Source organism: Falco rusticolus, chromosome 6 (genome assembly GCF_015220075.1).
Source record: "Falco rusticolus isolate bFalRus1 chromosome 6, bFalRus1.pri, whole genome shotgun sequence".
Lineage (NCBI taxonomy): Eukaryota > Metazoa > Chordata > Aves > Falconiformes > Falconidae > Falco > Falco rusticolus.
Window position 1 is genome coordinate 13,685,696 of NC_051192.1, and position 288,358 is coordinate 13,974,053.

A 288,358-nucleotide genomic window follows, 5' to 3' on the forward strand; every position below is an offset into this window, starting at 1 on the left:
GGGGATTGACTGAGACCCATTTGTATGTGTGTGTGCAAGTGTGTTTCTCTGGGCAGGAGGCCACCGGGGAGAGCAATGATTCAGGACCAGCATCCACAATGTATATGTGTATTTCTATATATATTTTGCACTCTCAGACCTTCGCCCTGATCTGCCAGAGAGGGGAGCAGGACAAAGCCATTGGTGCTGCTTGTGTGAGTGCTGAGCGTTTCTGTGTTGGCGAGCGGGGCCTTCAGGGCATGCACACGTTGTATTGTACATGCGTGTTTGTGCATGTGCCTGCTGGGAATCCATGTGCAGCTTCACTGCAGGCCGGACCCAGGGACATGGATCTGTGGCAGCCTTGTCTCTGTCAGGCTACTAGATTTAGCAATGCCCCAGTAGTCTAGAAGCAGTCATGAAAATATTTGTCCTGAAAGGCAGGACATATTTTTATTAAAGTGTAGGCTTTTGGCAGGGAAGAAGTACCTGTTCTTAATAGCAAGAGAGATACCAAACAAGCAGGTGAAGAAAAGGGGGATTGACTCTGGGATCCCAACACTGTGCGACAGCCCTGTAGTGGATAACAGCTCCATGCACTTGCCATACTTCCCTAGGTAGAAAAAAACAGAGGTGGGTTAGTAAAGCAATGTGGTGGCCAAGTGATAAAGCTAAATGGGGTCTTCTACCTGGAAATAATTCAGAAGCTTCTGGGGGAGTAAAAGTTTTTCCCACTGGGACAGGGTTAAACAGATATTAGGAGGTCATTATGATACCCTCCTCAGGAGTGGATTAACAATATCTAAATTATTCTTCAAGTGTTTGTCCAGTTTGCTTTTAAATACAGCAGTGCTGAGTTTCCACAGGGGGTTTGTCTTCTTATCTGACTCTCCCTACTGTTAGAAACCTTTCCTGCATATCAGTAGCAGGAGTCAGAATGAGGTTTTACTCACACCGCTACCACAAGGGTGTATGAAGTAGGAGATTTTTAAGCCCATAGAGGAAAAAAAATAATGTATTTTGACCTATCTTTGTATTTCTACCTTCTGTATGACGTCCGTGTTAAAGGGAATGCAGTGGTCATCCCTCAAAAAACATCTTAGAAATGCAGTTGTTCTTCCTCCAGACATGCCATAGGCCAGATCTATCTGAGCAAAACCCATGGTTTGGGCTAGCCCGGACTATATGTTGGTATTCATTTATATTGGGATGAGTAACTCCCATGTCTAAGCCAGTGAAACAAATGGTAGGAGTCTTCTTAATGAGAGGAAATCTAGAGTTATGTGAAATGAGCAATAAAACTATTTTAAATCAAATTTCCTTTAATATTTTATTTTATACTAAAGAGGAGTTTCAGGTAAAAAACCCACAGAAACCAAACCTTTTTTAGATACTTTCGAGGAAAGTATAAACATTTTCCCTGAAATCATAAATTTCCTGTGGAAATAAAATATTTGACAGAAAACTCATCTAAACATTTTGAATTAAAATTGTTGACCTACTGCAAGTGAATCTTCTGCAGTCAGCATGGTGAAAAGATTAGCTGTCATATCAGCAGCCACCTCCCAGAATAATCATAACTTCTTTTATGTCTTCCCTTTAATAAGCAACACTGAAGGCCCCTCTCATCTGTACTTAGCAGTCAAGTATCTCAAGTGGTCTCTTTCTTTACACTAGTAATGGTATTCGATATCTTTTCTGTGCCACTGATTGTCACAGAAACCAGAAGTTTAAGCTTAGCACATATACCTCCTGAAAATAGGTATCTGGGGACTCAAAAGATACAGCTGTAGCCAGAGAGGTAAGCTAAAAATAATGACTTCCTTTTGAAAGGAAATTAACTCTTAAGGCCCTCGATCTGTGCTGTGCCTAAGCACTGTGCCAACCAAAACTCGACTTCAGCATGTGTTTTGCTTTAAGCAAACACTTAAAATGGATTTGCAGAATAAGAATGGATTCCAGTTTAAGCACACGCTGAAGTGCTTTGCTGAACCAGGGTCCAAATGCCTTGGTCTCTAACCTGTTGTTACAGTCAGTCTTGGCATCTGTGTTGTAATTTTAAAGATATACAAGGGTTAGTGGAAATACTGAGGGAGCTTTGCTCATTTTAGGTGAAACTGGCAAACGTTAAGGGCTTTTAGGAAAAATATTTTCTTTTCACGGTCACATTTATAGCATAAACCAGTAGGCTTTATTGGCAGCGAGCATCTTTCCCAGTTATTTGGTACATTCTAAATGTGTGGCTCATCACATGGCAAAAAATATTTCCTCTCCAGCGGTATGCAGTGGAAGGGGAATTAGACACGAGAAAGGCATTCAAAAGATAGCAAGCGTTTAATTGAAACAACCAAGGAGAAGCTTTCATCATGTAGCCATTCTGAATGACATTGGACATGCAACTGATTGGCACAGCATTATTTATTTTCTTCACTTTGATCATAAAATTACTAGGAAGGGCTTAATGGAGTTATAAATATCTTGTTTCCATGAGAGTCCTGGGAAGATAATTATAGCCCTAAAGTCTTCACAAAGATAAAGCATTCATAAAATGATATTATCCGAGGACTCCAATGGATAACGCAGGGAATTCTGCACTCTATTGCCAGCTCTCCTATTGACTCACTGTGCTCTTTGGGAAAATCACTTCATCCCTCGGTGACTCAGTTTCCTCTTCTATACGTTGGGGTAATAATGATAATTACCCACTGCTGCAAAGACTGTATGGATTAAAAGTTGTAAGTATTACTCATACCTGTCAGAGCAGTCAAGCCTGTGTATTGATAGTAATGGATGTCTGTAAGACTTCGGATGAGCTGTGCGCTTTCCTGAATTGGAACTGTCATATCTGCGTAACTGGTAAATCACATTACTTGTAGAGTTACAGTCAAAAAATTCAGAAAATTTTAAGCCTCTTAGTTCACACTTTTTAAGATGCTGAAGAAACAGCTGTATCTCAGACTCTTCAGAAATATTTTGGTTTTAATGTAAAGCTTGGAATTTAAAGGCTATGGACAAGTTTCTTGTTAAGTAAAAAGACAACATCCTTTCATAAAGCCAAGGACTATGGTGAAGCATTACCTATAAGGTTGTCTAGCAGCTACCAGTGAGATAGGAGCTACATCTACACTCTACCTTTCCTAAGCTGTATCAGGCTCCTTCACTTATGGACTGCTTCCACTGCGTTAGAAATTTGATGCATCATCTTTCCCAAGTACCAGCAGAGTATTGGAGCAACAAGCATTGAAAGAGTTTAACCTACAAGTACGGTGCAACTATTACTGTTAAATCTTTGCAGCTTTGAAAAGGACAAGTGAGGAAGGAGTCATGGCAAATGAGCAAACAACTGGGCCCAAGCTCCAGTGAGATGCTGTACCTGAAGGGGATAACGTGGATTTTGGATATGAAAACGGGAACAACTGTGCTGGAGAGGAGATACTACATCTCCTACTGATAGCACTGTAACCGCCCTAGCTGTGAATCGAAAAGGCTGCTGATAAATTTGAGAGAGATCAGAGCTGAATCAGAAAGTTGATGAAAATGTTGCTAAGCCTGTGAAGCCTTGGAGTCAATCTGGTTAGCTTAAGAAAGGGAATGCTCAGAAGTGACTTGAGCACAGGCTCAGGATACCAAAGTTCAATAACAGATGGGCCTTTGGAGCGTGCTGTACCTTTCTGCAGCTGACTGAAGTGAAAATGAGCAGATTCCCACCTGAAATGAGGTAAAAATGCAGGTCAGAAAATGGAACTGTTTTACCAAGGACTGAAATTACATTTCTATATTAATAATCCTGAAAACCAAATGGCATTTTTGTGAAACAGAAGCTTTTGCTGTGGGGTGTGTGTGTATTCCTGGGGTGGAGAAAGGAGGGAAGGGCTACCTGATTTCTTTTCAGGAATTTGCAAAACATAAATCAGAGAAGTCTGAAGACCTAAATTCTCTATACAGGCACTCCACTTCCAGAAAGCAACTTTTAGGTAGTCTACAAAGGCAGAAAACATCTTTCCTGAGGGTATAATACCCTACACAAAGCAGACATCAGATTAGGTAATCACAGCTGGCCAGAGAAGCCTAAAGCCAAGGATTCTTTACAACATATAATTAGGGAATGGCAAGACTGGGCATTCACTTTTCCCTGGGTCATTGCTCAGAAACAATTACCAGTGATTTCTGTGAACATCTGACTCAAGTAAGAGCCAAGTGAGGCTCTATGGATGTAGTCCTTCAGTACTCTATTTCCAGACTCCTCTAGCTGTGGGGTCTTGCACCAGTAAAGTATGCTTCAAGCTGAAGATAGGGTTCTGTCACTCTCATGTCAAAGGTCTCAATCGTTACTAGACTTGACTTTTGAATTTAGCACAAACATTTCAGTGGGTTTAGTGTTGGTCTTTGTTACTGCTGACACAGATCCAGAAGCAATTTCAAGGCATTGGCCTTTTATCTGGCCTTTATTCTGAAAACTGTCATTGCTCAAAAAACCACTAAGTGTGTCCTTCTGTCTACATGATACCAAAAGAAAATCAAATGCTTTCCAGTATCATGACATGGCTGCCAGAGTGTGATTCCCATGTTAAAATGAATAGATAAGCAGTGTAAGATACTTCAGAAGTTCTAGTCTTTACGTAATTAATTACAGCTCAAGATACTGCCTTTGACTCTCCTGTCCAAATCTTGGTATTATCATTTACTGTTTTAAAGCTTGTTTATAGAACTAGAATAATACACAGATAAAAAAAGGATGATTACAAAGGCATTTTCAGGCATTAAATCTGAGGCTTGAAGTTCCTTTTTCTGAAAAAAATAAAGCAAAAAATGTTTTACTATCTGAAAACCTGGCAACATGAACTGAAATCAAGCATCACTTTGTTAGAAGCCAGTCTCATCACAATGATCTGGTTGTTCCTTAAAATAATAGAAAGGCCTGGATCAGCAGGAGATGGTTATGCTCTGTCCTTTGGGTTTTAATCAACATATTCAGCCCTGCTAAATTTTTCTTACAGACTCTGGCCTTGCACTCTGGTTCAGAGGCTTTGTGGGCAGGCACAGTTTGCATGTGTGGGCATATGGGTCTGTAGGAACAAACTGGGTAATGAGTTCTCTACGTACCCACAAGCCAGGACAAATCCAAGCGACAGAATATAGCAAAAGCTGCAATCACTAAGGCATCTGCCCTGAGCTACCACACCTGACAGCACTGAGCTGTGCAAGATACCTTTATCCCTCCACACAGAGACGCACCAGTGTTGGCATCTTTGTGCAGGGGTTGAAGGTGGAAGCTGGGCAAAGGATGGGAGCTGGAGTCCTACCTTCTGGATTCTGAGCATCTCACAATCTGGGAGCATGCAGTGCCACTGGATGTCTTGATGCACTTGTTGTCTGTAGGGGACATCTCTAGCACAGGCTCTTTCTGCGGAGTTACACAATGAATTCACAGCACAGCGAGCTTCTTCCAGAGGTTGCATTGGAGCAGCCCAAGGACAGAATCTAGAGCAGAGGCCCTGTTTCTTCTCTCCTTCTCGTTTTAACTTCCTTTTATTGTTCCATCCTCCTTGGGAACATCACTAGTGTCTTTTTTCCTCCTTCCCAGCTCAGCTGTAAACCCAGCTTACCCTTTCCTTCAGGGTTTTCAGATATCCAGGCTGCCAAACATTTGAACATCTTAAAGGTGGAGTGCAGCACTGCAAGGGTAAGACTGGCAGATCAGTGCCAATAGGACATAATGGTAGGACATAATGCCTGGATGGACTGGCTATGTCTTTTGGAGCTCTGTCACACTGCTGGGGGAGCAGGAGGAAAGGGTAGAGACTTCCCTCTGGCAGGTGTTGGAAGACACTCTTCAGAGGTTGCTCTGCCACAATGATTCTGTGTCATGGAAGCTATGATTGCCCAAGAATATCTGTGTCATGAAGACCATTTCCATTTTGCCATCTCCAGTGCTCACCTCACACAAGTGCTGGCAGTTTGTAGGCACTGGCACCATCTAGGGGCCAAGTGTCAATCATTGATAATATTTCTAGAAAAGCAGTGCCATAATATATACAAATAATACTAATACACATAAGCATACACTAACATAATGCGTCTAAACAAAACATGTCTTAGTATTAGTGTTGAAAAAGGCCGTGTGTGTACGTTTTTACTTCTAGGCACAATTCAGGCACAAAAATACGATCTCAGTTGCTATTTACCTGCTTGAGCTGCTTATTTTCTATGAACTGAATGTGTATGTGGCATCACATGCTGATTAATAACTCATCATTCACAATCCTCTGCTTCCAATGATATTCCAATTATGCCTTCAAAAGTCACCTGAAAGTGTCAGAATAATGAATGAAGGTTTCAGAAGGAAAAGAAAAACACAAAAAGCCTTAAAACTATGGATCACACTTTAAGAGAATGAAACAAATGATTTTTTTATGATCTCTCAATATAAACAAAACTCCTTAATTGACATTTTTTAAAGCCTTTCTGTGTCAATCTCTATAATGGATAAAGATAAATAAAAGGCAAAGAAATCTAGTACAATGGACTTCTCTATCAAACCCATCTAGCACTGCTTCAGAACTAGGGCTCCTAAATTCTATTTCTCAACAACTAATAAACAGTAATTATACAAAGTCCACAGTCACAAAAAGTCACTTTCAAAAATCAGTTTTGGTATCAAAACAGGTGGTTTTTTTTCACTTAGTTGATCAAAATGCAAATGTGTTACAAAGTATTTATGTTGCTTCAATTTTGTTTATACCAACCAGGACTGGTGAAAGACTCAGAAACAATAGGGGATTGCACTGGGAGTTACTGGTGTAGCTACTTCAGTGCTATGGAGTTCAGTCTTGCACTTCATTACCTACCTGAAGATTTGCCAGGATTTTTTTGAAACTCAAAAAGAGACTCATTTAGTTGTAGCAACTATTTTCAGGATATATTCTAATTGGCTAACGTGTTTAAACTAGAAGATTGCTTAAACAAATAACAACCTCCAAGAAATCAACACAGGTAGCTCCTTATAAATCCTTATGACTTAAAGAGAAAAGGCTATTTGCTATATAGGAGTAAATTGTGTCTTGCAGTTAATTACCCTCTGTGGCCTTCTTCTTAGAACATATAAAAATAGTATTTGTAATATCTTTGTTTTCTTAGTTGTTTACATTCTGAAGCAGATTAAATAATATATCCATCTCACTCTGTATTTAGATACCGAAATAAGCACCTTGATTTTTCAGAGCACCTACAACTCTGAGTTGCACAGTGCTTCTGAAAATCAGGCCATTTATTTAGGTGTCTATATTTAGGTACATGAGTTTGAAGCGTTTGGCTTGAGGTTACATAGCTATGGCTCATTGCATTTTTTTTTTATTTCCATTTGGGTCACAATGGGCAAGTCACTTCTAATAATTCTCATCACAAATCTAAGAAATAGCAGGAGAGGTGGTAAGAATTACTTACTAAATACCATCACGATGCTTAGCACTTCCTCAAATACTGAAGTTTCCTTCCCAGAGAATTTCAGTCTAAAAAAAGAAAGAATTCAGTTCATCAGAAAGGTAAGGCAGTAGAGACTGAACTTATATTCTGGTTAAACTGTGCTCATTTCCTGGATTTTATTTGTCTGGCTTCTTTGTCATTCCCTCTATAACCTTAGGATCATTTTGACAAGCCAGATGTTTTAGCTTCCTGTAATTTGATTGGATAAATCCTAGAAACCAAGTGCTTCTACTTGTTAACACACGGCAGCAAACCACAGTTCATTCTTGAGGAATTTCAGCTGCCATTATCAGTCATGCTGTTTAATTGTGACTATAACTCCAAGACTGTGTTGGAATTTGCACGGTAGCTTGCACAGGCCTTGACCTTAGCGAACCAGTCATGAAACAAACAGTCTAAAACTCTGTGGCAAGAAGATCACTGGGAAAAGGACATCAAGAGGAAAAGACAATCTTGTAAAGAAACAAGGAAATCAGTTTCCTTGACATCTTACACCTGCAGTTTGTCATCCCTCTATTTCACAACATGAGATGCTTGTAGCTTTGGTAGCAGAAACATTCACAATCAGGGATTCACACAGCACTGCCTTCATTTTGCATCAGGATGATAGCCGAGAAGAAATAGGCTGCCCATAGGTGCAAACAATAATCTTAAATACCTCACATATTTCAACAAAATGAAAACTTCCTTGTCTTTCAGGATCCTCATTCAAATAGGAGAATTTAAATCTGGCCATAATATTTCAGATTTGAGAGAACTGTACTTGTATTTTAAGGATGTTATTTGTTACAGAACAAAATACTTTTTTTTTTCTTTCTTGAAAAGGAGACTGTTTTAAAAATCAGCAAAACCTGCTTTCCCCCTTGATCTACCATGCATCTAGGCTAAGAAAACACCTCTTGGTTAAAAATATTCCCTAACCAGAAATTGGGACATAGCATTTTTGTTGTCTTCAAAAATGAGGGTTAGCTGTAAGGTAATAAAGCTCTATTTTGTGGGACTTTATGTTAGATATGGAATGTCAAATCAAAACCTTTTTTTTTTCAGACAGCTTTCACTCTCAGAAGTGGATGGAAAATGTGAAGACACTTTGTTCCTGTTCTCATTGCCTTAAAAAACACAAGACTACTGTCTCTGTCACCCTGAAGATGCTCAGAAACAAAAGAGATATACCAGAAAGCAAAAGAGCCAAACACAGGGGCTGTCCCACTGCAAGACTGGCAGCTGAGGCGTTCCCAGAGAGGTGCGACAGGTTCTCCCCACTTGCCTGACCCCCATATACCAGATTTGGAAAGAACCAGCATCCCTGTGTACAGCTGAAACATGTGCCTCTCTGCATCTCCAAGCCCCCAAAGAAGGAAATAGCCCTGCTCCATGATCAGCCTGCTCACGGAGTATCATGTCCAAGGGCATTACAGGCACTGAAATTCTACAGCAAGCAAAGGATAAGCTCCTTTTCTGCAGCAATTTTTCATTTGTGCAATTATTATTCTTGTACCCAGAACTGCGCAAAATGCTCTGTAGATTAAAAAAAAAAAAGAAAGAAAAAAAGACAAAAAAAGACAGCCTTTGCTTTGCACATTTTTATTTAAACATCTGCAATACATGGCATCTAAGCTGCTTTGCAGTTGCTACACACATACAGGATGGAAGTGAAGAGGTGTCGAGGCAATGTTGTCTCACTGTACTGAGTGACTGGGTGATAAAATAACAGATGAAATTCAGGACTGATAAGTGCAAAGTAATGTACATGGGAAAAAATAACCCTTACTATACATACATAGACACAGGTTCTAGTATCACTTTTGCTGCAGGAGATCTGGAGGTTGAAGCAGAAAGCTCTCTGAAAATGGTAGTGTGGGGCTAGGAAGCGATTACAAAGGGGAACAATGTTAAGAATTAGTAGTTCCCCCCTTAGCTGATGAGGGGGCCCCCAAAGTCATAGGACTTTATTGCCCATATGCTCAGAGTTCCTCTGAGTCCCTCTGCCATACAGCTCTTGCCTATTCCAGATCCAGCAAAATTCAATAGTAATTTTATGAGAAATAAAGTTATAAAGAAAGCAGCGCTTTCTAGCAAAATTAGAAAGGATAGAGAAGATGGAGATAAAGTTTCACACTGGAAATAGAGAAAACCACATCAGCTTGAAGGGAAATCCAATTAAAGTCTGGAAAATAATGGTGGTGAGAAGATCAAAAAAGCAATTTCATCTACTGCCTCTATAACAAAGGAACTCTTAATAAAACAAGTGAGGAAGACTCGGAATTGTTTTTACACAGTGAAGACTTATCATGGCATGGCACACTGTGGAAAGCAACACCACAAATGGGTTCAAAATGAGTTAAGACAAACTCCTAGAGAACAGGAACATGGTAGCTGTTAAGCATAGTAGCTTGGATAATGAGTTCCAGAAATCCCTACCTCATTAGTTGGTGGAAAATTACAAGGTAAATAGAGGAAGAATACCTGTCTATTTTTATGCTGTTTTACTAAGCATCCAGTCTTGGCTGCTGGCAACAAGATACAGTGCTAGATGGATCCAACTGTGGTTTTATATTCTAAAAAAGTAACAGAAATAATCAAGAGTATGGTAACACCGAGGTAGTCAACATTAATTTTACTTGCTTTATCCTCTAATCTCCAGGCTCAGCCATTTGCAAGAAATCATAATCCATATCTGGCCAAAGAATTTGGGATTATCCCAGTGAACAGGAATGTAAAAGAAGCGGTGTCCACTTCTTGAGAATCTACAGATTTTGAGACATTACTCATTTCTTCTGAAAAGAGAAAACTTTGTCACAAAAGCTCCTGCAAAGGGTGCAGGACTGAGTCAGTGTTTGCATTCTGATGATCAGAAATCAGCCTAACATAGGAGGCTAGAGTATTTTAGTTAGGGTACTTTAGTTGCATTGAAATTCACCGTGGTTGCTTCAGCACATTTGAGAGGCCGCTTTTGCTTGCAGATTAAATCTGTAGATAAGAAGCAGGTGCAGACTGAAGATAATGAGCAGCTCAGGATTTGGATCAGATGGGCTAAGCCTGTGCTCTGAGATATCAGTAACAAAACTCCCCCTCAGTTCTGTGGGAGCAGGCCTACAGCACTGCTTGCAAATCTTGCAAGTGGCAGCTGTTTTATCATCTCCTTTGGTATTCTTTCCAGAATTTCAGCTTCCTCCAGATTTTGGCACTCTACAACTACTTGGGTTGTGGGAAGATGCCCACAGCATTTAGGAAGCACAGGGTGCCTACTCAGGCTGCGCTGCCCGAATAGCACCGGAGGCTAGGTGGGTGAATGCTGCCACTCCAAGAAGAACATACTCTCAGTTGCTCTCACTCTCTTATTTTTGCAGCACCGCTTTTCCATGCCTAAATATATATATTATTTTGTGACCTTTACTAATATAAATCTTCAATGCTTACAACAGGGAATATTAAAAACCCTGCAAGTGTGCCATTCTCATTATTCTCTCATTTGAAAGATATTTTTACTGCAAAGGGTGGGATTTGGTTATTTTTCCCCCTTCATCTTAGCAATAATGTCTGGATGCATGTACAAGTCAAAGTACTGACTTACACATTCCTGATCTTTCCTGAACAAGGGTTAGCTTGCTTTCATAACTGTAGAGACTCCCATTTTACTGCAAGGAATGCATATGTTAGGGCAACTTCATCACAATGAAAACATTCTTCCCAATATGAAAAAGAATAAAATTTGAGACTAGCTACCATGAATGAGACACAGTTAGGAGGTATGGGGATGAAAAGACACAAGAAAATTGTATAACGTGTAGGACAGAAAAAGCACGGTGGGTGCTCTTCCTACTCAGAATATTAAAATACAACATCATGCAAAGGGAATGCAGGTAAATGGAGACCAAGGAAGATATCCTACTAGGTTTAATATTTAAAACAAAGACCAAAACAACAAGCATATAGTTTGATATAAAGCCTGATTAGCTTATATTGACACATCTTTGGTTCCATAGCTTGCTTTCACTTCTGCACAGTGCCTAAAGCAGTAAGATCATGGTCAGGGATTTGTATTTCAGGCACAAAGATAAAACAACAAGAAATAATAGTTACTACTATCTGTTACCTACAATGTATTAAAAAGTAAAAGCAGAACCAAAGAAGAAAGACTGGAAGGTGTCTAAACCAGATATGCATCAAGGCATAGGTCAGTCCTTAGTTAATGGGACCAGGAAGAAATCTTCTGTTGCAAGTACAACAACAATCTACAATGCATTGGACTTTGGTATTTGCAGAGATGAGGTGGGATACAGTATTGATCTAATTATAACATTTTTTTCTGCTACTATTGGAAAGTGCGGCTAAAAATAGCATACGGTTTGTTAATATATTTTTAACTAATGGAGAATTATTCCTTCCATGGATTTTTTAATAGGGTATTTGATAATTATATGGGAGTCTTTTAGCTCTTCATTATATTCTATAGATTTTCAAAGCCATCTTTACAAAAACCTATTTACATTTCTGTATCACCTTATTGATTAAATCCCTCCATATTACATTCCAAAGCGAAGAGACTTCGCAAAAGCAGCATTAGCCTCTGACGCTTAGCAGTCTTGGACATAGAGCTGGAAGAGAGAAAACAGCCCTTCCTTTAATACAGCATGCCTTGGAGGTATCTGAATGCTTTCTTTTCTTTTGAAAATCACGACCACGATCAGCCTTTTGCCACGGTAACCATGACATCCCTCAAGAGTCCTACAAATGCACATTCTGGCCTTGTCTGTAACAGGGCGATACACCTTATTCACCTGTTAGTCTGCAGATGGAGAACTGGATCCGTTCCAGAGGGAGCTCTTGCTTGTCGGTGGTCAGAGGTGGGAACGGCTCTCGGGAGCTCCATCCCCCAGGGGCAGTTCGGCCCCTTACGGAATCACCGGGGGATGGTGTGTGTGTGTGTGTGTGTTGGTGGTTTGCCACTAAAACTCTGGCGAGGTGTGCTGGCACTGTGTGGGTGTCCACCCCACCTCTCTCCATCTCATCCCATCCCACCTCACATCTCCCTACCCATCCCACCCGACTTCACCCAGCCCATATCTCCCTACCCCATCCCACCTCACCGCACCCCACCTCACTCACCCCATCCCTCCCCATCTCGGGGCAGGGGGCCGACACCCTGAGGGACGGAAGCTTTGCCACGCACTAGTAGCGAGGACACAAACCGCTGCCTGGTTCCTACCGCTCCCCGGGTGCCGGGGGCGACATGAGGCCCTCGCCCGCCCAGCCGTCCCCACACGAGCCGGGAAGGCCACCGGCCCCCGCCGCCCGCGCTGGTAACCCACTCCCGGCGCGGGGCGGTGGGAGGCGAGAGGCGGGGCCAGCACTGGAGTAGGCGGGGCCAGTTTGATCCACGCATTTTTATTGGTGGATCCCGCCTGCTTGTTTGGGTGGAGGGGTTTGCTGATAGGGTTGCGGCGTCCCCTCATCCCTCCCGCCTCGTCCTCCACCTTTGCCTCAGCGGCGCGGGCAGGCGAGAGGTGCGCGGTGCTCGGTGAGGAGCTGGCGGCGCGGTCCTCGGGGCTCGGCGGCGATAGGTGAGGAGGGCGGGGAGGCGAAGACGAGCCAGCCACAGGAGGTAAGGGCGGGGCCGCTGCCGTGACGGGCTTCGTCCCCGGCGGGGTCGCCCGGTTGCAGCCCTGCCCTGCCGACCTGGCGCCGTGCGCCCGGGTGGCGGTGTTATGTAACCGCCCCGCCGGCTCTTCCCACGGCGCCCGCGGTCCTGCCCTCTCCCCGGGCCAGCTCTTACCTCGGGGGCTCCGTTCACCGGTGCCTTTTCGGACGCGGGGGGCTGCGAGGCGAGCCCGGGGCTTCTCAGCGTTCGGCCGTCCTCCGGTGGGGGTCGGTGCCCGCCGCGCGGGTGGCTGGAAATGGCCGGTGGGCCGGGGGGCAGGCGCGCGCGGAGGGAGGGCGCCGCGGCGGCTCGTCCTGCGGGGCTGGGGGCTCGTCTGCTGCGGGGGAGGGGGGCCTGGGGAGAGGAGGGAGCGACCCCGGGACGGGGGGAGGTGGGGGGAGTTACAGCCCCGCCGGGGGTCGGCTCGGAGCAGGTGGGCGCTTGCAGCCGTGCAGCCCTGTCCCGGCTCCTCGTTACAACTCGAGGCTGGCATGCAGGAGTCGGAGCGAAGCCCGTATCCCTGAGGGAGGCTCTGCTTGGGCCGCTCTAAAGTTAGCTGCAGCATCCCACGCCGCTGTTACGTGATGCTGGTATAACAGGTAGCTCTGCAAAATTGTTGGTTTGTTTTTTTTCCCGGCCTCTCCTAGATTCTCTTGTGTCTCTTTAAAATATTTTGATCTCTTTACTACTTCAGATTGGAGTATAATCTGGTTTCCTAAAAGGAAAATGTATAGTAGGTTTATACAGCTGAAAGAAATAACAGAAATGAGAGTTTATGTAGTTTATGATGAGAGAAGTGAGAGTAAATGTGGTTTCGTCAGGGGTTAAGCTTTGCATGAGCTTCTGCGTTAGGCTTTGAAGTTCTGAACTTAAAAATTGGTTTGCTTGTTTACCTAGTTAAAATGGTTGCCCTGTAGAAAAGGAAAATTCTTTCAATGAAAATAGGTAGTCACTGTAAAGAAATCCTGCTGCATTTATTCTTGCAGTAAAACTAAATTATACAGTTGCACATCATTCCTGAACAGGTGGAAGTCTGAATACTGTGAGAGTATAAAACAATCTGAAAAACTACAAATGCATCACAGTAAACAAGGATAGAGGAAGTTTTCCTGTAGATCACCTTTGTTAACTGGTACCTTTCTTGAACAGCAGGTAGTGTCCCATTCTTCTTTAATTGCTGAGGAGGAGTTGTCATCTATGTGATCTAGTTTGGCTGTCTTCTTCCAAATACTGTAGTCTGTATTCAGATTCAGTGGCTTGGTTTGTTACTGTTTGTATTGAAAATGTTTGTCATTGCTTTGGTGTCCTTAATGTTTTTTAAGTTATAAATTACTTCTGTGTAGCAGCAGAATATCCTTTTCAAGGGAAGTTTGAAATCTTATTCCAAGTCATAATGGCGTCTTGAGTATCTTCTTGGAGTTAAACACTTGAACAGCTCCTGTTGCATGTAGCCCTGAAATACAGGGTTTCTTTCTTTTTTTTTTTTTTTTCTCTTCTGAATAGGGAAAAGGAAAGTAGGTCTTCGTAAGAATTGGGGTATAGTTATGAATTTTATGTTACAGGCTAGAAGGCTATTAAATGAGTGTTCCACTGACCCCTGTGTGAGGTGACAGGATCTGGCTGAAGGCCAGTGACGTTGTAATACTTCGTGCCCCTTATAAAACTGGCTCGCTTTAAATAGAGTAGCATGGAGGCCAAGTGAAGGTAATCAGAAAGCTTGTTCTGGTTTCTTTAGGTTTGGGGATGGTTTTTTGTTCTTTGACTACTTTAATCAACCACTGTGGTTACCATAGTAACCTTAATCATCATCCAGCTCCTTGACTTTAAGAACAGCATACAAAATCTTCACACCTGGCATTGGTTGCTCAAAATGTCATCTTCCTATTGTGGAATGGGGCTGGAGTCTTAGGGTTGGGCACCAGTGTCTGCTGACTTATTTTCTCCAGGACTGGAGATACAGATTGCTTAGCAAGGCATTGCTGGCTGAGTCCTTTACTGGTCATAGGATATATCCCTGGCATGGGAGGCACGGCTGAGCCTTCTGAGCAACATGCAGGTCTTTAACAGCTTGAGCTGGCCAGCCCTGCTTCAGATGAATAAAAGTGAATAGTCCCTTTGGACGTTAAAAGCTTCCAAAAATAGTTACAAAGTCTCAGCTAAATTTAATATGGCTAGAATGTCAATGGAAAGGATTAGCACATTTGGGATTTGCACCAATTAGCATTAAAAAAAATAAATCATCGTATCTGCCACTTCTTTGAGAGGAATAGTGGAGATTGATGATGTTTTTGTGTGGGGCTAACCAAACTGCAGTTAAAATGTGAGTGGATTTCACAGTACCAGTAACTCTTATTACTGTAAGGGGAATAGTCATTATCCAGGCAGGAGATGCAGAGGTGAAGGTTGAGAGAAGGGGTTACTATAGTCTCTATTGCTTTTGAAACTGCAGTGGCTCATTAATCCTGTCACATGAGGTCCTGTTCTGCTCTAATAAAGTAAAATGTTTCCCTTTAAGTCCATGGGAGCTTTCCATAGCGAAGAACTAACACCATATAGAAACAATACTAATCTCCAGTGTTCATTTTGCAAAATGGAATGAAGTTTCAGTAGGTTACTACTATCTGAACTTCCCTGTTACAGTTGTGCCTTCTGCCAAAGTATTCAGTGTGGCTCCAGTTGATTTCAGCAGGATTGCATCCTTAGCCTTCTAGCTTGTAATATAAAATTCATAACTATAGAAATTGGTGACTGCTTTCATTAAGTCAGTGAATATTTTAAGTAAAAACTGATTCTTTCAGTAAATTCTTACTCAGTGGGTTTGGTTCTTCCCCCCCAACCCCCTTGTCCTTCGAGTTATGGTAAAACTTGCTGTCTGGTGATGTTTTGTTTTTTTACCCATGGGAGCAGAGGTGGAATCCCTGCACTTTCTCTGGACCCTTCTAGAAAAAACAACTGCAAATTTTCTTGCTTTGTATTTTTTTCCCCAAAATCTTCTTAATTCCTGTAGAGTATGGTTTCCAGGTTTGCAGTTAAGACTCAATAATACTTTTAGTTTACAGTGACTATATTTAAAGCTTCTATTTGTAACATTTTGTTTGTTTTATTCTATTTTTAGTCATGTTGTTTGTCATGGCAAGCAGTGTTTAATAAAAAAAAGTAAAGTTTCCTAGCGATTTCAAGGGATACGTGCCTGTTACTTGATGTTGCTCAGGGAGTTGTGGGCTTTTTATTATTCTATTTTTTATTTTTAAAAAAACTCTTAGGACAGGAAAATAGCCACCGAGGAAATGCCTCATTAGTTTCCATAAAAACAGTGGGTAAATCTCTGTGCTTGGTGATATAAGGCATTGGTCCATTCAAGCTCTTCATGTGCTCAAGTTGTCTTCATTCAGTAAAATTTCAGCTGAAGTACTCTGCTCTGTAGAGGTGTAACTTCTTAACAAGATGCACATCCTTGCTCTTTCAGTTTTTCAGTAAAAAAGCAATACTTTTTGCTAACAATTTTTCAAATAGAAACTTCAGTAAGCTATTACTGTTTGCCAATGAATATAATTTTCTTGATGGTCTCTGCTAATTTTAGAGGTGCACCATGTCTAAAACCAGTGTGGTAACAGAATGAATACTTAGCTCCCACCTGGAATCTCTACAGAGCTTTTGGTTAAACTGTCCACACAGTGGCTGCTATGGTTTTCCAAGGGTTAATAGCATTGCACTCTTAGGGTACTCTATTCTTTTGTAATGTATTTTGTGACTTCAAAGTCTAGTGTCAGAACCCTACACCAAACTCAAAAATAACTTAAAGCCCACCCAGACATAACCTGGGTTCTTAAAGGGGAAAGGGAGAAGCAAATGCCCAACTCGGTTTGTACTCATTACGTTTTAAAAGAAAGATGATTACAGTTTAATGTTATGTGGATGTCTGTCTTGGTTTTTTGGTGATATAAAAGAGACCATAAGGGGTGGGGAGTTGATTTATTTTGTCAAAAGCTGTGGAAAGGAGCTTTAATATAAATGGGAATGTGATCCAGTGATTGTATTGTAGTTACGTAAAAGATAACTTTTAATTGGGTTTATTTTCTATGTCAATCCAGTTCATGGATTATACGGGATTTAGAATTAATTGTTTTAAGGGATTTGAAATGTAAATTCTTTTGTTTTAAATTAGTAGAATAATTGGGAAGAGAATATTTTTTGACAGACTACTGCCTGGAAGTGGCTAAGTAAACTTAGAAGAAGCGACAAAACACTACCACCGAGAAAACACCCGGGGCTTAGGTGCTTGACAGACATAACAGAGGATATGTATTTATTACTTGTTTTTTATTTATGTGTGTGTGTGTGTAACGTTACAATGCAGGAAAAGGTAAGATTTTCAGCTCATGACTGTCTGAAGATAACTTCTGATACAGTAATTTACGAAGTTCATGCAGAGGTGTGAAAACTCAGATTATAATTCCATGAATGCTTTAAGTAGGTTAGTTGCCTAAAAGTACAATCCTAACCTTTGCTGTTGTCTGTCCATTCACAAAGCTGGCCCTCATTTTTTTTTTTCTTGCTACAAATAGTCACGCAGTAATGAAGTGAATCAGGTCAGTTATCTACCTAATGGAGTTAAACCCAAACTTTTTTCATTAGGCCTGGTCTTTTCTTTTAATTGAATCAGTTTGTGTGGTTGTGCCGTGAATTGGATCAGGAGGTGCTTTCTACACTATAAAAGGTGTTGGAAGGAGAAGCCTGAGGTGGACAATGGACTGACTATGTTGCATCTTTTGGCAGAAGTGCTAGTTTGTCTGGTCAGAGTCCGAACTTACAGCGCAAGGGTTTGAAGTGTGCTAACAAACATTGTTGATTCAAGTACATTTATGCCCTCTGATTTCTCGTTGAGCTCAGACTCATGGGCAGTTTATTTCTCTTGGGGAATATCTGTGCTTTATTGGTGAGATTTCTATTTTAATTGTGGTGCAGTACGTGGCACTTGCCACGTAAAATTTATGAAAAAATAGTTATTCCATATGGATGTTTTTAACTGTGCAGGTCCCATCTTAAATTGTGCAGAGGATTTAATAATCAGGATATTTTAAGTTTACTTGCTAGTGGAGGGAATACTGATCAGAATTCTGGGTATATCTTAAGTGTAGACAAGGCATGTGCATGGATACACACCTTATGTACAAGATTAAGAAGAGGTGGTCAAAAGGCATACAAAACAGTGGCTTCCTTAAGAAGACTTGACCAATACCCAAGTCCCACTGAGCAAATCTCCTTCAAGAACTGACTGAAAAAAGCAGCAAGCTTTTCTTGTTAAAGGGCCCTACTGCTGCATAATGGTAAAGTATTTATTAATTTCTAATTTCAGATGGCACTTTGAAGCCTAGAGATTGTGGAATCACTTGCTATAGTGCATGCTCATTTCCTTATTGCCAACTAAGATGGTTAAAAAACTGAACTTGGCATGGTTGTAACCTAAAGTCCTGTTCTGTTGCTTGTCATAGTGGTTTTGCTTAATTCTTAATTTAAAAGCTTCCTTTCCTATCTAGTACCTTATAATATGGTTCCATCAGGAACAAACAATAAACAGTTCAGTGAAGAAACCTGTAGACTTTTCTGACTTCTGTCAATGTATTGAGATCCTCTACTTCTCTGTACACAGTAATAGCTTTGTTATGCATTGGGGAACAGGATGCATGAAGCTTGTTAGCTGCCATGATCTTTAACATTACTGTCGTACTTTACAGTGAAAGTGAAGCATATGTATTGGACTAAAAGTACAGTTTGAGAAATTGGCTAATATAGAAATGTGTATGGAAAACAAATCAATATACTGTATTGTCTCTCTTGTGCTACTTTGTCTCTGAGTTCCATTCAGCCAGTGGATGCCTGTTTTGTTTATACCCCAGGACACTCTGGTAGGTATAAAATTTCCCTACTCCCAGTTCCATTTAATCTTCACTCTTCTCACTAGAATGCTTATTGAGTGTTAATTCATAATCAAAATTCCTACAACTTTTGAACATCAGTTTGTCTTTATCCTCTTTGGGTCCGTTGTGTAAAGCTGGTTTTGAAGCATCTCTGTTTGCTGAGTGGACTCTTCCAGCTTAATGCTTGGTGGGAAAAAAGGATTTTACCCAGTGTGACTATAAAATAATCTTCACTGACTGCACATAGTTTGCCTTTTGTGAATGAAATACTTCATACTCACTGGCAAAAGTGTACTCTCCCATCTAAATTATATTTTGTATCATACCGGGCTTGAGTTCTATTTTCATAAAACTAAAAAACAATTAATCTCATCTTGACACAGGCTAGACGCGATGGCAAACATGTTTAGAGGTGATTGAATTTGGAGTAGATGACCTATTATTTCCTGCTAGAGTTGTGATACATTCTGAATTTTAGTTTCTTCCGCAGTAGTGGCTGCTGTGAGGACTTCTTTATAGCACTTACCTGGGTATGTTTACATTGAAATGTATGGTAATACTAGGCTTAAGTGAGTTGGTTCAAAATACCAGAGGCAATCAATGTTGCTGTGATACAGAGTTCCTACTACAATTATATACAAACTCATAAATTATTGCATGCGTAGATTACAGGACTAGGAAACTATTTTGTTTTAGCTGTGTAACATATTTTAGTACCTGGGAAAAGAGGACAGCTAAGATCTGTGACCTGCCAGCTCTCTACAGATCATCATATGCACTGTGAGTGATACTGCTGCAGAACATCTACCTCTGGACAAGGTTCTGAATGATACCTGTGTAATTTGGACTAGGTGACCTCTGCAGGTCCCTTCCAACTTAGTTGTTCTAATACTGGCTAATAAATCTCTCTATCACGCGATTTGAAAGTGTGGTAAGTATGGACTCAGTATTCAAAACTGATACTTTTGAGCATGACTTTAGCTTGTTTTCTTGTGAACTTCTGTTGTTAGCCCTGAGACTTCGGCAACAATTACTGACATTTCCATAACATGAGGTTATAGAATGATGTGTTCTGTCATAGGCCAAATGTCATTTCACACCAGCAGCAGAAATGAGGTTATATGAAGGCACAGGCATGGCAAGATACCTCTATAATTTAGTTTTGCTTTACTGTGATTAAGTGTAATAAACCCATAGGGTCTAATTTTGGATACTAGTCTTAAATAGTGTATTTGAGCTAATATTTACAACTATTTATAGAGAATAGCCAGTATGCAATAGAGCAAGAGCAAATCTGAAACAGATGAGCACACTGTGTTTATGTAACTTTCTAACTCCTTATGTTATGAGGAGAAAAAGCAGCCAATGATTGCATATGTTACCAAAAGAAACAAAACTATAAGGGAATTATTCATCTGCGTAGCTTCTAGTTAACTTAGTGGAGCTCTATAGAGGTTATAGGTTGATGTCTAATGTACCAATACTAAGGACTGATAAATACCTGAATTTATACTAATTAGCACACTGATAATTAATTGGACCTTTACTTAATCCCGTCGGCTGGTATGAAGTTTACTGTTGTATCAACAGTAGGGATACTGTTTGATGTATGGGCTTGTTGCTTCTACCTGTCTTGAAATGTCTGCCCTGATGGATTTGCAGTAAAGGCTCCAATATCAGCAGGATTTTCTTAAAAGGTGGTGAGAATTATCTCTTGAGTCCACTCTTCCATCACCTTTTATTTACTTCCTAATGTGATTAAGATGCAAACAAAGAAATTGCAAATGAGCATGGAAAACCAGGGTATGTTCTGTCCTTAAACTGTAGAAAAAATGGCTTTTCTTTGTAATGGTGATGTGGTGTAGCTGTGCTGTTTTTCAGTGATTCTGTGTTCATATTACTTTCCAACAGGGTCTTTTTTTTTTTTTTTTTTTTCCTTGAGTTGATGCCTGGTAAAATTTTCAGTTATTTTCATTTTCTTCTTAGCCAGTGTGTTACACTTTCTGTCAAAGCTGACTGCAAGCTCAGAAGCACCAGCCTGCCTTCCCAGTGACAAACATGACTCTCTTAAACCCAAATACAACATACTCTTTGCCCTGAAAGAAAATACTACTTAAGTAATGCCTTGCTTCTGGTTGTGTTATGCAGCTTGTGCTGAATTGGTTTTGTCTTTTCTGTGGTAATAAATGAAACTTAAAGCAAAGTCCCTGTTTGAACTTCGGTGACACTAGTTGTAGTGCCCTGTTTCAGAGGTCAATTGTTGCCTTAAATTAGTGTGAAGTGTACTTTCTACAAACTAAGCCCCCAAACTAAAAATTTCTGGATTAACTTTTGTATGTGTCTTTCCATGCTGCCAGGGATGAGGGGAGACTCATACTTCTTTGGAATGCGAGGCCTCGATCACTATGGCTGCATCTCGGAAGATGGACGACAATTCTTACTCTACTCTATAAATGGAGACAACGATTTAAAGAGATGTTTTGCAGAGGAAGACTTTCATGAAATAATTGACTTCAATGATCTCCCGAATTCTCTCTTTGCTTGTAATGTTCACCAGTCTGTGTTTGAAGATGAGGACAGTAAGGTACAGTGTCACTTTCCATATTTTTAATGTAAGATAAATATATACCTTACGTTTGTATTTATTGCTGTTTCAATGAAACAGATTAATCTGTCATGTACAAAGAAACCATATTACAAATATGACTTCTTTCTAAGGTGATGACAACACTGCCATGATGTCTGTTTCGAGAGCTCAAAAGCCTTTTTGTCAACTACAGTGAACAAAAAATTTTCTTCTTCTGTTTAGATTTGCAGAATACTAAAATGTGGGTACACGTCTTCATAGTTGCAGTCATGATGGAGCTGGCGAAGTTAAACATGTGAAAGTTCCTGCCGCTTGCTGATAACGTACCACTGTGGGAGGCTGCCATTCTTGTATTTTCTCGTAGAATCATTTGGTTTGGAAAAGACCTTTACGATCATCAAGTCTAACTGTTAATTCAGCACTGCCAAGTTCACCACTAAACCATGTCCCTAAGCACCACATCTTTTAAATACCTCCAGGGATGGTGACTCAACCACCCCCCTGGGCAGCCTGTTCCAAGGCTTGACTGCCCTTGCTTGACAACCCTTTCGGTGAATATGTTTTGTCCTAATATCCAATCTAAACTTCCCCTAGTGCAACTTGAGGCCATTTCCTCTTGTCCTGTTGCTTATTCGGAGAAGAAACAGACCCCCCCCACCTGCCTACAGCCTCCTTTCAGGTAGTTGTAGGGAGCAATAAGGTCTCAAAATTAGTTATTTCAGATAACTTAAAGCATGTATGTGGAAAAACCTAAAATGAAGGGTAGTGAGAACAAAGATGAGGAACTGCATGAGAATATTTTTAACTCTGTAATTAGTCTAAAACAAAATGTTGAAAACAATATCCTCTTAAAATAAAAAATCTGTTTTTGCCAGAAGTGTTCGGTTCTTGTTTCTTAGCCTAGTATTCTTCCTGATGGAGATGTCAGGGATATAAAACTGATAGCTTGGGGCTTTGTCTGATGACATTAGTCTAGGCTAATTGTTAAAGGAACATCTGAGGCTGCTTGAATGTCTTTTCTGGACAAGCTGGCAGTGGTAAAGTGGGGTTTGGCTGGAACTAACTGATGCGCTTTCCAGAGAAAACTAGTTTTGCTGGGACCAAACCTGGCCATCATGCTTAAAGGATCTGTAGTGGGGAACTTACTAGATGAAAAGGAAATAAAACAAGACTTCTAAGGATGCAGGTTAAACCTGTTAAACGTACTGAAAGCGGTATCTGTTGAGGTTGCACAAATGGAATTGTTTAGGTTTAATTTTTCAGGCATCTTCATCTTCCATAATCTGTGAAATGTGTGTATGCTTGAGTAATACAGATTAAAAGAAAATAAAAGTTCATACCACAGCCCTAAACAAAGTGGTCATATTTAAATTAAAAAAATCCTACACTAAGTTGTAATCTTGGAAAACTGCACCATTTTGTTTTCTTTGTATATGGTTTTAAACTAAAAGAGGGTAGATTTAGATCAGATATTAGGAATAAATTCTTTACTGTGAGGGTGGTGAGACGCTGGCCCAGGCTGCCCAGAGCAGCTGTGGATGCCCCATCCACGGAAGTGTTGAAGGCCAGGTTGGACAGGGCTGGGGGCAACCTAGTCTAGTGGAAGGTGTCCCTTCTCATGGCAGGGGAGCTGGAACTAGATGATCTTTAAGGTCCCTTCCAACCCAACCCATTCTCTAATTGTCTAAGGCCTTTTGCTGATAAGCATGTTACATTTATATTGTGTCATTTTGTGGAATTTTGTGACAGTCTGGTTAGAACTTCACTGATGTTGAAGAAGTCTGAAAGTCCACTTTTAATGGAAGAAAACACAAGCCCATCTAGAACTAAGAATCCTTTTTTCATCCTGCAGAGATTCTGTCCCCACTTGCTCCTGAGCTCTCCCTTTCGAGAGCTGTATTCTGGTGTTTAGCTGATGGCTTAGTTAGAAAATGGAATGGATGATTATGTAAGTATGTGGGATAGCAATCCCTAAAGACTTGCAGGACTTAAGGATGTGTTTTAAGAATAGCAGCTGGGTTGTGGAGGTGGGTATTCTATTCTGTGTGCATGTCTGTAAACTCTTTGTTGATGACATGGATTGAACAGCTCTGTTTGCAGGTAAGTAGTTTTTCCTGTGAGTGTATTTACCTAGATGGCATTACCTTCAGATTTCTCAATAAATCCAAGAACCTAGGGCGCTGATTAATATTTTTATTATTCCTGTAGAACATATATGTTTAATACCTATAGTTCCTTTATATATAGAGTATTTATATATATAAATACTATACTATATAGTATTATATAGTTCCTATATAATACCTAGAATTCCTTTCTATTGTTAACTGTTGATGCAGGATAAGAGCAGACGTGAATTCAATAAAAAATACTGTCAACTTACTAAGCTAAAGTTTTTAAAATCCCACACAATCACAATTAATAAATGCTGCTAACAATCATCTCTTAAATTACACATTGATCCAATGTATATGTAGCAGTAATTTAACCAACATACTGCAATAATGGTTATATCTACAGTAGTTGCGTTGTGTTACCTGTTCTGCAGAAAGTAAAGTTTTTGCAATGTATCTTTGACTTTTACTCCTACCTATGCTTTTAGGAGGAAACTGGAGGTATGAGTAGCTTGGAACTTACAAGTTAGCTAGTAAAGGAAGCCAGAGAAACCTTCATTATAAATGGTTGTTTTGATTTGGTGTGTGAACTTGCTGCATAAATAATATTCATATATTTAAACTCCTGAGTGGCTCTGGCATGCAACAGTATTAATGTAAATAACTCATGCTGACAGCTTTAAAGTTAGTTACCTGAAGCATCCAAGAGGCTGAATTGTCACATTCAAACTTGTAACACAAATTTCTAAGCAATATACTCACTAAAGATAGCTTTTAAAAGCAGATGCCTTACATATTTTTGTTTTAATTTGAAGGCATTTAACTACTTTGTATCAGATATAGGATAAATTCCAGTTTGTGCTTGAGTACTTCCTTGCAGCAACCCTGGGAAAACACCTAGCAGCATATACGCCTGCACTGTGCATAAGTCCATTTGCTTTTGTCAGTTCTTGCTGCGGCCTGTATCAGATACACCCTTTCACCAGTATCATCTGGCTGTACTGCATCTCTCAGAAAGGGCTCTGTGTTGCCAGTCAAGAGGGATGATGAGTCTGAGATTTGGATCTTCATTTTCTGAAGATGAAAAATTCTTGCAGCTGAAGGCTCTGTCCTTAACTGACAAAGAAACTGTATGGGGCCAGGCTTGAGTCTTCCTTTGGGTGGCACCCTAAGGTCTCAACCTGGGCAGTGAGTCTGAAGAGTTGTGGGCCCTGGGATCCTGGAGACAAGCCAGAATCATCTGGCTTCAAGAAAGCTGCTTGGGAGTAACTGCCTGATTTTTAGGCAGTGGTAGAAGAAGGGAGGAATATAGATTAGTGCTAGCTATGTGTATCTGATTTTGCTACGGTAACAGGGTGGCTGGTCAAAAAATATTTCCCTACCTTTCAGACCTGTGTTTTTAGAAAGAAATTTGTACTTGGGAGAAGAGAGTGCCCCAGATAGCTGGGTCAATAATACGGGCATTTAAGAATTTGCACAGGATGGCTTGGCAGCTTCAATGCACCAAGAGCTTGCTACAACTGAAGGGAGGTGGCTTTGCTTATCTCTACTCCCATCCTGGACAGCCTCATTTGTACAGAAAAAGAAATTGTACTGTCTTTACAATATGACTAGAAAATACTTAGATTTTTAGTTTTTAAGGAAGAGCAAAGGAGTTGAAGTGGGCTATCCAACAGGTCTGTTGCAAAGCTGGGATCACATTCAGCTGTGTTCCCGTCTCTGGAGGGACTGATAATTTGTTTTGGCATATAACATGTTAATGGTAGGGGCAGATGGTTTTGGTTTTTGTAGTGTACAGCACTGACTTGGTCAGGTCATGGAAGTCATATTGTAAAGAAGCTTAAAATGAAATTACCCCTAAACCTTGGGTTTTGCCACATGTCTTTTGGAAAAACTGATGGCACTGCTTAAGTGAGCAAGATATGGTGAAATTGAGATTGTTATTTTTGGCTGACTGTGTGACTGAATGGAAGGTGCTGCTCCTTTTATCTTTCCTGATAAAGCAGTTGTGGTGGAGAGCCAAGGGGCATAACTAATTACTCCTAAGGATGGATGTGTGTTTTAGATGTTAATTGCTACACATAGCCCTTAGGCTTTCCAGATAGTAACCCTTTTGTTGTGTTTTTGTTACGTATATTTCACTGTTTTGTAAAATCATCCTTTTTGTAATGTGACTCTGTAATTTCCTTCAGGCTGAAACTGGTAAGCCCACTGTCAAAGTGAAGCATCTTTGTCTCTTAAGATGGTTTCTTTTAATGTTGTAACGCCTCCGGAGATGCTTACACAAAACTTCACTATTAGAATATGCTTATGTGAGGGAATGATGTGTTTCCTCAAGCTGTTTAGAGGCTGTATGCTCTTTCTTCCACTATTTTGGTTCAAATTGGAAGGAACGCCTATTAAACTTGATAGTTGTATTTCAGGTAACGAATGATTTATCATTTTCTGAGCATTTTAGTTATGGTGGAGTTACTTAGGAAATGTTAGCCAAAGTCCATTAAGTGCTTTTTCTTGCCAGTGTAATTCAAACCATTAGGAGATAATATTATTTATGCAGGAAAAATTACAGTGACCAAACATGTGCCCAGTTCTGGACTTGCCAGTATAAGGAAGACATGGACCTGCTGGGGAGAGTCTAGTGAAGGACCACTAAGATGAGGAAGAGGCTGGAGCATCTCTCTTACGAAGAAAGGCTGAGAGAGCTGGGACAGTTCAGCCTGAAGAAGAGAAGGTTCAGGGGGGATCTTATCAGTGTGTATTAACACCTGAAGGCAGGGTACAAAGATGGCAGAGCTAGGCTCTTCTCAGTGGTGCCCAGTGCCAGGAACGGAGGCTGTGGGCACACTGAAGCACAGGAAGTTTGCTCTGAACAACAGAAAACAGTTTTTTTACTGTGAGAGTGACTGAGCACAGGTTGCCTAGGGAGGTGGTACAATTTCCCTCCATGGGGGTATTCAAAAGCTGTGTGGATGTGGTCCTGGGCTGGCTCTAGGTGGTCCTGCTTGAGCAGGCGAGTGGACAAGATGACCTCCAGAGGTCCCTTCCAACCTCCATGAGCCTGTGATTCTGTGAACATACGTTGAAGTGTATCCTAATTCTTCTGGTGAGGAGCGTCAATGCCATGCATGCAAGATTAGGGAATGAAGGTGATTAAAAACGCATTTCCTGAACTATAAGCTTAATGGAGGCAGGGTGGGGAAGGGAGGAGAAAAGAAGCTGAACTAACAAGTCAAAAAGATAATCCTACTTTAATGGAAGGACTTTCTATGAAAACAGTTAATATTTTCATGAGGGATTCTTTCACATTACAATTTTATTTGCGTATATTGGATGACTACTTGCTTTTACTACAGCAGCCTGGTTAGACTACCTTTGACTCCCCCACCCCAAGATGTATTATTGAGCGTGGGCCTTGAAAAAGATATAAGGATAGATACGTCAAGTGAGTGCTGGAATATTTGTCTAATGATGATGTTTTAAGAGAACTCTGTGGCCTGACTTGGGAAGGCTTTTTTCCTTTGTACTTGCATTCAGCTTTCTCAACAAAGCATATCTTCATGCTGCTGTTCTTATTTTGAAGGTGCAGTAAAAGGCACCAAACTGTTCAGTAGTCTGCTGTGTTGTCTTCTAACTTTTATATGTTGATGCTGGAACTGAAACTTCCTACTGATGCTTTGACTCTGAAGCATGTAATTGAAATGTGTCTGTTCAGTGCTACTTCTAAACAAAGTGGAGCCAGTGTGTCTGCTGCCATGTGTGAAATGTTTCTTTGATTCCCTTTTCGTACAGACTAAATCAAGAAGATGCTCTAAGAGGCAGGCTTTGTTTCTGCAGGGGAAGATCTGTTCCTTTTGACTTTAGATTTTTAAAAATGTAGATTATGAAGTCAGAACCTCTTTGGTCATATTACATCACTGAAGCCTCTAGGTGTTGAGTCATCATTATATTTAGAGGGTGGCACACTTCTTTTTAGTCTAATATTAGTATTCAAGCATGGACTCAGTGGAAGGTCACCCTAGCAAAGATGAAGTCAGTGCTCTAAGGCTGGAAAGGAATGCAGGCATCATTGTGCCTTCCTGGTACACTTGCTGTTGCTTTGTTTTACTTTCAGTTTTTCTACCTTTTAAGGTTGTTGTCCGTTGATACGATAACATTATCAGAAACTGCCACTTGAAGCAGACTGTGCCTTGTGCTGTGGAATCTCAACCTACTTTGTTTTGTTCTGCTTTATAAATGGAGTGAATGTTATTCCTTGTCATTCTGTGAAAATTGAGCTTTTTCTTTACTATACACTGTATACGCAGCTAATAAAATAAAAATATGGAGAGCTTGCAAAAAAAAAAAGGCTGCAGGAGCAGTTTTCTTTAGCACTTCATGAATCATAGCTGCCCTCTGGGAATCCTATCTTGCACTCTTCCCTGGGTGGTGGTTTACAGACATCCAAGAATTTTTTTGTATGATAATGGCAGCATTAAGATAAAGCTATAGGAGGCTGTTCTTGTTCTGAGAAGTGTGCAGTCTGAAAAATACATTTTCCATGGCACCTGTATTTTATTCTGTAACTTATTTCACATACTTCTCCTGTGAAGTCATTTCGGTGCAACACAGTATTTCAGCTGAAAACATCTATGAACTTTCACTCTGCATCTAAGATCCTGTCTGACTGCTGGAGTAATAATCCCAGCTTTTTCAGCCCTATTATGAGTCTTCCCTACAGCCTAAAAAAGCTGTTGATGTTTTTTCATTCATAAACCTGCCTTAGTTTACTTCCTATGATATAGCTGCTAGACCTTGTTAGTCAGCTATGTATTGGCACATGGGATGAGATGCTCTATAGCTGTAATTTTCATGCTTTACTTACAGGTCAGTTGTGAGTATTGAGGAGCTCTGATAACAAAAGCAGAAACTTCATGAAGTCAGACACTGTATCATATCAGCTATCTAAACGTGTATAGCAGTGGGATCCATAAAGCATTTTGAGTGCCTGGAACTCCCTAGGACTAGAACTACAGTAACAATAAGGTGCTGTGGCTTTACTGGAGAAAGGGCAGTAGCAAAGTTAATTTTCACTGGCTTTTGGGATCTGTTGGGTATTTATTTTGGTTTAGGGGGAAGAAAATTATTTAAACTTGGTGTGGTTTACATAGTCAGAATTTTAATACATATTTGTAAGGAGGTTATTTAAGGTTGTTCTTGTTCCTGTTAACAAGACAACTTGCATTTATTTAGATACATAGGGTCTGACACTTATTTTCTGAGGTGATTTGCAGAATTTCTAGTGGGACTGTAAGTTGTTAGTCTAGTCTGGTTTAGGCATTCCTTCTGCCTTCCCAGGTAGGTTGTTCTGGCTGTTAGAAGAAATGCTGAATCCTTTCAGTGTCTTTCTGGAAAAATGCATAAGCTTTATGCCCTTTGTGTTTCTTAGAAGGATACTGAGATTTTGCAGTTGTAACATTATGGTCAAGGTGAATCTGCATATGCCCGCTTCCTCCCATACAAGTAGAAGGTATACCTTGGCCATGATTATCCCGTTGTCATCCAGAAATTGCCAGGCTTCGTGTATTTCTCAATTCAATTCCTGCTCTGAAAATGTGTGTGTGTGTGTTTGTTTTTTTTTTAACAAAACCCCCTCAACTAACCAACCAGAAAAAAACAAGTATTCCTGAGCCTGAAACGGCGCTGTCTGTAATGTATACACTGTCTAATAACTTATGCAGGACTTGGGGTTATTTTCCCATCCATGCACAGGGTGCTTGGTAGCACAAATACCCTTGTTTCGATGGGAGAACATGCCTGGCAAAAGACCAACTGGGTTAAAGGTAGGCCTGTATTCATTGCAGCTGAAATTTGGAGGAGTGCTTCAAAGCAGCTAACTATACTAGTTATTTGTAAATTACAAAAATAAACTGATTAATGTTCTTTCCAGAACACACAAGACAGCAGTTACTGTCTGCTTTTTAAATTTGGAAATGTACTTTTCTCCTTAAGAGCAACTATGGAAAAATTCTTATAGTGTCGACTCTCTGGTCGTGCTCTCCTCTGCAGTCTAGAGGGAACGCCTTATCTCAAGAAACCAGGGTGGGTGGGAAAACTTTCCTGGGAAAGGACCATTCAGGGTAAGTATTTCAATTTTTTTTTTGTAGAGAAATATTTTCTTATCAGTTCTGCTAAAATACACAAAGTTTTAAATAATAAGACATTTTAACAAAGGTGTTTGTAAATCCATGCCAAGGTTTATGAGGACCTTCTGTTGTGGCATGAGAAAACAGGCTCTGGGGGCCAGAGGGAATTGCAAGGTCTTACCTGTCAGTCAATAAAGAGTTGTTCTGTTAATTACTCAGTCTTCTAGCTGAATGGACATTGTAGGATAATCTGTGGGTAGGTCTGAGATCCCTAAACACTGTACATATTTAAGATTAAGATTCCACTTTGCAGTTTTCTGTCCTCTGTAACAGGTTGAACTAAATTCCTGGACTTGAATGCCTTTTGATCTTCAAGGAAGTCGGGATCTGACCTGCAACACTGAGGCTAGTATACCTGTCCTCTGAGCTCCCTGCCGGTGTTACCTGGGATGTGGAGTTCAACCAATGACTTCTGCTGGCAGAGAAGTTTTGTTGTTGTTGGTTTTTTTCCTTCTGATTATCCTGCTTTAAAATATTTGAGAGTTTGACTGTATGTACGTGGAATTCAGAGTCTTTTTTTCACAGGACAGTGGTAGGATCTGTTGCTTTCTGGGCTAAGTGAGAAAACTCAGCAGCAATGTCTCCATGTAATTTTATGCTGTTACATAGGTACCAAGTTTGAGAGATTTGGATTTATTGTAACTGGCAATACTTGCTATTGTTGACTAGTGTTCCCTGGTTTTGTGTGGGTATTTTTTTTTTTTTCTTGTCTGGCAATCTGAGGTGTAGCATGTTCTTGTAAAACAAATTAAAGCCAAGAAGATAGACACCAGGTCACACTTGGAATAAACCACAGCAATGACTTCTACAGGAACTTCTTGCATCTAATTGAAACTTAGGTTGGCACAGTGCATATTAATACAAGAAGTCAACCCTTCAGGTATCTGCTGACACAAGCAAGAGCTACATCTTTCTAAGGGAAAAACTGCCTTTATGCAGTTTATAGAAAAGCCTTTCATTTGTTCTACTAAGTAGTTCTTATCAACTATTATCTGCTAATAATCAAACACAGTTTTGCCCTTCTCCTTCCAGCAAACTGTCATTCTGAAGTCAACAAAAATACTGTTTTTCTAGCTGATGGTAATCAAAAAGTGCAGTAAAGCCATTCTAATGTGGTTAGGGCAGCAGCTGTTCTTTATTTTAATACCATCAGAGGTCCTAATCCATCCACAAGTTCTGATATCAGCTTTCTGGCCCAAGGAAAAGGCTGCTAACTGAAGGTCAGCCTTCATTACCAATGCATAAAGACATTGCATTTACAGAAGCTACATTCTGGCTTAATCACATTCAAAATGGTAAATTTACAACTCTTAATTACTGGTTATTTAAGGGAATTTCTCAAATGTTTTGAACAAAATGTTAAGAACACCGCCCTAGAGTTTAATGTAGTTAGTAAATCAATGCTTAATGGAAATGGGTAAGAAGTAATGCTTGAAAAAGAATGTCTTCTTCGAAAATGAGGGATACTGGAGGGTGATTTGAGGTCATACAGAGTGGAGGGGAGAGACACAGCAGGTTTAAGATTGTGCCATTGGTTAAGAAAAATTCCCCAATAGATTTTAGCATAAGGTGGGAGATAATATTCAAGAGTTGAATCAAGGGGGAAGAATTAGCGATTGCTTCTGTACATTTGAAAACATGTTTTCGTCTGTGCCTGATAAATTCATGCTTCTTCACAGTTGATGGAAGTTTTAGCATTTGCTGCAGTAGTGCAAGGACTTCTCCATGGCTGTGTTCTCTGATTCAGTCCTCAGGCAGCAGATCTGCTGATAAACTGTACCATTTTGTCAGCTGGGAGTTTGCTCAAACTTTTGAGTTTCCTGTGTAGTATGAGTGCGTGAAGGGTTTTAGAAATGTTTTGTACTCTTTTTATTGTCTTGCTTTAATGTGATTACTTTTAACTGTAGGTTCTTTTGCTCTAATTTGATTGCATTTTATGGACACTTTACCCTGCTTAGATTACATGACTTTTGTACTGAGCTTTGAAACTTAATATGGAAACAGAGGCATTGCAAATATAGTGTATGTCTCAGAGGGTTAGAGAAACCTTTTCCATGTGATAGAGACTAATGAACTGGAAGTTAAGATGAGAGTAGGTTGGGAAAAAGAAATTACAGTATCCCTGGCAAGAGAGTAATGAAGGCATCTATTACACTGCAGCAGGGTAGATTCAGGTCAGTATGTGTTGTCTTTAATTGGTTTTGCAGTTAGTCTAAAAAGCATAAAGACATTGTAAGGCTGCAGCATGCAATCACTGAGAAATTTTGCCTTTAGTGCTACTGGAACTAGTATTGGGGAGAAATCTGGCGATTTCATCCCTGTTTTTCTCCAGTGTGTGTCTGGTTTACAAGGGAAGAACAAAACTGGAAACCAGGTGCTGAGGAAACGAGGTACCAACCCCTGACTGAGTGGGAGTTGGCCCCTGCTTTAAGGCCTCAATAACAGACTGGTGTGCACCATGGGGCTGACTTCTAAAAGCCATGAAAAAGTCATGTTGATTAATTATCTGTCTCTCTTTCAAGATACTACTTATTAAAAGCTTCAGGGTTTTTTGTTTGTTTGTTTGTTTAACAGCTGGAGGTTGTGGCATCCCAGACTTAAAACAGTCAGTTCACTAAGGCTGAAATACCACCAGTGTTGAAGTGAAGGAAATGGGTATTTCACATGGCTGAGCTTGTGTTGCATCAAGCCACAGGGCTATCTAGATCAGTCTTCTGCCAGTTTGGAAACTGGAGTTATTTTTATTTGCTTTTCTTTCAGTTCCTGGGACAGGGCCACGTACAGACTGACAGCACTGACACAGCACAGCAGAGTCTCGCTACTATACAATATCAAATGTTTTTAGTACATATTAGCAAGTTTACTTTCTTTTGATGTTGGTTGCTTTCACTTCTTGCCTTTGCAAAGCTTTTGGGTGGCTTTTCCCAAGAATGTGTGTTTAACAAGCAAAGAGAAAATTCAGGTTATGTAATGATAGATATTTAAATGAATAACCTCTACACACATTCTGTTCTTACCTGCTAGTGATCCTGTTCCTCTGAATAGATGTGTGTGGCTACTTCTCATAGTCTGACTTAAAGGTTTTCATAGAATCGTTTAGGTTGGAAAAGACATTTAAGATCGTTAAGTCCAACCATTAACCCAGCGCTGCCAAGTCCACCACTAAACCATGTTCCCATATACTACATCTACAAGTCTTTTAAATCCCTCCAGGGATGGTGATTCTGCCACCTCCCCGGACAGCCTGTTCCAGTGCTTGGTGACCTTTTCTGTGAAGAAATTTTTCCTGATATCCAATACAAACCACCCCTGGTGCAATTTGAGGCCATTTCCTCTTGTCCTGTTCCTTGTTACTTGGGAAAAGAGATGACCCCCACCTGCCTACAGCCTCCTTTTCAGGTAGTTGTAGAGAGCGATAATGTTTCTGCTGAGTGTCCTCTTCTCTAGGCTAAACAACCCCAGTTGCCTCAGTTGCTTCTCATCAGACTTGTGCTCCAGACCCTTCATCAGCTCCGTTGCCTGTCTCTAGACACACTGCAGTACCTATATGTCCCTTTTGTAGTGAGTGGCCCAAAACTAAACACAAGTGTTTGAGGTGCAGCCTCACCAGTGCCAGGATGCTGTTGGCCACCTGGGCACACAGCTGGTTCATGTCCAGCTGGCTGTTGACCAGCACCCCCAGGCCTTTTCCCACCAGGCAGCTTTTAACCCAGCATAGCGTAAGCCCGTTCTAAGCTATGAGCAGCCAGTCTCTCCAGGACAATACTGTGGGAATCAGGCTTTACTAAGGTCTGGGTAGACAACAGCCACAGCCTTTCCCTCATCCACTAGGCAGGTCATCTTGTTGTTGAAAGAGATTGGGTTCATCAAGTAGGATCTGCCTTTCATAAGCCTGTGCTGGCTGGCGCTGATCCTGTTTCGGTCATGGACGGTTCCAAATTCCTTTGAAGTCTGCTGCTGTCAACAGGAGCAGCAGAAATATATCACAAGTGTTGTGCTGTCCTTTTAATAAGTCTTTCCCAAAGAGATTGTTTTATTCATTACTGGTTGTCTTAAATCTATCACTCTTACACTTTTCAGACTACCTGCTGTTTAATGACCTACATATAGGAAATGCATCATGTCCTGTGTATGTGTTTAAATTTTGAGAAATTTTTGTGGTGCTGTCACTGAAGCATAGTTCAGATTATCTATTCAAAACCTTATTGCACTGTATTCTTTCTGCTGATATAAAATGTACAATCAGATTGACATTGTATAGTGACAATAAAAACCATTTAAAATAGTTTATCCAAACTGTGTATCTGCATTTCATGCATTTAATTCGGGGCTAAGAATTAAATCCTTATCTGATATTTGTCAGTCTTAAAGCAGAAAGAGATGGATGTATGCATTATCAACTTACAATACTTTTATTGGATACATTACAAAAGATGATGAGATTTTTCTGAAACTTGCATCTTTTATTCCCAGTACAATCCCGTATTTTGTATTTTTCCAGCCCATTCTTCTCTCTTGGTTTGTTTTTGTGGCCCCCCCCCCCCCCCCATTAGTAGGTCTTGCACAGATCTACACTTTGAATGAGAATTATTCCATGTGAAAAACAGACCACCAACTACTTCCTGGTAGTATATATGAAGGGTGGGGGTAGACACTGGATTCTCAGAAAACTCTTAAGCTGAAAGTCATTTGAGGACAGTGACTGTTTTAGGATTTTGCGTGTTTTCTGTACCACAAATAAATGGTATACAGTTTCTGGATGGGCTGGTCTCCTTAAAATATTAGGTACCTACCTTGCTTTTTCTTCTACATCTGCATTAATGCCCTCCCTAATGTCCTCCCTACCTTACTTTGCTTTTGAAGGACCTTCATCTGTCTTTTATCCACATCTTTGTAGCATATAGACTCCTATTAACGCCAGACCTGTAAAACATGGGTTGTGTTAGTATTCTGTGATACTGATTTTTTTTTTTAAGGGAAAACTTTAGATTCTTGTTAATGCCGTCTGTGGTTTTGAGCTTTGTGGTACACCTGAGTTGCCATCTGTATGGCAGTTGTTTAGCTTGTTTTTCTTTTTTTCTTGATGTCGTATCTTAGCTGTGTGTAGGGTGGGGTGAAAGAGTATTTGAAACTGAGATTCTCACTTCTGAAAACTGTAAAAACACCAATGCTGTGGAATTTGAGATTAAAAATATGAAAGTGAAAAGCACTTACACTTCTTTCTGATCTCTCCTTGCACCTAATAATCATGCAACATGTCACCTTGATAATGAAGATAATTTATACCCACTTAGACTATTTACACCGTATAAGGGAAAGTCCTGGCTGATGCAGAAGAAACCAATGCTGTCTGTGGTCTGGTTGTATCAAGTGCCATGGGTGCCATCTGCTGACTTCTTCATGTACCACATAGCTCTTAGGCTGTGGGAAGAAGGGAAAATACATTATGTTAAGGAATGTAGCTATAAATATCCTGCCCCTTGAATATTAGATAAAAATTAAAATTTTTAATACTTGCTGGTTTTGTGTGATATGAGCAACAATGTTCACCCTAAATGTATTTGTGTTTTATTCCAGCCCTGCAAAATAGTTTTACAGAGTAATTGTTACTGTCAGAGTTCTTTTGCAGTGTTTTTGATTATGACAAACCTAGATCTTAATTTTTGCAGTGTATTGTTGCTCATTGTCTGAACTTGGCTTCTAGCGATATACTTTTTATCTTTTCAAATTTTTTTACATTTCTAAACTCTCCTCATTCCACTTGTTGTATTCTATCTGTGGCATCCTGTGTATAGCTAGTAAGTGAGACTGAAATAATGTCTTAATTGTGCTTGCTTGCTTGCAAGCCTGGTAAAAAATATTGTTTTCCTCAGCGAACATACCAGCAGTGCTACCAGGTAAGGTGTATAATTAATTGGCCATACGTGATTTAGTAACAAAGCTGAAAGAAAGTCCAGACTGAAGGAGTACAGTGTAGCTAAATCCTAGAGTAGTTTATAGCCGGTTTATTAAATTGGTTTTAAGGGGAAACTTCTGTTTTGTCTTGCTTGTCGTAGTTTTCTTTAAAACCTAAATTGATGCATTGCTTTGGGTCACTTAACTGAATCTACTGAGAAGAAATTCAGTCCTAATAAGCATGGAAGTCTAATCTCTGATGCTATAGTTTTAAACCGTGTTGCTGCTATAAATCAAATAACATTCTGGCAAGAGTTCCAGCACTATGATGATCTTTTCAACTGAATTTTTAAAATGGTCCATGACATGCTTTTGGCTGAGGACAAATAGTACATTCCCTAACGACTTCCAGGCATGGTTTGGGAGTCCGCATGGTCCCAGCAATCATTCCCAGTAGCCATTTCAGAAGCCAAGAGTAAAGCTAAGAGTTTCCTCGAAATAACTTAGTTATCATTAATAGCACAGATGTGGCCAGAACATGGGGGTTTATGTCATGGCCCTAACTGCACCAACAGACTTTGATTACTGTGACCAGTCTCACCTTCTTACTGGTCCAGAAACTCCATTTAAGCTCAGCATGGGGCCTTCATTCCTGGCCTGAACAATTACATAGGTCTACCTGTCTCAAGTCCTGTCCTTGGACACATACTGTAGCCTTGGACTTACGTTGCAACTTTTCTAGTTCTGGCTCTGGGCCCATCTCTTTTTCTCCCTGACTCCCTAGACAGACCCAGACCTGTTCCCATCACCTTCTGTGGCCAGGGTTGTCAGTGGTTGCTATGACCAGCACATTGTTCAGCCCACCCTGTTCAGATGCTGCCCTGGTCTGTGAGGGCACTGCCTGTGCTGTGGTCACCCTCAGCTTCCACTTAATCCTCATGCATGGAGCAGCTTTGCTGTCACTACTCCCTGACAGTGGCCTGAGGACTTCGGAATGGGCCTTGACAGCACTGAACTTACATCATGTAGAAGCAGTTCCATTGTCCTGATACCAGTTGAAGCCTGCTGGATTAAGTGGAGATTTCTCTTGTGATATCTTGGGATCACATGATTGAACATATGTTCAGGGCTTAGGCTAGTAACTCATGGAAGTATTGCATATGAAATGGAGACAGTAGTTCTAGAAACACCTAGTGGGGGACAAAGAACGTGTTTTAGACTGGGTGCACCTTCTTCACGAGACCCTAGTGTAAATTAAGTGGTGCTTCAGAGAGACTCAGCATAGCTGGAAGCAGAATGCAAAAGGCAGATCCTGATGGAAAGTAGTGTATCTTCAGTCTTGATGAACGTCAGTGCCAGAGGTGATGTGCCTAAGGTGGTTTGCTAGTGTCTGAGTCCACATGTGCCTAGCAGTAATGGATTGAACTTGAAAGTACAGGCAAGTCAGAAATGGGAGTTTAGAGAGGTTTATAAACATTCTGTCTTCCTGTTACCTGATCTTTCAAACCGTAGTAGAAAATATAGTATCTGCAGAGGAGAATAATAATTGAAAATATTGGAGTGAGACCATCAAGAACCATCAAGACTGGTGTATTTCCTACCCAGCTTTATTTGCATCTAACAAAACACTTGATCTTCCAGAGGTTTTTTTTCCTTTGTTGTAAGGACAAAAGCAAAACATTTGGAAGCCTTTAACCCATAAATGGGGTCACTGAACCCCTAATGCAGAAGTGCTGTGAAGGTATGTGCTTGGGGGACAAGCACCAAGATTAATTTTCCAGTTTTTTTGATCCTTTCACAGAACTTGAGGCCAGTTTCCCTACTTTGACTTCAGTTTGAAAGGAGCATGCAGTCCTTTAAAATTCCATTTGAATCTTCTATGGCTGAATGGTAATGAAATTAGTATTTTTTCCACCAAGAATTTGATTTCTTTTCTTAACAAAAGTTTTCTACTGAAACCCATTTTGACTGAACAAAAAAAACCTTGTGAATTTTCGTCATGACCTCCTTCTAAATACCTGAGATAGATGCCTACCTACTTTATCAGAAAGATTAGACAAAACATCTGAAATGGGAATTCATACAGTTCTTTTACCTTTGCTTTTTTCCTCTTGCTGTTTGCTTTCTTCTGGATCACAGTCTTGCTTCTTGCAGATTATAGGATCAGGGCTTGCTGCTGTGTGCATTTTCTGTCTGTCATTTTATGATGTAGGTTCAATTTTCAAATTACTTTAACTAGAACATACTTCTGTAAGATGATTTGTTTTTTAAAAGCTTGCATTACCGTGATATGTTTGATAGATACGTGAAATGGTTATATAAAATTTCAGAGTTTATAAAGTCACTCAAACTCTGAATTAAAACACTGCCAACTTGTACATTGCAGTTGAACTGAACCTGAGTGGGAATTATGTGCAAGGTAGGAATGAAATATTTTATGTAACTGATATTTAAGTGCTCTGCGATGCTGAAGGCCCTTTGCCAAAAAGCTAGTATTGATATAAGCACCACAGGAAACCAATTGCTTCTCAGTGCTTTGCATTAATAAATTGCTTTTAATACTTCTTAATTGTCTGCTGAGCTCAGAATCCTAATGCATTTTTAAATATCCAATGTTTCATCTCTTTGTGTGTGTGCACTTTCATATTTTTTCAAGATTTTACGGGTGTCCTACTGGGCTAGCTAAGTTTTGATGAAATAGCTTCACTTATGTACTGATAACAGTAAACTCAATCTACAGATGTGAGAGTTCTTAGACAAGCATTTAATACTGTGTTACATTGTTGAACTTTGAAGTTAACAGTTTTTCAGTGCTTAGAAAAGGTCTTGTTGTAACTAGAGATGAATGGCTGGTATTTTGTAGCTGATTCCTTTTGAACAGGTGGGACAATACCTGGAAAGAGAGCTTTAGAATGTGTTGGAAGGGTTTAGAATCTGGCCCATGGGGAGTGATGGTGGAAATCAGTGTGTGCAAACTTGAGTTACAGAAAAAACCCAAACCTCAACACCACCCCACCACCCCCCCCCAAAAAAAAAAACCCCAAACACAAAAAAACCCCAACAAACCAAACCAAACAAAAAAACCCCAAACCCCAAACTCCCACTTGGAACAAATGCAAATCCTGTTCCTGGAGATTTAGTTTTATAATCTTCCTGTACTCTGAAAAGTGTCATGGATGGGCATGTTATTTACAACGAAAAAAGTCAAACCTCCACCCCTCCTTGAAATCGGAAACTTAAATTCCTTTTGCTTTCTTGCCCTGTGAACTACACTGCTGTGTTTAAAGTGGTTTCAGTCTATTGCTTACTTTATGTACTTATGTAAGCCATAGGTTCTGTGCAGTCTAAGAAAAAGGTAGTAGCTTATTTTTGTGAGGGAAGCTATCTGCATTGATACTGTAAATGTGAGCTTTTATCTAACTTTTAGGATGCTTTGCTTTTCATGGTTGGAATCTATCGTCTGTCTCAATAGACTCACCAGAAGGTGGGGATAAGGACCTTTTTAAAAGCTTGGAAAGGAAATGTGGGACCTTTTTCTTTACCATTCTGCTTCTTGCTGGTAACTGAAGTTCTCCACTTGATATATGCTAGTAATTCCATTCATAATATTGGATTCAGATACAATTCCTCTTTCTTGTGTCAATTAACCACACCATGATTTGAAGAAAAAACAAGACTGTGTAGGTAAAATAGCCTTCATATATCCCTTTCTAGTTCTTGGTGGTTGTGTCATTGTGGTTTTTTTTTTTGTTTTCTTAACCCCATCTATTCCCTGTCAGTGTTTGCCTCCTTCAACCTGTTTAGTTGTGGATTGTACAAATTCTGTTCTTTGCACCAGCTGACACAAGGGTATTTATACCTCCACCTACAAAGGAAATGATGCAAGATACATAGTAAGTGGCAAATCCTTAGTGGATAGTTTGGTATCCAAACTGTGGAGAGAAAGCATAGCTGAGTGATTGCAGACTTGTTTGGGACTTCAGACCCAAATTGTGTTCACAGGTTTATGTTTCTGTCCTGACTGGGACACTACAGATGTGTATTGGAGTGCTCAGTTATTATCCCACCTTCTACAGCAGGGACATTTATCCTGAAAATGTTTAGTGAGAATTAGTTAAGGCACTTAACATGCCTTGCTATTACAGGTAGTCCCTGATTTTTATTTTTTTTTTTTTAAAGAGGGGAGGGGAAATACTATTGCATTAAGATGATTAAAATCTGATCCATGTTTATGCTTATTTGTTGTCTTATTTAGCAAAGCTCCACTGAGGTATATAAGATTACTTGGAAAGCAAGGTAATGCATAAGATGGATAAAGTTTCAGCCTGGCTGAGATGAATGGGATCAGCTAAAATATGCAGTAGTAAATTATTTAAATAAATTTACAGCATGTTTTTGAACAAAATGTGTAGGTTGAGTACTTGTGCTGTTCAATACCCAGCCTTGGTAAGGAGCCTTTTTTTTGTCGTTGTTAAAAATAACTTGATAAAATACTCTAGTTTTATCTCTTATCTTCTAATTTAAGAATACATTACTTGTGTCATCGCCACTTGACTGCTTAAGGGTGTGGGTAGAAATCTTCCGTATTCTGATCTTTATGGGGGAGGGAGGATATTCTCCAGATATACACAGAAATACTTAGAAGAGCTAATTGGTAACTAATGGATACAGTTGCTATCTCGTGCATAAAGATAAATAGATATTTAACTGAGGAGAATTCCTTCCTGAGATGTTTGAATACGTCAGTAGTTTTAAATGCATTAAACATAAAAAAGTTTTTGTCAAGCGCTGCAAACAGAGGGGCTGAACTTTTTGACCAGTGATGTGGTTATTGAATTTTACCTATATGTGTCAGAAGATGGTAAGTTCTGCCATTTTTGATTCCCTCCTTTCCTTGCTCATTTAACTCAAGTGCTGAGTGACATAAGACCTCTAGATGAGCATGCAGTTTATACTCACTTTACAGATTCTGCAGAGAAATTGTTTTCATAAATGTACTCCATTTTGTCGTACATGGGCCTTGGAAGAAAATAATATTAATTTGGGGTTATCACTAACATTAATTTGGGATTATCACTAATCCCTTGACACTGCACTACCTACTTGGCTGCATTTTCTTAAAGAAGGATGCAAATTCATGATATCATTGTCTGTTGCAGTTCATGTGATATGAATTATAGTCACTTGGGGGGAAATTTTTTTGCTTTTCTCACTTTCTACTAGGAGCTAAATTTGACCCCATATTCATACTAAATGGCAGTTTTCCTCCAGTAGCAGTAGTCTGCTGCATGAAGCTTTTAGGAGTTGATGCCCTCTTAGCACATTAAATAGAAGTTTTACCGACAGAAAAACTTCCTCATAATTTATTAGCTAGAAAATTACAAATCTAAACTAATGTCTTATTTTTATTTACTACTTATTGCATTGTTTCACATGATGATTTACTTTCCTTATCTGTAACTTACATAGCATCTTAAAGGTGCTTGTTAATACAGCGCCTAAGACAATGTACTAGACTGTAGAGGAATAAATACAATCAAAAAGAATAACAAAGCCCTAGTGATGCCAGGAACTTTTTTTTTTTTTGCGTAGTCATGACTCATGTCCCTCTGTAATACCTAAAGTGATGCTGGTGGTATTTTTCATCTTTATACAACATTGACTTCTCAATGAATCCAAGCCAGACCATTTAATTACAAATTTTCTGCTCTAAGGTAGTATTTAAAAATGGGTTTACTCTGTGTAGAAGGAATTAGCTTAATATGTTTACATAAACTGAGTACAAAGATTACTTTTTATTATATTTTGAGTACATAAGGGCAGACAATGAATCTTCCTACCAGTTTGATTTTTTATTCTGCTTTTTTTATGTTGCATGTACATGTGCATGTAGTGTGTGTGCGTGCATACTGCAGAAAAATAATATGGAAGCTAACTGATTTTCTTGGGCTAGCAGAAAAGTCAGGTAATATTAAACAACCAGTAGAAAATCTGCTTGCCAGATTTCAAAGAAACGAGTTACTGGAGCAGTCAAGGCAACTAAAACTGAGTACAAGAAACTTGGACGAGTATAGAGCAGCACAGAGTAGTTGTCACTGAATATTTTTTAGGTAGTGAGACAACTCTTTACTGTGAAAGTTATTGTTTTGTTTGCAAAACAATCTGCTCAAACTGGAATTCAATCCTGTACACATCTTATTTCTGTTGGCAATACTGGAAGAGCTTATAGGCCAGCTAGGTAAAAAGAGGTAAAAGCTGCTGTGGTGAATTACATTGTAGTTCAAAGTTTGGGGAAATGTAGTAAGGTATTTAAATGGACTTGCAATGATATTTAAGTGGCAGTCAAGGAGCCAGCTTAACAGAGAATTGTCAGACTGGACGAAGGAAGTATTTTCTGAGGTCTTGGCAAATCAAAGTATATTGTGTTATTATCATATTGAGAATTTGACTTTTCTACTTGAGTTATTTCTGAGTCTACGAGCAAGCAGACCTCCCTGCTTTTACCCATGCAAATGATAATCAAGAGCCTGAATGAGAAGGCCTGAAGCTAACAAACTCCTTTTTGAGTTTGAGAGTGGTTACAAGTATCCATTTACCTGAGCAGAACGACAAAACATTTTATTTGGTGCATCTGCTTAGCGGACAGATATGTGCTTTGTTTTCCCCAGGGTTGTTCCCCAAATTATCGTTGCTGCCCTGAACACCTCAGTTCCTGCATTGTATCTTCACAGAATCATAGACATTGGTTGGAACAGTTCTCTGGAGGCCATCTGGTCCTGCCTTTTGCTCAAGGTCGGGACTGTTGCCAGCACTAGATAAGATCAGCTCTGACTTTTTTTTCATCAGCTTTTGAAAACTTCCATGAAACGCCACAACCTCTTTGGGTAGATGGCATCTATACTTCATTACCCTTCAAGTGAAGAATCTTTTCTGTAATGTCCAGTCAGGACCTCCCAAGCTGCAACTTAAGGCTTTCCCCCTTATTTTACTATCATTTGCACTTCCAGCAAATTTGCAATTTGTCTTGTTGTCCAGAGTGCTTAGGAAGATACTGAACAGTATCTACCCTGCTACTGACCCTTATGATATTCTGCTTATTACTTGTTGTCAAATGGATGTTGAGTACTTGATTATTAACATTTCAACCTGTCAGTTCAGCAAGTTTTCAACCCATTTTAACATCCTGTTCATGCAGCCCATGCTTCCTCAAGCTTACTAATGAAATTGTTGTGTAAGGATCTTGGTAAGGCAGTCTTACTCAGAGCTCTTAAAAGTGCTTGTGAAACGGGTGATATTTACATTATATTTGAATGCTTAGTATTAGCATGTTACTTATTGGATGTGTGGCTTTGTTTTCTGTTTCAATGGCTGGGACTGGCCTACAGAGAAAGCTCAGTTTGCTTTCTGTGAGCTACTGGACCCTGAAACCTGAGCTGCTGAACAGTCAAAGAGGTGTTACTTCTTCCTTGGAGGCAAGTGAGCGCTAGGAAAAACAGGCTTCCAGAATGAAAAGTGAGAGGGGAGAGAGGTTAAGGGAAGAAGCAGTGCAATGGCGTTCTGGGGAGGACTGGGAGCAGAAACAAGCTGCAGTGATATGGGAAAGAGACTTCCCAGGGAGCGTGGGGACAATGTCTTGAGTTTCCCGCAGTGCAGGAAGCCACTTTATTGCCGGGTGGAAAGCCACTTGAAGGGTAACGCTTCTATCTGTGAGGATGCAGTAGATGGGTAAATTTGCTTCCAACTGTGTTTCATTCCTGTTTTCTCACTATGAGGCTTCTGTGTTTTGAAATGTTCAAATTTTAGTCTTCAGTCACAGCTAACTGCATAATGTGCTACGTCAGCAAGAGCAGAGCCAGCAGGTTGAAGGAGGTGATTTATTTTGTTTACTTGTGAAGCAACATCTGGAGTAGTGTGTCCTATTTTGGGCTCTGCTATACAAAAAAGATGTAGGCATACTGGAGAGGGGCACTGCAGGAGCATGTAACATGTGGGGAGGCTGTCTGTGTGGGCTGGGTTTGTCCAGCCTAAGGAAGAGAAGAGCAAGCCTCAGGAGGGGATCTAGTTGTTGTCTTCCGCCATCAAATTAGTGTAGAAGAGATAGCCAGGCTCTCCTTGCAGGTACACGATGAAAGGGTGGAAGGCAGCAAATACAAGTTGCAATGTGGGAGATTCTGACTAGATATAAGGAAAAACAGTTTTCACAGTGGGTAAACACTGAATCAAGGTGCTGAAGGAGGCGGAGAAACCTCCATCCTTGATGAGTTTTTGGAACTTCACTGAACAAGGCCCTGAGCAATCTGATTTGACTGAAGTTCTCCCTGCCTTCAGCAGGAGGTTACACTAGGTGACCTCCAGAGGTCCTTTCCTATGTAGACTGTTCTACTGTCCTATGAGATGTACACTTACAGGGCACTGTATTGGTGTATCGTGGAAAGTAATGTGGTTTTATGTGCATGAGTATTCTCCTGCTCCTTGGCTTGTGAAAACCATTCAGCAAACTCAGTAATTTCTTTGTATCATGGTTCTCTTACTAATGGCTTTGGAAAGCATTTAATCTTCACATGAAAACACTGTGACAAATCTATTGAAGAAAACTGATTCACTAGATAGGTCTGGTATCAGCCTTTTTGTTGTCCAGTTTGCAAAGGTAGAGTTTGCTTGCATATATAAACTGTCATAGGTAGGACATGGTTTGTTGCAGGCCTCTTAAGGTCATGCTTTTATTTGGACTGCTTACTGGCCCTTCCGAGCATTGTTGTTACTACAGATCAGAAGATCTCATTCTTTGCATTCCTTCCTGCATGACTCTGAAGAGATGGAAAATGGTTAGCATCATTCCGGCACCAACCTAATCTTTTTTGCATTGTTGATAATTTTTTCTTTTCCATATAGTGGCTGAGTACTGTGTGCTTGAATTCTTACTTACTGACAATCTGCTAAATGAAGCTGTCTCTGGACTGAGATCTTGGTGTTCATTGGCTGTGTCTTCAGAGAGCGGGATAGCAAAGCGGGACTCTGTCTGTAGAGGAAAATAGTTGTACATGTGTGTATTTCAGATTACTTTTTTAATATAGTTTAAGTCCTCTGGACTGAGCGTACTCATTATGCTCCTGGAATGCCTCTTCCTTTTCAGTTTTGTCCAAAGAAATCAGATTTGTACACTCAGCCTGGTCACCAGTATAGAACAAAGTGTGGTAGCTGGGTGTTGTCAGGAGGCATGCTTCAAAAGCACAGTCCTGATCTGAACTAAATGCAAATATAGACACACCCATAAAATACTGTTGTTTATGTGAAGAGTATTGAAGTTGAGATTTTTTCACCTGCTTGGGGGGACTTAAACCGGGATAATAAAGAATTCTTGGGGCCATATTAACATGATTCTTAGTCATGTGAACTGTCAGACATTTTAGAAGGAAAACCCATTTTTGGTATACAAGTGAATATCCCATTACTATGGATTATATTCTGATCTGTGCATATCTGTTGTGGAGCTACTGAATAGCCATCTACAAATAAGTTACTATACTAGGGTATACTTAGTTGAATTTCAGACATGGAGAGACAGAATAAAAAGCAAAGGCAACAAAGGCAACTAATGGGGAAGAAAATGTTAAAAATGGGGTTTGGTTCATTCCTTACATTGCTGTGTAAAATATGAAATAGGTGGGAAGTCATGCTTCTCCAACCTGATGGTGGTCTGCAATGAAGTGACTAGCTCAATAAATGAGGGGAGAGCAGCAGATGTTGTTTAACCCAACTTTAATAAGGCTTTTGACACTGTCCCCTGTAACACCCTCATACACAAACTAATGAAGTGGGTACTAGATGAGTGGACAGTGAAGTGGATTGAGAAGTGGGTCGAGAAGTGTGTCGGTTGCTGGGCTAAAAGGGTTGTAATCAGCAGCGCAAAGTCCAGCTGAAGGTTGGTCATTGGTGGTGCACCCCAAGGGTTGCTACTTAAGCTGGTGCTGTGTAGCATCTTGTGGTTTTACCCCAGCTGGCGACTAAGCATTATACAGCTGCTTGCTTACTCCCCACAGTGGGATGTGGGAGAGGGTTGGAAGAGTAAAAATTAGAAAACTCATGGGTTGAGATAAAGACAGTTTAATAGGTAAAGCAAAAGCCACATGCATAAGCAAAGCAACACAAGGAATTCATTCAGCGCTTCCCACCGGCAGGCAGGTGCTCAGCCATCCCGAGGACGGCAGGGCTCCATCATGTGTAACCATGACTTGGGAAGACAAACGCTATCACTCTGAATGACACCCCCCCTTCCTTCTTCTTCCCCCAGTTTATATACTCAGCGTGACACTCAGTGGTGTGGAATATCCCTTTGGCCAGTTCAGGTCAGGTGTCCTGGCTGTGTCCCCTCCCAGTTTCCCACGCTTCTCTAGCCCTCTCACTGGCAGGGCCTGAGAAACAGAAAAGTCCTGGACTTGGTATAAACCTCACCTAGCAACAGTCAAAAGTGTCTGTGTGCTGTTAGCATTTTTCTCACACCAAATCCAAACCACAGCACTGCACAAGTTACTAAGAAGCAAGGTACCTCTATCCCAGCTGAAACCAGGACACATCTTCATTAATAACTTGGATGATGGGAGCAAGTGCACCCTCAGCAAGTCTGAAGACAATAGAAAACCTGGAGGAGTGGCTGGTAAGACCAGATGGGTGTGCTGTCATTAAGAGGGACCTCAACAGGCTGGAGAAATGGGCCAGCAGGAAGCTTAATGGAGTTCAGCAAAGGGAAATGCTAAGTCCTGTCCCTGGAGGAGAACAACTTCATGCATCAGGCTATCCTGGGGACTGACTGGCTGGAAAGAAATGGCCCTGAAGTCCTCGTGAACACCAAGCTGAGCATGAGCCAGCAGTGCATCCTGGTGGTAAAGAGGACCAAGGACTTTCTGGTCAGTATTCAGAAGCGTGGTGGCAGCAGGTTGAGGGAGGTGATCCTTTCCCTCTGCTCACTCCCATCTGAGTGAGGAGTTCTTGTTCTCGAACCAGAGGTCTGGTCTCCTCAGTACCAGAGAGACATACACTGGAGAGACTCCAGCAAAGGGCCATGAAGGTGATACGGAGACCTGAGCATCATACAAGGAGAGGCTGAGAGAGCTGGGACAGTGCAGCCTGGAAAAGAGAAAGCTCAGGGGGAGTTCGTCAGTGTGTATAAATACCTGATGGGGAGGAATGAAGAACATGAAGCCAAACTCTTCTCAGTGTTGTTCAGTGAAAAGAAAAGAAGCAGTGGGTACAAATTGAAAAAGGGGAATTTCATTTAAATATTAAAAAAATAGTTTATAATATTAAAAGTGTTTTATTGCAAGGTGATCAAGTCCTAGCGGAGCTTGTCTAGAGAGACTATTGAGAAATACTCAAACCCTGACTGGGCATGACCCTGAACAACCTGCTGTAGTTTAACCCTGCACAGAGCAGGGGGCTGGACTAAATGCTGTCCAGGCTTGCCTTCCAGCTGCAGCTATCCCTGTCTCTTATCAGTCTTTTTCCCCTTACAGAAAGGGCACAGCTTAGGACTGTTCTTATAAAGCATTCCTATAAAATCTTTGTATGAAGTGTAATTTTCTTGGTGGATTCAGGAGTGTTGGTATGCTAGTATCAGACTTCTCCTGGTTCCTGTTTGCCCACGCTTAGATTTATCGCTTCAGACCGGTTAATTTAAAATGATCAATTGCTTGCACTGATTTAGCAGTCATTAGGATCATTTTATTGCACAAGTTTTGGCACTTCTTCCACTGGCACTTCTTGAAGCTTTTACCCAAATTAAATTCAGGTTCTGTGGAAGTAAAGTAGCTTCCAATATGTTCTTAGTTTAAGTTATTGATGAGCTCCTGTTAGACTTGGATTTGATACTGTATTCCCAATTTACTGATAAGACATAACCCATTGTTGATCTGTGCCTTTTGGTAGGAAACCTCTTTATGTTGCCTTGGATCATTCCTTTTTTATTTTTTTTGTCTGACTTCAGTCATCAGGACAGAAGCTGGAGTTGATTCAGCTTCCCAGTTCTTACCTGGCTCCTCAAATCCAGCTGGCCTGTTTTAATGGACTCTTACGTGTGCTTTGCTGGCAATGTAAAAACTTGAATGACTGAAACCAAACTCCTGTTCTTTTTCTGACGTCTTTTTTGTTCTTTTATGCTGCATATGTCACAATATCTTTGCCTGGATTCCAGGTGACAGACCCAGACAATCTTGATTTTATCTATGCTTAGCAAACTTCAACTTTAAGAACTATTCTTTCCCCCTGCTTTTGCGGCTGAAGGAATGTATGAGCCATAGCAATCTCTTGAGCTGACCTGACCACGTGCTTGGGTTCCACAACTCCCACGCTTTGTTCCATGCTATTTCATTATTCAATATTGCTGTTAAGCATCTTCCTTATGAATCATTGTGACCATAATTCTAATGTATCAGATGATGCAAAGTGGTATGAAATCAAAGTGTGCTCAGGCTTCTTTTTTCCTCTCTCTAGCACTGCCACTCTTAGGTATTCACACCACTATTGTACAGTTCCATTTCAGGTTTATCACGTTCTTTGCTTTTCTTCCCTCCTGCACTTAAAAATCTTTCAAATTACTCTTGTCCTTTTCTTTCCAACACCAACACCAATCATGTTGTCCTGTTAGCATTCCCACAGACATCTTGGAGCTTGTTATTGAATGACAAGTGTGTATTTGTTTGCTGTGCCACCTTTGCCTTTTATCTGTCTCTTCTTTATACTGTACTGAGTATTGAGCTGAGGTGTTGCGAAGCAACATAATAATTTGTCTTTCTTTACCTGGAAGTATTCTGCTGCCGAAACCTGGGATTGCATTGGCTTTTTCTAAATGCTAGTTTGTTACCTTACCCATGCTGCTGGTCTATGGCTTGTAATCCCAGTCTTGATTTTCTTGTGTTTTGAAGACTTGAAACCATTGCCAGTTTTGCCAGTGCCTGTTGCATGGGTTGTCATTACTATGCCACATAAAATTACTGTAATAGTCTGTTTCAATAGAAGTGGTATTAATAGCCTCTCCCCAGCCTGGTATTTCCTCAGTTGGCACTGAAGGTAGTGTCCTCTTCTACACACAGCAGTTCCTATACCAATCCTGTCTTCTCTGCATTAACAATTTGCTGTCCAGTACTGTATTAGATGATTTATTACATGTGATTCCCCATTTATTTATCTGAATTAAAATATGCTAGACAAAATCTATTAAAGATTCTCTTCAAAAAGAAACTAACTTTAAGCTTTTGCTGTCTTTCTTTAGCATTTGAATGTATGGCTTGCACTGATCTCTTTCAAAACCTCTTTGAAAAATCTCGAAAGGTTGTATAGGCTTGCTTGCCTCCTGCGCTTCCACCTATATTTAAGAAAGCTGTGTTTATTTTTGTCCAGTCATATGGTTTTCATGTTGATGACACAACCCGAACTGATCAAATTTGAGGTTGACCTAACCCTCTGCCTTTGATGTGAGGTTAAAGTTTTGGGGTTTTTTTTTATTAGCACTTACAAATAACACATTAAAACAAGAAAGCACTCAAATAATGAGATCTCAAAAATAATGTAAGGGACAAGATGAAGCGGTTAGAAAACTTTATGCTGCAAAAACAGGCTATAGAGGGGATCCAGGAGTCTCTTTTTCCAATTTAGTCATTTTCTGTGGTTTCCTGGGTAGCAGCAGATTTTGTACAATCATAAATGGAGAAGGTCTGAGATAGTGGAAAGAAAGGAGCTTGGTTTTGGTTCTTTATCTCCCATTTTCGAAACTGAAATCTGTCAGAGATCTGTTTCTGTTCTTTCATTTGAATTAAAAACTACATGGACTTCAGATGACTTCAATTTAATAAGTTCTTCTACAGTGTTCTGTTATTATTACAGTTCATAAATTCATGTTGAAAATAACCACCTCTAGCTTCCCATTCACCAATGGAAATAAATAATACTTCAATTCAAAGCAAATTCTTTACAGCTGGGTTCTCCATCAGTATTACATATAAAAAAATTTTAAGTCAGGAATGTAAACTAAAAAAAACCCCAGATATCCTGTGAATTATGAAATCACTGTCTGAGGGTACTGATTTTTAAATGGTAAAGTTATCTCCTTATTCTCTTTATGCTGCCTTTAATTGTGCTATAAAAAATATTGAGGTTTTGCTCAGCTTTTGGTCTACAGGTAGCGCTAAAATAGGTCTTAACTTGTAATCCCTTCAGAGGAACTAATTTTGATTTTGTACGTTCAGCTTGCATAAATGTTTTGCTTCCAGAAATTTGTATAGTAATAAATCAGTAAAAATAATTAGCTGTGTTTATCTTAATAAACTGAAGATTTTATTTAGTAAATTGTATTACAGGAATTGTTGTAACTAGGGAATGTTCAAAGGCATTAGAGGATGAGTCAAAAGATGCAGGCCATTAAAATTTAAATAATTTTTCCAGATCTTAAATTGACATTTAAAAAAACTCATGTAACTCCAAACCTGTCAATGCCTTGAAGATTCTTTATGGCATGCTTTTGTCCTTGGCAACTACTCTGCCTTCTAGAAAAGCTTTTGTTATCTATGTGTTCTCAAAATACCATGAAATATTTGCCCCATCCCTGGAAACAGTCAAGGTCAGGTGGGGCAGGGCTCTGAGCAGCCTGATCTAGCTGAAGACATCCCTGCTCATTGCAAGAGATCGGACTAGATGACCTTTAGAGGTCCTTTCCAACTTAGGATTCTATGATATTTAGTAGCTTTTGAATGTAAGTGGATCTTAAGATAGAAACTCTCTTGTCTGTCACCCACCTTCTCTTTTGTATATTTACAAAAACAAGGCAGCAAGTTGGGACTATTTTTATGGCTGTCAGAACACTTATCTTTATGAATTAATGCCTTTTAGTCCCTGTTGGCTTATGTTGCTACTAAGGTGGAATCAGTGTTAGGCTGTGACTGTACCTTGCCCCTGTTTCATGACCACTGTGCATCCTGGCTCATAGCCAGATGCTAAACCGATGAGGGTTTCTTTCAGTGGTCAGCAAGATGCTCTTTTAATCTTTTATGTGCAATTTTTTTATACTACGGCTATCATTACAGTGAATGTGATGTCTTGGAGACTTCAGTGGGCTTCTCTTAGGACAGTCTTAATACAGGGCAGGCTGCCCTGCAATAATCTGCAGCTTGATATAGGAATTGTTTCGCTGGAGAATTTGTTCTTTTTAATATCTACATACTGCGTGTGGTCTGGTACATGTCCCTTCAGAAATTTGGCTGCATTCATTGGTGTACGTAAAAATTTTTTGTAAATGGCAACCAGATGTTACAATAATATTTTAAGATGCTAAAAGAGCATTGACGGAACAGGAAATGTATAACTCCTACAGTTGCTCTATCTAAAAGATAAGAAATTATTTTTTCTTCAAGTTCTAATTCAGTCATCTTCAAGGAATGTTTCTTGGCTTGTGACTGTCTTCAATTACTTCCTTGTGTCATAGAAACATAAACGTGCTTGTGATATACACTTAGGAATTTAGAGTGGGAATAAATCTGTATTACCTGCAGAGCATATCCTTTCCATGAAAAATGGTTACTATCATGGGATATAATGCAAAGCTAGAATACTTTTTAGCAGTCTTTTAAGAGCTAATTTAGAGTTGTGACCTTTCTCTGTTACGCATGTTTTGGAGCATGAATTTCTTCTTGTTCAAGTTGATGAAACCAGTGCCATGGAATAAAACAAAGTAGTTCCAAGTGATCCTTTGAGAGCAGGTCATACATCCAAGATGCCTCTTGCTATGTGTTGAATATTTGAGCCTAATTTTATCTCTGTGGCCTGAGGAAATTGTAATATAATTGGTGATATATCAGGTGAACTGAAATAGAATTTTGCTTGTCCATCTGATGATGGAAGGGTGAGTATGAAATTATGACTATAAAAGCTCAGTTTATGACTAAAATTTATTACTATTTTAAAGTTGCATATTAAATACAAATTGTATTTTTTGTCTTTTAAGCTATGAAGAAACAACCCCCTTTCTACAGTAAGCTCTACTTGCTTTGTGGTGCAAGGGAAAAGATTCCTTTACAGAGGAAAGCTGCGAAACAAATAGTGACCTCCAAACTAATACAATCTCAAATTCATATTTGATGGTAAACGTCGGTATGGAGTGTTTTACATCAAAGGGCACAGGGTGGAGAGGAGTAGGTTTTTTTAGTGAGACTTCCCTTACCCCTGCCTCCAAAACTGGGATCCTGTACAGTATATGAAAAGTGAGGTTCTTGGATTAACTCTTAATGGTTCAAATTTTCTTATTTTTGATTGCTTCAGTGCTGACACTGTTTCTCTTCATAGCTTATTTGCGCTGTTTTAATGTAACTGATTTAAAGAGAAAATTAAGTGATTTATAGCTATGTGATAAACTTCAATTCCCTGTGTAGAGGAAGGCTATAGATTCTCTATCAAAGCTGTATCCATAACTGTTCTGTGAATTGATTCAGTGAATTGATAGAAGAGAATATTACCTTGCATTCTTGGTAACAGATTACAAAAATAATTAGCAGATTAAAGTTAAATCATCAATAAATATTCCCAGATAATTTGAAGATCTTATTTGTGAAGAAGTATAAAATAAGTAAGCACACTTTGCTTGATGATGATGTGAAGTAAGGTGTGATAAGGTTGTAAGCAAAACTTAGAGCGGATAATAACTGTGGCACAAGTGGTCACGATTAGAAATGAAGAATTGAGTAGCAGGTAAATTTATATTTTAACTACTGTTTTTATTAAAGAGAGACTCTTCACTTGGATGTTTAAATCTAGCTTGGACAAAATTACAGCTGAACTGCTCTGTAGAGAGCAACTCCACATCAGCTTAATGAGCCTGCATCTTTGTGTCTTCAATGCAGAAGTCAAAGGTGGTTGCTTTGGGATTGAAGTTATGAATTTGTGGAATTTTTATTTAGCGTTTTCTGAGATCTAGTGATATTTTTTTCACCTTTGCAATTTGAACATTTTAACGTAGATTTTTTTTAAAAAATAGTGATTGAACAGTTCCATTAGGTTCTACAAGCTAACTTTGTTAAAGTCTGACTGGGAGTGGGGGCAACTAAGAAGTCTTAAAAACAGCATCTACAACAGTAAGTTCAAGCATGTTTGTCTATGTAAACGTGGCTAGTAAATCTAGCTGTGCCACGTAAGTAGTGTTTTCTCCCAGCAGTTCCTGGGCATGGGTGGAGCTCCACAGCAGCTGAGATGTTCCCAGCTGAAGACCAACAGTACCGACACAGATGGGGACTGTTGTGTGCTAGTTGGTCTCAAAACTAAGCTTAATTCTGGGCAGGCTTAGTTTAATGGTGTAACTGTAAGTACAGTTCAGGAATCAGTCCAAGGTCCAAATGTATGTAGCCATTTCATCTGCAAGCTTCAAAATATGAACCAGCATATTCCCGAATTCAAACAAGTTCCTAAGCAGGGTTTGCCTAGATGTAAAGCAACCAGAAGACCATAAGAAGCTGTAAAATAAATAAAAATCTGAGGCTGGGAAAGTGTCGTGCTTCCAAGAAAACAAGAAACTTCACAGAACTTTATAGAAACAGTTGTTTCTGTGTTTTCAAGTTTTTACAGGGATTCCTGATTAAAATTAAGTTACTTAAATAAAACAAACCCAAGAAAACACCTGTAAACCAAACAAACCCCAAAAGCTAAAGTAACAGCTAAACTGCTCTGATTAGTTGGAGCCAATATTTTGCTTCTCCCTCTCCAGCCTTTGGAAAAAGCTCTTGATAAGTCACTGTTGTCTAGGCTTTCCTACATGATTAAGAGTAACGTGGTGAGGAACATGTGTGCCTGAGGTCTTAACTGACAGTTTGCACCTAACTATAAACTTTGCATGGCATATACAGAACTGCTGCCTCAACTGCAAGGATGGCTGGTGCCGTTGTTTGAAAGTGGGAAGAATCTGCGCTGGTAGACATAGAGGCTTTCTCTGTATTAGGTATTTCAGTAGTAGCTCTGATTTGGCCAGAATATCTGGTGCAGACCAGATTTCTTATGAATCTCGATGACTCGATTCAGAAATACTTCAGGGTTGTTTGGTTTTTTTTTTTTTTCCTGAAGACTATCAAAACTAGAATGTGTTAGGATTTTTGTATGGAAATGTTCTTCTACTAGAAAATGTCTTGGTTTGCATAGTAGCGTACATTTGGGTTCATTGTTTGCAGCTCCACGTTTCAGAAAGAAGTTGATTATTTTAATATAGGCAAGTTGCTTTGAAATTAGATCAGCTTTCTGTCACTTGTATTTTTAAAAGTATCTGCTATTTAATTACTGTCAATTTAATATTGACAATGCATTGAAATGCCCTTTTATTAGAGTGAATCAATGTACAGAATGACTGAATGATTTAGAACTGTATTAAATAAACATTTTCTGAGACCACTGTACTGATACTTCATGCATGAGGTGACTGTATGGGAACTAGCTCTGTTTTAATTTTTTAATTTTTGTTAATATCTGTTTAGAGCTGTATCACACTTTATAAAAACTACTGAAATATTGAGTAGACTGAGAGTGTAAACCAGAAGAATGGAAGACTGGTTCTGGTCCATCTCTGGGTTGGGTCACTGGAAGAATATTTCTCAAGTTCTTGTTGGGCAAATAAGTCTGGTTTTTAGGGAGAGGAAAAGGAAGAAACTGAATCTGATCTGTTATATCTTCACATAATATACAGGCTCTTAAATGGGCCATCATGGTCTCTTCTGTTTGTGAAATCATGAAATTAGCCTTGTGGGGAAGGACTGAGATAAAGCCATTTTGTAAATACATTACAAGTTCACTAATACTTTAGAATTACTCAGATTTTTTTTTTTCTTATCGCTTGCAATTTTTTCCCCTCTAGAGCATGTAACTTCCTTAACAGATGTCACATTTCACTTTAGAGCCACTGGAGAAACTTGATACCCGACCTTTTGGTCCCATATTATCTATCTCCATCTGTCCTTTGCACACACATAAAAGAATAATAGCAGAAAATTTATCAAAATGGAAGACAGTGTCATCTTCTGTCTGTAATGAAGACAAGAATGGATATTTCTATATGGCAAATTGTACGTATCAACACTTTTTTTGTGTGTCTGCATTTGGATCAGGGGATTAACAGGAGAAGAGACTATCTGGTTTAAAGTGCTGCAGCAAAATAAATAGCCACCCTATAATATCAGGATAAAATAGCAATTACATAAGAAATCTGTTATTCATTGCTTCATTATTTTCTGTCTGACTGTATGCTGTTTGACAGTTTACTTTTTTTTTTTTTTTCCTTTGAACTGGACTGCTTTTTCTGGCTTGGCAGTAAGCACTGTTTTCTCTCAGCACAGCCATTACATCTCTCACCTGTGTGTCCTGTGCAGAGCTGCAGCTCAGAGATAAGGTTGGTCTCTCACAACAGTGAGCATTGGTATTCCAGCCTCTACTTTCAAGGGCATTTTGCTGTGAAGCTTCTCAAATGACAAGGAAAACATACAGGCATGTTAAATACTCTTGTTAGACTGAGACAAGTAAGGGTAAATGGAAATGATTTAAAAATACATTTTGAAACTGTTAGAGTTCATGGATAACTGTAAATCACATTTTTAGGTGGGATTATTGTAGGCCTATCCCAACCAGCATCATGCATTAAATTGTGTCTAGTGATGGAGACTACCTGCCCTTCTCAGTTTACACTTAAAATCCAAATAAAACACAGGGCTCTGAATGTGTGTTCTTGCATGTTCTTTGACCAAGGTCATAAAGGTAGTTCAGTGAAGAACTGAATCCATTTCTTCAGCATCTTGCTCCTGTGCCAGTCTATGAGCTCATCAATCTTCCCAATGTGAACTGAGAAGGTGCCTGAGATTTCAGGGGTTTTTGCAGCTCTCAGAGCATTGGCCTGGCATCCTTTGTGTGTGGCAGTCTCTTCAGAATCCATGCATGACCTGGCTTTAAATCTTTTTTCAAGTACTGCAAGACTAAATATATGTGCTTCACCTGTTTTGCTGTCTTTGCTCATTCTATCACTTCTATAAAATTAAATTATAAAATTATATATATATAAAAATTAAAGATAACATAAAAATCCACTGATTAGAAATTTGCCTGGGAAATCTGTTTTACATATGCTCCTTGACCTTGCCATACATCTACACAGTAGGTAGTTATCTCCATTCCTATCTTGCTGTTGAAGAGATTGAGGCACAGTGGTAATGTGTAGAATTCAGTTCAACACTTTAAATTTAAACATCACCTTAAACATACAGTGCATATGCAGTGTATGTTTAAGTTTTTGCAGTAGTTGCTGGAAATCTAGTTAGTAGTCAGTGGAGGTTAGAGAGCAATTCAGACCATCCTAAACTACACAAGAAGCGAATGGTTGGCAAAATCCCACTCTAGAGTCCATTGGGTGTATTGAATATGAAGCTTTCAGTTGCCCAAATGCAGGTACTTAGTGCTAATTTAAATATTTTAAAGAATGTTTTGGGGCCTTTGGCTGATGGTTCAGAAGAGAAGGGTCTTCCAGAAGTCCTTTATCACATTTGTCAACCCTGTGCATGTCCTGGATACCCTAAGGCATCTGACATTGCACTAGCTATCCATGCTGAAGCACTAAAACCGAGTACCAAATCTGTTGCCTACAATGGCAATGTATATACCAGGGTGTGGAGATCTAAGTTTATTTCTCTTAAATTTAAAGCTGAAACCTATGCAATTTATCTGTGATACTATGTAGACAGACTGCAAATAAATTTAGCTTACACTACAGGGTTATGATCCTCTTTTGTTATCAGGGATTCATGTGTGTGTTATGTATTCTATGGGTGGCCATCTGTTCACCAAATGAATCAAGGACATCCTGACTTGTGAACCACGTCAGTTTGTTTTATGAGGGGGTTCTGTAGTCTGGAACCGTAACAGTTCTTACTTTGTGTGGATCTGGCACAGAGAAGGATTTGTAACCATTTCCAGTAGACAGAAAACACATGCACTGATTTCCACCCCTTCACACCACCCCGCTTCCTCACACATTGAAGCTTAAGGACTATGAACAGTGCTGCCATGTTAAAAGTAATTGAACAATTCTGACGTAGAGTTGAAACTTGTATGTAGCTAAATGACACAGTCATTTATTCATCCCCTGAAGTATTCTCACATTATCATATGTGGAACTTTGAGTTGCTTGGTATTATCCTTATTAAAGGAAGGAGAAATCCTTCATAATGTTTATTATCTGTTTTATTTTCTGACACTTGGACCCTGAGATTCTGAGGTCTGTAAGTGTGACTGATAGGAAGTTATTACCTACAAAAAAGCAAAATACCACTTACAATACAGAAAAGTTACCTCTCCAAAAATCAAGGCCCGCCAAGGCATGGTTCAGCTAGGGATTTTCCAAGCTCTAGAGTTTCTATATGTATGAGTAATGTACTGATTTAGAGTTACTCTAATTTTAATTAAACCTCTGTTCTCTCTTTTTTCCTCTGGCCAAAATTCTCTGTCTTTAAAAATTTTCAAACCATAGGAGTGATTATTTGTTATAAGAAGGGATGAATTGGAGTCTTTTTTTTAGCTACAGGTGTTAACAATTTAGAATATGTAGAAACTTTAACTTGGGGGTCAAACTCATCCTGGAAAAATCAGTGGTTTTGCAGCTGTTGGATAGTTTGTTGTTCCTTATTTATTGTAAATGACAGTTACATTTTCTTTCTAAAAGATGGTTTATTTGACATACAATCCATTTATCACCTTTGGGGATTCAAAAATGAGCTAGTTGCTCTATTTTACATCTTTGATACTGCTGTGTTCCATAGTCTCTGAACATTCATGAATTTTTGATGGAAATCTAGAATCTAGGAAAGAGGAAGTCGGTGCAGATAGGCTTCCTCTTGCTTAACATACTCCTGTTTCAGCTGTTAACTCTGTTTTTGGATAAGTTTGCTAATGGACATTAATGGAGTCTCAGGCTTTTTCATGTACTAAGAAGGGCGTATGTATCAAGAGTTAAAATCCTCACAACATTGTTAAAAGGGGCATAATAACAGAGTAACATTTGATGGCCATTTGGTTGGGGAATTAAGAGTGGGAATATTATTTCCAGGTAACCGTGAATTCCTCTAGCACTGTGATGCTAGCTTATAGCAGCAAATCATAATATATTTTATCCCATTTGCTGTCACATCTCCCTTAACCTCAGATATCTCTCTCTGAACTGTGTCCTGAAAATGCTAACCTTTTGCCCTTCCATATATACAGAGCATAAACTGCAGTGCATTTAGAGACGGGGATAACTCCTCCCCTCAGTTCCCAATTCTTGACCCAAATTCCCATGGTCTGATGTAGTGGTGGTGTGTTCCTCTGGCTGGATTTATCTGTTACTTCCATTCTTTTTGGGGACAGTTTACTTCAGCATAAGTTGAAGCTTACTGTCAAAAGAAAAGAAATAGTTATGCATGTTCTTTTTCCTTTGGCTGAGCTGAACCCAACTTAGTCTTCAGTAGTCTACTTTCTTTTAATGTCTGTATGAAAGACCTCTTTGAAGGAGCAAACTTTGCTCCTGAAGAATGTATCTGGTTGGCCTTTCTTACCGTCTGCTGCAGAGAGAGAAACTGGAAGAACTGTCGTTTTTCTGGGCTTTTTTCCACATCTCTTACATAAATTTCTATGGGTTGTTAAATGTTTTTATCTTTTATAATTCTGCTAAAAGACAGTAGCATTTGTAGAAGTATGTTCCTAGTAACAGGTATATAAGGGAGCTTGCTTTAAATACCTTTGACTTGTGTAATAGGCTAAATGAGATTGGTAAAGACTCACATCATTAAAAACATTTGAGTGAGAGATAATATGAATCTATTTATGGTCTTCCATTCAAGTATCAAAGGGTCATTGATGTAGGGTTTCTTTTTATTGTTCTGGATTTGTACAGCACCTTAATTTGGTTTACACCTGCAAGCAGAGCTCCTATAGAAATAACCCCTCTATTACTAGTAATAATGAGCACAAGCTTCATCCAGTGAGCAAAAAATGTCACACTTGCTTCTGAATTTAGCTGCTGCTTTTGTTTACACTGTGGCTGATGTTACTCTCAGGTCCACATACAGAGAAGTTTCACTAAGGCTAAGTCAGTAATAGTTTGCTTGCAAAAGGAGGGTTAAGATTTTGCACAAGTTGTTCTAATGACAGTTGATCTTGAACAGTCTTAAATCTGTGGTATTACTTATGTGTATTAAACTGAGACATAGCTGTAGCTATGGTAGCACCATAGAAAAACAAACATTCCACACATGGGAGTAAAGGGTTGTAGACTAGGATTGGTTATCCCAGGCACTGTACAAATCCAGAACACAAGATTGGCCAAGATTGGGTAATCTTTGTTTTTGAGAAGCAAAACCAAATAGGTTTTTCTCTGTAAAGAGCTCAGTAAAATGCCCTAGTGAGCTAGAGGGGTTTTTAAGGGGAAAAAAATAGGTTATGCTTAGGAATAGACAAGAAGAAACAAGAAATTAAACTAATTGTGATACCAGTATGGTTTCCTTATTCGGATGGAGTGAAAAAATTGCAGTGTTTCTGTTTTGAAAGTAGATTAACAGTAGAAGTGCAAGAATAATCATGAAATGGAACATGTCAGTTCATACACCATGTACCAGTTTTTGTAAGAAGATTAAGGAGATGGGCTACTGAATTGATAGGTGGCAGTTTTAAAGATGAAAAAAGGAAAGGAATTATGGAACTATCCAGTGTAGCACTGTATCGTAAGACCTTTTTTCTGTCACTGCTATGAAACCACATTCAGGCCAGGCATCACTTTCACTTCAGATGTTTTTCTAGACCTTAGTGATCAGCATCATTTAAATCTTTATCTTTTCCTTTTTCAAATGTTTGTTATGTTTTTTTGTTCTGTTGGTCCATTACTGCTAAAACTTTCATTAGGCTCAGATATACGTGACTCGTCTTTGCTTTCAGTGTTTCCTTCCAGCTCTTTGAGAACCACTTACAAACTTCTCAGTTTTCTCATGACATGATTTTTCCATTGCTGCCTGCTTAGAACTTCAGTCAGGCATGTTTATGGCTTTTCTCTATGAGACTACATCTGTGTGATATTCAAATGCATGAATAAAAGTTCCTCTAAACATTCACAAAAACATTAGCTTTTCTAAAAAGTGTTTTCTTAAGGTTTTGAAAAAAAACTTGTTGGTGATTGACTGGTGTACAAAACGATTGATTATCATAATAAATTATATTGATTCATTTGCTGCTTTGTACTAACCTATCCATTTCTGTTGATCGGTATAGTCTTGCAGTATAGTCTTGTTTTGTAAAATCTTTAGTGCTGGGATAAGTTTTTGTCCTGGTTCTGGATCTCAGTTTGTGATTACTGCTGAGGGGGCTACTATAAATACAAGTTAAAAAGTGGGCAAATAATTTAATAGAACTTGGAAAAGAATGGTTTGATAATTCAGCTTTTCTGTATCAGCATCTAACCTTACTGCCAGCTCGCAGCGGTAAAGAACAAATTACTCTGTGGAGATTTTTCTGTCATCAGCTAATCTGGAATTCCCTGTGCTTAATAAATGTGCAGTGCTGGTGAGAGTAAAATGGGAAGCTGGGTGGTTTGAGTCTGGTCTGAAGCTGCTTTTGCCATTAGGTGTCTGTTTGGTGCAAGGATGTATTTTCCCCAGGCGTCTTCATATTAAATTTCATTAAAAGTATAGTAGTCCACAGCCCACACTGACCACAGGTCAGCATACATGTCTGGGAGTTTCAGACAACCTAGTTCAAATGCCAGTAGCAAATTGGGCAGCATCACAGAGTGTAGTACAAGCTACATTATCTGTCAACGAAGCAGAGCTAAGCAGAACAGTCTCTGACATTGAGCTGTATGCTTCTGCAAGGTTTATATTCATAATTAAATGTTTTAATTCTACCTGTTAATCTGATTTACCCATAAATGTCATCTCTAGGCCTATGACAATTGAAATTAAATTATGGATCACAAGAATGAAACATCAGAGGAAAAATAATGGTGCAAGTCTGAGATAAAGATCAACTTTAGAAGTCCCAAATTTGTAGATATTTCATTTCTATCATTAAAAATAAATTTGTAAAGAATCAACAGACTACTGAGTCAGCAGGTGTAAAACACCTTCACTTAAGTCTGTTTCTTTACCGTTGCATTTGTGAAGGAGTAACCCTAAAAGCAGATGGTATAAAGGTTGCCTAGTGTGAGGTCCTCATTTCAAGGCAAATTTGTGTGTTCTGTTCTTTGAAGGGGTATTGACTTCCACATCACACGCAGGCATGCTGCTGAAGATGTGTCACGGTGCACCTTGTATGTCTAAGTACTGGGATCAAATCTGCAGTATGTTGATCACTCCTGATGATAGGACTATGTATTCTCTAATCTCATGTGCGAGGTTATATAGCATGCTTTATTAAAAAAGAAGACTTAGAGCTATTAAAAGCAGAATGCTGAGGTTTTAATTGTTTTTGGATTTTTTCTTTCATTATTGCTCTGCTGTGGATTTTAAAGTGTAATAAAGTAATGAGCATTACCTTGAGCTTAGTGACTTTAAACGCTGGGTTAATTTACACTCGGAGTGGAGCTTTCAGTGTCAGGTGATCTTTTTTGCCAACATAAGCACTCAGCTGAAACAACAGCTATGACTCAGTTGCCAGTGAATACTGCTTGAATTGATTTAGTCGGAGTTCAGATTTAGCACATAATCATGTTCAATTTGATCCACTGTGCTGCCTAGAGATAAAAGGGTTGAAAAAATAGATTTAGCTTATGTCAGTCTTTGTGGTGATGTCATTGCCATGAGAGATGAAATAGCGCTGTTACTATGCTGTGCCTGCTCAGTTGGTGGGTGTACGAGGGAAAGGCAAGGAGCAACTCAGTTAAGTGCAAAGAGCTTGTGTCGGAAGCTAGCAGTTACTGTCAGCATTGAACCAGAATTTTGGACTGTTCAGTTGCAATACTGAATTGAAGATTATTTTTTTTTTTCTTTCAATCATTTGTTACTCAGAGGTTGCCTAACTCTGTGTAGAAAACAGGGGGATGCCAGCCCCTAGCATGGACTGTGATGTCTCCACTTTGGTTGCCTGTGGGGTTGATGTGGAGATTTTTGCCAACCAAGAGATTAAGGTATGCACCTTCAATTCTTTTGTTACAGATACTTCTTAGAAAAGCCTTTGGGAGCAATAGGCATTTCTATGTAGCAATTCAGAATAAGGAGGCAGATGAGATTCTGCTGCAATAGTAAAATATATGCAGTTAAAAAGATCTGTTAATTAAGGGAGAGAAATATGCCTGCTTTTTACTGTGTTTTGATAAGCTGAAAGAATAGGCTGGTGTTTACGCTTTAATGATATAAGAAATGGGTTATATAACTGACATCTGTGCATATACATGTTTCATATTCATAACAAATCATTCATTGTTAATTTTGTTGAGATATTTTTAGTCCAGTGTCACTTTTTAGACCAGCCTTGCCATAAATGTTATTTATTGATGTTGATAATCTTCAGATATTCTTACTCATTTGAACAGAAGCTGTTTCTTTTCTTCAGTTCCAAATCACGTATAAAAGTATAAATTTTTTTGTGAAGAGGATTAAGGGTTGTAGCAAGTATTTTAGTGCATCTGCAATATAACAATACAAAAAGTTGTGTATCTTGCATATCATATGAATATCTCAAAAACAATGCTCAAATTTAAGCCTTGATATGCTGGACTCAGTCTCTTAACTGCTGTAGAAAAGTCATTGTGTGTAATTGTTTACTGTTGAAATCAATTAACTTTTTAATTTATTCTCATATTACTGCAAGAAAATCACTGTGAATTAAGTTTGAAAGAAGAATGTTAAGTATGCTTTTCACAGATCATCTGAGAAAGCTTATAGGCGTAATACAGTGATATTCAGCAGTTTATTTGAAGGACAGAGATATAGACAACACCAGTTTCTGATCTGATTGTTCTTAGCATTGAAGGAATGGAACAGGAAAAAAAAAGATTTACAAATTGGAGGTCAAATTTTCAACCTCTGTTCTGTTTAATTCTGAGTCAAACATTGAAGCCCATAGAAATATCTGGAAATAAAACCACTTTCATTTGCAAGTGGTTATTGTGATTTTTATTTCCCTGTTAGTTTGTTACCAAGTGATATGTATACTTTGTACAGGTGCTTTTGTGTTGCCAGCAAGAGGTTCTTCTTAATTTAAGAAGCTTTTTCTTAACAGTTTAATACTGTATTTAGAAATTATATAGTGAGTGATTCAGAGGAATAGTTCAGGTGAGCAGTATCACCTGCATTGGTACATGTTTCCTGTAATGCTTTGAAGTAGTGAAATGTTCATCTGCTTATTCCTTATTTTTCTTCTTTTTCACTCAAGAACATATCTTTATTATTCATAATTTAGGATATTTGCTATGAGCTTGTACCTGGAAATGTCTTTTAGTGTCTGGTCCATGTTCAACGTAAGACAATTAAAGTTATAGTGATCTTCTTGTACCCTTATTTATATGACAGTAGCAATGAAAAAGCAGAATTCTGGCTTCCATAAAATTAGCAGTGAGCTTTACATTGACTTCGGTAAGACTTAATTAGCCGGATTTTAAGCTGCAGTGTCTGGCAAGCGTGGCCCAGGAACATGGGCTAAAAGAGACCAGAAGGGTTACAGAGACATTACAGGAATTGTAATTCCTTTTATGTGACTTTGACTTTTTGTATTTTGTTTGCTTTGGTTAAAATTGCCTTCTCCCCCCACCCCACCCCCCCTTTTTTTTCCCTGATGTCTGAATTAAAATGTTGAGTGCAAAGACTTTGGGTATATTTACAATGGAGACTGCACTGCAGACTGCACTGCAGCTTAGAAACAGTGAGTCTACTTTGAAGTTGTCTGGTTTAGATGCTAGAAGCAGTCTGTTCTCAGTGACACACAGCTCACTGCAGACTAATTTTCACTTAGTTGTCAACAAACTGGGTTGTTGGAGGCTGTACGCAGCACTGCTGCAGCTAGGCTGCTTCCAGGGCTCCAGCCTAGCCAGCTCTGTGCTGATTCTCTCTCTACACAGCAGGCTACATTGTAGGCACCCTCTTTGTGAAACTTTCAGCACTACTTATTTACAATATTTACAATAGCTATTGTAAAGATGGAGAGACTTACTGTTCTTTGCTCACTCCCAGAGGAATTGCAAAGAAAAAAATAAAAAATGGTTTTTAGTCTGCAAAAGGGGTTCACTTCAAGGTGGGTTCTTTTGTAGACAGTGTGGTCACAGTCAACAAAAAAATGTTTATGTTGACTTTGATCAGATGACAGGAACATCAAGCTTTAGGGTTAAAAAGGAAGGAGACTGTTTCTGAGTAGAGATGGGTGTGGAAGGTGAAGTAAAAGAGCAAAAGGGAAAATTTTGGATGCCCCATCCCTGGCCTTGTTCAAGGCCAGGCTGGATGTGGCTTTGAGCAACCTGGTCTAGTGGAAGGAGGCCCTGCTCATGGCAGGGGCATGGAGCTAGGTGATCTTTAAAGGTTCCTTCAGTCCAAACCATTCTGTGATTCTATGAAAATCAAGCACAGAAATCCTGCCTTCATCTCCTCCTCTGTTCTGCCATGAGTACCCCTTTGCCTGGCCCTTCTGCAAGTCAGCTGGAAGGCACAAGCAGTATTGAAGACTGAAGTCTAGGCTATGGTTCTTTCAGTTTTCTTCTGCTATAGAGCTTTTGCCATAGGGGAAAGGGGTTTTTTGTAGGGAACCTTCTGGCTATGGGAAGGGAATGTTCCTTCAGTGGTAGAACAGACATATTAAAGATTTTTTGATACATGTGATGCTTGTTGAGATTTGCCATGATGAGCTATTAATCCTGTAGAAGTAGTTCTCTAATGTCAGCAAGGATTGTGGTTTGGTTTTTAGGATACGTGTGCAGCAGAGCTTGCTTTCTTTCGATTTAGGTTTAGAACTGAAGCAAGGCTTTGGAGGAGGGTGCTGGCTGGACGGAGCCATGGTTGTCCCGCTTGCAGTGTGTGGGGTGGGCGCACCTGGGAGGCTGGCTGCAGCTAGCGGGCTGAAGAGGGGGTGGGCAGGAGCTGCCCTGTTCGCCGGGCTGCAGTGGAAGAGCTCGATAAGAGCTTGTAGAGCAGGAGCCCTCGCTTCAGGTGGCAGTGGTGACTCCTTGGAATTGCCGCTTTTCAAGAGCAGTGGCCCTTCAATGCTGGGGAATTCTTACATGGAGAGGTAATGTCTGGTACTGGGCACAAGGCTTGAAGTGGAGCGAGCTGCTTAGCTTATCGCTGCTTTTTCACCTATGGAAGTGACCTTATTCTGTAGGCATTATGCTCTTAGCATCTGGCACACAGGCTCGGAAATACTCTTTTTCCATTTGGCCTCTGGAACAGGAGAGCAATTACTTAGTACTGAAGGCAAAGCTTTTTAGTTCCAGCATTTGGAGTGGCTCATCCTTTCAATAAACAGAGGCTTGTATGAATGCCCTGAAACTGGCAGCAGGCCCACAGCACTGACACCATTGGTTTACCATCCACGAACCCATCCAACAGGCCTTTCCATTTTGATCAGCTGCTGCTTTGAATTGTCTTATAACCCCAAAATTGGGTGAGGGTAATCAACACGCTACTAACTGTACAGTGCCTGTATATCAGGAACTAGTAAAGTTGAGAAGGCGACCGTAGAAATCACCAAGTACAGTTCTGCTTTGAAGTTCACCTGGATAATAAAAATTCTTGTTTCAGTGCCTCTAGATGATGATTTTATGTAATGATGTTCGTTACATAAGCAATTAGTTAATGAATATCTTGTTTATTTCTAATAGAGACATTCCAGACATCACTGAAATAGTGGAAGAATTCAAACTCATACTTCTTACTCTAAGCAAGATATTCCTGTATCATTAATTCTTCATGTGCTCTCTTCAGTTATGTTCACATGCGCCGTTCTGCTAGGCAACAAGCAATGATTGGGACAACGAGGCAGTGCTGTAACAGAAGAAATACTAATGGTACAGACTGATTGAATTTGTATCTGAAGACAGTAATGTAAAGTAATGTGGATAGGACCATTATCTTAATGCAGGGAAAACCAATATGGACGTGAGCCAGGCAGTGAAGGGAAACAGCAGAAATAGTTTCACTGTTTGGACCGTATTGCTTTGGGGGATTAATCCCCATTGGAGCAGGATCTGTCAATCTGTAAATCATTATTCAGTTCAGATGCTCCAGTGAACACACTGCTAATACTGGTTGTTTGAGATGGATGGTTTGGAGATCAGTCATTGCCCTGTAGTTGCCTTTGAGAGATTTAGCAGTCTAACATCATATCTAAACTTCTGAGTTCTAGAGGGTGAAATCATACTAGGTTCTTGTGTTTTAAACTCTCTGCTTCAATTATCTGTTTGTAAAAGTGGCATCCACAAAGATGTTCTGTGGTTTAAAGTTTAAGTGCTCTAACATTAGAGTCATGGCAAAGAGATGCTGAACAAGAAGACTATTACAGTTTATCAAACACATCACTAACACACAGGCTGCCAGGATCCAGAAACTGTCCAAGCTAAGCCTCGGTTGCTGCTGGATTTTGTGTTTTCCATCCACTATTGATAGTGGTGCCAGGACTGTGCGTGTGGGCTTTTCTTGAAAATTTCCCCCATTAATATGGCTTCGTGTCAATAAACAACTTCTTCTAAATGTCAACAGAATTAATTTTTTCCCATGGGAGACTGCTGAGACTGTACTGTCTAACTCTCCTTGAAGTAACTGTATTTATTGACTTCCTAGTGTTGAGTCTTGACACTTTTCTTCGGTATAGATCATACAGGTGAGCCTTGATTGCTGCTACCTTGAAGCATGACGGCTTAGCTGCCCTCTGCACTATATGATATTACGTATTTAATATCTTCTGGGCAAATAGTAAATTTCTCCCCTTTTTTTCTCATTGACAATGCTTCTAAAATACACATGCATTCATCAAGTTTGGCTCCAGCCTGTGATTTCCATCTAGAATTAACATTGATTTCTGCTCTGTTCATGTTAGTTCCGGACAGCATAGATCACCTTCTCACAGCATCAGTGTTCTTGTGATGCATTTAACTGCCCGCAGTTGGAATTTCTGTTGGTGCTGAATCAAGGAGAAGCCTTTGGTTGTAACAGGGGACTAAACAGCCCTGCTGCCCTTGCAGGATGCCTGCACAGCAAACTGCAATGGGAAACCAGCTGGATGGGCCTCTGCTGAGCTGGGTGCTGCAGCAGCATCTCCATGGCGGTGTGTCTGTTCTGTACTCCTGGCATTGCTGAAAAACTTGAAAGTAGTGTTATAGAGAAGAAGTTCCAAGCATTCTCATTTGCAGATGGAGAACTAAGAAACCAGGAAATAAGTTTTCTGATTAGGAAACTGGATTGGAATGTATCAGATCTAGTATAATTAATAATTCTTTTCTTTAATAATCAGGTTGTGTAGATGTTTGGTCTCAAATGCTGTTTGAACCCTAGACGTTTTCTAGAGAGCAAAGAGCTTTGCTTGGTTGCTAGTACCTTTTTTTTTTTTTTTTTTTTTTAAATTATTTTGGAATTAGCCCAAACTTTGCTACCTTGCAGAAGCCACCTGAGATTCTGGAAGCATTTGGACAGAGAGAGGGGCTTATCTTGCAGGTTGGCTTCATATTTAGCAGGATAAATCTACTGCAGCATGGAAGAACATCCAGTTTTGCAGCACCAGATCGTCCTATCTGTTGAAATAATAGTCACTGAGCTGAGAAATACAATGAACCTGTTGTGCTCGGAGCAGTATCAGCAGGCAGCTTGTACACAGTAATTTCTTCAGCTCAATTTGTCACTTGTGAAAGTATCTGTCTGCTTCATATATTGCAGTGAGTAATCTTGATACGTTGGCCATAAAAGGTGGAGGCATTCAGATAGCTGAATCATGCAGTGTGAGTTCTGCTGTGTTATACCCGTGTCATGGCTAGAGAAATGGTAATAACATTGCAGAAGTCTCATTTGTCCTTTTATTCATGTAGGTCAGATGTGCTGATGTGCAGGCAGATGAACAAATCACGGTAAAAGAACTACTAACCCTCTCAAGAAATGAAACTCCATTTATGGAGGAAATAAGATTGTTTCATTTGCTGTACAAGTCATACTCCAAGTTTATCAACCTCAAGTTTCATCATCCTTTGCTCTGAATTCTCTTGCCTGATGACAAGGTTCATTCAGTTTTGGATATTTTTCCATGTTTCTCAGAGAAAACCAATAACTAAATCAATAAGAATACAAACTTTTTCATTGTCTAAATAATTAAAACCATACTGGCAAATTTGTTTTGACCACCATTTCTCTGTAGCTGTTGGTTTGGTGTGGTTGGGTCCTTTTTACTTGTTTTTTTTTGAGGGGTTTATTATTTTATTTGCTAGTGCTGATAAAAAAAATCAAACTCCAAAACAACCCACCATCAGAAATGGCCTTTCTCCCTCAAAAAGGAACATTTATTTAAGAGAAGCAAGTTTCTCTAAGGAGCAGGTCATATGGGGAAGTCCTCTGAGCTGTGGCTTTAATCTGAGGGAGGAGGAAAGCCGTTTGTTATTCAAAAAGGTGTCTGAAATGAGGAAGGAGAGCATAGGATTTCAGTGAATGGAAGTCAGTATGATGACAGAGCGTTGTTTTTTTTTCCATCAGAAGTGCAGCTTTGGTGCAAGACCAAGAATGGAGAAAACTCTTGTGGAGGCTGGGGCAGGGAGGTAGGTAGGTTGTGTCAGGCCTTCTGATTGAATGGGTGACAGTGGCAGAGAAGTTAGGGTGGAGGGAGAACTGAGGAAAACAAGAATACTCAATGGAAGATCAAGCTGCGAACAGATGACTTTGACTTCTCATGGTGCAGTGAAATGATTTAAGGACATTGAGAGCAGAAGCTGACACAAGATGCTGGAAAAACCCAGTAATGATCAAAAAAAAGGACTTTGTGACAGAGCTTGCACCAAGCAGGTATTAGCATCGTTGAACCCTTAGGTAAATTAATCTTGACAGCTTTCTACTTTCCTGAAAGCATCTTCCACAGGCTTCCATTCCACCTCCAGGTAACAAAATGCCTTTGTGAACTTACTCTGGGCTTCTGCCGCTCTCCTTTCAACTCCCTCCTCAAAATTCTTTGTTGTTAAGTGTTTTACAGGGAATTCAATGATTGAATGTGACTAGATAAAGCTACAGATGCATGTGTGAGACAGACAATATTTTGTAAACCCTACCCTCTCAAAAAACTTTTCTCTTTTAATATATATTATTCCTACCTTCTCTGCCTTCCTTTCTGCTTCATCCTCTTGGAATGCAAGAAGGAATTGTGTGTTTTCCCTTGTTGTTTTTGTCCAGTATGGTAGGTCATACTAGAAAAAAAAACCACAATAATTTCTAAATTGTTGAAGGTATCCAAACAGTAAGTGATACAGCAAGATGTGATGCATCAAATTATGAGAATGTTCTGGGCACACTTCTTTCAGCAAATGGACATAGGTAAATTTAATGAAGAAGTTAATAATGGCAAGTACTTTTGGTAAAAGATATTTTGAAGTAAGCTTTTGAAATTAACTCTGAGATCAGATGAACAGGGAAATTTTTTTTTAAAAAGTCATTTTCAGCAACCTTATAGAGCTGGTAAGTAGTGTCTCCTAAGAAGATTATCTGAGACCAAGAAATACATGAGAATTAGCAGTTAAGGAGGCACTTTTGAATGCATAATGGAGATTATCTCTCCTGATGCAAAGGACAGATGGGACATGCATTAAGAGACTGTTATGTCTAGATCAGATACTCCTTTTGCTTTACAGTGTTTTAAGGATTTATATATAAAGTGAAAACCAAATGTGCAAAATCACAAAATGAATTTCAATTAGCAGAGGATTTAAGTAAGAACAAGGAAAGTCTTTTGATGCATAAAAAGAGGAAGACAATGTGCAAATCCATTAAACAGCAAGATGCATACGTAACAAACAGTGTGGGGAGGGTTATGGTTTGACTGATTTCATGTGTGTTACATAAAGTGCCTGACAGATAATCAGCTAAATGAATAGAGAAAAACAACCCTAGCAGTGGCCAGAGCAGAGAAGAACTGCTAAAAATACAGAGGTAAGACAGTTGTTGAAGCATACAGGACCTGATAAAATCTACCAAAGAACGCTATAGGATATAGTTGAAATAATCTTTCCACTATTTGAAATTATCTTTGAGAATTCATAGGTTACAGAGAGGCTTCTGAGGATGGGAGATGGAAAGAAAATGCATTTGTGTTTAAAAGGGGGGGGGGGGGGGGGGAGAAAGGCCTGGATAATTACAGATATTTGAATCTAGCTTGAATTTTGGAAATAAGTTTGTAAGTACTTTGGAAGTGATTAGCCGGGTTGTCTAGGGCAAATCATGTCAAATCAATATGCCTGCCTTGTTTGTCAGGGCAACTGAGTAAGTGGGATAAAGGAGATATGGAAGGTAGATATTTTGACCAAAGCTTTCACACTGTTCAAGTAATTTTCATAAGTGATCTACAGTTTAAATACAATTTCTGTAAGGTGGGTGTATAGTTGTTTTAAAAATGTCTAAAACAGAAGTGGTTCATTCTCAAATCGTGAGGGCATTTAAGTAGATAAGCTCACATGTTTCTTCCTGGAACCAGGTTGAGAGCAATGACACTAGTCAACAGAGAAAAACCTTAACATGTGTGGCTGGCACTGTGCTGGTGGGGCAGTGTCAAAATTCTGAACAACTGTTAATTAAGCAACAGGATGAAATTCAGTGCAAAGGAGTAGACCTGAAGGGAAATCAAAAGCACAGCTATATAAACAAATTCTTGTGTCTAAACAGTTGTGTGATGCAAATCTCTTAAGTTCTAGTGAATTGCAATAAGTAACAGTATCATGCTTTTGTAATTAAAACAAATGTAGAATCACATAATGGTTTGGGCTGGGAGCAACCTTAAAGACTGTGTAGTTCCTGTCCCCCTGCCATGGGCAGGGACCCCTCCCCCCAGCCCAGGCTGCCCCCAGCCCCGTCCAGCCTGGCCTTCAGCACTGCCAGGGATGAGGCATCCACAGCTGCTCTGGGCAGCCTGAGCCAGCGCCTCAGCACCCTTACAGTAAAGAATGTCTGCCTAATCTAAATAAAAATCTGCCCTCTTTCAGTTTGAAGCCATTAGTCCTTGTCTCATTGCTACAGGCCTTTGTAAAAAGTCCCTCTGCAGCTTTCCTGTAGGCCCCCTCTAGAGACTGGCAGGCTGCAACAAGGTCTCCCCAGAGCCCTCTCTTCTCCAGGCTGAACAACCCCAGCTCTCTCAGCCTGTCCCCACAGCAGAGGGGCTCCAGCCCTCTGACCATCTTTGTGGCCTCCTCTGGACTCGTTCCAAGAGGAGGTCCATGTTGTTTTTGTGTTGGGTGCTCCAGAGCTGGATGCAGCACTGCAGGTGGGGTCTCACGAGAGCAGAGTAGAGGGGTAGAATCACTTCCCTGACCTGCTGGCCATGCTGCTGGTGATGCAGCCCATGATACGATTCCCTGTATGTAATTTCTGGATGTGCAGAAGACAGGGCACGTCACTTTCGCTCTTTAGTACACGGGTGCTGGGCTACCATGGCTAGTTTTCGCTGTGCTCTATAGCAGATGCAGACAACTGGAGAGAAGGTGGCAATGCTGCAAGAGCGTTAGAAGCTTAGCAGCGAGGCCGGGATAGCAGTCCTTCTGATAGTGCTGCTACAGTGTTTACCCTCTTTTGTTATAGCTAGATATTGGTGTGAGGGGCTTATTCCACTTCTTGAAGTTGTTCCAGAGCCTGGATGTGTGGAATAAAAGTCTAGTCCCGCTTGGTGCTTGGATAGTGGTTTGCAAGAAGCAGGCGCTTTCTGACTCTGTTGCCAAGCTGACTCAAAGCTCTTGAGTTGTAGATGTTGTGGTGGTGTTCTTGAGCACATTAATTCTGTTGAGTGGCAGTTTATTAGTTCGGGTTCTGTGCCACTGTGGCTACTGGTCAGTTTAAATAAGCTTGCTATTACGGGTCCACCGTTGGTCTCTTCAGGCTGGCTGGACTTTGCAGTTGCACATCTTTTTGTCTAAAAATGAGATTTCATGTTGCTATCTTGTTTACAGATCCTAAGAAGAAAACTACTGAAGTGTGAAAGGTAGTACCTTTATCTTTAGAAACAGCTGATTATATTAGATTAATTCCAGGGCTGTGCGACCAGCCAGCTTTCTGCAGGCAACTGCTAGTCCTTGAACCATAATCTGAGAATCGTTGAACTAAAAAACCTCTTATTAATCACAGCAGCTGGGAGCAAAGCCAAATGCTGGGCCATAGCAATAATAAGTATGCTGCTTATGTTAAACAAATTATTGGCGTATTAAAGTTTTAGAGGTTTGGGAAGTTGATGGATTTTCATCTGAATTTTTAAAATAAATGAATAAAGAGAAAAGATGTTTAGATGCCTTATCTCTTGCTTTTTGTAGTCGATAACTAGACTGAGACTTGAAAAACTAGTGATTTAAGCTACCTTCCTACAATTTTAACTCCCAAGGTAATGATATTTCTTGGCGTAGGGGAAAGAGCTTGGTGTCACAAAGTATTGCTGAATAAAAACATTTCCTTAACAAACAGTAGCAGTCCCCAAACACGTGATTACTCAATGCATCCTAGAAAACAATACAGAATATTTTTGAATGTTGTTTGCTTGATGCTTGCTAGAATTTCTGCTTAAGCTTTAACTGTATTATGTAGTTTTTACTTTGTATAGTTTTATAGTGAAACAGAAGCAGAGCAAATGGACATTAAGACTTATAAAGAAAAGCTCTCACATTAGGAGAGTTTACTTTGGGAGTAAGTAGATGGTGTAAGTAGAGTAAAACGATAATTAATAGGACTGTGCAGTTGTGTGTGAAATGAAGTATGTGGTGGGTAATAGCTGCAGATTGGTAGATATTGAACTACTCTATTTTGAGACCACTTATCTATGGGAAGGTAGCCTTGCTTTCAACCACTGCTGATTTATTCTCCCCTAAATGTTTTCTATCAAATTTGAGGTTTATACATGGGAAGTCCGTATCTACTGTGTTTCTGATTTGAGTATCCCTTAGAGAGAATCTGTGGACTGTGTTGAGGGACCTGTAGGATGACCTTGTTCACTTTTAGTTGATAATTTGACCTTCTTAATTAAATACTACTATCCCATACTGATTAAGTACATAGTTTTCAATTTCAATTGAAATTGAAAAGTGTAAGTTCTTAAAGCTACTGCTGATACTGCTTCTGCAGTGTAGTGATTTGCAGCTGGATGCAGGGATATTCCGTACATGAGGCTGAGTGGTCTGGGAGACCAGACATTTGAAGATGTAACCTCAGTAGTGAACAAGTTGCTTCCCTTTATTCTTGACTGACTAGTTCCCCTAAAACTGGTAGTCCCATGTCTGCTCATGTCACTTAGAATCTCTTTGCACCCAACTTTAGCACTTTGAAAATCTCATTGATTGACCTCCTCGAGTCTACACATTTGTCTCCAGCTCTGCAGATGCATACATTATAAACTTCCATAATGGTATTCGCAAGGCATGTGCTTTTCTTTGACACAGAGACAGTGTGAAACAGTGCCGCAGGGAAAGAAACTGGACTCTGCAGGATACTAATTATTTTTATATGCCCTACTTATTTTTAAAAGACTTGTTCATAAAAAGAATAAAATATGCATTTGGTTACCGCTCTGCTTGCCAGTCACTGGGCTTGTTGCCTTCTTACCGATTGCTCTGGATACAAGCTTAGCTTTTATGAAGAGCAACTTCAGTTTCATAATGCCAGTCCAGTATCTTTTAATATCATGCTGTTACTGATACATTTTTCACATCAGGAAATGAAAATTATTTTGATGGAAAGCAGGGCTGTTTTTAGCTGTAAGATAGGATTAGTCTACTTTCCAATTCTTATTTCTAAACAAAATCTGTGCCAACTGGAAATCATCCAGTTGGTTGAAAAATGACATGGGAGCAGTTTGGTCAGGAATATTTGCTTTTTCACCCTGGGGTTTCTTCCATCTGCCTAATAAAACAATTATAGCACTGTAAGACTGAAATTCCCTTGTCCATATCCTGTCGGTAGTGGACAGTACTAGAGGCTGTTCAGGCAGACAGAAACCATTGCTTCTTTTTCAGCCCTTATTGTACCTGATACAGGGCCTAAGTCTGTCATCTCAGTAACCCCTTCTTGGGTGGTGGGAAGCTGCTTACCAAGTCTACCCAAAACCTCTCTTTTGGCCTACACAAGCCCAATTTTCTGACGTGTGCTCAAGTCTTGATTTCATTAGGTATTATAACCCTATAAAGTTCTAGAGGCTCATTAAGCATTGTGATGTATATTGGAAATGAAAATATGCTGTTGCATTTTTTTTTAATTAGGCAGGTGGACCATGTATGGCATTTCTTTGATACTTCAGCATTTGTGCAGCTTGGGAACCTGGAGTCCTCTACAGGCTGTGACCTCTGATGGGGTAGAAGGCAGCCTCTCTAAGTGTAAAAATATCTCAAGCACGTGTTTTTTTTCACTGAAGTTTAATCAAACTGGAAAGTTTCTTCAGTTTTTTGTAGGACAATGCTAAAATGAGTATTACAGTGACATTACAGAGGCAGCACGCAGGGAAGAGTGTATCATCTCTGTTTATACAGATACTTTCCATCCATTTTCTGCCGTGATCTGCAAAATTGAATCCACAGCTAAACTTTTCAGAGTGATAACAGCATTAAGAGCAATTATACCCAGCAGATTATAGCTCATCTAAGGGTCCTCTGAGGGGACCAAATCAGTGTATGTGGGTGAATGATATACTTGCAGTCTTTTATAGTTGCCTCTTTCAGTGCATACATAAATGTAATTTTAGTGTATGGAAGCTTTGACATGTAAAGTTAGGAGGAACAGACTGTTACCTGTAGTTACCTTTTTTAATACATAAATATATACGTACACACGCCACACACACACACACACACGCACTGGTGTCTTCCCATTTTTCATAGCACAATTCCTGTTGTAAGGAAAGTCTATATCCTATGTTATAATAAAAAAAGACTTTTTTTACTTCGTCAAATAAATGCATCAAGCTCAAACGTTTTCTGATAAACAATTAGTGAAGGAAGGACTACAAAGCGTGAAATAGGTTAAAAAGAAAATATACATAAAGAATTGATGGTGAAGATGGATTTTCACTGATAAGCTACAGAAGGAGACTTTCATGAATTGTAAAAGCCTTTTCTGGAAATAATTTTACTTAAGAGATTTCTGTAACTCAACATATTTTTTTCTGAATCTGACAATTTAAAAGGGATGTCGTAGTTTCTGAGCTATGTTTTAAGGTTATTTTTTTCACCTTATTTTCTTCTTCCATTGTCCATTTTTTTCCCACTTAGACCACCTCTCTATTTTTAGAGTGAAATTAGGAACTAGAACAAGTTAATATATTTTAAGAAAACTATACTAATCTATTGTGTAGCGAGCTGTGCAGGAGTTTGCTGTATTAACTAAGTGAAAAATGCAGAAAGCTGCACTGTGGTGTAAGCATCTCTCATGTGACCCTGGACTCTCATATTCTTACGTAGCCCATCAGGTAAAATTTGTTTGAATTGTGTCAGTTAGTGTGTTGGTGTGTGACCAGTGTACACCTATTGCATCACGTACACAGAGCTGGATGTATTAGGTCAGAGTATGTCTGAAGTGGATCCTAGAAAGAGTTTCCCATATCCTTGTCTTGGTCACATTTGTAGACAGAAAGTTTCCTCTGTGTCCGCCTTTGCTCTTTTCCAGCTCAAGGTTGATTTTTTCATAGTTTTCTTTTTACCTCTTCCTTACGTGTTTATATCAGATACTTTTTATATATATACCATTAAGCTTGAAATGCTGTAGTTTATGTAGGTTTGCTACAGACTCCATTTAGTCGCTCAACTGGAGATGGTGTATTACTGTCCTTGATGTATCTTTATTCTACAGACTCTAGTCTTAGAGGCTGTAGCTGCTAGGAGCTGTTCAAATGTATAGACAACAGACCTGCTTGAGTAATTTGCAAATGAAGTGTAAGACAGCGAATGACAGATGGTCGAGACAGGCTGGCAAGAATAAGAAACACTCAAATAGTACAACCAGAGTGTCAGACAGTGAGACAGGTCACAGTACTGCAGATTCTGCCCACTAATTGTGGGCTGCAGTGGCAGGGAGAAAGGCAAGAAAGGATAGGAAGAGGCTGTTTGTTTTATGTTTCAGTGCAGAGGTGCAAAGTAAGGTTAACACCTCAAGTGAAAATTTGTACATTTTTGTCTCTGGGTAGACTGTGTTCCTTTGTATTTGAAACTACATTCCAGCAGAGGTTTTTTTACTAGTTTTTTGAGGATGTATATTGATGGGTCAACAGTTTTCCCTTGTACACTTTTTCAACGGTTAAACAACATTCATGGGGGAGCATGAGACTAGGTTCTATTCCATTCTCTTAAATAGCGACTTTCAAAATTGTCAGTGTCCTTTCTAAATCCAGACAAGTTGAAATTATATTTTTAGTCATGTTAGTGCAGTTTGTAGTTGATGGTGGAGAGGGAAGGGAGAAAGCATTCTGAATGACTGTGATGAGAAACAGCTGAAATACTATAAATGTTGATCACTGTAGGCAAAATAGTAAATCAGCAATGGGCAAGGCAAGCATTTTATTTGTTTAAATTGTCCCATGGCCTTTTCTTGTTTATTTTTCTAGTTTAACTGCATTGACAGAGACAGGGAATGAATAGTATGCATTTTATGGTTGTTTTACAACATTATAGCTCCAAGAGTATAAATAAAACAAAGTTTCTCAGCTCTTAGTTTTCTCTTTAGTATATTTCATTCCCATGTGTAGCATTCTGTTCAGTGAGGTCCTGATTCTGCATCTCTGACAGCCACAGAGGGTGTCCCTTGACACTTCAACAGGCTCAGTAACAGATTTTTGAGAGGCCGAGCTTTATAGGTGCTCTGATGGGGGTTTTGTACATCTATAGAAGTGAGATGCTTCTGGATGAGTTACGGGAGCACTGGTTCTGCTCCCATGGTTGCCCGTAAGTGGGCACTGTGACTATAAGCCAGTCTGTCTTTGCCTCAGTGTCACCACACAGAAGAGGAGTGTGGGATACATCAGAAGGGTTGAGATGAAACTGAAGTTGTCAAAGATCAATGAAAAACAGTGTAATAAGAAGGTGGTTATTTATGTTGCTTTTCTTACAGTCCCTAAATTTATACAGTTAGTATCTTTTCACACAGCTTCTCATAAATGCATAACTTAAACCCTGGTTTCCTGCACAAGTTTGACTACATGCCTTATTTATTATTGTCCCTAGCACTTCAGTTTGTTTGGTTGGGGTTTTTTTGTGGGGGAGGGTGGTGGTGTGTGTTGGGTTTGCTTTTTTTGGCTTTTCCAGGAGTGCCAGCTGACTAATCTTAGGAGAGATAACTGGCTTGTGCCTACATTAGATTTTTAGTCTAGATGGGGATTCTCATGAGACAACTTTATTGTTGATCATCATTAACTGTGCTTTTTGTTCACATCACAGAATGGTTCATGAACTGGATACCTTTCAGATGAAATTATGTAGATGATGAACTCCAGTAGTGTGCCTAATATGCTCAAATTGCTAATGGTCATCCAGTCCATGGCATCTTACCAGAAAATCCTCAGCACCAACTGTTTTGCTGTAGAGGTCTGTTCCTATGGGAACACCCTTCCTGATAGAATCACAGAATGGGTTGGGTTGGAAGGGACCTTAAAGATCATCTAGTTCCATCCCCCCTATCCTCTAGGCCAGGTTGCCCCCAGCCCCGTCCAGCCTGGCCTTCAGCACTGCCAGGGATGAGGCATCCACAGCTGCTCCGGGCAGCCTGGGCCAGTGTCTTACCAAACTTGTCATCAAAAATGTGATCCTTATGTGTAGTCTGAAACTACCCTTTTTCAGTTTGAAGCCATTAGTCCTTGTCTCATTGCTACAGGCCTTTGTAAAAAGTCCCTCTGCAGCTTTCCTGTAGGTCCCCTCTAGAGACTGGCAGGCTGCAACAAGGTCTCCCCAGGGCCCTCTCTTCTCCAGGCTGAACAACCCCAGCTCTCTCAGCCTGTCCCCACAGCAGAGGGGCTCCAGCCCTCTGACCATCTTTGTGGCCTCCTCTGGACTCGTTCCAAGAGGAGGTCCATGTTGTTTTTGTGTTGGGTGCTCCAGAGCTGGATGCAGCACTGCAGGTGGGGTCTCACGAGAGCAGAGTAGAGGGGTAGAATCACTTCCCTGACCTGCTGGCCATGCTGCTGGTGATGCGGCCTAGGGTATGGTTGGCTTTCTGGGCTGGTACTGGTAAAAACTAATTAAGGTTGGTTTTCTTCAATAGTTTTGTTTGCTAAATTAAGATAATATGAACTTTAGAAATTATTGAAACAGGCTAAGCATATACATAGTAATTTGTTCCTTGTGCTACCAATTAACTGTTGGACTTAAATTCTTGCAGCCACAAGATAAAATTGGTAGCTGGTATTGCACTACATACATTCTTAAATCCAATGCAGCTGAGCTTCTTGCAATTTACTACGTATGTTACTCAGTTATTGTTTGAATTTAAAATAAACAAAGCAATTTTTTTAGGACGGTCTGACTCAATTTTCTTCATGTCTCTGTTATTAGCATTATTTTTATCATTCTCAAGCCAAAATGTAAGGCTGTTATTTGGAGGACAGAAATTGCATGAAATCCTCCACAAATCTGTTCTTGCCTTTTTTTTTTTTTCCCCACTACCAAATGTGATGCAAAAGAGGACAAAAAGAAAGTATTGAGTGATGTTGCACAAAATGGTAGCCAGCACAGGAATCAAAAATAGCTTCTCAGAGAAGAAAGAATGGTGTCTCCACAGAACTCTCCTTAGCACTGGGGTGAAGCAAATAGATGAAGTCTTATCATGTGTACTTGGCCAGCCGGTTTGAAAGAGCACTTCCAACATTTCAGGGAGCTAATACAGCATCTGGACCTGGAATACTGCAAGTATGGAGTGCTCAGAAAGGCTGTTGCTGGTGATACAGTAAAATAACAGTGCTTCCTATAAAGAAGAAATGTAAAGTGTGTTTTTTTCTTTTAGCTCAATCGTTGGGTGTGAAATTGAATTGAGAAGTCTCCAAACTATATTAAATCACCCCCTTGGCATTGCCACAGGAACAATTTATTTCATCTTGAAGGAGCCTTTGGTTTCCAGATCAGTGGAGCTAAGCAGGAGGAATGTGCGTCACATTGAGGTAAACTGGGATGTGAGCTGGTTAAAAACAGAAAAGGCAACGCAGCAAAATTCTGTGCCCCTGACATTTGTCAGCTCTTCTGAAATGTGAATGCCGTTTCCATTGAGCTTTGGGGCAGATATTATCTCTGTACGATTTGTTGGGCTGATGGGTTGGAAGCTGAACATGGATTTATTTAGTTCAGTTGATTTTTCAAGAGGCAAGTCTGTCCCGCTTTGTTTACCAGGAGGCTTTCAGTACTGTTGCAGTGTTATCATGCCTTGGTGGACTGTCCTCATGCAGGAGGACTGGTAGTGAGGGATGGCTCTTACTACCTCAGTCCTGGTGCGAGGTGGTACTATTGAGCTTCTTCCAGTTAACTACCTATTTTTGCCATCGCAGTTTTTTGTGAGACAATGAAGATGAATTACAAATGTCTGTACCATATTGTGTAATGTCTGTTAGACTTTCTCAGCATCTCTGGAACAAGACACTGAGTCCCTAAGCAGGAAGGATTATATCAAATATTTCTGCTGTCAGAATGATTTTGGGACAAAATGAAGGCAAAATCCTTCAGGATCTAAAAGTTCTATGCAGATGGCTCCAAAACAGCCCTTGTCTGTAAGGGTAACGTGGCAGTATGTGAGTGTGAGCCATGGGCCAGGCCTGAGTGCAGACACTTTGTGTGGCCAGTGTGTTTGTGTTCACTACAAAGAGCAGAGCGACAAGGTCACTTAGCATCTCGTTGGGAATACAAAATGTTATTCTTTACATTGTGAAACTTAATTAGGACACCCTTGATAGCATTAACAGGATTGCAGTAGTGCAAACAAATTGGTCTTGATTTAACTGGAGAGAGCAAGATTCAATGCATTTTTTTAACCTGCTCTTCTCAAAGTCCAATCTTAAAATTTAGTTTGGCTTATACTGCTTCATTTCATCTTTGGCTCACAATTTAACTGACCTTCATCCCTCAAAAGCAACAGAAAGCGAAGCACAGAACAACAAACAGCGTGAACTGGGGTAGCAAACCTGGGCTGATTTGTTCATGTACTGAGACAATTGTGCAAATTTGGACGAGGCAAATTAGTGCTGTGTTTAATATAAATAAACAAATCCAAGCTCTTTTCAGCCTTATCTCAGTGCTCTAACTTCAGTAAGAGATGAGCAGAAGTTTGCACTGAGTTCCAAGGTGAGAAACACACTTTTAGACAGTATGGTAACCAGGCAGTTACTGCAGAGTGCTTTGTAATTCTGGTTACCTGACAAAATACCCAGCGTTCCCTGGGTTTTTTGCCCTTATAAAACTTCTCACGTTTAGAGATGTTACCATCTTAAAATGTACCCTGACGAATGCAAGGTGGAAGGACACGTTTTTCTGTTGCATTTTTTAATTGCTGTTCCCACCTGTGGGACTGGGTGAGGGATTCCCTTTGATAACAGAAGAAGCTTTCTGCAAACAAACATTCAGACTGAAGTATTCAGTCTGAAGATTTTACTGAAATAATACTTGTCCCACTGATAAGGAAGAAGTAGGAAGATGTCACACTCTTGGCTACAGCTGCCTCCAGAGGAAGGTAAAACAAAAAAGCTATGACCTGGAGACCAGTGACTCACAAGTGAGTTACATCGAGCAGCTTGCTTGTTTTCTGTGGTTCATTACATGAATTGTTAAAAGCATTTGAGGTGAACCCAGTTGTTTAAAGTTTTTATAAGACAAATCGGGGTCCCTTTTCCTTTTTTTTTTTTTTTTTTTTACTTTCACAACTACAGCAATGCATACTGCAGTCCTGTAATCTACCTTTCCTGTCCTTTCATGAAAATAATTTGCCTTTTTGCTGCTTCTGGGCCAATGGCAATTGAAACTGAATTGAAATTGAAACTGTATGTGTCTAGTGCTAAATACCCTCCCTTCAGTTTGAGCCTAAATCTTTTAATGGGCAGACTTCGTTTCAAAGCTGTTGGTTATTTTAATTCAGATAAGCCTTTTCCCTTCACATCATTTGTGATGTGATTTACTTATACTTGGATATAGCAGGAAATACATCATACCTTAGTTACTGTGACAGGCTCACGACTTCTCTGATCATCTTTGCGGTCTTCTGTTGCTCTTTCATCTTGTCTCCATCTTCCTTAATCCAGACTCAGTCACTACAGTACCCTTCATGTGGCATTGATGTACCCCAATCCTGAGATTACTTCCATCTGATATTTTCTAGGCTTCTGTATTATTATATATTTTTTAAAATGTGCGCCACATTAATGACTCCTTTATTCCCCCTCGAATTAACCAGTACGTCCATCCTGTTTGCTGTAAATGGGGAATTAATCTGTTGATAGAATGCTTTTGTTATTAAACACTTCAGTGCACGGTCTCCATATCTTCTACCAAATTCCATGTTTCTTGTGCTGCACGACGGATGTGCAGTGTTGCAACCAGCATGGCTACATGGAAACAGAAAACATTCTACCCTGAGATATGAGTTTATTTCTTACAGGGAAATTTATACCCAGTACAGAAGTAATTTCAGGAAAATTATTTCATAACTGTAAATTATGTCTTGGTTTCCCTATTGTATACAGTTAGGTCCTTGGATTATCTTTTATATAAATGAACAAGAGAAGTTAAAATGGGAAAAATGCTTGCTTTATTTGCTTGCTAAACTCTAGGAAAAATTATTAGACTGAAGTTTTAAATCATAGCTATCTCCTAAATCAAACGTGTAACAAGGTTGATAATGAGTGTAAACATACTGAATAATAAAACCTAATTTGTGTTCTGAGTTCTAGGGCTCTAATCCAAAGCTTGCTGATGTCTGTGGAAAGACTTCCATTTGAATTGGGCTTTGGCTTTTGTCCTGAATGAACACAATACCAGTGGAGTTATTCATGAAAGAAATGTTTGGAAATAAATCAGAGCAACTTACTGTGTCAGAATCCAATTCACTTGCTAATTCAGGCAGTTGGGTTTTACACTGTTTGTTGTGTCCATATTTTGTCATAGTCCCTGTCATGAACTAACCAAATTCAGTCTTAAAAAAAAAAAAAATCATTTGCCACTGATGCTGTAATTGGAAGATTGTTTCAGGATCATTACTTTGTTTGAAACCTTATTTAACTTCTAGCCTAAACTTATTTATATACACCTGGTTTATGCCAATGTAGTCTTCCAGTCTTTGTACACTGTACTTTGTCATTATACAGGTCTGGTAAACTACTCATGGTTGTCCCGTCTCCTCTCGGGCTTTGCTTTGTTTTGCTAAATAAGCCCAGCATTTTTATTTCTTATTCAGTAAGTTATTCATTCCCCGTAGCCTTTATCTTAGATTAACCCAAACAGGAATAGATTATGTGGGATACAGGCAACAAAACCTGCATTTTTAATGAGGTTTAATAGTGCTCTATATAACGTCGTTAATACTTTCCTTGCTTTACTGGAGACACTTCTCCACATAGATCCAGTATTTTGTTTGACTCCTTACCACTGCATTTCACTGATCACTTTTATTATGTGACTTGCAGGATCTTGGTTCCCAGGTGAGCTTCCACAGTGGAAATAGTTTTTAGTTCAGGAGTGCGTAGCTTTGCCCTTGTATTCTGAGGTTTTTAGTTTGTGTCTGTTACTCCAGTGCTCTTTTCTTCTGGGGGTGGTGCTGTGTTTGTCTTTGCATTGGCTGTTGTAAATTATAACAATCAAGCTTGAGTAATCAGCAGCCTGAATGAGTATGTTCCTACTTTGTGCTAATTTTGTTAATTAAAAAAAAAAAAATCTGTAGTAGAAACTGCTACAGGTGGTGAATGATGGGTGATGGGAGCTGATGATACAAGGTAACAGGAAAGAACTGGGGAAAGCTGAATAGTGAGATGAAGGGAGGGCACGGAGCCCACCAGGGAGAAGTAAGAACTTCTGCAGTATTGGTCAAATGAAGGCTACTCACATTTGCCAGACTGTTAATTGGGTCTCACAGAGACTTACTTGGGATGCATGAAGACATGCCAAAATCCCAGAAATAAATGCATAACTCATTAGTTTCTGCCTTTTGACTTTTTGGGAATAGCAACACTGCTGCTTATCTTCAGATGTTCCTTTATTTATTTTCAGTTTTCAAAGTATTCTGGAAGTTTAAAGACTTTCTTTCTAAGAGCGTTTTAAAAATACTGAATCCTAAAAGCACTTTAGAAGTCCTAAATTGAGAAGATTATGAGGTTTGAATAATTTAGCCACAAAACTTGAAGGGGAGAGAATTTGTTTAGGTCTTTAAAATATATATGATACATTTTCATATAGATTGGAATGACACTGAAAGACTTCTATCCAGATAAGTACATTCAGCAGATATTTACTATTGCCAGTGACTTCTAATAAGGTGTTTTCTGGGAATTAATATCAAGCTGGGAAGAGTTGGGATGGCTCCAGGTGCAGCTGAAGGCTGTTAACTGCAAATGATGATTAATGACCTCTGCTTAGGTCATTATTATTATATACTGAAAATGCAGAAAATTCAGATATATGGATTTTTTTAATGGGAGATGCAGTTTCACTTGGTGCAGTAGAGGTGTACCCACTGTGGATAGACTGCCCTGTATTATTATCAAATAGAGGGTTCAATTTCCTTCCTCCCCATGGCATTTTTAGGAGTATTATTCAAAGCTGGATCTCTAAAGCTGCACAGTATCAAATTGAAAAGTAAGCAGAATAAAGTCCATAGTGCCTCAGTGGTCTCCCAGTATTGCATTTGGCATCCAGTACTTAATCAGCTTTATTTAGAGATACTCCCATCTACTCTCTTCGGTGCCTAATGAGTGTGTCTCAGTATTGTCCAGAAATGTGCCCAGAAATTCCTTGTGCTCGCTGCTCTTGGACCCATGTTTCAAATAATGCCCTCCCTTCTTTTGCTCGATGGCCTTAACCAGGATCTCGGTTCTGGGCTGTCGTACACGCTGTGCACAGAGGGCAGGCAGACGGGACTGGCTGATGCAAGGAAATGCTGCTGTGTTGAGACAGGGAGAATCTGTGTCCTAATAAATACTCAGTTGTAATAGATACTTAACTTCCTAGTGTCTAGACAAGTTCACGCATGGATTCTTCCATGGTTAGTGAAATATTTTTTTTTTAATATGATGAATGATTTCATTGTTGACTTGTGAGGAGACTTGAGAGCTACTACAGGGGACTAGGAAATATTCACCTTGCTGCTTATTTTTAGTTTGTCACCTCTGTTAAAATACCTTGATCATCTCATATACATCTATATTAAAAAAAAAACAACCATAGATACCTTGATATCTCTCATCTATATGTGTGTGTATTTAAGTTTGTTTAGTTCAGGGTGCTTTTTAAAAAAAAAAGTCTGAAATAGGTAATGTATGTAATATAAAGACATAAGATTTAATTAGTCACTGTTATTTTTTATTTAGATTATACACAGTATTGCATGTTTCTGAATACTGTGTAAGTCCTGCTTTACACGTACACCGGTCCCCTGTCCCTTTCTCTCTCTTCCCCCAGCCCTCTTTCCCTGGCCATTATGAAGGTTGTAGCATCAAAATTCTGAGCAGATCAGGACTGAGACAGCTGCTGCTTTTGGCTGACCTTTATACAAATGCCACTAGATGTAGACTTCTTCTCAGGAAAATGCAATTTTGCAAAAATGTAAGCAAAGCAGTTAAAAAACATAACTCAGGTGTGAAATGTTGGCAATTTGAACATTAAGTGGTATAACTTAGACCTGCTTATACAAACCTATCAACTTCATGCTGTTACTGTGTGCCTTTATTCACCCTCAACCAAACCAGCGATCTCTCTCCTCTTGTTTTTTAAATTCCTTTAAAGTATCTCCTGTGGTGAAAGGAAGAGGCGAGTGAGGTCAGGCGAAATGAAACAAAAATCATGAAAGCTTAACAGACCACAGGGCTGTTCCTTTGAAAGGGTGCCAGAGATGCGAGTATCAGTTATGGGAAAGAAGACCACAGAGCTGGCAATGAATGAAAGGAGATCTGGTACATGCGCATTAGTGTTCCATACTCCTTGCCACGAAACTGGTCTGTTCTCAGAGTTAGCTCTGTGTCATGCTGACAGTGGGCACTCTCACAGTGCTATTAGTGCTCCCTGATGCAACTTCACTGTGCTTCAGGATGCATTTTTCTAAGTAGTTCTGGGGTTTTTGTCTTGTAAGATCAAAATATGAGAACTGAAGTATTGATGTGATTACACAAATTGCATTTTTTATTTCATCTTTGCAGCCTCTACCAGTTATCCACTCTAAGGGATAAAAAAAATTGTTTTCCTGGATGAGAAAGGAATAATTCGTGTTTTAAAACATGTGAAAACGTGCTTACTTGCAGATACAGAAAACAAAATGTCAGGTTATTGTAATTATACAAGCACCTGACATACTAACTGTCAGCATATGAAATGGTGTGCCAAATCATCTCAAACATTGCTTTTTCAGGATAAAGAACTCTTAAAAGAACTGGCTTTGCTCGGGCCGATTCTACATCTTTTAAGACTTCAAGTCTTGGTTGCAGTAGTTAAAATGCTAGGGCTTTGTGAGACTCACTGGATGGCAGTCTAACATCTGAGTATACTCGAAGGCTAGACTGAATGATAACTTCTTCCTTTCACTCTTAACATTTTATGCATCTGTGCTTGTGTGAATGAAAAGACCCGTGCAAGTGTGTCAGAAATTATTTAAGGACTTCAGTTTTATTTGATGGTGTGGAACTAGGCTTGTATGTGAGCATAGTTTACAAAGAAGTTGCAGAGACAGTCTGATCCTCCAAGGCTGCTAATGTACCTTGAATTTCTGTTGATCTCCACGTCCATAGATGTGGTAAACTTGAGATTTTTCTTTTACATTGTTAAAAGAGCCAGATCTTTGTCATGTACCTTTGAACGTGGTTCTACAGCTGAACATTTTTAAGCCTGAAATTTATCATAGGGACAAGTCACTGTTTTCAGTTGTCTAATTTTTGCCCTGTTGCTACTGGAACTCTCAAGGAAAATGAGTGTGTATCTGCACTAAGTATTTAAAGGACAAAACATCCAGAAAAACATAACGCGCAACACCAAATGACCCTGCAGCGCTGATGTGAATGTAACCCTTGGTTACAGTGGGCCTGACTTTGTCTGCTGACTCCATTGTAATTCAGCACAATGTTTGCTTTTGTACGGATGAGACCACAGTTGTCTGGTATTTTCAGTCATGTGCCCTTTTCAGCTTCATTTCATAAGTCACTGTTGCAGTTTTGCTCAGCTTTTATGAGAAGTTCAGTAGCTGCTGGGTTCTCAGTTTGAAGACTCCTTCCCCCAAACATTTTGCAGCGTTCGGCACTTTAAGACCAATGCTTTCTTTGATTTCTTTTCACAGAGCCTTTAGTCTATGGGCACCCACCCCCAAAGGCCACAGGCTGAAACCTCCTAGTTAAACAGTTGTCAAGTTTCAGATTATCCTTTGACACAGACTGGTATGACAGATCACAAAGTTGATATTCAGCATTATTTCTTTTTCATTTTCAGGAAAAATTTGAAGGCTTGTTCCGTGCCTATGATGACTGCGTGACATTCCAGCTGTTCAAAAGCTTCAGGCGTGTGCGGATAAATTTTAGTAGTCCCAAATCAGCTGCTCGTGCCAGAATAGAGCTGCATGAAACACAGTTCAGAGGGAAGAAGTTAAAGTTGTATTTTGCACAGGTAATGAAATCTGTATCTACTTCTATGTTAGTGCATATCTTTTATAGAAATATTATGCAGTCACACTGAATGAAAGTAATAAAAGTTTCTCTCATGCACAATCTGTCTGCTAAAAGGTTACTCGGGCCTCGTTATTGTGCCTGAGCTGTACCTGCCTGGTGGGTCTGCAGTAAATTCAAAGGACCACTTAGGACCAGAGTTGCTCATTCAACACGCAGAAGTTACATAGGTTAGAACTGATTTACAACATCATTGGGTATTTTCTGTGGGTAATTCTCTAAACTAACCAGAAGAAAAGCAGTAAAGTATCATGAGTTCATAAAAAAGTAGGGCTGAATTACTTACGTGACTGCAACCCTGAACCACAGTCAGGCTTCCTCCTGCCTCCTCCCAGCCCTGTACTGAATACTAGTGTGAATTTTCTAAAAGGAATTTATTAAGTTCAAGTAAAAGGAAGAAGGTAGGGGAAGAACAACACCCCCAGCCTGGGGGCATAGGTGATTAAGGTGACTATATCAATCTGTTGGAAGTGTCAGCTGGGGATTTAGTTTTCTTCTGTGATGTTTTAGCATGGAGAAAAGGAAGCTCAGGGGAGACCCTGTCACTCTCTACAGCTACCTGAAAGGAGACTGTAGGCAGGTGGGGGTCAGTCTCTTCTCCCAGGAAACTAGTGATAAGACAAAATGGCCTCAAGTTGCACCAGGGGAGGTTTAGATTGGATATGAGGGAAAATTTCTTCACTGAAAGGGTGGTCAAGCATTGGAAAAGGCTGTCCAGGGAGGTGGGCATCCCTGAAGGTGTTCAAAAAAACATGTAGATATGGTACTCAGAGACATGGTTTAGTGGTGGACTTGGCAGTGCTGGGTTAACGGTTGGACATGATGATCTCAGATGTCTTTTCCAATCTAAATGATTCTATGATTCTTGACCAAGGGAGAGAGAACCCAGATATCCCACAGCCTGGGTAAGTAAGAGGCCCCAGCCAGGATATAGAAAGGTGAGGGAGGTTGAGAACCACACTACTGCCTTTTCTGGATGTATTTTAATAAATTGCTCTGACTGATGTGGCTTACGGGATACTCGCTAGTGCTTATAAGTAATGTAAGCATCCTTTGAGCTGCCAGACTGGCCCTTCAGAGGTCTTAAGGGCAGGCTTTTTTGAATGTATCAGTCAAATCAAAGAGGCACTTAAATATTGAGCCTTTGCAGCCTGGTCAGTACAGGAGCTGTTTTGGGTGTGTAGGCAGAAGCAGAACCTTAGGAGGATGGGAAACTACAACTGTGGAAAAAAACCAATATGCTTATCAGGTTAGATGAGTTGAGAAGATTTACAGTTGGATTTAGATGTTGAAAATCTGCCTCAATCATATTTTATATGCCTTAATCACAGCACAGAATGGTTAGGATTGGAAGGGACCTCTGGATATCATCTAGTCCGTTCTCCTCATTCACCTAGAGCTGGTTGCACAGACTCACATCCAGGCAGGTTCTGAACGTCCCCAGAGAAGGAGACCCCACAGCCTCTCTGGGCAGCCTGTCCCACTGCTCTGTCACCTTCAAAGGAAAATTTGTCCTCAAAGCTCCTTTTTCATTAATCTCCTAGATCTGTCTCTGATTTTCTTTCTGAAAGGTTTCAAAACCTGCTGTTTAAGCAGATGTGAGAATCATTTCACTGCATAATCAAGAGGTTAATTGAAAACTTGGGATAACACAAGAAAAACATGCATAACAGTGATTAGTTTCCTTATCTAAGCTGTTTTCCTGCAAAGCCATTTAGGTATCTGCACTGTGCTCTCCAGTACATGCAGTCTTTAAAAGAGCTTATTAGTTTTGTCCAGGGAATGAATATGTGGAAGCAGCACAGTGTCTGGAGCAGTGTATGTTTATATGGGCCTAAGCCAGACAGAAGAATCACTTCCACAACTAGAAGTTCTGGGAAGTGTGGAGTTGAGAGACTCAAGCTGGCTCTTTGTAAAATACACTCCGGTATAGCAGGATGCTGTCTTAGGCTTGCTGTCATGCAAATACAGTTTATCGTTTCTGGGCTTGAGCTGGTTATGAACTTGCTCAGGTATGGCTGTAGTACAATTCATTTATTTTGAGGCTTCTTTAGTATGGCAGAAAAGAGCAGGAATTACATTAGATATTTTAAGATGGAAATAAAATGAGAACAATTAGTTACAAATGACTAAGGAACATGGTAGATTCCTTTATCACTTTGGCTAAAAAAGTAAATCTTCAGAAACCTTTCTGAAGTTACTTGTAAAGCCTCGGCGTAGGAATTACTGGTTTCTTGTCTAATGTCTGGTTTTGTTTTGGAGTTTAGACCTGTATATCACAACAATCTTTTTCAGCCTCGAAAATCTCTGAACCTAGCAGCTGTGGATACCAAAGCTTTGCATTTATCCTCAGGGAACATATACAATAGGCACAAACATTGTAGCTTTGCTCATGTAACAGCTCCCCACGGTGTGTTTACTGTAGAGGAACCATCTGTAAGGTTGAGATTATATTCATCTCCAGGCCTTCTCTGCTGAGACGGGTGCTGAAGCCCTGCCTGGGTAGCGTTTGGTATTAGAAGTACATGATTTCTGTAATTGTTCCATTTACCCATCCTATGTGGATGAAAAGCTAGACACTGTGTGCTCACAGCCCAGAAGGCCAATCGTATCCTGGGCTGCATCACAAGAAGGGTGGCCAGTAGGTCAGGTGAGGTGATTCTGCCCTGATGAGACTGTGCTTGCAGTACAGCATCAACTCTGGGGTCCTCAGTACAAGAAGGACATGGGGGTGTACTGAGGAGGGCCACAAAAATGGCCAGGAGGGCTGGAACACATCTGCTGTGAGGAAAGACTGAGATAGTTGGGGTTCTTCAGCCTGGAGAAGGCTCCAGGGAGACCTTATAGCAGCCTGCTAGACTCTGGAGGGGGCCTACAAGAAAGATCGGGACAAACTTTGTACAAGGGCCTGTTGTGATGGGACAAGGGGTAATGGTTTTAAACTAAAAGAGGGAAAAATCAGGCTAGATAAAAGGCAGAAATTTTTGATGATGAGGGTGTTGAGACACTGGAACAGGTTGCCCAGAGAGACTGTAGGTGCCCCATCCCTGGAAACATTCAAGGTCAGGTGGGGCAGGGCTCTGGGCAACCTGATCGGGTTGAAGATGTCCCTGCTTATTGCAAGGGGGTTGGACTAGGTGGCCTTTAAAGGCCCCTTCCAGCCCAAACCATTCTATGATTCTATCCTATATGAAATAACATATTTGTTATGCTTTAAAGATTCAGACCTCTGAGACAGATGGAGACAAGCTTCATTTGGCACCACCACAGCCTGCAAAACAGTTTCTCATCTCGCCTCCAGCCTCCCCACCTGTAGGGTGGCAACCAATAGATGATGCAACACCTGTCATCAACTATGACCTCCTCTATGCGGTTTCTAAGCTAGGACCAGGTAAGCTTGTGATCCTTGCGTGAAAATGTGTCAGAAAAAGCAGAGGAGAAATAGCAGCGTAGATAATAACTGCAGAGGAAGTTGGCATAAGGCCTGTAAGTTGCATTAAAGCTTTGGATTTAAGTTGATGCATGTCAGCTGGTTCTTTGGTTAAGGATGAGTTTAACCATATTTACATACAGAATTATATGTTATCTGCAGCTTATGAATGCTGTTTGATTGAATAGCAGATCAAAGCTTGCTTACACAATTTATTGTGCTTGGGTTTATGCTTAGATGAGACAACTGATGGTTTAGGTGGGGACTGGACAAATGTTTGTCCATGAACTTGTGGACTTTTTGCTTTAAACTGCATCTGCTTGGTACTACATTCCAACATGCAAAATACCTCATCAAATGTTTAGGCGTTGTTGTATCTCCACCAGAGCAGAGAATCTCTCACATTAACAAGTTTGTCGAGAGAGGGCTACTGTTCCCCGATCCTGGCAGGATTGCTCTGTTAGAACTGCCAGCTTTCTGTTGGAAACTGTATGCAGAAGGGATGGGGTAAGGTGTAGTCTCTGTTACCGTAGGATAGATGTCGGTGGGTAATGCAGGTAGGCTTTCTTCTGTCTTCCCATCTTCAGCTAATGCCAGGAATTGGAGCTAGGAGGGATTTTCAAAACAGTGCTTTCCCTTAGAAAATGCTCATCTGATGAAACCAAAATTTTTCATAGGAGAGGATTACTTTTGATTTAATTGAGTCATCTTTGCAAATCATTTTCCTTCAAAGCTGTTAAAGCATCCTCTTCTAAAATATTCAAAATGGAAAATGTTCCAGTTTCAGGTCTGAGCAGTATGATTTAGAAAATAGTCTAATTTATATTCATAAACCACAAGAAAAAATAACTTATTAAATTATTTTCATACTGAAATAAAACACTTCAGATCCAATCTAATAACAATTGGAGGAGGTGAGCTCATGAAAATTTATCAGTTTATTTTTGAAATTCTTGTGGGATGAGAGAATGCTTTCTCCCCAGCTGTACTGAAAATGGTTCTTGCTTGTTCTGAGTAGCTTGCAGTTGCAGACATCACTGGGGCTTTTGTGTAACTGCACCAGAGTAACCCAGAGCTGAAGTGCGTGGGGTGCAGGAAGAGATGTTTTGCAGATTTATCTCACATCTTTTTCACATGGGATCTCTCACAAGGGGAAAATATGTATCAGGAGAACATCAGAAATTCCTGTGTTTTATTCCCTTTCAGCAGGGAAGCCCATAGAAAAGGACTGTCAGGTGTAAGACTTCATACTATATTGCTTATTGTTATTTCCTGAATTGATGTGTTGTTTCTAAACTGCTGAATAAAAGAAAAACAAAAAACTGTTTGTTTTTTTTCCTTTGATGCAGCAGTGTTGTAAATGGAAGCATGTAAATGAATTCCCAAACTAGCTGGGTAATAAATCAATTCCTGTTCTAGAGCAGTGGAATGTGAATTATCACTCATTGTCCCACACTCTGGGACAGCTTTGCGTGAAGGTCATATTCACCCATATTTAAGGAGCCTGCAGGGAGCAATATGAAAAGTCATTGTGTGCTCTCTCTATTTTTAGCACTTGTTAGAGAGATCAATTTTAGTTAACTGCAGTGGTGGTTTTAAAATAGTGTTGCAGTTCTCGGTTCTCAGTTGTGCATTTACTATGTTTAGAATTTCATTGAAAAACAAATCCCACCAAAATTCATTTCTCAGTATCACATCAGTAAAACATGCTGCTGTACATCAAATAACACTGTTAGCCTCAGCTAAGTTAGCGAGGTGTTTGGTTTTTTTTTCAGTCAAGCAAAAAACAGAATAAAAATATAACTGTGGCTTATTAGCTATCAAAAAATGCTCACTGGCACAGTGAGTTTAAAGAACTGTGACCGTTAGAACTTGACTTCTACGTCTTTAACTTGTGAGGTGTCTTCGCTGTATTAAATACAGTGATTTGGTAATTTCAGCGTGGTGAGGACCAGCAAAACTGATTTGAGCGTGTAAACAGCAAACAGTTTCTGTTATGTCCTCACTACAAGATGAGTTTTACTGACCTACTTCGCTGGGAACATAAGGTACATCGCTTGGACACAGACGCACGCTACTTCCACATTCCATGAATACAGGTCATCTCCTTTCACACTACACTGCCATAATCATCACAGCCACAAAAGTAAAGACTAAAACTGTCCCAAGGTGTAAAGGCTGGGAGATTCGCTCCAGAGTAATAAGAATAGGAAGCTAGTTAACAGATTTATGGTGTGCCATCTTTTTTCCAAGCTCAGTTTTGGGACAGGTTTGGGGGTTTTTTTGTTTGTTTTGATTTGGTTTTTTGTTTGTTTGTTTCTGGGTTAATTTTTTGTATTGGGTTTATTTTGCAGCCTTGTGCCTGCAGCAGTGACTGCCTGGCATCTCAGAGGTCTATCAGGAAAGGTTTGTTTTTGCTGTGCACAAAAAGAAGCTGGCTTTTGGTCCTTCAACATTAAACTGAGTTCAATAGTGCATTTTCTTCTCAGGGAAGGTCAGGGCGTATTTAATTAAGTTTCGGGTTGATTTATGTATGTTCTTACTTTCTGCAGTTGCAGAAATTGAGCTTTAAATGAGGCATGAACAGAACGCTATAGACCAGTCAGTGCCGGATCTGTGGCTATGCCTGGTTCTGACCACCAGCCTACAATTTTTTCAACATATTGCAAACAAAGAAGTGTGATTGTTAATCTCTTTGATGAAAGGCGCTTCCACTGTCAAGAGAACTTCCAGTAGTTTGAAATACTGATGAAGATACAAAGGCATGGCACTGAACTGGGGTGGTAGTTTGGCTGTTTGCCTCCTGGCCTGACTTGGACCTAACTCTATCCTACACCTACAGGAACTCTTGCAACCTACCAAGCTGTTGTCTGGTCTAGGCCCTGATGTCTCTTCCATAACATCTTACAAGGTTTTAGTTTCATCCACTGAGGAATACAGGAAATAATTCAGGAAGTAATTTTATATGAGAAATACTTGTAAGGGGGTGGGGTGGTGGTGGTGGAATCTCCAGGTCCAGGCTGTGTGTATACAGAAGAGCTGCTCCTCTCAAAGAAAAGGCAGCTACGTTTGCTCTGCCATTTGTTAGTGCAGCGGTTTACAAACCGTTCTCTTGGCATTAGAATAAACCCTTTCTTTTCTGAAAAGCAATCCTACCCTCTCCCTGTCTGCTCCCCAACCTGTGTATTTCTTCTCTCCTTTTGCCATTGCCTCTTTCAAACTTGTCACCCCAATTTCTTCACAACAGACTGCCCTGTACTCTCTCACTTCCTAACTCTGCACTCCGGAGTGCTTTTCCCCAGGACCCCGGGTGCCACCCTGGCCTCCCCTTGCCAATCTCAGCTCCTGCCTGCTGCCCACACTGTGGCTGCTCAAACAAATTGCCTTTCTCCCATGGCTTTGGTTCACGGATCAAGGCTCCACCGATGAGACCTGCACTTTACCACACACAATATAGGTCAGGGTCCTGAGTACTAACCTGTTCCGTGTGCTCCCTGGTGCAGTTTTCCCCTCAGTCAGCGCTGGCCTCCACAATTTCAGGCACTGTTTGAAAACCAGTACAGGCTGGGCACCACCTCCAATAGCCCATGTAGACCAGTTTGTACCAGTGTTGGTCCTCTCCGCTGAGGTTTTCCGGTCCCTCATCAGCATTCCAGCAGCCTTTGCATCTCCTAAACGCCCTCAAGCTATGCTCCAGGTTGTCTAAAATATATTTTTCGCATTATGAAAGCACCATTTGAAGTGTTACACATGGTAGCTCTTGGGACGCAGAGGAGAGCCTGCAGCAGCCTGTGCCACTTGGCTGCTGGCTCTGTGAATGGTGAGGGGTCAGAGGAGGGCTTGGGTCAGGGTTTCACTTTCATCTCCACACAATTATAGTGTAGCTGTTCCTGCCATGCTCTAGCTGGGCTTCTTGAGGGGGATATATAGCTCTTGCCCCTGCTCCACCACTTCCGCAGGGAAGGGGAAAACGGGGAAGAGCAGGACCCTGCCCAGTAAATGCTGCACACAGGGATTTCAAACCATGTCTCATGTGGCAAGTTTTCTACACCCAAGTGTTTTCAAACCTAGTGTTTGTTCTCACTGATTCAAAGGAAATACTAAAAATGTGACTTCCAGAGAGGAGGAAAAGGGGGTGGAAGAACAAGCAGATGTGGGATAGTTACAGTTTTCCATTTCTGTCCTCCTTCTCCCCTCTGTTCTGTGGCTGTGTCTGCCCTTCCCTCCCTTTGCCATGGGCAGGGTACAGGAGAGCTGCTGGGTGTAGACTTTCTCTCTGCCTTGTTCTGCTGGCCAGGAGAGGAGGATGTCCTTCTGCAACATCCGTAATGGGCTTCCAGAGAGCACCTCCTCCATTTTGTGTACGGCAGAACCATGTAGCAGAGGTATTGTATGGTGTATGGGAAGGGTTGAATCCCTTTCTGCATAAACAAGTACCTGTACAAAGGACCACATGTTATTTGTACTGTATTATTTGTAAAGCATTTGGATAAAGGGACTGTAAGTAGAAGGCATTTTTTTGATGCTAATGACACATTTAACCTGGAGTGAACAGCTCTGGACTCATTAACCTTTGATCATGAGGCATAATCGGGGACAAAGTAGCTGCACAGTATCATTACCATTTCTTCATTATTAATTAAATATATGGACATATTCTTTGCTGGACAAAACCGCCTCATTAGACAAGAGCTCTGTACACCGTCAATGAAAGGTCATAGTACTGATTCACAGAGATGGAAAATCATGTGCTGTTATTTTTGATTCTGAAATATCCTAAGTTGCTTTTTTGCTGTTCTTGTGGTCGTCTTTCTTGTGTTACCTGAGGCTGTGGGTTTGCTTGTGGTTAATGTGGTCACAAAAGGTAGTGCCATTGTTGAATGGTGAAACTTCACATTCCTTTTTTTTTTTTTTTTCCTTATGCGAAGCAGATAAATAGAGGAACATCACTGCTATTTTTAAGGGCTTTGTTAGGAGCATTTCTGACAGATCTGTATGGTGGAGGTGCCAGTGCTTAATTCTTCCCTGCATTATATCCTGAAAGCAGAGTTCAGATGTTCAAGCATATTTCATAAATTTTGTGCTACTTTTCTGAGTAAATGTCTATTGTTATCTCAGCTTACGTGAATATTTAAACAACTTATTATTAAGGGATAGAGAGAGTACAAAGCCTGCTGCAAGAGAAGGGCCTGTCTCCCCAGAATCCTTTGGCTTAACCTGTAAGAGTTCTCCAGGCAAGTGGGAGACATAGGAGCAGTGGGGCGATGTAGGGCCTGAGAGTGCAAAAGGAGGCAGCATCAGCGACAGCTGAATGAGGTAAGTGGAAAAAGGCTTGAGTGATATTAACTACAGAAGCTGGTGAGTCTTAACCATGCTAACTCGACTTGCTACTCTTAGCGTGGGACAACCTAAATTTTGTAAACTTAATTGCAGTTATGTTTACATTTTGAATCTCAAAACTTAACTGCTATGGATTTAGCTCAAATTTTTTTCTAATGCTGGAGGTGTTTTTTCAGAGGAAAGAAAAAACATAGAAAAAAGCAGCTGGGAGGGGGTAATCGGGCTGTATCTTTTGGATTTTTATTTTTATTTATTACCTCAGTATTTTTCTGCAAACAATGGTTACATTGAGGAACAAGATGCAGCTGTATAAAAGTCCCGTAGCTGTCCTGTTCCTAGTTCAGCCATAAAAAGGTTTTCTGCAGTTTGAGCCACAGTTCTGCAGGCATGAATAATAGTGAGCACAGAACTGAGTCTGCAGCTCATTTATGCTCAGAAATAACTGTATGACTTTAAAACCTAATTTATGAGTGCATCACATTTTGATTTGCAAAGTGACACTAATTGCTGTTGCAGTTACTTGTGCCAGGGGCATCTGAATATTTTCCCTTGTGTCTGTACTTATTTCCACTGTTCTGTTGCAGCAGAAAGAGTCCTTCTGGGAAGGATCTGAACAGTAAAAGAATGTGGCATTTGAACTGGGATTATTACCTTTTAAGAGGGCGGTGAATCAGATTTACTTCATGGTGCTGGTGTATGAGGCGAGGGCCCAGCGTTGTGTGTGTGCAGCACCGCAGAGCTCCTTGTAGCTGACAGTGACCAATGCAGCCTTCAGTGCTGGTTGGCAGCATTGACGTCAGCCCATAGCTGAGAAATTAAGCTGAAGCCCACAGGGAAAAGAGGCAAAGAAAAACCATATAATTTCTCAATGCAGCACAACCAAGCTATTTCTCTTTTTATATTTTAGCCTATCAGCAAGACCTGTAATGCTTTGCTCAATTTGGATTCAGAGGAAAGGCTGCCAAAAATAGAGCAGTTAAATGTCAACATTAATGGTATCACAGCAGTAAAATATTTCTCACAGCAAGATGCCTGACTTAGAGCTATTATTCACTAGTTGCCTCCTATTTTTTAGGCAAAAATGCAGCATGTCCTCTAGTTGCAAGCCACGCAGTCTTATTTGGACCAAGAATTTGTCAGCACAAATAGCATGTGAGCACAGTCCCAGAGCCGCCTGTGCTAACACAGGACAAAACCTGCAACCCCTTCCTCACCCAAATTAGTCTGTCACAAACTTACCAATAAATAAAAATCCCAATTAGTGACAGGAGCAAACTAAAGCGCTCTGAGGTGGGGACTGCCATTTCACTCTCATGGTACGACCCCTAGTACTGCCGGGTTCTGCCTGTGATGCAGGTGTTTAGGGGCTGCTGCACCACAAATACAGGTCAGCTGGGTATACTGGGACCTCGCCTTCCTCAGCTCAGAGTCTCTTGCAGGCGATATGCAGTGGTTCTGGAGCAGTCTTATGAAAAAAAGTAAATCAAAGCTATCAGGTGTGCCTGTGGTCACTGTAAGCCTGTTTTAATTTGGCTGTGGCTTACGGGTCTTGGAGATGAGAGTGATGACATAGTCCGAAGTGGGGCAGCACATTATCAGGAACAGTTTCTAGTTTTAGTCCTGCAAATGGGTGTTTGTCACCTCTGAGAGACCAAGTCATCCTGTCAGAAATGTGACCGTCGGGACTTTTTTTCTTTACAGTCTTAAATTAATTTCTTGCAATTTAATAGCTAACGCCTACTTGCATCCTGCGTACAATCCAAAACACATTTAGTGCCAACAGACTGAATGCAGGGCTGAAAGTCCTGTGTCTGATCCTGATCTTCCTTTGTTCACTTGTGGACTCCTACGGGTAACCACCTAAGCCATATTCATCTTCCTCGCAGGAGTACTGGATGGAGACTTAAATAAGGAATGTATATGGATAGAATATCTAATATACCCTTTACGCGCTTAGCCTGCTAGCGAGCATCTATAGACTGTACTTTGTAATCTCATCAGTAGAGACAAAATTTGTTACAGCCCCAGCTAAAGAGCTTTGAATCTCAAAATCCATATGGAGTAGATATATGTATTGTTTTATTTTTGGAGCAAGTGGACCAAGTGTTGATGTCTGTCTGGAGGTGACAAGTTGCAAAATCTAGTGGACTTTACTTGGGCGTGGAGCCACGCTAGACTGAAAGTAGACAAACAAAAGACAAGTGAAAAACAGCCCCAACCCAATGGGTGTGATATGGCTTCAGACCAAACGTTTGGTAGGTTGGATTCCAGTCCCTCTTCTTAACCATGATCTTCTGTGTTCTCTTTGTGTTTTTTCCAGAGCTGTTGGCCACTAATACTGGTGCAAAACACTATTATAGACGCCAGGGTATTTAATTATGCCTTGCAGACCAATGATCACTGCCCCCCTGGGGGCAGGATACCCAGAATCTATCGTGACAGCCGATACAGCCTAGCCATCCTTGCCCTCACCTGTATTTAGGAGCAGCACACACTTGCCTACGCTGTCCAGGTGCAGGAGTATTCTGCACTCCAGGTGCGCCATGAGCTGTGCTGCTACTCAGGCTATCATCTCTTGATCTGTTTTTGTCTGCTTCCAGGAGAGAAATACGAGCTGCACGCAGGAACAGAGTCGACTCCCAGTGTGGTAGTGCACGTCTGCGACAGCGACATGGAAGAAGATGAGGACCCAAAGAATTCTCCAAAGCCAAAAATCATTCAAACTCGACGCCCTGGTCTGCCGCCTCCTGTATCTAACTGAGCCTCTCCGGCAGAAGCAGCACTTCTCTCCTCCAGCACAGCTCTTGGTTTTTGTTCGCTTTGTTCTGTTGAAAGGCAGCCATTGCCTTTTGAGTACCAGGACATTAAACTCATTGAAATCCCTTCACTGTAATCAAGCCTATGTAATAAAAGGGCTAGGAAAAAGATCTTTGTATATGTAACCATATCACACACCAACTAATAGATTTTTCTGGAAAGGACAAAACAAGGTTGCAGAAACAAGGGAGCTTTCAGTCTGAGGATTTTTTTCACAGCTATAATTTGCAAGCTTAAAAATCACTCCCAGAGAGATCTTTCAGGGTGAGCAATTAGGCAGATACCAGGCTTGATATTCAGACTCCCAGAATACTTGCTGCTGCCCTTCACCAAGCAGCCTGCTCCTCTGACCTCCTCAGTTCCCCAGCAGATCGTAGTCTTTCCCACTTTTTTTTTTTCCTTTCTGGTTTTAATTTTAGGAGGTATGTGTGTTTGTAAATCCACTAGCAGCTTGGTGGCCTTTATCCCCCTGGAATTTTCTGTAAGGAATACTATCTTTGCAACATTTTTAGGAACAGCAGAAAAACACCCTTTTCCACCAACAGTTGTGGAGTACACTGGTCCTAAACGGTGGAGGGGATGTGGGGCAGAGGGGGGAGGCAGTGGCTCGCAGGACAGCCTGGCGTCTTTCAGTTCTCTCTGAGGAGGAGGGAGCCAGAATATCAATAGGGATTGTAATTTTATTTTCCATGAAGATATGAGCAGTACTTCGCTCTGATTTGAGGAGAAAGAGAAGCTAACAGACTGCTTGTTGAAGATGGCATTCATTGCTCTCATAGCTGTAAGTTCTAGTAATGATACAGGCTGAATCCTTTCCTAGTGGTGTGTTGAATAGCCCTGAAACTGTTAGTAATTACTCATACATCTCATATTCAGAACTTTTCCCTCCCCACTTCCTGTGCTTTAAGGCCCTTTTTGAGCTGTATGCAGTTTGGGTTTGTGGAGGTGAGGAGAGGTTAGTTGGTGTTCTTTTGTTGGTTTTCTCTCTCTCTTTTTTTTTTTTTTTTTTTTTTTAAGGGCAAAGAAAACAGGACCATAATTACACACTTGAGATTAGACTGCATGCAATTGAATCCCCTTTTTTCACTCTGTCCTGCATGTTTCTTTCACTTGCAATGTGTACTGGGTTACAAAAATTGTTCTGTGTTTTCATCATGGCTGACAGCAGACAGATACCAGATTCCCTGTCTGGCAGACCTTCCATGATGATTTTTTTTTTATGCATACTTGTCATTTTGAGAACATATTTTCTAGACATTTGAGCTCAGATTTTGCATATATTTAAGCATGCGCTTAATTTATGCACATGAGTAGTTCCACTGAAATTAATACTGCAGAAAACTGAGCATATGTGTAAGACACAGTGGGATTTTTAAGCTAATTAGCTGCAACTGTACTCCCAAAAGTGACTATAAAATGGCACAGTGAGATCCCGCAGATACTTTACAAGTTAAAAAAGTAAATACATCTTGGAAGCTCCTTCTAGGATCTGAAAAGTCAGCTTAGGTTCTGTAATCAAGATTTTTGTCATAAAACCTAATGATGAGGTTTTTGAGGGAGGGTTCCATTCCATCCTTAATTAGCAGTGAGGCTACAAGCTCCAGCAGAGTCAGGTCCCCCTTGATGGGGCATTGCCTCTGCAGTACTTCAGAAAGAAAAGCACGGCGCTTTGTCGATGAAGATGGGAAATGCCATCCTCGACATGCACGGTGAGGACATTCTGAGGATGAGGGCTTACTGTTCTCATACAGTTCATTCTCTGACTGCCTCTGCCCCCTAATACTCCTGTTGAGATGTAGTGCTTTACTTAGCGTGTATTTATAACGTGATACTTGTTACTGCATTATGGACATCGTTGTGTGTGTGTTACACTAATAGAAGCACATCAAATACAGCAGAGGCTGAAAAAAAATGGAGCTTCAGTATCCTCATGGTAACTGTGTAAAGTTGTCTTAAAGTAACTCCTTAGAGATTTTACTTCAATTATTTTTTTTCAGTGATGCATTTAGAATTGGTTTAAATAAATAAATTGTCACTCATTGCCCTAGGACTATACCCAGATGTTCCTGTCAAAATCGCCGTCACAGGCCACCTACAGTATTTCAGGAGTAACACCACTGTCTTTTTCCAGAACACACAGAATGCTAAGGTCTGTGGGGTTTCAACCAGTATAAACAGGGGGAGTAAGGTTTAAGCACATAAGGTTTTTTTGTTGATATATGCTGTATGGAAGAAATTACTGGCTGCATCCTCAACTGATGTAAGCAATCAGAGATCATCTCCAATTAAAGTTGATGCTCTGAATCTTTTTTACATGCAGAAGCGCTGGAGGCTGAATCTAGTCCTTGTATCCACGTACTCAAACTTGGGAGAGGCTTGGTTCTGAACTATGGACTTTGGCCTCAAATTATGTAAAACTATACTGCAAATTAAAGCATTGGATCTTAAATGTTCTTTCCTCAAAGTGTGTTTTCAGACAGATTTCAAACCAGGCCCCATTCAATGGCTACTCTTTTTTTAAAAAACCCAACTACATAGTGCTACCCAGGAGGGAGTGGAACGTGGCTCATTGGTTAAAGCACAGAAATAGAAACGCAGCTACAAACCTGAAAACTCAAAGAAGCAGGCTTCTACGTAACTTCTTGTAACTATAGTCAAAGCTTATCCATCACCTTTATATGATAAAATAATGTTTGTCGTAGAAATGTGTTTCAGGTGTCATGGAGCGATGTCCCTGTCATAAAAATAACAGCACTTGTGACTCTTACGCGAGCCCGGCATTTTGCTAAAGGCTGGTTTTTGCCTGGCACGGAAGAAAGGCTTCTTTCACTGAACGGTGACCATCCGGGAGGGTAGCTGTCCTCTTTCATTCAGTAATTCCCAGGCACAGCCCCTCCTGACCTCAGCAGGAATTTTTTTCTGTGCAGCCTTTATGAGCTCGGTCCCTCTGACTTGCACCTCTCACAGGGTGCCCGCAGCACTCAAGTAGCTTCCCTCGTGTTGTAATACTGTAAGAACGGGGTCCCTGTGCTACGTTACAGCTTCTGATGGACGGTGACATAGACTATGTCCTTTTAATTTCTTTTCCAAAGCAGGTGCCTGTGGGAGAGGCTGGCAGCAATGCCCTGGGGCCCTCTCTTGGGCAGACACTGCTCCTGCTGCTGCCTGGAAATTCCAGAAAGAAATTAGGGGAGTACAGTTGCTGTTTCTGTTGCCCACTGCCTGCTTGGCCTTTCTGACCTCTTCTGATACAAAATTCTAATGATTTCCGAAGCCGACTTAAGAGCATGAAAACCTTTACAATGCACAGAGAAAGGGCATTTTGGAGTCTGCTTTTTTGGAACAAAAGAACAAAGAATTTCTGTGGCCTTGATTTTTGTAATTGACAAGGTAGTACAAACTCCCCCCTTCCTAACATATACATACACGCTCAAGTATGCTTTGTTTTCAGCAAGAAAACATGGCAACAGCATCCCTTCCTCAACCATAACAAGACTACAGGCATAATTACTGTAAAGTGCTTTATGTTACAAAAATGATAAATTGTTTAACATTTATTGGATTCTAAATTGGGTGGGAGGCGTGAGTGGGTTTTATTTTGGTCTTTTTTCACCCCTCCTTCCCATTCTGCAACAGCAAAAAAGCTTTCTGCAAAAAGAAAGACTGTTCGTTGTAGAGAGTAACAGACTGAACCATCTTGCAAGACTTGATTACAGTGGTATGTCTGAGCACTGTGACAGGTTACCTTAGCGTTTCCATTATATTGTACATATTTTTGAAATATTCTATTTAGTCATATTTTATAGAAGTATTGAAAAGCTATTGGCTAATTAATCACTTTTACACTTGTATAATTCAGAGTTTAGTTTAAAATAAATACGGCAAACAATATTTTTGTGTTCTGCTTGCACTGGCATTTTGAAAAGCAACATTTAAAAAGTTAAACTATATTAATAAACTGACTAGCGTGGTATATACTACTGCTTGTTTAACTGGTAGAACTGAAAATGCTGAAGTGTGTGACATAGGCCAACCTCTGTTTCAGTAGAAATGAAGGTGAAAAAATAGCTCTCCTTGGCAAGATGTGCCGTGCCCCATTTTAAACTGCTGCAGTTTCAGAGTCATGTGAACTTGCACTGGCTTGCTGTGGATTTGGCTGGGTGTATGCAAAAAAAACCCCACAGCGCAGTCCCTGGTGAGCAGAAGCACCGAGAGCCAGTGTGGTTCTTCCTGTGCTGTTATAATAATGGCTAAATGCAGCGGGCGTGAGTGCTTCAGTAAGGAACGTGGCATCCAGGCTGGGGAAAACCGTCTGTTAATACTAATTATTACAAAAACTGAAACTAATTGTAGTCCCCTGCATCAATTTGTACTGGATCTTGCAAAGGATCAGAAACCAGGAGATGAGTTTGCTGACTGTCTTGTGAAATTCTTATATTTGGTCATTCAGATCTGCATTTGCAAAAATTATTACTAATTTTTTTTTCTGGGTGCCTGGCATGAAATACTTAGTTTCTCAAAAGGTGATTGTTCATGATTCTGAAAATCAGATCCGCTTAAGAAATCTTGTTGGAAACGTAAGCTCTGAGCTTGCCGATTCCTTGTGAAAAGATAGGCCCTGACCTCTGTTTTGACTATAAATAGTAATAGCCATCTTCTGGCGGAGCACTTTAGAGGCGAAATGCGCTACAGGAGGCCTGATTTATTCTTCACTTTTAAGCAACAAATGAGCTTTCCCCAACTACAGTAAGGTTCTCCTCCTGATCCAACTGAAATGCTGCATTACCTACATGCTGACTGTGGCTTTTCTGTCTTGTTTGGCACTGGACACAACCCCTGGAAATAAGCTTCGAGGCTTGGGTTGCAGATGGTAGAGGGCTGTACATCCCAGAGGATCACAAACTGGTCTTCGGTTGAGGACGTGACTGTACGTGTGTAACTTCAATACACAATTTGGACACGCAAAGAGGCAATATTTTATCCTGGGCTTTCGTGCAGCAGGTGATAATGTGCAACCTGACCCTGCATGGCGCTGACTAGTGAGATGTAAAAGCATTTCTCCCAGCTGCAGGAGGGGCCTGAAGCTTCTACGGCTCCCACCTTGATCACTCACAGCCGGAGCTCACTGTACTTTGTTACCAATACCGGGGCTATTGCTGTTCCTTGTGCAGCCTCCATTTTTTTGTCCCACAATCAAAGCAAGCGAAACGGTGATTGAAGGAGGGGGTGTTGGAAAGGGGAGTCTGTAGTTGCCAACTCGCACCCTGACGATCCACTCAACTTCTTAAAATGGATTCAGCAGCTCCCAAGGGTTGGGTTCTTTGCTATTTTACTGCCTGATCATCAAACCAGTAGTCGGTTTGGTGGTGTTACAGGTAGACTTATTGGAGCAGCTTGCTTGAAGTGAAGGCAGCGTCTGTCGCGCAGCTGAGGAGCCGGAACAAGCTTTCTATGGAAGAGGGGATTTAAGTAGGTTATTGTGGATATCGTGATGAGGGTTACAGTTATTTCAAATCACATCCTCTAAAGGACCTTTACTAAATTTATTTTTGTTCCTTCTTTAGTAGTAAACATTTTATCACTAAACATTTCGCCACTTCAGACTTTCTCTCATATATTAGTATGAATTTAAGACTTTCACATTTCCTTGATTCCCTTCTGCCTAAGAAATCCTGCTTGGGTAGCAAAACTAGGTATGGATTAAAGTCCCAGACAGATCATCATCTATACTCATCCTCACACAATGCTTTTGAATAACTAGTTAAGCTAGGGAAAAAAAAAAAAACCAACAACCCAACCCAAAAACAAACACTGCTTTTCGTGGTTTAGCACATCTTTGGGTGGGGAAGGGCAGGGGGGTAGTACAGCAGCTTCAAATATTCTAGGCTTCTCATAAAAGGAGATGTTTTTTCTAACATGAGCTGTGCTTTTTTTTTTTTTTTTTGTAAATACATGCAAACTGCAGCATACAGGAGTAAATTTACAAGGGAGGAAGTGTTGTAAAGGCTTTCCCACATGTCCATTTGAAGCGTTAAGTATGTTTGCTTTGGCTTGCAGGGGAGGGAAGCTTGCACTGCTAGAGGTAGAACAGCAGCAGCACTTCTGATGGAAAGGCAAGAGCCCCGAATGCTGCCACTGCAGAAGTGCTCAGAAAGCATTAAAAGACAGCTTTAATTAATCTCTCCGTTGTCTGTTTGTTCAGTTGCTACGCAGAGATTCTGGGGCTACAGTAAGAGTTATCTTCGTACAGGATTGTGTAGTGATGCAGTAGCTACAAAGCCTAGAATTGGGGACATGTGTTAGTGAGATTCTTGCTGGAGTAAGGCTGGGGAAGCTGTGAAGTGTGCGCAGGCCTCACCGTTAATGAAAAATGAAGATACTTAGAACCTGAAGGACAGAATTCAGGATTTAAATCCATGTAATTGAGAGCTGTATTAAGAAGGGCCCGTTTGCTCTCCATGAGTCAGGGGCTTCCTCACTCATCTGAGTAAGAGTATCCAGCAAGAAGAATTAAACTTCTTTATTATTGTACACTAGAAAATCAGCCTTGTTTTAACTAATTACTGTAATTGGTCATTTATCTAGTATGAGAAAGTTGTGTCTACATTAGTGTCACACAGATGTGTTCTCGCTATTCGGTTAATGAAGGTAGATGTTTTGAATCCATTTTAGAGCAGAGTTCTTGTTCAGAAACTTCTGAAAGAAATGCCGTCAGTAATGACTGACAGATCCTTCAGTGTCCATTTGGCAAGTTGTCCTGCTGTGGGTAGCTGCAGAAATATTTCATGTATGTTGTTGTAGATTTAAAAACATTACTCATGTTTTCATTCAAATGTCTGCATTTCTGACAGATGTGACATATCTGTATATATTATAAATCAATACTATTTTTAACCACATATTTTGTACAAATATTCACATTAGCTCTGTACATCAATGAAAATCTATTAAGGTATTAAACATTTTGGTGGAATTAGAAAACTCCTTGTCCATTCTTTGTTTTCATTTTATAACAGTGTTAAGCAGCTGAGCCATTTTTTGTATCCAAGATAAATATAATTTCCAACTATTTAGATCAGTGCCTTAAATCCATATACACCTATACCCTCTAGTGACTAGTTCCAGCCACTGCAGAAGTGTGCAGGTAACTGCTGTAGTTCCCCACACCTCTGGATCTGAGTGACTAGAAGCCAAAATTAACATTGGAGCCAGCAGTAAATGTGAGTACTATTTTTCCTACTTAATGGCAGTAGCTGTTGGTGTGAGGCAGCACACTGCTGTTGAAGGGCACGCAACTAGATGTCTCAATACACACAAGTGCAATATTATAATGTTTTTTTGTTTTGGTTTGGGTTTTACCCCTTTGTCCCCAGCTCCTGGTGTGGGTCGCTGTCAGGAATGAGATGATGAAGCTTGTGCCACAGATGTGGTTAACCTCAGTTTGCTCTGTAGAAAGCCACATACAAACAGCTTCTACCAATCACAGCAGCAGTATAGATTTCCAGTTTTCTACTAGTCTGTCTTGTACCTGTGACGGCACAACAGTAATGAAGGGGAGGGGGAAAAAAGATACTAAGAGAACAATTAAAAGAACCTTGTCTCCTACTACAGTTCTTAGAGCTGGGTAGAGCTGGGGTGAGGGGGGGGAAGGTATCACCCTTGCTTTAAGAATTTACGTACCAGGACCAGGCTTTGCCACTGCCCCAGGCTTGGGTGAGTCCCTTACCGCAGGAGCCTGGCCAGCTCAGTGATCTCCAGTTCATGAAGCCAAGCTGTAACTTTACACACAGAGGAGGGGAGGGAGCCAGAATCTTACCTGGATTACCAAGAACCTTACCTGTACACAGGTTACACCTGTTACAGGTACACCCTTTTCTACCTGCTTACTAATAATGTCCTGTGTTGGAGATGTGAAGCCTCCATAGGCTGCCATCAACAAGAAAGCAGGTTCATTCTGTATGGAAAAAAAACCACCTCAACCCCCAAACCCCCTGGTTTTGTTTTCTTTGCATTGTCATGCTTGTTTGCGCCAGGACATGTCAAATTAGGCTATAAAGTGATTAATAAGTAACATGTTCCTATGCATCAGTAAAAGTATAATGTTTTTTGTACACTGCCACAAAGTGGGGTAATAGATGTATGTACGTACATAAGGCACGGGCTTGGACCTACATGTAGCACAGATTCTCAACTAGTAAAGGTGGGAAACCCAGCTCGGATTTTTGTCCCATCCTGCAGTTCAGTTTCTAGTGAGATGGGGATGGATAAATTCATTTTCCTCTTCATTCCAGGGTATGGCTATGGGTCTTGAACATCACAACATGGGAAAAAGCATCTGCCAGGTAAAAAATGGAAAATCTGGAGCCTTTAGAACACAAAAGGAGAAAAAAGGCAGATAGTAACACCTGAATAAAATCACTTGTTTGTTTTGGGTTTTTTTTGGTTTGTTTGTGTTTTGGTTTGTTGGGTTTTGGTTTGTTTTTTTTTTAATGAAGAAGCACTTGCAGATATCCAGAAGGTGAATTTTGCTTCTTGCCTTTACAGTTGGGTCAAAGCACAGCTGCCCCAGCCTGGGCCCTGGTTTTTGCCTATTTAATCTACGACATGCAAGCGACTGCCTTACAACTTGCCCATCTTTAGACCTGCACAAGCACCGTTGATACGAAATTATTAAATTGAAATGATAAACTCAAATTGTAAAATTGAACGTATTTACAAGAATGTATTACAGGGAACCCCAAATCCCAATTAATTTCCCCCCAGAGAGGATCCAAAGTTGGACCCGAGTAACATCATGGGGTTAGGCTGGTTGAAAACATATCAAAGGGTAATCTTGTATGGAATTTAGAGTGGAGCAGAGAAATCTGAGAACCCTGGAAAATTATAGGAGGTAAAACAAGGAGAGAAAGAATCATCTTTGGCCTTTTATTTATAAGAGACTCTGTGTAGCGGCTCGTAAGTGGACTGATTTAGACCCTGAAAACAAAGGAAGCAGGATGCAATTTAATGTCTTTGCATTGGACAATCTGCACCAGATATCAGAAAAACACTTCAAAAGGCAGAAAGGGCAGGCAGAATGGTGATTTCACAGCTAGTGTCTATTGCCTACAAAGTATATATCAGAGATGAATTAGAAGAAAAAGAGAAAAAAAGCCAAGCCAAATTTCAAACCTTGTTGTTAGCTGGTTTAACTAATGGACAAGGATGAGGAAGAGGAATGAGTATCCGAGGGGGGGGAGGATGGAGAGGATGAGGTCAGGAGCAAGGACGAGGTGACCTGCCTCTTGGAACCAAACGATGTGCCTATTGCAGTCAGAAGGAATGTCCACTACTTGCAAGTGGGCAGAAAAGGGAGTCAGAAGGAGCAGTAGGAGTTATGACAGAAAATTGTTTAGATCGAAGGGGACCGGAGGCACCCATTACTATTTCCCCAGCCAATCATCTGGTTCCAGTTAAGCTGGGGAATAAAACAGATTTCTTGATAGACACTTGAGCTACTCATTCTGTAGTAACTAGCTGCATGGGACCTTTAAATAAAACCAAAATAAATTGTGTTGGTGTGACAGGGAGGGAGATCTGCAGGCCATTTTTACAGCCAATGGAATTATTGAATGGTGACGTGAAATTAATGCACAAATTTCTCTATGTTCCAGAATGTCCCTTACCTCTGCTTAGATAAGATCTGCTTTGTAAGTGAAATGCACAATTAACTTTTTCTGAGGACTCTGTCCAGTTGCATGTTCCTCCAGAAAATGCATGGAAAGCACAAATATGCCTGCTCATCGAAGAAAAACCTATGAAGGAAGAGACTTCTGATGAAGTTTTGGATGCAGTCATATAGCTAGGTTGGGCATTGGAAATCCCAGGATAAGTGAAAAACATGGATCCAGTAAAAACTGAGCTGAAACCAGGAGTACAACCAGTAAGAAAAAAACTAATATCCTGTAAAGTCAGAGGCCCGACAAGGATTGGAACCATTAATAAACTCTTTCTTGAAATTTGGTCTGTTACAAGAGCGTCAGTCAGAATTTAACACTCCAGTCCAGGTAAAAAAAACCAAACAACTAAATCTTTGGAATATAGATTGGTACAAGACTTATGAGAAGTTAATACCTGGATAGTCAATGTCCACCCAATAGTCCTAAATCCCTATACTTTCCTCACCTCAATACCAGAAACTAATATGTGTTTTACAGTGCTAGATCTGAAAGATGCTTTCTTTTGCATACTAGTGGATGAACACTCAACTTATCTTTGCTTTTGAATGGGATGCACAGGATGGAAGATGCAACTGTGCCAGATGGTCCTTCCCCAGGGATTCAAGAATAGCCCCACAATATTTGGTAATATTTTGGCAAAAGAATTGGAATGATGGTGTCATGAGTATGAAAACATTTCAATGTTACAGTATGTGGATGATACACTGATTGGAACAGATGCTCAGGAAGAGTGTTTGGAGGTGACTATAAGCTTACTGAATCTTTTTAGGCCTAGCAGGATATTGAGTTTCTAGAAAGAAGGCCCAAACCAGAAGAAGGGAAGCCCACTAGAAAGCTGGGTGCTGGCAGGTTAGAGGCGATATGCAGAATTGCTGTCCCCACCTCAAAGAAACAATTGTGAGGGTTTCTAAGAATGGCTGGATGGTGTTGGCTCTAGATTCCAAATTTTGGCTTGATAGCCAAACCTTATATGACCAGAAACAGTGTTAGAATGGACTCCAGAATGCCAAAAACCGTTTGATGAAATAAAAAGAAAGCTGATGGAAGCCCCCACATTGGGACTCCAAAATTTGCGGAAGCTGTTTCAGTCGCCTGTGCATGGAAGACAACAAGTGGCACTGAGAGTGCTTACACAGAAGGTAGGAAGCTGGAAGGGACTGGTGGGATACTTCTCCAAATAACTAAGGTGGCCTGTCTGTTTGAGAGCAGTACCTGCAACTGTAATTCTGATCAAAGCATCTCCAAATCTGACTCTGGGCCAACCCCTTAGTGTGTATGCACCCCACGCTGTGATCTCTCTCCTCAAAAATAAAGGACATTACTGGATTTCTCCAAGTGGATTGGCTCAGTATCAAGCAATGTTGTTGGAGCAAGATGATGTGATGCTCTCTCAAACATCTACCCGTAACCCAGATACTCTGCTTCTGACCTCAGAAACTGGAGAATTACATCACAACTGTTTGGCATTTATGGAACAAGTTCACTCCAGCAGGACAGACCTTTGAGATGAGCCATTATCTGAGGCAGAAATGGAACCGTTTACTGATGGAAGACAAAGCAGACTTAGCAACACTTCTGCCCAGAAGGCTGAATTAATAACCCTCACTCGACCCTTGAAATTAAGTCAAGGAGAGTCAACATTTATAAGGATTCGAAATATGCCTTTGGAGTTGTCCATGCACACAAGGCAATTTGGAACGAGAGAGAACTCCCAACTTCACACGGAACCCCAGTGAAATAGGGGACTGAAATTACGAAGTTGCTACAAGCAGTTCTCCTACCGAATAAAGTTGCAACAGTGCATTGTAAGGCACATCAAAATGGAGATATGAACATTGTAACAGGAAACCAAAGAGCAGATCCGTGTTAAGGGAACCAAACTTTGAAGGAGTTTAGTCCCAAAACCTCACATAGGTTTGTCCCCACCAAATGGTATAAAAAAAGAAGACCACCAATTAGCAGAACAATTGGACAGTACTAAAAATAAAGAAGAATAGTGGGAAACTCCTGGGAAAGCAGACACCTTGTTGCTTTTAGCAAAAAAGAAATTTGGGGGGGCCCAGGATGCGAAGATTTGTGGGCATAGTAGTTAAAAAGTGGGTAGTCTGCTGCACTAATAATCCTAAAATAGGAAAGAAAATACAAGGAAGGAACGTAAAGTGACGAATAACACCCAGAGAACACTGGCAAATAGATTCTACAGGACTAACGAGATACAATTGTTACAAATATTTATTGGTAAATACCTTTTCTGCTTGGTTAGAGGCTTTTTCTTGTCCTACCAACAAGGCTAAAGAAGTAGATAAGGTTTTATTAAAAGAAATTATACCTAGATTTGGTATACCAGGAGGGATTTCTTCAGATAATGGACCCCATTTTACAGCAGATGTACTACAGGGGGTGCCTATGTTTTTACAGATTGACTGGTAATAACATACCCCGTGGAAGCCACAATTTAGTAGAGATCTTAGAAATCTGATGGAAAAAAAAAAATGGCTAAAGAAAATATTACATCGTTTTGAATTCTTCCTTACTGGATGGTTGGCAAATCTACTTCAGACTATAATTATAAAAGTCACTTTTATTGTTATAATCTGTATTGCTTCGAGTTAGGAGATTAATTGTACAATCATCTGTAGGAATTCCCACAGTAATAGCTGAAATGAGCAGTCAGGCCTATGAAAAATCTTGTAGCCCCAAAGGGGGGAAATGATGTCAAACAATTAGTAAAAGTGAATGTGTTGTTAGGAGTTTGACTTGAAGACGACGAGAGCAAAGGAGTTGTTAAGGGTGAATTCAAGATACAAGCATTTTTGTACCTTAAGCACCAGCTGGTTCTCCGCTCCACCAGCACCACCACCAGCTGGAGGTTTACCACAAGAAGCACTAATTAGGGGACCGGTAATTGCAGCAGGGGGAGATCGCGACCACCGACTCAAGAAACCCCCCGGGCCCGAAAAGAAATGGAGACTGAGCGTGGGAACTAATTAACAAGAGAGAATGACTTGAGAAATAGGACACTGAGAAGGAATCGGGTAACTTGTCAGCAATGAAGGCGGGTACCTTTGGTTGTGAGCTGTGTGAGCAGCGGGAGGGTTTGTCAGTGGGGAGCTAGGCGGGGCGGGGGGCGCCACCTCACCCTCTACTTAGTGCAAATTAGAATAAAGGAATAACAAACAGCTCGGCCCGGGTGCGAGAACCGGGTGAGGAGCCCGCGGACGGGACAGCCCCGTGCAGCCAGCGCCTGCCCTCGCCGACCGCTCGTCTCCTCACAGCGGGGGGGAACGGCCGCCGCGCGCCCCCCTCACGGCGCCCGGACCGTTACCTGGCGCTGACTGACAGCGCCGCTGGCCACTCACGGCGCGGCGGGGCGGGGCGGGGCGCGGCAGGGCGGGGCGGGGCGGGCGTCACGCAGCGCGGTGAGGCGAGGCGAGGCGGTGCGGCCGTTCCGCCGGCAGGTAACGGCGGCCGGGCTCCCCGCGGCCGGGCTCCTAGCCTCCCCGCCGGTGGGGTGGCGGGAGTTGGGGCAGCCTGAGCTGAGGGTTCCGGGGGTGGGAGGCGGGCGGGCTCGTTAGGCCCGAGTGGGCCTCGGTGGGGGCCGTCCGGCGTGTCAGCGGTGCGCCGTCGCGCGTGGGAGCGTGGGTTTGCCGAGTCCCGGTTTAGTTTCGCCTCCTTGGCCTGACAGGGTGAAGGGGGCTGTCACGGAGGTGCCCGTGAGGTGCCGGGTGGGAGGCTGCCGGGGAGGGGGATGCCGGCCTGCCCGTGCCGTGCCGTGTGCTGCTGGACGGGTCCCTGGGCGCGGCCCTGTCCCTCCGCCTGCGCGGCAGCTCCCTGCCCGGGACAGTCGGATGCCTTCGGCCCAGCAGGGCCCCTTCAGGGCCCCAGCGTCGAGCTTCGTGGCGCAGAGCTTCTGGAGTGGCCTGGGTCGGGAGGTGTCCTCAGGCTGTATCCAGGGGAGACTGGTACAGGAAGTCCTTAGAAAAAACCCATTATATATTAAAAATACGCCATTGAAGGTGTAGGTGGTATTGACATCATTAACTATGTAAAATTCAGAAGTAAGGACCAGATTTCACTTGAGGGGACTTACATTTATACTTGTCACTCCCCAGAAGGGGGAATTCATGTCTCAGCCATGGGCTATGCTTAATTTGGCAGATGGGGTTCACATGAACGCAGCAGTGTGTTCTCCCTTTCTCCCTTCAGTTTCAGCTGAAAGAAACCCCACATCAGGCGAAATGGAGTGGTTCGTCAGCCTTTGGCTCTGTGCTGTTTGCTGAAAGGGGAGTTACGTCTCTGAAGTGTCAGTTTGTTCTTAGCAGGACTCCAGGCCTGGATTTTAATTTTGGGAGACATGCGCGTCCAGTGTACCATTGGACTGCGTGCAATTTAACAGTGCTTATGTGGTTTTCCAGTGTAAAAATACATATGAGAGAGATATACTGGGGGGAACTGAAGGAACTGGGAAACTGGAGTAGGAACATTTCCCGTGGAAGGTATCTCATGTTCTACCAAAATGACAGATCCTATACCATCATTGCAGTGGTATTCAGATGCTTGTTATGCTATAACTTTTTATATGAACTGGGATGTTTATGTCCTCTGATGTTAATATGGATTGATTGGTTACACAGCCACTGTTTTCCAGATGAATTTCAGTAGTGACTTGTTCCAGAGGATTGCTGAAAATTTGGAACCTAAAGGAAACTGTGTGGAGTATCAGTACAATCAGCATGCAAGATTGGATTGTACAGTATCAGGTCTTGTGGTTAAATGATGCTGTTGAGCAAGAAGCAGGGAATATTAGCATGAAATTTTAGGTCAGTTATAAATAGGGAAATCATGGCGAGGGTTCTTACGGGCATACTTTGAGTTAGCTATGTTTTGAACAAGACAGTGTTTCCGAAGGTCTGAGGGAAACTGGGGCGGGGGAGTACAACCCAATACAATATGAGCTTACATGTCATATTATGTCATGCTGCTAGATAAGGAATGCCAGTCATAGCTAGGAATACTCGATGTCCTTGAGCCATATGATCGGAATTACTGCTGAATGTTTAAGTGGCGAATGGTTTAGGGCACCATCTCATGTGGTCTGTGAATGGGTTTTCTGTTACATTTCTTGTGTCTTGCATAGATCATTTGCTTGCACTTGGGTAGCAGTGCTATTTGACTGGAAATGACAGGTGATGCTTGCCTGACAGATAGAGCATTTCCAGTGGCTCACAACTGTACCATTGTATCTTCCAATCACCTCTTTCCAATCCTTGCAGAGACAGAAGTGGTTAGTTAGAAGATCTACACACTGACTTGTATGACTTGTATACATTTTTGTTTGTAAAGCTGTCTGCACGCTAGAAGTGACCTTTGGTAGTAATTGTCAGAATCAGTTGATCAGCGAGAGCTTGGTTATGTAAGGAAGCTATGATCAGGTTAATGATGTGATAATGTGCTGGGAAACTGGTGTTCCTGCTCTTTATTTGTCTAACTCTTGATCTTGTGGACAGACTTTTTGGTAGGGCCTGTATTGATAGGACAAGGGGGGGTGGTTCTAAACTGTAGGAGGGTAGATTTAGATTAGATACTAGGAAGAAATTCCTTATTGTGAGGGTGGTGAGACACTGGCCCAGGCTGCCCAGAGCAGCTGTGGGTGCCCCATCCCTGGCAGCGCTCAAGGCCAGGCTGGACGGGGCTGGGAGCAGCCTGGGCTGGTGGAAGGTGTCCCTTCCCATGGCAGGGGGGCTGGAACTGGGTGATTTTTAAGGTCCTTTCCAACCCAAACCATTCTATGATCTGATACCTTTTAAGCAACAAAATCTTTTAATGGATATGCTGCTCTATCTGAAGTTCAAAGCTTATTTGCTGCTTTCTCCACTAGAAATTATACTCTGCACAATTAATAATACCATACCAAGTGTGGGGGCTGAGAATCTGTGATGTTTTCTAGCCGGTCTTGATGTTTTCTCCCTGATGGGAGCTGTGCAAGCGGAGAGTCCTCTATTTCCAGCGTGTACTTCCTGCTCCCACTGGCTGCCCTGCCACATGACGTTGATGTGCCTCTGCCACACTTGCGCAGAAGAGAAGTAATGCTCCAGAAATTTTAATGAGGGTTATAAAGTCCTGGTGGAGGTGGACCTTGTTATTCTTGAGGTGGGAACTGCCCCTGTTTACATTTTAACTCTTAACAAGTAGCAGGTTTCTCATAGGACAGTTTCTTACAACTTGGAGTACAGAAAATACTGAAAATTTGTCAGATTGCAGGAGTAAGAGTGTATTGGGAGCAGGAAGAAAAAAGGAGGAGGCTGGGCAGTGGTGTTGGATAAAGAAGTTGCTTTGTGAACTGTGTTTCACTCTACAAATTGTAGTGTCTCACTTCCCATCTGTGACATTGGGATATTGATATAACTGATAGGTAAAAGGTCTCGTTCCTGTTGGAAGTGCTCACTGTTAGTAAGGCAATCTGTATAAATGTGAAAGGAGAACTTCAGCTGCTCATTCTTAAAACGAAGCTATGACTTTGGCAAATAGGTTAATGCAAACAAACCTTCTGTCTCTGCTCAACAGATGCCATGTTGTCTCAGAAGAGGGGACGAATACCTTCCAGAATAGCCATGAACTGTTGTTGGAAAGTCCTGGCAATTTTCTTACTACTTCTTCCAAGTGCATTGTCTCTCCAGCCAGCCCAGTCCAGAGTGTTGCTGGTATCTTTTGATGGATTTCGATGGGATTACATCTATAAAGTCTCAACTCCCAATTTTCATTATGCCATGGAGAACGGTGTTCATATCAAACAGGTCACTAATGTGTTTATAACAAAAACATATCCGAATCATTATACAATGGTGACTGGTCTCTATGCAGAAAGCCACGGTATAGTTGCTAATGAGATGTATGACCCTATTCTGAATGAAACTTTCTCTCTGAACAAAATGGATACCCATAACTCCAGGTTCTGGGAAGAAGCCAGCCCAATATGGGTAACAAATCAGAGGGAAGGACATAAAACTGGTGCAGCTATGTGGCCTGGAACAGATGTGAAAATACATGGGGTCTTTCCTACACATTACATGCCCTACAATGAATCAGTTTCCTTTGAAGACAGAGTTGCTAGGCTTATTGACTGGTTTACATCAGAAGAACCCATAAACTTTGGTCTCCTTTATTGGGAACAGCCTGATGAGATGGGCCATATTCTGGGCCCAGAAAACCCACTTATGGGACCAATAATTAGTGATATTGACCAAAAATTGGGATATCTTATGTCTGAACTGAAGAAGGCGAAGCTGTGGGGTGTGATAAATGTCATAATCACAAGTGATCATGGAATGTCGCAGTTGTCCTCGGAAAGGCTCATTGAGCTTGATCAGTATGTGAACAGAGAGCTCTATAAAGTCATTGAGCATTCTCCTGCAGTAGCTATTTTGCCAAATGAAGGTAGGACCTATAGCAGTAAAATTCTTTGAAGGAAATACCTGAGTATTAAAACTTAAGAGATTTCATTCCTTACCTGAAGTGCTGGCAGCAGCGCTGATGCCAGTAGGACATCAGCCTTGTACAAGGATTACTTGCAGGATCAGTTTTTTGTTCTTTTTACTAACTCTGTCAAGAGCCTGGCTTAACTTTCTGAAATGAAAAGTGAGCAAATTGGTCTGTTCTTGACTCATATTGCCAAATATCCTTGAGTCCTTAGGAGAAGTAAGATAATCTAACGGCACTATCGAGGGTGAATGGCTTTCTAGATAGATAACAGCTGAATGTTACATATCATTGCCTTTCATCAAGATACTAAAGCCATAGTGGAAGGGTTAGATTTCTAACTCAAACAGTAAACTGAAACCAGATGGGGCCCTTTGATAAAAAGAACGTCTGTGTTGGCTATTTGATTACCTGCCAGCTATTGTAGTTCACGTCAGTGGTTTTTTTTTTTTCCCCATCATGCTGAACAGCTAGCCAGTTCTGTTCATACCACTTTTATTGTGATAATGATGGGCAAGAATACTGTTGGAATTAAAATCTGAACTCTGGTTGCAGTTGTTGAAGGGTTGCTTAAGTGTTAGGTGTATGTTTAGTTTCATTGATGTAGAGGTGCTGCTCTTTATTTTGATGATCAGAAGCTATAATTACTTTGTGCAAATGTGTTAACCTGGAAAGCAGTATTTTTTGTGTGAGTAGGAGTCCTAATTTGGAAGTTGAGTTTTAAGGTGGCCTCTGAAAAGGTGTTTTTTCAAGATTTCTGTAACATTTGCATCACTGATGGATAGCACTCTGTATTTAATGCCTCAGCAGGGAGGGTACGTTGCAGTCTGAAATGACCTTTAAATGTGTAAACAAATGTCTCCTGTAATTTTTAATTTGAAGAATGCTCTGGACTAAAATGTTAGCATGTCCAAACTGAGATCATTTGCTGCCTGAGCCCACTCAGGTGGTTATAGCTGGGCACTATATTTCTCTCAGTGGTGGTAGAAGAGTCGAGTTTGGAAGCTCCATCCTAATGGAGACGAGCATGGTTGACCAAGATGTTCTCATGACTAAATAAAGGAGTCGTAAAAGTATACTTTAGTGCTGAAACATCCCTAATGCAGGAAATGAGAACTTGAAGATGCATAAGATGATTCTCCTGTCTGCTAAATGCTGAAAAGAAAGAGTATTTCTGCAGGAATTAGATGACAGAATAGTAAAAAAGGCATTTCAATGGATTTCAGAAACAGCTTGGATTTGATTTTGCTCAGAAGTTCAGATACTTATTACACTACCAATAAACAAGAATTAGTTTTGAGCACAGCTAAAATCCGTCCTTCCATTTTACCAGCTGTAATTGTTATTATAAAATTTTGTATTTTATATAATATAAATATAATATAATATAAAAAACATTATAAAATGAGCTTCATTCTCAGTTTAGCTGTGAAATAACATATACTGATGTACGTAAGACTGATTCTTCAACAGCTGTTCCATTTGTCTGGCTTAAACCAAGGGACCGGTAAAACTCAGTGAGACATTGAGAAAAATTTTGAATGCTTAAAAATGCAGTGATTTCTGCTACTTTAATGGTTTCGCTGCATATTTCTTCACTGAGAGATGGATTAAAGCCGTTATTTAACCGTACTAGTGTGTGTGGAACTAATTATAAGTTCATGAAGATGGTACCTGTAGCACCGCTGGTGATGCTGGCCTTTTTCTTGCATTTAATATAAATACATTAATTCAAATAATTACTTTAATGTAAAATCATAGTTTGCTGTATTCAGGGCTTCTCTTCCCTGTTACCCATATAGAAAAGGGGCATAACAAAATTAATTTTGTTACTAAAATAGTCCTAAAAATGCTAGACTTAAGTCCTTTTTCTTGTTGCTGTAACTATCTCTATCATATCTGGACTTCTGCTGTCTCGTCTCGACCTTTATTGTGTTTAAGTTTAATGAATCTTTTTTTAATGCCATTCTGAGATAAGAAACATTATACATGATTCTATTTCAAGTTTTCTTCCAGAATTTTGATAGTGGGTCTTGGGAACTGAAAGGGAAAGTGGAGATGGTTTCTTTAAAGACATTGGGCACCTTCTCCCAAACTTCATACCCCACCCCACCCCACCCCACGATACATTCAAGACGCTATGCACGCTGTTAATGGTAGACCAGATTTTATCCTTGGCTTACTTCAGGCAGTATCTTGGATCAAATGAAGCACTTGTTCTTGTAGTCATCAAGGCGATCGTTTCTTGGGACAGACAGAGATGAGCTTGCTCGCAGGAGCACCCGCTGCAGGATGTACCACTAGCTACGAAGGCAGAATGAGCAGGAAATGATAAGTCAAAATGACAGGATGTGCTTAAATCCCACTTGTCTGCTAAAAATGTCGGTGTTTGCCACAAAGGAAGTGTAGACATCTTCATCACGATGCTTCAGACCTTGTAGCACTGAAACTGACTACAGAGACTAGCTGTAAACTCAGTTGTCTGACTGAATTGTGTGTAGCACAAAGTACTTAGTGAGTTACTCGGTATGTACCAGAAGTCTGTTAAGTACACTACATGACCCTCGACAGGAATTTGTGCTTAAATGGAGTGGGGAGGGTGAGGGTTGAAGGAACTTGCTCAGATGCAGATTCCTGAACTTGCTTTTGTGTTCCTGTCTGTGTGTTCTGGTTCCTCCTTTCTGTGTCCTGGTGTTCCAGGTTGTCCAACTGCTTTCTGTCTGTTCAGTGACTTTTACTGGAAAGAAAAGCTCAGAAACTGGAAATAAGGAAATAAAGAATTGAGAATGGAAAAAGTGGATTTATTTGATGGTGTTAATACAGCTCTTGAGAGTTTATGTTCACTATGCAGTAGATGAGTAGGAAAGGGAAAGGAGTAAACGCTTAAGAATACAAGGAGTAGGGAGTACTGGTTAGCTGTTCCTGAATATGGAGATTGGCTGATGGTTCTAGACCAAAAGTGCCATCTTCATCTGCCAGTCCAACCTGTCCCTTCGCATGTTTGTCATGTGTTCCCTGCTTAAGCCTCTGCAGTCTTTGTACAGCTCTGAATGTGTTAGTGACATCTGGACTGCAACTCGAGGGCTTCCGTAAAAGATTAATGCAAACTAGTTGTGCTTGTCCCTAGGCAATTAATTGCTAATACTATGATGTTACATGGTGTGTAGCAACAAACTACCTACTCTGTCTAAACTGGTGACAAGTTTAGCCAAAATGGGAGAAGATCAAAGCTGGGATGATCAAATGAGATCAGATATGTAGCTGTTTATTGGAGCATCTTGTAGGAGAAATAAATAGTTGGGTTCTCTCAAAAATAAGTTTTCAGAGATGCCAAGAAACAAAGTGGCTGCTCTCTTTGGCCTTTTAAAGGAAAACAACTAAGAATTAAACTGCTTTAAAATAAATATTTTCAGTTGTCATCATAGCTAACTAGAGGAAAGGCAGAATGTGGCCCCAATGCACACATTACCTCATGAACATGTTAGGAGCCATCTTCTTGCTTTGAAGCTTTGCATAGAGCCAGGAGGAGCTGGTTTCTTTTCCGTGAGGGTGAACTGAATGTCTTCTAACTCATTGCTGTGAGAAGCTTTCTGATAACTATGAAATTAGGGATTTTCTATAATCAGCAAAGCACTTGCTGCTTAGGAATAAGCTATGCAGTCTGATGCCAGCTGTGATCTTACTGTGAATGACACTCAGGATTTTTCATGGGAACTTCTGTGCGCATTGTACTCTGCTGTTGTCACTTACAGCTCTGATTAACTTCTGGGGAAGTGCATTCTGTCCTTTTTCGGTGGTATTTAAACTACTGATGAGTTCAGTAAACGTATTGGTATGTTTAAGTTTTTTATCTTTTGTTTCTTTGTTTGAAGGCAAACTGGATGAAGTGTATGAAACTTTGGCCAATGCTCATCCCAACATGACTGTGTATAAAAAGGAGCAGATTCCAGATAGATTACATTACAAACATAACCGTAAAATTCAGCCAATCTTAGCAGTGGCTGATAAAGGATGGGAAATTGTATATAATAAGTCTGACGGTTTTCAATGTAAGTATTCTGTCTTTACAGTGTTTTGCTGTATTTTCTTAGTTGGAGGCCTTACATGGTACTTTCCCAATCTCAACCAATGTTTTTTTGTTATTTGTTGTTTTTTTGTCAAGACAGGGAGGGAAAACTCTAAAGCTAAGCATGTAGAATTTATAATATTTTTTTTTTTGTGATGGGAAGGGAAGCACCCTACTATTAGGGGAGGGAGACCTGGACTTACAGTTTCGAAAAATTAAAATTACTGTGATAAGATTATTCATGTTCTAGTGGCCACGCACTTGGAAGTCTTGTGAGATCTAGCAAACTGACAAGCACTTCCTGAGAGATAAAAAACAAACCACATTGTAACAGAACTTGTTGAGTAGAGGATGAATAGCATTGTTTTATCATGTACTATTTATTTACTGGAGAAGGGTTGGGTTGGAAATAAAAGAATGCTTTCTGGAAGTCCTCAGCTTCTGTGGATGCCTACACTTAGAGGAACCTTGTTCTGTTGGTAGGAAGAGTCTTTGGATATTGTGTTACTGTAAACCAGTGATTTTCATTTGCCTTGGAGGATAAAATGCATTCTAATTGATTTACATTAAAAAACATTTGGGTTTTTTCCTTCAAGTTCCTTACCTCGGGCTTTTGAGATTTATTATGGGTAGAATGGACACAGTAAGCTGTAACTTCTGGTTAGCTAGGAGGAAAAAATACAGGTGTCATATAGCCAGTTCTTAAGTTTCTTAATTGAAAACCTTTTAAACTTTGCTGCTGGTAATGAAGCTGAAGAGCTTCATTGCCTACAAGATTTAACAAGTTTATCAGTTGTTGATGGCTATGAGAGCAGCTTTTTGTGCCTACATGTTTTTTTACTTGGTCAGAGATTTTAGTGCCCCTGTAAGGAAGGGCCACTGGAAACCCACTAGTGAGATCTTTTTTCTTGTTGATGAGTACGTATTGCACAAAACAGGACAAAGTGACAAAGCAGTGAGAGCTTGAGTTGTGCCTGCTACTAGGAGTCAGAGACAGCCTTTATCTACATGGATTTTTTTTATTTTTTTTTAATAAGAGATCTGGTACAGTTGCAAAGTTGGGTTTTTTTCCTTGAGGAAAATTTAGGGAACTTGGGTGTAGCATAGCATGCCATTGGTAGTGCTTTGCCATTTGAGCTTGCTTTTTTTTGTTTTTCACTTCTTTTTTTTAAATAGTGTTCTCCATTCTTTTTTTAAGGCATCTTCCCTTTGTAGTTGTGAGACTTGGTACTTGATAGGAGGCATTTGTGCTGTTGATAGAAATGGTTCTTCTAAACCTCTGCAAGAATAAATGATGGCTGTTCCCTTTCTGCATTATGCTAGTTCTAGGAAAAGGTTCAATGTTTGTTTTGCAGCTTAAGAATATTGACCTTTATCTATCTTTTATTTTCAGTTGGTAATCATGGATATGACAACATCTTGCCAGAAATGCATCCAATTTTTTTGGCAGTTGGGCCTGCTTTCAGAAAGAATGCCACCAAAGAAGTCATGAATGCTACAGACATATACCCCTTATTGTGTCATCTGCTTGGTATTAACGCACTGCCAAACAATGGCTCATTCAACGCTGTGAAAGATATACTTGCTGAAGAAGTTCCTGTAGTCTTTGGAGCAGACACCTATGCTACTATTGTAGGAGTCTTTCTGGGCAGCTTTCTTGTTATTGTTTTTATTGCAGTTTTTGTTAAGCATTTTATCTTCACCCAGTTGAATACCATGCAAGTGCAACATACTGAAGCTGCCCAGCCACTGTTGCAAGATTAATAACACTTGGTGCTATTTTCCTGTTTGATGCTTAAAAGAAGCTTATACAAAAAAAAAAATAAATTCTGAGGTGGATCAGCACAAACACGTGGAATAAAAGGAAACGGATGCAGATCCATTGGTACACTGGAGTACGTACATACTAGGTATGCAGACAAAGAGCATGTTTCTCTTTTACCCTACAACCACTTAATATTTCAGGAGTTGAAAATAGTCTAGGTAAACCTGGGAAGCTGTATATGTGTTTAGATATGTATTGACAATGGACCTCAAAATACTTCATTCTGAGCTGCTTTTAGGGAAATAACATCAACTGAGGTGCACTTCAGACTACTACATTGTAATTTAATTCTCACCCCCACCCTTTTTTGTTTTTTCTTTGAGAGGTTTTTTTTTAAGTCTCTTAGATTCTAACAAGTCACTAAATGCAACTAGACTTTTTGGGGTTTTTTTCTTCCCTGGCCAAGGAAGCTTTTGCATGGATCACCGTTACTGAGAACAGTGGATTAAATCCTGCAGAAAATAACATTAATAATCTAGGTCATGCAGTGCTAAGTGTCTTAAGTTTAGAGTTAGGCATATTTGTTTGAAGTACTGTGTTAATTGTAGCCCCAAAATATGAATCTAGGTGGTATTGCAATCAGTGTTAAAAGTCTTGATTATTTTTTAAAAATTTATTTAGGTAAATATAGGTCTTGATGATTTTTAGGTATGATTTTAGGTAAATGTAGGTCTTTACTTTTTCTATTGTTTCCTGTATGCTGTACTAAATTTTTTAGGAAAGCCATGCAGCTGGCAGTTTAAAGACATGTGCAAACATAACACCTGTATATGCAAATGAGTCTCATGTAGTTGAGGAACATACATGTACAAGCTGGCTTCAGAGTACTGTCAAGCTTGTTACTGCATATGCATCTGATCTGTTACTGGAGATTCTTCTCTAGTGTGAGTTTGGCTTGCTGTCTTGTATTTTATCTGATATGTCTGGATGGACCTTAGAATTTGATGAGTAGGATTAGACATGCAATTTAAGGAGCAGCCATATAAATCTTAAACCATATCTGAAAAAGCACACTTTAATATGAAAAAAGGTGTAACACTGGAGTTTTTTTCTTCCAGAGGAAAGTCTCTGTCAAGGAAAATTATTAATTCTGAGTCAACAAAACTGTATTACTCTCAATCTTTGTGTGAGGCAATCAATCTTGCTATTTTTTGATGAGCTCACTTAAATAGTAGGTAACAAGCTGCTGACTAAGATCTGTTGAAAAACATGGTATGAAGTGAGAATTGTCCAGTTGTCCAGCTTGTTTAAAAAATTGATTTTTTTTTCTTCTCCCTGTGTAAGTTAGTATTTCTCTGCACTTTGCTTCTGGGTGCAGTGCTTGAAGGAGAAAGAAACTCGGGATTCACACAACTACTCGGTCTGGTGTTAAGAGTCTGTAAGTGCAATTTATTGCTTTATCCACAGCACCCAGCAGAGGGCAAAGATGGGATCATCTTGGCCTTGGATGTGCTCTGTCAAACAAAGAGCCTGACTAACAGTCTAATACTGCAGCTGGGAGCTGCAGCAAGCTAGCTAACTGAAATACTCATTTTGCTGAACTTAATTGCAGGTTTAATGAATGACATCTAGGTGAGTTCAGAAGTGAGCTTATTGCTCACTGCCTTAGTGATGACTCTACAGTGCCCTGTTACGAATTGTCTGGCGTTCATTGTGTCAGAAGTAACTTGTTGGATGCCTCTGTGATGGCAGGGATGCTTGCTTAGCATTAACGCTGTCTTGCAAACAGCTGTGGGAAGTTTCCAGAGACCACAGCTAGCTGCGATGAATGCTTGAGAGGTAAGGCAATGAAATACTCCAATTTAAGGTGTATGCTGAAAGTCTAGCTGTGATAGTAGCTTTGGGAAGGCAGGAAAACTAGCAGATCTCTTGGGAGGACAGCCCCTTAATTTGGGGGATAGATATGAAGTTTTGTGTAACTTAATATGACTCATGTCTGCAATTCTGCTGTTACTGGTCTATGTACTGCCTTGTTTTCCTACTTTGCCATTTTAAGAAAACGCTGAAGGAAAATGCCTGGGTTAGATGTGCCTGATGCTGTAAAGCTGATTCTTGGTGGAGCTGACCATTGGGTATGTCTGAAGTTTAATTTGCTGATGCCAGGTAAAACTGAATACTGCAGGGGCTTGTCCAGCTCAAAGACGAAGGCACTTATGATGTACAGAGTAGTTTCTAGAGACAGTGGGGAGGTCAGAGTAGAAAACTTAAACCTCTAAATCATTACTAATCCCTTCCCTAGCTACCTTCCAAGAAGTGGATGACAGCCAACTGATGTGTTCAGTCCACCTTTTCTTGCTTGTTTGCAACTTAAAAAAGAATTGTAGCACAAACTTAGCGTGTACTTAAAGAAAGATGTACAGGCTTGGTTAAGGGAGTAACAGTGAAAACTGGAGATGCTGTAATCCTCATCTGCAGCTACTTCAGTTACACACTTCTCATTTGGAACATGCTGCTTTAATATAAATTCTTGCAGTAATTTCATAGCAGTGCTTATGGCAGATGTAAAAATAACTGGATTGTCATTTCAGAGGTTCATTGAACTTCCATTTTTTTAATTGCGATGGGGTAGTTCCATCAGCTGAAGTGACCCTTGATTTTAAGGAGAGGGCAGAGTTGGTCAGTGTTGTTCGTTCATGCTGGGACTTGGGCTTACCTGCCCAAACATGCAGCAAGAAAAGAGCAGTAGGTTTCCCCTGACAAAGGGTTTGGGAACAATATTGTTCAAAATAGATTCAGAATATGAACATGAGAATTCTTCTTGATGTCTTTGTTCTGTATTGCACTGTAAGGCCCTTCTTTTGAGGAGGGTAAAATGAAACTTTGTAGCAAACTGAAGGGAATCTGTCAGCATTAGGGTATTTTAGTTTAGGTTTCAACATGTTTCCTTTATTGCTTAGGTGTCTTTATAGGTACCTCTTGGGTAGATTCCATGTTAGGATTTTTGCCTAGCCAGTGTGAAACACCATTTTAAATTGTTGGGTGTATGCGTAATGAAATGGAAAGCACATATGATACCACTGGGAGAAAAAGCAACTTCTTCTCTGATGTGATGTGATACTTCTTCAGACTACCTGTTTGGTTGGGGAGGATGTGGGATTTGGTTTCTGTGTATGGTACATTTTACCATGTATGAACAAGTTCATTGGAAAGTGTATTTGAGTACACTATACACTACTTGTAACTTAACCTTGGAAACTGAGAAGCTTGCATGATTTTGTTTTCCATTATTTACCTGTGAAGCATACTTGGAGATGTCAAACATTTTCTTTGTTTCTTTACGTTTGGAAATGTTGAAGTTGAAATATATCTTTGCTATAGTGCAATCAAGCATTGAGTGCTTGCTTCATTCAAAAATACTTCTGGAAAAGTCTGAATTGTGGGGGGACAGGTGGGAGAGAATGGCCTTAACTTGTGTGCATCCCAGATATTGCTCGTACTCTGCAGAGTGTGTGCCTTTATTAAAAAGAACTGCAACTGTGATAGAACTTAAGAATTCTAGGTTAAAGTTCTTGTTTCCTACGTTGCTACTCTATAGGGAGGTAATAGCTATCTGTTACCAACAATGGTAATACAGTTTATTTAAAAAAAAATAATAAATAAATTCCAGATTGTCTTGTTAAAGAGCTGCAGTAATGCTGTTTACAATGAGTGCAGTCTCAAACAAAGTGCAAAAATGTCTATTATAAAATGAAGGGCTGTGCAGTGTGGCTTTTCAGAAGCATGGAACACCACAATCTTGAGCTGTGTGTGGGAAGAATAACAAACATACAGTTATTGAGTCAGGCTGTTTTGTAAAATACAAATCTAACAGGCTTATTTTCAAATCTTCTTCCCTGCTTAAATAATGCCCATGGATGCTGGCTTGACCATAGCTGTGCTCCTGTACATACCTTTCAAGAAACAGCATGTTTGTACTACAGTAAAGGTAATGCAAGCATTTATTAGATGTTAAGACTACAAAAATTGTTGCACGCACATGAAAATGGTGTTAAGTTCAATAGCACTATCTACAGTATTGCAAATGGATGATGGCCTTTCCATAATAAAATCCTATTGGATCATATTAAGTTAACAAATCTCTAGTACTGGGGTTTTTTTGCAGTAAAAGGTGGTACCATGCATATTAAAGCAAACATCTGTCCCTGTAGTCTCGTGCTTGGAGGTACATGATGTTGATGTTCATAGGCAGTACATTCTTTTCAATTTATAGCAAGTTAAACTTTCCCATGAAACAAGTGGTTTGGACCTATAGTTGGTTAAAACCAGCTCAAGTCTGGAACAGTTCCTTGGTGCTAATGCACAGAAATGCGTATAAAGCTGGAGGGGTGGATGGTTGCAGGCTTCTCTACCCAGTACTGAGAGTTCCTTCACAGAGGCAACTGACATAATGAAACATCAGTCTTTACTGCTGGAAAGTACTGTTACAAATTTCACTAATTCCCTTCTAAACTTAAGTGCTTGTTTAAGTGTTAAGAACTTCCCCTAAATTAATAAGCTCTGTATGAACATTGCAGAGTTGTGTGTATTTAAGAAGTCATTAGATATCATGGTAAATTATTGTAGGATATCTCCTTTGTCAAAGCTTTGAGGAAGGGGGAAGAAAACTTCTCATGTTTGAATTGGCTATTGAAAAGGAAATCAGTTGCTAACTTCCACAAGCAGTAATTTACACAAACTGTAATTAGGCAGTGGAAATATTTCATCACGTTTAAGGCACTATCATTTTTAAAAAATAATGATCCTTAAATATATCAACTACGTGTCTAAGCAGAAAGATGTTTTTTTGTAGATTCTCCTGATTGGTACATGATGTGGATGAAATCCTGGATGTACAAGAGCTACTTTGAAACCGTTCCTACCAGCAGCAAAGAATAATCAGCACTTGTATAGACTATACTGCATCTTTGGAATTAAAACTGACTAGCAATGCAACTGGAATATAGTTTATCCCATTTCTTGATTAATACAGAAACTTTCTCTTTAAACCCTTCCCACAATAGCACTGTTCAGTCTCAGTGCTAAAAGGAGGAGGAATACAGGGGTAGTATGGATTTCTGCTAGGTACTACCACTTACTTTCTGGTTTCATAGCAGCTCAGTTGCCTGTAGCAATTCTTACCAGAAGGTGCTACCTAGAGCTAGGAGAAATGCATTTAGACCTAGATTTCCCCAACTGTAACAATATTCATGTATCAGATTACAGTGCTGCCATTGCACTTCAGTCAACATTTGCATTACCACCAAGATTTTACTTACCAGAAACCTTGGCACCTGGTTACGTATGGAGGAACTGAAAGCACATCAATCACACGCTGTATGACAAGAAGAATACAACAGAGCATATATTATTCTGTGCTAATCAGTTTTAGCATCTAGGAAAAAAACCCCACAACTTCACAGGTAGAGGACTGTATGGTTTGGTCTTACAGAGTCTGCCAGAGAGATAAAGGTATCTCAGTTGAGTCAAGCCTTTCCGTATGGATGATACAAAGCACCTCCCAGCAAGTCTGCCACCCTCTGAGGGTGGTAGCCTTTACTAGAAAAATTACAAGAACCTAACAAACTACTCTCTCCAATGTAGGAATTCAAGCATCCTCCCTTTTGCAGCATCTCTAAGCCAGGGTTCTACCCTGCAAAATGTTCACTTCATAGTTACTCATTGATACGGCCTCTTATTACATGTAATTACTTTGAATCTTCCAGCAAGATGAGAAAGTGACTTCTGTGTTCAGTCCAGATATCACTCTATTATATAAAGGCTAAAATCCAGTACACTGTCAGTAACGGTACAGATTTTTCACGGGGCCTGAGTCTCTTTCAAGTTCAGATTAATCCAGAGTAAAGCATTAGTAAGTTGTAACTAGTAATTTGAAAAGGGGGAAGAAAGAAGCAGAACAGGTTAGGTTTTGTATTGTGTTTTTAATCAGTACAATAGAATCCTCAGAGAAGAAGATACAAATCAGTAAAACTCCTACATGTCATTTTAAAAACTCAAGTGTATTTTTTAAAGTGGGCAGTTAAAGGTAACCCTTCCCTCTAAAGTCCACACTTGCATTCAGTTGGATCACTAGAAGGCAGTCTGGGGCTAATACCAAATCACACTGAATTTGAGCTCGTGAACAAGAAACCACATTGCATGCTGCCAGGTACCTCAGCTCTCTCACTTCAGATTATTAGTTCTTAACACTATCAAACTTGCAGAAAAAGGGCTTGGTAACTGCACTTCTCTTTTTGGGTTAGCATTAATAATTGAACCTCACATTCCCTTCCTGCTGAAATACAAGGTACCACTAAAGCTTTCTAAATCAAGTTAGTTTCTTTAACAGCAAGTTACTAGACTTGAGCATTAACAAGTTTCAAGAAAACCATTAGCACTGGTCTTCAGCATTGCTTTGCATCTATACAACTCAGTCACTACAGATAACAGATCTAATCTCAAAAAAGAAATTAACTTTTCCCTTTAAATTTCCGGCATTTAAAAAAAGAGCTTGGAAGCCTTGCTTGATGATTGCATGCCAAACTTTCAATTGTTGCTTTTTAGCACATCACAGCCTTCAAAAGATAATGATCTGCTGGTACACAGGGCAGAACCACCTTTATTACAAAACCACCTTCAGCAGAGTTTACACCTGAAAAGCTTCTCACAGGGTTTAGAAGCAGTAATTGTAGCACTAATTTTAATGCTACAGTCCGTGAAACTGGGTAATCCAAGGATTCTCAGAGTAAACTGACATCCTTGAGATAAGCAAGTAGTACCATCCCAACAGGAACTGTGGAACTAGAAATTTCAGAGCCATCTGCCCAGTGTTGTAACTGCTGAACCGCATAGTTTATTGCTCAAAATAGAAGCAATGCGCACCAATTCTTTCCTCGCTGACTTCTGTTTTCTCTCTGGCCAGTTTCTTGTTGTATTGTTGGCTTAGGGTGGAAACAGAAGTATTAGATCTTCTCTACACCCTCTATCCCCAAATTTAAGAACAACTTGGAACATACTGTCCAAACAGAACTAACTTTAACTCTCATAAAAAAACAGGTCCAAGAACACTAACAGTAGTCAACATGAAATTTAAACATTTATCATTTACAAGTGTTAAAATTCACTTAGTCTATCCTGGCTACTTCGTACTATGGAATTTCATTTTGAAAGTGTTCAAAGGCTTGAATGAAAAACTAAACATCCTTATTTTGTTAAGCATCTCTTCCAGCAGAAAGCCACATGTTCACCATTTTGTTCTAAAAGTATTTTTTACAGGACTACTGGTCAGGTAGCACACACACACACAAGTTAGCAAGATCTGGCTGTACAGTATTGTATACAGATACCATTAAAGTGCATCAAATAATGCCATCCAGTGCAAGTTCAAGCTCTTTTTCCTGAAATCACTATTTAGCAAGCGAGACCAGGCTTCCTACACCCTATCCGATTAAAGGATCGTCATCATCATATTGTAACTGAAGTCGGGAAAATGGCCGTGGGGGAGCTACTCTATTCTTTGAGATTATTATAATGCAGGTGAAAGTGGTCAGTATCATAAGAGCCCCAATAACTATCCCAATAGTTTCTGGAAGATTTATGCACCGCTGGTCAGTGAGCAAGCACTTGATGTTACTGAAAGTGCCATTGTGGGGCTGTGGTGTCAGTCCCAGGATGTGGCACATCATGGGGTAAATATCAACGTTGTTCATTGTGCTCTGCTTGTAACCCCGATGAAAAGCAGGCCCGCGAGCAGCCAGGAATGGATGCATGCTTGGGAGAGTGTTGTCATAACCATGGTCACCTACTGGAGAAATGCAAAGTTAAGGGTTAACATGGCAGTTTCTGTACTGTTTGAATAGCAAATATTCCACTCCCTCTCCTCCCCCACCCCCAGAAGGCATATATTTTAACCAAAGACTAATGCAGAACATAAAAGCAGCTGTTGGACCAAACACAGAAGGAACCCAGAGTTCCTTTCCTCTTCCTCAGTCCCCAGAAGTTTTTCTCATACCCATCTTCAGCCATGCTTCCCCTCACCCCATTATCTCTTTTCCTTTCAGTCATCAACATTTCTAGTTTTCCCCTTCCCACTCCTCAAGGATCACAATGCCTGTGACTGGCACACAAGCAAACATTTGTGGCTACAAGGTCACCGGTACTTGGACATTCGGTAGGTTTTTAAGAACCAGTTCATTTATTTTAAACTCCAGTTTATATTCCAGGTGGAGTACAAACAAGCTAAAAAGCAGCCATAGTAAAATTTCCTAATAACCTGCCTGAAAAATCTGTCCAAGATGCCAAAAATTTGTCATAGCACATGCGGCCCAGTATTTGACTGACTGTATTTAAGTTTTGAGTTAATTTCTTAGTAACAGTTTAACAAGTCTCCCTGAAAACTGTCTCCTTGGCTGCTTCCTTGAAGTTTCTGATGTGAAATATCAAGATTCCTATTGATTAGGTCATGCTCACCACTTCAGTATACTTTCAATATTCCTTTCTAATGTTTTCCACCATTCTGTTTGTTACACAAAGATACTACTGCACCACATCCTGTGTGTGTGTTTTAAAGCAAGTCCTTTTTCTGGATGACTTCCCCCCCCTTCTACTACTTGTTTTGAACAGAGCTCTTACAGCTCCCCTCTCCAGTGAAGTTTCCTCTCATCTCTGAAGCAGGAGGGCTGGTGTGTGCTAACATTGCCAGGAACAGCGTAGGTATTGGTACACTTGCCAATCATTATGCTACCACTTCATGAGGACAAGTACAAGAAACACTTATTAAATAGCCACCTAGGCTAAAACCTCCCCTGCCTGCTTCTGGGAAGCATTGGCTACCAAAATTGTTTTGAAAAGTGATTCACTTCAACTTATAACAATGCTGTTAGGTATAAATACACAGTTACTGGTTTTAGGTACATGAAATTGAATCTAACCGTAAGCAAGAAAGAGACCTCTATTAGACAACACACATGCTAAGTGTTGTCAGTTTGAAGATGATTGTAGCAAATCCGTGGGGAAATTAAAATACAAACATATCTTAAATTAATCCCAGTATTTTTATACAAATAATGAGAAAATTTGAATTTAAATGTGCAAAGGGTAGACAGTAAGAACAGCCAGACTGGGTGAAACAGTTTACACCACCCAGCATCCTGTCTCTGACAGCAGTCACCACAGGGAGCGTGGGAAGTAGCCAACAAGGTTAGCCCTGATACACCAACCAGCCTCAAGCTGCTGGCTCCTCAAGAAAATTCCTGCAAGTTGGTACATTTGTATTTAATTTCTACAAATGGATTTTTCTTTGAAGAATTTGTCCAATCACTTTCTGAATACACACACATATAATATACACACACATGCAGCCTTTGCCTGCAACCAAAATTACGGGTTACATTCTCTTATGATGATGATAATGAAATTATCTCTTAATTTCTTCTGTGACATATACTTTCATTTGACTGTTGCATTTTTTTCATTAAATTATACATGCCTCTTGTCTGCACAAAAAAACCCTGCATATGAAACACCTGGAAATATATATACATACATGTATGTATATGTACATATATATATACACCAATATACATATATATGTAATTTGACATTTATAGCATCTAGTAGGAAGAAAGTGCATAGCTTAGCAATGCACTGTGTGAAGTAACACCTATTTTGTTTCTTTTCTTTGAAACGTGCTATTTGCCCCTAACAGGAAGAACACTGGCTTTTTCACCTGTTACCGTTGTGCTGCTATTATTTTGAGTATTTCCTCCCACTTATTTTTGTTTCCTAGAGTATGTACAGTAACATTAGATGCTGTGTCTTGCAGTCTTCAAGTTATGCTCCCCTGTATGTATTTTATATACAAAAAATAGTTAAACAGTCTAATGGAAGCTTGAGACAGACTGCTAACTTGCCTGAGATAACTCTTAAAAGGGTTCCTCCTCAGGCTATTACATTGAACACAACAAAGCGTTTTAGCCAATGGATTATCCCGCCCATCTCTTCCTCTGTTAAAACACTCCAGGCTCAGGCTGACAATGTTCTGGAAAATGCTGAGATGTTCCTAAAGATGTGTATTTCTAGGGCTCCACTCACTAAACGAGGACCATTCTGCCAATGGCTGGAATGAAAACTAGACTGTTTACCAACACAAATCACCAAGAGCACAAATGAGGAAAACACACTTACATTTTGAAAGTGACTCATTTTGTACAATTGTCCAGCCTTCATCTGCAACCAGAATTATGGGTTGAATTCTCTTATTATGACGATAATGAAATCTCTCTGGAATTTCTTCTTTGAGATACACTTTCATGTGACTGCTGCACCTTTTCAGGAAGTTATACACATCTCTTTTGTCTGCCAAGAAAAAAAAAACCTGCATGTAAACCAGCTGTAAATTATGTCATGTTTACCACAATCATCTATCACCAAAGATGCATTTTTTTCAAAACAATTATTTTTTAAAAAGGCACACAGAAAAGATTTTTTCCAGTCCCTAATGAAACACTACATATATTGAGGTGGATTTTACTGTTTGCTCTCAATTTAAATCAGGCATCTCACAACTGTGGTTTTGGACCTACAATTCAACCTACCCTCTATGCTTGCAGGGGAGCAAGGCAAAATTCAAGCAGAGAAATCAAGATAAAGCAAGCACACACCAAAGTAGTCAATATTTTATCCAAACCAGTGTTAAATTTTGTTACATTATAAATCACTTTTTTCATTAGAACTGCTTCAGTCTGGCCACAGTTGTGGAAACCGAGACCAGCAGTGTCATGATTTAGAGACATATCTGTCAGTAACTGCTCCACGACACAAAAATTGACTTCACAGTAAAGTTTCATTCACAGGAACAGAAGTGATCAAGGTAGGGTTTAGATTTTTACTTGGAAGTTTAGACAATGACATCGTTTATTCTGAATAAACACGAAGGTTTACTTCAGGCTCACTTTGAATTAGAACCATACAGGCTAAGTGAGCAACAAGCCAGTAGGCATACTAAGTGCCTATCTACCTTCTCAACAAGCTGGACCAGGACCATCTTTGCCACCCATAGCAACTTGACAAGAAACTCTCCTTGGCCTATTGATTACCAAAACAATTTGTAAACAAACATTATTTAGCTTGTTCATTAAATAATGTCAAAGTTCTGCAATATGACCTACACTGGTTTTGCAAAAGATGCGAACAGTCTATGATAGTGTGTACTTTTTAGTAGTAAGATGAACAAGATCTAATTCTTGGTGTATGACTTTAAAATAGCACAAACCAAAACATACTCTCCCTTGGCAGCACTGCAGCAACTGGAGTCTTGTCTATCAGAGTATAGTTATTGCGACCAATGCAGCTGTCCAGGATAATCAGCTTCTTTGCAGAACAGGATGCCATTCCATGATCACTTGTTATTATGATATTAATACTGTCCCACAAACCCAATGCCTTCAATTTATTAATAAGGAAACCAATATGATTATCCACTTCTTCTAATACTCTGCGCATGTTCTCAGTGTCATCTGGTCCATACTTGTGCCCACTTGCATCAGGTTCTTCCCAGTATAATGTAGCAAAGCTGACTACTGGATTAGAGCTGTTCAGCCACGCAACAATTTGCTCCACTCTCTCCTCAAACGTTACTGAAAAGTTATACTTCATAAAGAACTGAGGGGTCGTATCGTTGATTTTTACATCGGTACCAGGCCACATTGCAGCAGCACTTGCTCCATTTCCCTGCTGTTGATTTGTTACCCAAATTGGAACTGCCCCGTTCCACCAGAAGGGATCTGAATCATTGAACTGTGAGAACTTTTTCTTGGCATCTACGTCGTACATGTCATTAGCCACAATACCATGACTTTCTTCGTATAAACCTGTCACTATGGTATAATGGTTTGGGAAAGTCTTGGTGATGAAAGCATTTGTAACCTGTTTTACAAGCACACCATCCTCAATGAATTTCTGAAGATGAGGAAGGTTATAGGTTTCCAGGTAATCAGCCCTGAAGCCATCAAAGGACACGAGGAGTAGCCTGGCTACCGAATCACCAGTAGAGTGAGCACAACAGGCAACTATTCCAGAAAGAAATAATGTTAACATCGAGTTCATTGTTGACACTTCAAAGTATTTCCAGCAGGTAATCAGATGCACCTGAAAAAAATGAGGAGATAAGGCACATAACACAAAATATTAGACTAGAACCAGTTTAACTAGCTATACATTAGGTACATATCTTCCTTAGAGAGGTTAACTGCAAAGTAACTGGTGTAAACAACCACTGAAGTCAACAGTATTTCCCTACCGACTTCAGAAGCTTCTCATATATTGTCATCGTTTTTCATATATTGTCATAGGTTTTCATACATTAAAACAAATGAGCAATGAGATTTTTTTATTCCAGACTAAATGAAAGGAAGAATTGTTTTCTTTCTTTTAAGCAATTATTCCATCGTTCTGTGCATCTTGTTACAATCCTACATTCCATGACACTCAGTTTTTCCTCATGTTCAAGCACAAGCACCTGAACAATTCCAGCCTCACATTTAAGACTCCTCTGCAGCTCTCAATCCTTATTACACATCACTCTTCAGACCAGAAGTTTGTTTTCCACTGTAATTACAATTTTTCTTTTTCATCCCACCTTTCTTTTTCCACAGTTTCTACTCTCTCAAGTTGCTGGAAGACTTATGAACCTTTCAACGTTCCCATTTACTCATTGCTCACTCTATACATGGCACTGCCAGGAGTAACTTCTGTTTTCCTTCTAAGGTGTTGTACATCTACCTTAACAGTATTTAAACCTGTTCTTTACATATTGTATTTCTTTCTCACAAAAAAAAGAGGCGCATTAGTAACCTTAGCTATGAGGCAAGTATTTCTCACCAAGGAATTCATTACTATTACAAATGCAAGGCATGATTTGTAAGTGGGTTTTTTCCCCCACCCCCTAAACTTATGTGTGATGAGCACTTTGTTCAGGAAGGTAAAGAAGAATTCTTTAAGCCTTGAAGAAAGAGGAAGTGAAGCTCCAGGTTCCACAGAAATTTTTGCAATATTGTTAGACAGCGTATTTACTTCTCAGGAAGAACCTCGCTCCAGCAAATTTCTCCTTTATCTCACTTGCATAAACTAGGGTGACTCTAGGAGGAACAGCAGGAATCTTCCTTCCTAACTGTAGCGACACATTCTGGCCTGGCTCAACCCTTTCCCCCAAAGTCTTTAAAAACTGTGAGTGTATTCTATAAGCATAAGTCACTTTCATGTTAAGTTAAAGCTTTAGCAGTGAAAGGAACTCAAGAGCATAGGAAATCATCCCCCCCCTTCCCCTGCAGTCAAGTTAAAACGTCTATACAAGCGTTAGAAGAAAAGACTATCCCAACCAGCATTAAGGTATTCCCTGACACAAAGGATGTGTAACACACTGCGCCTTTACAGAGGGGGGAGGAATGAAAAAAGAAATTAAATGAGCGAGGGAAGCAGACAATCACCCGTTTCACGCTGCCAGGTGCTTTAAAAAGCAGAACCCGAGTGTTTCATAGTCCTAAGGCGTGAGACCACACCAGAAACTCCGAAACACTCCAAGGATGCTCAAGCGTTTCTGCTCTTACACTACCGCGGCCAACTCCAAGAGCCACCAGCATTCCAGCTACCTGCCCTCGAACCTCCTCCACCTTCCAGCCAGGTTTCCAGGTCTCCAGCGGCTCCGTCCGGCCAGGAACGCGTTACCCCGCCCGAGAGCCGGCGACAGCTGCGGCGGCGCCGCTCCCCTCACCCGGCGGGCAGGACGGGCCCGGCAGCGCGGGCAGGCACCGCCGCGGCACCGGCCTCGCCCGGGGGGGCCCGGCGGCGGCCAGCCCCGCCGCCTCGCCCGGCACAGCCGGGACCAGCTCCACGCCGCCCGCCGAGCCTTTCTCTTTTCCCCTCACACACCGTACGACGGGGGTGGGGTGGGGGCCGGAGTACGAAGCCCGAGCCCGGCGGAGAGGGGTGTCCCGCGGCCCGGGCTGTGCCAGGGCAGCCTCCTCACAGCTTCCCGCCGCGGGAGACCTCCCCGCCCGCCGCCGCCCCCTTCCACGCCGCGGTCCTGCCCCCAGCCCGCGGCCCGGGCCCGCTCCTGCCGCCAGCGCCGGGCAAGGCTCGGGTGCCGCCGGAGGTGACCGGCCGCGGCGGGGGCAGCACCGCGCCTGCGCACGCGCTGGCCGCGCGGCCCCAACTGCCACTGCCGGCGGCGGCGGCGCGGCCCTCGCGGGGGGAGGGGGGGCGCGGGAACGGGGGGGAGCTCGTCAGCGGGCCCGGTCTCCGCCGGATGCGATTGGCTGGGGGCCCGCTGGCGGGAGCTCCGATTGGCTTCAGTGGAGTGGGCGTGGCGCTGTGAGACGCGGCGGGCGGGGGAGCTGTGGGGGATCGAGGGGAGCTGGGGTGAGGGGTCTGGGGGGATGGAGGCGAGCAGAGCTGAGGGGAGGTGCGCTGGGGTGAGCCATGGGGGATCGAGGGGAGCTGGGGTGAGGGGTCTGGGGGGGATGGAGGCGAGCAGAGCTGAGGGGAGGTGCGCTGGGGTGAGCCATGGGGGATCGAGGGGAGCTGGGGTGAGGGGTCTGGGGGGGATGGAGGCGAGCAGAGCTGAGGGGAGGTGCGCTGGGGTGAGCCATGGGGGATCGAGGGGAGCTGGGGTGAGGGGTCTGGGGGGGATGGAGGCGAGCAGAGCTGAGGGGAGGTGTGCTGGGGTGAGCCATGGGGGATCGAGGGGAGCTGTGGTGAGGGGTCTGGGGGGGATGGAGGCGAGCAGAGCTGAGGGGAGGTGCGCTGGGGTGAGCCATGGGGGATCGAGGGGAGCTGGGGTGAGGGGTCTGGGGGGATGGAGGCGAGCAGAGCTGAGGGGAGGTGTGCTGGGGTGAGCCATGGGGGATCGAGGGGAGCTGGGGTGAGGGGTCTGGGGGGGATGGAGGCGAGCAGAGCTGAGGGGAGGTGCGCTGGGATGAGCCATGGGGGATCGAGGGGAGCTGGGGTGAGGGGTCTGGGGGGGATGGAGGCGAGCAGAGCTGAGGGGAGGTGCGCTGGGGTGAGCCATGGGGGATCGAGGGGAGCTGGGGTGAGGGCAGGTAAGCTGAGGTGAGGTGAGCCATGGGGGATCGAGGGGGCTGAGGTGGGAGGAGCCATGGGGATCGAGGGGAGCAGAGCTGAGGGGAGGTGAGCTGAGGTGAGAGGGTGCTGTGGGGAGCTGAAGTGAGGGGGGGCTGTGGGGAGCCGAACTGAGGGGGGGCTGTGGGGAGCCATGGGGGATAGAGGGGAGCAAATCTGAGGGGAGGTGAGGGTGGCTGAAAGAAACTGAGATGAGGGTAGCAGAAATGGGGAGAGCTATAGGGAGCCATGGGGGGGCTGAGGGGAGGTGAGATGAGGGAGGCTGAGATGAGGGGAGTTGTAGGGAGCCGTGGAGGGCTGAGAGGAGCAGGGCTGTAGGGAGCTGAGGGGAGTGGGTCTGAGGGAGCTGTGACAGGCAGCTGCTTCAAGCAGGAGGATGTGGTGTGTTGCAGGGGAGCATGGGTTTTTACGAGAGGCATGTTAGCCCCGAGAGACATGTTAGCCCCCCTGGGCTGGGATGCGGGTGGGTTGGTCCCCAAGGTGGGATGGTGAGGCTTGCTGGTAAGGGATCAGAGCTTGCTTCAGGTACGGGCTGTTTGCTGGGTCTGCTGGCATGGCCCATGGCTGCAGAAGGATGCCATGGGGTGAGGCGAGGTGAAGCTGTGACAGGGTGTGTTACTGGGTGTTGTCCTGTGTTTCCCTAGGATGCCCCCTGTAACGTGCCTCCTTTGCAGGTGTCTCAGCAGCCCCAGGCTGTGGCCTTTGCAAGGCAATGGTGGTTGTCAGTGTGATGTGACTACAAAATCTCCGAGTTCTCCATGACTCCTGCTCCCTTGTGGTCATGGAGCTCTGAAAGTTGTCTGTTCGTAATGTTTTCCTGTGTATGACCTTTTTGTGCTCCTCTGTGACAGCACTGGTTTACCCTAAAAGATGAAACACGTGCAGGAAAATTGTGAATGTGTTGTTGAATGTAAGTACTCAGAATACCACTGCTGCTTTTAGGAAGTCAGTGTGTAGTATGAAGGGCTGAGGTCTGGTTTGGGTCCTGGTATAAATTTGTTTCATAAATTAAGGCAAATATTTTACATTCCCTTGGTTTTCCTTTTTATTGTGAGAAGGGATTAGTAATTCTGCAAAACCTCTTTAAGTTACTGGTGCTGAGTAACAATGAAATCAGCTCTGTGTAAATAGAGCAAATTTGTCCTTTAATAGCACAGAGCAGGAGTCATTGCTCCGTTTTAAACCTCATCAGAACTGGAGAAAGACATGCTTATAGCTTCATGTTTGGCTTAAGCAGAGGATCTGAATTTCATTCTGTGTATCCTGCTAGTGTGTTTATTCTAAATGCTGTGTAGATTTGAGTTTGTTTCTTCCTAATGGCTTTCACATATGTATGATTTTGGCAGGTTGTGCTACCTGCGCATGCCAACTGTAGAGTGGCTCTAAAGATATGGTACAATAGGCTGCAAGGTGACAAGCCTCTGATTCACCTTGATTTATGGAATGTAGCAAAGCAAGTGATTGTAAAAGAGGAAAAACAAATTCCAGGTGAGCTAGATAAGACTTCTTGTAGCTATGTACATGTTGTATGTCAAGGTTTTTTTGTGGCCCCCCCTCCCCTTTTGTTTGGTTTTGTTACACTAATTCAGCTTTGTAAATATGCATGACAGTTGATCATGTGGGGAAGGGAAGTGTCCTTTATGAATTACTTTATTGTATTTCCTTCAAAATATTTATTACACAGAGTGAATTAGAGGTCAGGGGAATGCATAACAGGTGCAGTCTTTTAGCCAGTTCCATCAAATTACGATTGAGGCCTTGTTACAAACTCTATGCAGAGACACAAATTTTAAGCATCCAGGCTCTTTTGCTGACCTAGTTTGACAACATACTTACTCAGCTATTCAGTCCTAAAAGGTGTGAGTAATCTCTTGTTTACCCTCACCCATGTGCTTTGAAATTTCACCTATTCATGAGCCCAGCCTAATATAATGTGTTCAGTTTGACACATCATGAAGGCAGCATACCATGCAAGCTCTGGACTTTGAACTGGGCTGGCTAATATGTATCACGTATTTAATGCAGCACTTTGTTCCATATGCTTACAAGAAATGGGTGAGTTACCTGTATGCTTGTATTAAGAGGAGTAAAACTGGGAACTACCAAGATGTTTGCCTTTCACTGTTTTCATCTCTGCATTGTATCTCACTCCAAGTTTATCTGTATGGACTGCAGTTCTTCTAAGCACTAGACCATACTAAATCCTGTCAGAAGCTGTACAGATTTACTGCTGTAGTATAACTGAGCACTGCAGCTCAAAAACCATTACATGCATTTGTTTGTGTCAGTGGAATTTAGTGAATGACAGGAAGTAAAGGGTAGGCAACCCAAAATATTCTCAGTGTTTGGCTAGGTTTAGTAAAACACTTAAATTTCTAGATGGGAAACTGTACCCTCCTATTGACAGTGTTGTGGAGGGGAAGCAACTCCTTGTTTATTCAGATGAAAACTAGATGTTGCATATGAATAGTTCAGATACTTGTATTAAGTACTTAAGAAAAAGCAGGGCATTTTCATTACTTAGAGTTAAAATAACTTCGTGTTGAAAGAGAAACATTTTCCTGTATTTTTCCATTTTTTCCCCCTCAGTTTTGTCCATCTGACAAAAATCTCTGTGATCATTTTTGCTGAGTAGGTTTTTTACCTGTCATTTACTGTGTTTTGATGCATCTTTATATCGTTGAGATGAAGAAAAATAGCAAGGTTTTTCATAAAACCATAAAAGGGCTGGGTGACTAACAGCTGTTAAACTGTATTAGACTTTAAGCTTTTATTGCCCATTTAATCTGAAGAATAGGTTGTATATGGAGTCTATAAACGAAACAGGGCTCTCAGCCATGCTGTTTCTCAAGCTGGCTGTGGAACGCTATCCCTTAGGCTGCATGACAGGGTGACACAGGGTAGTGTGGTGTTTCTGCCTTCTCTATTTCAGTTACTAGAGCCTCTACTGTAAACAAGCTTGAAGCCAGGTTGCTGGGCTTTCTATGGGTGCTTAGTTTCAGAGGTAAACAAGGCTGGTGAAATGATGCCAAATTTTACAGGCAAATGAAAATCTTTTCCTTGAAGCACTTTAGTGAACAAAAAGTCAATATTTCTTAGGCATTTGGGTATTCTAATGGAGTTTCCAAATGGAGTTGGAGAGCAAACCAAACAGTTTTGTACGAGGACCTGGAAGACCACAAATAAAGGGCTTTGAAACATCCAAATCAGGAATAATTGTTTAAGCCCTGCAGCAGGTAAAGCAGGTTTTCAAATGTCTGTTGACATATAACTGCTTCCGGTATTTTTAACAACTAAAAGCTGTTGATAACGTGCAAGTTGAGTGTCCTGTACAAAATAATTTTCTATTGTTTGTCTAGTTCCCAGTGGAGAAGTGTCTGTCTTATGCGGAGTTAAATTTACTAATATGTTGGCTTTAAATATGCCTTTTATGTAGTCAGTAGCAAAGCAAAATCTGGGTGAAGGTGAATGACAATTATTACAGCGCGGCCCTGAATTTACAATCCAGCCCCTCAAGGCTACAGAATACAGGTCAGCATTAGCTGAGCAACGAAGGGATTTCTGCAGGTCTGCTTCAAGGATGTGCTGACTCCTGTGTGAAATGGTGTGATGATCAAAATCTACCAAACCACAGTCTTCTGAAATGTTTTGTGTTTTTTTTTTCTTCTTAATTTTGTTTTCCTTACTAAGTCTTAAATTCAATGCAGAAACTGCTGTGGCTTTGCATGTCAACAGTTAAGATGAAACTGAGCTGAAGCATGTGTTTCAGAAGATGAACAAACTACGTATGCACACATACAATACAGATAAAATTGTCAGCATACCTGTGTGACTTCTTGTCCTTCATAAGGTATGTCCTTCATAGCAGCGTGGTTCCAGTGATCCGCTTGGGTGCCCAAAGGGGACCACCCAAAGGCTGGAGCAAAACAGGGCCATACTGAACAATCCTTGTTGCTCCTTCTCACAAAATCATTTCTATTTTGAAAAACTGTGGGGATCTGCTCATGCTCGGACCTCTAAAGAATGCTGGTTTTCACAGTCTGTTCCTGTTATGCAGGCCTGTGAGTCTTAATGGCTGTAGGAAAAACTGGGTAGAGGAACCTGGGTCTCTCATTCTTATAGAGAGCACAGAGCCAAAACAGAAGCATGCCCTACACAGAGATTTCCCAAAAGATCTGAATATGGCATAAAGGTCTTATCCTCATGTTGTTTACTGCAAGATTGGCAATGAATAAAGCATTACTGTTTATGAACTGTGAAGAGATGAGGTGCTGCTAATGATGTAGGTAAAAGTTGAGGCTGGAAATGGTGCAAGGAAGTTTATTTGTTGTTGATTTCATCCAGGTATTTAGTGCAGTCAGGAGTGAAAAAGAAGTGGTACAATTTTATTGCAATTCTGTTGTAATATGTCTATAAACCATAAACAGTCTTTCTCCCAGAGCCTACAGTGTAGTTTTGATAATGTACTTGAATTACAGGTTGCAAAGCTTTGGAAATGTTTGAGCTTTACAAAGAAAAAAAAGTTAATTTTGTAAAATTAGCATCCTGAATGGCCAGGAACATTGATGGTTTTTGCATTGAGTGCTCGTAAGTGCAGATGACCCTATAGTGCTTGGATTTGATGATCTTAAAGGTCTTTTCCAGCCTAAATGAGTCTTATGATTCTATGAAATTAAGTGCGGTCAAATTTACTCGAGGGCTTTATCACTACTGCAGGAGTGGAGTCTGGATCTCAGAGCTGAATGTTACTTTTCTTTGCTTTTGGGGGGGGGGGGAAGAGGAAGGGAGAACTTGGGTAACTCACATTTCTGACTAATGAAATCCAGATCAACTACATTAAATAATACTCATACATTATGCTCTTATTCCTTATTTTACCTGTGCTGTTTTGTACCCTCCAGCAGGCGGTGCTGCATCCTGCTAATGTCTTCTTCATGGAGGAAAAAACAAAATCAGTCATTTGATTTAATTCCGTGCAACTGGACTTTGCTCTTTGTTTTGTGTCATGAGTGTGTCTGTGTTCTTTTCTTCCTCAAGTTTTTTGCCAGCAGAGTTACTAAGGAGGGAATTTTTATGATCCCAGCATATTTGATCTTGCAAGCACTCTGTAAGAAGAGGTTGAACATCGGTGGGAGTTGCTTATCAAGGCCGTGCTCAGAGCAAGTTGAACAGACACAGGCAGAAATACACTTGTATTTCTACAAAATGTGAAGAAATGCAAGTTTTTTCTTAAAAGTAAAAAATATTCTTAAGAATGTTAAACTTACAAAAGTTTCTAGTTGGCTCATTGGTTTTCCCCTTTCTTGAGCTTTAGTAGTTTAAGCTCATGATTTTAAATCAGTCTTACGATTAGCCTAATATTGAATCAACTGGTCTTGAATGCTAGAAGTTTTCAATACAGATTACACAGCACACATTTCAGAATCTCTTATTTAGGATTTCCATGTGAAGTATTGTGGCTGAGTTGCATACAGAAAATGTAAAGAGGAGGTATACTCCATTGTGTTTGCTGATAGACCACTTGTGCCAGGCAAGAATTTGTGGGTAATAATAGTTGAAATTAGGCCTTGATATAGGTTACTATCCTTTAAGTCCTTGAGTTGCATCAGTCCAGAAATGCATCATGAGCTAAGAGATCTCATTGATCTCTGATACTTGCCTGCGTTTTTGTACTTTATTGCTGGTTTCATGTAGGGAGTTGGAATTGTGCTGTAGTGTTTTTCCTCACTGTTACAGTGATTAGACTTGGTTGTGGCTGTAATTTTGGCACTGCTGGGGTTATCTAGAAGCCTCAGAAGGTGAATCCAAGTTTAGTAAGCTGAAGTATTGATTTGGTTTTGATATTTAATTTTATTAGTAGTCTTAAATGTTCAGTATAAGAACACTGACAATAAACTACAATCATACATCTCAGGCAGGCAGGACCTGCTACTCTGCCATGTGAAACAGCCTGTGTTCCCCTGCTTGTTCTGTTTGTGGGTAGCTGGAGTTAAAATCTTTCTCTTTAACCCCTCTTCTGTGTTTCTTCTAGAAATCCAACCTGGCTGTGGCAGTTACCTCTCAGGAAGTTACAAGGATGGGTCAGGAGGAAAACACCTTTGTTTTTCCTTTGGCTCAAACCCAAAAGGTTAAATATCATTAGATTCTGAGAAATTCTGTAGTAATCTGCATAATCCAGATGCAGTAAATATATAGATAAAAAGTCTTTCGTCACTAAGGTCTGACGTTCTCATAACTTTGATAAATGTAGATTTTGATCTTTAATGAGTTTCAGCTCTGTTGTTTTCAGATGCTCTAGAATATGTATCTGTCTTTAAAAGGGCAGTTAATTTTGTGCTAAAGCTGAAGATATTCATCTGCTTCAGAGTTTTGTCTGTCTCTCCTCTTTTTAGAGAAAAGGAACCGTATAGACAAGGTGGCTAAATAGATTGCTAAAGTCAAGTGGCATTAACCCAACTTTGGCAGTTTGGGCCTGTGTGTTATGACATGGAGATATATAAACTAGATGTGATTATAAGCAAGTGATATATTAAGTAAACATAATAGTTGTTAATGCTTATTCAGTGCTTTCTTTTCCTAGATTCCAGGGCAGCTCACAAGACTTTATACAGTTTTTGGCCCTAGTTTATAGGTGAGAGGATGAAGTCACTAAATGTGAAATGAGTGGTTCAAGGTCCCTAAGTGAACCGGTGGCAAAACTGAAAAGAGTTCAGGTTTGATGCATTTTCCTCGTGGCTATACCATTTTATAATATTTTTCTTTTCTTTGTATTTTTTTATAAGTGATCATCATTCATTGATGGTGGTGTGAGTAACAACTGAAACATTGCAGATGATTGCTTGTATTGTTGAGGCAATTTTGCCTTGCTTTTCCTTGAAGCTAGGCTTTTGTGTGTTGAAAATATGAGTGAGTGGGTAAATCTTGTATTTCTACATCTTCACACAAAAGGTACATAAGATTTCCAGTAAAACCATTTTTGACTTCCTGTGAAAGAATACATATATTTTTTACCATAGCGTTCTAGTACTGGTAAGTGTTTCAGCTTTTTTTCACTGTATTTGGCCAGACTGTATCTGGAGGAACAAGTGATTACAGCTCCTAAGATATGGTTACCAGCAGTCAGATCAACAAAGGGGTTAAAAATTGAGACAGCCCTATCTTTTACTTCAGTGGAAGTGTAGCTGTTTATTTAAAGCTCTCAGTAAATGATTGTTGGAGATCTGCCATTCACAGCAGAGCATTCAGAAAGCATACCACAGACTCTGCTTCCTCCTGAAGAGCATTTGTCTGTCAACATTTCACTTTAATTGTAGTCTTTTAAGGTACCAGAAGGCAGGCAAAACTCACCGGCCAGCAGTCATGGAAGATCAGGTCTTTACCAATGTTTATCAGAATGTTGACACTACCAGTATCTATGAGATTCCAGACACTGAGGAAGACAAAGGGGATAATCTTTATGATCATGTCCATGAAGAACCAGCATCTCCTTGTTCCATCACTACTATCCCAGAGAGCATGGATAGTAGTCAAGAGAGTTCAGAAGATAGCTGTAGTAATTCTGTGGCCTCTCAGCATGGGGCTGATGGGGAGGATGGTTCTTCTTCATCTCACCATGGTGCTGAAGAAGACCATTCATACCAGGAGATGGATCTGATGAGTCCAACTCTGGAAGATAAACATGCAGAGGACATGATGTTTGAGAGCAACATTCATTTTCCTCTGGATTTCCAGTTGCGTCGGAGCCCAAACACCTCTTCCAACTCTTTAACTTCCCGCAAGTTCCCTCTTAACAATAACTTTGGAGAGAGTGACAACTTTCAGCAAGATTGCGAGATTTTCATGTTTGTAAAGGTAAGAGCTTGGGTGTTTCTAAGAATGCACTGGTTTTAAATGCCAAATCAATGCATGTGTCCTCCAAATCAGTAAAATACGAATACCCACTGCTTTGTTCCCAACTCTGCTGCCTGCGTGCTGCAGGGGACCAGTCCATTCACTTCCCTCTTACAGCTTAAGTCACAGAAAGAGAAGGTTTGTGTTGTACGGAGATGCCTGGGATTTCTTCACTTCAAGTAGGAGTATGAGTGTGGTGAAGGTATTCTGATTGTTACTGCAGTTCATGTATTCTGTGAAATCTCCCTGCTGTTACAGCTAGACTACTACTGCCTGAACTGGTTAGTTAAGCTAGTTCAGTTATCCCTGCGTTTCACTATCTATCTAGTACCTGACAGCTCAAAAGTGAAAGTTATTAATTCTATGAAGAAAACTAAATATATAGTTTAAACAATGGCAACAAAATTTGCACAAATGCTCATCCCTGAAAGAGGTCTTTCTTTTACTTCTTTCAATGTTTAGATTAATGTATTTCTGTGACAATTTTAACATGTACTTTTCATAAATTTCAAGTTAGGTATAAATTACTGAGGGGACTTTCACACTTTCTCTGACCCTGTAAAGTCTTACTTGAATTTCTAAACCATAAACACCTGTGTTCTTAAATAAACACTGTACTTCCCTTCATAAAATCTCTTGTATTCAACTATTCTCAATATTTATTAGGCTGTAAGACAGACCTGACAGTTCCTGCTTTTTAACTACATAACTGATAAATTTTCCCGCTCTTGTTTCCCTTAAAAAGACCATACACCATGAGTGTAATACTCTTGTTATTTCAATAGAAGTCTTGAGAAATTTGTAACTTTTCAACATAAATAAGATTATCAGAATCTGTTCCTCGGTTCCATAGGTGCTTTGAAAGCGGAATAAGAGATTTTGTTACCACATATCGTGAGAAGTGTTTTCAGCAATGTCTGTATTTGGTTAATTTAGTTTATTTAAGCAAGAACACACTATAACCTTTGCACTAATAGGAAATACTGATTATCTTGTATGAGCTAAGTGAGATCAAATGGCTTGGTGGACTCTCCTAATATTTCATTTGGTTTCCATTGTAAATCTTGGATTTCTTGGAAAACAGAGTTAGTTAAAAAGTTATGCTACATTTACTTGTAGGATAAAGGAGAGTAATTCAATCAAGTGTTAAGAGAATCTTGAGATTCTTTTGAAAGTGTTAAAAAAAGTTATGATTCAAATGTTTTCCTTTGTGTCATGTCTTCCTGTAGATGAAAAATTGATTTTATTCCCTCTTCATGTCTCCCTTCTCTATGTCACAATCCTTTGTGATTGCTTTTATAGTTTTTGCATAAAGGTAGGTAATTTAAATTACTGATAAAAACCCCAACCAAATGAACAAGAAATGGCTGTCATGGTACTTAGTCTTATTCTGCATAAGACAAACCATGGAACTACAGCCATTTCTCTTGAATTGCAATATAACTGCAGCAACTCTTGTGAAAAGATGTGTATCGTTCAGGAGAGGGAGTATCTTCCTTCAGGAGAGGGGTCATGTGGGTTTTTGCTACTGATTTCTCTAGAAGTGGGCTATGAGACCATGTGTGAGGGCACTTGGGCATTTTTTTTTTAATCTTCATAGTACTTACACTGTATGACTCTGAAACGACAGTTGTCATATTTCTGTGACTGAATCATGGTTGTTGCTAAAAATATGTTAATTATATGGACAAAATAATATCTGTGGTGTTGGTTCTAGTTCATGTCTCTGCTTGTAGTTCTGCATACATGTTTTAAAAGTTGCAGCAATTGAGTCTCTTTTGTTTGTTAGCAACTACATGGTGTTAGCAGTGTGAGTGTTGCATTTTGGCTTTGAACTCATCTCTCTATTCCTTATTCTTTCGCATTCCTCTTGTTTCAAAATAATGGTGTCCTCTTTCTGTGCATGAAAAAATAAAATGCGTGCAGATGATCCCATTCAAGCAGAGATGACGGAGTTAGTTTGAATTTCTGAAAAGTAGGAAGAGGGGCATTTTGAAAAGAACTGTCGTGGAGAAGGATTGAGGAAGTCCCTTTTCTTGCTTTTGTTGTGTGGAATAGCTGAGTATCCCATAAAGGGGCTTATCAGCTGGTCTAGAGAAAAGCACAAACTTCGGACTCTGACTAAACTGAGATGTCCTTGAGCCCCAGGGCATCCCTACCTGGCTGGAAGATAAGGCATGAGGCTTTCAGGTAATCCATGCTGTGGTCTTCCTCCAGCAGGAGCTGGTGACCCGATGGGTAGGGCACTGCATACTTCTGTGTGGGTGACTGAACTGAACTCCTATGACAGCAGTTTATTCCTTGAGAAATTGATGACATTTCATTTTTGGATTTTTGCTTTTCTTTCTTTCTGGTATCAAGGTAATAAAGCACTAACTCCATGGGGTGCAGATCCAGCTTCGCTATCTTTAATTATCTAGATAGCAAAAGTCAGCTTATAAAATGGAAGGTCATAGAGTTATAACGGGAATTGTGAAATACTCAAGGGCTATTGCTTCTTGCACGTAGGAACCAAATCTCTCAGCTGTGTCACTGGCGGTTATTCAGATGGTTCCTTTCTTCTATGGTCTGTAGTCCACCTGAGGTCAATGTTGCTCTGAAATTGGGTTATCTTTTGGATTTGCTCTTTTCTGCAGACATTAACAGTGACAGCAAGACCTTTTGCTGTGGGACAATAGTGGTAATGACAATTCTACCACTATTTGTTCCTTCCGTTGTTTGTAGCACTAATAAATCTCTGTGAGGGGCTGGAAATGTGTCAGACAAGTTGCTGCTGACTGAAAACCAGAGAAAGGGAGAAAATTAACTGGTGTCTAACTTATAGACTAGCTGGCTAGAACAGCAATTTAACTTCTTCAGAATATTTAAGTGCTGTTGCATTAGGACCACACTTTCAGACTGTAGTCCGTTCTGTGTTATTAGACACCAAAACGATGTTTAAATAACATTAACTCATCTATCACTGATTATCAGTAACTCAGAAACTATGTCACCATCAGTGGACTATTTCAGAATGTGCCATAAGGTAAAAAATCTTGGCTTTCATCAAGGAATTCCCTGTACCTTTAATAGCAGAATATAGCATGTACCAACATAGAGATGTTTGTCCAAATCCAGCATGTTAAGGCTTGTCACAGCCAGCTTAATGCCCTTTCAATGGCATTGTAATTTCTTCAAACAAAAGCCTTTGAAATTTGAACAAAAATATGACTGACATACAGGCTATGTACTGAGTGCATAGGACTGCTTGACCTAATTGTAGTTGTTGCTCAGAAGTTAAACCTTTTCAGTTGTATGTTGTTTTCATTTGTATGTTCCTTGTTTAGTGGTGTATTTGTTCTGAAGGTTGTTTCTTTGAAAAATTTAACTTCTTATTTTCCTGAATCTCTAGTTTTTATTTAAACAATAGTCCCTCTATTTTCTTTTCAGAATAAAATTACTGTGCTTCTGGTTCATTGATGACCTGAGATGGGCTACAGGTTATACCCTCTCTGTACACATTTGTGCCATGGGAGCAGAGTTGCCAAACGAAGGAAAATAATTCTTTACCCTGAGCAATAAACACCTTGTATTTTGCAAACAATACCAATTTAATACAGTGGTTTAGCATCGTGAACATGTATGTTGGATCACTGCACTGGGGTTACAGATTTAAGGATACTGGAAAGCACCTCTGGAGATCATCTAGTCCAGCCCTTTACTCAGAGCAGGATCACCTAGAGCAGGTTGCTTCGGGCCATGTCTGGTCACGTTTTGAATATTTCCAAAGATGAAGAATCTGCAACTTCTCTGTGCAGCCGTTCCAGTGTCCTATCCTCATGGTAAAAATGTGTTTTCCTATGTTTAAATGGAATTTCCCGTATCTCAGTTTGTCCTTTCACTGGATACCACTGCCTATATTTAAGAATGCTGTTTTAAGAAACATACTGCTTTTAATTTCTCTGTACATCAGAACTAAACGTTTAGCTGTTTCCATTAGGATTATTGCATCTTTTAGTAAAATGTCTTTAAGGCAGTAGCTGTGAAAGAAAGGATGTTTCTGGTTTTTCTGCAAGATGCTTCCCACTCCCTGTTTCCAAGTCAGGAATGTCTGAGGGCTCTAACTTGATGGCACAACCCTGTGCTAGGTTCCTACTGACTTGTGAAGTTGAGCTGAACTCCTATGAAAGACGGACCATGTTCTTAACAAGGTTAGTGAGATTAATTACTTGTATCATTGCAAAAATCATGCTTCTTCCCATTTGTTGTGGTTTAACATCAGCCAGCAACTGAGTACCATGCAGCTGCTCACTCATTTGCCCCCTGCCCCAGTGGGATGGCGAGAATTGGAAAAAAGTTAAAACCCGCGGGTTGAGAGAACAGTTTAATAATTGAAGTAAAATAGAAGAATAACAATAATAGTAATAATAATAACAACAATTGTAATGAAAAGAGGGGAGAGAGAGAGGAACAAAACACAAGAAAAACAGGTGGTGCCCAATACAGTTGCCCATCATCCGCTGAGCGATGCCCAGCCAGTCCCCGAGCAACGATCAGCCCCTCCCGCCCAGCTCCCCCAGTTTATATACTGGGTGTGACCGTCTGTGCTATGGAATATCCCTTTGGCCAGCTCGGGGCAGCTGTCCTGGCTCTGCTCCCTCCCGGCCCCTTGTGCCCCCCCTCGCTGGCAGAGCGTGGGGAACTGGAAAGCCCTTGGCTTAGGGTGAGCACGACTGAGCAACAACTGAGCCATCCCTGTGTTATCAGCGTGGTTCTCATGCTCAATCCAAAACACAGCACTATACCAGCTCTTAGGAAGAAAATTAGCCTAGCCAAAACCAGGGCAGTATCCAACCCTTATTCCATACTATCTACGTCATTGCCAGGTACCACACTTTCTCACCAATACATCCCAATTAACCACCATCATCTCTCCAGTCCTGTGAGAGATGTACACACACACATACATATATACACACACTGTTGTGGTTTAACCCCAGCCAAAGCAAAGCAAGGAATTAATTCCCCACTTCCCATGGGCAGGCAGGTGCTCATCCATCCCCAGAGAAGCAGGGCTCCATCCCGTGTAACAGTTATTTGGGAAGACAAACGCCATCATTCTGAATCTCTCCCCTTTCCTTCTTCTTTCTCCAGCTTTATATGCTCAGCATGACATCATATGGTGTGGAATATCCTTTGGCTATTTGGGGTCAGCTGTCCTGGCTGTGTCCCCTCCCAGTTTCCTGCGCCCCTTCAGCCCTCTCGCTGGCAGGGCCTGAGAAACTGAGTTGTCCTTGACTTAGTATAAAGCTCGCCTAGCAACAGCCAAAAGCGTCTGTGTGCTGTCAGCATTGTTCTCACACCAAATCTAAAACCCAGCACCGCACCTGTTCCTAAGAAGAAATATCCCAGCTGAAAGCGGGACATACACACAGAGAGATATCATTACTTTATGTTAGTCTATGCCATCCCTATAAAGTGTCCGTTGAGTTCATTTAGTCTGTTATTTCAGGCTCCATCTGTCACGGTGGTCACTCAGGACAGGAGAGCTGGGGTGTGGTGTTGGATTGCTACATGCTGAAGCCAGTTGTGATTCCATCACTGCTCTGCTTCTCCGATTTCATCAAAGTTCATTCTTCATTAAGGTGGGAATCAGAAGGGAGTTGGATTCAGGTCCCCGTATCTGGAGTGGCAGAGACGGGTGTCACAAGGTGCCAAGTGCAGTGATGGGTATACAGCCACCATCAAAGTGATAATATATAGTCCTATACAGCAATTAACATCATACAGTTCATTGGCTATTCTCACTCAAAATCAAGTCCCCTTGAGGCACACATAAAAATTCCCCATCCTCCCGCATTACTCACCAAGTGCACCCAGGTCCTTGAGCAAAAGCACTCCCTTTTTTTTTTTTTTTTTTTTTTTTTTTCCTGAGGCAGGAATAACCCAGACTTTTCCCCCAGCAATTCACATATCCGTGCCTCTGGGGTTGGGGTAGGTTTTGCATATCACACTTCCTCACATCCTCTCCGTGGTCCCACAGGTAAAACCACGTTGTACCCCATGGTGTGCGCCCTCTTTATCCTCTCTCTTGAGCAAAAGGACACTTACTGTTCATAGCTGAGATGTGGTCTGTACAAGATGGGGAGTAAGATCTATGCTTGTCGAGTTGCTGGACCAGTTTCTCCACAGCCAAGATGAGGGAGGAAGAGGTGTTGTCTTCGTACTCTCAGAGTTGGCAAACCACTTCATCCACTGTTGCTGCTGCTTTGTCCCTTCCAGCTCATTACTGCCCATGAGTTGGCATATGATGGTGGTGCACACCATAGAAATTTCCGCCACATGGGTCATGTGCATTTGTCTTCATCTGGATCTGTGGGTGGCTGTGTGTTGTTCAGATCATCATAAATCATCTCTAGCACAGCTAATTCCTTCAGGTAGTGGACAGCACTCTCCATGGTGGTTGTCTTGCCTGGGTGACATGTAATGCCTTCCTTGAAGGTCTACCTTTCCTTCACTCTTGACAGGAGTCACCTCCAGAGGCTGGGGACTTGTGTCCCTTTTCCAATTGCCTTGGCAATGCCCCCTTCCCTAGAAAGTGATCCCAGCAGCGTGGCTTCCATACTTTCTAATTCCAGTCTCTTAGCCCTGTTATCCCAGCTTAAGAGCAGCCAGGTGGTAACGTGCTCACATTGGAAGATGGCCGATATATTTGTGCATATCCTGCAGCTCACTCAGGGATAGGGATCGAGTGGTTACTGCTTCTTCTGCCTCTTCCTCCTGTTCTTGTGGTGGCCCCACTTCATCCTCTTTTACTAAATCAGCTGTCTTTCATATCCATTTCTTCTGTATAGGGGTGGCTGGTACCAGCATGGATTGGTCCTCTGCCTCACCCATTGCCAGGGTCTGAAATAGCCACAGTGCCTGTTGCAGGGGTTGGAGTAGTCACAGATGCTTAACCCTAAAAAAGGTATGAACCACTTTCAGCTACGTGCTGGCTCCTAGCAATAGGACTAGGCTGGTTTCAGTATCCCAAGAGTATTAAAATTTTTCAAAAATCTCAAATGCTACTCTTAACTAGCCTGGAGGAGAAGGGGAAGATGTAGAAAGATGTCTCTTCCTTAGGTTGCTTCTCTGAGAAAAGTTAAAAGGTGTAATTATTAATAATTCCCAATAGATGGCTCCTGAAGTACTGAGGTGACACCAGCGCTGAGTACACAGACCAGATTAGTTTCACGACCTGTCATAATCACAAAGCAGTATTACAAAGTACAACAGAATGATAACCTTGACCCAGGACCCAGAGATGATAAACAGCACAACAGGGAAATCATGCTGCAAGGTGTGACTTAACCTAACTCAGAACAAGCACAACAACTCTGAGAGCAAAAAAATCAACGTGACTATTACACCACTACAATGAATGCTTATAACAAAGTTGTTTTAACATGCTCTGGTCAGATCTGTTGTTACCTCAACCCTCTGTGCTCCACGTTGGGTGCCAAAAAGGGCTCTAATGGTTTAACCCCAGCTGACAATCAAGTACCACAGGGCTGCTTGCTCTTGCCTGCCTGGGTGGGATTGGGGAAAGAATTGGAAAAAGATAAAGCCCATGAAATTAAAACAAAAGAATGAAAGCATAAATAACAACTGTAATGAAGGGGGGGGGGGGGGGGGCACAGAGAGAGAAAGAGAGGAATAAAACCCAAGAAGGACAAGTGGTACCAATATAGTTGCTCACCACCCGCTGAGCGATGCCCATCCAGTCCCCGAGCAGCGATCAGCCCCTCCCGCCCAGCTCCCCCAGTTTATATACTGACCGTGACGGTCTGTCTATGGAATATCCCTTTGGCCAGCTCGGGGCAGCTGTCCTGGCTCTGCTCCCTCCCGGCTCCTTGTGCCCCCCCTCGCTGCAGAGCATGGGGAACTGGAAAGCCCTTGGCTTAGGGTGAGCACGACTGAGCAACAACTGAGCCATCCCTGTGTTATCAGCGTGGTTCTCATACTCAATCCAAAACACAGCACTATACCAGCTCTTAGGAAGAAAATTAGCCTAGCCAAAACCAGGGCAGTATCCAACCCTTATTCCATACTATCTACGTCATTGCCAGGTACCACACTTTCTCACCAATACATCCCGATTAACCACCATCATCTCTCCAGTCCTGTGAGAGATATACACACACCCCGAGCATTGCAGTAGCTACTGAGAAGAAAATTAACTCTATCACAGCTGAAACCAGGACATCATTGAGCTGGTTTTTCTGTTTTGTGGAGCATATTTGTATCTGTTGAGAAAGTTCTCTTTAAAAATGTGTATTAATGGTTTAGAACAGAAAGTTACAGGACATAGGTAGTTTTTAGCATGTATTATTTGAGAAGAGCAGAAACAGATCTTAATGTAATCATGTGGATGTCCTGTCTCAAGTTAGTGGTTATGCTGATGCTTTGCTGAGCAGCCCTGAACATTTTGTGAGACGCAGATGAAAAGTAAAAGAGTACCTGGCACAGATGAACATTTCTGGTTTTCTGTAGGAAGCCATGCAGGGTGTTTCAAATAAAGAGGTGGATAGCAATATTAATGAGAGTATCAATTTTTCAAATTTTCAACCACTTATTTCTTACTACACTCATAGTCGACAGAGTAAAACAACTGTGCTTGCAATTTTGATGTGGTAGATATCTGCAAAAGAAATTGGCTATCCAAATATTTTTTAGCAATGCAAGAAAAGATAGTCTTTTAATTGACTCCAATACAGCACATAAAGCTGGTGTTAAACCGTATCTTCTCCACTAAGTTTGCAGATAATAAAACAAGTTCTGGCTGAAGCCAGTGGCAGGTGTAACTCTCTACATCTACCTAAAATTATAGTAATTTGGCTTTTTATGACATTTTAGCTTTAAAAAATATTTGTAGAAATATTTTTATAAGGATTAAATTTGTAAATAAGCAAGTAAACAAATATTATTTTGGTCTTACGCATAAGCTTAGGAAAAGGTTAAGTGATTCATAATCCATCTTTTAAATAGTGTTAACTGAGTAACTTCAGCAAGGAAAAGATCCAAAACCTGTTTTCAGAGTTTTCCAGTTCTGGCAGATTTACAGACCAAGATGCAACATGCTGAAGTTAACATGTGCATGGCAAGAAATGACTAATGGAGAGCCAATATCCTAACGTGATACCCTTTTTGGTAATTTTAATGAAATTAATGGGTGGGTTTTGCTGCAAATAGTCTAATTAAGGTAGTTTACAGTTACAATGAAGTATAGAAATACAGGCCTGGAATATCAAGTGATAAGATGTGTCCTCCTGCTCTCAGTCTTATCTAGACTATCCCTCCACAGATGATGCTTTGAAAACATTCAGTGATGCAGATTCAGCACTCTACACCAATTAGTCTCTGTCAGTGCTTAATTATTTTCCTTTATTAAAATTCTATTGCTCTGAATTATGCTGATTTTCTTTTTAATAGGTTGGTCCTTTATATATTAGAAGGCAGATAGCAAATTTCCCACAGTCTTTGCTTTCATAGACTAAAAAAATTAAATTCCCTCAGGTTTCCCTCATGCTTGAGTCCTCATTTCTAAAGCTTGGGTGGTTTGGTGTGTTGTGGTGGTTGTTCTTTGTTGTTGTTGGTTGGTTGGTTGGTTTTTTTGGGGGTGGTGGTTTTTTTTTTACTGTTTCCAATATCTCTTCAGGTAATTTATATATTTCTTAAGCTCTGATTTTCTGGTACAGGTAGTCTATGTAGCAGTGAAAATAAAAATTACTACAGCAAGTGCTTCTTTAATTCATCATCTATCCAGCTGTCTATTCAGGACACTTTATCTGCTGTATTTTAACGTATTTATGCACCCTTTAACATTTTGTTCAAGATTACAAAGTTCATCTTCTAGCCCTGGTGTTTTCCCAATAAATGCTTCCGTAATGGTCTCAAGCATTTATTCCAAACCGCCTGTTTGGAAGCAGCTGTAATACAGTACTATGGCACGGTTTGCGCCTGCCATTTGACTTCAAGGGCGTTAGGTTTCTCTTCATGATATGATCAGACTGTGATCTCCCATCACTGATAACAGTATGGGTTTAGAGCCAGACAACTGCTCTGATATAAATCCGGTGTGAAGGATACCATCACCAGAGCTTTTGCTCTACTAACTCAGAAAACAGAGATAGACCTGTAACCCCTCCTCACCACGCCGTCCAGACACAACACAGGTTTATGGCTTCCACCTGCACCATATCACAGGTAGGAGACTGGTAATCTTTTAACATACAAATCTAGTAGTTATGTCACCCGTATTTCTGAGGACAAAAGCTGTCTTGTGGGTCTCTTCATAGCTTAATTTATGCTTATCTGAATTACTCTGTGTGCATGTGTGAAAAGATTAGCAAACGGCCGTTCTATTACAGATAATGTCCAGTTCCCCAACTATCAGTCATGAACAGAATGTGTGCTTTAGCAGCAGGGCATAGCGGTTTGCTTAATCTTTTGGATACGAAGGGTAAAAGGTCTTTCTTCTGACCTCTGCTGAGTCTGTGCCTTGCTCATGCACCTTTTCTGCCTCCAGAAAGGTCCATGAATCAATTTTCAGCTGACACTCCCGTGCCACCTTCAGCTTTTGGCTCTGGCAGCGACCACGGCTGGTAGAGCACAGTAGCATAGCAACAGCTTCGAAGTATGGACCCGTATTGTCTAGGAAATTGTTACTGCCCAGTGATTGCAGCAATAGCAAGTACAATGTAAATATGTAGGTCAAACTGAGAGAAAGTTAAACCAGGATTTATTGACTTATGTCTTTTCCTTGTATTTTCCTTTTTGTGACTCCTTCTTTGATGTTCTGAAAAGAAGACTGTTATCCCAGCTTGGATTATTCTTTTCTTTTGAAACATCTCAGCTCCTACGTTTTAGGAGAGGAAAATGTTTGGATATGTGAATTGATTACTTCTTTGCTGGCCCTGAAAACTTACCTGTGTAGCAGTACTGTCAGCTGTTAAATGGTTTCTGTCCAATATAGAGGGATTTTTAGTATTTTTAATTGTTTAATGCAGAAGTACCTAAAAAGCAGCTCTACTGTGGCAGATGTTTTACAAACAAAAAATAATAGATAATCCCTGCAGAGCAACTGGTGATGATATATGTAAATGATTTTGTAATCTGCAAGAGGAAAGCCGCTTTTCTGCTGTGCTTTGTTTTCTTCAGATACCAAGGGTTGGATTTGGCTCACACAATTGAAGCTGTGTCTGCAAGCTATTAGCGACATCTCTGTAGGATGTCTAGGCTATCGTCTGCAGTTGATACCGTGCAGTGGGATGTTAATTCACGTGGGCAAGTGTAGGTAGGCATCAGCTGCAGGGTGAGGTTAGTTGTTCAGTAGACTCTATTCATTGTATCAAGTAGAGGCATAATTTGGTTTTCTAGCCATAGGCATCTGGTGCTGTTTTAGACATCTTAAGTCTCCCTTCCTGGCCTCCAGCTGCCTCTGCAGAAGGTCACAGGTCTCCCATAGATTTCATCTATATTTACATATTTTCATATATGTTTACAGATTTCCTCAGCTGTCCAAGGCCTCTCAAGTGCTGCTGGGTATCTAGATTTAGGCAACTGAATCAAGCTATAAACTTTCACTGAACACAGTGGCATGGTCACTTGAAGTTGAATAAACTGAATGCCACCAGTGACAGCTTAAATACAAAGCTTGTATTGCTAGATTCAACTGAAAGTTAATTCTGGTAATGGACATCTGGAAACAAACTTCAGACTGATTTTTTTTCAAGCTATTTAATTTTCCTTTTCCACTTTCAGTGGCCACACTCAGCAACAACTGAAATGCAGTAGTGAATGAACGCAGCAAGACTGGACTGCTTGGTTGTTCACTGAACAGTATAACTTAGATAAACTGATGCATTTTATTATCTTTCCAAGACTGAGAACCAGTGCTCTTTCTTTAACTTCAGTCAACCTTTATCCTTTTTTTAACAGCAATCCCCGTATATGTTTCTTTCAACTGTATTTGTTTTATAGTTACTTCTTATTTTAGACAGCACGGTAGAATACAAAAGCTAGCTGAATTTACTAGATATGAATTCCTAGGTACCATTTCAAACACAGCTTAAGATTTTAATTGTGAAAATAAAATTTCCTTTATTTTCCACTGTTCTGCAGCTGTATTAAGTGGTCCATTTAGAAGTATTTTCAGCGTCCTCTCATACACTGTGATTGTGGCTGGAAAGGAACACCTGAATATTTTTCTGTGTCAGTGGCAATTTTTTAAATATTTACAGGTGCTTAATGGCAAATGGTACGAACTTGTATGAAATTACATTCTGTGGAAAAAAGAAAAAAAAATGAGGCATCATGTTACTCTAAAATGAGTCATTGATTTTTTTCCGCAGGTCTGATTTTTCTATTTAGATCTCTAGGTGATCCTTTTCATATCAATTAATAATACAATTATGATTGACGTTTTACTGTTACTACATCTCTGATATTGTTGTAAGACATCAGTGACCTTCATGAATTTGTAATTATACAATTAGGAATAGATGAGAAGTGAATTGGTTAGCGCAGAGCTCTGGTTTTGGTACAGGCAAGCAGTATTTGAAACCAGGATTTTGATTCACATGTTAATTGATTTTCTGTTGCAGCCTCCATGCAGTCACCTCAAAGCAGTCTACAAGTGTTACTGAAGTAAAACTTGAGAATACATCTCCCGAGATAAAAACAGTATTGTGCTACTTGTATGTCTGTAAAAAATGAGGCACAGGAAGGTAAAAATCTGTACACTCACTGAGATGATTTTTGGGGGGTTCCTGGTAATCTGAAAAAAGTTCATGGGACCGGAGGTGACCTTTTGGGACATGAAATAGAGTCCTTTAACATCACAGACAGCCTCATCATATAATACATAATTCATAAACTGATCAAGGTCTATCTAAAAAATAAGTTAAATAATTATTATAATTTTGGAAATCTGTTCCAGAACATCATTGCTCTGCTGATTTGACACCTTGCTCTAATTTCCAATTGACACTTTTTCATGTGCAGGCAACACATCCTTGTTCTTGTGCCAGCATGGTCCATCAGCATTCATTCTTTCATTTAGCACTTTTAAAAATCAGTTTAGGCTTAGATATCCCAAGATGTTTTTGGGCTTAACCAGCCAGTCCTTTTTGTCTCCATTTCTGCTACTTGTCATAGTAATCCTCTTCTGCACAAATCTTCTTTCCACAAAGGTGCCTTTTTTCCACAGCTACATCCTGTCTCAGGCTGCATCTACATTTATAGCTAGACTAAACAAGCAGCAAAAAAGATTCTTTTAAAAACTTCCTTGTTTAAGATAGCTACATTTGTTTCATTAAGTACATCATTCTATTTGAGGTGAAATGTCCTGAGATAAATAGATATTAGAGTCAGTCAGAAAAAGCTTCATTAATTTCATTGTTCCTCTCAGTTTTTCTCTTATCCTGACACCTGTTTTCCTTTCAGCAACAAGAATGTTTTTCTAACAACATTGTAATGTCTCCTAGTCTGCCTGCAGAGCACCAGTGAGACAGAATTTCCATGGTCCTGTTGGCCTTAAGAGTGCTCACAGGTACCGGTCGTGAATAGTTCAACAGCTTCAGAGGGCTTCTCTGAATCCGTGACTGACATTTAGGTGAGGCTGTTCACTTGTCTGTTACTGCTCTTTGGGAAATCTTAGCATCTGAAGCTCCACACTGTATCCCTGTAGCTTGAGGACTGGCTGAGAAGCAAATGGAAGGAGTGGAAGCTTTGCATCGGAATAGATAGGTATTTAATCTCTCTTATGACCTCTGCTCACATCTATTTGTACTGGTTTTGGATTTATTTTAAAATGTATTTGATTAAAAATCTGGCCAGTGGAAGGGTTTTATATACTTGCCCGCATCTATACTTGCTGCAGAAGTATAGTGCATCCTTGTCTCTAATACTGGTACTTTGGTGGCCCCTTGTTGTGAGAGGGTCTCTGTTAGCCAGAAATGGCACGTGACTGGTCAGGGAGGTGTCTGTGTAATACTGAGAAGTCCTCATTAAACAGGAAAACCAGGAGAAAGAATTTAAATAGTTTCTTATTTTTAACGTAATTAGAAATCCTTCCTAATTTTTCTATGTATATTTTTATATTTTATTTAATATTTAAATTTATTTTTATATAATATTTATATTAAATATTAACATTATCTATAATTTGTCTATTAGCTAGGAAATTTCCAGATAAGCACTGGAGAAAATAATTCAAGAATCCTGATTTTTATAGAGCAGACTTATTGTTCTAACAGGTTTTGGTTTTGGTTGGTTTTTTTTTTCAATATCACACTGATTCAGGCATGGGAGGTTACCTTTCTTGTACATATCATGGGCTTTTCCACAGGCCATCAAGAAGGCCTATTAAGAATGAAGGCTACACTCATATCCCAGTTGTTTAAAAAACAAAATATCCAAGGGCTCAGCACTGCAGCATGCTGAATGCTCTGATGCTTATCCATAACATGTATAAATCACCTGCCTAATGTTGTAGCATATAAGAACTTTAATTCACATTTTTCTCAATCATTTTAAATTAATAAAATTATGTTTGTATTTAAATACTTCAGTGCTTTGAGAAAAGGAAGAATAGAAAGCAGGACTTTTTTTTATAAGCTGATGAACCTTTAAAGAAGAGTCATAGTGTTTAAGTTCAGGGAAGCTCAATGGACAACACTAAAATGCCCATCCTTTGCTTTATGAAGATAGAGAACTAATTTAAAATGTTATCATATAGGGAAATCATGGATAAATTTAGACATGAGGTATGAAACTATAAGGAATTACTTAGTTTGTCTCATGATTGCTAGCTCTTGTTCTTGTGGGGGACTTCAACCTACCGGATGGCCGCTGGAAATACACCACGGCGAAGAGGGAACGTTCCAGGAGGTTCCCGGAGCAGGCGGAGGATAACTGCCTGACCCAGCTGGTCAGCGAGCCAGCCAGGGGAGATGCCCCACGGAGCCTGCCACGGGCAAACAGGGACGGACTGGTGGGTGATGTGGGGGTTGGAGGGCGTCTGTGGCACAGCGATCGCCGGATGACAGGAGTTTTCATTTCTCAGAGCAGTGAGGAGGGGGCTCAGCAGAACGGCTGCCTTGTGCTGCCAGGGGGCCGGCGCTGGCCTGTGCAGGGGCCGGGTGACAGAGCCCCTGGGGAGGCAGCCCTGCAGGGCCCGGGCTCCAGGCAGGCCGGGCGTTCCTCAGGGAGGAATTCTGAACGGCGAAAGGCAAAGATGAGCGGTGGGGGAGGAGGAGGCCTGGCTGAGCAGGGAGCTTGGGCTGGAACTCGGGGAAAGGGAGAGTTTCCACCGCTGGCAGAGGGGGCAGGCAGCTCTGGGGGGCCGCAGGGGTGTTGTGAGGCTGTGCAGGGTGCGGATCGGAGAGGTGAAAGCGCAGCAGAACTCGGGCTGGCCACTGCTGTAAAGGATGTAAAAAAGATGTTTTTACAAATCATTAGAAACAAAAGGAAGGCCAAGGATAACCTGTATCCTTTATTGGGTGTGGCAGGGAGCGTTGCCACAAAGGATGAGGAAAAGGCTGAGATGCTTAGTGCTTTCTTTGCCTCAGTCTTTAATAGCAAGACCAGCTTTCTTCAGGGTACCCACAGCTGGAAGATAGAGATGAGGAGGAACAGAAGCAAGTCCCCACTGTCTGGGAGGAAACAGTTAGTGACCTGCTGCTCCACTTCCATGTGCACAAGTCTATGGGGCCAGATGGGATTCATCTGAGGGTACTGAAGGAGCTGGCGGAGGAGCTCACCAAGCCGCTCTCCATCTTCTATCAACTGTCTTGGCAAACTGGCAGATGCCAGCAGACTGAAGGTTAGCCAATGTGACACTTGTCTACAAGAAAGGCCAGATGGAGGATCCGGGGAACTACAGGCCTGTCAGCCTGACCTTGGTGCCAAGGAAGGTTATAGAGCAGCTCATCCTGAGCGCCATCACACAGCATGTACAGGACAACCAGGGGATCAGGCCCAGCCAGCATGGGGTTATGACAGGCAGGTCCTGCTTGACAAACCTGATCTCCTTCTATGACAAGATGATCTGCCTAGTGGATGAGGGAAAGGCTGTGGATGCTGTCTACCTGGAGATTATTAAAGCCTTTGACACTGTCTCCCACAGCATCTCCTGGAGAAACTGGCTGCTCATGGCTCGGGTGGGTGCACCCTATGCTGAGTTAAAAGCTGGCTGGATGGCTGAGCCGAAAGAGAGGTGGTGGATGGAGCTACATGCAGCTGGCGCCCAGTCACAAGCAGTGTTCCCCAGGGCTCAGCACTGGGACCGCTAGATAGAATGCAGCCTATATATCTCATTATTAAACCCCAATTGCCCATGCTTTAACTATGGACTTTCACTATGGGTTTGTTAAATTCCGTAATATATTACCTGCTATAGTAAAACTCAATACCAATTTAAGTAGGGATTTTGCTATTGTCTTTGCTATCGGTGGAGAAGATGGGAGGACAGTTGGGAGGAATGAAGCAGAACACTGGTAAGCCAGGGTGTGATGTGCAGCATGAGGACAAATGTTGCTGCTTGATTGTATCGTTACGGGTCTTTATTTACCAAGGGAAGGAAAGGAGTGCTGCACAACAAGGACAAAATAAAATCATTCTGAGGCAGAAGGATGCTGCAGCCACTGAGACAATTGCTAAGCAAGAGTATTTAAATCCCTAGGAAATACATCTGTAATATGTACCTGAACATAACACAGCTTTGATTCAGACTCCATATCTTTATTGATGATCTGGATGAGGGGATTGAGTGCACCCTCAGTCAGTTTGCAGGGGACACCAAGCTGGGGTGGTGGTGTTGGTCTGCTTGCATGTAGGAAGGCTGTGGAGGGAGGTCTGGGAAGGCTGGACTGATGGACCAAGGCCAACTGTATGAGGTTCGACCAGGCTCAGTGCCGGGTCCTGCCCCTGGGTCACAGCCACCCCAGGCAGCGCTACAGGCTGGGGGCAGGGGGCTGGGAAGGTGCCTGGTGGGAAAGGGCCTGGGGGTGCTGGTCAGCAGCCGGCTGGGCATGAGCCAGCTGTGTGCCCAGGTGGCCCAGGTGGCCATCAGCATCCTGGCTGGTATCCGAAAGAGTGTGGCCATCAGGAGCAGGGCAGTGCCCGTCCCCCTGCGCTGGGCACTGGTGAGGCCGCCCCTGGACCCCTGTGTTCAGCTTTGGGCCCCTCACTGCAGGGGGACGTGGAGGGGCTGGAGCGTGTCCAGAGCCGGGCAGGGGGCTGGGGCAGGGGCTGGGGCACAGGGCTGATGAGGAGCGGCTGAGGGACCTGGGGGGGTTCAGCCTGGGGAAGAGGAGGCTCAGGGGGGACCTGATCGCTCTCTACAGCTGCCTGAGAGGGGATTGTAGGCTGGTGGGGTCGGTCTCTTCTCCCAGGTAACAAGTGACAGGACAAGAGGCTGTTTCATCAGGTTGTGTCGGGGGAGGTTTAGATTGGAGATTAGGAAAATGTCTTCACCAAAAGGGTTGTCAAGTATTGGAACAGGCTGCCCAGGGAAGTGGTTGAGTCACCATCCCTGGAGGTGTTTAAAAAATGCATAGAAGCGGTGCTTAGAGGCATGGCTTAGTGGTGACTTCGCAGTCCTGGGTTAACGGCTGAACTTCATGATCTCAAAAGTATTTTCCAACCTAAATGATTCTATGATTCTATAAACCAGTTGCTATATTTTAATTTCATTATCTAATGTTTCAGTCTCATTGTTTGTCATTTTGGGGACTAAAGAGAACTCAACTTGTCAGTTCACATGACTATGATGAAGGGCTATAGGGCAAGTATTTTTAATCAAGTGATTCATTGTGGATCATGGTTAATATGCTGTCTGCTCAGTGGGCCTTGATGAGATTTCAGGGAGATTTCTAAGCAGTAGCACACTGTAGGCCAAAATGTAGTAGGCTGAAAACGTAAGCCATACTTAAATTAATAGAATTGCTCTGATTCAGTACAGACAGGATATTACTCAAGTTATTTTGATGCATTGTCTGTACATGTAGTTTGAAGGTTGTTTGGGTTTGGGGATTCATCTGCGTAAAATTTATGAAGTCTGTTTTAATGATTGTTAGAAAATTTCTTGAGCGTTGGTCTCAGTTGCTTGGTTTTTTGTTCCTGTGGTGGAATAAAAGCTGAATATGGAGAAGAAGTAATTCTTACTTTGGCTAGAAAGGGAAGTTCAAAAACCTCAGAGACAATCTATTTGAATTAAACACCCCAGGACCCAACATAGATTGTCTTGAGGAATTCATGCAGTCTAAATTTCTTGGAGGTCAGTCTTGGAGGTTGTAGATCAACTAATGGTGAACTCTGGTCACCTGATAAATCTGACCAGGCACCATCTGAGAAAGAGCAGCTTTCTCAGCTGGGAAAGTGATTCAGCTGCTGTAAGGTGTAAGACGTCTGATCTGGTGAAAAGCAACAGCTGGAGGCAGGATACCCCAGGGCATCTAATGTTGCTCTGGAGATCTATGAACATTTTAACCCCACTATCAATTTCTCAAAGCCTAAAGTTGCTACAAGGTCATATTTCTGTGAAAAGACACTAAATGAATATGGTGAACAAGGATCCAGTATCAAAAGTTTCTTATACATTATGTAGCCTATTTTGAAGAGGCACCAGTCTTCCTTTTCTTTGGTGAGCACATGGATTTGTAAATAATCAGCAGTAAGTGGTTTCCAGTTACATAGTGCATAGTTACAAGGTGACGTAAAAAAAACACCTTTGTTAAAACCACATAGACTGTTTTATATGTATCTCATACTGCAGGATTGCATACTTATGAGGCGCCTCAAATTTACTTATTTTCACCAAATGTAGGCAGAGTGCTTATCTGTTGAATCAGTAACTTCATCGTGGTCCTAACTGTTCACGTACTTTGGTGTGCTGGCAGCTTGCCATGCGTTAATGAACCCATATAACAAACAGCAGAAGTTTAAAGCAGCAAATTCACAGTCAGATGGCTCCTCCCTGTGAGATTGCAGAGAATGAAGTTTGGACAGAGCAGAGTTTCTTGCAGTCATCGGGCGCTGATTGGCCCTGCACACCGCTGCTGATAACAGCTAAAAATAGCCCTGGTATATAAGCCCAGCAAGCAGCACAGCTGCCCTGGCATTACCTCCACAACTGCCAGCGAGGGAGGAGACCATGTTCTCCAAGTCCCTGCAAGTATGTGACCAAAGAACATTCTGCTTCTTAATTCCACTTAACAATTAACTTGTCAAGTAAAGACACGCACTGGACTGTGTGACTCATGGGGGAAGTAACCAAACTCTGCTTAATAAAAACCACACACACACACAAAAAGACACAAACTGAAGGCCAGATTTTCTGAGCAGGTTTTCTGAGCAGAGTGTGACAGGTGGGCTGGTGGAATGTTTTTGGGAGTGTGCCTGCAACATATCTGTGTTTTTGTGTACAGTGATGTTGTACTCGTATATATACTCAGGTAATCACCTGTATGGGGAGCATACTCTGCGACGATGGAGTTCTGAACACTTGGAAAAAACAAACGTGTTTTTCTTTGACAATGTTTTGGCTCAGCTGGCATTGAGGAGTTCAGGAGTCTATTCTCAGCCTTGCTGTTGATCCTGAGGAAATCGGGTCACTTCCTTGCATTTCTGTTCCTTTTCGAGTTTTGCCTGTCTTCCTCTGTTTTAAACTGTGGACCTTGGCAGAACAGTGACTTCAGTGGTTGACTGCATTGCCAGATAAACCTTTGGGTGCCTGAAGTGCCTTGGATGAATAAAGAAGGTAGACACCTGTGTTGAAGAGCTCCCCTTTTAAGGTCTGGCAAAAGTTACATTGAACTGAAGACAAGGTATAAGCAGGGAAAGCATTAGAAAGTCTTAAAAATAGGTGGCAGTATCAGCCCTATTAATAGTAACCTATTCCCTCATCTACTAATTCCAGTTGCTCTGAGTTGTCCTCTTTGATTTTATGAAGCTTTGCTTCATAATTTATGAAATTTGCATGAGTGGATTCCTTTTTATTTTAGTTACAGTATTTTAATTTTCTTTTGCTTTATAATAATACACTGCAAAGTTTATAATATCTTGCAAGACTGACAGATGACTTGGCTAATTTGCCTTCCATTTTGGTTTTATGTACTTGATTTTCTGAAAAGGTCACTTACAGCTGCCTAGCCATTTTCCCTTTCAGAAGAACGCTTGATTACCTTTTAATTTATTGTTTTACTTGAGAGATCTCTAATGGCAAATGAGATAATTGCAGAGGATGTTGGTTTGGTAGTTCTGCAGATGGAAGTCTTTTTCTGGTCAGGAGACCCAGCATGAGGAGAGGTGTAGAAACTCCCACACAGTGGCTTCCACCTGGTCAAGATACAGAGCTGAGAGGCGTCAGTCCTTACAGCGCACCTAACTTCACCCTTCTGAGCTCTTTGCCTTTCCTCTCGGGAAGTCAATTTTCTGTGTTAATGTGTAGCTAAGAGATAACCTGAGAGTCTCTTATTGGTGCCATCCTCCGCAGGGTATTTAGGCTTTCACTCAACATCATGAGATACCGTTATATGTACTTATTAATTAGTCTGGCATCAGCTCTCACTTGCTGCTTGGCTAGGAATGGGTAGAAATTGCTAATAATGAGTAAAAGGCTCCATATCTCATTAGCACTTTTCTAACTGATGTAGGCCTCCCAGGAAAAGTCCATTTTTTACAAAATTGTGTCATAGTTGTCTCCAAGGTCAGAGCAGCAAGAATGCAAAGATGTCTCTGGGCTTTTACACTTCAGTGATCTATGAGGTTGCTTCTAGGTATTGCAGCCAGTGACCAAGGGCCCACACCTTCCTTACAAAAGTGATACCTGCTACATACTCTGTGAAAATTTTGTGATTTCAGGAAAAGATGAAAACTTTTTGGAAAATCTTCCATTTAGGACGAAAAAAATCTTACATCTTTCTAGTTAGACTGCCTAGTATTCCCAATTCAGACAAACTTAAAGAAGACCCTCAGACTAAAGAAGACCTTCAGACTGATCAGAGCTACATTTCACACTAAGATTTATTTTCAGTCTCAAGCTAAGCTCTTCTTTCAGCAGTGCCACCACTGTCTTTCACTTCAGGGTGGGGAACGTGGTCTCTGAAATCCTAATAACCTGTGCATGGTGATCACCAGCAAAAATCTACTAACGTGAAATTGTAGTTGCAGAAGAAGGTTCACATCTGTGCTTAACTAACCATACTACTTTGATTGATCCTGGTTGTCTGCATTAACTCTGCAGTGAAAAGGGTCATCAAGTAAAGAAAAACTAAAATGAGATATCACCAAGTCAACATCAGGTGCTTGAAGAGGTTGAACTCTTATGTTGAAGAAGGAAGGAAAAAAACCCCAAACAACTCACTATTCATTTAATAACAGCTCAAGGTGATGCGCTAAGGAAAGTGAGCTTGTTCACTGGCAAACTTTGTGGAAACTTTATCACAGAAGTACCAAAAGGTGAAATGAAAAATGTATGAGGGCAATTTTCTAAGGAGAGTGGAAGAGTTCTACAGTTCACTGTAAAGCTCAAGGTCAGCCAGCTGCATTAACCCAGGTGTACAGCACTGCCATTGATGATGTACGCAGAGGTTAAACTTTGCTGCCTTAGAGAGAGATGTAAAGATGCTGATCTCTGCTATTTCACACTGAACAAGCATGGGTTTATCAGGGAGCCAAAAGCCAGAGGTCCTTAAGCCAAACAGTAGGTACACCACAGAGGATCCTGTAATCCACTCTGCAGATCTGTGCGTGTGACCTGCTGCGCAGGTAGTTCATGGCTTCATGTGGCACAGCTAAATGTCACTGATGCCAGCATCTGAACCCATGGGAACTAGTCTGAGTCACAAGTAATTTCAAACTGAGTTGTTGAAGGCTTCATCTTTTAGAAATAATGTGCCTCAAAATATAGAAAGTAATTTCTGCTTTCAGCCAAATTGTTTGCTAAACAGCAGAGTGAAACACAAATGTATCCAATGAAATCAGCAGCAATCATGCACTCTTTGGGCCTTACTTACTGAGGAGAATTGAAACTAGCCTGAGATCCACAGGAGTTGTACATGCCATTTTGAACACTACCTGTAAATAGTAATTCACAAATTGGGATTGGAGTAGCGTGTTATGCGCTGGCCTGTTGCTTGGGGAATTTAATCCTAGTTTGCATGTACATGCTTAAGTCCTAATTTAGATTTAATTTATGACAAGAAGCATACTAAGAAATGAACAGAAATAAACTAAATAGGAACTTGCACTAAGAACACTTGTAAGTTAAAACAAAAGGCATGCATTACTTACTCCATTGCAGATTTCTAAGTAAAGTCATGTAATTTTAGTTCTCTGACAGTTGTGAGTCGACAGTAACAGGGACATCACACTCACCTGGTGTTGCTTTTCTGCATCATGCTTTAACATTATGGAGAATTTATTTTGAAAAGAAAGGGCTGAGGGTATCTACATTCCTCCTTTCATCAGCTACGTTATCCGTATAGCGCACAGGTTGGGACAATCTGTAATGCTCTCTATTGTATCCCCTACAGTACCGCTTTCCAGAGCAGTCTCAGTCCTGTTAGGAAGTATCTTTTGTTTCTAATTGAAATGACAGTTTTGGAATGATAGTAAAATAAATAAACTACTGCCCTCTAGAAGCCTCTCTACTGAATGCAGCATTAGGAGATGATTTTGTACCTTTTAAGTGCCACTTCCTTATGAATGGGTAGCTGTGACTGTCTCAGCATGAGTGCTGAGATAATTATCCATAATGAAATTCCTCTTCACACTGAATGGCAGTGAGTTTTTCTGTTGAAGGTGTTAATGATTATTAATGTTACAGCAAAGTTTGATCCATGTGTATACTGTATCCATGTGAAAACATGATTATATATAAAATCTATATAAAATATACATAAAATAATATATATTATATATAATTATATATAAAAATAATGTCATGCTTTTGGACTAGAACTTACTTTGCAAATCTCCTGTCTGAGCTGATTCTAGTGATCTGCCCTTCTGTTCAGTTTCATCCAGAGACCTTTAGAGCTAAAATAATGCATTTTCACAATAAGGTAAAGGAGAGCTTGATATTATGTCTGTGTTGGATTCATAATGTCTGGAGGCTGAATACAGAGTGGGCTGTCATAAATTTGCCACTTAATGAATGCAAAGTTTTCTGGCCTAGGTTTTGCCATCCCATCCCATTTCTCTGGACATTCAGGTTGTATACCTGTTGTATCATTTCTTGTCTTTTGTTCCATGCACTTGAGTGTGAGACATTTTCTAAGAAGGAAAAAAATCACAGTTCTGCCATCAAACCAACATGTTCTGAGGCATTGTTGAGGAAAAATATCTGCTCACACAACCTCAGCATGAGGCTGATGAGAAGAGCTTTGTACATCCTTGCATGTTTTGTACATTTGGGGAGGGAAACATGCAGTCTGACCCCAAATATCTGAGACAAATGCCTTTTTATTTTTCTGAAGATCAAACAAAACTTGATAGTGATGCGTTGTAATTCAAAAGGAAATGAAAATTAGTGGGTTGATTCCTTGCATTGGTGAACTTGTTAAATAAGTAGCTTATTGAAGCTACTAGCATGCAAAAAATGCAGTTGCAAATTACCAGTAGTTCAGAACTGTCCCCAGAAGATATATTTTCATAACCCATTCAAACACACTGGTTTAGTACCTGGTTGCTGCTTAGTTGTGTTTTATTAGGCAACTAAGCAGTTAAATAATCCCAGGTAAAATCATAGCCCCAAATAACATTTACTGCAGCCACACCAAGATTTTACTTCTTTTCATCCATAATGGAAGTTTATTCCCAACATGAATACTGTTACCTGGGTCATATAAAGCTTGTTGTGCCCTGCTCTCACAGAGTGAGCTGGGTGGCAGCACCAAGGGAGCACCGGGGGACGGATGGGCTGCATACCCTGATCCTTCTTGGTAACTTAGCAGTCTGCTGTAGAACTCCATGATAGAATTACATTCTGGATGCTTGGCCTCTGATTCACCCCCTCGGGACAAATCTTTGCTGGAACTGAAGCTTGGATCAGGCTTGTGAAAGCTGATAGTGCGTCAGAGTTCACCTACAATAGAGGTCTTATGTGGAGATGTGGCAGTCCCTTTTCTGAAGCTGTCCTCTTCTTTTATTAATGGGATGACGTGCTCATATTCATTTATATATCTCATAAACCTCAAACTATAATGACTTGGCTTATGAAGAGTTCATAATTCAGTGTCTAAGGTTCTTGTACGTAACTCAAAGCCTCTGCTACTTCTGACTTGTGAGAAAATGATAGGCCAAACTAAGCGACTCATTCTTTGCAGTAAAATGAGAGTGTACTAATTATTTATCAGTATCTTACCCTTAATTTGGCTGAAGAAGGAGCTAATTTCATAACACAAAGCAGAGCTGTGTAGGCAATAAACCCCATTATAGTCAAAGAGCTTCCACCCAGATGTAAGTGATAAGTCAGTTTTATATGACAGCAAAGCAGTAAATGCATGAATAGATTCCTGAAGTAGTGCATATATTGCCTCCTACAACATTTATCTTAAATCCAGCTTTCAGAATCTATTTAGAAAAACACATATTTATATGAACAAGGACTCTGGTTTGCATGTTCTCTTCTGGGGGTTCTACAGGGAGATTTTTGAAAATCATTTTTTTGGGGGGGTGGGCTGGGTTTTTCTCCCTGTGGATACCTAAAAGCACAGCTGGAATACCAGATGTGTGGTATTCACACTTCAGCTTCTGTAGCCTGTGAGCACCTTGTATGAATCCTGGGGCAGGGAAGGAGTGCAAGGTGGTGCCTCATGGGTAAAAGCAGATGGAGAAGGGACCTTCCAGGGGCACTGCTGCCCAGGAGCATCTTGACCCAGATGGGGTCCAGCTCATTCCTGCAGTAGTTCCTGCATCTGGTTTGGGATGGACATGGCTTCAGGGCATCTTAGCTCCCTTTCTCTGTATTGCACAGCTTCCCTTCTGCTGTGCTGAGCCTCAGCACAATAATCATCATCTTGCGAACTAATTATAATACACCACTAAACCCAGACAGTTGGGAAGGAAGGATTTAAATGTTTTGACATGTTGAGTCTCTACTGAAATCGCTGCGTCTAGAGTTTAACTCTCAGAAAAGCAAGGCATGCACAACTCCTGAAGTTGGAGAGGACACGTGCATAGAAATTAGGCACTAAAGCCACAAATTTCTTTTGACTTAATAATTACAGCAGGATTTGTCTGACCATTATAACGTCTTTATCTGAGCTTGTTATCCTGGGCTTCTTTTATTGCCAGTGGAAAAAAGTAGTCACTTCTAGGGCACGTTTTTTCATTTGAAAATAGACATCTAAATAGGTCACATACATCACATCTTGTAAGTGCCGATGTCTTGAATGCTGATTTTCTTTAAACATTTTGGTTTAGCACTGGTGGTATTACCTCCTTACTGTTCTCATAGCTGGCAGTATTTTCTCTTCCAGAGCTGATATATATGTTCCTGTGATATAAATTGTTCAAAGCACTTGCCTATGTCAAAACTGTTTTCAATGAGGCTACAGGTAACCTCACTCAAGATGACCCATTTCCCGTTGTTTCCAGGAGCCCTCATTAAAGGGAAATTATGTTGTCACATGAGGTGCTAAGGCAAAACAAATTTTCAGCAAAACCAAAAGCTTATAATTCTATAGGTGATAACACATTATTTAGGGATGCATTTTAGAGATACAATGACTACACTTATGCTTTTGGCAGACTTTTGTAACTGTAATATATAATTACAATGCAATGATTCTTTCTGCCACATATAAGTACACTTAGCCCATGTCCTTGGAAGTTTGCCGGTAGGCCTAAGAATAATTATACTATAAATGTTTGGTGATTAATATGCCGAATCCAAAAATTACATGTAAAAATTCGAAATCAAAGGAGTAATAACACTTAATTCTCTTATAGTTAACCTTCCAGTCATTTGAATGAGTACTAATTAGATCTAAAAACCACAACCACACTTTTACGCTAATTATAATGTTGATTATGTTGTAATTACAGTTGCAAGAGGATAATGAGATTTACTTGTTAACCATTTCAGTGCTTCATGGAGTGCATATGAAGCAGCTGTTGTGGGGAATTCCTGTAGAGCTTACCCAAAGACGCGGAGGTGTTGGCTGCTGCTGCTCTGGACCTGTGTCAAACGCCTAGGGGTCACGGGAGGGGACTGGAGATCATCATGAAAGCACACAGTTAAGAGCACTTTCAGGAAAGACAAGTGTTTGATCCTGTCAATATCATACCCCAAAGGCCTCCCTCTGTCAAAAGGGGAAGGTAAAACGGCTCGTGCCTGGCAGTGCGGGCTGCCGAGAGCCTGTGAGCCGGAGCTGTGGCCGCCCCGAAAGGGGAGCAGAGGGTGAGGGGGCAGAGGCGCAGGAAGGGACTTCCCAAGGGCAGGAGGGCGCAAAGTCCCCCCAGGCAATGATGGCAATGAGGAGGAGGTCGCTCCAAACCGCTTGGCGTTCATCTGCTCTCCCCTCCAGTGTCAGCCTTCCTTTCTCCATGCCTTTTGGCTGTGTCAGGCCTTTCCGTGTGCCACCTCTCGCTTAGGGTCCTGGCGTGGTGACCTCTGAGTCATGCAAGGAATGCAGGGCAAAGGAAGGGAGTGTAAATGACAACAGTATGTCAATAGCAGGCTGAGGCCCTCAGAAGGTTTCTTCCATACTCGACCCCAGCATATTATCGCTCTCCTGTCTCCCCTCTACAACCAGCACCCTGAGGGATACGCTGAGAGATAGTTAGGGCACCCAAATATTTTATTTTCCCAGGGCCCTGAGGCTCTTTGTTCTCCTGCATAGCACCATCTCCTTCCTCTGCTCCTGACGCCATTGGGAGTGGTGGCACCACAGGTGCTTTTCTCACCTTAGAGTATTCAGTTTTGGCTTCTGTACCGCTTCGTGCCACACACCCAGGGGTTTTCGCAGAGGCAGAGCTCTGCTTTGCTGCACTTCATGCACCGACCCAACAGCCAATGTGCAGGGTAAGGAAATTAGGCTCTTTTGTCCTTACCTTTCTTAGCAGTTATTAGGATTTTGAACAGCTAGAAGCAGGACAAACACCCTTCAGAAAAGAAGGAAAAAACATCCCTGTTCCTGAAAGCAATGAACCCAGCCTGCTGTAGACCTTCCCTCCTCCCCTGTCGCTGGTGCTCCCAGCTGTAGAATAAGGGAGGGAACAGAAATGCTGAAAACAGGGGAAGAGCAGAATTATTTGCTCAGAGACTGATCCTGCCGTAGGTACCAGGAGCTTGTCTCCTCCCCTGTGAGTTAACCCCACCCTCTTTTTTTATACTCTGGGCTATTTTGGGCAGGCAGTGAGAACTGCAGCTCTGACAGATGAGGATACTGTACCAGAGCACAGCAGCACTTGTTGCTCTGAAGAACCACAAACCGTAACAGGGACTGCTTCTCTCTCTGCTGCCTGCCTTTTTTTCTTTTTTTTTTTTTTTTGTTGTTGTTATTATTTATTTATTAACCTGCAAACTTGTTTTCTTTGCTGGTTTTGAGCTTTATCATTACAAATGATGTTTTAAGTGCTTTGTCAGAGCTGTTTGGAAGGGAAACCCACCCACCGTGCAGCTGAAAGCTCCTTTTGCCACTTACTAGCAGGAGATCAGCTGGTAGCCTTGGGGGTGGAAAATGACAGACTCTGTTGCTGCTAATGGGGAAGGAAGGGACCCTGAAATTGAGCTCTTTGTGAAGGTAAGTTGCACTGTGAACTGGACACTGGTGTGACTCTCGAATCAGCTCGGCTTCTACTGCATAATCAAACTTTAATTTTCTGGCGCTGAGTGGAAGCGGTGCTTTGACAGCCTGCTATCTCTTGCACACACATTCACACTGCTTTCTTCTTCGTGTCATTACAATTAGGTAATGTTGTGGAGGGAGAGAGTTCCTGTATTTCACTGTTATTTCTCTCTTCATGAGTTTGTCCTGTTATTAGTCTGCTGCCTGCAATGTACTGTGTCCTAACTTTAGATTTGAAGCTTTAGACTTGAGGTTTTTCACCAAGAATCCTGACTTCCTTCTCCATTTTTGGGAAGCGAGCATGAAGGGCTGAGTGGTACCATGATGTGGTACCTGGGCAGAGGCTGTCAGGTCTGAAACACTAATGGATCATTAAACAAAAAGGAGTGAGATAAGCTGCCAGTCCTCTGATTATTTCCTGCAGTACTTTTTTTTTCCCCTAAAAAATTGTAAATTAAATCAGTTTTTCCTCTGTTTACTCAGCCCAAAGCTCCTTCTGATTTTATACAAGGGTAACTGAGAACATAAACTGATTTAATGAAAATATAGAAAAATAAGTGCACCTGCTATATGGTAGGATTTCAGCATGTTTCAAATTGGGTACATCTGTTGGTCTTGGGCTGTGAAAATCTTACCATTAAAATCAGTCGCACAGTTTAAAACCCATTACACATACAACTTTACTAATAGCAAACTTTAGGCAGAATCGTCCTAGTGAAGACCCAGATTTTTTGATGTTCAGAGCATGTTTCAAAGCCTCTACATATGTCGAGGCTGAAATCCACTATGCCTATGTAAAATGCAGGTGTTTGGTTTCTCCGAGCCTAAATGATCCCTGGAAATCAATAGGACTATTATTAATATGCGGGAGTTACATCAAACCCTTTGCAAACAGAGTACTGACTGATTGGGAAAGAAAATTCCAGCCCCTCCCTTCTGTCACGTTGAAGGTATATAATTGTTTTGTACTCCCTGATGGATATTTTGGGCTGTAAGTTGAAATGTCAGCCATATCCGTGATGTGTATACATGGCCACTTCATGTGTCTTCCAAAACCAGTCAGTTCAGGTGCAGCCTTTCTGACTGAGCCAGCATCGAGGTCTTTGTCCTTAGCAAGCAGATTTTACAAGGATTTCTGGTTTATAAATGCCCAGTAGATCCTTTGTGCAGAGCTTCACGTATCAGAAAGGACCTGCATGGGTCCATACATCCAGATACCTTGCCTCTCACAAGTTCTTTCTACCAAAGTGAGTTTAATGGAGGAATAGGTTAGTGTTTGTTAGATTGTTTGGCCCTTTGTCATCACAAATGTATTCTGCAATGCAAACCTTTAGCTACTGATTTGTTTTAGTGCCCACACTGTTTTATAGAGGCTGATATGGATGTTTGTGATACGTATTGATCTTTGGCTGTATCAGCTGTAAAAGTGAAGGTCATTGCCCAGATTCATTGTGGGAAGTTCTGGATGCATAAGGTACTGGAAAAAATTTGCACTGTATTGAATTCAGCCATGCCATCACCTAAAGATTTATAACTCCAGAAAGAACATTTTTAGTAATGTGACTTCCTGCATAATGCATGTTACAGAATTGCATAGAGACTCTCACATAAAACTCATAATTTGTAGAACTGGAGCAAAAGAATTAATTGGTATCTTCCTGGAGACTTTCCATTTAAGTTGAAAAACTGCAGACCTTGACGTTTTGGAATGGTGCCATTAATTTAACTGAAAGTCTAAAAAGTTGTATATTAAAGCATGTAGCCAGAGTACGAAATTATACAGCTCAGAAGTTGGAAAATAAAAAAGAGAAGAACATGCAAATGAGAGATGACCTAGAAGCTGAAAAATAGGAGATTTAAGAGAAATGTGAACAGGTGAAAACTTTTCTGGAGCATGAAATCTAAAAGAATAGGATATCCATAAGGGAAGATAAACAGGAAGGCTGATCCAGAAGAGAATCTACAAAGGAGATAGCACTTTCTCTGTCTGTTTGAAGGCTGGAAAGAACAGAAAGGTGGCAACTTTTGGATGAGATACTGGAAAAAGTGGCAAATCGAAATATACTGGACCACACTTGAGGCAAGTTCTGATGTTGGGGTCAATAAGCATTTCATCATTTGATTTTGTTGGAGCTAATACTTTTCTTGAGGAAGCTGTCCCTCATCCTTAAATGAACACAGAGCCAGAAGATGCCGAGATGGGTGAGAAAAATGTGGGGCAGTAGATGTGGCCTGGCAGAAAATCTTATCTTCCACAAACACAAATAAACCAGAAAGGGCTGCTTTTCACCAACCATACAGTCTCTAATAAAAGCAGTTTCTGTCTTGGGTTAAAAAAAGTGGGTGTTACACAGTTGCTCTATTTCCCTTTCCTATTTAACAACCAGGAGAGCAGGAGCCTTAGAAAGGCAAGTAGGGAGACAATTGTAAACAAAAGAGCTGTGCTGTAACCTAATGCAGGTTAGCTATCTCCTGAGCTAAGCAGATAGGCTGGGCAGCACCAGGACACAGCTAGCTGAACGGTTACGGCAGAGACAGGTTAAGCGGTTATCACACCTTTTTGTTATCATCCCCATTGATTTCAGCAGTGCCCTAACCCGGATCTGTGAGATATTTTTTTTGTGAACGAGTGTTTGTTCTTGCCAGATGCTCTATTGAGAGTAGCTCCCCACCACCACTGCTTCCCTGCCAAATGTGGGGCAGGCCACAAGCAGACTGATGGTGTGACAACAGGCAGAGCTGAGGAACGGTGAGGTCTGCTGGGGAGGTGGTGCCACCTTAATCAGCCCTGCCGTTTGTGTAAGCAGGCCTTTTGTGAACACTGAAACTCTCCAGCAGCAATCCCCTCTCTAAACTTGTTTGACAAGGAATCAGAAGAAGCTGCCAGAGCCAAAGGCTTGATACGCGGTAGCGCGAGACACTGGCAGCAGCAGCAGCAGCAGCAGCAGCAGCAGCAGCAGCAGCCTTGGGGAGGTGAGCATCAGGAGGCAGTGCTTGCTGTGTGCTTAACCCAGCTTGTTGTAACTCAGGTTCATTGTAATTCTTTGTGTGCTGGAGAAGCAAAGTGCTTCTGTACAAATGACACCCTGATGGAAGGTATATTTAGCTTTTCCTGACAATCTTGCACCTGTGTACTTGAATGTAATGACTAAACTGAAATGGTGCTCTTTTTTACATACAGACTATTAAAATCCACATGGGAGGATCACAGAACTTTTATGGCTTATTTCTTTGCAGTGGAAACAGGTGTTTGGACATATATTCCTTGCATTTCAGAATTAGAGCAATGCGTAATATCTAGAATGTTAATTTGAAGGGAGATAGGTTGTATACAAGGAAAAACAAAACATGATAAAGGCAAGACTGTCTATTTACATTGCTCAGAATATGTGCAGGAAAAACAAAGCAATCAAACCACAGAAGTGGTCCAAAGTACATTTCGTTTTAAAAATTGTCCTGCTTTAGAAACACTGTACAACAAGATATACTTTAATCTTTATTTCTGACAATGAGAAGGCAGTAGTACCATCATCGTGGTAGGAGAATGTGTGGTGAGCTGGCAGGCAGTTATTCCTGGAAGGAGTCAAGTCATTGTGGTATTGAGTGAGTAATATTCTGAATAAGTTCATCAGCTCAGGTGTGCAAGAGCTTTTGCTTGAAAGGTGTAAGGTTTTACTTCACAAAGCGTTTAACCACAGTCACACCCAACACCCATCTAGAGAAAACGTGAAGGTGCTTGCAGGCATAAGAAGCAAGAGAGACCCCTCAAAGGCCTTGAGCTTCCACACTTGCTGAGCCAGACATTGTACATATTCCTGTCTGCCAGCTGAAGACTTAAAGGCCCAACGGCACCCAGTGCTCTCAGCCTGTTCCTTCCATCGGGAGCTGAGCGTTGTGTAGACCAAACACAATGATGGTATATTTGCACCGTCTCAGGGAGATGGTACCAGCCAAGGTAAGATTCAAGGACTAGCAGCATCAAAGTATTGGTAGAGCCCCTTGCAGTCATTTCTTGTCAGAGGATTATCACAAAGAGGTTAGTCCTGGGACGCTCGCAGTCCCCTGGAACAGCAAATAGACACACAAGGAACCTGTGAGCCCTTTGTCATCTCTGATGGTTTCATTTCGGGGAGTTTTAGGTGTCTGTTTAGGAGTACGTTTAAAAGTGATGGCAAGATTTGGCACCAAATGTATACCCCTGAATGAATTGGTCAGTGAGAGAGCCTGGCTGTCCAGGACAAAGCAAGTCATCCTGAGGTAGTGTGCTCCATCAAAAGCCCAGGAGCTGCTGCTCTTGGGAGGGTGTAGCTGCCTTCTCCTCTCCTTTGGACACAGTTATCCCAGAAATTATCCCAGGGAGGTGCAAAATTTCTTTTTAGGCATTCTTGGATTTCTTTTTGTGCGTTTTCTGGATTTTTTTTAAAAAAGTTATCTCTGCTGAAAAGTGATTTCAAACTAACCCTGGTTTGGATTTTGGTGAACTGCTGTAACATAGTCTTAAAGGAAGGTATAAATAAAAATGTGACTCCTGGTGTAAACAATCATTCCCTACTATTAAGGCTTCTGTGGTTTTAAAGTAAAAGTCACTGATAAGAAAACTGATTTCATTTTCAGAATTTCAGGATTATCAAATCCTGTAACAGCTTTATAAACTGGGAGGGAGAACTTGACGGGAACCTTTTCACCCATTATAACAATACTGTAATTTATTTGTAATTTATTTGATTCAAAAACTTCCCTCAAGAAGTATTTTGATGATAAATAGAAACTGCAATCAGATCTGCAAAGTACAAAGTTAATTTCTGTTTCTTGAGAAGTGTGGGTATTATGGGTATTATGAACTCAGCTTTTGGCTTCCATACAATATCACTCCTATGTTCACTGAAACTTTCTAGGTAAAGAGGAAATAATAGAGAAAAGCACAAGGAAGAATAATGATACTGAAACATGTGGTTCAACCTGCCTGGTGTTCCAAGACTGACAATAACATTTATTTGGATCCTTGCTCATGAGGTTGGCCAAGCCTTTCACGTTTCGAGAGAGATATAGCCACCCTACGAAGCAGACACGTAGTGTGTGCAGTCTCCGACCCTCTTCATCTGTCACCTTGGAAGTGGTGTGAGCATGGGGGTTGTGATGAATCTTGCATTTTTCATCCATTCAGAGCTGTTGAGCAGGTGATGGGCACCACGATTCACGTCTCTTCCAAACTTATTTTGGTGAGGCAGTGTATAATCAGCAGCCTAAGTTTCCTCTTTTAGGGTACTGGCCTTGTGCATTGGTATTAAGGTTGCCAAATTTGTAAGATCTACCAGTAGTCCAGACACCAGCATATAATATATGCTGGGAGGACGATAGTTTTACTAGGCTTGTTTAAACATCTATAAATATTTCATATGCTCCGTGCAGGGGGACTCAGATATTTCAGTGTAATTATGCCTCAGTTCCTAACTTGCTTAGATCTTTTCAATTCAGGAGTGACTGGCTTGAAACTCATAGTTTTTATTTTTACATATATATACATATATTTATTTTTACATATATATATATATATATAAATATGTATATATATAAAATGGGCATAAGAAGAGAGCCAGGCCTCCTAAATTTGAATCACAAATTAATGGCAACTCCACTACAGAGCCAGTTAAATCAGGGGAATGATGCCTGGACTGATAGTTAATTCTCTGGTCTTTTTCTTAGGCATTTTCAGTAAAATAATAAAAAGAATAGCCAAGGGAAAAAGATCCATCTTGGCAAGATCTAATTCTGCTTTAATCTTACCCTGTTAAAAGAAAAAAATTCAACAAATTAACAAGTAGCTGCCTAGCAAATGTTTTAAAATTACAAGTTACTTGTTTTTCCTTGTGATTAAGAAAAACAATACTTTAAAGAAGCTTTAGCCAGAGTTATACAACCCAGAGTCCGTACGTCTGTGTGCCTGTTTTCTCTCTGTACATTTGCAGATTTTGTTTTGCATCAAGACAAGTGCCTCATTGGTGGGAATATTTGAGACAGGCAGTGAATAGTTTAAGCAGGCCAGATTTATAAAAGGCCTTGGCAGGGATATAATCACTGTCCGTGCCACCTTGAACCTCGTCTGAAATGCTTTCAGGATTGCTTGGGAAACTGGATCTCAAGTTAAGAAGGGATTTTCAACTATATCTCCTTCTGCCTAAGTTCATGATCTAATTGTTAGTCTGTGGCTAAAGGTGAATGACGCCTGTATCTTCCCTGGTTTGTTCTTTTTTGCTCATATAAATGGCTGTGACTACCAGCTTTTTATTGAACTTGATGGCATCAATATATCTGTTAATTATGATCAAAACATCTGATTAAAATGAAACACATTCAAATGCTTTGTTGAATATGTGTAACTATTTCTTGAAATGCCTTTATAAATTGGATCCATAATTCAAATGGATAAGACTTCAGAAACCTTCAGGATGGGTGATAGCCCATGGCCATAAAAGCCAGTCAGGTTTGTACTACTAGGTTCCGTGCAGCAGAGTTAGGCCAGCTTAAGTATATTTGAGGTCTTGTTAAAACTCCGCCTACTACCTCCTTCCTTTAGTCCAGTTTTTCTGAGCTGTATAGTCAAATTGTAAATACAGTGTTTCAATTCTAGCATGAAGAACTGGCGATATTCATAATTATTATTGCTGGTACTCAGAAATGGTCACTGGTACGCTTTGGGTGCTCTATGTTTAGCTGCAGATTGCTCTTTTTCCATCTCTGGCAGCACACATCTCGTCAGGCTCACAGGCTGTTGTGTCATGGTTCGGCGATGACAGTGAAGCTTTGGTAAGTGTCCCCAGGAAACTTTTATTGGCAATATATGGCTCTGCTGCAGCTATTCCAGAACAGCAAATGTCACAGAGATCATTTGACATAACATCCCCAAAATACACAGGGATCCTTTCCAAGAGAGCCAGTAGGAAGTATGTCTGCTTGTGCTCCAGAGTTTAATGTTAGTATCAGTTCATGTGGCTATGTCAAATGCAGTTTGAAGGATTGTTTAGGATAACATATTGATCATTGCAGCAACAATATTACTTAGTTCTTGTATGACACATGATTCTTCAAAATCCAGCAGATACCAGCAAAATAATCCCAGCAATGCTGCAAAAAGGTAACACAAACACTAGTATTTCCATTTTGCAGCTAAGAGCTCTGGTGGATTTTTCAAATTATTCTTTTTTAACAGTGAGACAGATGTTAAAGGGCTGTACGTCTCTGTGTTAGTTTCATACCTGAATAACAGAAGGTTTCAAGGATACTTCCCCCCTCCCCGCCCCCAGCCCCCCCAGCAAAAGCTGACTCAAAGTTGTAGGGAGAATCAGTTGGAATAAGGAAGGATTTGGTTTTGCGCTGGTTTCATACTGTCTTCAAATCTATAAACCTTACGTGAACCAGGAAATCAGAGCAGGTACCTAAAGTGCTATAGTGGGTACTTTGAAAATAGCTTGAAGTGATTTGTTTGATACAGTAAAGTTTAATGTGGACGAAGTCCAGAATAGATCCTTACTCCTTTTCTCTCCTTGCCCCTTGCGCTTCCCGTTTGTTTGCCTTTCTTCTGTATTGCTGACATGCAGTAAAAGTTATCGAGATGCGATAACAATGATATATATGTACATCTGGAGCTATGAGTTAAAAAAAACTTTCATTTTTATACGTCTGATGAGTTTAATCTGCATCATGTATTCCTGGCATGATTTTTTATATTAGACTTCTGAGTTGGAAATTATTACAGTGGAACAAAAGTAATTCAAAATATATTCAGCTGTGTTTTTAAGATCCAAAGCCAGTAATTTTATCTAATAATACCTAAGGGTAGAACTTTCTGTAACTGATTACCTTTACAGCATGTCATTGTTGTTTGCTGCACAACTTGGTTGCAAGTTCACACATAAATGCAGAATGGGTCCATAGGATGTTTTCTCTGACTCTGTTAAATTAAATGACCTTTGTAAATGAGTATTATTCTGTCCCTCTTGATAATAATTTTGTAACTTACCTTTTAGAGTGTTTATTTTATTCTTTTATGTGTATCCTTTTTTAGTGGTGGTGTTCACTGGCTGGAGTGGATATTCCGTGGTACAACACAGATTCCTCTTTGATTCAGTGACTGGTGTACCATGGAAATTGCACAGCTACAGTGTCATAAGAGGAGATGTGCTCAGAAAAGGGAGTGGGACACGAAGCATCTGAGATCATTCTGTAATGCAGCATAGCAAAGTTTTGCCATGTTAAAATGGCCCCAGTGTTGTCAAAATCCAAATCGACACTTTTTTTACTTCCCATTCTATGAACAAATTGGTGCTTCAGCACTTTATCTTAATACAAAGCAACAGCAACAGCTCCTACCAGCTGTAAACTCTGATTTTTATTGGTTTTTGTCCTGCTCTAATCAAACCATGGAAAGGTCCTGCCGTGCACATTTTTGCAACACGTTAAGCTCAGTAATGTTACAAGATTTCTGCCCAAGTTCTTGGGAGGCTTTCCTTCTTCGTTTTTCAGCCTCCTTCAGTGACTCAAGGCAAGTTAATGAGGCTCTCCTCACCTTGATAAAATGCTGATACCAGTCCTTCTGCAGCAGATGTGGACATACTGTGGGAGCAGGGTACGTTCTTCACCCTTATCCCAGCACAGCATCCTGGGCACCACTTAAAATAGAAAAGATGGGATCCTCTGATGGGATCAGGTCTCCAATACAGAACTGTCTCCTGACAAAGTAAATTGAAAATCTCAATTTCCTGAACATAAAAGAAATCAAACCAAAGGAAATTGGATGTTTGACATTTGTCTGCTCTCAGGAACAGGCCATTGGGTGCTTTATAAGTGTTTAGACATGAGCTAGCTGTAGCGCAGAATTTGTGCAGCCGTGTTAGCATCGTGCTGTGCCCAGCTGGCGGTGGTGCGGTGAGGAGCTCACTTTGAGCTGCCTCTCGCAGCAGGTGAGCCAAAGCTACTTTCTGCTGGCACCCTATCCACTCTTCCCTGCCTTCCTTTTTCCTTCTCAGGCTCTGACATCTTGTGTAGTACCTTCTTTTTCGCCTTCTCTGGTTTTTTCTGCTTGTTCTTACAGGCATTCAGACTCAGAAATTTATACCAGCGTCCTAATCCCGCATGATTTCTATGTTGGTCCCCAGGGTACTCTGTTTCAACTTCTGCCTAAGGGGTGTTGCGTATCTGGAGCTTGGATGCTTCTTCAGTTTTTTCCCATGTACCTGATTGCCAAAGGATGCTGAAATAGCTCCTTTATATGTATTTTTGGCAACTCTGCATAAAACTGAGATGAAGCACTAACTGAAATGTATTTCAGGAGGGTTGTGTCGTAATAACTTATTAATGCCTTTGTAGGACAGGAGTCATCAAACCTATCCCTGCTATAGCTACTTTGGCATAATTGACATTATATTAAGGATGGAGTTGTTCAGATAGTGATAGTTTGCTCATCTAAATCCTCATTCTTGATAGTCAATAATTTTCTGTGCAAAGCAGATGACAGAAGCTCATGGCATTCACCTGTATGTGCTTGATACAAAATGTAGTAAGAATGTTGAAAGGCTAATAGTCAAGGCCAAAGATGATTTTCATTCGCTCTAAATTCTGTAAAACTTGAATTTCACACATGTAAAACTTGCAAAGATTGAATATGGAAATAGTAATTTTCTTCCTTATGTAAGTTGGGCTGTAAAAAAAACATTTTTTGACTATTTTTGTTGATTCTTTTGCATTTGTTTTTTTCCTCTGTTCTAAGAGAAAAATATCATGACTCAGTTCACCATTCACCAATATTCAGGTGTTAATACCTGTTCATGATACTGGGAATGGAGTTTACACACAGAGGAAGTTTGCTTGATTTATGTATGGCTTTAGTTTCCCTTTCTGTTAACCATGAAGATGCCAAAGCAGATATAAAGTCTTCTAACTTCTGCTGTTAATAAAGACATGTAAGTATAGTGCTCTACTGATTGGAAAAGGGTTAATCACCTCCAAAGAGTGTGTGCTGCTGCAGGCTAGCGGTGGAGTTCAAAGTATGGAGAGCCAATCCATGGAGTTGTATGCTCCCATCTCAAAAAATTTCTAACAGCTAAGCTCAACAAGTGTCTGCAATTCATAAAAGATAGTTTAGCATAGGTTTTTAATGCTTAGAAGTTGTGGTTTGTTTGTTGTTGTGGGTTTTGTTTGCTTTTTTTTTTTTTTTAATACTTTGTAGTAAAACACAGGGTGATAAGAGAAGTATGACCTTTGTAGATGCTGACAGCTATTAAGTGTACCTAGACCTCAGTTCTAGGCTGTGTAGGCTGCTCCGTGCTTCGGCAGATGTCTCTGAGCATGGTTCTCTTTGCAAAACCCAGTACCTGAGATAAAAAATACAGTACCACTCTGGTCCTGTGCTCCTGCTCCATCCTTTAGGCATAGCTCTTGTGCTTTTGCTTTTTGTACAGCACTTAGCATGACTGATTTAGTGTTCATGTACCACACCTGCTTAGTAATTCACACTAAATTCTCCAAAAATAAATACACAAATTATGCTAGTCACAACTATGCTTTTTTTTTTTTTTTTTCCCTTTGCTATTAGTAGTGTGGGGTCAAGGTTTAGATTATCTTTTGGCTGGTGATTTTAAATGCACGCAGAGCTAATGTGTGTTACGATGTTGGAAAAGATGTAGAGAAGAATAATTTTAAGGCTTAAAAAATACTTAAGGTTGCCATCTTTAAGGCAGTCTTTCTCATTTAAGTAAAAGACTAAATGACTGCAATATTAAATGTATCTGTAGGGGGCTTTTTAATATAGCGGTAACAAGTATAACAAGACATATTAATAGTTAAGGTCAGATATACTTGAGTTAGAAATAAGCTTAACAGTAACTGTAAAGGTGATTAACCATTGGAATGAACCACCAAAGAAGTCGTGCCCTCTCTTCTTCTGGTTCAGATCAAGACTAGATATGCTGTAATGAAACACATATAGTTAGACTCAATGCAGCAATAAACAGGCCACAAAACCTACAAACCAGGAAGGTGTTGTGATGGAAGATATCTCAGCAAACCAGAACAGGGCTTGGTTCAAGCACAGAAAAAATCTTTGATTTCTGTGTTGAATTTGGTCAAAGCCAGGCCAGCAGAAATGATGTTCAGAGGCTGCTTGCGTGTCTTAAAATTGTCTCTGGGTATCCTGGGTGTGATAATGGGATGTGATTGATTCAGGTAGTGGTTAAATATGTGATTGTTTGTCTTTGTCTGGATATGCGAGGGCCAGACTTCACAAGGGCCTCCAAAGACTGCGCAGATGCTGGCTTGGCCAGGGCTCCATATGCTGTGTCAGTATGGGTCAGACCTAGAGGCTGAGATGAAGGAAGAGGTAAAACTGAGAGATATGAGAATTCCCTTTCTGTCTGCTGTTGCCTAAGTCATGCCACATTTCTCTGCCTTGGCTTCATGTCCTGTGAAACATTTGCACCAACATCCATTTTCATATCTGTGTAGCCTGGTAGCTTGTCCAGCTAAAATTGCTCTTCTTTTTTCTTTACATAGTTAAATGACTTTAAAAGCTACTCAAGTGTTGTGGTTTAACTCCTCAAAAAATACTGAATTGAATGGTTGGGCAGAGGCTTCTTTATATCAATTGCCAAGCTTGTCCTCCCTGTGACATTTTGACACCCAAATAAACATCCTGAACCTTGCCAGCCACCGCATATAGCTATTGTGGTTCTGGGTGCTGGTGCGTGTCTGTACCTGTGTATTGTCCGAAACAAGTGGAAATCAGAGAAACCGGCCCCGATGGATCATCGCTATTGTTGACGGTGTTTTTCTAGATTGTGATTCAATTTGTGTGGGTCAACAGGCACGTTGTGTTACTGCTTTCCTTTTGCTTTTAGCTGCTGAATGGGCAGCTTCAAATAGATACGAATGCATATCATGGGAGGAAATTATTTTCTTTCACTGCCCAGTGTTTTGTGATGAGCCATTGCTGCTGATTCAGTGTGCAAATGAGGACCTGTTTCGTTTGTTTATTTTATTTATGGTATTTTAAAAAATGCTCTTCCTGGATGAAGGGGGGTTGAATCATGAATATTCTTGCAGGTTACAGGATCTCTCAGACTAGCAGTGTTAGCTGTTATTCTGTGCCCAGTCCTTTTAAACGCTCAGAGCATGCCAAGGGGATCCAGTACTCCAAAACCCTTTGTTGTGAAGGCTTTTTTCAGACTTCCAGTATCACTTGAATAATTTTAGTTTACTTTTCTTCTCTGTTGACTCACCCATGCAATCTGATAAGGAATGGTATTTTTGCCTTGTTTTACTGCATTTTACTTTATATGGAAATATTTACTTCCGTATATTGAGGTGCTCTAACTTTGAATTTTTGGTTTTGTTTTCTTTTTTAAAGCAAATATATCTGAGTCCCACAGTTAAGCTCTATTTTCCTACACCCCATAAGTCTTATTTCTCACTATTTGGTCTGTAATAAAGGCAAATGAACATGCATGCAGCAAGACTTGTTTCAGATTGGGAAGTATCTACCTGCCCATCCTGGTATGCTGAAACCAGCAGCCCTACAATATGTGTCTATGGGATCACTTCATCTTCTTACTGGGCTGAGAATAATCTCTGCCTGATGGTTTGATATTTATTTCGAAAGAGATGATTCTACAAGAAAAATAATAATTTTTAAAAGTGCTGACTGTAGACAGCTGCTCAGGTCCAACCTTGAAGAGCCTGGAAAGGATGGGACCCAGAGGGGAACTTAGAGGAAGTGCAGTCCCACTCCCCTGACAAAGAGACAAACCTTGAAACATCAATTTTCTTTTCCAGGAGAAGGAAATGCCTCTTTCCCCTGACCTTGGCCACTGCTCCTAGCTATGTCTGCACATGTGGCAGCACCTTGCTGCAGCTCCCATGAGCAAGAAGGGCTTTTCATAATTAGCCCCTAGTCATCTCTTCCACTCCGAGCACCAAGGATTATTACTGTCAATTTATTTAAAAATTATTTAAATAGCTTATTAGTTTAAATTTGTGTGTTTAAATATTTATTTAACATTTATTTAAAGTCATATCCAGGATCTGTGAGAGTGCAGTTAGTAACCATGGTGTGGCATGCTGTCTGAAAGAGGGGTTTTGTACTGACTGATGTTTAAGCTCTTCATTGGAAGTGTGAATTCATAGGATTTTTCTGTATTTGTTGTTTTTCAAGGACAACCTGTACGCTTGATGTTTCATGACAACAGAAAAAAATCTCCATGTCAGAGCAAATTATAAGTAAACATGAAAAAATGGCTAATTCTTCAGAGCTTGTTCAGGTGCTTGTGTGAATTGGGCCTGGCTGTACACAAACGTATATAAAACTTTCAGAAATTCTCTTGCCCAATGCTAGTTTCTCAATTACCTCATTAACCTGGATGTTCCAATAAGCTTTTCTTGGCGGCTGCTTGGTGTGTGGGGTTGGAATGGCGTTCTGCAGTTGGCCAGGCTAACAGCTCACTGACAGCCTGCAAATGGAAACCACTACCTTCTCTGAGCCGGAGCGCAGGGTAAACCAAAATGCTGCCAGAGAAACTTGTTAAATGGAGCAGGGTGAGGTTCAGCCCTGCTTTAGATACAATGGTTAGGCCAGGTTACCTGTCTTAAGAGTAGAGCATCAGATGGTGGTAAGGTGTGTATTGTAATTAATTAACCATGCTGGGAAACAGATTAACCATGCCTCTTAACAGATTGCATGACAAACTGTAAATATAAAATAGATCTGTAAATGTAAAATGTGAAATAGTTTTTATAAAATATGAATCTGTAAATATAAAATGTAAAACTATAAATATAAAATATATAGAAGTGGCGTAGAAGACTAGAAAGGTTGTAGATTGACAGCATGAAATCTCTGTAAGCCATCTAGAATAAAGTCTAGGTCTGAAGCACGCGCATGGCATAGGAAGTGCTGTGTGCTCCTACCACAGCACAAAACCCAGCTTTATCAGCCCAAACCTGTGTGTACAGATGAAAACTGTAGTGACAAATTTTAGTGACCGTTAAGTGAACATTTTCCTGTAGAACAGACAGTAGGACCAAGAAGATTCAGGTAATATTTTGCGTTTATTTGGTTAAGCCTGAGAGGGGAAAAACTGTGAGAAAGAACTTGTTTGTGAGAGTGCCAAACAGTGATTAGGTCTCCAGGATCATGAAGCTGGATGAAAAAGCACAATAAAGATTTGACTTACAGAGTTTGATTGGAGAGTGTTGTCAGAGAAGGAGAAGGTGGCACCTTCTCATGAACTTAATGATAAATGGATGAAAGGACTTACCAGGCATGGTTCCCATGCCATGGTCCATTTGCACCATATCAAATGGGATTTGTTTAATTTGAGTAAGGCAGCTTGGTGACAATGTCACAGAAATAGAGTGGATGGTCAGGGGAAGGGATGGGAGGGATGGGAGGTGGGGGCAGATACCAGTGTTTCTGTCACCAACTTGGTTGGTGAAGCCAGTGAACAAAGTATGTGTTTGAAAGGCAGGGGAAATAAAATGAGAGAAAAATCAGATTGATTTTTTTTTTTTTTTTTTTTTTTTGTGGAGGGAAGAGAGAGAGCAAGAGAGGTTTGGGGAGGTTACTACTGCTTCTGGGACAGGTGTGATAGGAAAGAACAGGCTGGTGAAGAGTTTTGCTGTATGACTGTGCTGGGGGAACTGCTGGTCTTCTTGGAGAGTGTTCCACTTGGAGCATGAGGGTCCTCAGTGAGAGAGGGACTCAGGAGTGATGAGAATAGAACAAAAAAAAATATATTTGGAATAGACAGCATGGTCAAGTATCCCAGAAGCAAGAGGACAGTAAGAGTTGCTAGGGAAATTGTAATGGCATATTTAAGATTTTGTATAAAGGGAAGAAAACTAAAAAATATGTTAATAAATAGCATTTAAAGTTAAGTTTTCTTTATGCTGGATATCAGGATAAAATGAAACTAGAAGAAATTCAGTCTGAGCATCAAGTCAAAATGTGTTTTAAGAAAATTGCCAAAGCTGTTTTGTGTGGGAAGTTTGTAAAGCAGCATGACTGCAGCATTTCAAACTGACCTGAACTGTATAGACACAGAGATTTAAGAAATCATCCTGCACTGAGGCAGTGAGTAGACAAGAAACGTGATCCAAACTCTACTCACTGATCAAATTAATTTTTTCCATTTACAACATTTGTCACACATTAGTTTCAGAAGTCAGTACTGTAAAATACTTGCAAATTACACTTCTACTGCTATACACACTTATGCAAAATTTCTCAGTAGCTTTTGGATAGCATCACTGGGTTTTTTCTTGAGCATTTGATATTGAAAACACAAATTGTTCGGCTTTTAGATGAGTCACAAGGAATGTTTGCTTGCTGTTTGTGTGTATGTCTTAGACTCCTGTTTTCATTGCAGGTGTTTACATATACAAACTCAGAACTTGCGCTGTTTCTTGTTTAATGAAATATTCAGAGAAAGTCACATTCCCCTCCTTTGTAGATGGCTATCGGAAAAAACTACTTTGTAGTGTAACACCCCTTTAATGGCTAAATTTGACTATATGTCTGTGTAAATGATCAGATGAACAAAACAGCAGTTGTGGCAGGTAAGAAAATAATAAAGGTGATACAATATCCACTAAACTCTGTAATGATTTCTCTGTGAGTACCTGGGAACCAGAAAAACAGTTTATATTACATTTGTATTCTCATGGCAGTAAGGCTTGGTCCATATGCTGGTGATATTGTAACAAATAATTATTTTATTCAAGGTACTGTGGGTTGCATTGGGAAGTCAGACTGAGATGCAAACATCAAACCAAAGTCTAGTTTGAGCCTGCAATGTGCTGCTCCTTTGCAATGTGACTTGACATGCTTTCAGTTGAAGGTCATAAACTTTCAACGCATCTCGGGACGAAGCTTCTCTCAAACCCTGTGCAGCACTGCCAACTGCGGAGATGCAAAAGGAGACAGAAAGACCAAGTCCTGGCCAGTGCAGGATAGCTCCTGAGAGTTACTGATTGCTCTTTCATCCTGCTTAAAGTCAATGATGAAGAGTAGTTTTATGATGTTAAATAAGATACCAAATGAGACCATCAAGGGTAGATTATGGCCCACACTGGGGTCAGCTGATGCCCTTATCAGTAACACCCCACCATTCAGACCTTTATTTCTAGTGCCTGCAAGTTACTCTTTCTTCTAATAGTGCAATGAAAGTCATGGAATTTCAATAAATAATTCAGCCCTGGATCTGATTTCAGGTTCAGCATTAACTTTCAGCACCTGGCTGCTGTTAGTTCAATACGTTGCTTAGAGGCATGGAAATTTGGCTGCAATTCATCAACATTTGCAGAATATACTATATGACCAGATTACTGTCCCTGGCTCAGAGATTGTTAACAGACGTTCAGATTCCAGATGTGCACAGATTTAATTCTTACAAGAAAAACTGTATGCAGGATTCTGGTACTGTAATGGGAACTGGAGATCTGCATAGAGCTTTCTTTGGAGAAACGACTCCTTATTTGCACCTGATCTCTGCTAGAAGCAGGAATAATTCTACCATAATTTGCATTGCTACCTCTTGACAATGATTTATCTCTCATTTTATTTTCTGCAGTTTTCCTGGAGGAATGATATTTTACATCTCTAATGAGCTCTCAGGATATAGAATCATCAATATTTGAAACAATTATAAATGGAAATGGTGCTTTGTGATTAGCTAAACCAGATTCTTTCCCAGGTTCTTTCTCCAGAGCCCATAAACCCACTTGTGGTTTTTATCACTTATTAGAAAGAAACTAGTGAATCCAAGGCATGACTCTGCTCTCACTGAAGTCAGTGGATTATTCATCAATAGTGGGAATATTTTATAGGAATATTGACTGTTACAGAATTAGATCAAGTGTATTAGACTATAATCCATTAATAGCTGTGGCACCAAAAGGCCAAAACGAGAGTATGACCCTATAGGCATAAGCTTCCAAAATGTAGGAGCTGCATTCTGCATATACAGGGCATGAACAGCCATCTGGTATGAATATGTTGCATGACAAGTTTATTTGTCTTAAAAAAGGATTTATGGCTTTCTTGTTCAAAGTCCTCACCTCTTCCTATGAGATACAGTGTTGTAGCCAAGATAACCAAGTAGCAGTTGATTGAGCATCTTTACCAACTGAGTACCACTGAGGCCTGACTCCCCAAATTCTGTGACTGAGGTTCCTTCTAGCACTTTAAACCCACATACAGAATGCAACCGGTAGATTAAAAAAAAAAAAAGAAAGAAGTTACATATATAAGGGATGGGGCAAGTTAGCTACCTTTAGCAAAATCCTACAAATTGGATGTTTGTGGTTGAATTCCATGGAACTTCACCCTGCACTGCAAATATACTCCGCTAGAGGGGATTTTACTACCACTCTATGTCTCACATATGTCTATCCCGAAAAACCTTTCAAAACATACCTTCTAGTTCCACCGCAAGATATTGACTACAGGCTGAGTGAAATCTGTGTTTGTATTATGCAAAAGGTCAGGAAAAAACATTGTAATTGTCCCTTCTGGCCATTAAACCTATGAGTGAAATTTGGGTTGCGTCAAAATCACAGGCAAAATTCCCATTGACTTCACTGGGGCCAGACTTCATCCTGTGCAGGTCAGAGGAACGCGAAAGTCTGTGCCACCAAGCATCTAACACTAACAGCAAGAACAAATTTAATGTCAGAGTCACTAATATATACTGTTAGAAAGGATTTTAAAAACATCCTATGCACCCTCTCTGCTCTGCAGCAGGATGGAATAAATCAAGACAGTTTTACCAACTTTTTTCCTTTTGATTTTTTTCAAAACCTCTGCTAATGCAGCTTACACAACCTCCTTAGATAGCCTGCTTTGTGTTTCATTAGTCCTATAATTACACTGGATTTTTTCCCCCAAAAAAGCTTTATTGTTGCAGATTAAGCAAAATACTTAATCCTATCCTCTGTGGGCATGAGCAACAATGGAACATCATCCTCTTTGTAAAACAGTCTTAGATATGTTTGAGGACTGTCATGCAGTGGTAGAACATCATCTGTACATCACATTATCTTGTTACTGTTGCTTGTAGATGCATATGCTGATGTTTCATATTGTTTGTGATTGATGTAAAAACTCCTTTGCTTCATCCTCACAGCCTCACCAGCTATTCCTCATCTTGCATTGGTACATCAGATTTTGTTCTTCTTACATTTTATACCTTGAGTTTTAATTTCCTAAATTCCATTTAAGTTTTTTTGGACACTGTTTTCCAACTTCTCAGCATTATTTTGGAGTCTACTCCTCTCCTGAGAAATACTAATAACCTCTCTGTGTTTGTTGCTGTCAGGAAATTTTGTAAGGTTCTGTCTATTCCTTCCTCCATTTTGCTAATGGAAACATTAAATATGACTCGCCTCGTTGTAGACCTTTACGGTACCTCTATTTGTTGTGTGTTTCTAGACTAACAGAAAACTTTATTATTACTACTCCATAAGTATTTTTTCAACCACTCATACGAGTACTTTGCAGAGATTTCATACAGGTCCTATTTCCCTACTTTGTTTATGAAAACACAGTCTGGAACTTGTGCTGGAAACCTTACGGAAGCCAGCTTCTAGATACCTGCTGCTTCCTTCCTACCCGCTGTGCTGGGTACTCCGTCAGAGAACAAAATTTGCTTGGTTTAATGTCATTTGTTCCTGATAAGTCCCTATTCTCTTATCAACTTTACATTTCCACTCGCACTTGTGAGCTTACCGTTTAATCATTTGTTCCAGTATCTTTCTATATGTTAAGCTTATATACCTGTCATTTCTTGAGTTCTTTTCTTGCTCCTGTGGCATCTCACTCACAGTGAATTATTGATAGGTCCCCAAAAAAGCAAAGATTTTAAAAGCTGTTCTCTGTGATTACATCCAGTGGCTAATGTGGGTACAGAGGATCCTGTGCCGTGATACTGGTGAGTGACAGGAAAATAATTACTTTATTAGGTTGGAAAAGGCTCAGGAAGAAGTGTAAAAGTTGATTGCTATTTGGCCATCAAGCCAAGAAAGACACATGTATGTTTCCAATCCACTGTGTCCAGAAGCACGTGAACTTTTTGCATAATCTGCTAACGAGAGCTGGGATGAGAATGGCAATTTTGGGCTTCGAAGAATTTCATGATTTTGGTCTGAATTGTTCTAAGTCTAAACAACACATTTTGAAACATTCACAGTGTTATTGAACAGAAGCTGTGGGTTTTCTGCAAGGAGGGAAACTGAGATAAGTCAGTGACATTGAAAGGAAATTCTGGCTGGTGGGTGGGCTGCCAGGCAGCCAGGAACCCTGAGAGTCCTGTGCAAGCTGCACATTAGGACCCTGTGCTCTTACAGCTTTGCATGGTCCCAGTACCCTGCCCATCCTCAGCTGGACTGCAGGGGTAGCCAAAGACCAGGACTCCGGGCATATTTCCGAGGTGGTACAGCCAAAGCACTGCGCATCTTCACCAGGTATTTGTCAAATTCCAAGTGTGCTCCTCAAAAGAATATTCTTCCAATGGAGATTTGTTTTTCAACATTTAATTTTTTGTCTAGTTGCTCAGGAAGATCACAGTCAGTGATACTCCCAAAGCAAATCTAGAAAATTCTTACTAAGAGTTTTAAAAACAGCTTATTCCTTCTGGGTGGCTTATGGCCTGATTTTCCAAGTGTAGAGAGTTGATACTTATGAGAAGTCAGCTGCCTTCAAATTGTCTCATAGGATCTAAAAGTGCTAGCCACTTTGAAAATGTCAGGCAGCATTTACCACCCATCCTTTAGCTGGTATTTTGCTGACATTAAAAGAACATAAGGACGTGCTATATGTGGTTTGTCTCTACAATACTGCTGATATTACTTAATGATTCTTCCTCTTCTGGGGGCTTTTCCTTTGTACATGACCATGTGAAAGTCAGATGTGGTATGCAGAAATTCCTCACAGCAGAGAATGCTGGATCATGGTCTCCTAGAAAAAAAATACATTGGTTCCAGCCTTATTGCATGTATCTATATCTATATATATGTATACTCCTGCGTACCCACACCCCCACACCCCCCCGTGTTTGTATTTCTGTGTATGTTTTGGTGTGGGAAGTTTCATTATAGTAGATAATCAAAGGAAGTAGGAACTATCAATTTCTTATTAAGTTGGACACATGCAATTAAGTAGGGGATCTACAAATATAAATGAGAACAAAATAATTTCTTAGTCTAGGGTGTCAGACCAGTCTGTGCTTTCCTGCTCTGTTGATATTGGTCAAGTCATGTGCCTTTAGTTCTTTAAAGAAAGCAGAAAAGGTGATGGAATAGCATGAGTCATTTTCATGTGATAAGACTATTTACCTGCATCGAGTCTGTAGTTTTCTCAGTCCAAACTGCACGTGACTGACTGGAGTTCTCAGGCATCGCAAAATTTATTTCAAAGCAAAACATATTTCATGCAGAACATGCAGTGGCTAGTGGCTCCGACAAAGCTCTTGGGGAAAACTGAGACCTATTTGTACAGGTTGATCACTGTGCATGCTGCTATGCTGCTATCAGGACCTCAGCTGATGTGGCAGATGAATCTGCTTTGCCCTAGGTGCATGGACCAGCTTGAGTCAATTGGTCTTTAACTGTGATTATCCTAAGCCATCATGAAAGGATCCCCAGGCAGCAGCTGACCTGTATGACTGATCCCTTCCCGCCCATGGTGCCATTCATGTGAATATAAAAAGCTGGAAAATAATGATTTACCAAACCTAAAGAAAATACTTGTCATGTATTAACTACTGATACCTGTGGGGTCTCCAACTTGCAATTCCATCTCCTGAAAATTCAGAATGTCTCAAGAGTACAAATGCATCTTCTCCAGAACTGCAGAGACCTCAGAAGTGCAACAACAGCTCTCTGGAGATCCTCAGTTTCACTGACGTGCTGCTCAGCCAGTTTGAACAGAATGTAACAAGCCAGCTCTCTTCAAATTGGCTGGCAGTGCAGACCTGAGTTAAGCTTATGTACATCTATAATATACGACTGTATGTATGCCAAACTTGGACAACATTTTGGCTGGCTTTTGGGGAGCTGGCTAAAGAATTTCACCACTTCCTTTTTGTTTTGTTACTACCCTGACAGTCTTTCTAGCAAATGCTCTATTTTTATTTGACATATATGCACATGCTCCATTTCCATGTGTGTGTGCTTAGGAATATATTTCTGCTCTATCCTGCCCTCCCTTGGAAGGCTGCTTCTCAGAATTTCTCCTAGCAAAATGAAATCTCGGAAGAAGTCCAATGAAGTTAAAATGCTGCACAGCAAATTTATTACTGTTGTTATAGGCCTCCATTCAGGAAAGTACTTAAGTATGTGCTTAAGTCCCATTGAAATCATCAGGACTTAAGAACATGCTTAAAGTTAAGCATATACTTCCTCTGAATTGGGATGTATTTCAGCACATGCTTAAACGCTTTCCTGAACCAGAGCCACAGTCAACAAGAGTGTCCTGTGATACACAGGACTTGTGCTACAAGATTTACTTCTTACTTGAGACCTACCAGTGCTGCTCTATGAATATACACTTCTTAGCTTGTCTCTCCGTTGGTGGCACTCCAAACAGCTTACTGGCTTTTACATTTGGATGAGAAGTTGTGAAAGAAAAGAGACAAGAAACTGGAAAGAAAAAAAAAGATCCTTACTAAAGGAATACCTTGGCATGTCTGATCTCATGTTGCAGCCAATGATTTTTCCCTACAATGGAGATTTGTGCTATTGTGTGTGTGGTATAATTACAGATATATTTTTTTTTTAAATGGCACAATAAATAGGATATTTCCTGGCCTGCTCTGTGTTTCAAATAGGATTTTCACTTCTCCTTTGGGTTCTGAGCATGAGGAGGGTAAGTGTCAAAAGGCAGGCACTTTCCCAGTTTTAAAACAGAGGGTGTAACCATGTGTAATGTGAGTCTAGATTTTGATTGTAGGGATGATGAAATCAAATCCCTCCTTAATCCTTAATGGGAAACACTGAGGTGAATTAGCCTGCCTGCTTTTGCTAACTTGTTAAAATCGTTTGGAAAAAGAAATGTGTTTTAGTGTCATCAGAAATATCTCCCTACTTTACCCCAGAGTCTAAGAGAGCACCGAACCATTGTGCAGGGTGGCCTCAATGCAATGAAAAATGAAAGGAGAAGGAGAATAGATAACCCTAAATATATTATTTTCCTGGAAAAAAACACATTGCTTTCTGATACACAACTCCTTCCAGTGCTGCCATTTGTAAGCTAGATTCTTAGTCGTTATTAGGGATGGTATATTGCTTTAAAGCTGCTATGTTTTGGGAATAACTGGAAATGAAACTTGCTCTCCTCCCACCTTAGGGTTAGTTAAAATAATATACAGTTGTCTGTATGCATTGCAGTCACTGTGCATGTACCAGGTGGAGTATTTTTGGAAGAAGTTAGGAAATTTATTCCAGTTATTTTGTTTATGGCAAAGTATTACCTTGAACTTGAGGAGATCTCCCTGTTCACGTCGTTCAGCTATGCTGTGCAGTGATTGGAGTCTCTCGATAGTTCCGCTACTTCACAAAAATACTTCGCACAAGCTCATAAAATCACCAAGACTTTTTTTTTTTTTTTTTCTCTCCCCCACTCCTGAAACCTACTTAATTTTGTTCCTCAGTAATGTGTCGGTACATCCCCCACTTGTGCACACAAATATCTTTAAGGTTTAATTATTTCATTAAAAATAGTTGAAGTATTTAAGGGGTAGCAACTTATAAATAATAAAGGAAAACATCTTGTTCATTCTTGCCATTACTCAGTTAGAGACAAGCAGCTGGTATGATGTTAGGGTTTTCCTGATGTGATTATACTGAGTTCCAGGGCAAGACCTTGCATTAGTTGGTGTGAAGCACCCTAACAGCTGGAGATTAAGTAGAAAAGCCTATTTTTTTAGTAGGTAAACTAATAAAAGTAAGCTTGTGTGAAGCAAAGGGGGCAGAAAGTGATGTTTCCAAGCTAGAGCGAAATAATTCTCTAGAAACTCTGCCTCTACAAACTCCAGGCTTTTTTATTGCTAGGGTCCACATATATCCCACCTAAATTCAGACACTCATCAGGTTTAGTCAAAGTGAAAGATTCATCTTTTGGATGCCCACACAGGTGACCTCCCCTTAGGCATCTCACTTAAATTTCAGTGGGATGAGCATTGGCTGAAGAGCCTTACTCAGCAAATCCTCTAATCTGTTTTACTGTTCCACAGTCACTCTGGGAATTTGCCTTGAAAAGCAAATTCACCTGGAAGGTGACGTCGTTCTCCATAGGGAGAAGGAGGTTCTGAAGCCCTTCCCTTTCACAGCTTTGGGACTTACGCAGCACTTGAAAAACTCTATTTCCTTGATCCTAGTGCCCACAAAGCCACTTTCCCTAGCTGAAACCATTAAATCAGAAATATCTGGTGTTGCTGGCAGGGAGAGTGCATGTATCATCAACTTGCTCCTTTTATAAATGGTTGATCACTTTTGCTGTGCTTCAGGGAACCTACGTGAGAAAGCTTTTGTGCTGATTTGTGAATAACAACAGGGATAAATGGTGTTTCTCTAGCTTGTCAAGTATTCTTTTCTTTCCATCCACGGTTTGAGTTCTTGATCTTGGTGAAGGTATTATTTAATTCCTGCATTTCTGAGCCCTTAACCTTGGACAGATACATAATAAACTTGTATTTAGGCACTACTGGGGTGCTTTAAGCAAGTTGTTTTTCTTTAAAGCTAAGAGTGACTAAATCTGGGAAGTCTGTGTTCTTCCTCCTGGGAGTTAATAGACTTCACAAGGGATCTTGAGACACTTTGATAAGCCTTTGAAGTTATTACCTACTAAAGTTTTGCTCTTGCAGAGTGCTGAACGTTGAATTACTAACTGCTTTTAGAAGCAATGAGAATGGATTCACAAAACTGATAGAGCCTTGCCTGTAATTTCTGCAGAAAAAAAGAACTGAATTTAATGGATAAATTGTGTTGCTGGGGAGATTTTGGTTCTGTTCCCTCCTCTGTCACCAGTTTGCCTTGTGATTTGTGGTAGCATTTTCAGTTATGCCAGTCACATGAGATCAAAACCCATGAGTCAGACTCCACCCAAATCATGAGCCTGGCTTCCACATCCAGGAGCTCTGAACAGAGATCATACGGTACTTTTTCTTTAGTTTATCTTTTGTTTCTGGAATTTCCTCTGTCTATTCCCAGTATGTCTCTAGCAATTAATGTTTCCCACTCTTTTGGAAGTGTTGGGAAGATATTTTGACCATTTGGGGCTGTTGGAGGCCTCGTTTGACTACACAATTTTTATTTTTGATCTCCAAGTGAACCTTATTTCTCCGAGACTTCACGTCTTCTGTCCCCAGTGACTTCTGCATCCCTTAGCTTCACATGACCCATCCCTTCTTTTTCTTCCTTGCCATTCAGCTGCTCTGTCCCTACTTTAGTCCTCCCTGTTATTGAGAAGGTCTTTCACCATTGCCTTGGAGAACATGTGAAAAGATGCAGATCTGTGTAGCCCTTGAGCTTTCTATGAAAATATATAATTAGAGGCAGCAGGGCAATGGTCTCCATGAGTCTTTTTCCTGAAAAAGATGAAGTTGTTACTTGCAGCACAAGAAGCGGGTGATGATGACATGCAGGAGATTGCCTCCATGCAGGATGGAGACCTGTGGGAAGGCTGCAGCTTTGCGTGTTTTTGTGAGACAGGATGCTTCCCTCCCAAAGTATTTGCAGGACTTGGCAAAGCAGGGTTTTACACTCACTTTGTAGGGAGTCAGGTGAAGAATGAATCAGAATCAGTGAATTTATGAGCCAAAGTAAATCCAGAGAAGGTAAGATGAGAGTCAACCCTTCTGTTTACAGTCTTTTGCCCTCTAATTCAGTCATCAATCTGTTTTTCTTCAAATTTTAGGTTTGTAATATATTGTTCATAGACTGCGTTAGCCAACTCCATTATGAAGGGTGTGATTATGATTGAGATGGTGAAAAAGCCAAGGGTAAATCTGGCATCGTATCGCTGTTTTCTCCTATAGCATTTGCCTCTTTTCATGAAGGGTAAGAAGTTAAAAGTTCTTGGCAATGGTTTAACAACCCAAAGCCAAATCAACAAATGTGACTTTACAGTAATTATTGTATGCAATACAGTGGTGCCTGGTATTCCCATGGTAACATTGTCTTTATTTTGCCATCAAATTTGCAGAACAGAGCTAACTAGTTAATTAATAAAATTTTGCAGAACTAGGCTACTCACACCTCAGGCAGATGAGGAAATGCATCTTCTTTTGCTCATCCTCATGTCATGCCACGCTTTTATTCACATTGTTTGCTGGTTCTTTATATGCCATGTGCCAGGCATATTGCAGATCCTTAATTTCAGGTAAAAGTGCAGCCAAACTGTACTCCCATATCCAAGCACCTCTAGAGTCTGAGTGTTTGAAACAAAATCTGAACCCAGAGAAAAAAAAATTATATAGCCCTAAACTTTAGAACGAGTTGCCTCCAAGCCTTGAATCTACAATCTTTCCATATTTTGGTGGATGGAAATCTAGCATTTGTTTTTAAATCCAGAATCATCAAAAGCTGTGTTCAAGACATAAGAAAGGTTCCCGACGCTTACCAGAAAATCTTTCAGATAAACATTTCATGCACAAGGCCTGAATTTGTAGCAACTGGACACATCTCAAAATGTTTCTAGTTGTGCTGTGAATGTTTCACAGAACTGCAATAATTAGAAGTGATTCCTTCTTTAAGACAGAGAAATGCTACCTCACAGCTTGAATATTAATAAGATAAAATTTATGAGAGCAAACAGAGTAATATAGTATTTTCTCCAAAGGAAAAGGGCAAATTATTTGCTTAGCTCTTTCATCAGCCGTTCTTGGACACACACTGTGTGCATAAAATACAGTTATGCAACCCATGTGGGTCAACAGCGGAAGGTTGGTTGCTTCACCAGGATTATAAGAATCTTTTAAACACAATGGCACCACAAATTAAAATGGAAATCTATCAAAACCATTATCGTCCTGAAAGCTTTGGCCACAAGCATAATTATTGTAGAAGGATGTTGTCCTTGGACACAGCTTTGGCTCAGTTTAGCTAGTGTTATTTGTATCCCTGCATGGCTCAAAGTCAGAATTTGCATGGCTAAGGACCATAAATTTTTAGAGGAAAAAATAAGCTGTTTCCTCAATGCTAACATTAGCAGTTTTTTATTGTTTTGTAGTGGTTTGTAGGCAACTCATTAGGTACTAGAGATAGGAACAGACTGAACATGATGGCTGAAACCTGCCTTGAATCTCGGAAGGATTCAGATGGAGATTTCTGCCTGGATCTGCTTGTTTGTGTCTGAGGCTGTTGCTTTACTGGATGTGAACAAGAAAGAGTGAGTGCCCAGGGTGCTTGGGTTTAAATCTAGATCTGAAAGCCCACATTTTGCACTGAAGCAGATGTCGAGCTGACAACAGCTGCAGTCCACAGACTTAAATAGAGTAAGAAACCTGTCCTGAGTTTTCTAGTCTGTCCACAAAGCAGGCAGTGCCAGAAGGATGAGAGCAGTTGAAAGGATACACAGTCTCCTGGATGTTGCTTGCCATCTGCAAGGGACACATCTCTTTTACACAGAGCTGCCCTCCAGAGAGGCACCGGCTTGCTTTCTCAAGCTGCTGATGAAGGCTGAATCCTGGAGTAACTCCATTCTTGTGTTGATGATAAACTGTATTAAATAACAGGCACTGACAGTTATTTTTAAATGGGTTATTTTTCTTTCAACATCCAATTTTCCATCTTGAGGGAGGTAAGTGACTAACAAGTCTGAAATCTATTTTTCCTCTCTTTCCATCCCTCAGGCTGGTATAGATGGAGAAAGCATTGGAAACTGCCCATTCTCCCAGCGTCTCTTCATGATCCTGTGGCTTAAAGGAGTTGTGTTCAACGTCACCACTGTTGACCTGAAAAGGTAAAAATTGTCAGTTTAATTTAAAAGAGTTATCTGATCCAGTGTTTTCCCTATAGAAAGGCCCCACCAAGTTCAATCAGATTTGTATCTAGCCTAGAGAGTCTGCGGTGCACAACAAAATAGTTGGGATTCAGGTTTGGGGTTGTGTTTTGTTTTTTTTTTTTCACTTGTGGAATGTTTTTATATTAAACAGGGTGCTTGGGGTAGTTTCAAAGTCTTCTAACCGCAAACTACAGGGAAAAAAAGAAGGGCAAACTGATTTTGTAGGAACTATAAATATCTGTGCAACCACCTGAACATAAAGATCAGTGATTTCATGACTTTTTCTCTCTCTGCAGAAAGCCAGCTGACCTACACAATCTGGCTCCTGGGGCCCACCCACCTTTCTTGACTTTTAATGGAGAAGTCAAGACAGATGTTAACAAGATTGAGGAATTCTTGGAAGAGACTCTTGCACCTCCAAAGTAAGAACCTGGGATTTTTTCAGTCAATATTCCATTTCCTAGGAATGAAAGATGTCCTAAGAGGAGTTCCTAAAAAGCACTCCCTCCTACAATCTTTACTTACAGGAGTAATATTTATTTATGAAACTTGCTGGCTTCAGTGAGATGACTTCCATGTGTGAAGGGTACTTGTATGACTAATGACTGCAGAATGTTTTCTCTGTACACATTTCAGGATGCCCTTGTATGCAGAATTAAGGAGACCAATACTAGAAAAATGTTGTAGGGGTCTGGTGTCCACATTTTATGAAGCTAAAAATAACTTGGAATAGGTGCCATGAATTGCCACACAAAATATCTGTGCCAGGAAAAGCATTTTACAGTGAAAACCTGGAGGTTTCTGAGCTGTACGGTGTATTAGAAAGGCTGGAAGGGGGCTGATTACAGAGTATGAGAGGCTCTGGAGGCGGAAAAGTGCTCATTATTCTAGTCAAGAAATGAAAAGAGCCCATGACTGGAAGTTATAATCAAACTAATTCAGATTAGAAATAAGGCACAGATTTTTTTTTTGTATGAATGATTAACCACTGGAACAAGCTACCAAGGAAGGTTTTAGATTTACCAGATATGCCTTAGTTAGTCAAACATTTTGGACTTAATACAAGGATAATGGGGGAAAAAAATCGTTGGCTTGTGATTTGGACCTTACAATCTATGAATCAATGAAAATTGGCTTGATTCCATATGGAGTGTTTTACCTCCAAGTGAATCAGCAGCTATAGGCTAGTCTTGAGGCAAGAGAGCAGATATTTAAATTTTCTATACTCTGGTCCAAGACCACTGAAGTCAGTAGGAGCTGTTAGTTTGTGTTGGTCTTTCAAATTGATATATTCCTTTGCACCAGATGTCTATAAAAAACAATTCAGAGACTGAAAACTTTGTGTTTCTTCACCTGGGTAATACTAACGTGCCTTGCTATTATATCCTGGAGTACATTTTCAGCGCAGGGAATTAGACACAACTGCCATTCATAATAGAGGGAGCTGACTGCCAAACTCCCCTGCACCTTTCTAGAAATTTATGCTTCCTTCTGATTTAAGGCCACAGTATCTTGTATCATGGCAACATAAAGCACCAGTGCAATTACCTTTGTCATGAAGCCATCCCTGTGTAACTATCCAAACGCCCGCCTTGACAGACACAGATATTATTAAGAGGGACTTGCCAGGCTGTTGTCAAGTGTTAATTGCAGTTCCTTGTACAGGGCTTTTTTCTTTCTTCTTGTAAATTATGTTTGTAATCATCACTACCTTTCTGGTAACAAGATGTTACTCTCCACACTGTGTCTCCCTTTTCAGGTACCCCAAACTGGCAGCTAAGCACCGGGAATCAAACACTGCTGGAATTGATATCTTTTCCAAATTTTCTGCATACATCAAAAATACCAAGCAGCAGGATAATGCTGGTGAGTAGGATCATTACCAAAAGTGCCAGGGAGTTTTTGTGCTTTGGAGTGGAGGAATTTTGCCATTCTCCCATTCATTTTTTTGTAAACTGTTCATACGACACCAAGTACTGCTGCTGATCAGCTGGAGATGGTTGGTTCAGTGGACTCAATTCACATGTCCATAGCTGAATTAACTACATCTACACAAATAAATAAAACAGGCCACAGAGTGTTAGGCAGCCCCTTTACCAACTGCCATGACGTGGCTCCTGTCCATACAGCCCAGCTTCATCACCAGAGCAGGATCCCATAGTGATTACTGGAAGTGGCTGGTGGCCTGTGCCACCTCCTCTACCCTGCCCGTGCACTGCTTAGAAGGGTGTGTGTTGACTGGACCCAGAACTGTGCTAGTACTAAAAATCTAGCAGTGAATGGCTGGGTGAGAGCACCTCATGTCATGACCCTTCATAATGTGTTAGATGTGGCCATCAGACTCCTGGCCCACTTATCTCATGATTATGTTGTGCTGTTACAGCTAATTTCCTCATGTAAATGGAGTTTTATCAAGACATTAAATATAATTAAATGAAAGATGAGGCTTTAAGAAATGTAATTGCACTCTGTAAGTTCCAGACTTCCCCTCACCTGTTTGTATGTCCAAAGAAATAACTCCCTTCAACCCTGAAGCTGGATGCCATGCATATTTACACGCATCTTACTCTGTCTTAGTGAAATTGCTTCCCTTCTCCACATTTCTGTCCTTTCTGAGCAGCAAGACTTCAGCTAGTCTAAGCTCCTGTTGCTCCGTAAAAGCTAATGGATTTATATTGCCATATCCCTTGAGATGATCTAATGGAATATTTGCAGTCACTCGCTAATGTACATCTTACCTTATATTACTAGTTTCACAGACAGAGACCTAAGGCATGTTAAACACCATGAGCTCCTATCATATCGTTCAGAGAAGACTAGATATTTTTCATGTTTCAGCTTGGCCACAGAGCTCATCTGTGTGATTATTTCATTGCCTGGGGCTTACCCATGAGATGAAAATGGGTAAATGATGATTTACGTCAGATAACAATCTGCTCCTTAATACTGTTGTGTTGTTAACAGAAGGAAATAATTATAGTGCTTTGCTTCTCAGGGATGCTAAAAAGTTATTTTTTTGTCTAGTGCTAATGGGGTGCTCAGCTAAACTCTGTAGGAAGTTGTAAAAGGAAGGTAACTTAAGAGTTAGACTAAATAGATGTTACAGTGAAAATAAAATATATTGGCCATTTACAAGGAATTTTTATGGTCTGCTCTGCAACGGTAAATCTTAAACTCAGCTGTGCTGCTCCATGCATTCTAAACCAGCTACAGGTATCTGTCCACATGCATAATCCCAACACATCGTTTCTCGGTGACTCTGCAATATGCAAATCCCTGGACTCGTAAGGGCTGGCAGCTCAACCCAGTAATTAATGGCTGTCCTAGAGGTGTCTGTATCTGGCCATAGGCAGAACTGGAATTCCAGGTCAGATGTCCCCTACTGTGATAATAAGGAATCTAACCCTGCAAAATCTTCATGATCAGGTCTCCACATTTTTAATAGCTGCATTGTGATTAATGGGAGCTTTCCCTAGCTCTGCCTAACAAACTTGGTTTACGTACTCTTGAAAATAAGAGAAAAATGCATCCCAATGGCAATTTAGCACAGCAAGGTTATAGAGAAAATTGCTGTTAAGCTGCAGGAGAGCAACAATCTTTGTTCCCTGCAAACGTCTTCACTCTATTTTGTTAGGTGGTTTGTGCCCTTGTGGTATCCAGACACATTGCAATCGCTGAACATACCGATACACAGCTTTCCTCTTTGAAGTAGAGAAAAGTTTTTAGCTTATTTTTTTACAGCTGGAGTGCTGCAGTGCAAGGAGAATAAGGCAGAAATGTGCAGAGTATAAGTAGTACGTACATGTTTTTTCTAGCAACAAAGTACCTGAGGACCTTGGAGTCCTTGGGACTGTCAGCACAGACTTGGGCCATGTGGGAAGCAGACCTCATTTTCAGCAGAATAATTGTCTTTCAGTTTTCAGGGGCCAAGAAAGAATAGCTTTTCCTTTATCCCAGGGACATTTTACCCACTTTCCTATCTGGTTCATCTGAACATAGAGCAGTTATTCTGAAGGCTGCTTTGGATAGCAGATAATGAGTTAATTAAAAGGTAGTTGGGTTAGATTTCTTGAGCAGTGAAAAGACTAAGTGCAAAAAAGAAAGGACAACACCACTGTATACATATTTCCTAATGAACCTATTTCTTTTTGATAGGTATTTTTAAAAATTGCAACACCAATCAAAAAGGGATCTGGGGCTCTAGCCCTGATTTGATGCATGTCATTTTGCAGCAGTTCTTGTGCATTATCTTTCCTATATAACAGCAGTAGTAGTTGCATATAGTTCTCTAATAATAAAAAGCATTTTGTAAACATAAAATTACTTAGGAGAGTGTCCACTTCCCTGTCTCCATATGAATATGTGAGAATATTGATATTGTCATGAATATCATGAATAGGTGAGATCCAAAAAGAACAGAGATTGCTGCTTGTGGTTATCTTAATCAGTTAGTGTACACCCCAGCTCTCAGATAAAGATAATACATGTCTTACAGTCATCCTTTATACTGTCTTCTAGCTGCAGCTGACTCAAGTGCTTGGGTTAATCTGGAAAGCCACACCAGTGACTGGACATCAGTTGCATATGATCAAAATACATAAATAGAAAAAGACTTGTTAATAAATAAAAAATAGAATGGATAACCCAGACCATTATGTATATATAAAAAAATCTTAATTTATTTTAGTTGGGAATAGGGGAATGCTGGATGCCAAGTAAGCTAAAGCTCCAACCATTAGGTTGTTTAAATTATGTTCTCTTAACTTGGGAGTCAGGGAGGTGAATTCATTAATTCATGGGCTATCAGGTTGTGAATTTGTAGCATCAGCCTATCTCTAGCTATGAGAAGTGTGGGTTAGGTGTAATTATATATGGTCATTCTTCATAGCATACTGGTTTAACAGAGACCATGAGGTCTAAGCAACGTGAGCTCACACTACAGCCTGTGGCTATTACATCTTTGTGGAAAAGTGGTGTAAAGTGGTTGGAATAGTTAATGAGATTTATGCAGTATGAGGATACTGGATGTGAAAATTAATGAGAACCTAATGCACACCAAAGATAAGCCCAAGCTGGTGTTCCTCCCAGGAGGTTTTACAGCCAGGGTCATGCAATGATTTCAGACTTCAACTGATGACATCATTTGGCTATGTCCTTGTGGTGTTCCCCATCCTGAGAGGTGGTGAGATGGCACTGAGCAAAATGTTTTGGGTTGGGTTTGGGTTTTTTTTTTTTTTCTGATAGTGGGGAAATTACTGAAGAAAACAAAATTTGTGATTTCTTGGTTTAATGTGTGTCTGAATTCTTGCATGTAAATGAATAGACAAAATGATACATACGTCTGTCTGTAAGATTGTGATACCCTCTGCTGGCAAATATGTGAATGCATAAAGCAAGCAGCTTTACAATCAGGGCTGAAACATCCCCTTAACAAAATAGGTTTCCTTCTATCAAGACAGTTTCCTCTTAACAAAGGCCACAACATCAAAAGAGAAGTGTTTCGTAGTAACCTATCAATTTTGACAAAGTTTTCATGGAAAAAAATCATGTTTTTTCTGGATGAATTAAAATTACTTTGAAGTAAAATGCTTTAACGTTACAGAGAAAAATAGTACTTTTTTTTCCTGTATTTGTGCAGTATTTCATTAGCCACACACCGTTATGTTTTATGCCTGGCACAGAAGCAGGTGATAACCTTCTGCTGTAAGTCTGTATGGCAATATGTTATTGATCATGATTCATTTACTTACCAAAGGTATTTGGCAGCTAGGCTGCCCTGATTTAATAGTTCCCTGAATTTCTGATTCTTTTTTTCCATCTTTGTTTTCCTAACTTTTCTGTCTTATGATATAAAAACGTTGAAAGGTTTGGAACGGGCTGGCGAGGGCTGTAAGCCCAGAAGCAAACACACCCATGCCATATCAAAGTCCCACCACTTTTAAGCTTCTTGAAAGGGAAGGAATTGATTCCAGATTCTCAGGATGTGGCAAGCTGTGTTTAAAGAAAGTGTGTGCGTTTATTATTTCAAGTCAGTTCAATTACAACGGGCTTGATTCCTTCCACCCCCTGTGTCACTTGATAATTTTATAACAGGCCTTTCTGAAGGAATCATCTCATTGTGGAATTAGATCTGTGCCTCACTTCAATAGCACAACTGGGTTATTCAGTTCTCTGGCCGCTGCCACCAAGCTTTGCCACTTGGATTTAAAATGACAAGTGCTCATTCACAGAACAGGAGTCCTTGGGAGAGTTTAGTGGCAGTAGTCATACATTATCTCCTCGATGCTCTGGCTCAAGGTTTCATGGCCAATTTGAGAGTTTTGGGGTTGGTTAGTGATTGTTTAATACCTAGAAGGAGATCCTGTCTGAGCACAGGAAAGCAAACCAAGGTCTTCTGTGCTTACATTGGTTCCTTTGGTTGATGCTGAGCCAGTCACTTAAGCTCTGCACAGTAACCAGGGTAGCAACAATTTATATATTCATTGGAGGAGGATGAAATTTAATTAATTGGAATGCTGTGTACATATTTGGTATCCTGCTTGTTTTTTCTTGTGAGCCTGTGTACTGCAAACCAAGGGGACAACCTATAGTAAGCACCCATTAACTGTCCTGCCTAAAATTGTAAGTTCTTTGGCTCATAGAATGAGCCCTTTGATTTCATTTATGAGTTTAAAAAGTTGTTCTTGAATTGAGTTCTTAGGGGGCACCAGGTCCAGTGTGGGTGGGCGCATTCATTAGTGGTACGGAAGGATATTTCACTGTACTGCTCTTCAGAAGGCACTGAGCTGGGAGACCACCAACATGATTTCATGCAGAGGAATTTCCAGCCGTCTGACCAGAGAACTCCACTTGTCTGGTTTGGATTTACATCAAGAGGCCAAAAATAAAAGCACATTTAAATCATTAACTTACATGTGATTAAATACCGTTCACCTCTTTCAGTAGCTACATCACACTTCGTGGTTAAGTGCATGAGGTGGAAAATGTCTTTCTTCGTGTGCTGTGTATGTGCGTATACAGTAGATATGTGCACACACATATAGGGCTGGAATAAATAGGCCTACATCAGTTTGATGCTGTGCAGTTACTCCTGCTGAGAGTCAGACCCATAGTATAGGTACATGCACAGGCTGAACAGTGTGCTCTGATTCTTTCTAGAAGCCATCACGTGCCTCCTTAGATAAACAGAAAACCAGTTCACTCCAAAAAGCTATGCAGAATATTTACAGTAATAACAGCTCTGTGGTGCAAACCCCTCATGGCACTTGACCTGATGCATGTAGCTGAGGCAGGAGCTTTGCAATGCTGTGGGTCATCCTGTGTCATCCTGACAAACATGGTCTGCTCTGGTCTCCAGCAGCAGGTCAGTGGAGGAGAGCAAAATATCTTTCCCCAGAGCATATCTCCGTGCTTGGTGGGGAAGGGGTGGCAGTCCCCTCGCCTCTTCCCAGCCTGGCTTCTCACATCCAAAGTGGTCAGTTTATAACTGTAACGTGATGCAGCTTGTCCTGAGTCTTTGATCCTTCTGGCTTATTCTGTGCCTGAAGGCTTCACCCTGTGCTCAGCAAAGTTCCTGGCAAAGCTCCTCTTGACTTTAACAGGGTGCGTTTGAAAAGCTGTTTGAACGCCCTTGTATCAATGGGGAGTTTCCTGTGACAGGGATCTTGGATCAGGCTCCAATTCAGGACCAATTAATGCTTTATGCTTTTTGTAGAGATTTCAAGGTGATATATATATATATATATAAAAAATATATATATATATAAAGGTATAAATATATATATGTATGTGTATGATGTCTGTATAAACTTGCCATTAAAATTTTTCCTTCTTCCTTTTTAGTTGCAGAATTTCCCTTTTCCACGACAAACCCCCACACCTGTCCAAGGCCCAGCATGAGCCACAGCTTGTCCTGTGCTGTGATGATATTAAGTTTTCTCTGTCATGCAACCAGGAAGAACTAGAAATAGCTTTTAAAATTGTTTTAAAGAAAAGACCTCGCTTTGTGGTAGAGCACATCAGGATGACAGATATTTAACTTAGGCATTTTGAAGCACAAAAAAAGCTATTTCAGAACATTTTAAGCAAGTTTTTATGGCTCCCTCTGAGCTGAATACTGTTGGGTTCGCAGTAGCTAAAGTGCCTGGCAGCTTTACAAAACCAGCCCTAATATAAAAAATACCCAGTCTTTAAAACATATGTAAAATAGCTTTTCTGCAACATTTGTGGCACATAAAGTACCAAATACATGTTGGTGAGTGTGATATAAAGCTTTTATTGCCATTCATTTGGGATGACCCATATAACTCACTCATGATATGTTAATAAAACTGTTCTCCACTCTGTCTCTTTATAAAAACACACATATAAAGACCACTAAAACAGTGGTGATAGCTGTGTGCTAACTTGTTAAGTAGTGCTGTAAGTTGCATTTATCATCTGTCCTAAATTGCTTTATCTGCTTTCGGCCCAGTAATCAAAGACTGACTCCAAAATACTCAGAAACAGCAGTTTTCAAAATAAGTTTGCTTTCTGAAAGTCCTCCTCAAAATCATGCTGGCTGGAGGCCCAGAACCATCAATATTCTGTCTGATACCAGTGACAGCCTTAAGGACCAATATCTATTGACCTGCCAAAACTAAGAACTGAAATTTTATGCCATTGGAAGGAAAAGGTTTTCAGTTTTCTAAAATGATAACAAACCATTATCTTAATCTCAAAAATATGTACATTATTGGGAATGTTTCTGTACTTTCCTGTCATTTAGGTTTTTCCCTTCTTCTAAGACCTTGCTAATTAAGGTATGAAAATTTCCGGCTGGAAATGTGGAAAATACTATTTGAAAACAATACAAAACTAAAACTAAAACTCCATGTAAGTCCAGATGCGATCAGACTGCAAGCCCGCCAAGGCAGGGACTCGGTATGCCTGATGAGCAGTCTTAGATGCAACCATTCTAGGAACAGTAAATATTTACAATTAATGTACTAGTAGACATAGTTTTCTGACACATCTGTGCTGAAGTAGCTTTGAAGCCATAACATACCATAGGCAGGGAGAGAAAAAATGAAAGAATGTATCTATTTGTATAAGTTCAAGACACAGAATATGCAAAGCCCTAAAGAACAGTTGACAATATGTACTGAAGTCAATGAGGTTAATGATGTGCTCAAATTAAGTCATGTTCTCAAGCCTTCGCTGAATCAGGGCCTATATGCACAGGCCAGGCCTAGACTAAAATACTTGCAATGGGAACAGTAGTTGGCAGACGCTTTTCTTTTAAAGGGAATTATTTCCCCCGTGTGTTTGAATATTCCTCCAAGTGCTGCTGGCTTTACTGGGATGCTTTGTTCTGTTTCCCAGCCGAGCTCCCATGCTTGCACACAGGAGCAGTAGCACAGCTGGAAGTGGATTAGAGCAATCTGGCAGCAGCAGTCCTGGGAGGAATTAAGCGCCTCGCTGCTGGAATGGGAGGCCTAAATTACATTATTATTTAGAATTGAGTTTTAACTTCATTGCTCTACAGTTTTGCCCTGGTGGGTAACTGCCCTCGCTGCGATATACTTGGTGCATCTTAAATACGTTCCCCACAGCAAGGACACAGATGAAGTTACGGCATTACTCAGTAAAGTGTCCAAATCTTATATAAGCAAATGTCCAGATTTGAGCACCCAACTGGTCTTATTGGCCTGAGAGGATTGTTCACAGGTTTATATTTAGCAATTGTAGAGCAAGCGATCACATGATAGAGAGCTCAGTGACTGTCTCCTGGAAGTCAGCTTGCAAAACTGTTGATGACTTCAAAGGGAGAAGGATTGGCCTGGAATCTGTTTTTCCCAAAACAGACTTTTTGTTTTATGCATGCAAATGTTCGTCATAAAATAACAGGGAAGAGAAGAATGAGACATAAATGAAAATCAGTGTTGCTAATTTTCTTTATTAGATCAGGTCCTAAATAGTTGACCTTTAGCTTGAAAACAGTGCTGGGAATAAGGTGACTAAATGGGAACTGGAGACATAAATCTTGTCTAAATATCCTGATTCTTCTGATTGCAGAAAAAAATTATCAGAATTTCATGGAGTTTGAGGCTAGAAGGATCTTTGGATTATTTACTATGATCTGCAAATCACATCCCAGCCAGTTTTGCCCATTGAGCAAACATAGTATTTCATCATTTAGCACAGAAGTTGTTTTCCATGAGAGGCAGAGACTAGAAGAAACTGAAGTGTCTTTGGAGCACAATGCCCCTCTGAGGGGGGAATTTACTGGATAAGAAATGCCTAGCTGATGGCAATAGCTGGTCCATATTTTGCGCTGTCGGGAAAAGTAAATCCCTGGTGATTCAGTCAGTCAAAGCTGAAAACCAAATATTTCGTGGGCCTTAACCTGGAATCAGGATAACTCTAAACATGTGAGGAAGGCATGTACTCAGCATCTTGCACCCCTCCAAGGCATTGGTACCACCATTCCCATCTATAGCAGAGAGTGACCGTGGTTAAGCCCCATAACACTTCTGATTTAATTGCATACTGGGAGAAAAGCTACAGTGATCTTAAGTCTTGAGGCATGAGATTTAATTACAGTCATTGTCTTAATGTTGAGTAGTGAATTCTCTGTGGCATTGATGGTGGTACAGTTGATGGATTTTAAAGTGCCATGACCTGCCCATGCAACTCTATCCTCCTCCATCCCAATTTCTCCTATTGCTGCCATTTCTGGATTAAAGCCTGCCTTTTCTTAGTCTCATTATAAACACCCCAAGAAGTAAGATCACCTCCCCTCTCTCCTTGTTTGTTCCTTAAAGAGTTCATTGCTTTAGCAACGTGGAAACTGAATTTGTCCGATTTCCAGCCATTAGACCATTTCACACCTTTGTCAGCAAAGCTGAAGGGTTCCCTCACACTTCCTAGATGTTTTGTCCACAGGTGAGCATCCGTGCACATTGGCCTCTCAGCCTTCTCTCTGATAAGCTGAATAAATAGTCTTCAAACCTGCTATTTTAGGGCTTGTTTTCCAGTCCTTGAGCACCGTATTATTGTTCCTCTTTGACCTCTTGCTGGAATTTCCAATGCCTTTTTTAACTGGGCACACCAGAATGGGGGAAAATGTTCTTAATACCTTTTGCAACAGTACAGTTGCAACAGAGGGAATATGATCTCCCTACTAGTACTTGAAAAATTTTTTGTACATCCAGACATAATTATAACTCTTTTTGCTTCTGCTCCTTTCAGAGAGGTTAAGCTGAGGAATTATCACGATGAACCCTAAGTCATTTCATGGGGCTTGAAACAAAAAAATCTCAAAAGCAGAGAAACAATGGAAAAGAATTAAGATGTGAGTCATTTGTAAATCTCATCGTCTCATTTTCTTTTTTTGTCTCAGTAACAATTTTTGAAGACAAAGGGCAGAAAATACTGGAAACAATAAAATAAAACAGTTTGAGACTGAGATTTGCTCAGTGAACTCAGGGATTTTAGAACTCAATAAACTTTAAAACTTCATCCTCAGGTGCTGCTAGGTAGGCATTGCTGTTTCCTTCTCATGTGACTTCACCACTGCTGAAGTTAAATAACGTAAGTTGAAAGCAGTGGGATGCAGTCAGTATTATCCTGGTGTAAACAAAAGCTGACTTTATTCCTCTGTATGCCTGGCTTTGAAAGAAATCGACATTAAAGACGCAAGTGCCAGCAGCCTGTAGAGGAACAATCTTTGCTTAAATATTAGAACACAAGGGGTCCCCACAGCACTGTAGCTAAGGCCAGTTGCACTCTACCAGAAGCTAACTTCACTCTTATTTTAATACAGAAACATGTAGTTAGTTTTTCTTCGTTAGTCTCAGAATCATCTTGTTGCTCTTTGGTAGTTAAACAAAACTTTACATTCTGAGTAAATAGACAGCATCTTAAAAATCAAGATACCAGAGTGATCATACTCATAACATCTAAATATGTGGGTTTATAACCTGAAGGGCTTGATGGTGGGATTGGTGTTTTTTTTCAGGTTTCTGATGCAAATCATCTGCTGCTTGTCTGCAGTTGGTTTAGGGACACCTGCATAAGCCTAGCGTTGCAGAGGTCAGGATTAGACCCTCGGGGACGTGCTTTAGAAATGATGCTTGTCACTTACGTGCTGCTACAGAGTAACGATGATTTGTGAAATGCTAGTTAGGCACTGTTCTTCCTGGGGCACTTGTAGGCCAGTAGTTTTACATTCACTTGCTTCCTGCCCTCAGGGTCACGTGGACTCCTAAGAGATTTGGAAATGAACCCTTCTTTTTGTGTCATTTGAGCACCTGGGTTTTCTTCTTAAAAAATAGCATTTGAAGGTGCTCCAATTGCATTCTTCGTGATAACGTTACAAGTATTACATTTATTTCTTGCCTCCACTGTGAAACCAAACATGAAAAGGGAAGGAAGAAACCTCAGTTTTCAGAGTAAAAGTAGAAACAAGTCAAAAGAAACTTTCTAGATGGTTGAAAAATATGTGTTTAATTTTCTTTTTAATGACATTATCCACTCACCTGTTTCACTGGGTTTAATTTGGGAGTAGGACAGATGGTATCACAAAAATAGGAAGATGCCTCTTCTTTTTGTTACATTTACTGTTTATCCCCCTCTAACCTGAAACCTAAGTCCATGGCTGGCTCATTACTGCTTTTACCAATGTAAAGTTTGTGGCTGAAGAGCACTATTATCCTTATTTTGTATATAGGAAGTTGGAAGGCAGAGAATTTAAATAATTTTTATAAGGTCATGTAGAAAAACTTGAGAAGAAGAGATTCAGGCCTCTTAAATCCAGGTAACCACTTAATCCTTGGATCGTTGTGTTCTGTCTTGGGAAAGAGTACCTGGGGAATCCCTTCTGTGGACTTTTTGAGACAGGTCTGTCAAAATACCCCAAGCTGTTTGGGATGAGGCTCTAATCAATCAATCCACATCATCAAGGGTTTGTAGATAGGGTGAGGAGGGGAGGGAGGGAAAGAGGCATGATAAAGGAGGGATCATCTCAGCTAAGTCTGCCTCAAATTTATACATTAGTCATTCAATAATCCTAGCTTCTTTTGTTATCACTGCAGAGGGACATTTCTGAAAGGCAGTTTGGTTTGTCTTAAAATACGGATCTAAAGCTGGGAGAACTCCCTTTAGAGGAGCTTGTCTGTCATTGCTATCTGTAAAGGAGACTTGGGCAACTAGGTTGGACTAATGACCTAACGCCTGGATGGCTGGAGTTAGGCAAGGTGGATCTTATCTGTAAGTAAATCAAGAGATTTTTGATGTGTCTGGGTTCCTAAGGTTGCTGTGGGTATCTAACAGGTGTATTTCAGCTCCATGTTCCTCTGACTCCTGGATGTAGTGCTCCCAGGATTTAGCACCTCCATTTGTCTCGCTGGACATATGCAGAACATATGCGCCAACATATATGGAAAATACGTACCTATTTATACCTGGTTTAGACCATGTCTCAAAGGCAGCTTATGGCCAAAGTTGTGTGTGTCTTTGCACATGTGCATCTGTGTTGGTGTGACTTATTCCACTCCCGGTGTATTCTCACCTGAACACTGACCAGAAGAAGTAAAATATCCCCTTTCAAGTCCCAGCTCTGACTGATCTGGAGGATGAATATGAACCCCTGTCCCCTGAAAGAACCCCCTAACAGGAAAGTAGAGTTGAGGAATAAGAGACACTGGTCCATTTCTCTCCTGTGTACCCAGCTAGGCAATTTCTGATTCATTAAGTGAGTAGAAACAGGCAGATCACAACTTTTCAGCATGTTTGTATGGGTATTTACCTTTATTGTGGGAACATGCACAAGTCTCTGTTCCAGTGGATATTGAATTATTTATCTGGAGTGGAAGATCTTTAATAGGACGGGTGACTCACCCCAGAAACTCCCTTTGGCCCAGAGTTAGGCATCTAAATGCCTTGAATGCATGGGAGCATACAACCTCCATCCTTCTCCTCTGCATTTCCAATGACTCTCATAGTGACTGCCCACTCATTTGCCTCTCAATATAGAACTGCTCAGAGCTGGGAATTTTACAAGGCAGAAACATGCCTGGAAAGGGTGTTGCAATGCTCAAATGGGTGATGTACTTGCCCTTTGGGGAGTGAGCCCTAATAGTTAAGTAATTTAAAAAAAATGGGAGGTGTTATCCTACATCACTTAGGTGAACTGTGAAATTATATTCAAAGAGTAGGATTCATCTCGCCTAACTTCACCTCCCTGAAAGTTAGGTGTCTAGTCTGAGCTAGTCCTTTAGGCTTTGTCTATAATCCATGCAGTGAGAAGGGCATGTGTGGGGTGAGTCACACCAGCTTAAATCGGGTGTCTCAGGCAGTTGGAAGGAATTGTCCTCTGGAGATGCTTAGTACCTCTGAGCAGAGAGGGAACCTACATAACCGGCTTAGACAAGATACCTGAATGGTAAATGGCTAAACAGAAGAAATCAAGGCAGCACTCAAATCATCAGGGGTTATATTGAAATAAGGGGGGGTGTGGGGAAGATAAACTGTTCAATATGTAATACAGTGGTTCTGCATATTGAAGTCACAGCTCCTCCATGTGAGAAGGATTAATCTATACAGATTAAAGTTACAATACTCTTTTGAGCCTGCCTGAAAAAAATGAGCAGGATGGAGAAAAAAGAGAATGAAAATATGAATCCTTGGTCTTTAATCAGACTGTCAGACTAGTAAAAAGATACTATTTTCTTACCTTAAATTGCTGTTTCTTAGCTGGTTTCCCTCTCCTGCAAGAAAACAGTATTGGGTCTCATATAATATCAAACTCTCTGAATCTGGAAGTGATCAGGAAAGGTGATTTGTTTTTTTAAAGGAAAAATAAATCTCAGATTGTTTGCGTGAGACTGTGAATATTTATGTACTGTTCCCCTTCTTCCCTCATTGCGTATTTCACCAAGTTCATTTGCATGTGTTACAGGATAAATCTTATTGGAGGGCAGTGTAAGAAAGCAGTAAAAAGGAAAAGCATCAATCAATGATCCAAGGTAGCAGCAGGAATCATTGTTCATTTTTGTACATGGATCATTGTTTGTTGAACTTGCCTGGGCTTGACAATTAAGAAACTTGCAGTTCTGCCGAGGTCAGTCTCAGGTGGTTTCAGCGTATGGCTACAAAAGTCATTATGTTGCTGGGCGTCAATGACTTTGAAGCCTTGTTGTCACTGTGCTTTGAGTGGTATTCACTTATGAAGAAGGCCATATATATTTTACTTTGGTTTGGAGAAAATACTTTGTGACAAAATGTTTATTTGACAAGAAATGCCATGGGTGGTGTGAGTAACCTCAATAATTGGCAAATGTGTGTTGAATTTGGTGAATAATGACTTGTTTTGAAAAGTAAAAGTATTTTCTCTGAAACTTTTTGGAGCAAAAGGTTATTCTCTTTTTAATTTGGAAATGACGTAGTAGTTTTGAGGATTACCAATATTTCAAAAGTGATGTGAAAATGACAGAACATATAGGCACGACTTACTTAACCAACCATCCTAAAACATGGCACTTTTTTGTTTTCATGTATGTTTGGAAATCTTATGTTACTTCGCTTTAATCTTGTTTGAAAAATTGAACTAGTTTTACTTTCTTTTAACATAAATCAAATAGTTTTTATATTCAATTTGGCCAAAGAATCAATTGTTCTTGTTGCTCTTATTGTGCCCTCTGTGCTTTGCTTCTCTTCCCATAATAACTATCAAGTAAAATCCTCATCCTGCAAATGGCCCTACTCAGACACATAAAATAGGAGTCATCTCACCTAATTTTAGCTATTTTAAATTTAGGTAGCCAGTCTGCCTGTTCTCAAAGGACAGAGAGAGAGAGGGAGAGAGAGAGGCTCCTCTGGTGGTAATTCAGCTTTTCCTAGGCTACTATTTTAGGATGGAATGATTTGCCTTCCAGTGGCTCCTTCAGGCCACAGAGATTGGCATTTATGTGCTTTGTCTGCTTTGCTATTTCTCCTCGTCCCAGCATTAAACAAGGAAGGAAATATTTGGAGTTCAAGGAAGGGGAAGAAGAGTCCTTGTCTGACCTCTGCAAATGCTGTGGGTGTGGGCAGCCTGAATCAGTTTTACTTTTTCCAAACCATTTTTCTTTTACTACTTTCTAGTTACTTTCCATTTTGCTTCAGCCTTATTTGACCCACAGAAAACAGAGATGGAAACGACCGATGACGCTGGAAGTTTTATGGCCAGCACTATTTAGGAGGTCAGATTAACTGATTATAATAGTCCCTTTTGGCTTTAAAAGCTGCTGGAGAAATCCTAACAGCAAAACTTCCATGGTCTTTGGTATGGCCAGAATTTCACCCTGAGTACCTAGTAATGAATCTTTGTCATCTGGCCCTCCCCTTGACTTGCAGGATTGCTCCATGCATTACATTTTCCAATGTTTTGTTCAGTTGTGGTATAAGTACTTCAAGACACAAGGATTTCTCTTTGTCCCCTGGAAATAGTTGCACAGGCTAATAGTTTAAGGAAGTTTTAGCTTGAAGAGTTGAGTAACAGAGCCAAGGACTGTTCTTGGTTGAACTGGAGCAAATATGGAATAGCTTGTTGACAATGTGGAGTTACTCCTCTTTTATGTCGGTGTAACCAAGAGCGCAACTTTGCCAATTATTAACTTTTGTTACATTATTTGTATTTCTGTGCATGTCAGGATTTGTTAATCTCATTGTTCAACATCAAGTAACCTTTTGCTGAAAACAGAGCGTCATTGTGAATTAGGTATCATCAGCTAAATTGAACCTCACCCTGTGCATTTGACAGATGGTAATACATTCATTAAGTGTTCTGTGGTTGCTTTGAGGTTGGAAAGTGCTATTTTTCTGGCTTCTAACTCAGGATTCCTAAGTAAAGTTGTATAAAAGCATAGTTTTTAAGGCAGAAGGAAAATCACAAAGAGCTCGTGAGGGTTTTTTTTATTAATATTGTTGTTTACTATTGGTGGAATGACATGGCAGGGCTATGATTGCTGTAGGCTGTCTTTGGCTGCATAAGTAGCTCAGAATGAAATAGTGAAGGGTGAGAGAGATGGTTCCACGATCGATTTTGTATATACACCGGTAGAAGTTCTTGGAATTGGAAGTTATGTTAAATAAATCACTGTGGAGGCAATATGATGTTAGTACCTTTGTGCTCGATGATTTCACTGTCTGGAAAGATGGCTTCCAGGGGTTCAGACATTGCAGCTGTTGCACAGTTAAACTGATGACAGGCCTCCTCTTGCGGAGCTGGTCACATTTAGGATCTCTAAGTTCATAATGAAAGTCTGCAGGGTGGGGAAGCAATTGGAGGTAGAAATTTCAAAAGCAGCACAGAGCCACATTCCCAGGCATAGTTCCACTTGGCGTTGTAATATTGAATCCTCCACCCTGGTATTACCAAGACAATGCAAGGCTGAGATGAGAAACTTCAGGAAAAGTTCTCCACACAGCTGATTTAGGGGTCACCTAAAGCAAGTGTAGAGGAGAAAACTCCACTGACTACAGAGGAAGCTCAGGGTGTTTAATTCAAACCGACTCATTTAATTTATTCCCTTTAAGGAAGATTAATCCCACCCATTGACTTGCAGTGAAGCCTCAGCTGTTATCAGCAAACCTATTTAGTTATTTAATGATGTTTCCATTGGTTAAGTTGCCAAGGGAATTAGCTGCTTAGCCACTTCAGAAATTCATTGTGGGTAGTATGCTCACAAGTGGGGAATTAGTCACTTTTTACTTAGTCACATCTTTTAAAATGTCTGCAATTCAGTCTAGCACTGTGACTGGTACTCACAATACCCCTGCCCTGGTGCGTACCTGCTGTCCCCTATGTTCTCAGTGGAGGCAATGTTTAGAGTCATCCAGATTTTCACAAAATAGCCAAGGTATGGGAGGATTAAATTAAATCTTTCTTCTGCTGAGTTTGCTCAGTAATATGAACCCAGACATCTCTTTCCTCAGCAAGAGTCTCAAAATCTTCAGATCTGTAGGATATTCTGAGGAGGTTATTTCTTGGTCTATGTTCACATTTTTTCACCTTTCACATAATGCTTAAATATCAACCAGACAAGAGGGAAAACAAGTTTGTTTTTCTGACTTTTACCTGTGGTGTCAGCCTTCAGTCATGATTTACTGAATGTTGAGTCATTTATGGAAAGTGAAACAGGTCAACACGAGAGCTGTACAAATTACCTGGTACTCTGCTGGTGGGGTCTCATCTGGCAGCTGTGGGCTGATATCATGTTGAAAAGGCATTTGAAACTCAGTTGTCCACTTTCCAAGAAAATGCTTTCCCTATACCACTGGTAAAATCCCAGTACTTCTCCCAATTTTTTTTGCAAGAAAGAAGAAAACTGACCTGCTTTTGATACCTCTGTCTTCTGGAGGGTCACTGTTGAATGCAAACATAAGGTGGGTTCTCCCACCCATGCCAGCACTAGACATTGTCTGTCTCTGAGATGTGGTGCTTAGAAGCCTCTTTCTTCAATATTTTTGAGATTCTTTTGTGCATCCTCCTACTTTGAGTGGGGATTTCCCTGAGCAATTGATTTCTCTCAAGGAACATAAGACTTCAAATCATATAGATAAATCTGAATGTGTCAGGGCACCTAGAGAGTAGGATTTGCAACATGGAGATTTGCATATAGATTTCAAAGAGTGACTTGAAAACCATCAACAGGCTTTGAAAATCTGATCCTGTGCACCTCAGCTCCATTTGAATTGGCAATTGTAGGATTTTAATGCTCTTAGTTTTCCAAAATTCTGCCACTATTCAGCTGGAAGAAAGGCAGTTCTCCCTTGTTCACTACTCTTCTATTTTCATGGCTGTTCTGAGAGATTTACTAGTATCAGAAAAATTTTGATTGATTTGAGGGGGTCATTGGTTCCACAAGTAGTGGTCCAGTTCTTGGCTATCAGGATATGAAATGGTTCTGACCATGTGATGATTTCACTGTGAGATGTCAGGATCCTGTGGCTTCCAGCAGAGCCTGTGAATTAGGTCACAGATGTGTTGAACCCTGAACATACAATTATTTCTGGCCTTAAGCTGCCGTATGCAAGCGCCAAGTATGAATTCAGATAGATGTTTTTCCCACTGTCACAAATAGGCTTCACTCCAGGCATTGTTTTTGAGACAGCCATGACGCACTTTGATATATCAGTAAGAGCAAAAAAATAATCCCAACTCTAATAAGTTCCAGAAAAGATATATAAACACATCTCACCTGCCACTTCTGTCTTTGTACACACATGTAACTGACCCCATGGGCTAGCACAAAGCATCTAATGTACTACTGATACTGGAAGGATTGCACAGATGACTCGAAGAACCAACGATCCTACTGGGTGAAGGGGGTACTGGAAAATGCTCAGCATTAAGCCAGTACTCTAAAATCTGGATGAGCAAAATCAATTAAATCGCAATAATTGGATTCCATTGTCTCTAAATGAATGCATTGTAAGAGGACATAGTCTGAGGCTGACCAAGAGAAGGAGAACTATCTATTCAACAGGTGTTACGGGTCAGACTAAAAAGAGATTGCTAAATCTTTTGAGCGTTGCCACATGGGGGTATATTACACGCTATGCAGTTATTACCCTTCAGTAGAAGTTGTGCGGCAGAGCACAGCTGCAGACAATTAAAGACACCACTGCCAGCATCTGACAGCAGAATGTCAGTGTCAAAATTCAATTTGAATCGATTAAATAAGGGATGGCAACACTTTTGTTTTATGGATGGCAGCACTTCAGTCGCTTTAGATGTTCTGCTTTCAGAAATGAAATTCTTTCCCTCCCTTCTATGTTTGTTGGGGTGTTTTCAGTTGGATAGCAGTCATTTCTCCAGTCAATCAATTAAGCCAGGATTTGCCACTGTGTCTAAGAGCCAGCCACAAAAGAGCTGGTATGGTTCCCTGGTGCTTGGCCAAGAGGCTTCAGTGAGAGCAAGACATCAGGCAGCTTAATCTGACTTCCACCACTGGCACAAGGTTTAATGGATGTTAGGGCAGCAGAGGAACCATGTTCTGTGGCATTCAGCTCCTGCTCTCTCAGTGGCCCTGTGCGGGCCGCCTTTCCCTCCGTGCCAAAAGCACAGGGGCAGCTGACAGCAGGGCCGGTGTGGCTACCTGCACCAGCAAGCTGCTTTATGCAGGGCGGTCGCTGCAGCCCTTTGAAGCTTGCGTTGCGCTCCATAAATATATTTATCTCCACAGGCCTTGTAGCACTATGCTACCTGATTAATTTGACGCATTGAGTAGTTTCCCCTACGTGAAACAGCAGTAAGTTGCTCAGAGATATAAGATTTTACAGGATTAGGCCTTAAATGCTGACTCCAGGCCAGATCTGCAGCAGGTATAAATCACTGCAGGTAATTTTCACCAGCTGAAATTCTGGCCCTAAGCCCGTGAGTCATGTTGTTATTTTTTCACATTGTAAATTCTTGCTGTTTCTTGTTTATATTACTTTAGCATTTTAGGGCACTTGTCGGGGGCCAGGACCCCATCGTGCTTGTCATCCTTCAAACGGAGATGCAAAGGGCCCTTCTTGCCCCAGAGCATTTGCAGTTTCAATAGCATGCAAACCTGCGTTACAGTCATTCAGCTTTCTGTAAGTGCATTATTGCAAGCAAGTTTTTCTATTATCCTGCCTGTAAAGCGTAAAAACACAAATTCTGTGCCTAGGTTGATATTTTAAAAGTAAAAAAAAAAAATTGCACTCTGCTGTATATTACGTCTAAGTGGCTTTTAAAGGCTGGAATTAGTTGTAGCCAGTAGCAGTGTGGGGCATGGGCTTTAGTAACTGGAGAGGTTCAAAGCCTCCTCTCCATTGTGACACCCTGTTTGAGACGTACCAAAAAGAGAACTTGCACCTAACTTGAACCTGAAGTGTGTGTGATCTTAGCAGTGGCTGAATATCTCATCTCTTTTGTGTAGCATTGTATTTTATTATTGTTATATTACCTTCATTTCAATTGTAGTGTGTCTTCCAGCTCTGTAAAGCTCTGGTTAGCATCTTTGGAATTACTGCTATTGCCTTTAATTACTCTGGAAGGGGTTTAAAAACAGTAAAACTACAACTTCTTGTAACTGAAGTAATGCTGGAAAATTCTGCTTCTTTACAGTCCTACCTAGCTGCTTACATAAATAAAGTAGTGGCATATAGGGCTCTAGTTTACTGGGTGGTGGCGTCAACAGCCTAGAAGAATATCCTAGGGCATATGTGGTTTATTGGTGTATCATACTGACAAGCTGTTCTTTCCTTCCATGATCTCTTTCACTGCTTTTTTGTTGTTTGTTTGTTTGTTTGTTATTTTGGGGTGTGGAGGGGGTTTTTTTGTTTGTTTTATTTTAGTTTTGGGTTTGTTTTTTTGTTTTTTGTGTGTGCTAGTCAGGAGAAGAGATGGCACAACCGTTTCCTGTGCCCCTTTTTTTCCACTGCAGGATGAGCTTTACCCTCCAGCAGACCTTGCTGGTCATCAGATTGTGTAGGCATTGGAGCACATTGTAACAACCAATAAATGGTTCTTGGTTTTTTTGTAGATACTACCATAGCCATTGACAATGAGTCTTTCTAAATAATTCTTACTCTGCCCTAATCACTTATTAATTGCTTTTTGGCAAAGCCCTTGAAAGAGGTTTGGTGAAGGCTCTGAAGAAGCTGGATGACTATCTGAGAACCCCTCTGCCAGAGGAGATTGATGCAGACAGCACCGAAGAGGAGAAATTGTCTAAACGCAAGTTTCTGGATGGAGATGACCTGACTCTTGCTGACTGTAACCTTCTGCCGAAACTCCATGTTGTCAAGGTAAAAGATACCATGTGATGGTCCAAGAAGCCTTATCTGACAATGAGGTGCCCTCCTCCAACAGCCAACTCCTGAAGCCGATGTGTATTTCAGCAGAGGTGTATTAAGTCCTAGAAGAGCAGTTTGAAACACACTTTTGCTTCTTAATATTTCCTATAGGTTAACTTAAGCATCTTTGTATTTAGTACATGGGGAAACTGTCCCATCACGAATTACTGACAAAGACAATATTGAGATCTAGTTATCTTGTCTTTATTTTTACCCTGCTGCAAGTAACAGCAGACTTTCCTATTAATTAGTTCCCATTATTCTTAAGAGAGATGTCAAAACTTTAGTCAGTCCCCACCCATTTGTAACTTAAGAGAAGCAGTCCATCTTTTGGGGGAATATTTGTTGCAGCTGGTATTTCACACAGACAAGCTAACAAATCAAAGTCACTGCCAAGGTCCAGGATTTAAGATGTACAGTGGTCGCTGGTATAGTGCAAATGGTGTACATCATCTTGACTTCTAAATGCTGTATTTATTTAATTTATCAGATGACATGTTTCTTTAGAATAAAGCAAGTACCTGGCAGACCTTGGCAAGCAAGAAAGCTAGGAATTAATGCCAAGTCATGCATCTATTTTGGCTCCATGAGCCAAAACATAAACAGAGCCTGGGAGCTGACTGCACACATGCAAAAAAGAAAAAAAAAAACCCAAAGTTTTTTAAAAAGTGCATAAGTCACAAGATAAGAAATGTGATAATATCCTCACAGGTTTAGCTCTTTCTTTGGCTCGTCTTCATTGGTGACATTGCAGTCAGAAAATGCAAAATGAGTGTCTAGCCTCTTATTGGTTCCTGTCTCCTTGGGATGAAATGAAAGATGTCAAAAGAGAATTAAAATCTTTCTGAGACAAGTATAGCCATAGGATATTGCCTGAAAAGGATTTTACAGACGGAAGAAAAGGGTAAATTATTTTTTCATTTGATGGAAGATGTGTGCTGGAAATCGTGAAAATCTTGACTTAAGTTGCCCAGCAGGTTTTATCTTCCCCATGTGTGCGTGAAACATCATTGAAGGCAAGAACGCTTAATTAAATGCAGTTTAGGACAGAATTTGGACTTGCATATACCAAGTGGATCCTGGTAATAAAAACAAATCACAGTCATTTCTGAGAACATGACTGTCCTAAGAAATCTGAGACGGAAAACAGCTCTACCATGTGCTTTAAAAATAAAGGGGAACTCTGTGGCACATATGTATGTAATTTATGCCCAAGAACAATTTTATACTGTCAGAAAAATTAGAGATTGGAAGCACTCATTAAGTCAGCTAATCCATCCCTTCCTATCAGCTAGTTCATTCTGTCACCACAGGATTATTATATATGGTATATTCTTACAGGAAAACTGAAATAGCCCAATCCAGCAAGCTACTTAACCAACCAACTAGCTTTAAGCACAGATTAGTCCCACTGACTTCAATGGGACCGTACAGGTGCTTAAAATTAAGTACGTACTTAACTATTTTCCTGAATAAGGGCCTGAGTGTTTTTAGAAATCAAAAATTTCCCTTGATAGACAATTTCCTAGTCTTAACAAGTTTTGAAGTAAACATTTTCTCCCCAGTTTGTCCTAATACTCCTGTTTCTAATGTCTGCTAAATCATCTTGGTTTCTCAGTCACAGTACCCATACCACCCTGAATTTTTCATGAACAGATACAGCCTTCCAACAGCTGTAGGTGGTTACATCCTCTGATACCATTGGCCAGGCAAAATATATTACATATATTAAAAATAGAAATACAGTATATATAAAATATAATACAATGTTAAAAAGGAATATGAAAATATGTTACATGTAATTGTGACTAATGGCTTTCTCTTAAATCTGTCTTCCTTTTTATGATTCAGCTGATCAGCTCTTTCTTCTGTGCTGTCTCAGTGTTAAGTGATGTACTTAAGACTGGTAAAAAACACCAAAAAACAATACCGTAAAATTAATGAACGTCAGGTACCATAAAAGTCATAATCTGGTGACAGCAGCCAGGTCATTGATTTAGAGCGTCCTTACAAGACAGGGGTCAACCAACAGTCGTTTTTCAGGCTTTTTTTATTTTAAGTCCCAAGTCTCCAAACATTTATTTCCTTTGCTATTAATTATATGACAAGAAAGTGTAAGAAGAAGCTTTCTAAAAGGGAATTGGGAGATATATCACTAGCAAGGTGCTTTTTTTCTCTCTTTTATCTTTGGTTTAGATTGTTGCAAAGAAATACCGCAACTTTGAGTTCCCGACAGAGATGACGGGGCTGTGGCGGTACCTGAAGAATGCATACGCCAGGGATGAATTCATCAACACCTGTGCAGCGGACAAAGAAATTGAGCAAGCCTATGCAGATGTGGCCAAGCGGCTCAGCAAGTCCTAACTGACCTCAGCGATGGCTCAGTATCCCCTTTTATAGACTCTTCTCCTTGTTGCCTTAAGATATACTTTATCATTATGATATCTGGTTGGCATCCCTATGATTTCACCTGTTCAAGTGTATTGGTCAGGGACACACTTGCTTCTCCCTGGAGAACAGAGAAGGCAGCTCTAGTGGGGTGTTTGTGTGGAGACCCTTTGAAATCTGAACCTAAAATCTGTCTCAACTAGTATTATTTGCAATCAGTATTGGAAATTAATCTACTTTACTAGTTTCTTGTTTCATGTTGGGGGTATATCACCACCTGTATTCTTTGGAGTTTTATAAATAAGATATTAGCTGAAATTTTAAGTAAGAGAGTTGGGAACACATAGAACTTGTTCTTCTGTAGGTTATTTCAAAGATGCTTTTCCCCCCAGTGCTGTTGATAATCTTGAGGCAGGAACAAAATAGGAGGAGGGGAAGGAGTTTGACCCTAAAGGAGAAATGTTCTTAGCGGTTGTATTTTAAAAAAAACTCTCTAAATGCACATTCTATCTTAGCAGGCCTGAGAGTTTATAGGCTATTTATTTTTAACTTGGCGCAAAAGGGGGAAGCCTGAGCGAATATGTCAGACTTGCAGATGCTACTTTGCATAAAATTTGCATGATGTTGTTGGATCCGAATGTCTAAAGCAAAAGAGAGTGAATGAGCAATTGAGCAGGCAGCCCTTGGAAGAGTGGGGCTTGTGCCAAAATGTCCAGTGGATCTGCTATTTGGTAGAGACACACAGACACAGCAATAACGGGGGCAGCATATTGACTGCAGCGACTATAGAGAGAATTGGCACAGCTAACCAAACCGCGTAGGATATTGTCGTCTTGACTGTATGGTTGCCAGTTCCTTTATAATTGCTATCTTGGGAAACTTGGATAGGCAGGAGAAAGCTGTCATTGCACTCAAATTCCAGGCAGGGGAAGCGCTTTCTTCGCGCTGGGCTCCAGATGGGTCACTTTCAAGAACTCATCATCTCACCCCAGGAGAAGTTTGTTCTGAAAGCCTCAAAGAGGGCAGGCTAAAACAGAGAGATGCACATTTCCAGCCAGAAATTCAGCAAGTATGCTAGAAGAAATCGATGCATGATGCCTTAGTCCCTCTCATCGGGGGTTTACCGGTCCAGGTTACACAATTCTGAATTAGGATTGTTTTCTAAAAGTGATTATTTTGTTCTATCATCTGTAGCGTCTTCCTGACACAATCTCCTTTATACTAGTGATTATTTGCACATTAGTTTAGCAAATTCAGAATGACATTTCTTTTGCATGAAACATGATTTTCAGTTTTTTGGGGGGATTTATTGTTGTTTTCAAAGATAAAGCTGAGCTGTAACCTGATGTGGTTTCCCTTCTGATCAGAGCTTCTAGAGCTGCACTGATTTGAGGGGAACCCCAAGCTGGTGAGCTGTGACCAAGGGGAACTTTGCAGGAGGCTTGTTTGCAGCCAGAGAGCTGGAGGACTGGAGACAGCACTGAAAGCCAGCCTCTGCCGTGTGATGCTGATGACAGTCTGAAGCCATCCTGTTGCTTTGGTGGGATTATTCTACTTTTCACACTAGCCCAGCTGGGAGCAGAATGTTGCTCATTGACTGTGAAGATAGTTTGTGGTTGACTATTGTTTTGCATGCAATGGTCAATTTGTTCTGAACTTTCAAAATCTTGGAAGAAAATCCGTGAACTCCCAAGTCTTCTCCTAGAATGGGCTATTTTAACAATGGCTAGACTGGAGGGCAAAGGCTTGCACTCTTTAAAATATTGCTGAGAAATCAACTGGCTCAGAGGACACTAATAGCAGCCAGAAAAATCTAATGAGATTAGAAGTGTCTGCACAAGCACATGTGGCTTGTTAAAAGCATTTCTTCATGAGATTGGAATTATTTGTGATTTTTTTTTCTCTTTGATTATGGCAATTATTTATTTATTTATTTAAATTTACTTGGTCCTTTTAGTCTTTCTTTCTGGTTTTGTGTTTTCACTCAGCACACCGGTCAAGATGGCTTTGTCTGCTTAGAGAAGTGTTACTAGCAATACTCAGTAAATTAGTTTCTAGTGAAAAGTCTTCTATCTGATAATGTTCACTGGGAATTTTTTTCAGTATGATTTAGCTAGGAGTATGACAATCAACAAGATCAGCATTTTTCTCAGTTGTCTTTTTCCAGGTTTGTACTTCAGTTAGTGGCTTTTGCTTAATCACAGTTGCAGTGAATCTTTGAATAAAGATGCAGAGGCAGATTCAGAATCGTGCTCTGTGCTTATTGTATTTAGCTCCTTAAAGAAGATTGTCCCAACATCCAGCAGATCTCAGGCAGGGTAATTTAACCAGCTCAGGATCTGACCTGATTTCCATCTCTGAATCTTCACCAGTTTGCTGAATCCTGTGGTTCTGAAATGTTCTAATACGTCTTTCTTTAGTTTTGCTAGTAGAGGGCCAAATCAAAATCAGTTAATCTCTATGACATCAAATCACATCTCCTTTTTAAAAAATATGTTTAAAAATGGTTAAGCTGATACCAAAAAGAAAATGAGCTGTTAGCTCAATGAGCTTTTTCTAAGATGATTTGCATGTTCTTAAAATCTTTTTAGGATTTCATTATAAAATCTAAAAACCCCTAAGCTACCCTTTTAATTAATAAAAAAAATCGTAAATATCTTCATTATTCTAGCAATACCACCCAAAAAAAATCTTAATAAAATGTGTTTATGGATATGAGAAAGAGTATGAGGAAAATGAAACAGCTTTCAGCTACCGTGCCTGTTCTGTCTGAATTCAAGTCTCACTCTGCATCCTATCTTTGCATTTTCACTCATGACTCTATTATAGGCTCATCCAAGATCCAAGATTATGGACAGGTTCAGGCATTTCCTGACCTTTGTTTGGGTTTGAAATCCAAGCTCATGTTCTCAGATCTGTAACTTTCGCTCACCTTTGTGCTTTTTGGCTTTAGCCATCGTCAGAAGCAGGAAATACTGGAAATCCTACATAGAAAAGTGTTTTGCTGAGATTTTGAGCTCAGTTCTCAAGACTCGGGATCCGTCACCAGTGAGATTTTAAAGGGCTCCAGACTCCTTTAAGGCAGGGTATTTTTGGTGACCTTCCATTGTATTTAGAATTATAAGTAATAAATATTAATCATACAGGATTGTATATCTACATTGGCAAGGCAGCATTTCTGAAAAGAATCTAAGTGACAAGACAGACATTGCAGATTTACAATAACTTTGTTCATAAATTTTTTGCAAGATGTAAAGAAAGACATAGCACAGGGGGGGAAGAAGCCAACAATGTGGATTTAATCATCTACATTTCAGAAATGCAGACCAAATGTCTGTAAAGATGTCCATTTCATCCAAACATTTCTTAGATATTTATTTCAAAGCCCCCTATTCAGTCAGTCCAACACTCCATTCATATTGGAAGTAATATTGATTTTTCTTCTATTAGCAGTGGTATGGGAGTGCTGGAGAATCCCATAGACTAGTAACTGTTATTCTCTGTTAGACTATTTGAATTGCCACGGTCATCTTGCTGTACAGGTAAGACTAAAGAAGTATTTGTTTCAAGACCGTTTAAATGAGGACTTCTGACAAAAATGTTTTTTCCAGTAAAAAGAATCAGATAATGCTATTGCTTTGTCAGATCTAGCGTGGAATATAGAGCTACAGGTTACTCCTGTGTTTTCATCAGCTGAGAAACCACTGACAGCGAGGAATGACAGTCTATATCACAAAGAAACTAGAAATGTTTCTTTCCTACAAGAAAGTTCAGCTGAATTACATGTAGCATTTATTCTGAATATGTATTTATTTTATTTTAACCCATAGCCACCTTTCCTCCTCTCTCATCCCTGCTCAGATTCAACTCCCAAGTTGGCCATAACTGTGCTGCCTTTTCCTCAGTGCTAAGTAGCAGGGTGCTCGTGGATGGACACATGAGGAACTGTGGGTTAGTATAACCCATCTGCCTTGTGGGATGAAGCCCCCTTTCTGCATTGACTGAGTTTGGCTAATTAACTGAGTTTAAAGCATTGCAAAACTGTAGGCAGTGGAAATCTCACTTATGTAAAGCCCCAGAAGCACGTGGAAGCATTCACTTTTCAAAATGAATTGGTATTTTAAAGAAAAAAATAACCCCAAAGTCTTGTGTCCTCCTTCATGTGTATTCTTTTAAACATCAGGAAGTTTTCATTTGTTTATTATTCTGCTAGATATGCCCATTATTCTTGAATTTCTTTTGATATTAAGAAATATTTTTCCAGGAAGATTTTGCCTTTCTGCTGAATCTTTCATCTCTTCATTAATTTTGATGTCTGCAATGCCCTAGTCATTCCAGAGGAGGCAGGAAAGCTGTGAGGCTTATACTTGTTGAGAAGTTGATGGAGTTAATGATTTTTTTGGAAAAAACAGTATTAAAAACATTTTTTTAAAATGTGTCTTTTCATCTGGGATACTTTAACCAAGAGTGATAGACTGTTTAGTCTGGACTGTGATTTTCAGCACAGAACTGAACAAGCCACCATGTTTAAGGCAGCTTTGCCTAGGAATTTCCCCAGGATTCATAGAGATATTCCTGCTGGATGACAAAATTTCCAATTCCTTTGATCAGCAGGGATCTGCCGGTTTGTATTGGCACTGAACTGTGACAGCCCGCTGACTCAGTGCTGGGCGGAGGAGAGGGGTCCTGCTCCCTTTTCTCTCCTTCTGGCTCATAGGCAGGGACAGCAGAAAGCATTGATCCATTTTGTTTCCTTGCCCCATGCCCCAGGCAACTCTCCAGCCATAGGAAAGCACAGAAACCCCATCCAGTGCTGGTTTTCAAAGCTTGATCAGTCCATGTTTTAGGTGTGACATGAAGGTCTGAAGAGCCCCATGTAACCCCTCAGGCACTCCCCGTGCAGCGTGATGGGAGTCAGCCGTGTCTCAGAGACCGCAGCAGTCACATTCCCCATTTGCCCCAAATCATTCCCCTTTCACCGTTCATTGGAGAGATGCTAAAGCTGAAAATGCTCCAGAGGATGCACTTGAATGTGGTGTCTTTTGTGTTCATCAGCTAACCAGCTCCCAGTGATGATGTTGTCACCCTGCAGCAGGTCGTGCCTCTGCTGCAAATGGATGAGCCATCACCCCTTGGAGTGGCAGTCCTCGGGTGGGAAACGCTGAAGCTGCCCAGCCAGCGATGGTGCAACCATGATGAAAGGTCCCGGTGCCAAATTTTCTCCAGCCTGGCTCTCTAGCTGAAGTGTGTTAGCAGCTCAGCTGGGGCCATGATCCAGCACTAATGAGCATTTCTAGCTTGCAGCACGTGAATAGAGACTACTCATGTGTTTAATGTTAAACATGTGCTTGCCTGCTTGCCTGGAGAGGGGCCTAAAAGTCATGATAGAAAAGCCTATATTAATGAAGAGCATTAGTATTCTCTTCCCTTTGAAATCTGGTGGCAGAATTCCCAGTGGGGGAATTCCCAATAGGAATTCCCAGTAGAGCCCAAGGCTACATGAGCATGAAGATGTCAAGTGTGAAGATGTCCTTAGAGAACCGAAAACACTCAAGGAGAAAAGAAAGCATTAGTGTTATGTAGGGTCTTCTTGCAGAAGGACACCAGCCATGTGGTAACTGGAGGGACACCACCAGTGCCGTCAGGCTCCATTCCGGTTTATCACAGGGAGGTTCAGAGTGGAGCTGGGACCAGGCCATGCTGGCAGTGTAATGCCAAGGCATGTTCTGCTGTATCTCCAGCCACACTCCCCATGGTGGTATCCCCACAGTATAACGATGCATCCATTGTGTCTGCCTTGCTTTTATTATGAAGTGACTTGTCTAAAGAAAACTAAGAAGGGTGGGGAAATTTTTTTTTTTTTTTATATATATATAGATGGACTAAAACCAATCCAAATATGCTTTAATGGTTCTCAACACGATACTGTCAATTCTCACCACAGGGTGGAATTTGTTGGTGGAAATTAAATTAAATTAAATTAAAACAGAAAGGCTTGGATATTGCTAATGGGTTCTACTGGGAGCCCTAAAAGCAGTATGCAGTGTAGAACCATAACAGGAGTGAACATCCTTTAATTCCCAGAATCATTTGGGTTTCACAGGGTCGTTTCAGCCTATTCTGCTGCACTGCTGAGAAGTTGCTCTTTCCCTGTCTCCCTAGGTCTATAAACTCTGAAGAATTTGGGAAATGGCTAAAGGCACCACATTAATCTTTTTTTTTTTTCCACTTCCCCCCCCTGCCCCTTTCATTAAAAGAACTACTTTAGTTTGGAAGTAAGCAATAAGTAAATAGAATTTGCAAACAGCAGATTTCTCTACTTTTTCATTAAGGAAGTTTTTAAGAGCTTTCAGGAAATGAGTGGTTATCCTCAGCTTTGGGAATAAACTGTGGTATAAAATATATATAGAAGTGTGATTCTGATTAAATAATTTAAGCAGAAAGATTACAGTTTGTTTTAAGGAGCACGCTTAGGACTAAATGAATGGAATACTCCAGATATTGCAATAAGGACTTAGGATTCAGTTCTAATTTCCATTGGTTTCTTTTTTTTTTAATTACTTATTGTACAATATTGAAACTATATGCATATTCACTTTGTTTAACTGCATTATTTAATTGAATAATGCTGTGAAGTGTGTTGGGATGAAAGGTGGCACAAAGAGGAAAACTTACACTCTTGAAACAGCACTATTATTTCTGTGTGTTTGATTTTGTTCCCGCTGGAATAAACAGAAACCACACCATTTAGCTGTGTAGAAGCAGGATCCCAGCTTCACAGATCCAGATAGTTTGGCACTCTCTTTGAAGGACAGGGTAATTTGCTGTTTAGCAATCTGAGTCTTGCAGTGGGCACAGCGCATTTCGGAAGGCATCCAGGACCATCCTTGGGTGAATGGATAGCATTGCTCGTGAAGGACCACAGTGAATTCCCTGCTGTTACAAAATGAGATTAAGCCATCATGAGATGTGGACTAGCTAACCCTGAACCAGACACATTTGCCTGCAGCGCAGCCACTAAATTGGTCTGACATCAGGAACCGCAGCGTAAGAGCTTGGCCTCAGAAGGAAGTCAAAGCAGCATCTTTGTCACTAGTCATTTTCTATTTATAATGACACAGATCTATTTTATAATCATGGGGAGGCACAACAGGACTGTGCTTTGTTCTGCCTAAATCACATTTCTCGTGCGGGTGCGTTTAAACACAGCCTTTGGCCCCTTGCCGCACACCACACGCACCCAAGGAGGGCAATTCTGGCACAACAATGCACACCCTGTCGTGCTTGAATGCTCAAAGACTCCTGTGCTGAAGCAATAAACTCCTGCTAAATGGCTTTAAAATGTTCCCTTAAGTGTGCTGAGCTGCAACGCCGCCTCACTTCTTGTTTCCAATGCCATTTTGTGTCTAAGCCTCGTGTTTCAAATCAACCGGGAGTGGATTGTGTTGTTTAGTGCTGGAAGTTACTGGGCATTATTAACCATAAGAAACTGGGGTGAAAACCCCCAAGCCCCAGCGCAGCCCTCTTTCTTAGTGCAAAATGGACTGCTTGTGCACGTGACTGCATTTTCAGAAGCTGTGAAAAAATTCCTAATAGCTGCTTGGTTTGGTTTCTGGAGAATGGGTCCTCATCTGTGCAAATCCTCAGAGATATGATGGTAAACACCCCGCCCTGCCCTGCCCCGCCCCCCCCCGCCCCGCCCCCCCCCTTTCTTTTTTTTTTTTTCTTTTAATTGAAGGGTCCTCCTCTGTATTGCTTAGAAATTTATGATCTAGCGATCAATAGATTTATTTTTGTTGTCTGACTGTTTTCAGTTCTAAAGCCTGAAGATCAAAGCCAAGTTGCACAATGAGATTTAGGGGTGAACGGGAATGTTTTTTTTTCCTCAAACCCCACTGATTTTCAAATCCTGACTCATTTGGGGCACAGTCCTGGTTACTTTGAGGGGGGTCTGAGGCTGAAAGAGAGGAAGGGGAGTCCACTGTACATGCTACTGTCCTTCCACTGAGAGAAGATAGCAAGAACGAGGTATATGGACAAGTTTCCCATCTTCAGTGTGAAAGCAACCCGTACAGAGACCTGAGTGGCCCTAAGCTGATCCACGACTGCTTAAACATTGCAATGACATTAAAAAGCAAAATTTGGGATGGGAACAATGACTTGATGATCAGGCACGGTACCTCTTCAGGCCATTGTACGGGAAAAAAAACCCTCATTTGAAACGACACTCAAATTTTTAAGTACTGGCCCAGACCCAAGTGAAGGCCTGGATTTTCTCCTCCAAAATGTCATCGCAGAAATACCTAATGACTGTTGGGATTGGTAAGAGCAAAATCAGGAACTCAAGGAGAAGGCAGGAATGACCTTTAAACTCAGACCTGGTAAGCTTCCAAGAAAAGTCACTTATTTGTAAACAGCTATTTTATAGTGGTTGACCATGAAAAGTAACTGTGTATCTAGGGGTCTCTATCAGATAGGAAAGCAAGACGGGATAAATCCCTTCCCATACTTGTGATTTTCAGCTGAATCTGTTGTTAATGGGTAATTTTAGATTAGACTGTAACCTTTTGGGGTAGGAACTATATAATTTCTTCTCTGTATGTGCAGCTCCTAACACAACAGAAGCCTGATGGGAGCGTTTGTGTGCTGCTCTAACCCTCGTAACATGTAATAATAGGAATAATATAATTAAAATGTCATTGCAATTCACCTTTAATATTATGATTGTGCAGCTGTACTCTGTCAACTGAGAATAAAATGAATGTCCTTTTTGTATAATAAGTAGTATATTTTATTATTGAAGAAACAGTTAAGTTTAATTTTTAAAAGCAAAAAAGTATCTGCTCATTGTTTCATTTTAAGCTTCTGGATAAATAAGCAAACATTTCTTTTGTATCCTTCAAATGAGTATGTGTTAAATGAAGAAATCCACCTTCCTAAATTGTAGCTGGTTATAATCTTATATTCCAAGAGTGATTAACACCTGTTAATTTGAATAAAAGTGGTTTATTTTCTCATTGGGTTATTCCTGAAGTTTTGTTTAATTTGTTAATTGTTTTTTGTAAACAGGCAACGTTCCCTTGGCTGCAAGAAAAAACATGTGCTCACAGCTTGAATACAGCTATACTCTTCACTGGATCTAAAAACTGGTTTAATAGAAGTAAAGGGAAAGGCAGCAAGGACAAGTAAGCTACATCTGTGTTAGAAGAAGAAACATGGCCAGGGTATAACTCATGCACTGTCCCCCAGATGCTGGTGCCATATAGCTAGTGCAGCTGGTGGTACTGTGTTGGCCTGGACCAGAGAGCACTCTCCAGGGCAGTGTCCAAGCACAGCACACGGAATATGAGAACTTGTGGGCTTATAAGTATGGTCTAAAAAATGATGGATGGGCTGAAATGAGAAACAATTATCCAATATTTCTCATATCACAAGTTACGTATTCCAAATGAAATAATTAAGCAGCAAGTTTAAGGCAAACAGAAGTGCCTTTTTACACAGTGTATCATTAAGCTTTGGAGGCCTTTACCAGATCAAAATGAATATGGGGTTCAAATACGAATATGATAACTTCATGAAGAGCTGATCTGTTAATGTTGTTAAACATGAAAGTTCGGGTGCAACTGTCAGGTCAAGAGGGACTCTCTTCCAGGGACATGTAGGTTTCCACTCACCTTATTTCTTATACTGCTTCTGCTGCAAGAGGGTAGACACAGCAGAGGTAGGGCTGGGTGGCACATGCCACATCTCTTTTGATGTGATGTATCATATAAAAATGAGAATTTGTTTCAAAATCTTCAAACCCAAAGTGGTAAGTGACAACCTAATGTTTCTGCTTTAACTACTGCCAAAATAGCTTTTCAGTTCTCCAGAACTGTAGAACTCCAGGGCCTTGTCTGATTGCTTTTGTGCTAAGCTCTCCATGTGCAAGCCCCCAGGTGCACCTTCACAGCAGATGAGGCCTTTCCCTTTCTCTCTCATTGTGGCAGCATGGAGGAAAACGAGGGTATCTGCAAAACCCACCATCAGGCACATCAAACAATGAGTAAGTAAGGGAATGCAGTCCCTTTTTCACCTAATTTGTAACCAGTCCTGAATGGAAGCACAGCTTGGCTGTTTGGTCACTCAGCTGCATGTGGGCTGACCACAGCCAGCGCTGCTGGGGCTGACTGGGGCCACTGCCATGCATTTTCTAGTAGAACCCCACACCTTGCACAGCTCCATCGTGTCACTGCATTGCCAGAACCACACTCATGAGACTGTGCCATCCATCCTCATCACCACCTCTGAGAGTGGCTGGTACTGAAGCCTTCAAAGGGTGGTGCTGGGAGCCCCATCCCCTGGGGTTTAACATACTGACCACAGACACAAAATGTTCCACACTGGTGGTGTTTTTTCAGTGTTTATTGCATTAGAAATAGTTACCTATAGCTCTGGCTCCTCTAATTGTACAAACAAATCTGACACTGGTCTCAGGCTCTCCAGACACTGGTCTGGGTGATATTTTATGGTAGTGAGTGCATCATATGCATTAGACACTGTGTAAAAAAAGAAGTTTCTGTGCATGAGCAATTGTGATTGCAGATGTGAATGATGAAAAATGGGGTGAGAAACAACATGGATCATTCATCATTTTTCCTGTCTTTATTTTATCATTATTTATGCATCTGCTCTCAACAAGCCAAAGCTTTCCCCTTTCCATAGCCATGTCTTTATGCTGCTGGTCATTTTTTTGGTCATTTGGTCTCTGAAGGATTGCTTCTACCCAGCTAATCGCTCTATCTGATGGGGATTTGTACTGCTGTCTCTCCCTGCATGCCATGTGAAAAATAGAGTCCTTAGCGGGCTCCACAGAGCTGCTGGCACCTCGTCCTTCAGGGATGGGGTGGGGGGAAGCTTTGTGAATGAGGGTTTAGTTTGGTTTTTCTTTTTTTTTTTATCTCAATACCTGCTGTAACACTCTACACATCCTGCAAGACACGCTGCAATCAGCCCCGTCTGCGCCAGGCAAGAGTTTAGACATTTCAGGTGTCATCCATCCTTCATATCCCGTGCACGTCTCTTTCACGAGCCCAGCAGATGCCTTTAATTGCCAGCCACTGCTCTTGGCTTTCCAAGAAGTAGCAGGGGAACTATGGAGTCCCTCTGGCGAAGGATGAAACGAAGGGGCCCAGCAGTGTTATGACATTTTCTTGCACTGAATTGGCTTTGGGAAGAATGGGCTCTTTCCTCCCCTTAGATAAGCACAGAAATCTTAAGCAGATGCTTGCAAAACATCAAACAAATATATACTTAAAATAAATAAATATAGGCTATACCCACATGCCCCATAATCTGGCCAATATTCAGCCACCGCTAACATTATCTAGCCTTTCTCTGGTGAGGCCTGGAGGAAAAGGAAAAACCCGCAGTTTAGTCACTCCGCAGCAGGACCACAACTGGCTCCTCCAGCACCATCATCCCAGGGCTGAAGGCGGCCGTGCCGGTGGCTGGTGGCCAGTCTCCCATCCACTCCATTGTTCAGCAGCTAGAGGGAAACACAGCCCTTCTTTCTCCTGTGTTGTGTCTACACTCCAGGGGCTTTAATATGTTTAAGTTTTTCCTTAAATCAGCATTGCGGAATGCGAAGGGGAATTTCATGCCATAGGGAAGAAGGTGCAGCAGTCTGGAAAGCCTAAATTGCCAAAAACAGAAAGAAAAGGTGTTTTCTTTAGTGCTTAAGTAACTCTTATACTCCTGATTTCTAGGGCAGAGATAATAGGAGGGATTTCTTCTAGTTCCCTTGCATTGAAAGCCACAGGTTCTGGCAAAAGCTGGATGGAAGTATATTTGTTGAAAAGTGTGAGAAAAAACTCATTGCAAGAAGTCCCCCTTCCCTCAGTCCTTTGTTAGAACAACATTAAAGGACATTATCAGTGCCAAGGGAAGGGCTTTTAAGAACCTGCTGGAGTTCAGGTCACCCATGTAATACTCACTTCTTGTGCAGAGGGGCTGTGGTACCAGCTTTTATCAGGTCATGTACCATCCTGCACAGGTCCCTCCCCATTTGGTGCCCTGAACAAGTGATGCAATTTCTTTTCTCAGCAATGTGTGGTGCTGGGCCTTCTTTATTCCTTATTACTCAGCCTGCTAGGAAGCTCTTTAAAAGTCATGGTATCATGCGCTTTCTACAGCAGCGTTGTTTGTAACTGCCTCACAAACATGCATTAGACTACTTCATGTATCCCCGAGGGGGACAGGGGGATGTTTCACAGCCTGGGAACCAAGGCTGAGAACTTTGGATGTGAGCTTTCTCTTCACTTGGGATGCTCGGTTTCACCTATTTAAGACATGATTTTTTACAGTATGTTGCTCTGCACAGCAATTTTGGGGTACTGCTGTACCAATAAACTCCGTGTGCTGGGAACACTTCCAGTCTCTGGGACAAACTGGCACAAAACGGTTCCTGTCCATACTGGCTTTACCTTCCCCAACTGCACAGATACCTGCAAATTGCTTATTAGAAACAGGCCCTGGACGAGTGAACTTCCAAATGATGCTGGGGACAGATTAGCTTGGGAGGGCACTAGGTGGCCTGAGCCAAGAGGGATCTCACAGTCTAGACACACATGCATACATGTATATGTACATACATATATATGTATATGGTGTGTGTATCTGTGTGTATAGACACTAAGTAGTAAAGGCAGCCACCTGGGTTACGATCCCACTGCTTTCAGGTGCAGCTGGGATTGCTCAGAGCTCCTGCACCTCAGCTGTCGCTTCAAGTCCCAGGGCCACTATAATGCTTGTATATAAGAAGCGGCAAATTCGCATCACATGAGCAGTATTTGGGTTTTCCTAAGTTTAGGGTGTTGGACTTGGCAAGTATAGCAATGTTTTAGTGTAGTTTTACTTTGTGTAACATTTTGTGTACATGTGCATATGCTTGCATACACACGTAGGTGCATTGATTTATACATGTGTATGTCTACACGTATTGGTGGCAACCTTCTCTCCGAGCAGCATGGTAATTCTGGGTATCTGTAACGATCACAGAAAATCGGAGCAGTTGGTATTAGAGCTGCCACAGGGGACCAGCTGGCTTTTGCACCATGTCTTCGCTGAAGCCCAAGTCGTAGGGAGGTCATTTATCACATCACAGCGATAGTCGTGCTGCCATGCCCATCGGGATGGGAAAATTCACACCCCCCTGCCACCGGGCACAGTTCCCCAGGGAGACCCCACGGCTGTCAGGGCCGGTTGGATGCCTTGCTCTGCATCCGGCCAGAGTAGCACTCATATTTATGGTGTACGGGCTAAAATCTTTATTCATAAAGCAGCAGCTTTAGCTTTTCATTGTCAACATGGATGTTGAACTAATCAGAAAGGGGAGCAGGGGAAGGGTGGGGACCAGAAAAGAGGAGTTCGTGGGAACATAACAATCTTAAAGAAAAAACTCTGCTTGCTGTCAGTTAAGTCTCTCCATTAGTTACCTCCACCATTATGGATTCATTTTAAGATCCAGACTTCAATATACATAACTTTAAATCACTAACATCCTTCATGGCTCTGTGATTTGCTGGTTCCATATGTAGCCTCTTGGCCCATTGCGTTGGCACAGGTTCAATTCTTGTTCTTCCTTTGGGTTATGGTTTCCTTGCTTTGATGGGGGGATCGGGAGGGGAAGAAGAGGGAAAGAGCAAGACAGGGGTGGTGAGATAGAAGGCAAGTGATGGGGGAGAGAACAGGAGGAAAAGAGCGGAGCAAAAGGAAAAGTACAAATACAAATGGAGAGAAACAGCTTCAAATAAACCGGAAGTAAAGAAACAGTGTGGAAAAAGCAGAAAGAGGAAAACAATGAGAAATGGTGTCATGAGCAGCCATCCTCATCCCACTGCTTGTGGCTGCACTGAGATATGCAGGAGTGGGAGGAGAGGGCTGAGGCAGCCTTTCGTGAGTGCCTGCAGTGGCAGTGCCATGCTGCTGCTCGTCCCCGCGCAAACAGGCTCAGTCCCCGCCTGAACTTTATAATTATGCTTACTGAGATTTTGCTTGGGGTCTGGGCTGACAGCTGTATTGAATTTTGGTTTATTGTGTGATTTATCAGGGCCGTCGATGGGCGTTTGGATGATTTAGTGCTGCAAAAATACCTTGGAATGCAACACGCAGCAATATCTGCATTATTAATAACAATAATAATAAAGATAAATGTCCCTCCCCAGAGCTTTCGATGGCCGTGCCACTCAATTTAACATTTTAACAGTGGCATGTGGCCTCTCCATGGCACCTGGTAAGGTCTGATGGATTTGAGCAGGCAAAGAAAAGGTTATTTGTCAAACACTCAGCCTCAACTGTACGGTATTTTGAAAGCTCCAGGTCAGAGCAGCCTGAGCTGCATTCCTGTCCCTGACATCCAGCGAGACTGAACTTTGTCATGTTATTAAGCTGTCAGCAGCACTGGGGTGTTATTTAGATTTCTGGTGGGAACTCCTTGCACATGCTTGGGGTGCTCTAGTGGGATTATATCAACACCATTGTAAAACACACACAAATGAGCTGTGCTGTAATTACCACATGAAGACCTCGCTTGGCTGGGTTAATCAGCAGAGAATGGAAATACCAGATAAACACAAATGGACCACCAGGATGTTTATTCCAGTGGCAACAATGCCATTGTTTCCTACAAGAGCAGCCTGATTCTGGTGCTCCTCTGGCAGCCAAACCACCGGCTGCTGAGCATCTGTGCCATGCATGGAAGAGCAACATCAAGCTCTGCTTCTCCCCCTGCACCAGGATCCTACAGGCATGATCAGCAGGACCAGGACTGGCAAGATGCAGAGGAACCAAGAGATTTAGGTGATGCGATGTTTGCTGGTGTAAAAAAAAAAAAAGAAAAAAGAAAAAAGAAAGAAAAAAGAAAAATATTTTCTTTACATCCTTGCACCAGTTCCTCTCAAAGGTCTGCTTTGCATGAGACTCTTGTGCTCACCAGGTAGAACAGAGGCTGCTTTCTGTGCACCCCTCCCCACGGTGCTCTCTGAAGTGGAAGGGGCAATTACAGCTTTATCAGTTCCAGCTGCCTGTTGGAAAGGGAATGCTTGGGAAAAGCAGCTGTCTGGGTAGTTTTGTTCTGTTTGCTGCCATTCAACAGATCACATTTGAATGTGCTTTTACTCTTTGCTTTTTGGGGAGAGAAACAACCTGATTTAAATTGACCGCACCTCCCAGTAGCCACACAGCCACAAGCCACAGTGGCCGAGTGGGACCATGGTGGCACCAACCACCTCAGGCAGTGCAGAGGGCTGAAATCCTATGTACATCCTCCTTTCTTTGCCCAAGACATCAGACTTGTTTTACCTACATGTCACCTAGGTGTTGTAACTAACACCATGGATGGTGGTTTGCCAAGCAAACTCCTGAGCTGCTGGAAAATGTCCTTGTCCCAGGTGTTTGCTACAACCTCCACAACTCTGTCCATGGGCAAGAGGTTGCCTGAGCACACCTTAAGTCAATGATAGTGTTTATCCGCAGTAGTTTGAATGAGCAGCAAGGATGGCTGCGCACAAGCCTGCCTGGCTCTGTCAGGGGGTGATGGCAGAACACTTGGTTAATCCCCTCCTCTGGAAAAATTACAGGGAAGTGTAATGGATAGTGACTAATAGTCAATGGGTAACACCAGCATCGTTCGGCACGGCAGGCTTTGAAAGAGGTTTTCCACACAGCCAGTATTATAGTAATGTAGCAATATAATAGTGAAAATATATGACACACTATGTTAATGATGTAGTAAATTCTTGAAGTGACTGTGCTAGTCTCACAAATTTGCAATCCAAATGGGATAAAGATCTTCACTCATCACTCAAATGGCCAGGTTTCAGCCCTGATCTCCTGGACATTAATGTATTAAGCATGGGATCATCAGTGCCTTCCCATTCCTGGCATAAATAGAGGAGTTTGCAGGAGGGTTTTCTCCTCCATGGAAAGAAAGTGGAGAGGAAAAGGAGTTGCAGGTGGTGAGTTGCAGGAGAAACCTAGAGGCAGTGGATTATGGAGAGAAAACAAGAGCCAAGAAGGAATGGTGTTACCTTAGGGCCTTTTTGACATCTGCTGGTTCTACAGAAAAGTATAGCCAGGCCATGCTCTGAAAAGCTCCTCTCTGAGTCCCCAGCTGTCCCTGTCTTTACTTATTTCTGGGTCCATGTAGGACACCAGACACTGAACAACCATGACAACCTCATTGCCTTTTCTTCCTCCCTGTTCTGTTTGCCACGCTTATCTGTGCCATGCCCCATGTTAACTAACTCTTGACCTCCCATCTCATGTAGAGGTCTGAGGTCCACTATGCTCAGCACTGGGGCTAAATAATGCAACTGATAAATAATACTGACCATCAAACCCTTATCTCCTCAGTGCAACCACCACTATAGCAGCCTGTGGTGGTTTAACCCCAGCCAGCAGCTCAGCCCCACACAGCTGCTCACTCCCCCCACAGCGGGATGGGGGAGAGGATCGGGAGGGTAAAAGTGAGAAAACTCAGGGGATGAGTTAAAGACAGTTTAATAGGTAAAGCAAAAGCTGCACATGCAGGCAGAGCAAACCAAGGAATTGATTCACCACTTCCCATGGGCAGGCAGGTGCTCAGCTATCCCCAGGACAGCAGGGCTCCATCCCGTGTAATGGTGACTTGAGAAGATAAACGCCATCACTCCGGACATCCCCTCCTTCCTTATTCTTCTTCCTCCAGCTGTTATTGCTGAGCGTGACGTTATACAGTTTGGAATATCCCTTGGGTTGGTTGGGGTCAGCTGTCCCAGCTGTGTCCCCTCCCAACAGCTTGTTCCCCCCAGCCCGCTCGCTGGTGGGGTGGGGTGAGTAGAAGAAAAGGCCCTGGGTGGGTGTCATCCCTGCTCAGCAAAAACTAAAACATCCATGTGATATCAACACTGTTCTATCCAAAACACAGCCCCATACCAGCTACTACGAAGAAAATTAACCGTACCGAGCCAAAACCTGCACACAGCCAAAGGAAGGGACATCATAAATCCGTTCCTCTCTTGCCTTTATCTCTCCGTAGTGAGGCCAGTGAAATCCTGATGTCTCCCAGGACCACCCTGAGAGCCGCCAGGCTGGGTCACTACCTGTAGGGACCTGGCCAGGAACCTCTTGCTGCACTGGTGACTTGGGATGCCAGGGGCACGGCTCGTTTCTATCATTGGTTTAGGAAAATGCAAATGCACAGCTCATAGATCTTCTGTGATTCCTCAGTTAGGGGCTCTTCTGAGATTTAATGCCAGACTAAAATACCTTTTTTCAGCCAAAAGGAAATTCTCATTAAAAAAAGTGATCTTATCAAAATTTTCCACATAAAATTCCTGGTTTGGACACAAACTCAAATGTCCAGAATAATAATTAATCTTCACTTACTAACCAGAATACCAAAGTTAAATATCTCATCTGAAGTCAGTATTTGGAAATGAAATTACATTTTTAAGTAAGACAGAAGCTCAAAAGGAATTGTTCCTTTCAGTGCACCAAAACGGGCTATATTTCCACCGAGTTCAAAGAAAGAGTGATTGGTAAAAAAATAAGCCAAGATAAGGGAGAAAGTCAATGTCACTGGATGAGGATGACACAGCAGGAGAAGCACCTTCAGATAGCTCCATCCTCTGAATAGCACTGAGCAGCACCTTTAGAAGTCAGTTCTTCTTTCAAGTGTCCACAGCCATGCGCTAAAAACTAGTGAAAAATAAATCATTAGGTATATCTGAAACATAAAGATACATAGCCAATAGAATTTGGAATAACGAGGAGTTATGCAGCGATTAATTGTTTACTATGTAGCCCATGTTTTCCTTCTAGTTTTATGAAATGTCTTAAGCAGGGAAATAAGAAAATAAAACCTTTGCTTCCAGTGTGCTTGAGCATTGCATGTTTCATATTCTGCAGCACCAAGATTTCTTGCCGTGGTACTTGCTTTCTCTTTTCCATCAGTCAAAACCTTCTGCAGCTTCAGAAGAAAAGGCATTGCATATTATTTTCTTCATAGCTGCAAACCCAAAGTATTTAAGAGAAAATATAGAGCTCACTTGAAAAAGAGGGTTATAAGTGTCCCCTGCAAAAGGGAAAGTGTTGTGACATTTGAAGGATTAGTCTTCCTGGGACTCAAGGTTTTTACCAGTGATCTGCATCTGTGGCCTTTCCCAAAACACTCTATCATCAAATGATTCAATGTCATCATCAAAGAATTTTTGGCTACTGACTTTCCTTTAATAACAGTTGAGAAGTTTAATGAAAGGAAAGATCTGCATAGATTTATTCCTAAATTGGATGATATCCTGCCTTTTTCCTTTTTTTTTTTTTTTTTTTTTTTTTTGGTAATATTTCTGCTCAGAGAAAATTATAGCCTCTGGTGCCAGTGATGTGCTCTGTACATTTTGGTTATTACAGTGGTTTCAACTGGAACCATGGGTGAGGGAGTATCATTATAAAATTCCTGATACCCTTGATATATTTGTGCAGACATAGTTGTGGGCACCGAAGGCAGTGGAGGAGATGACATTTTCGAAGTGTTTTCTCCTTATTTTAAGCATCTGCTTGGTCATTCAAATGCAGTACATGCCCACATGCTCTCTAGGCAGAAAGAAACCACGTCCTGGTTCAGACCAGACATCTGACCTCATGTGTCCAACCTCACCTGAGTTCAAGCTGGTTTTCTGCAGCTGCCTCTCTGGCTGCTCCCTGTCCTGGTGGTGGTACCCAGCGGTCAGCCTCTTCCTGGCATTTGGCATCATTGCATCAGGGCATTGGAGGAGTTTTGTGGCTTCTTACAGGAGGACAGCCTGGAGCTGTACAAACCAGGAGTGACTGCAGTTTGTAGCAGAAACCTCCTGGACCTGTAGGTTACACTTGTGCAGCGGTTGGGCGGAACAGGTGGTTGCACCACCTCTGTGAACAGCAAGTGTTGGGCCCCAGAGAGCTACAAATTCATGCTGTGTCTGCAGTGCCTGGGAAGATGAGCTGTGGAAATCAGGCCTGCTGGTGCTCTCTTTGCAATTCTCTAAGCTTCTTTATTTACTATTTTCTAGCACTGAATTGGTTCTGACTCCTTGTAGGACTGCAATAGTGACAGCTATGGAGGACGTAAACAAGAAACTGAAATGCAAGGAGCCAGGTTTTCTAAAGAGCCAGGAGCTGGATTTCTTCCCATTTGGTGCCTACAGGCTGGGCCAGGTTTTCTGATTAATTCAGGCAACAGCACTGGGTGTCTCCCACTGGGACACTGGTACCCTGCTCTGCAAAAAGCTTCACTCACAAAGGCGTAAAACCCTCTTGGAAACCTGGCTGCTGTGAATCACAGGTCTGCTTATGTATTTATACTACTCTGAACCATGAGGATCAATTAATTGATGGTGATGCAGAGGTGGAGGGAACAGATTTTAATTTATCTTCACGAGCTGCTGTATCGGTAAGGGCTGCTTGCTGCCTCTGCAGAACCCTGTCCGCCTTGCTGTGACCCTCCTAAGCCAGGGGCTCACACCAAACCCTTGGGGTGGGCTTGTCACCTAACGCTGGCTACCTCAGACCAAGGTGGCTTTGCCATCAGTAACGTGAGATGACCAGCTGCACAAAGCTCTTTACCTTGCTGGTTGCAGACGCATCTCTAACGGTGGGAGGAACCACCTTCTTTTCCAGAGGACCATCCCAGACTAAGCATTTAGCTTTATGATGGGTGAAGTCCAGAGAGAATAATCTTATGTGGAGATGGATGGGGCTATGGGTGGCCTGAACTGAAGCACTGGGCGTGCACGCTTCGCTGGACTGGGGAATCAGCCGCTGCTCTAACCAATCACTGAAACACCCCACTGAAAGGGAAAAATTCTGCTCCAGCCCCAGAAAGTTTCCTCTCATTGCAGTGCCCTAACTCAGCAATTAGGAGATATGTAAACGAGAACACATTTGTCCCTCCAACAGTAAAGGTAGCTGCCAGCAAAATGTGATGGGTCGGAAGCAAACCAGGCGGGAGCTGTAGACATCCCCCACTGGAGTCAGGAGAAAAGCTCTTACTGACATCTCTGCAAACCGGGGCTGAGCCAGACGAGGCCTGTGAAGAGAGAGCCCTGTGCGCCGTAAGGTTGTATTGGTTTACAACCAAGGAGAGGAATTTTCTGTAGCCTACAAGATCCCTGCTGGCCAGCACAGAGACAGATTTCTCTTTCATCAGCACAACTGGAATTAATCTGGATTTGCTCGAGTGCAAAAAAAGAAATAAATTCACTCTGTATGTTTCCCCTCCTCTCCCTTTCCTCTACCCCCTGAATATGCATTAAAAATGAGTCCTGAGCCCTGTTCTGGAGAAGTGATGCCTGGAGATCCATGTGCTGGAAGTGTTTGGGAAACCTTTATATGATAGGGTCACCATCTGAGGCAGAGAATAGGAGGTGGGAGGAAGGAACAAAACTCTCAGGAAAGGAAGGAAATCAATGAAAGCCTGGTTACTCAACCCTGGCATAAATTAAGAATAGATAAGTAAGTAAATACCTGGTTGACTCAAGGCATCTTGTTAGGAGGGGCTCTGAAAGCAAAATTTGAATAGAGGATGTAGTGCCTTGGGAGATTAATAGTGGTTTTGAGTACTTTGGTTGATCTATGTCTTGATGTTGCTGCTGCTGCTATCGGGTGGTTTGGAGGTTTTTTTGGTTTGTTCTTTTTTTTTTTTTTTTACCAGAGACACCGTGTCTTCACCTATGGTGACAGTTTAAACAGTGCCAAGGAGCACTTTCAGGTACAGTCCCTTGCCCCTTGGTTGTTCACTGCTATTAAATTGCCTGAATTTTCCCCAGCATGCTTCTGGCTTGATCCCAGCAGGGCCCAGTTGCAAACTGGGAGCTAGCAGAGAAGGGCAACCGTTCCCAGTTCTGATGCAGCTGCCCACTTTTGGGAGAGTCTAACAGTGTGGACACGGACATCCAGCAGAGTTGCTCCCATGTTTGATGTACTAGTATAGATGCATTCTGGGTGTTTATGTTCAAAATAAAGTAAAATATTTAGATATATATCCATTATAAGCATCTAGATGCAGCTTTCTGGAGGTGTTGGGGTGGGAACTCATGAGACAGCTGAGCACCAGGGTTCTGCAGCCCTGCACCTCCACTGGGCTGGCTCTGCTGTGTGTCCGGCCCCTGTGTGAGCTGAGTCACCTCTGTACAACGGCAGGGAATGGTGCACTTCCACACTTCATTTTGTTGGATACAACTTCTGTCACTTCAGTGAGCTGAATTAGCTCAGCAAAGGGCCAGTGAAGCTGCAAAGCTGGGGCAGAAGGAGAGGGACCAGGAATCCAGCACCACAGAAGGGAATGGGGAGGATCTCCAAGGGTCTCAGTGGGACTTGAACTTGGGCTGTGAATATCCCATTGATGCCAGTGAGATCCCACACACGGGCTTACGTATCTTCCTCACCTAGGACTCCCCATTCAGCAAGTTCATTTTGTTGTGTTCTCTTTCCTCTCACAGCCTATAAAGTGTTCCCATCTCCCCTTCCTCTTTGGCATTTTGGCCTGAGTTTTCATGGGGAACACATGTATTGCATGAACTTGCAGTCTTGCCAGGTGTGTTGCCCAAGCCAAGTGTGAGCCCATTCTGTATCAGAAAAAGTCATTTATGGGGCAGGGAGTAGTCAAAAGCTTACTATTCATAGTAACTCCTGGCATTTAACAGTAAGTGTTCAAAATCTTTGGATGCTGGGAACATATAATTCATTGCAACAGCCTCAGACCAGCCCACATGAAGAAATCAAATTTTAGTACAATACAAAAAAACCCTATCCTGAGGTTGCATCCTATTTATTTTAAGGGATTTTTTTGTTCCAAATGTCCAATTATGAAAAAAAAAATAGGAAAAATGCCTGTTTCAGTGGTCTTATAGCCATTTCTTATCACAATGAGGACAGGGAAAGATCAACACTTCCCATGAGAATTGACCAATTCAACAAAAAATACTAGAAAGGGAAAAACAAAACAAGACAAAACAACTCAACCCAACACGTAGGCATTACTCAACACAAAAAAAAAAAGGAATGAACAAGAACAGGAAAAATACTATAAAATTTTAAAAGGCTGAAAATATGGTTAAACGTCAAAGGAAGAAGAAGAAAACAGTTTTCTTTAATTCCCTTTTGAGCAATTCCCAGTCAACGATTTTTCAGGGGTTTAGTGTTTTGGGGCGTTCTTGAAAACTAAATTTAGACTTACCTGCATTTTTACTAATATTGTATATATAAACTTCTAGTTTAGAATTTCCTAAATAAACAGGACTGGTTAGTTTTACTGTACTACCTCATATCAATAATACTTCAGGATATATTAATGTTCTTTTAAGGGTAAGGAAAACTGAGGCACAGAGAGACATTGACAAGTACTAGAATACCGAATATCTAGAGTATATCTCCAGCTTCTTCACTAATGAGTTACTCATGGGATAATACCACCTACTTAAATTTAGACTGTGTTTAAACATACATCTTTTAAATGGAAGTAGGTCAAAAGTCACTGGTCTCCTGTTTTGGACTGGTGTTAAGGGTTTGACTACCGGCAGAAGCTAAACAAGTTTAAGTAAACCAGCACACCTGGGCATGGTGGGAACAGCAAAGCAGTTAATTTGTTTCCACAATTCATGTTCTTTTGTCACTTATGGATTCAGTTGAAAAAGAGGTATTTTTCTTTGTCCAAGTTTTAATGGAAAATTAATATTCTTCTAGAAAGTTTTTAAAAATTTGAAATGTGGACAATGCCAAAGGTGTCAGCTAGTCCAAACATGGAGAAAAACCTTAGGGAATTGGTGGCTTAGGAAACCCAAAATGTCATTCAGAATCTTTCACTGTCAATTGGTCATCTTACACACTGATCTTATTCTACCCATGTTGATAGTTCCTACCGCACCAGCCATGTTTGCCTGTTTTTTATGAAATAAATACTCTTAATTAACTTAGTGACCTTGCACCAAGGACCCTGCAAAGGAAGGTTGTACATCTTGATTTTCTCCATATGTTTTGAGGAAAACAAGAATCATTAATTGATGTTCATACTGGGAACAAATGCCCCGGCCCCATATGCTACCTCATCTCCCCCCCATCTCTGCTGCTGCTGCTGTTCCCACATGTAGTCACTTACTTTGGCAGGTATGGCAATGCTTGTTGGACTGCTTTGTGTAAAATAAACCCTCAATTTGAATTGCCCTTTAGAAACCCCTTCCTGATGTATAATTTCAAGGGTTTTCCAGTTTCCTCTGTGTGTTGTAGCTGTAAAAAATTCTCTTCAGGGTACATTTTTTGCTGGGAGCAGTTCTTTCAAGGTCTTCTTTCTTCTTGTAGAAAGAAAACATACCATTAGCAAGGTCTGAGTTAAAAGAGATATTTTTTTCACCCTCCTGGTATCAGGGAGTTGATTTGAATAAACATGTTCTGCCTTGAAAGACAAACCACATGAAAAAGAGGGCAGCACAGGGAGGCAGGACTTCAACGAACAGTGCTGGTGGAATTGGCAGTGACGGGTCCAGGCACAATAGTTCCCAGCTGCCCACCCTGCTCCTCTGTTAGGGGGTTACTACTCTGCCCTTCTACTCACAGTCTGGCATCTTCATGCAAACACCAGCAGCACCAGCAGTGATAGAGCTGAGGAGGCAGAAAGTTCATGGAACACTAGCTGTTTGGTGGAGGCCAAGGTGGAGGTGACACAGACCAAAGGAGCTGGCATTCCCAGTGGCATGTCTGTTGGACCCCTGGTTTTCCAGTTCTTTCTACTTGCCTTGCCTGCTTACACCAGTGAAAACAGTCAAAACATGCCTGAGTCATTCATTCATCTCAGGAGGACATAGCCACACTACCTGCAAACAGGCTGGTTGCCTCTTGGTCATTAAATGGAGCGTTAAAGACTTCTATATATATACCATAACAGTTTGGCCCAGATCCTTGAAGGATCAGGAGCAGCAGAGAAGCATACGGTCCATCCTCACCCCCTTTACTTGCCGTGGCTCCATAGTCACACCCCTCAAAAAAGTGGGAAACAAACTTTCCAATGGTGCGTTGCCTCCAGAGAGAGTGCGCGATGCTCTAGCAGTGCCTAACGCCTGTGGTTCTGGCACCAGCGGAGCTGACTGCCGCACTTTCACTGGCAGATCACTCAAGGCAATGGAGAATTCAGTTCAGGGAGAATTCAGGGAAATTGCTTTTTTAATAACAGGGCAGGAGTTTTCACCCACCTCTTTCACCCTAGCCTGAATGCTGCAGAGAGTAGTTATCTGTAAGAATTGGCTTCCTCAGATGGTTTGAGTCATTTTTCTGAGTGTTAAGTTTTAAGGGATTTTTTTTTTTTTTGTGGCTATGCATTGACTCTGGTTTTGTCCCTGGCATCCCTACAGGAAATTCAGCTCCACAGTTTTGGTGTCAGACTCAGCAAAACAGCCCTAGACTAAGTGGGAAGAGTTAGACCCTCTGGGAGAACAGAGGCAGCGTAAAGAGGCAGGGTGAGGGGAGGTTGTCCTGTTGCCCTTGTTGTTCTAGTTTTGTGGATAACCATAAGGTTACAGCCTTCAGCACTTCTGCCAGTCAGAGCTATTTTTAATTAAAAATAAAGCCAGGAAGTTTTTAATATGGACAAACCAATAACGGGTTGTGTCACTGGCAAGTTCTAAAAATTACACTGCTGAGTCTATAAAAAACAAAACCATTTGCCTACCTTTTTTTTTTTTTTTAGGTTCAGCCATGGGCCCTAATATTAAAAAGTACTTTTCTTGCTAAAGTCATTACCTATAAACTAGTGCAAGCAGCTGACAACCTAGTCTAGGACACTAGTACAATACAGACTTTCATGTATAAATGGAGACGGGTACGGTCAGCAGTGTGTTCTATACTGCGGCATTGCCCTGTTATTGTATGTTTATATTTATATATATAAATACCGTATTTATATCTTGCTCTGCCCTCCAAAAGCCTCACAAGGCATCCGAATATATGGTAGCCCATCAGTGATCAAATACCAATAAACTGGAAGATGTGTAAGGAATCAACCCTATAGCAAGCAAAAATCCATGTGATGAAGGGAATTCCATATTTGGCTAGAAGGAGGTGACTAGAAGATTTTTTTCAAGAACTATGTCATTAACCATTTCTTAAGAATGAGCATGTTTAATATGGTCATCAGTCACTTTAGCACAAGGCTGCTGAGATTTGCTGATGACACAAAGAGAAGGACTGGAGTATTGTGCAGGGAGAACTGATGTTCTGAGGGTTAAAAAAAGCAGATACGAGATGATATTCAACAGTGCAAAACACAAGGATTTCACTTTAGAATTGCAAATTTTTGCTGGAATTTCAGAGCCATCAACTGGAAGCAAGTGGGATGGGAAAGGTGTTAGTTTCTTAGCTGATAACAAATTTATTTGGAGCCATCGATGTAATGGAACCACAATAACACAGAAGTCTTCCCAGGATGGAAGATGTTTCCAGCAAAGAAGATGTTTTAACACTGTTGTAAGGGATCTGCCATATTGCCTATTTTCTGGGTACTCACTGTTGTATGCACAAGCCTGAGCAAATCAGGCCTGGGGTGGCAGCTAAACAGGCTAGGCTAGGGTGCAGAAACAGCCTCATCACAGTAGCAGAAAACTTTCTTCAAGCCAAATTAGCTTTCACCTGGCATGTGACCAGATCTGAAGTATCTTCTGCAGAGCTGGGAAAGCAAATCTCCTTGTAGGCTCCTAGCCATTAACACCTTTCACTGGAAATGCAGCAGCTCTACAGTTGTCCACTTCAATGTGCCAGCAACCTATTCTGAAGCATCTGATACGAGTCACGCTCAGAGACGTGACCATGGTAAGATGAGCAGCTATTTCCAGTTTGGCAGACTGGCAATTTTTGTTTCCCTGGGAACTGGCAACTGCCAACATACACTGAGCCACTGTGTAGGAATCCATAATTAATGTCACATTTGCTCTACCATCAGTCTAGACACATTTGTCTAAACTATTGTTTTAAAAGAGAAATAAAAATATAAAAAATGTCAATCCCCAACAGACAGAAAGTAGAGAGTAAATAAAGCCTGGCAGGCTTTTTTGCCTTTGATCACTTTTGCTACATTCCTAGTTGCCTTTTGAAAGTGTCTGGCACAGATCTGTGAAATATGATTTACTTTACCCTCTTTGGCTTTAAAGTTGCCCTGCATTAGTTGGCATCACACAACAAAAATGTTATTAAATAAAGTAGCCACTGTGTTTAGGGTTTAGCAGAACTATGTTGTATTTTACTTGGGCACCTTTTGCTGGTGTGTTATTCTGATGTCATTTTCCTCAGCCTGCAAACGTCCAGATTTTTTCAGAAATAGCTTCACTAATGTCTGAAGTGTGGCCATTTGTGAAGTGTCGTACTGAAGGAAGAGTGTTACAGAGGCTTTTGGATCAGAAGTATGTCATTAAACATCCAGACAAAAGCACAGCGAAAATATCAGTTGGTAGGATCCTGATTTGATATCTTGCCTTATAGCTAGCTAAGATTTAAAATGTTCTTTAAAAATGTCAGTAAAATGACTGTATAATTTCTCAATACACGATGCCGTTTTCTAACAAAAAAGAGAAATCACTTTTTCTTCTTTCCTTCTTTTTCTCTTTCTTCCCTGCTTCTCTTTCTTTTTCTCTTCCCCCCTCATGCCCCCACCCCCTTGAATTTCAGTCCTCTAGAGCTGTGTAGATAGCTTAAATCACTCATCTAGGGTTCCTTAGAAGTTAATGTAGTATGACATCCCACCCGTTATTTTACTGTTGTCTCTTAGGGTGGAGTAAGGAGGAGCTCTCCATTTATACAGGGAACCTAGGCAAGTAACTTAGGTGCCGCCCTAATTCATAACTTCAGGTGTTTATAGATGTATACATCTACCTGTGACCTAGCTGTCTTGACTCCCATTATAGTTAAAATCTTATTGGTACAGTTAGTGGAAGTGTGGGCAAAGATCTTATGGCCAGATGTAGGTGTCTACAGAAAGATGAACCCCACTGACTGTTGGGATTAATTCCCCAGTGACTAAAACAGGGGTCTGGATGCCCAGCACACATGTAAATATGTCCTGAAAACACTTTGGGCATGATTGGTCCCACCCTTCATGGCTAACTTATAAATAAACCATTTATGTGTGGGCTCCCAAGTGTAATACTGATCTGTAAGCGACCAAGTCACTCTGGAGAAATGACCAACTCTCACTGTTATGACTGTCCACCAAACTTTATGTAACCTGCAAAAGTTGCCTGCAGTGAATTTTTTTTCTGGAGATGGATGATTTAGAATGACCTCAAACACATTCTTTAGACATCATAGCTACTTATTTGTAACATTTCAAAGTTCTTATTAACATGATATCACCACAAAAGCCTTTTAACTAGAGATGGAGAAGAGCTGACTTTTGGTTTTAATGCATCCAAGTATTTATGACACCCTCATTCACATAGTTTCTGAGCATTTAACAAAGGGTGCAAACAGTGAACTATGATAGTCTGTGCATTTACTTTCTCCAGTTTTTACTTTCTCTGATAAGAAGTATAGGTCTAGAAAGTTCTCCACACAGCTCTCCTAATTACACTCTTGTAAATACAAGGTAAAATTATTATTGGATTCAAGCAAAAAGACACACCAACATTAAGTGTCTTGAAAACATTGTCTTGAAGTGGCAATAATGCAAATTGTGCAAAATTTTGGGGAAATCATCCTAAGTAAAGCTCATGCACAGTTTGTGACCAGTTGTTTGGGTTTTTTTATTTTGTTGTGCAGTGACAGCCTTTCTGTATTTCTGTCTGAGTGCATGGGATTTTAGGAAATCAGTGATTATAAGGGAAATTTTAATGAATGGAGAGGTGAAAGAAGAAAAGCTAGAAGAGTGAGTGAACGGTAAGAAGCACAGTGTGCATAGATAACATTTTCCTGATGCAAGCAGCCTAGACCACACCTAAAAATGAGGCTCAGCTGGGATAAATTAAGTTGTCCTTATTAAAGTAGGCATTTTAATAAAAGCAGTGATTCAGGCCTGTTCAGAATTTGTATTTTGACTGAAGAAGCCAGAAGATTTCTTAAGACTATTTGTAGATTTCTGAGGCATTTTGGAGGGTAAAACCCCCTCAGTGTAGGCACAGTATTGTAACTGTTGCAAGCGCTTGGCATCCCTTTCCTAACATCTCTCTAAGGGCAAAGCTCAGGGAGCGTGTTGAAAGGCCAGGGCCTATCTTCTAAAGCTCAGTACAACAGAAGCCTACAAATGTACACAACTTTCACCCATGAATTTAAACATCTCCCTGGTCTTCTATCTCAGGCACACACATGTGCACTGGACTCCTGTTCCCTTTCCCTGAGAGAACATCAGCAAGCAAACAATGACCTGCAAGTCAGTTGAGGAATGAGACATACAATTAGCAGTGAAATAAAAAACAGCTGGTGCAACTGAATAGCTGTTATTCTGAGCACATGAACCTGAAAAGATACTGTTTATTTTATAAGACAAACAAAATTTGCCTTCTGTTTGATCTAGGAGAGCATCTACCATCGGGAGCTGTCTGTTCTCATTTAGACTTTCTGGTGCCAGGGCCAACTGTGCTGAGTTATAAACAAAGAGCAGAAAGTATCACTTTCCTTGTTAATTTGACAGTAAACAGTACTAATTTGCCTGTGCAGCTGTTTATTGATACCGCCTCCCCAACAATTTAATATACAAAACAGTAGCCACTGCGCTGGGGCTGCCCTGTTTCTAACGTTGAAGGAGCCAGAGTGGCCATGATCTCACGTTGCAAAGCAGACATCAGGAGGTACAGCCTCTTGCCTTGCACCAGGGCAAGCTATGGAAATGCATTACTGGGATCAAGATGAGGAATTTTTTCCTCATGGGTGTCTTCAAGGTGGTGTTTCCAGAACCATTTCTTAATAGTCTTTCTCTGATTTCTGTAAGGTTGATGAGAGCATTGCCATCTACTTCCGTGGTGTCTGCTCAACCAGCTTGCAAAATCTCGACACTGAAAATAGGCCTTAGGTGTTTAATTATGCAGCATTCCCAGTATATATAGATTAAATGCTGCATTGTATAAAATAGTGACTGGCAATATTTGTTCTGAACAAAATGAAGCTGACTCTGAAGTTGCTCTGTTGTGAGATACAAATGGAAGAGAGGGATCCTGTAGATGATATTGGTTTGCTTATATAAACATGTACATCTAGGTTGATAGGAGCCAGACTACAGCCTCCACCATCAGCTCCTAGGGTGAATGTCCTTAGACCATCCATCATTGAAGGCAATCCCTTCAATCATCAGTTGTTTCCTCGCTAAATACCTTCTGTTTAAAAACCTCTTTTGGGTAGGATTTTAATCTTGCGCTGAGATGCTGAATCTTCTGCACCATACAATATTCCTAGATTTCTCCTCTGAAACCTAATAAAATGGTGGAATTAGGCTTGCAGTTAATAAATATTTTCTCTTAGTTTTTCAACATTTCTCCAAGGATTTATTAGTTACACTTCACACCAGCTGTGTCCAAAGGGTTGCCTGAAAGCTGTTGAGAGATGGGTTTGGGAGCCAGCTCTATGCTAACTACTCCTACCCTATGATACTTTATATGCATTACTGCACCAGTTCCCTGAGCTCATCAGTTTATAAACCCTAAATGCTCTTATGTACTAGGGAAAGCTGAGTGCTCTTTGCAGCCTCTCTTTTATTTTGTAAGGGTAAAAATAAGAGAATCACAGCAAGATTTGTAGTTCCACAAGGAGAAATAATGATTAATGATTGTACTGTCTCACCTTGGCCCACACATTGGTCATTATTCCCAGCTGTGCTTGTAAACTTCCTTAGCTGGAAGAAATGGATCATGCAGGAGAACAGGTAATTACCCCCATGAAATTTCAAGAGGTCAAGATCTGCAGGTTCCATTCAGGTGACAGGGACAGTGAATGGGGCAGAGGTGTCCTAAAGCACAGTGGACTCTAATCCTGTGCCTTGCTTTCTGTTTTCGAAGATATGAATAGATCAAACTGGGCTCAGAGGACAGTCTTGAGTGTAATGCTCTGGCTCAAGTCATCAACAGCAGCGGCTCTGGGGCCTGCAGTTCACTCAGGCCATCTCTCTTTCCTAGTGAAGTAAACAAGGTGTTTATGTGCACAAACCCACAAAAACTTTTCTTTTAGTATGTAGGTGGGCACTTGCCATTGGTTTTTTTTTTTTGGCAGGAACAGGGTCACTATGTTGTTACAATGCCTTTGTGATATGGAGTGTTTTGGTCCTTGGAGGCTGTGGAGAGAGGATGGGGGATCGCAGTGGATTGTGCCAGGGTCTGACCACCATGACAGGCTGGTGGGGCAGAAGAAGTGTGTCTTGGAGAAATCAAGGAAGCTGCAAGTGGCCATTAGTGTTCTGGGGTAAGACCCAGACTGCTGGCTCTGCTTGGGGTGTGTGGATTGGCTGGGGCTCACTTCTGTCAGCAGCAGTGCCCATATTAACCACAGAGCCAAGATGCCACCAAAGGGGACACTGGGAAGGTGGCTGGTCTTGCAGAAAGGCATGTTGGAAGGGGGGGGGGGGGGGCTGGCACCAAGGATGCCTTTCCCTCATAGCAGTGGAGCCTGCAGAAGTTCTCCCCAGCCAAGGATAACTCCCACCTTTTTTTCATTTGTGCTTGTGGTTCTGGCCTGGAGCTGGCAGAGATCTTCAGCTTCCCTGGGGCAGCAAGGGAGAAATTCTACAGAGAGGCCATCTTGCTAGTTGTATTTTCTCAGGAATAATGTAGATGTGGCTTTTGTTTGTGTGGTCATAGCCCTGTGACACAGTGCCAGGATGCAAAGCGTTCTGCAGAAAAGCTGATGCCCCTGCCCAGAGAATATTCAGCCTACACAAATGACATGCAAAAGTAGACAACATGGGCTGTCATATTTGAGAAGCAAGTATAACAAAAACAAAGGTAAGACATTCCTTGCCCAATCTGCATGATTTTTAATAAGAGCTTTTTACTTTTGCCTTTTCTTTTCACTTACCTATTCTATTAATGCTTCCTTGGAGTAAAGACTGATACTGTATCAGCCTTTTGGACAAAGGATTGTTTTAAAGATTGTAATGAACCCTTGGAAGAATTCATACAACTTGATTATGCCAAGTTTTGATTGGATCACTCCACTTGGCAGAGACGGTGATATCAACTTTGATTATTTTTTTTTAAAAAAATCACTGTTGCCCAATTTTCAAAGTCAACAGTTTGATAATTAAAAATACATGTATGACCTTCATTGGGCTGCGAGGGAATTTAAACGTACATATAATACTCTTACGTGTACTGATGATTTAAGGTGTAGCAGAGAGAACAAGCTGACAACATCTTGCCACTGAATACACAGAATTCAGAAAAACAGTATGGGTGTACGAGTAAAAATACTATGACTCCATTTGCTTTAATATTTTTCAAAGAAATTGAAAGAAAAAGTATTTAATGTCCATATTTTCACCAAAAAATATAAATAAAGAGCCAAGTATTTGAAATAACATTCTGACATTCTACTTGATTCTTACTGCATGCAAAATCAAGAACTGCACAAATGTGACCTGTGGTGCTCATGGCTACCTCTTGACAGGTAACTACTGAGATGTTCCCAAATTCAGTCAGGTGAGGATATTAAAATGTCACCCACTGTGATACAGCTGAGGAGCACTGCCAGTTCTCAGGGTGGTGGTATGTTTGCAAACAAGTAGGGACATACCTTGTATTATATATGCCCTGGATATGGTTTCAATAGTGGTTTGAAGTCTACAAGCACTGCTAAGAATTGTTCTGCCGAGTGAGCCTGAAAGAGGTCTTCTCCTCACTGAGCTCCAGCTTTGTAGTGGAATGAAGCTGAGTTAATTAGCATTGATAATATACAACTGTGGGTTGTATGTAGATGTAGATGGCCGATGTAGATAAGGTGCAGCTGTGGCTGGTTCTGTTAAGTGGGTGAGAACCAGTGAAGAGAGAGCAGCTGAGGAAGACACGGAGAGAGGAAGAAGCAAGAGGAGAGACAGAGACAACACATTCCCTGGATGAGGAGATGGCAGCAGAGGGACTGGCATGAAGAACATGCTGGTATGAGGTGGTAAAAGACCTTGTTGCAGCTTGATGGTCTGGAGAGTGCTGTGACACAGCTTAGCTGGCAAATGTACTTCCCTCTACTTCTGGGGTTTGTATTTGGGTGGCACCCATAGTAGCTGTGTGCAGTGACGGGCCCCGTGTGCAAGTGGATCCTCAAGTGGCATCACCAAGTTAACTCTGTAGGTTTGTGTTTTCCCTACAACATCAACAAGGGAGCTGGTGTCTGAAAGGCAGAAAGTTGCCTACAGCCAAAAGCTTACTCCATACTGCTTACTTGCTCTTCCATACCGCTTTGCATATTGTTTTGTATCTGCTGGACTGAGGTAAGAGGCAGCAGGAAAGCCAACGAGTGGTTGTAGTAGTGGTCTGGTAATGTATTTAAATCACTTGTGGAGCCCAATTAATTAATTAGCAAGTCTGAAAGAGTCATCTAGCACTTCTCTTAAACAGTTGCAGAGCAGCCCTTTCACATCACTTTCTACTTGTTTTTCTTCTGTGTATCTTGGCCTGTCATCTCCAGATGTGAAGACTAGTGTTTGGACTTGGTGAACCTGGCTTGGGTTTGGGTCTCTCTCCAAGCTTTCACAGGAGCCAAGGCCTGTTGAACATTTACATGACCAAGGTCTCAAAGATCTTTGCAAATGATAAATTACATACTTGTCAATACTTTTCTTTTGTTGTCTTGGCCTTAGATCACGGTTTGCAGGTTTCTTGTGTTCATGTAGATGGTAACTGCAGGAGAGTTGTCCCTAACTCCAAATTAACATCTGAACTGTAAGATTTAAGCTCAGGGAGCCAGGAACAGGAAGGGTCCTCCCAGCTGAAACTAATTGGATCCATGCTCCAATATCCATGCCTGTTTCCAAAAGGGTATAATGATTCCAGCCAGACTGTTTGCTCAGTGTCAGTCTGAATTTAACTTCATGCTACTTTGCTTTATTTTAATTTGACATTATTTTCATGTTTATTTTACCTAATAAGTGAATCATTTAACTATAAAAGACTCATTTTGGAGGGTTAAGGGTGGAATCTGGAATGGGTGAAGCTTGGAATAACCACTGACCTGCTCGATTATGTTGGAGTAGGGCATGAGCAATGATGTCACATCAGGGAGGCAAGCCAGACACGTAGGGGTGAGCAGGCCTGCCATTCTCCCTTCTTCATCATTGGAAATGTCAGTAGGCTTGCTTGAAGGACAGATGTGGTTGAGCTTGTGATAAAGGCACTCTGAAGTCTCCACCAATCAGGACACATTAAGGTTAGTGTTGAAATTCCCTTTGAAGAATGGATCTTAATAGAAAACTAATGGCATTAACACCATGAAGACACAGCTTCATTCAATCTGCAATATCAGGACATAAATGTGCTAGGAGACTTTGAAGGTGGCTACTGATCAGATAAACCTCACCTGAGGGGTACATAGTCTGTGATTCAGACAGTGCACTGTGAAACCAGAGCAAACTGTTTCTGAAAACTGGGCCCTTTCATAATTGTGCAAGCTATCTTCCAAAATAAGTCATCAGTTGAATTTAAGATTCTTTAACGGTGATTTGAGTCATTCCTGATACATGCTGTTCTGAAGGTGTCATTTAGTATGAGAAATGTTCATGTCTCCTGACTTCAAGGGAATTTGTTTCCTTTTTTGTCACTGGAGGTGGGATTCATCTTGTATAACTTTAGAAAGCTACAGTGAGGATATCTACATCAAGGATAGTCACCCAGGCATCTCCTAAAAACAAAGGAAGAAATGGGATTGTTTCATCTAGCTTATTTTTGTTATCAGTGTTTGGAAAAAGGTATCATGACTTTAAAGTACATCTCTCCTTATTGACTATTGAGAATTGGAGTTGTTCAGCTGGGACGAGAGAAGGCTCTAGGGAGACTTTCCTGTGGCCTTTCAGTGTATAAAGAGGGCTTACAAGAAAGGTGGAGAAAGACTTTTTACCAGTGGCTGTAGTGACAGGATAAGGGTCAATGGTTTTAAACTTTAGATTGGGCATAAGGAAGAATTTTTTCATGATGAGGGTGGTGAGACACTGGAATAGGTTGTCCAGAGAAGTTATGGATGCCCCAACCCTGGAAGTGTTCAAGACCAGGCTGGATGGAGCTTTGAGCAATCTAATCTAGTGGAAGATGCCCCAGCCCATGGCAGGGATTTGGTCTGGATGATCTTTGAAGATCCCTTCCAACCCAAACCATTCCATGATTCTGTGACTATGAAGAGGGTGACTATTTCTATGCAGAGGTCTATATTTTCAGTGTATACTTGTGGTCAGGTGAACTTGGTCCTTGTGGTCTAAAACTGAAAACTTTAAAATGATGTGGTCTGGCCCACTGTACATAACAGACTGCTACAGTTTACTTCAGAACCCCTGTCCCGGGTCACATCTTGCTGGGCCAAAGCATAATTTTAACGCAACTACTCATATTTTCTAGAAAAACATCTGTTGCTGGTCTGAAGATCTCATGTGCAGCCTGCACGACTTATTTCTAGAGCTATACTTATATCTGTATCTGCTAAACCAACTTTTGTTTGACTGGGATGAGGTTACTGAATAATCCAAATCACTTGGTACTGGGCCACCGTCTTCATTTATTAATTAGTCACCTGGAAAACTGTGTAATCTGAAAATGTTATGAGCAGCAATTTTTATACTTGTTTTCAGAACAGTGATCAAAGCACTGAGTGACATGACACATCATACCAATCCCTGTAGGAGCCCAGTGGATGCACCATATTCAGAAGTAATTTCCTGTTGACATTCCTATTTCTGAGACCTATTGGCTAATAATTTCTTAATTCATTTCGTGTATGTGCTGTTGAGCCTGTGCAATGCTTAAGGTTGAAGGAGAATGGTGGCACAGTCAATTGACCTTACAAAAGCCTATATACCCCATATAACTCAGGAGATTTTATTATAGACCAAATGTGTTGTTTCAAAAAAGAATCAGGTCAATCTGAACTTACTGAGTGGCCCCAATTACACCATGTTTCTAATTTTTTTATTTATTGAATCAAATTTTTGCATTCCTTTTAATGTTGCCATAAATTGAAATCATACTAGTCTTAGCTATCTGGTTACCTGTCTGTGGCATCTCACTTTTCTGCCTTGAAAACTTGCATATCAGTTTTGATCTTACTTCTGGAGTTCTCCTGAGCTTTTATGGATTTTGGTATGCAATGCTTGAGAGGTAGGGATAAAGGGAGAAAGATGGTGGTGTGGTTGAGACACTGGAGCTGGGTACAGGATACGTAAACTCACTTTCTGGTCACCTCATGGTCTTGTTTGACCCACTGTAATGTTGATATACTAATGGATGCTACACAGGTGTTTCGGCTATCTCTGGACCATATTTTAATTGACACAAGGAATATCCAAGTGGGCTAATTCTCATTTCACAACCATAACGGACCTGCAAAAGTCTTTCTTTCCACAGAAAAGGAGTTACTCAAAGGATAAAGAGGTTAAAGAAATAAAGGATTAAAAGCATTACAGTACAAGCCATGATGTCTTGTCAGTACATGATATCTGAATCGTAAATAGTTGGTGAACATTTAGTCATTCATAAAGCATCATTCTTACAAAGATTTTTTTACTCTGTAGCTTCATATGTGTAGAAAATTACTATCTTGAGGAAACAAAGAGATTTTGCTACAAGGTCCATTCTGCTGAGTGGAATACAGCCATGTAATTGTCTTGCTATTAAGCAGCAATATTTTCTTATTGACAGGGAAATAGGGCTTTGTGCAATCAGACAACCTGTATCAAATAAACTGAGTTAGACAGATTTATCTAAAGTTGTCTCGGACTCTCACCCTCTCTCCACCACAGTAATCTGATCCTGCAGGATTTCACAATGAGATTTTGGCAGTTGTTCCCCTAAGGTCCATGACTCTTCCGATAAAATCCTAGATGCTGATCGGAAAAAACCCTTCAAAGCTAGAGAAAGAGCACATTATTACAGTGGTTGACATAATGACATCTGGAGGAAGACATTACCACTCAAAAATTGACCATGGTGATGTGGTGAGTGCTGTGGCTTCTCCTAACATCAAAGCTCAACATGGTAGTTAACAGATGACAATACCCACTTCCTTGGGTCTTACTGAATTTACTTACTGTGCTTCTTGAAAATCATCTTCTCCACCACATAAGTGACCAAAAAGAAAACATCTACAGAAAAAAAGTCAGTAACATCTGTACTATGGAGCCAAATGTGCCCATGTTTATATGGGGCTTTAATATGTATGAACAAGTGCTGACTCTAGATTTTGTAAATTTAGTATAACATGTCGCTAAATATTTTTAATGCTGCTTTTGAACACAGTGAGGATATGAAATCTCTTAACAAATATTTAGCATGTCAAAGAAAAGCATATCTCTGCTTGTGCTAGTCCACCTATTTAGAAGCTTCTAATCTGTCTTGCTGCTCTTCAGTCCATCTATCTAAAGAATCATTAAATGCCCACATGCATAATTTGACACCAGCTATTTTTCTGCTCTGTGCTGAGCAGCTGTATTTGAGACTGTCTAGTGGGGAAGGCTGGGATTAGGCAAAGTGTTCAGAAGTAGGGAAGAGACTGGGAGAAGTCAGAGAGGAAAGGAAGCGGGAATGAGCCCTGGTTTTGTGCCCAATGAAGTCTGGATGACTACCAGGATTTCTATTGCTCATTATTCCTTTGAAGTCAGTAAAAGTCTGTGAAAATTACTGGTGAAGTTTTCTCACCTCTACCTAGCTCTAGTAGATGACAGTTTACTCCCACTGCTGCTTTCTCTTTTAGCTTTAATTGTAGTTGGTCCATAGTCTACATTAATAGAGTCCAGTCCTTCCCCTGACCCAGGTTAATGTCAGCATGATGGCACCTGATGAACCATGGAGGTGGAAGGGGTAGTGGGGTTTTTCGGAGACCTAGGAAATTACATTTAAAAATAAATAAATAATCCAAATAACCTGAAAGAACATTGTATAGTTGTAGAATCAAGCACTTAAAAGCTGATAAATGCCAGAATTAAGGATGTCAATCAACTTCAAAACATAGCCTTCTGGCATTGGAAATTATGATAGTCTTTAGTTATCTCATCACATACTTTTTTTTTTTTTTTTTCCTCGAGGCTCCTGTCTCTATTAATGCACATGTAGCAAAGAGGAGCAGAAAAAGAAAGGGAAGAGTTGCCTATTAAGTTTGCATCAAATGAAGCAGAGCTGAGTGTAAAAATGGAGCTGCAAAAAGGAGCTAATAGCTGTGGAAAGGGAGTTAAACCACCAATTTTGAGATCATAAAATTTTTACAATTATTGTAGTGTCTTCTTCATCTCTGTATCTGGGGAAGTATTGACTCGGATTATAACCAATCATCTAAGCAGTCATCCCTTTGACAAAGTGGTTCCTCTGAGGCATTGCACATTCTAGCTGGTTGCGAAACCATAGATACAACCTTCACACCCATACAAATTTAGAAAACTTATCGGGAGATACCAGAATTGCTATAGCACCTTTATTGGCTGAAACAATACTCATCTATGATTAAATCTTTCAAAGATTTTGTCCAGCAAACTAAGCAGAGTTTTTTGGAATCTCATTCATTCCTCTCTTGCTAGAAAAAGCAATTAATCTATTTTGGAGGACATGTTTGTTACAATCAAGCAAAGCTGTGTGCTTACACATACAAGTCATGGGCATATGCAGTCTTCTTAACCTGTTACAAGGCAATCCCATTCATGGTAGAACTGATAGTCTTTGTCCAAGCTCTAGAGAAGGAGACCCAAATCAAAGACCACCTCAGCAAAAGGTCCATCACATCTCTTCAGTCTGTACCGTTCAAACATCTCTAGTCTTACCAGTAGCAGCAAGGAGGTGAAACATGATTACATTGGTGTCTACTCCAAAACTGATCTTAAACCCATCCCACCATAAAAGCTAGCAAAACAAGCCTGAGACTGATGGACACATTAATTTTTTTGGTAGCAGAAGCAGACTGGTCATTGACAATGCATTGCAAAGGTCAGTTTACACTTTGATCATCACTTAGGTCTGGAGTAGAAAGAGACCTGATGTTCAGCCCCCATGTCTGTACACCATGCTACTCTAGTTCCTCCTTTCCCAATGTGGATCTGAATTTCTGATGCTCACATATTATCAAAGACAGACAGCTTGGAGATTCCCACTGCTGTTACCCAAACTAGATTTTGGGTGTAAATTTGTGGTTCTGTGTAGAACAGCTCAGGCTGTATCCCACAGCAGCGTCCCCAAATCTGAAGTCCTCCTCATAGTTCTCTGTGTTGGACACACTGGTGGGACAGGTGATTTTGGGATGTCTAAGCAGGCCTGCTTGTCACAGCAGAATGTCTGTGGCCAAAATATAGATATTCAGGACAAGATGAGTCCCTCCTTGTAAGTCCATCTGAAGAATATTAGTAAAGGACATAAAAAAGTCTTAGGAGTGAAATATCCAGGTACAAACCAGCCGCAGGGTACTGCTACTACTGAAAGTGGCAGGAAGGCACCAACAGCACTGCTGGCTGTCTTGTCGTGTATGCACAAGGGGCTAAAGATGGGAAAATTACACACAGAAGTGTAAAGTCTAGATTTATGAACATTCTGAAGCCTGCTTTGTAATCTTTCTAATGTCTTTCTGGTGTAGTTTTACATGTGTGCATGTGACATCTCAGAATAAGAGGAATGTAAGTCTGGAAAAGACTTCAGGAAGACATTGAAGACAAATCTGAAAGTCATCCGTGTTGTTCTTGACACATTTGCCTATTCTAAAAAACAGCCCATGATGAAAAACTCAAATTCCCAAGCAATATGTTGCCTTAGCTTTAAAAAGTTTGTCTCTTCTCAAACCTGAGTCGTTCTCACTGAATGTTAAGCTCATTACTTCTTATTTATCTTCCCTTGTTCTTTGTGTACACCTTGTATATCTAAGCCCATAAAAATTCTGAGCCAAAGTAGAGTTTTGGATCCCTCTGTCTCCCAATGGAAGTTTTAAGTTCAGTTATGTGTTACTGTCTTCGAACACATGGTTAAAGGAATAGGATTTTCACTTTTTACTTTGAGTATTTTTTTTTTAACTTGGTTTTCTTGGTTTGAGCCAGCTGTAGAGGAGGCTCTGGTATTCTCCAGCTCTGGAGGAGCTTGTTCTCCTCAGTATCTCAAAGAGCAGCCACCAACAGCACAGTGAAGAGCTGTTCTTGTGGTGAGGAAACGGTGGTTTAGTCCTCTCCCATTTACCAGGAGCAATTTCGGAACACCTTCTCTCACCAAGGATCTCAACAGGCAAGTCTTTCTCACACAGTGCCCAAAATAAAAGCTTTTGTCTTTACAATTAGAAAGGGCTTCAGACATTGAGTACTTCTTGCGGTGAGAGATACTTACTTAGAAAACCACTCTAGTGAAATTCAAAGCAAATATCCAGCTGCCTACCACCCTCTGCCTCAACTACAACTAATGATTGTGTTCCCTTCCATATTCGCTGAGAAATTTCAAATGTCCATGTCAACTCTGATACCATCTCACAGACAGCTAGTTTCAGTTGTGCCTGCTGTCTCTGTTTCTAAATATGTTTTTATATTGCTTGGTTTTTTCCCCCCCTTCATTTTCCATCTAATAACATTACTGAAAAGTGGTGTGAAATAGATGAATCCATCCGTTTCCTCTTTCACTCTCAAGCTCACACACATACAAACCAGAGGATGTGCATGAAGTGCAGGAGATGGGAAAAAAAAATAAAAATAATAATAAAAAAATTAGGCACATGCCTTTTTTACTTCTGCAGTGAATGAAAACCTAAGGTCCTGAAGTACCAGAGTCCTACAAGACTTGCAAAGCCAGCATGCCGCTGCCAAGAACATGCTGTCATTTGTGGCTCCTCACACTTCCTTGACCACAAGAGAGCCCAGAGACAGGAATCCACCACTGAGGCTTTGAAAAAGCTGCATTAGGTCATTGAGCAACTGAATTTGTGAAACTCTCCTTGTTATCCTATTTGTGGTATCTTTCAGCTTTGCAACTCATAGCACAATGGCAGTTTCTGACTGCATTTTTACCTAGTATATCATGTGTTTTCACACTAGACAGCCTGATGTCTGTGTTAACCTAGACACAAATTAGCTGGGGAAAGAATTATATTTCATACATATGCATGCACACATCCCGCTGTGCCTCAAGAGCTTGAGGCCAGAAAGGCAAGCAAGAAATTAGGAAAAGCCACAGGCTGGGTAGCCTTTGCAACCTCAGTTTTCTTTCCATGTGTAGAAGGTCCATGATAATGTTTCAATTGAAATGATCACATCCTGCCTCTTCCAAACAATCTTCATTTCATCCAGTGCTTGGTATCCGTAGTCCTGGGGGTGAATGAGAAGAGTAGAGACCCAGGGTCTGCCATATGGCAGTGCCCTGTCTCATGTGAGGATGTAGGAAAATGGAGCAGGGGGCTACAGGGAGATACAAGGGTGGTGTAAGAGGCTCCGTCTGCCTTCTTGCTGTGATTCTTGCTCTTGGTGCTGTGAACACTTGTGCTTATAGCTTTCCTGGTAATTAGAATTACTTCTTTTCTTCCAGCTGACAGCATGTAAAACTTGCCCAGAAATTTCATTTTTCATTTTAAAACTATATACATCGCTAAGTCCGGTAATTGTGGGGAAAGCCTTAACAGGCAGCAACAGTGACCGGATCAAAACCTGTGTCTGAGGGTCTGTCTTTTCCCTTGCTCTGCTGATGCCCATCTCCCCACTCAACAGCAGGGGTACCCATCACCCTCCCCAACAGCATCCCTCATGCTGCTCGACTCCAGCAGGAGGAGCAATGGGAGCACACGAGAGGCGTCCCCAGCTCCCCCAGCATTACCGGCACCCCTTACACAGCCAAGAGCAGCAAATTATCTGGAAACTCATATTTGGCTCAGGGCTGGAGGAAACTCCAAAGCTGTTAAGCTTGGAAAAAAAGTCTCTGTGGAGTGTGTGCGACCTCAGAGTTCCCAAAGGCTCATTTCATAGGATAATTTCACCGGAGAAGGTTTTTGCAGGAAAAGGCATGTCTCTGACAGTAGGGTAAGCCCCTTGCTGAATTCCAAATCTCTGCTCCAGAGAAGAGGGATAGTAGAATTTTTTAATGAAACACCTATTTGGGTTTTGTTGTATTTTATACCGTAAAACAATGCTTTTTTTTTTTTTTTTCTTGGGCTCTGTTTTGGAAACAGGTGAACCACATTTATAAAATTTCAGCCCAAATGTTTAAATTTACGAAGTTATGAAGAGCTATAAAAAGAGTGTCATAGTGGGAGGACGTACAGGCTTCCTTTACTGTAGACCACGATATGAAAGCACATATATGCTATAGGACAGTGTCACTGAATAGCAGAGTAGAGCTAAGGGCTCATGCAGTTCTTCTACAGGTGAAGGCTCCTGCCAGCTTCTTCCCAGCGCTGTCACAGAGGGTGTGTGCTACACCAAGTGGTGTTAGAGGAGGAGGGCTAAGGTTTCCTTAACCACCTCTCCTCCCCACTGGTGAGTGTATTCCTGGGCAGATACAGGTGCACACTACAAAGAGGATTGGAAGGATTTAGAGATGCAGTACAGGTTAGGCTGTTTGCTATTTAGCAGCATTATTTAGCCAGGATTTGGGGCCAATGTGGGGGATACAGCTGGTGGTGCCTTGGAGGCATCTCCAAGATTAGGTGGGACGTAACACAGGGATCTGGATTTCACAGGAGCTTAGAGGGATGGCAAGGGCAAGTTAAGCATCTGAGACCTTCTGTGGCTCTTGCCCCCAACAGCTGTGCAATGAAGGGTATTGCTAAAAATGGGATGTTTAACTGGAAACAGCTTTTAACAAAGCCAAGAGAAAGGTCTTGAAAAACTCTAGGGAAAAGCAAGCTGTCAGGAAGTAAGAACAAAAAGCGGTGTCCTGGATTTCCAGTGGTGTGCTCCAAAGATGGAGCAATGCCACGCAGATGACATGTCCATCCGCAGACTCGGCACCAAGTGGGCCAAGAGATCTGTGAATCCATGATGGAGGGTGATCCAAAGTGCGTGGTGCTCACCCTTTAGCAAGTCCCCTCCGGTACAGTGCTCATTACCTAGATGGCCACAGAGGAAAGGTCATAAATTACCCTGAGATTCCTGAGGCTGGAAAGGGCTGACAGGGCTGAGGTTGAAGCGCAGCACGCTACAACTCTTCTGCTTCGCTCCACTGGGAAAACAGCGAGACCAGCTTTGTACAAGCCACTGTGAAATGGCAGGACATTCTTGTGGTTGGCTCCATTATAATTTGCTTTGGAAATATTGTGGACATCTGTCTTCTTTGTTGGACAGGGGACAAGGAAGTGTTTGAACCTTTAAAACCAGTGTGCCTGGCTCTGTTCCTGCTTACTTAAGGGTGAAGGTGACACTTGAGCTTAGAGGAAGAGCAGAGCTGGTTGAGTGTTTCATACCTGCTAATTGCTTTTGTTGGTTTATCTGTCGAAGGGGGTTATGCCAATGTGTTCTGTTTTCCTATTTCACGATCTCTAAAGAACAAGGGTTTAGAAAAGAACAGGCAGTTTAGAAAAGGCAAATTGACCTCACAAGTGATATTGCTGCATTCAAAAAGCTGTCCTGCTTCCTTTTCACCTGCTTTCTTTTCTTACAGGGCTTTGGAAGTAAAACAATATTCCAATAACAACAAAATGGGGCTTTTAGTAACCAGCCTAAGTCCTTTATAGACGGATATCTCACATACAATATTGAAAGGGCACTGGGGTAGAAAAAGATGTGAATTCAGAAACTGCTGGTCCAAAATGTGGATTTAACATCACCAGGAAAGCAGTCTGGTGTGCAGTGCATGCAAAATTTGGAGCGTGAGTCCTAATACCAGAAATGTCACTTTTCTGTGCCTCGAATTATTATCCTGTAAACTAGAGTTAATTATACTTGTCAGCTTTGTAAAATACTTGGAGGATTATTGACAAAAATGACCATTTAGGAAAAAAGTGTTATTAATATTATTAGGACTGATGACACAAAGTTAAGCTATTCCAATTTTATCCAATGGCCAAACACGCGCTCCAGTTTTACAAATTACAGTGTGGGCTATCCAATTTCAGGAGCACACTTGCCACTTGATGCTACAGCTTTATACCCCTGGCTCCACAGTTAAGGTGAACAAAGTATAATCACCATAGGATTTACGTCAATTTTGTGGAAATGTTGTGATTATTCACAGCTGAGACTTCAAAGACATCTTAAAGCACTTGATATCTGTAGAATTTCCCATCATGAGTCTCAAGAGATCTACCTGCTGCACTCATCACAGAGCCTGGAAATCTGCCCACTGAGCTGAAACCTGCACCCACACAGTGTCATGGTTTAACCCCAGTGGGCAAGTGAGTATCTCCTGACACCCAGCGGGATGAGGAGAAGAATCAGGAAAAAAGTAAAACTCATAGGTTGAGAGAAGAGCAGTTTAATAATTGAAGTAAAATACAGTAATAATGACAACAATTGTAATGAAAACAAGAGAGAAGGAGAGAGGGATAAAACCCAAAGGAAAAAAAAAAACCCAGACAGGTGGTACCAATACAGTTGCCCATCATCCGCTGAGCGATGCCCATCCAGTCCCCGAGCAGCGATCAGCCCCTCCCGCCCAGCTCCCCCAGTTTATATACTGACCGTGATGGTCTGTCTATGGGATATCCCTTTGGCCAGCTCGGGGCAGCTGTCCTGGCTCTGCTCCCTCCCAGCTCCTTGTGCCCCCCCTCGCTGGCAGAGCGTGGGGAACTGGAAAGCCCTTGGCTTAGGGTGAGCACGACTGAGCAACAACTGAGCCATCCCTGTGTTATCAGCGTGGTTCTCATGCTCAGTCCAAAACACAGCGCTGGGCCAGCTACTGGGGAGAAAGTTAACTCTATCCCAGCCGGCACCAGGACACACAGGGAGCTCAGCTCCTGTGTTTATGTGAGTGAGCCTGGGACAGCAATAGTCACCTTTGCTTCCATTAATTGGCTCAAAAGTGAAATGTTCTGGGTGTGTGCAGGGACGGACATGGGATTGTCCATAGCCAAAGTATAAAATAGGAGTCTTTCCAGATTATCTCTCTAGGACTATATTTTACTCAGTAATAGAAAGAAGAACAACTCTCCAAAAGCTGGAAAACTAACCCCTGCTAAACCTCTGCATTCAAACTCAGGCTGTGTCAGGTGTACGTTTCTGCAAATATTAGATCATGTTGGTCATTATTTATTTTTTTTTAAAAGATAAGTACAGCTTGATGGAAGTATGATGGAGCAATTCTTCCTTAAAATTCTGTCCATAAAAATATTATTAAGATGAGAAAAGAAGGTCATTAGTACCATGGGGCTGATTTGAATTCCACCCCATCAGGCATAGTATTGTATGATCAGAAATCCTCCCCTGCAGGCTTTTGGTGGACACTGATAAGGACTTGCCTGGTCCATCCTGGATGGCTACTGCATAGCGTTCCTGGCAAGCAGTGCAGACAATGACACATTGGGCGTTTTAGGAAAGAGGGAGAAGAAGACATGGACATTATCTATGCTGTGCTGTTTGCCCTTAGGACTAGAGAAAGGGGCCTGACTCCATTTAATTTCTTTTTGCAAATGTTCCTGTTCTGAGCAGGATCCTTTTGGCCTCTCTGGTAATGAATGTCTTTAAAGAGCCATTTCCAGGATGGGAGAACTAGCAAATAGTTTAAAATTAATTAAGTAACTGAAAATGATACAGAAAATAGTCTCTCATGTGGTTGTAAACTGTGCTTTTATAACCAGAAGTACTAAAATCTAGTCAATCACCTTCCCTTATAGTAACAAAAATTTCTGCACACACACTTTTGAGATCGGCTGACAAATGTTTTTATTAATTTGTCCACAGAAGTGAGATTTTTTATAACTATTTCTATTAAAAGCTATGAAAAAATGTTTTTGCTGATTTCAGTGGGTATCCACAGGCTTAGTAAAATGGGCTGAGAACCACTAAGATATTTGACAAAATCTGTCAAAACAGGTGCAACGCACATAAAAGAGTGAACCATGTAACATACAAAATCTAAGTAAAACACTTTATGTTTGAACAGTAGCTATCTTTTTTTGGTATCATTTTACTACCTATATAAGAAAAAAAATTGTGTGGTTCTGTAGCGTGGGAACTTAAAAGTCTCAAAATAACTTGTTTTTTTTTTCTTTTCCATGGTGAGGAAATGAGAAGTCTGAGTCAAAAATCAAGGTCTTCTTATGCTACGTGTTGTACAGAAAGAGAGGAAGAAGCAGGCTCTGGTGCTAAAAGATAACTGCCTGGAGAGATGAGATTACAGACATTAAAATGCAAGCACTCTTTCCCTTACGTTGTAAAAGAGGAACTAACAACTACACGCATCATGCAAAGGGTTGAATATCAACTTTATCTGAGATGAGATGAGAAACCTGCAGCTTGGAAAAAATCCTGTTCCAAGCAGTATCAGTCTCTGTAGCCTCTCTAGTAGGGTCTGACCTTGCATTGCAAGGTAGAGGGATCTAGATGGCCTTACAGTTGTATCCAGTCACTGTCAGATGGATGGACACTGGCAGGGATGTCATCTTGTGGCTTTGAGGTTGACTTCCAGTTCTGGTTCAGCACTCTGCTTGCATCTTGCTGTGACGGAGAGGGAAGCAAGCAAGGTGCTGAGCTCCATTTGCTTTTTTCTTCCAAGTGGTTTTCTCAGTGCTCTCTGCTTTTGGCAGCTGCCTTCTGCGGCTTGCAAAACAGAGGGTGCTGCTCCATAAACGGAAAGGAACAACCACCTTCTGGTCTGAAATCAGTCTGAAAACCCAAGGTCCAAGTCACCAGGGAATTGCACTCCTCCACTTGGATGAAGCTCATCTGCAGCACTGAGGTCTGACAACCTCGCAAGTGGTAGACGTGTCCTGCTTACCTGGCACGTCACGGTGCATCTCAGAAACCTCCAGACCAGAAAACCAAGCTAGAAGTTGTAATAGCTCGCATCCGCTGCAGGTCGGTAGAAAGAGGACCTGAAACTTAGGCACACCAGTGTCTTGCACAAGCCACACCATGCTCAGGTCCAAATTTTGGTCCTCATGCATCGCTGGTAGTGTTGCATTAGAATTAAGGTTTGGTATTAAGCAAATCAAATGCCTATCTTGTGTCAGGTCTTCAGCTGCATTATTTTTTTCCCCTTTTTGAGCAATGAAATGGTGTCTTATGCATTTGCAGATAAATATGGCTACAAGATTAGTTAAGCATGATAATAAAGGGTTATGAAAATGCACTGAACACAGCTCAAAGTGCAAGTCACTGTGTATGAGAATACACATGTTTGGGGGTTAGGTTTATGAGAAATAAAGATCTGAATGATGCTGTGCTTGCGAGTCATGGGCCTGGTGTTTTCTTAATGCTAGGAGTGATTTATTTCTTGTAAACAGTTTTGCTCAATCGGGGCATCCAGTTACTATAGACCTTGTTTGGTATAAAAACTAACAGCATAGAAAAATATTTCTCTAGCAAGGTTTAACTGGTTGTCAGCCCAAACATGTGGCAGAACATGAATTCCACTGCTTGAAATATTCTTTAGTCGCTTGGCAACATCTTAATGTCAAGAGGAGATTATAGTCAGCATTCCCATCGAGCCATGACTCAGAGGTACTGTATGGAAAGAGGACATTTCCAGCAAAAGCATGATATGGAAACTAAACTAAGCACAGAAGTGCTGGAAATCTTCCCTCCCCCCACCCCTAGAAAAAAAGAAATGTGAAAGGCTAGCTCTTCTGAAGTGGAAGTTCGGCTGCTGCTGGGACTGTTACGAAAATACGCATTACATGCATGGTTCCTCATATATAACTATGTTTCACAGTAGGTTTCATCGTCCACCTTTGCCCTTCCTTTTTTAATTCAGAAAAGATGCAGGAAAAGACCTTATTTCTCCACAAAAAATAAGTGCAAAACCTTGGGAAGGTGACATTTTTGCAAAACAAGAACTCTGATGACTTGAAACGGTATAGTTTTGCTCGTGTTGCATAAAAGCTGGCCATTAACATACCTTAGATACTTTGAGAGGTATGGAAATGTTTAAAAAAAACATGGACTGAAGAGATTGGCCTCAGTGAAATTTACATTAGAAAAACCCAAGGAGACATTTAAATATTCATAGTTTCCATTTCTAATCTTTCTCCCTTTAAGTTTCCTGACATATATAATTCTCAGCTATGTTTGTGAGGTGCCCAGCATTTTGAGGTCAGATGCATATTTCTTGTTTGGATCCAAATAGGTTATTTTTAAAGTTCTGATCCTGTACAGGCTTGCACACAAGAGCAGTTTTAAAACCAGCCACATACTTGCATATGTTTTATATATATAAGTATTACAAAGTATAAAAATATATTAAAAGTGTTTGCAGAATCATGTGATACAGAATCTAGGTGAGAAAAGAATAATCTATATAATCTATGTGTAATATGTCAGGCTTAAAGCGTTGTGGTAAGTGGCATGAAATGCAGCTGGAGCCCAGTCACTAGTGGTTTGCACCAGGGGTTTGTACTGGGGCCAAAAGTGTTTAACATCTTCATTAATGATCAGGCTGACGGACCAGAGTGGACCCTCAGCAAGTCTGCAGATGAAGCAAAGCCCAGAGGAGTGGCTGATAGACCAGATGGATGGGCTGCTATTTAGAAGGACTTCAACAAGCTGGAGAAATGGGCCAACAGCAACATCATGAAGTTCAGCAAAAAGAAATGCCAAGTTCTGCCCCTGGGTAGGACCAGCCCCATGCAAGAGCACAGGCTGGGGGCCACCTGGGTGGAAAGCAGCTTTGCAGATCTGGGGTCCTGGTGGACACCATGTTGAATATGAGGCAGAAATGCCCCTTTGCATTCAACAGCCACTGGGCTGTGTTAGGAAGAGCATTGGCAGCAGGCTGGGGGAGATGATCCTCCCTCTCTGCACTGCTGAGGACACACTCAGAGTGCTGTGTTCCAGTGCTGGGTATCAACACACCACAGCATCTACCACAGGAGGAGTGACTGAGAGACCTGGGATTGCTCAGCCTGAGGAAGAGAAGGCTCAGGTGGACCTTGTCACTGTGTATAGGAGGGGGCAGGGGAAAGAAGACAGAGCCAGGCTCATCCCAGTGGAGCCCAGTAAAAGAAGAAAAGGCAGCAGGCACAAACTGAAATAAAACAAATTCCACTTAAATGTAAGAAGAATTTTTTTCACTGGGTGAGTGGTCAGACACTGGAACAGGTTTCCAGGGAGGTTGTGGAGTCTCCATCCCTGGATGTATTCAAACCCCAACTGAACACAGTCCTGGGCAAACCACTGTAGGTAACCCTGCTCGGAGCAGGGGCTTGGATTAGGTGATCTCCAGAGATGTCTTCCAGACCCAGCAGTTCTGTGATTTTGCAAATCTGTTGGAGAGAACAGAATTACTTGGATTTATCTTATGAATGATTTCCTCATTTGCTTAACTTCATTAAAACCCATAAAAGTTCATAGAGAAATGAAATTATGGTCTTTGTTCCAAAAACTAAAAACCTGCTCTGCTCATACATAAAGTTGCTTTCAAATCAATAATTTGATTTAGGTCCTTAGATATATTTGGTAATCTTATCTAAAAGTAATGAATTTCACAGGCTCACTATCCAGTATGTTAAAAAGATCTTTCTTCTCATATGTTTGAAAAAGCTTCATTTTAATTTTCTTTATTCTTTTTCTTTTTATACTATGATGGGGAGGAAATAGAAAAACTTGGTTTTTCTTTTTATCTAAAATATCTTCCCATAAAATAGTACCTATGCAAAACCAGCATGTGATAAAATTCGCTGACATTGGATTTGGAGTGTGAAAACACAGGGTGAAGCAGTCTGTGTACTATGAATGCAGTACCCAGGTAACAGCCTTTTGCTGAAAGGGTTGTCTATTAACATTTCTTTGCAGTATTATTTTTTTTTCACTTGAGAATTTTCCAGTTTTCTATGTGCAGGGATTCAGTTCCTAGCAGAGAATGGCCTGGGTCCAGTTGTGACACTGGCCTTAGAAATCATTTGTAATGAGAATCTGAGCTGAATTTCATAACCAAGAACAAAATGTATGAGTGTTTGAATCCTGAACTGGATATGAATTTTGTGGCTGGGGTTGTCTGAAGTATTTGTTGTTGTTGTTGTCGCAGGAGACCTGGATCTCACTGTGCTCCTGCATAAACTGCGTTAAAAGTAGCTTATTCCATTAAAAAGCCAACAGTCTAAAAAAATTAACTTTCCTATATTCAAAAGTCAACTATTCATCAGAGTAGTCTAAGACTGTCCACCTCTTAGGTGTATCAATGCAGTGGGAGGTGTCTGGTGTCTGGAGCTAGAATAAATCATCCAGCGGGATAGAGCTGACCATGAACAACCAGCTGGATGAGAATAAGCCAACAGAAAGCCCTGGAGTAAAAGCCACCAAGACACTGCTGGTCAGTATGATAGGGACTGGGATAAGGCTCTTTTTTTCAAGTTGATTGTCTTTAGACACTGGCAAAGGAGATGGTTAAGGAGAGAATCAAAGTAGGGAAAACGTGGTATATTTACAGATATTTCTGAGAAACTTCTTCCAAGCTCAAGGGGCAGCCTGGAAAAAAGGCATGAAGGTCTGTAGCAGAAAAAAATAGTGAAAAGACAACAAAGATTAACTTCAGAGGCAGCTCAGAGCCTCTAGTTCCTGCTAGGCGAAGAGATCCCTCGAAATGATGCTGACTCTCGGAGAGCTGGAATTTGATTTCTTCTGCTGCAGTTTGGAAGAGAATCCAGGCTCTGGTTACTGTAGCACTAAAGGTACCATTACTGCTGGCGTAAACAGGAACTTCTTCTAAATACAAATGAGCAGCAAAGGATGTAATACTGAATTCTTCTGCCAGTCTAGAGGTGACCCTGTTGGAACAGGCTGGAGGCCCACATGTGCGTGGCAATGCGCTGAGGTATATCCCACTACTGCTTTCAGTATATCTTTTCTGCGGCTAGGAGAGGGCTTTGGTCCTCAGAGCTGACAGCTGGGCATCTTTCCTGAGCACTAAATTTATCTTTAAAAGTAAATATTGCTGGGCTGACGTGTGCACTTAACCTTGATGAAGTCATTAATGTGGTTTCCAGCAAACTGTTCATAAAATTCATGGCGGTACTTAATTGCTACCATGTTCTTCCTCCTCACATATTCTTATATTAATAAGAAAAAATGCTGGAAGCCCTAATAAGCTGCACACAGAAGAGGTATGCTTGAACTGCAGTTAGCTGGTCACATCGCCACAGACATGCAGGCCAGTTGTCAAACAGGGGCTTATGTGTCACTGAAGGCTCTGAATAACAGCACAGTCAGTGAGGTGGCCCAAGCCCAGTTCCCCTGACCCAAAGGCCGCCAGCAGTCGCACATTGCTGGGTGCCATGGGTGGGTGGGAGAGGTGGCAGGTACAGCTCATTTACTCTTAGAGTTGTGTCACCTCTTTGGTTGGCGCTCTACTCCTGCGATGCCGAGCTGCGGGCTCACTGGAGAAGACAACTTGCCAATACTCTCTGAGTAAAAAGCAGGGCTGTCCCACTGGGGATAGTTTATCTTCCTGAGAATACTTACGTGGCCCTTACATCTCTACAAAGGGCCAGCACAACGCCTGGGTGCTGCCCACCCTGCTTAACATGGGCCTTTCTCTTGGAAAAAGGGAAAATGGGGAGCAGAAGTCTAATTAGCTGATGGATATATCGAAGAATTTCAGGTACCTGAAGGTTTTTTTTGCCTCGAGCTTGGAACAGATTTAAAAGGTTGTATTTATCTCATTTAACTTTAGCTCTTTGAAAGCTAAGCTGCTTGTCTAAACAAATTATTTAGTTTCTCTGTATGGTTAGCTCCTTCAGAAGACCTTAATTCCCCCTCTTTAGGGATATTTTAGCCCTTGCTAATCTCTTTACTCCTGATCCTAATCTCTCCCTGATCTTTTCCTCCTGAGTGCAGAGTTAATCTCAATGACTTACCTAGGTTAGGTTACTGATTTTTGGAGAGCCAAAGTTAGGTGAGATAAGTCCTACTACCCATGATCGAATCAGCCCCCCAGCTGCCACCAGGCTCCAGCTAGGACACACTGAGAAGAGCCATGCTGCGTGGGGTGGCAGTACCTTGCACTTGCATTGCTGTTTCTCTATCTCAAGTCTCCTGGAAAAGTCTGAGCAGTGACTCTGCACAGAGATCAGCATTTCAACGGCATTGCCTTTGGTTCTCACCCCTTATGAGAAAAAGTTCTTTTCCTTTGTAGGCATATCGCAGTGCAGTGAGATCAGTTGAGTTACCCCAAGCAGGCATCCAACCTCCTCTCATTCATGCCAAGACACAGGTTGCTGGAGGACATTGTCAGAGGGCCAGGATCCTTCTCCAGCCAGGTTTGAAGGCATGTGCTTGTGCTGCGGGGTGGACGAACGTGTGCATAGTTAAAACTACTGCAGTGGTTTTCCTTTTAGTGGGTCTTTTGTACCAGCCTGGGGTTTTGGCTCTGTGGACAGCCCAGTGGTTAATGACTGGGAGACCTGCCATGCTCTGCAGCAGAAATCATTTGGTCCACTACTGAAATGTGCCTTGGGAAGCATCTGGCTGTGCGTAACGCTACGTACCACCTCTAGACAAGAACGAACACATGGTTTCCTGCTAGCCACAGTGGGTGAAACAAGCCGTAAGTAGAGGGTAACTATCCTGGGCAGGATTTAGCCAGAGGATGGGGAATGAGACCATAAGCTTGAAGTCTCCTGGCTGCAACAGAATCAGGAAAAAAACCCCTTTGTTCCCATCTCCCTCCAGAAGCTGACATTCAAAGCTTAGCAAGAGGCATCTACAAGATGTTTGAGGGCTAAATGTATCACCATCTGGAATGGGGTTGCTAGAAAAAGAGCAAGAGAGACTCCTTTTTTGCATGTAACTTGTTTAATAAAAATAAAATTCCTCTTGCATTTCTGACATGGGACTGTAACCACTCCACCCTAACTCGCTTTGTCATGCTCAGATCTATGAAGTAAGAGGAAATTATAGAAATTTATCATGTCTGGGTTCTCAGGATTGATTATGACTCGCTGCTTTTATCTTACAAACAGTCACTAAATCTAATTGCCTTGTTGTAATGGATTAACCCCTGTGGTCCACAGTAGCATTTATATTGTGTTCAAAGAGACTGTTACAGAGTCAGGGTACTTTTTTTCAGCAATGTACTTTCATAACATGTAGGCACTCTTTGGGCATAACTCACCCTTTGTGGGTCTTGGGGGTCTAATTGGCTCATTGCACTGCCTTTCTGCAGGGGATGAATTTCACATCACTTTGGGAGCAAGTATAGACAGGTCAAAGGGCCTTCCACAGCACAACCATTTCTTTTAAATTACAATGCAAGCAGATTTTGAAACCCTGTGTTCAAACATCAGCATCTGTATTGTAATCAAAAACATTCCCTTCCTGATATTCGTGGGATTAGTATTATTATTAGTCATAGTATTTTAGCCCCTGGGAGACCTGAACTCTAGGGTCAGGTCCCCAACAAGGAGCTGTATAAATACAGACCCTGTGTTAATAAAGTTACCACCTAAGCTGTCTTACATTGTATTTGCTGAGGGCTAATGGCTTACACATGGGCCCTCCTGGTGACTCAGCAGGTCCTGGTGACTCTCCAAGTGTGGGTAACAAAATCTTGTACTGCAGGAATAGGCGCGAGGCAAGAAACCACAGATGGCTCTGGACAGCAATGGCAAGAGAAGGAGACTACCGCTACTCAGTGTGACAATCAGTAGTCAATGTGTGCTGGCACCCCAAATCCCGACCAATAGCTCTGGAGTTGCAATGGGAGAACAATATTTTAAGGAGAGGTATGGAAGAGGAAAACACAGTAAAAAGGAAAAAAACAAAAAAAGTGAAAAAAATCAGAAGAACGAGAGACAAGATCTTCAAAGACTTCATGTGGGGTAGGGCAACCAAAGTAGAGGAGGAACACAGATGTGCTGTTTATATCAGGAGGAAGGAAGAAAAGTGGTGTGAGATAGACAGGGAGTAAGAGAAATGCCACCAAAGAAATGAGTAAGGTTATGTTGCACCTTTGAAAGCACTGGTGAGATCTTACTTGGAGGAAGTTTAAAAAGAAAAGGAGATAAAAGGGATGACAGTGAGGCAAAAGTGAGGCAGGTGAAAACTGCGCTGAAGGGTTTAGTAATATTAGGATGTAGAGTTGTCTAGAAATAGCTTAAAAAATATTTAGCTGGAAGGTCAGAAAAGTTACGGAAAGATGTAATGGGTAACAAAGGAATAAGCCACAAGAGTGTCTGCACCCAACAGGGGTGAGAAATAGCTGGAGGTAAACCCGATATGTGGGAGGAAAGGCAGACCTGACAAGGGGGAGGGGACACAAAAGGGAAGGACAGGAGTGAGACAGTAGGGGCAGAACCCACCACCAAAGCAGAGATCAGCAACAGAGGTGTAGAGACGGTACGGGCCATGCCTGGCAAAGCCAAGTCCAATGGCTAGCCGGTTGGTAGAGCAGGAGAGGTGGTGAGACATGAATCTGACAAGGGATGTCAGGACAGCACATAGACGTGAAAATATGCCTTTGTAAAAAGCCCTATAAATGAAACTTGAATTAGGGTTGAGGTCCATAAAAGGATTTTTAATGAAATTATTTCAAATTCATTCTGAAGTGAATAGGAAGCAATTGTGATCCAGGCTCCACAGTCAGAGTAAATCTAATCTAACACATATTCTTTCATCACACAAGACACGATCGCAATCTCAGATCAGTGTAACTGAATGTTTAATAGCTTCAAGCAAAAGAATAGAGCAAGTGAACAAATTTCTTTAAATTACTTACTTTAAAGAAGGGCAAATTGTGTGAAACATTTTTGTGGGTGCACAATTGCCAATATTATTAGTTTTATTTGACTTTTTACAATGTACTTTTAATTAAAATGATTAGGGAATTTCTTGTCTTAACCATTAGCAAAATAATTGCTTTTAAAGATCTCATTCGCTCCCAAGTTGTTTTTGTATCTTGATTGTCATACTGATAAGTGTTTAAATGAAGCACTTCACAAAAGCTGTCATTGGGAAATGGAATCTGTTTAAAGTCTATGAAATGAAGATACCTTTTAATTACAGAAATAGCTATGAAATGCTTTTCTGCTGTCTGTACAACCTTAACAGCATGGTGTAGGTTGTGCTGAAACAGCTTAAGCTGAACTTTTGTTTCACTTCTGAGTCTGATTCAATGGTTTCCAGAGGTTAGTTCAGGAGACTGCATTGCTGATCACTAAGTCAACATCTACTGACCCATCTTTAACTCTGATATTTTCCCACTGTAGCAAGTCACGAGGATTCACACGAGCAGGCTAAGATTCCTGTGTCTAGGGATACGTTATTACTGTGGGTAAAACCATGACATCTTTGCAAACAACAAACCTTTCTTATCTGAGATGAGCTTAACTGTACTACTCAGAATCTGTATTGCAGAATAATTTATAGCAGTTCATTGGGACACAAGCTGATACAGAGAAAGAAAACAACATTTCTACATTTTTATGCACAGTTTCTGCAGGGAGCTGTAGCCTGGGTTAACTGTTTCCCTGCCTTTTAAGGAAATTTGTTAATGAGTGTAGCCCACAGAAATTTGCCTGTTAAGAATGTAAATTCAGTGCTGCTTTCCCTATGCATATATTTTTATGCAAGCTGAGGTACTTCTGGATCTGCTTCAGCATCCATATTTTGAATATTGGTATAACCTTGGTTCCAATTTTATCTAGTGGTGCTGGCTTCCCCAGGTTAGTTGTGCATAAAAACTTTTGAGAAGGTATGAGCAAAGCTTGGGAAATCTGCTTTTGTGTCAAAGCCCAGGCAATCCGGGGTTTGCAGCTTCCCTGTGGCAGCTCCAGTGGGCGCCTAGAGCCCTGTTGTGGCACTTCCAGGTGGTCTCCCATGGTGAACGTGCCCATCTTGTAGACAAGTGCAGTCACACACAAAGCCCACTGGCTCATGTCCTGAGGACCTGACCTGTTTCTTGGCTGGTGGCCATGATGTTGCTTTGTGACCGTATGTGTGCATGTGTTTCTGCATGTCAAACTCAGAAGGCTGATTTCAGTGAGCAGAATAAGAATTAAAAAAAAAAAAAAAAAAGAAGCAACAAAACAAATCAAATCAAAACAAAAACCACCCCAAAGCAAAATAACTGGCTAGTCTCAAAATGACTTTGTCACCAGAAAGCTTCTCCCATGTTCAGACATCTGCAAAAGGCCCAGGCACTGGCAAGAGGAGGATTTAAACAAACTGAACAGTAGAGTACTGTATTTATGAGGGACCAACATGACAAACTCTATTTAGCTTTTATACCAAAAGCTTAACCTTTTGCAGTCTGTGGGTTTGAGCTGCACTAACAAGAGGCAATTACTGCGGTGGACTTCTTTTTTTTTTTTTGTTGCTTATGGTGTATGGCCTCAGGCTTCTCAGTGTGGCTTCTCTCATAGCTGGCACACAATAACAGGGGTATGTGCCAGAGCTGCTCTTACTTCTCCAAGGCAGTGAATCAGGAAGAGCTGTGGTGTTTTAATCTGAATGCCTTCTTTTGCTAGTTCAGAAGACCATTGCTTTCTTAGAAACCACACGGACATTGCAATCCATCCTGCTCTTTCACGTATTCCGCCATCAATAGCTCACTTGAGGCATGAAAACACACATTTTGATTAAGCAGCATGATGGATCAGGAGTCTGGTGACACAGAAAATGCAATTTGCTTTATTTAGATGTCTGCACCTCTCTTGTAGGAAGGGGATTACAGGGATGGGCAGAGCAATCCTTCCTTTCATGCTGGTTTTTGGCTCCGAGGATGTCTCAACATGGAAAACAGCTCCAAGCATGGATGCAGGGAAAGAACAAAGGCCAGAGTCGACAAAAGTTCAGATTCAATAAGTTATTAAGATCTCCTAAGTGGGTCTAGGCTCTTCACCTTCCCTTGCAGTCTCGGGGTTGACTTGGTGCCCTGAGATGTCATGATCTTCTGTCAACAATTAGCCACAAAATTAAAACTCATAACAGCATAGCAGCATGTCTTTACATGGCAGAAAAATCTGCTTGCGTGCCAAGAAACAGAACTGGAGATTCTGTGGGAACACTGCCATTTGGAGGCACCTGCCATAAAACTATTTATATGCCTGTAGATGTGTGTGTGCATGCTTCTGTCTGTGTGTATGCGTGTGTGTGTGTAGATGTACACATCTACCCGTAAAGTGGATTGATGAATATGCTTGATACATTTGAGACAAGGCAATGTATTTTCTTCTCCAAATTTCAGCTTTATTCAGTTTTTGCAATGCCCTCAGGTGATTCATTCAACATATTTTCAAAAATGATGCCTTTGGGTTTGGCTGCATTGCATGTATTGATCATGACCACAATAAACTGAAGGTCTGATCTAATATTCATTCACCTCAAAGGGAAATATTCCATTGAAGATACTGTCTAAAGACTAAGGGGACTGGAATGTCAGTAATCTGACCTTTAAATGGACACACATACATGACACTTGGAGTCACAGCTCTTTCATTCAGTAGTAACTGAGTATACCTGAAAAACAGAGACTTCAATTGTCTTCAAGGAGTTATAATCAGTTTGAACAGCTGGAAGATTCACTTTAGTTCAAGTCTAACCTAAGACTTCTTTTCTAGGCAAATTAGTTTATAAGATGTATGTGCTATGTGCAGACTGCAGGCTAATAATTCACAAAAAAAATGTGATCAATAAGTTCTATCTCATTTTTTGGATTCCATGATTGCCTTGAATTTATTCCATATTCATGGTTATTTATAAAATAATTTTTGCAAATAATTCTGAACGCACTGGTCAGTCATGGCCGGGGTTTTAGATGGGCATATCCACAATTTACCCAGTTTGGAGTATCTGTTCACACGATATGTTTGTACACTCGCTGCTTTAAACCAAGCTTTTTTGCCCAATGGATGCAGCTACGAATACTCATAGCTGATAATGCACATCATTTTCTTTGAAAACTCTAAGAAGACTTTCTTGTCTAAAAGACATTGGAGAAAATCCCAAGCAATGTTTGGGGTTTTTTTGCTAAAATATTTTGGATTAGTAACAAATAAACAGAACATAAGCAAAAAACCCCCAACATTTCATCTGTAGATTAAGTCCGTACATGCATGAATATTGTCAGAATAGAATTTCTGTTTGCTCCAGTCTTATTTATATGAAGCATGCATTCCTTTGTGTGTGTGTGTGTTTTTGTGTTTTTAATGATGCCTCAGTCAAATACTTTTACAGCCTATGACATTCCTGCTTTGTTAGAGATCTGACTGAGGCTTCAGAGGCTAACTTTTTGCTACATCAAATATTCTCCTATGAAAATGCATTTTTTTAAGTTTATTTTATCATTAATGCCTTAACTTAGTATAACAGTCAGTGATGCAATGGAAGTGCACATGGTCCTGCAACATCCACCTGTTCTACCCTGCATGGTGCATAGAAATTCTGTAAATCACAGATACGACTCATAGCCAACAAGTATCAATGGCTGTTCTAGTTCAAACAATACACCTGTGGCAGAGCCCAGATCCCAGTACCTGTGTTTTTGTGTATTCAAGCAGATGTTATTTCAGCCCTGCTGAAACACAGCCACTTTTAGGAAAGTGTATGTTTTCTTATAGTTAACTTTATGGCCCAAAAGATGAGCAGTTGCCATTTCCTGGAGCTAAATAGGCAATGGACCTGCACATATAGCTCATAGCTGACTGCTTTCCTGCTGTCTTAGTTAAAGGCAAATAAAACCTTTTGTAATTTAGCTGGAAAGACACTGCTCCACAGAGGGAAGAAATCATCTACATGTTGATGCCTAAACCCAGATTATTTTGTACACAGCAGCCAGTGACCAGCCAACTCCTCATCCAGAAGCTGTAAGGCAGCTGGCTGTGGAGAGCCCTGATCTGCTGGCTGACAGGTTTGGAGCTGTCTACAGGTTTGAGATGAGGAGGTCGAGCCCAGATTTGGAGGAGTCCAAGTGCAGAGACCCAGACTTTTCACAGATGTCTGGGAGTCAGCACTGACAGGGTGCAGAAGGAAATGTATTCATGTGTGTTTGCGAAAGTAAGAAAGCGAACATGTTTCATGGGCTCTGCATGCAAACAGGAATATATAGAATATACCTTCAGGAACGATTGCCAGTTTATTGTCTTCTTAAAAATTTTTCTTTCATTTTTTTTCCCACACCAGGTTGTCTAGCCTTTCTCCCACCCTTGTGTGAGTTTCACTGCTGTTTTCTGGCTTGTCCCTGGCCAGTGTATACTCTTAGAATCATAGAATCATATAATCATTTAGGTTCAAAAAGATATTTAAGACCATAAAGTCCAGCTGTTAACCCAGCACTGCCAAGTCCACCATTAAACCATGTCCCTAAGCACCACACCTATGTGTTTTTTAAACACTTCCAGGGATGGCGATCCCCACCACCTCCCTGGGCAGCCCTGTCCAGTGCTTGACAACCCTTGCAGTGAAGACTTTTTTCCTAACATCCAATCTAAACCTCCCCTGGCACAACCTGAGGCCATTTCCTATTGTCCTGATGCTTTAAGACATTAAACAGAACGGTTCCCAGCGCTGAGCCCTGGGGAACACCACTTGTGACTTGCTGCCAGCTGGATGTAGCTCCATCCACCACCTCTCTTTGTGCTCGGCCATCCAGCCAGCTTTAAACCCAGCACAGAGTACACCCACCGAAGCCATGAGCAGCCAGTCTCTCCAGGACAATGCTGTGGAAGACAGTGTCAAAGGCTTTACTAATGTCCAGGTAGACAACAGCCACAGCCTTTCCCTCATCCACTGGGCAGATCATCTTGTCTTTGAAGATCAGGTTAATCAAGCAGGACCTGCCTTTCATAAACCCATGCTGGATGGACACAAACCTGTGCCAGCTTCCTTAAAAAGAGGTTCCAGAACTGGATGCTGTATCTTAGCTGGGGGCATACTGGTACTGAAGACGGCAGGAGGGGTGCTTGATGGTTTTGTGGACTACCCTGCTCTTTGTCATATTTGCCTTTTTTCCCCAATGTATGACAGTGTTGGCATACATTCACTCCGTTTCTGATCCCTTGTGATGCCTTGACCCTTTTCAGCAAAACTACTGGTCATCCTCATCTTGTGTTTGTGTCGCTGATTATTCTTCAATCTGGACTTCTGCATGTGCTGTTATTAGATTACACTCTGTTTTTTCAGACCATTTCTGCACTTTGTTCAGCTCATCCTGATTCCATTCCACTTTTCCAGCAGGCATGCAGCCCCTCCCATGTTACTGAGACGTTTACATGTATACTGTCCATCATGCAAGTCATTTGTGAAAACCCTGAAAGTGCCAGACCAGGGCAGACCTCTCCATATGATTTATTTACCAAAACCTGAGCTTGATTTTCAGGGAGGAGGTAGAAGATCTTCTGAGTTCACTAACATCAAATGAACATCTCCTTAAAGAAATGCAGAAAGTTTAGCTGAGGATTGGAGTGGGTGTTCAGGGTGCAAAATAATTTAACAGCCGTACAGGCTGTACAAAAGAAGGCACATGAGCAAGTTAGCTCCAGACAACTACTCTTGTTTCTCTCTCTACCTATACACGCTGCTGTTAAGTGACCAGATGGGTCCAGATCTTCATCTTGTGCAAATATCTACTAGATTACAACAGCTGAGCCTCCAGCTTCTTGTCTCCAGAGCTGCAAATCCAACCCTTTCACACATATAAATTAAGCTGAAAAGCGAGTTTCTTCATTAAGACCCCCGGAGTGTCAATATGCCCTGGCACTCCAGAGGATTTTGTTCTTTTTATGTTTAGAAAAGTTTGGCTTGATTAAAGAGGTCACTTCATATAATAAAGTGGAAAGTTTAAATCTGTGATATTCTTCCTGGGCTGATACTAATATACATTGTATGGTCTAATAAAAAATTTGTTAAAAATCAGACCACTAAAAATGATGATGGGAATATTTGGAAGGAAAAAAATAACCAGCTCCATTTTGGAAGTGAAATGAAAGCTTCAAGTAAACGCTGAGGAGTATGTTACATGTAATCCTGAAAAACTGTCTATGAAATCTTGAGAATTTTTAGGAATCTGTTGATTCCTTATGGCAAGTGATTTATGTAAAGTTATGAGCATTAGTGTAATTAGGGTCTTTTACTGGTAAAATAACCCCAGCTACAAGAAAACTTAGTGTAATGTATTTATATACATATTTGTCTGTTTCATAAACGGTTCACTGTAACATGCAAATTCCTTGGCTCTCAGCACAGCTCTACACAGATGGTGAACTTTAGTCAGCTAAATAAGGGGAACATTTCACTTCAGACTTTCCCTTTTATCTTTCACCTTTCTCTGCTGTTTCCCACCCATCTTTTCTGCCAGCTACTCCACCAAGAAGCCTGGGAACGACTGTAAGGCGGTCTCCTCAGATTGCTTAATATTACTTCTACGAAGACAGCCTAATTCAAAGGCTCCATGTGAGAGACTGGGAAGATCTTCATTTCTCCCTTGGCAGTGCTTTTATGCTGATAAATAGCAGTTTGCTCTGCATGTTTCAGTTAGGAAAGAAGATCTGCACAGGCTGACAACATTAACAGAGCAGTTTAAACCTCTTTCAGCTCATTTAGGGCATCACGTACACAAGCTATACATAGCTTGCATCGACTTTTAAACTAGATCTATGCAACTCATTCCCAACATTAACACCATAATCCTCGGCTGTGCCAAAACATTGCAACCATGTGCTCATTGTGCAAAGATTTGATCAGTGGCTTCATAGATGCTCAAGGCTGGAATGGTCACATCATAGTAGCTTAATTGAGACAGTGAATTTAAGGCCAGAAAGGCAATAAAATGACATTTAATATGGTGGGGCACCTATCAGATTATCCACACTAACCTGGCTATACTCTCCAATAATTTTTGTTTGATAAAACCATAATTCCGTATTGGCTAAAATGTACCTTTGGCATTTTTATAGACCCTTGAAAAGTTCCACAGGTGAATATTTCATTGCTTTCCTTGTTGTCTGGAAGATTAATCGCTTCCATTGTCATATTTCTATTTGTAATTTCTAGGGCTTCCACTGTCATTATCCTTCTCTCTGATTAGAGACCAGTTTTATGCCGGGGTCTTTCCTCCTTGAGAACATTTTCACAGACTCTAATTGCATCACTGCTTAATTATCTTCCTGATAAACTCCACGAACTGACCAATTTTGACTGAGAGTTTCTCATTGAAAGACATTTCCACTAATTTGAGATTTGCCTTCTAATTTTCAATAATTTCTTTTAACATGGAGGCACCAGGAATGTATGTATGAAATATTCCAGCATTGGTCTTACCAATACTTGTGTAAAATTGCCTTCCTGATTTCAACATTCCTACTCATATTTCAAGTTTGCCCTTATCTAACAGTGTGTTCTTGGGAGTCGATGTGAAGTAGCTCCTTTTCTGAGTCAAGAAGAGAGTGCCTGACTCTGATCCTAGGTCAGACCTTTGATCCTAGGGGGAAGCATTTTTGCATTATCGTGTATTAAATTTGAGGCATAAAGTTAATCTTCGTGTGACAGGTCTGTGAAAAAAGGGGGACTGACTCAGTGAGAGTTTTGTTGACCTAATCCCATGCAGAAGCCATTCACTTCACTTGTCAGACAGAACTGGAGACTTATCTGGTTTCTAATAATGAAAAAATATATATCCATTTTGCTTTCTGCTGCAAAGGAAAGTTTTAAATAGAGATAGTCATAGCTTATAGGCTGGTATTTATATTTGGATGCAAACCTGCACATGGCCTGAACTAATGGATGGAGAAGTTACTTGGAGACATCTGATGGCCAGTCCACTTGCATTGAGGCTTTTTGAACTGCCATACTGCTGAAGGTGAAAGACTATGAGATAAGTATGTCTGCAAAAGTGCTGTTAGCCTGACTGAGACATCTGGCTCTTTCCTCTGACCAGAAGAGAGTTGATATTAGTAAGAAATTTCTGTTTAGCGAAATAAATTTTTCTCATTGCATTTTTTTCTTTTTCTTTTTACAATAGCCTTGGGTACATTTTCCTGTTGCTTTGGCAAATGGGACAAACTTTTCTTTTTTTCTTTTTTTTCCTCCCTTGATTTCAATAGTCTGATTACTACCAGTTGTTTGGTAGCATAGCATGTGTAATGTTTTATTCCATATACTTTATTGAGCATGGATGTTGGACGCTGGCTTTTGGCTGAGACTGACCAGCAGAAGGAAAGGAAGGAAGGTCTGTCTAGTCCATGATGAAAAGTTGAAATTTCCAGATGTTGAGGGATTCATTTGAAAATATACTCCTTCCTATGTGTGAAATACCTTAATTTAAAGCCAAAGGGGGGAAAAAAACCCCAAAAAAACACAAAAAACCAACCAACACCCCCCACCCCCCCCAGTTTCTTTTATAATCGCCTTTTCAATATTGCAATTTTTAATCTTTTTCTTCTTTCTCTAGCTCATGTTAATCTCACAGATGCTCAGGGAAATGGGAGATTCATAGCAAGGTCTATTGATTCTTTCATTTGCTTTGTTGCAAGAGTGCACAGTGAGCTAGGTGGTAACCCTAATTCCTGCCCTCTCCTTTCCATTGTCCTCAGGAAAACAACTCCATTTCGTATTTCCAAATCAGACTTGGTATTTCCTCCTTTTGGATCATTGCCTCTGTCAGTGTACAGGATAGGCATTCACTGAAACAAATAAACACACCCTGATTTGAAAAGATGGGTGTCCCTGCTTCATTATCACAAAAAAATATCAGTATCACCATATGCTGAAATTGTGATGAAGGTTACAGAAGGAGACATGTCACCTGGCTAATGCAGCTACATAATGCCCAGGAATTTGACTTTCCACCAGTGTCTTTTCTGTCTCCTTGTTTTCAGCCTCCATCAGGGTAAATCTGGGCCATTTTACCCTAGAGCTCCAATCTTAATTACTCTGGTTTTCTTTTTCACCAAACCTCTAGCTCCTCATACAATCTTAACTCCCCTAAACTTACTCTCTTCCTGTCTTGTATGACAGAAGCAAATATTTTTTCTGGGCTCTGTACTTACAAAGGGCTGAAGCATTTTGATGGCACTTCAAGAGAAATTCAGCTTGAAGGAAGTACATGGTGTGGAAAAAAACTTCAGTCAAACCTTCAGAGAAAGACAAATGAACACAGGATCCTGAGATGAAAATATCATACAGCATTAAGGCAGGTAGAAGAGTTCTAAACCCCTAAAGTTAAAATCTGTTTTGTAGGTTTTACAGAAGATGTTACATCTGATCTTCAGAAAATGCTGTACTCCTTATTTACCATCTTTTCTACTCTTGCAAGCAAGGTGCTCAACCCCCCCTGGGCGGTCCCCTTCTGCCTACCTTCTTGGCCAGCCTCAAGTCAAATTTGCTTGTAGAAAGCTAAGAAAAACTCAAAACCCCAGAAGTCACCAAGTCTATGAAAACTGCTGTGAAGCCAGTCTGGGGCTCATCTGCTGTAGGTGCTTGGAGAGGTACTCTGGTGATGGGCACCTGGAAAACACCCTAAAATTGATAGCCTAGATTTTTATAAAATATGAGAGTTGCACACTGCACTAAGCCTAGCAGAAGCATGACGTGCTCAGTTTCCTCTCCTCTCCTCTCCTCTCCTCTCCTCTCCTCTCCTCTCCTCTCCTCTCCTCTTCTCTTTTCCAACTGCGAATATTTAAATCACAGAAGAAACTTCCACCAGTCCTGATAATAAGGGTGGGTGATAAACCTGGCTTGTAGCTCTGAGTAATATATACCCCTCACCCCAACACTGTAAGATATTAGCTCAAGGCTCGTCAGCCTCTTGGGTTTTAATTAATGAAGTTCCTGGTAAAGCCTTTTTTTTCATCACTTGCTCTATTCCAACACATTTCTTTCATTTGAAACCTGAGCGCTCTGCCAAGCAGGCCCACAATGTCAGAAGGGGAGGGAGAGTCTGTCTACAGTCGTCTCTCTGTTCAACTTGATTCAATTTAGTCGAATTTCACTTTGTCAAATGACAAGATGCTGTATTTTGACAGTTGCCTATTTATGCTAAAGTGGAGGCATAATAAAATCAGTTTGGCGTCTGGCTTATTCTATCTGTAGCTTTTACTTAAGAATCTGATGATCCTTTCTTTGGTTTGACTGACATTACTGTTCAGTTTCTGATTTGTTGTGTTGGACTCTTTTCTTGTGGGTTTTTTTTTTCTGGTGGGTTTTTAATGGGTTTTATTTTTTTTGTTGTTTGGTTTTTTTAATTTTTTTTTTTATTATTATTAAATAAAAGCTTTCCTAAGAAACTGGCAATCTCTTCCTCGAACACACCCTTCCTCAGCTGCAAATCTAAAAAAGGAGACAGCATTGTTAAAAAGAAGGAATTTCTTGGGTTCTTGTTCCTCTAAAACTTACTGGAAAAAGTTAAATGCAACAACCGAACAAAAAAACTGCTACAGTTTTGAAGCAACAAATGCTGAGGCTGTGAGTAAGAGGCATTGTGTCACTGAGGCAAAATCCCCTCCTGGCTTTGGTATGAAGTTTGTCTGGTGATGGGCTGAGAGATTCTATCCTGGTATGTTCGTATGTTCACATGTTGGGCTCCCCACCATACCGTGTGACCGCCTCCCAGT

The 288,358-nt window shown here is 41.0% G+C and overlaps 4 protein-coding genes across 9 annotated transcripts; 3 read left to right on the plus strand and 1 right to left on the minus strand.

Annotated features, from left to right (window-relative positions):
- The first annotated feature begins 12,917 nt into the window (after nucleotides 1-12,917).
- On the plus strand, nucleotides 12,918-105,378 carry RCAN2 (regulator of calcineurin 2). 3 transcript variants are annotated; one of them, XM_037392074.1, is made up of 5 exons: nucleotides 12,918-13,025; nucleotides 21,378-21,604; nucleotides 86,578-86,751; nucleotides 90,030-90,201; nucleotides 98,181-105,378. In XM_037392074.1, exons 2-5 carry the CDS (start codon nucleotides 21,380-21,382, stop codon nucleotides 98,339-98,341), a joined length of 732 nt encoding a protein of 243 aa, XP_037247971.1. In that variant the 5' UTR covers nucleotides 12,918-13,025; nucleotides 21,378-21,379; the 3' UTR covers nucleotides 98,342-105,378. The 3 variants fall into 3 exon arrangements, with proteins under 3 accessions (XP_037247971.1, XP_037247972.1, XP_037247973.1); XM_037392075.1 differs by having other exon boundaries at nucleotides 12,938-13,066; XM_037392076.1 differs by lacking the exons at nucleotides 12,918-13,025; nucleotides 21,378-21,604 and adding an exon at nucleotides 61,638-61,944.
- Nucleotides 105,379-111,528: 6,150 nt separating this feature from the next.
- ENPP5 (ectonucleotide pyrophosphatase/phosphodiesterase family member 5) lies at nucleotides 111,529-126,207 on the plus strand. The gene is made up of 4 exons (XM_037391692.1): nucleotides 111,529-111,574; nucleotides 114,681-115,550; nucleotides 119,465-119,641; nucleotides 121,052-126,207. Exons 2-4 carry the CDS (start codon nucleotides 114,686-114,688, stop codon nucleotides 121,420-121,422), a joined length of 1,413 nt encoding a protein of 470 aa, XP_037247589.1. The 5' UTR covers nucleotides 111,529-111,574; nucleotides 114,681-114,685; the 3' UTR covers nucleotides 121,423-126,207.
- Nucleotides 126,208-127,386: 1,179 nt separating this feature from the next.
- ENPP4 (ectonucleotide pyrophosphatase/phosphodiesterase 4) lies at nucleotides 127,387-135,645 on the minus strand. Of its 3 annotated transcripts, none has more exons than XM_037391695.1 (4): nucleotides 135,106-135,645; nucleotides 132,742-133,606; nucleotides 131,645-131,815; nucleotides 127,387-129,260 (listed from the first exon to the last, which is right to left on the minus strand). In XM_037391695.1, the coding sequence occupies exons 2-4, from the start codon at nucleotides 133,562-133,564 to the stop codon at nucleotides 128,899-128,901; spliced, it is 1,356 nt and encodes a 451-aa protein (XP_037247592.1). In that variant the 5' UTR covers nucleotides 133,565-133,606; nucleotides 135,106-135,645; the 3' UTR covers nucleotides 127,387-128,898. The 3 variants fall into 3 exon arrangements, with proteins under 3 accessions (XP_037247592.1, XP_037247590.1, XP_037247591.1); XM_037391693.1 differs by having other exon boundaries at nucleotides 127,387-129,263; nucleotides 135,106-135,644; XM_037391694.1 differs by lacking the exon at nucleotides 135,106-135,645 and adding an exon at nucleotides 134,944-135,091 and having other exon boundaries at nucleotides 127,387-129,263.
- Nucleotides 135,646-136,903: 1,258 nt separating this feature from the next.
- CLIC5 (chloride intracellular channel 5) lies at nucleotides 136,904-232,599 on the plus strand. Of its 2 annotated transcripts, none has more exons than XM_037392436.1 (6): nucleotides 136,904-144,445; nucleotides 199,197-199,306; nucleotides 199,645-199,770; nucleotides 201,108-201,214; nucleotides 220,968-221,149; nucleotides 223,394-232,599. In XM_037392436.1, the coding sequence occupies exons 1-6, from the start codon at nucleotides 143,954-143,956 to the stop codon at nucleotides 223,559-223,561; spliced, it is 1,185 nt and encodes a 394-aa protein (XP_037248333.1). In that variant the 5' UTR covers nucleotides 136,904-143,953; the 3' UTR covers nucleotides 223,562-232,599. The 2 variants fall into 2 exon arrangements, with proteins under 2 accessions (XP_037248333.1, XP_037248334.1); XM_037392437.1 differs by lacking the exon at nucleotides 136,904-144,445 and adding an exon at nucleotides 172,122-172,260.
- The last annotated feature ends 55,759 nt before the right edge of the window (nucleotides 232,600-288,358 follow it).

Excerpts from the sequence above, each read along its gene's own strand:
- RCAN2 (XM_037392074.1), top strand. The coding sequence starts at position 21,380 with ATGAGGGGAGACTCATACTTCTTTGGAATGCGAGGCCTCGATCACTAT. Across the intron at positions 21,605-86,577 it reads TTGAAGATGAGGACAGTAAG|GAAAAATTTGAAGGCTTGTT; the intron begins GTACAGTGTCAC and ends TTTCATTTTCAG. Across the intron at positions 86,752-90,029 it reads TAAAGTTGTATTTTGCACAG|ATTCAGACCTCTGAGACAGA; the intron begins GTAATGAAATCT and ends TATGCTTTAAAG.
- ENPP5 (XM_037391692.1), top strand. The coding sequence starts at position 114,686 with ATGTTGTCTCAGAAGAGGGGACGAATACCTTCCAGAATAGCCATGAAC. Across the intron at positions 115,551-119,464 it reads AGCTATTTTGCCAAATGAAG|GCAAACTGGATGAAGTGTAT; the intron begins GTAGGACCTATA and ends CTTTGTTTGAAG. Across the intron at positions 119,642-121,051 it reads TAAGTCTGACGGTTTTCAAT|TTGGTAATCATGGATATGAC; the intron begins GTAAGTATTCTG and ends TTTTATTTTCAG.
- ENPP4 (XM_037391693.1), bottom strand. The coding sequence starts at position 133,564 with ATGAACTCGATGTTAACATTATTTCTTTCTGGAATAGTTGCCTGTTGT. Across the intron at positions 131,816-132,741 it reads TGCAGTGCTGCCAAGGGAGA|ACAAAAGAGATGTGTATAAC; the intron begins GTATGTTTTGGT and ends TTTTCTTGGCAG. Across the intron at positions 129,264-131,644 it reads AAATGAGTCACTTTCAAAAT|TAGGTGACCATGGTTATGAC; the intron begins GTAAGTGTGTTT and ends GCATTTCTCCAG.
- CLIC5 (XM_037392436.1), top strand. The coding sequence starts at position 143,954 with ATGGAAGATCAGGTCTTTACCAATGTTTATCAGAATGTTGACACTACC. Across the intron at positions 144,446-199,196 it reads AGATTTTCATGTTTGTAAAG|GCTGGTATAGATGGAGAAAG; the intron begins GTAAGAGCTTGG and ends TCCATCCCTCAG. Across the intron at positions 199,771-201,107 it reads GAGACTCTTGCACCTCCAAA|GTACCCCAAACTGGCAGCTA; the intron begins GTAAGAACCTGG and ends CTCCCTTTTCAG.